Below are 288,358 nucleotides of genomic sequence, written 5' to 3'. Positions count from 1 at the left end.
CAACTGAAGTCTAGAGGTGGCTATAGGTGGAAGAGCCATTTTTTCAAGAAATTCTTACATTTCAAGAGGTGTTTTCTGAACATCATGGAGGGAATTTAAGGGCTTGAGTTAGACTGTGGGAATGAGAATCTAATATTTGGCGGTGAAGCATACAATAAATTCTGCACTTTGAAGTCGCACATCAAGACCGAAACCAACTAGTATACCGATAAAACATACCCATTAAAATAGAATCATTAACACTTGCTATTCTATAAAATACCAACAGGTGGGGGCCTTAAACGGAACATGAATATGAGGGCAGCAGCAAATAACCCTTCAGCTTCTGGTGAGCACGATTTGCAGCAAACTTAGCTCATGTGTCATTTCTTTTTGTTTGTGATGTGATCTTGCCATTGGAGATCATTGTGGTCCGGAAGGGCAGTAGAACGCTTGTGCATTATCATTCACAATTCTGCCATCATTGGGGACTTGAATCCTTGACTTGCTGCTCTTTCCAATGTATATGCTGGCCGTCATCACACATATCTCAAATGTGCCCATATCCATACTGGTGCTTTTCTCTGCAAGCCTGTCTCTGTGTAGTCTGTCTACAAGGGTGCTTGTTTGTTGGTTTGTGTGCATTTAAAAAATGTATAAATCTTTTCTACCTGAATTGGGGCAGTCCTCTAAGTCACAAAATTATTAATAGAATTCTGTCTTACTAGATTTTGCTGGTCAACCTATCTTTGAGCCAAATTCTATTTGTCATACAAATTCTACGGAGTGGACTCCTTATGTACATGTGTCTCAGTAGGTTTCTAACAACTTAAGATAACCATTGCTATTACTCAGAATAGACTTTGTTCTGAATGTCCATGCTCCTCTTCCCAAAAGATCCAAAGAAAGGGGTTGATAGGGCAAGGACTAATTGCTAAAACAAGATTTTAGATTTGACTTGCCCTCTGACTAGAATATTGGAATTAGCGGAGGAAGCAAATATTGAGGACATGAAAGTGGATCCAGTAACATTATCAAATTGGGCCTAGAGGGCATATGTCTTTTAGGAAATGTTAATGTGTCTATAGCTCAAGAGCGTCATCAGTCTTCTCTTGAAAATCGATCTTAAATTAGGAAATTTAGCAACTAAACAGGCCAGCCAACAAGCCAATGGCTTATTTTTTGGTGATGATTTTATTAAAGGCCTATGTAAATATGTGGCTTCTTTCACTTCAATTGATAAACCATAGTGGAGAAGTGTGGCTCACTGGTTAGAGCAGGCAGACCCTGAAGCAGAGGTCAGACCCGGGACCAGGGTTCAATTCCCGACGCGGCAGGGTCTTGAGCTCAAATGTCCATGGACTCGATAATTCTCGCTTCGGTGCCTGACCTAATCATGGGTTCACACTCTGCAACTCTGGGCATTAAGCTTGCTTAATCTCCACAACGGCCCCCCGCGGCGGGATGCCTGGCTTTCAACTTGGGGATGCCCTGTAGGGGCTATCTCACAGGGAAAAGCCTGGACGGGTTCCCAAGGCAAGCGCGGAGATACCCCTTCGGGGGTCGATTCAGGCGCTATATAAGAAACATAATAATAATAATAAGTATAATTGAGAAAGATTCTTGGCATTAGTGTTTTTGGCAGGGCCGGCAAAGAAAGGAGCCACTTTGCCGACTGCTATACCCAAAGAAGTGGGTCTAGACAAAATAAAGGTTGCTGTGGACTTCATCAGACTTTAGACCACAATTCTTCCCTCAAATAAAGAGAGGATTTAGACAATGTGGTTACACAAACAGAAGATCCTAAATCCGAGATAATTTCCAGCCAACCACCAGCGGGAGGTTGCTTAACTCTATTCTTTACTGCACAGCAAAGGTAAACAGCAGATCCTTGGGTATAGCAAAATATTAATGGTTATTTCATAGATCTTTATGCCCCTCCATTTCAAACGTCAATTCCCCTTCCACTTTCATCTGCCAAGAATCAAAAGTTACAGATCACTCAGGAGGTGGATTCCTTATTACAAAAACAAGCCACATAGATATCTCAATATAATACAACAGGTTTCCTAAAGATTATATTTGTGTTTCAAAAGAAAAGCAAGAAATATGATCCGATGAGGTGATCTAAGAACATTCAACAAGTATGTGGTTTTATCACCATTTCAAAATGGAAACTATAATTTTCCCAGCAGGAAAAAGATTGGATGATTCGTTTGGATTTGCAAGACGTCCAATTAATGATTCCTGTGCTCCCTGCTTACAGGAAATCTCTACAAATCCAATAGAGAGACAATCTTTACCAATTCACAAGCCTTCCACTTGAACTGTCTTCAGTGTTTCACCAAGGTAATGAAACCAGAGTGCAAGGGGTAAGATTGATTACTTATCTAGACGATTTTCTTCTGCTTGTTCAGGACATAGGTTTATTGTTAAACCAATTAACACAATTCATGTCCCTTCTTCAAAATCTGAGTTTCCTCGTAAACAGAAACAACCATAAAAAAAAATGGAATTTTTATACACTTATACATGGGAATTGTAGTTTTCTTTTTCCTGCTATTAATTTAAGGCAAGAAAAGAGGGTATGATATTCTCCCCAAAAGCTGTCTCCTCCGCTTTCAACTGCTAAGCAGAGGCAGAGGAAGACAACTTTTGGTATGTCATAGCAGTGAATTACAGATTTAGAAACTTGCATTCACGCTAAAGGCTTCTAACTGAAGCCATATCTAACAGTATAAATGTACCTTTAGCCCATCTATATTTTTATGAGATGTATGGCCTCCAAAATCAGCTGCCCATTCTTTTAACAGCTACACAAGGGCATAACCATACATAACATGGCCTCTTCTCCCTGACTCAAATGTCAAAACAAAAGAATACCTTACCTGGCACTCCTGCAGCTGTGCTTTATGTCTGACCAGATAAGCAGCCCTGCATTGACAGGCTTGTCAGCCTGGCCTGGAAGGCCTTTATGGCTGTGTAGTAACAGTGGGTAAAGAGTTTTTTTGTTGCCAGCTGTTGTTAGTCATAGCAGTGAATTACAAGATTTAGGATCTGTTGTAAAGCAATAGAGGCTTCTCAAGAAAGCCATGCATAACAGTATAACTGTACACAGCTACAGCTATTATTTTTCATTATTCAAACTCATCCATTGTTTCTAAATCCATATTCTATTGATATGTGGGTTATTGCCATAAACAATTCTATTTGATTATACTCTCTTCTGGACATTGCTGAAGAAGGATTCAGACCCTCGCTCAGCATAGAACCTGCTCTATTGTCTGTGGTCGACAATCTTAGACTCCTTCTGGACAAAGGTGGTACTGCTGCTCCAATTTCATTTGACCTCTCAGTTGCATTCAACACGGTATCCAGCTCTATGCTTATCATCCCCTGTTTTAAATTTGGTATCTGAAAGCCATCCCAAACATGGATTGGCTCTTTTCTCTTAGGTAGGGCCCATTCAGTCTCATTTCCCCCATTTGTATCCTCAGTAACTCCCAGGACCATCAGAGTTCCACAGGGTTCATCACTAAGTCCTACACTTTTTAACATAGACATTACAACTTTAGCTGCATTAGTTCATGTATGTGGCTTTGCAATCATGTCATGCAGATCATGAACAGATAATAGTCTCCATTTCAGAAAACCCTATCTACACTGAAGAAGCTATCTGGCCATGCATGGCAGTAGTAGCGCCCCGGATGATTAAATTGTCTTAAACGGAACAGAGATAAAAATGAAAGTATTGATTCTAGGTAAACAATCATCCCTGGGTTACGATGCCCAGTGACCTTATGATCTCGGAAAGACACACATCCCTATAGCCTCAGCTAGGAATTTAGGCTTTATAATTGATCAAACTCTTAACTTCCCAAAACACATTAATCAGTAACAGCTACCTACTTCTCCCTTTTGAGAATGCTGAAAAATATTTCCATTCTTTCCATCTGACATTCGGAAAACTGTTATTACTGCATTAATCACATCTAGATTGCAGGGGCGGCTCCTCCGTTATTGCGGAGGCAGCATTCCTTCTCATGAATAGGAGATCATTGAATTCTGATTCAAATAAGTGGGTTGAAATAATAAAGCCAGGATTGGGTGCCACAAAGGAGTCTGTGAAAATATTAGGTAGTGGCAACAAGGGTACTAGGAGAAAATGGGCAGTATCATTATGGATCTTTGCTGGTTTCTCGGTGTTGCAGTTGGTGAGGTTTTTGAAAAGGTTGTGATGTTATAGTTAAAGATGCTGAAGGGATAAATGTTCATTAGGGATCATGTTGAGTTATTTGGTGATGATTGGAGGATCACAGGTTTTGGTGGAGAAGTTGACTTTCTTACATTTCTGATCTTTTCTGTATTTAGAACCATTCTTATTGTTCATGGTGCTACCTTGTCCAGGGCAGATATTAAGGCGTTACATTGGCCAGGCCAGCAGGTTACTATTTGCGGGCCTGCTGGAGGTAAGTATGACAATCAGGTAGGGGGAGAAACATTGGTTGGGTGGCATTTTTCTTCCAGACTTTTCTTTTGATGTAGGTTGCTGGACAGGATAAGCAGGAAAGTATGGTGGGGTATTTGTTGAGAAAGCATTATCAAAGTCATCTGAGCAAGGAATTTGTAAAACCTTTCCTACTACTGCTCACAAGCCCTCACCATCTTCCTACATCTACCCAATGCAAAATAGTTTATAGGCATCTTTCACCCCATTTTCTCTGAGGTCACTCATTGTACTATGCTTTCCATTCAATCACCCATCCATCAATGCAATCTCTGGCTGACTCTCATTCATCCATCGTTTAACCTATTTATGCTCATTTAAATTAGGCCTCCGAATCGAAATGTCACAGGTGATATCAGATGACCCACAGAACTGGACATAATGTGACATGGAAGACCTCGAGAACTGGATACAAACTAAAGATCATAATGCAATATGCCAGAGGCAGCCTCCAGAACTGGACACAATATGCCAGAGGTGATTGCTAGATCCTAGCCCAGTATTCTATTGAAGGAAACCAGAACAGGACACAATATTCCATAGGTGGCTTCCAGAACTGGTTACATCACTTTAGTCATGACCTCCAGAACTGAACACAGTACATCAGCGGTGTTCCTTAGAGCTGTCCATGATAATTCAGAGTGCCGTTTAGATCTGGACACAATATACCACAGGTGACCCTAAAGCTAGATAAAATATGTGGTTATCTAAACTGGACACAATGGTCCAGAAGTGATTGTCAGAACTGGACCAATGTCTCCAAACGAGGCCTTTAGAACTGTATAGAAGGATACAGTAGACGTCTTAAGGGGGAAATGCAATATTCTGAGTGGATCTTCTGATTTAGACACAAAAAGGATGAGGTGGTCCCAGAACTGTACAAAATACTTAATACTTGGCATTTAGCAAAATAAACTATAGACTAGATGAAGATATCAGAACTAGAACCAATATGCAATATACCACATGTGGCCCAGGAAATTGCACAATAAACCAGAGGTGCCTCCAGTATTAGACCAAATACAGCTGAGATTGCTTAATAATGGAACATCAGACCTCAAAGCTGGCCTCCAGAACTTGACAAAACATTCATACTCAGTCAATGGCAGACATTTCAGATGTTGCCCAGAGAACTGGACACTCAATGCATCTTTCAGAACTCCAAATCTAGATACCACATTCTGGATGTGGCCACAGTATGCAAGAACTCCTCTGAAAGGTGCCAAACTCCAAATAAGGTGTCCGGAAATTAGTATAGGTATTGCCAAAGCACATTATTACTACTGGTTTGGCTCTTAAGTACTCTGCAGGCCTTGCCCAAAATATGTACAAGACAAACCTTGTGTGAATAATTGCCTTGTTTGACTTGGGGCAAACCTGAATTTGTGAACCTGGTTGGTAGAAACCACAATTGTAGTGAGATCTACGTGGAAAGCAGTAGTATTGTGCATGAGGATTTAAGAGGTGCTTCGAATTTGTCACTGTGACTCGACATTGCCCTATGCATACTTGTGTTCAGATAGGCAATAATGTTGACAAATTAGTATACATTAGGTTGAACACATAATTCCAATGGGTTTGTCCTTGGGTGCGAAGTGGCACTGTTTTGTTTGTGTTCTGGTTCAGAGTGGACATGGCATATACTGGCAGTTTGGGTTGGACTGTTACTATTGGAGTAGGACCAAGGCTGATTTCTTGTGGCTGGTTCCTGTCTGAGGTGGCATGTTGGGCAAAAAACATGATGGATTGGAATTCAGCCCTGAGTAATTACCAGTGGCTTAGATTTAATCTAGAGTTCTATTCATCACTTTATTGTTTTCTTCACTGTTTTGGATTTGTCCCAACTGTTACCTGCTGGAACTTACCTGCTTTGGTTTCCTTGACTGATCAGAAGCAAGGCTGAGCCTGTATGTGTGATTGCCTAATCTGATTCAGTGCCTGCAGAAGCTGGAGAATTTATTGTTGCCTTTGGATACAGTGAGATGCTTCAATACTGGTTCACACTAATCACATGGGCTGTCCGTGGTAGTCTGACATTAGTGCAGGTAACTCTTTTTTAACAAGTGGTCTAATCGAAAGTGGCTGGCACAGATAAAACACTGAACAGTGCAGCTCCCTTAGTTTACAACAATTTTGGCCCAGCGACGAGGTCCACTGAGGAGAAGCATTTGTGCCTCTGGTGGAAGGTATGCATTTCTATATTTGTACAACTGCTTTTCTGTAGAGACAGTGAGGTGCAAATGGCAGTGCTTTTAGTAACACCAGAGTGAAGGACGTCATGGTTCATGGCATGGCCCAATCAACTGGCTGCAGGACTGGACATGTAATGTGGGCTTGAGAAAGCCATTAGAAATGCCCAACACTGCACATCCGAGGGACACAGGAGTGTTTTTTTTTTTTTAGATATTTCAAAAGGTAATGTTAGAAGAATAATTTACCTCAGGAAGGTCTTGAACAATAGTTCAACTAGAGAGGCAGGTCTAACACATTATTAGTAGAAACCAGAGTAGGATACGAGGTTAATAAGGTTTGTTAAGAAGGAGCAGAGTCCTTAGCCCCAGCCCGTTCTGTACCTGCTGACCTTGAACAGTTTTCCACTGTGTGAGAGAAGTGGTGGGGCTTGGAAAAGGGTTTGCCAATGCCTGAGTCTCCAAAGATGGAAATTGCAGAAGGCTTGGCCAATAATAGGGTGCTGGGCTTTTGCCCATCATGGGGAAGATGACAGCCCTTATCCTCCACCAAAACACTATCTTCCACCATGGGATTTTTCAGACTCAGGAATCTAATTGAACTCTGCAGAGCCTCCACAAATGAGATGGAAACCCCTCTAATTATGGGTTTCCAGACACCATGCTACTTCAGCTGTTACTTTGATCTGGCATGTAGCATATCTATTTCCTAGACAGACTCACAAGCTTCTTCTAGATCTCCTAGAGGCTCGGCGTGGCAGACATGAATATACCAGACCAGAATGGTTGTGGGTCGGAATGGGGATCAAGCACAAGGTCAGAAATTAATATTACACAACGATTGAAATATGTACTGTTTAATTACCTATGCTTTGTAAACCTATTTGAAAGTGTTAAAACTTTGTATCGTGACATCTCAGGTGCCGTATTAGAGAAATTGTACCAAAAACAGGTTTTTCCTATAATCTGTATTGATGGGTGATAAAGTTAAAGTTGAAAAACACCAATATATTTTTTATTTACTTTATAAATAACTATTTCCAGCTCACTTGGCGCTTCCCATGTGCTATTGGTCTTTTATCAGGTGACCGCGTGAGAAAAACAATATTGTATGAAACAGTGTGTCACTGTGTCAGTTGTCATGTCTGTCGCTCAGGCTCAAAAGGGGTTTTAGAAGAGAGACTTCTCCTTTACCTTCGACATGCTTCATCGGAGGATACATGGGGGGTGGGGCACACTGAGGATGTAAAGAGAAACCTAAATGAAGCCTTGCATCTGATCTATATTATTGGGTCATCTTAGTGAAACACAACATAGAGATGAATTTAGAACACTGCAATTCTGACCTAATAAAGATTTCTCCGCAAAGAGTTTTAGTTAAATAGTAGTGCCCACCATAATGCAGACAATAGAAAAACACAGCAAATTAAAGCAAACGTTTTAGAAGCAGAAACAACGCTTTTAATGAAGTCACCTGTGTCAAAGGAAGAAGCTAATTTTCCAAACCATGACTCATAAATTCCACACAGAGAAAATATTTTAGCCTTGCAGTGTTTCTTTCTCCTGTAAAAAGAAGAACCTGAACAATCATGCACATTTAACCATTCGGAATCGCATAAATACCTCATGAAATGTTTCACAGCAAATGAGTCAGACAAAACATGATTTTATATACTTTAAACTTTAAACCAACGGTCCTTTGCCATTTGACTTCTGTGGACCCTCAATGAATTCCAAATGGAAGTTGGTGACCCCCACCTAAGCAATTTCTATGATTTGAACCTCAAAACAATGCACATATTACAGAACTAAGTATATATCAAACAAAAACACAAATTCAGAAATGTTTTATTCAGTTTAATAACTGAAGGTCTGCTAAACTCAAAATTTTAATTTTCATCAAAAGCTTGGACCTTTTTTAATTTATTTCTGTTTCTAGAAGATAAAGCGATATGCTAGACTGTAGCTTATCACTTTGCTCTTTTTTGCTCCTAATGCGTACTCTATTTTTTTTACGCATACTAGTGCTTCAGTTAAAGTCACCAATCGTCCATACTAGATTCCTTTTACTGTACTTACGCTAATTCCACAAATCAAGGTAAGGATTCCGACTTAGGGCCTAATTACGCGTTTGGCGGTCTTACCGCCATATCAGTGCGATTCCTTACCAAGAAGACCACTGTGGCGGCGGTCTCCTATCTGCCATATTACGATGTTCCAGATGGGCCACTGGTAGTCTTTCTGATTGCGATGATTGTTTTTTCATATTTGTCGATGCATGTGTGTATATTTTGACTGCAGAAGACACATATGCATGACACGTGAAAAAATACCCATTATCCATTGCTGGAGTTTAGACCATATGTGCCCAGTCTAGTCAATGGTTAAATAGTGTAAAACTGACCTACCTGGATATCGGCAACACAAGGGTAATTTCCTGGGGTGTCAAGATGCTGATGTGAAGGGGGGACCTGGAGAAAGGGATCCACATCTGAGAATGAAGGGAAGAAATGGAAATAGGTGAGTATGCATCCCAATTCCTGTGATTCTGATGACTCCAAGCACACGGTCCCACCCCAATGGTTGGCTCGCGGGAGAGCCACCTCGTAGTTCGGATGGAGGTGAAACTTCTCTGTAGTGCCCTATGACAGCTGCTTTTCTCTGACCGATGTCACAGAAGCCTGCAAATAGCTGTTGGTGTTGGCGGTGCTCCAGCGGTCTTTTGATCAGAAAACCGACAACACCGTAATGCGGCAGGTGGACCACTTAGTGTACAGCGGTGAATCCGACTCAACGGCGGAGGAGGACCGCTGAACTCATAATCCTGCCCTTAATCTATAGCCTACAATGTAAAAAAAAATTACGTTTGCAAAGTGTTTTAAGATGTTAAATTCTTCACTTTTATTTTTATGTATTTATGCTTTATTAATCTGCTAATAATATTTAATTTTATAAACAGTCCTGGACATCCTGCATAGGTGTTGCAGGCCCTAAGTTAAGGATAGCTGTTTTAAACAAGTCAAGATGCTGCTGTGAAGGTTGGACCTGGAGAAAGGGATCCACATTGAAGACTGAAGGTAAGAACAGGAAATGGGTGAGAATGCATCCCAATTTCTTCGATTCCGACGACTCTAAGCAGGTGGTCTCACTGCCACGGTCGGCTCTTCAGAAAGCCAACTCGGATGGCAGTGAAACTTTTCTGTACCACCCTATAATTGTTGTCTTTTCTCGACTGACGCCGTGGCAGTCTGCGATTGGCAGGTGGTGCCGGCGGTGCTCCGGAGGTCTTTTGAACAGCAAACCAGCAACATAATAATACGGCAGGTGGACTGCCTAGTCGGCAGCAGTGAATCCGACGCCGATGCAACGGCAGAGGTGGGACTGCTAAACTCATAATCAGGCCCTTAATCTATAGCCTACAATTTCAAATTTTTACATTTGCAGAGTTTTAAAATGTTCAATTTTATTTTTGTGTATTTATACTTTATTATTCTGTTAATAATATTTCATTTTCTACATAGTCCTTGACATCCTGAGTAGGCATCGCGGACACTAGGTGAAGGACAGCTGTTTTAAACAATGGAGCCCAGACTAGCAACAGGTTGGCTGATTACAACACAGCAAGTGGCATTTTAGAATACTCCAATGCTGACAGAAAATACAGTTTTTTTCTAATCGGCTCTCATTATGAGTGGTGAGGGAAATTGATTGGCTTTTTTCATCTTTGGTATTAGCTAGATCAAAGGTACTGGGAACTTTGGAGTTTGAGAAAATCCAGCCCATTACAAATTAATCCTGAGGGCTTACTTAGAAATGAGGTATTCCCAGGGAAATCAGTCATTTAGAGCCTGATTCACAAGTAATACCTCATTCCGCTCGTACCTTCACATGCTGGTTTCAGCTGTTGTAATTGGCTGAAATTTCCGAGTGAAAGTAAAGAGATGTGTGTCCCTTCTGTGGATCCCTTAATTCCAATGGGGACTGTAACTAAGTGGTCACACATAACAAGGGCAAAAGCATTTAATAAACATAGTGTCTATCTAACTCGAAACTATAAAAATATAGCAAATGCAAATAAATGTTTTATCAACAGAAAACATTTTAGTCTATAAAATCATGGGCATTTACCCCAAACTGAATTTGAGAATAAGGCATTTTCTAAACTATAATGCAGCATCGCTCAAAAAAAGAAATTGGCACTGAAAGCAAAGTTTCTAACTCATTTTTCAAATACAAAGTAAAACAATTATTCACATGTATCCAGTAAAGATCGGGTTGCCACAGTCAGACACTAGGAAATGAGCAGTGCGAAATAGTCAGGCCCACTCAAAGTGCAATTTCCTATAGTAAAAAACAGAGATTAGTGGAATAAGCCAGCCAGTTATTACACAGCAAGGGGCCGTTTTGCTACTCTGCAATACTGACCCAAGAAATATTTCTCTATATAGAGTTCAAAGAATTTTTTATAGTAGCATAAAAAAAGATCTTTAAGCCACACAGTTCTAAACATTAATTCCAAAATGTAAAATAAACTTTTTTGAAACAATCAATAACTTTGTTCAGAGCGTGGCTTGATGCCAACCGAAGATGGCTCGTCGGAAGTGTGGACTTTCCGGCGGACCCTCCCTTTGTTGCTGCTCCTGTAGAACATTTGCTGCCATGGGACACTCTCCACTATGGTTCTGTGCCTTTCTGCGACTTCGGTGAGCTCTCCTTCATTTTGAATGCGACCGGCGCGTTTTCCCTCGGAAGCTCGCGCCCACCTTTTTGTCTCCCGACGCTCGTTGCCTCATCGTCTGCGACCATGGAAGCTCTCCAAAGTAACCAGCTTTCAACATTAATCAAATTTTTTCCCTCAGTTTCATGGCATTTCCTGCTTTTGCTCTTGTAAATGCCTCATGTCAATTCATGCTGTGGTGACTAGCTTTCACATGGCTTTCATGTCTTCTATGGTTGATTTTCGACAGTATTGTTATTTTTGGACGGGATGATACTGCATAGAACTGTCAATCTTTGATAACTTCTCTAACTAGCCAGCGAGGTACCTGTTTCTCATCTTTTTTCTCAGGTTTCCTGAACATTGTTGTTTCTCTGAGGGGTCATTACTTGACACGGACAGTGTTATATTACTATCTGAAGTTGTATGGGGAGAACGAAATCACAACGCCCTGTGGTTGGTCCTCTCTTGCCATTTTCCTCATTGGCAGACCATAATCCATATTCACTTCTTTCAACACTGAAGGTCCTTCATCGCCTCCTCACACGGACGCTCTGGTAACATCTCCTAATGCCTCATTCTCCTCACCTAACCTTGCTCCGAAACTAATTGCTTCTTCTGGCAAACGAGTTAAAACATATCCTCCTTCACCTACTGCGTCTCCTCAGCCGGACACTGTGGATGTGCTACTTGAGGAAATACGCACTCTTCGTCCTTATATGGAAGAAACAAACAGATGTTTTCAATCCTTGGATGACAAATGGTCTACTATGGAAAATAGGATCTTACTGATGGAACAGCGAGTAGACTCTGTCCAGGATGTAATACACCAGGTTCCTTCCATACAATCTGATATTCTCTCTCTCCAGAAACAAGTGGAGAATGTGAAAAAACGTATTCGACGCAATAACCTGCATATCTATGGCCTGGCAGAAGGCTTGGAAGGTTGGATCCCATCTCTTTCTTTAAGTCATTTCTTCCACACATCCTTGATCTCTCTGCGTCTCCTGTTTTGAACATCCAGCGAGTTCATCGTTTGGGTCAGAATTCAACTTTAATGTCCTCTTCATCTAAACCCAGAGGAGTCATTATCTATTTTCTACAATATACAGACTTACTACGGGTCTTGCAAGCTGCTAAAACTAAAGAACGTGTCACTTGGCAAGGCTCCACTCTATTTTTTGCTCAGGATTATGCCATGGCAACAGCAAATAGTCGGAAGACATTTCTTGCCATGCGGCGAGCTCTTCATGCTCTTAATGTTCGTTTTGGACTTTTCCACCCTTGCCTCTTCAAAGTTATGTATCAAAATAAATCGATGACTTATGAAGACCCTGTTTTGCTTCAGAGATTCTTGGATCAATCTCGATCTGCTCCTGTTTAACTTTTTTCCTCATAATGTCTTTTTGTGCTTTTTCACTCTAAAATGTGTTGTTGTTTTATCTCTCAGCTTATTTCATGTTTTTTTAGCATGCCTTATTTGTACCTCTTACTTGTCATATTTTTTCTCTTTTTGTCCACTAAGTGCAGTTATTTTGCGTATATAATCTATGTCATCCCTGGTCTGTTCTGGATGATGTCCTCCTTCCCCGATCCGCCCTGAGTCACTCGGTTAGTTGTGCCATTTTCCTCATGTGGCTTCACCACCCTCATCCTTTTATGTTATTTGTAGTGAGTCAGTATGTTTTTGAATCTTCTATCTTGCTTTGTTTCCTTAATGTACTTATTTTTCTTTCTTTATTGTACCTTCTTCACCCCTTTTCTCCTCTTTCTGAATCTTCTTGTTTTTCATTGATGCACTTTCCTTTTTTATTTTCTCTCTTCTTTCTATCCTTGTTTCTCTTTTATTTTCCTATCTCTCTTTTTCTCTTTTTCTCCTAACTGTCTCTTTTCTTTCATTCTTATATTCCTTTTCATAACTGTTATTCTTTATTCTCTTGTTATTTATAATTATTGGTATGGCTACATATTTATTGTGTTATTTATTAATATTTTTCACTGTTCTGCACTTGTTAATTGTTATACTTATTATTATGCAATGTTTATATTATCTTGCTTCTTATAAATGGCGTTGAAGGTTGTTTCATTTAACGTTAAAGGTTTAGGTTCCCCGATCAAAGTCAGAGGGTTTTATCCCATTTATTTAATGTAAACTGTGATATAGCTTTATTACAGGAAACTCATGTTGTGGATAAAGAAATTCCTAAACTTAAAAGACTGTGGGATGGAATTGCTTTTGCCTCCCCAGGCACAGGTCATCGCAATGGCGTTATCATTTTATGTCATAAACGTCTTGACTTGCAGATTGTCACTCAAGAATCAGATACTTCAGGTAGATGGGTTTCTGTCTCATTATTACTTAACAATATCCCCATGACCCTTTTTAATCTCTATGCCCCTACTGCTCCGGATATCAATTTTTTGCCCACTATTTTATCCAAAATAATGTCCTATCAAGATGTTTTTTATTGGTTGGTGGCGATTGTAATATGGGTATGGACCCGATTATTGATCGTAAATCTACTTCTAAATGTATCCCTCCTACTATTTTCTCCCAGTTTACCGCCACTATTCAACAACGGTCATTAGTAGATGCATGGCGCTTATGTAACACCTCTCTTTTATAATATACTTTCTTTTCCACAGCACACTCTTCACAATCTCGCATTGACTACCTTTTTACCTCACAATCACTCACCCTACATATTATACATTCTGACATTGGTTCTATCCTATTTTCTGATCACGCACCAGTTACTTTAAGCCTAGACCTCTCTTTTTCTATACAAGGCACCAGAAGGTGGAGATTTCACAATTCTCTTCTTCTAGACCCTAATTTTACCCAGAAATTCGAATTGTTTGCCACTACTTTCTTTACTGAGAATAAGACCCCTTCTATATCTCTCCAAATCATCTGGCATTCTTTTAAAGCGGCTTCCAGGGATTTTATTATTTCCTTTGTATCCCATTGTAAGAAGTCTTCCCTTTCTAAATTACAGCATCTTATGACACAAATTAAACACTTAGAACTTTCCTTTCTGTTACTGGTTCTAAATCTTGTTTGGATGAAATTGTTCGAGCCAAATTTGAATTCAACAAACTTTCTACAGACAATGCCAATTCATTTCTACTTAAATCATCCGCCAAATATTATGGTGGCCAAAATAAAGCTGGGAAACTTCTAGCCATTTATTTAAAAATTAAGAAAGAACGCACTAAGATTAGTTCTATCCTTGACTCTAACAATCACATGCTTTATAAAAAATGAATATATTTTGTTAGAGTTTACTCAATTCTTCCAATCTCTTTATACTCCTATATCCTCTGTCTCTCCAGAGTCAATCGCTCAATATCTTTCCTCTATTGCCCCTCCTTCTTCTCCAGATCTGGACTTTTCGGTATTAAATGATGACATTAGAGAATCAGATATCAGTAATGCTCTGATAATCTGATTAGACCACCTATTTATAGAACTTATCACTTCGGGCTTTTCACCTTTACGAAGGGCGGCACCTCAGCCGTTAGTGTTACCGTTAGCTTTCACCTACTACCACCTGATTCGGTACGCCTAGAATTTATATCTCACCTCACAGCCACTACCACCATTTCTCTCCATCTCAATTAGGATCATAGACTGCTATGCTATGTACATGACCCTTAAGACGTGTGGACCTCACTAATCCTTTCTCTAAACACTTTATGTAACTAGAAGTTTTAAGACTTAATTTGCATCTGGTTTGAAGGTTGCACTAGCATCACTTGGGTTAATGTGAATCCAAGTTACTCGAAGTTATTTTAAATATGTAACGCTGAACATTACAAGTATATATTACTTTGTTTCTTCACACAACAGCCTTGACAAAGTTGCGGGTCGACTATTCCCATATGCAACGAAACACGTGTTGGCTGGTGACAGACAGACTAAGGAGAAGTATATACTATTAAAGACCTACTGACAAGAAGAAAAGACCAATTCCTGATTTATATATTGTTTATTTATGTCAATATACTGTTTATACCTATTGCTTATAAACAAAAACGTGTGCTAAGGAGTGATCTTAACTGGTTAGGGTTTTTACCCATAATTCTAGGAAGTCTAGGTGGTTCTTCCTACCTTATAGCACCGTTCAGATTTAATCAGACGACTACTATAAATGTGATATTTCTCTTGGCGCCAGATACCTAAATTAAATCCACCAAATAGGCTTTGACTTGATCATCTAGGTGGCAGCCTGAGGAGCATTATGACTACTTTCTCAAATGAAATAGGAAAAAGAGACAGAGAGGCAGAAGACCTCTTCAACAATATAACAAATCAGGGACCTAAGAACACATCATCAGACAATGGCCAACCTTCCAAAAAAGAAGGTATGAGGGATAAGTTTATGAAACTAGAAAAGTTGAGACTTAACGAAATGTCCAGGTGGTGGGATGCGGCAACCTTAAAACAGTATATCAAAGTAAAACGAGTACCTAGGGGTTTAAGATCCCAAATCATCCCTACCTATGAGGATTTAGAAGCAGACCTGTTAGCAGAATGGGAGAAAGAACTCAACAATAATTCAAATAAACTCATGGGAATATTGATAGAGAACTGCGAGAGGAAAGTCGCACAACTACAAAAAGACATCGAGATATTAGAAACCGAAATCAAAGACATGAATCTCCCTGAGATAATGGAAAAGAACTATATAATCTTAAATAACATCATACAACAACATGTAGCTGATATTAAGCAACGTAAGACGAGAAAGCTTAAAAGAGATGAACGAGATTACTCCAGTGGCAGGGTTTTTACTTTCGCTAGAAAGTACGATCACTTGGTGCCCAAAACAATGCCTTCTAAAACGGGAGATGGGAAATCCACCAACTCTAGCACAACTTCATTGGATACTGTGCACACTAGTGACAGTGACCTGGAAAGAACAGAAGGAGCTAGCAACATGTCCAACAATGAGAGTGGTTTTTAATGGAAGTCAGGAGAATAAAGAAGGGAAACATAGAAAGTCGCAGACCTATACAAGGAGAAAAACAAGGAGGGGAAAACGAGGGGGTAAGAGAAACGGAACGTCCTGGAGTGAGAACCAGATCATGGAACAGGAGAAAATAAATGATGTTTCTGTTATTAACCTTACTGATGTGAATTTAACTGATGAAATGTTATCTGTGTTATCTAAAGGAATGAATTTTTGTCTTAGCAGTCCTGGTGACATTTGTGAAACAAAAATAGATTTATTTAAGTTTATAAGACGTATCAAACTTAAAAAACACTTTGAAATGAATAATTGTCCAAATAAAAATACTCAGCAAAATCTTGGTTTACTGATATCTAGTGAACAGTCCATACAGGATATATTGGATACAAAACTGTTGATATCTCTTACAGACAGTGAAGATGAAGTTATAACATCTGATTTAATCATGAGAGATCTTAACATAAATATGGACTACAGCATTTCAAGTAACCTAAAAGAAAAATCAAAATGGACGCCAACCTTGTCTGCAGGCAATAATATAGATCTTTTCCATAAACTAGTACTTTCTGAATTAGACAAACATGACAATAAAAACACTGCGGTAAAAATGAAAAAAGATAACATCACATACAAAGAAAGAATAGCACTTAGAACACTCAGTGAGAACAAGGAGTTAACTATTAGAGAGGCAGAAAAAGGGGGCAACATGGTACTCATGTCCAGTACAGATTATGAACAAGAAATACTATCACAACTGAATGAGACGAACTGCTATGAGACTTTAATTGGTAACCCTATTTGGACGCTTACTGATTACATCAATAAACACCTAAGACGATGGCATGAACAGGGATTAATAGATGACAATGAGTTAATGTATCTAAAAGTAGACCGACCAAGATATCCCTGTATTTACACAGTACCTAAGGTACACAAAAACTTACCCTTTCCCCCTGGCAGACCCATCATATCGGGAATAGACGGACCGACAGAGAGAATATCCGAATATGTGGATATTTTCCTAAAACCACTAGTAATAAACTTACCATCTTCCATAAGAGATACAAAACATATTTTGGGCACCCTGGCAGATCTGAACTGGGAAGAAAGCATAACATTCGTAACACTGGACGTGACAGCACTATATACAAGTATAAAAAGGGACATAGGCATAACAGCAGTGAGAAAGATGCTAAACAGAAGGGCAGCAAGCTCCTGGAACCACACTGAAATGCTAATAGAAATGGTTGAATTAATCTTTGACAACAATGTATTTCTTTACAAAGAACAATGGTACAGACAAAAACAAGGAGTTGCGATGGGCTCTAGATTTTCACCCTCGTATGCCAACCTGTTCATGGGTTGGTTCGAGGAGATGGAAATCTGGGGCCCATCGGGCTCTGAATGGAATGACTCAATCTTATTCTGGGGCCGTTACATAGATGACTGCATTATGATATGGACAGGCACACAGTTAAAACTATTGGGCTTCTTAGATTTCCTAAACAGTAATGACTACAACATTAGATTCACTATGGAATCGAGTAAAACCAACATCGCCTTTCTAGATGTAGAATTCTACACACAAGAGAACAAAATCAACAGCAGACTATACAGAAAGGCCACGTCATGTAATGCCTTACTACATGCTAGTAGTGCACACCCATACCATCAAATACGCTCAATTCCATATGGGGAACTGACTAGGACCAGACGCAATTGCAGTGATGAGGAAGAATTCCAGATCTACAAGAAAGGGGTTTTGAACAGATTTGAGAAAAGGGGCTATAGTAAGAAATTACTACACAAAGCTGAGCAGAGGATCGGCCAAATAACACACAAAGACACACTAAAAGAAAAACCCAAACAGGTAAAAAAAGATGAAAAAATCAGACTAATTACAGGCTATAACAACTGGTCTGCAATTCTGAGAAAGAGCCTGACCAAACACTGGCATCTGCTCAAATCAGATGCCTCCCTAAAAGAGTTCATAACTGACAAACCCCATATAACATATAGGAGAGGGGTTTCTTTGAGAAACATACTCAGCCCTAGTTACCCTAAACCTGTTAAGAAAACCAACTGGCTAAGCAAACACACTACAGGTTTTTATACATGTGGTCACTGCAACTCATGCAAATGGGCAGATGACAAAAGGACGGAATTTGTAGGAACTGACAACAAAAGCTTTACAATCAAAACAAACATAAACTGTCAGACTAAGTTTGTAATTTACATAATTTAATGTAAATGCCACAAACAATATATTGGCAGCACGATCAGAGCGTTGAAAGAAAGAATAGGGGAACATATAAGAGCGGTCAAACAAAATGACATGCGATATCCATTGGCGGCACACATGTCTATATGCTCGGCCCAATCGACAACCCATACCTTCAAATTTTTTGGAATAGAGCATGTTCCCAGCAACCCAAGAGGCGGCAATAGAGAACTTACTCTTAGACAAAAAGAGGCCCTATGGATTCTTAAACTGCACAGTGTAGAACAGGGACTTAATATTGACCAGGAGTTACATTATTTTCTTGGTAAATAAACTATCCGCAAAAAAACTCTAATCAGCTGACACATTTACCCTCTCTACAAATGAAAGGGTGTGACACTATTAAGTTAAATGGTCTGTTAAAAGTAAGGAATTTAACCTATGAAGACTTAATCCAATCAAACACTAACCACAAAGCGGTTAGAAGATAAACTGGTATTTAGAATATTGTGATGATATGCTATGTCCCGTATTATGGTCAGAAAACTTTTCACTTGCCTTTTCTCTTTCGTTTTCGCATGATGAAATATGAGTTATTAACTGTTTCCTAAGTACACACTATGACTATTCACTTATGTTTTGTAATGAATCTAATCGGTGGAGAGACTGGAATTGAATAGTACACCATTACAATATATCGAATTATTCACAATACTATTACCCGGTACGCGTCTCACTAGACGTTCCAAGATGGCGACCACCAGAACCACAGTCATTCTTCGTCCTACTTCTATCTCCACTATCACGACAATCACGAGTTCTCACGCTAACTTGGATACGCGATCTCGTCTATAACTTAGAAACTCGTATACGGCCAAACTGACGCCAGCGTACTCGACTGGGGCGACCACCACGAACACTTGGTATACCGGTACACTACGAAATATAGGTAAGCTTCCCCCCAACTCCGCTATTTACGCAGTTTAATATTCCTAGCTGATGCGGCTCAGATTTTGAATGGTAGATCTTTCACAGCTCTACTGATTACAAGAGCTCTCGAGTTAAAATGAAAAGTATGGGGATTTGGACGTTTTATTATTGGCCACATATTAATACAAGCCAAACAATTTGACTCATATATTAAAGGGTACACTGTGATGTAATCTATCACTGTGAGAATACGCCATCGCTAATGACAGTATAGCTGGTCGTTCCTTATAATCATATATAGAGGCTCGTATTGAATTGTATATTATTAACATCCTTACAATATTTATATATGGGCGGTGCTTTATGATTATTTACAGCACCAACAGAAGACGAAGAATAATTCACATAAGAAACGCCTAGAAAACTGAAACCATCTGCGGTTTGGAATTATCACCGCTGACTAAGTATGACAAATGAATTTTATATATCCCCGTTTTTCAACACTAAAACAGTGGATACTCACAGGAATTGCTTATTTACTAGATGTCCATGTTCTCCTCTTATATTTTCAGATTTTGTATTCAGTCTGAATAGAGGTAGATATGCCCTTTTTTGTCATCTGGCACTATTAAAGATAAAGATAATCTGATTAGACCACCTATTTATAGAACTTATCACTTCGGGCTTTTCACCTTTACGAAGGGTGGCACCTCAGCCGTTAGTGTTACCGTTAGCTTTCACCTACTACCACCTGATTCGGTACGCCTAGAATTTATATCTCACCTCACAGCCACTACCACCATTTCTCTCCATCTCAATTAGGATCATAGACTGCTATGCTATGTACATGACCCTTAAGACGTGTGGACCTCACTAATCCTTTCTCTAAACACTTTATGTAACTAGAAGTTTTAAGACTTATTTTGCATCTGGTTTGAAGGTTGCACTAGCATCACTTGGGTTAATGTGAATCCAAGTTACTCTAAGTTATTTTAAATATGTAACGCTGAACATTACAAGTATATATTACTTTGTTTCTTCACACAACAGCCTTGACAAAGTTGCGGGTCGACTATTCCCATATGCAACGAAACACGTGTTGGCTGGTGACAGACAGACTAAGGAGAAGTATATACTATTAAAGACCTACTGACAAGAAGAAAAGACCAATTCCTGATTTATATATTGTTTATTTATGTCAATATACTGTTTATACCTATTGCTTATAAACAAAAACGTGTGCTAAGGAGTGATCTTAACTGGTTAGGGTTTTTACCCATAATTCTAGGAAGTCTAGGTGGTTCTTCCTACCTTATAGCACCGTTCAGATTTAATCAGACGACTACTATAAATGTGATATTTCTCTTGGCGCCAGATACCTAAATTAAATCCACCAAATAGGCTTTGACTTGATAGAGTGGGAGGGCCTGTTATTTTCTCTACTTTATCCTGGTTTGGTTTTGGTCCTACTTTTATAAATTATGTTTCTTTACTCTAGTCCTCTTTAGTCTCCTCTGTGCTCTCAAATGGTCTTCTTTCGCCAAACTTCCAGCTTCACCGAGGAGTGCGACAAGGTTGCTCTCTTTCCCCACTCCTCTTTATACTTGCCCTTGAACCTTTCTTGAGAAAGATTTGTTCAAACTTTCAAATCACAGGCTTCTAACCAATTACAATTATCTGTTTACGCAGATGATATTTTACTCTTTTTATCTCATCCACAATCATGTCTTCCGGCCTTTTTATCGGAAGTAGCATCTTTTGCATCTGTGTCCGGCTATAAGTTAAATGTTTATAAATGTGAAATCCTTCCATTGAATAAATTATGTTTTTCTGCAGATTACACTTTATCTGGTTTCAAATGGAACGCTGATAAAATTAAGTATCTGGGCTTGTAGTTTAAACCCTCTATTAAAGATTCTATTTTAACTAATTTCAAAGAACTTCTGTCCCTTTTAAGATCTACTACATCTAAAGGGAATCCTTTGTTTTTATCATGGTGGGGCCGACTTGACATGATCAAAATGATGTTAGTCCCTATTATTCTTTTTTATATTTCCAATATCCCTATAAATATTGCTAATTCCCACTTTAAATCTATATATTCCATATTATCCAAATTTTTATGGAATAACAAAGTACCTCGCATCTCCTTACATAAACTTAAACTCCCAACATTTTTAGGAGGCGTTAATTTTCCAGATTTCCAGATCTATCATAATGCTTTCTCTCTTAAACAGACTTTGTTATTCCTATTAGAAGATGATGATACGCTGTTTCTACCATTATGGAGTACCGTTGAAAAATCCTTTTTTCGTCCTTTCTCCTTTCAAGAAATCGTATCTTTTTCTCATTGCCCTACTTCCTTTTCTCTTCTTATTCTTAATATAACTCTTTCAAAATTCTTAAACCTTTACTCACTAACCATCTCTCTTCTTCAGACAAATTCCTACAATCTTCAATATGGTATAATAAGGATATTAAACTAAATAACAAAGTTCTATTTTGGAAAGATTGGTATCTTAAAGGACTTCATTGGGTTCATCAACTTCGTCATGAGGATTCCTGGATGTCCTTTACTTCTGTCCAAACCTGCTTCCCTTTTCCTTCATCATATCTATCTAAATACACCTCCTTACTTTCTCTACTCCAAACAATTTACCACACTAAAACACTTATAACTCATCCTCCCTCTTCACCTCCACACATTTTATCCAACCTGCCCCTCTCCCCATCTGCATCACTACTCTACCAATCTCTATTCCCTTTTTCGCCTATCAGGGATAAACCCGAAGTGGAACTACTCTGGGAGACTGACCTTCAATCCTCCTTTTCTATTTCTACGTGGAATAGGATTTGGACTAAAATTAGAAAATCTTCACGGGCAGCTAATACCACTCAACCTTTGTTTTACATTTACAACAGACTTTTATTCACTCCTACCTCATTACACAAAATGAATTCTACTCTTTCTCCCTCCTGCTGGTCCTGTAATGTAACTCCAACAGATTTTAAACATATGTTATTCCTATGTCCTCATGTCCACAATTTTTGGAAACAAGTCTGGATGCAGATTAATATCATATTTCATACCCAAATTCCTTTCTCTTTTGTTAACATATTTCTAGGTAGTCTTTCTGATAATTGGAATTCACAGTCTCACAACTTTCATATCATTGACCTACATCTTGCAGTTGCATTTCAACAGATTACCATGACATGGAAAGATACTTCCAAACGTTCCTATCATACTTGGTGGTGTGGGGTTTGCTATAGCCATAGGTTAGGCAGAGCATATGTTCACCCTATTTCCCTCGCAATAAAAAGAGACCTCTTCTGGTTACCTATTACTCATTTTCTTGATATATCTGCAGGTTCCTCGCAAACTCATAACCCTCGAATTGAAGAAGTTTCTAAACCTCCATGAGTAATACCTTATGTATATGTATATATTTTTCTTACTGTTTTTTCTATTTGCCGTTTTGTTCAGATTTCTTTTACCCCTTATGTTTATTGTTAAATTTTGCTAACAATTATATAGTAGCTATGATATATTGATAACTGACTGCCCTTGCTCTTTCTTTTTCCTTTTTCTTCTCTCTTTCCTTTTTCACTTATATCGCCTTACTAGTTTGCATACCTATTTCTCCTATGTTAAATTTCTAGATTATAGTGTACTGCATTTTATCTTGCATCAATAAAATTCTTCTTAAACTAAAAAAACAAAAACTTTGGGGCATATTATCAAGAAACAGCGTTAAAATTATCGCCGCTTTAGCGGCAGAGAACTGCCGCTAAAGCAGCGATAATGGGCTTAATAATATGCCCTTGAGAATTCCCATAGAAGCCCATGTTCTGGTGTCAACATGGGCTTCTATTGGAATTCTCTGCGGCATATTATCAAGCCCATTATCGCCGCTTTAGCTGCAGTTTTCTGCCGCTAAAGCGGCAATAATTCTAACACCGTGCTTGATAATATGCCCCTTTGCACAGAGAAATGACCTTAGTGATAAAAGGTTTTCATTCTTTTTGTAACACAAAACCATTCAATTCATGTACATTTTCTTGGGGAATATAAAATCTATGGTGGGGCTAAAGACAGCAAAGACAGTACTCTAGTAAGCCCTCACTTACTGGACACAGACGTCCAAGTGAGACCTCCAGAACAGGACACAGTGCGAGAGAGGGGGGGGGGCTCCAGAGCTGCAAACAATAGGTGGGGCATCCATATCTGGACAAAACTCTCTTGAAGTGACCTAACCTTTCAGATAAGGTCTTCAGAACTTGACATGCCACCCCAAATGAGACCTCCAGAACTAGATACAATGCATCAGGTGTGGCCCCAGAACAGAGCAGAGTACATCAGAAGTGGTCCCCAGAACTTAACTCCATAAGCAAAATATGGCCCCGAGCCCGAACAATATATCAGAGATGTAGTCTAGAACTGGAAACGTTACTGCAGATCTGGTCTTTAGAAATACCCCAAAAGTGGTCTCTAGACTTGATTACAATAAAGTGGTCTACAAATTTGGACATGACCAACTCTGCAGATGTTGCATACAAACCCACACACATTGTTAACAGATATGACAGATAAATATATTAACACCCCACCAGACAAGGCACTGAAAAATGAACACAATATTCTAGGTAAGCCATCTAGAGATGTACACTTTAGTTCAGATAACAGCAAGCTAGTGGTCTATGCACTGTTCAGTGTTCAAACAACTTTTTTTCTGATGGTTGTATATCTCCCACTGATTGCCTACTTTGAAGTCATCTGATATAAGAAACTCCAAAATAGTGTTGCTTGTGCTGTATTAGTTCTGTGTATGTGAGGAGACCTAACACTGCTGCTGCTGTGATGTACAAAGCGACAACACATGGTGTGAATAAAATAGCTAAAAAAAAAAAGTAACAATCGAAAACATGAAGCAGATAGAAAAAAGCAAGTGGGGAGATGATCACAGCAAATAAGGTGGAATGGAAAACAGTAACAGAGGAATGAAGAAGAGAAAATACGGAGTGAAAAGTAAAGACCAAAAATGAAATGGGAAAAGAAGATGAAAATAAGCAAATAGAGAGATAACAAGGAGATGTAAAAGATCAAAACGGGAGTAAAGAGAAGGAAAAGGAAGAAGAGAGGAAATAATGAGCAAAGAAGGTGTATCAAAAGGGGACAACAAGAGAAATTAAGGAGAAACTAATAGAAAGCAAGAGAGGCGCAAGAAGAGAAAACAAGAACCAAATGTGTTATTTTATCTACAAATGAAGTACTCACCCACCCAAAGAGTGTCTTGACACATGGAAGCAGAAAGATATATAGCTGACCACCTGAAGCATCAGAGATTTGAGTAATATACAATTTGTAAACTGTATATGAATTTCCGTATTGCCTATTTAAAACCTATGTTTTTTAAATATGGTGTACGTACAGTTAACCAGGCAATGAGCTTAATTTTTAACTTACAACATGTCGATATCTGTTTTTTTACTGCTATGTTTTTAACCCAATCTATTAAGGCCAGGAAAAGTATGTGTTTTTAACTTAACTTATATGTAATATTTAGGTTTTGTCTGTAAACTCGTTGTACCTGACTCCCACATGTATGTTTTATTCTTTTTTGTTGTGCTTTTATGGTCATTAGATATGTACCGAATAAAGCTTCATGAATTGAATTGAATTGAGTAATATACACAAGGCCTTAAATGAAATTATTGTATGGACAGACAACCAATGTGGATTCTTCAAATTGGGAGTGATATATGTGCTTGTGGATAACCACTGCATAGCCCTGATGTTTTATTTGTAATTTAGAAATATTTCCCCACAAGACTTTTAAGCACACTGACAAGCTAAGTCCAGAAACCACTATCTGGAGACCCATATGTGATCCAGAGATCAGCACTTCCACCACTCACTAGGATATTCATTTTATTTGTGTTGAGCTTAGCCAAATTTGTTCCTAAACAGCAACTGAGCCCCCAGATACATTGTTGGAGCTCAGCAGCTGTGATAGAGAGCTCTCTAAATAAACAAGCACTGGCAAATCCAATATGTCTCCTCTCAGTTGCCTATGACAATGCTTTTATTTTGCTATCAAATATGGCTGCCTGCTGCAAACCAGAAATGCCAATGTCAATGCAGTTGTGGTGCGAGTATTGTCAAAGTTAATAGCCATCTTGGAATGGTATTTTGGCCAGCTTGGAAAGGTATTTTGTACTTTACTGTATTTATGCCGTTCCAGATGGCAGTCAGATTGCATCTAAACACAGCATATAGCCGGAATCTGATGGTCGTATTAGAATGGTAGCACAATAACAAAGTTGAACATCGTGCTCCAAAATGACCACCTGTCTCTATTGCCTTTACCACTAGTTGTGCCATAAATATACAAGTCAGTAAAGGTGAGCAGAGATGGTGGGCAAATGCAGGCCATCTTTGTTGTGTCTAGGCTCCAGCAAGCAGCCTGGACTTCGGTGAAAAAGGAGGGATGGGAGAACACAGGTATGTTGCCTTGGAACCATGGAGATAGAGAGTGAGAAAGGGAGAGAGAGCAGGGCGCGATAAGTGGAGCAAGAGAGCCTGTACGGAAAGCAAGGGGTAGTGAAGAAAGTTTTCAGGCAGGTGGGGATGGGAAACAAAGGGGTGGTGGGTAGATCAGGCAGGGAGAAGGGAGTGATAGCTGGGAGCAGCATGGAGTGAAAGTGATGACATGTAGGCAGGAGGTGGGAAGCAAAACAGGGATGGGAAAGCGGGCCAGGAATGAGTGGTTATTGGCAGGAAGCAATGGGTAGTGAAGAGTGATGTACACAGGCATGGAACTGGCAGCAACACAATGTACATGGGAGTGGCAGGGAAATAAAATGGTCCCTGTGTACTGTGATTCAAGTAGTCGATGGGGGGCAAAAGACAAATAAAAATCCAATAGCGTGAGGTGAGAGAGCAAGTCACCTGTGTGTGGACTGAGATTTGATTGACAGTGCCTGAAGCCTTTGGCTGAAAGAGGCAGAACAAAACAAGGTAATGATTGAAGTGAGCTGACTTAAAATTCACTCTCTAGGTTTAAGTGAAGTATTGAAATCAAAAGGTCTGTTGACAACAGACACCAAAAACTGTCTGTACAAAAGACTTGCAAAGGAGCTGGGTGTGCGCGACATTAGTGTCCATGTGTAGGGAGTGCATGGGAGCAAAGGAGACTGGCCGAGGGGCCAACATTGGCATTAAAAAGGTAGGACGAGATTGTGGATCAATGTGGAACCATATAAGCTATGGCAAAGTCTTTAAAGGATGAAGAAAAAAAGCCCTTATGTGAGTAATTGACAAGAAAAGGCTCACAAATATTCACGGCAGAGCTTCCTGTGCCTCTCTTCCCAGGTTAGCCAAGCAGAAGACGAGTTCAAATTTGCTAAATTCCGCTGACAAAACTAAAACAACAAATGCATTGATACTGCTGTTGTCGTCAGTAACCATGAAGAGATCATCAATAATGGCGACTTGGACAGCCTCTGGACTGCGGCATGGACGAAAACCAACTTGGGTATTATCCAAGGAGTCATTATCCTCTAAAAATCAAACACAATGTTTAGCCTCATGGCGCTCAAGAAGAATAACAGCAACCTGTAAAAGAGAGATAGGCTTGTAGTTGGTGGGTACAGCCAGAGCCGAACGTTTCCTTTTAAGTAAAAGAATTATACTGATTTTTTTTTAAAAAAGGACAAAGCAAGAGAGAGTCTATAAGGACAACCATACTGGAGAATGCAGAAGAGAAAGCAGAAAGAGAAAAAAGTGTGCTTAATTATAATACAAGATGTGCAAAGACAGGATATTATCAAGAAATGTTAGTGAACAAAAAAGGGCAAAGAGAGAAAATAGTGAACAAATAGTAGAGAGCAATCATGAGCACCAAAGAGAGGAAATACTGAAGGGGAGCAAAAGATAATAAGATGGAAATTTAAAGAGCGGATTTCAGAAAGGAACAGAGGGCCAAAGGAGAGACAATTTTAATAAAAGATAATAGAGGGCAAGAGAAGCCATGGGCGGATGGTAATTAACACATTGGAGAAAAAACACAAAAGGCAATACCTTAAGTTAGAGACAAAGAGAAAACAACAAGATAGAAAACAGGGAAACAAATGCAGAGCAACAAGAGAGGGAAAGAGGAGCACAAATTGAGAAAACAATAGTGGAAATAGAAGATGAAAGGGGGAAATGATGAGTAAATAAGAGAAAGCAAGAGAATGCAAGGAGGGAAAATGGGAAGGAAGTTGAAGAAATCATGAGGTCGCTGGTAGAGATACAGGAGCCAACGTGAATAGCAATGTGGGGCAAGAAATAGGAAGCAGATGAAAGCAGAAACGCACAGCAGATCAAAGGGGATCACGAGGACAAATAGGAGTTAGCAAGAGAGGTAGGAGAGAAAATAAAATGTAAAGAAGGAGGTCACACACGAAAAAGCACAACATTAATATGAGCATAATATGGTCTTTCGGCTGCAACCAAGTACGGAATATTATGGGGGTTCAGTGAAAATTACCTTATGTACATTCTGAGTTTTCTCTATGAACCGACCTGCTTATGGTGTAAGAGGTTAGCTGCTATTGAAGGGTGTATGCTATGGGTTTCAGCTGGTATTGAACTGGGTATGTTTCAAGGATTTGGGGGTGTAACATGTATCTGATGGAGATTGCGGCGTTATAAAGGCGTTGTTACTGTTATGTTGCGCTGTAGCTATATTTCATTTGGAGTTAGTGCTCTGTTGTGAAAATGTGCATCATTTACCAACTTACTTCGAATATTTAATTCCAAATGTGAGTATTATTTGTTGCATTTTCTACTTTCCAGTTAGAAGCCTGCATCAGGGTGTGTGACTGTGAAGTTAATCTTTGTAGTAAGGTTTCGTTGGTGCTTATAATTTCTTCTGTAGCAATTATACCCCACACTGCATGACCTGATTGCATTACTTAGTGGTAACCTGTGTTACACCTGGGGCCATCTTATTGTGTCCAATTCTTTATTGTGTGCGAGGTAATGGGATAGGAAGATGTCCCCAAGAGCAGTGAGTCAAGATCACCAGTAAGTGATCCAATCATTACCTCCAGTGGGAACTTCCTCATCCCCTTCCTTACTGTTCAAGAATATAACAAGTCAAAGCAGAAGATCTCTGTAACGCTCAATTGTGAAAGAAACTTCTCATGAGACCAAAGATATGCAAACACACATGGAAAATGAAATGATATAATAGCAACAATCCATTTCGATACATAATTCAGAGATACTCCTAACTTCAGCCCTGTTAGACAGGAGCAGTGTATGCTTCCAGTCTTCACCATATCCACTACCAGCCATACACAGTTGCAATACGCTAGTTGGCAGTCGAGTCGGGGAAAAGGGGAATGGGATAAGACTCTCATCGTAAGAGAGAGACTGGCGATCAACACTGACTCGTCAGTCCTGCTCAGCATGGATGCCAACTGGTCACATCAGTTAACTAAATTATATAAGACTATCAGTGTCCATGAATTATACTGCATCTAAGTCCAAACATGTATTTATTATTTATTTATTTTGAAGGTTTTATATAGCGCAAACATGACTCTTGCGAGTATCAGAGCGCTTTACAGGATGGAAGGAGGCAAAGTATATTGTACATAGACAACAGACAATAAGACAAAGGGCCTCATGTAGGTGGCATACACTTTACCGATTCTAAAATACCGAATCATACCGAATCGGTATTTAAGAATCGGTAAAGTGTATGTAGGTAAAAATTCGGTAAATGTTACCGAATCGGAGTGAGTCGGTAATTACCGAATCGGTATTTACCGATTCGGTAATGAGGCATACCTTCCCATTGATGGGAAGGTATGCCTCATTACCGAATCGGTAAATACCGATTCGGTAAATGGGGGGAACACATGCAAGGGTGGCAGGGTGTCACATTGACACCCTGTTGCACCCCTGAAACGGCCATGTGTGCACATGTGGCACACATACATGCCCTAAGGGCATGTATGTCTGCCACATTGCATACATGCCCTAAGGGCATGTATGTCTGCCACATTGCACACTTGTAGGCGCTACGAAATGCATTTCCACATCCATTCTTTATTTACCACCAACTATTAGTTGGTGGTAAATACCGACTCCAAACATCACCCACACACTCCCACTACATCTCATTTCTGTATTCGGAATTTACCGAATCGGTAAAATTACCGATTCGGTAATTTTACTGATTCGGTAAATTCCGAATACAGAAATTGTCCCCCTACATACCAAAAGCCTAAATACCGGTCGGTAACGGTATAATTACTGAAAATCGGCCGTTACCGACCGGTATTTGGCTACCTACATGAGGCCCAAAATCACAATGAATAGATATAGAGTTCAATACAGGATGCACAGGCATATGTACAGGTTGCTGTTCAAAAGTCAGACATCTTGGAATCATTAATACCTGCCTGCTTGGTAGGAGAGAGTGTGTAGGGACCTGTTTTATTGCTTCAGCACAGCATGGGCCCAGGGTGTTTCCATGGGACCAGCATTGCCTTTTTGCACAGTCATGCTGAATCTCCTTGAGCTGTACTATACGGCGTGTCTGAATTTCAGGTAGAAGTATTAACTCATTACATCCTTCCCAGCTACAGTTTCAATTGTGTCGTAAATGAATACAGGATGGACTGGGGCAAAAAATAGGCCCAGGCACCAAAATAATAGTGGTGCCCATTAGCGATCCAGTAAGCTACAAAAGGGCTGCATTTGCAAGTTCGGCCAGTATTGAACTTGTAAAAGTGGGTGCTTGGGTATTTTGGAAATGCATTTGTGTTGCTGCAGGCAATGCTTGTGGTGATATCTGGCATAGCAACAGTAAAATCTGGCCCGCCTGGCCATAAAACAGGCCTCCCGGCTGCTAAAAACCGGCCACACACACCTGTCAGACCAGGCCATCGGGCCCCGCCTGATTGCCCCATAGGTCAGTATGGACGAACGACAAAAAAGCACATGCTCTCTGTCCACAAACATTTTGTCCTCGAGAGAAAGGCGGTCGGTCTAAGCTCGCGAACTGTTTCCAGATTAATTTTTCCTGCGCTTTATTCTTGAAACTGAAGACGGAAATGGAAGCCGGGCATGAATAAAACACCACGCGCGGGCTTTTGACACGCGCGAGCCAAACAAAAGAAACGCGAGACAGGATGCTGCTTACTTATTGATGGCGCCGTCAGACGGTGCCCGGACGTTTCGAGAAGGCGCAGGTCAGTGTCTCGGTGGTTTATTCCACGGTTTCCAAGGCGCCCTTTCCTAAAAATGCAAAACAAGAGACCCACGAAACTGGTAAAATGACCAGTGGCTTCCTATTCACCTGTAGAACAGGAGAAGGAACGCGGCAAAGTGTTAAAACTTTTATGTTAATATGTTGGCAACTCATGCTCTCAGTTTGCAATGTGGATGTGTAGTTAATGAGCTCATGAGGCCAGAGTATCACTACACGTACATCTACGTTTCCTTAAGACTAAGACATGTTCCTGCAGGATATCCTATGTTATTGATGTTTGCAAACATACATGTAGTGGCATTCATTTGCTGGGCTCTTGGTAGACCAGGGTTGGGCGCGATATTTACATGTTTTTGAGGTTTCCGTCACAGACTGGTGAGGCGGCTCATGTGAGTTGGTATGATCCTTCCAGGAGAATGCGTTACCTTATGTCCCTCATGTTATGTTATGTTGTGTTGATTGCTTCCAAAGCGCTTTATGCAACGCTGGTACAAAGGCAAAGCAAAGTGAGGGGCGGAGGAAAGCAGGGATCGGGGAGACAGGAGGAAGGAAGAGCCTTCTATGGTATCAAACCGAGTTAATGCATCTGTCTTTTTGACCTGAACGTGAACACAGAATACATTTGCTTTTTCCTGGCGCTGAGTAATATTTAATTTCAATTGCAACCGTATTCAAATATGTTTTTCTTTCAGGGTGCTGAATCAAATCACTATCAACAGTGTATCATTATGTTCATATTGGATGTATCGGTATTCGAATAGTGTGACCTAGATATTCAGCCGAGGGACTTCAGCATCACAAATTCGGTATTAGACAAATGCAAGCCGTGGAAGTGGGAAGTGAGCAATGGTTTTGCTGTCTTTCCCTTCCTCATCTTTCTGAGCTGTGTTTTTTCTCTCTCTTGCTCTCGACACATATCTGATGTGGGGAAAAAAGTGCAGGTGGCCCCCACCGGTAACCACGGCTCAAATTAAGCACTTGCCATGGCTCTCTAATTCTGCAATTGCTGCTATCTGCGTTGCAATCTCAATCGTCGTTACTGTAGCTCTGAGTGCCCCTCCTTTAGGCGCTGAAAGACACAAATGACGCAACCCTATATATAGATGCAACCAGTCACTTGTACCAAAGCTGGATTTTCTTTTTGAAAATAAAAAAAATTGCCAGGCAGTAAGGGACAGTGCCAACTGACCTGTATGTCCGCCCATCTAAATTAGGTGGGTGGACAGAGAGGTAATTAGTGTGTCATAGAGCCCCTTAGTGTCTCACTTATGGGTGGGCAGATGCCAGATCAGTTCCATAAGGTCACTGGAGGGCAAACTATGATCACCGGTTAAGGAGTGCCTATGTAATGTTGAGATCCTCAGCCTCTACTAGTGTGGAGGCTGCAATATTGGCAAACATGAACACAGGGTGGACTGCCATATTGTTTCAGAACATGCAGCATTCATTTTCCATACTTCCAAAACAAACCAACAACGCAGGGACTTGTTTCTAAAAATATAAAAGACATAACCAGGATGTGCATGGAGTTTACTCTGTGTACATTGGGATTATTTCTACCTTTTTTAGACCCAAGACAATGTTGTTGCCAGACAGGAGAAATCAGTGGCAAAATACCCTACCTAAATGAGGCAGAGCTTCTGTCATTTACACCCGTCTGCCCTGCTGCAATGGGCCAGTGGATGTAGTGTGTGTGACTGCAGAGTCAAACGAGTCTTCCCTTTAAACAAAGATGGTGGTTACCCTATCTATCAATGCAGTGGAGAAACAATGGGTTTGGTATGGTGAGACCATTTTCAAATTATGGTGTGGCACCCACTGCACCAGTGTTTAATCGAGGCCTTTAAAATGGTGCAACCGAACTTCACCCATCATCCTTCTGAGGCCTAAGCCTATCTCTTTATGTGGGAGGAGCCATAAAGACCTACCACCCACACTGTCCCAGTTGTTTGTCTGCCTTTTGGAGGGTCCTCTATTGGATCTGGTCCTGAGCACAGATACTTTTTTTCCTATACTTAGCCATCCCACCTGGGAATGAGATTCAAACTGCTAAGTGAAGAGGTCCTTATTTGTCTTAAGCAACAGCACATCGATTGGCTTCTTGTTGATCTAAGGCTTTAGATGATGAGGGAGAAACCTACCATCGAGGTATAGTAACTCTGGCCAAGTGGCGCCTGTACGGTAGGTATGCCTTCCCAGCGATCAGTCTGGCTCATCTTATGGGTGAAGAGGAAGGTTACAGGAGTAGCTCAATTGCTTCCCATTTACCAAAGAAAATGTGTATACATCTCTACAGACTCTGTATTTGGTGCTGCACTCAGGACTTCATACACTAGGCTGCTAAGCGACTGTGGATGGAGTCCAGGCAGCTAAGCAGCATGGTCCCTAGAGCAAAATCTCTCCAGAGGCTGTAGCCCAAGCTGGTGAGCGACTGGGAAAGGGGAAAATGGGAAAATAAAGCTACAAGGATCCTTGTGATGTGATTTAGAATTGCCAGGAAAGTGCTTGTTTCTTTTTGGTTTTCCACAAAGTAAATTTAAATGAAGCAGGGCATACGCTTTTTAAACCTTTAAGTAGATTTGTCCAGTAGCATGAAGCTACTACAATTTAAAGAACCTACATATATATCCCTCTTTACGTGCTCGCTAACTGAAGCCACTTGAAACACCTGACTACATTTACTCCTAGAACACTTAGATATTCCATCTATTATGCCAAAAGCAGAATGAACATAGCAGCTATGGTGTGCAACAACATTCTAATATTAATCCGTTTCTCAAAACACCCACATTCATTCTCGGATATGCATACATTCACATAACACCACACAACTAACATCTTACACAAGTAAGAGTTAAATAAATATAATGTTGTTAAAGTGCTAAGAAGAACCACTCCCTTATCACTTCCTTGACAAACAGGCTCAGGAGAAGTTTGCGTAGTCACACAACACGGAATTCCGCGAAGGGCGAAAAAACTTTGCACGAGCAGGTGGAGTTTGTCACTGCGCCCGTTCGCGTGACATACGCAACACAAAGTGAGCTTCCGTGCCAGAAATCACTCACAAACTGCACCATGCAGTTGACATAGGCACGGCCATCTTTTTTTTGTTGCTCTGTTTATGGGGCTGGGGCCTAATTTTAAATCTCTCCTTAATCTGTTTAATTCTACCCCTCTTTAAATTATCTACCCCATATTTTTATTTATCTTACTGTGTGTCTTTGTGTTTGTGTATTTTGCATTTTTACAAAACAATTTCACTTTTTTCGTGACTTTTGTACTTTTTTCATTCTTTGCTTTTCTTTCTAATTTTTATGCCCATCCTTCCTTCCTTCCTTTTCCTCTTTTTATTGTTATCTTCTCTTTCTATAACCCAGCGCTGTGGCAGAGAAGGGGTGTGGCAGGCTCAAGTTGCTGAAAGAGGTTCTGGTCAGTACGCCAGTGTGAAAATCAGCTTGTTCTTCTCCCCACTGGCCTCTTTCTTGTCACCACTTTTCTTTGGGGCCATCCTGAAGCTGTCAGTTGGCAGTGGCACTTAGCTTCACGAGCTAAAAAGATGTCTGTGTTGTGTGATCAGTTACACGTCACGTCGTGCACAGGCCTTCTGCACCTAAAAGCAAACAAGGTAGAAGAACATCAGTAAAACGTGGCATTAATGCAGTTGATTTAGTAGTACAGACAAACAATATCATTTAGTGTGGTTACTTAAGTTATAAATAATTAACAATACAGTATATCCATTCTTAAAACCACACCATCATAAACTTTCATGTACACTCAGGAAAGATAAGAAAGAGCAACAACAACATACAGATGTAACTGTTTGCTTTATGTGCCTCATGTTGGGATGTGCTACTCAGGGAGTTGCAGGTGACAATGGAATAATACTTAGAAAATGAATGCAGTTTTTCAGCTTTGAGCATATAGAAGACAAGGGGTTGATGCTGAATGTTAGAAAAATGGGGAAAAGAAAATGAGCAAATAGAAAAAATCGGAAACATTAAAAAGAAAATGTTAAAAGAAAAAGAAAATTAAAAAATTGAAGAAATAAATAATGAATTGAAACAAATTAAGAAAAATAAAAAAGAAATTATCAAGAAATTAAAAAAGGAACAAAAAAAATAAAACAGCAAGAAATTAAAAAACCTAATTAAATTAAAAAAAATTGTGAAAATATTATCAAAAGAAAACAATCAAAAAAATATAATTACTGATGTACTAGGGGAAGGGGACTACCATGAGAATCGAAACCCACTTGGATTTGGGAGGCAAGGAGTGGAGCAGATGAAAAATTAAAAAAAAGTATATAACAATATACAAAACACTGTTCATACAGTAAATTTAGTATGAGCATTGAGCTACTACTAGACCTCAACCATAACACACAAAATGGCCACCAGTCACATGGTCAAATAACAAGCAGGAGGCAAGGCCAATACAAAGAAAACATGCAGGCCTATGGCAACAGCACTGTGGCTAGCTACACCAAATGGCCACCAATCACATGGTAAAAACAGCATGCAAGAAGGCATGGCCACAACAAAGAAGACATTCAGGCTTGTGGCAAAAGAACACTGTCTGCCTACACAAAATGGTCGCCAGCCACATGGGTACAACAACAACCACCAGCAAGGAGGCATGGCCACAACAAAGAAGACATGCAGGCCTATGGCAAAAGCACACTGGCTGCCTGCACAAAATGGCCACCAGTCACATGGTCACAACAACATCAACCAACAAGGAGGCATGGCCACAACAAAGAAGACATGCAGGCCTATGGCAAAAGCACACTGACTTCCTGCACAAAATGGCCATCAGACACATGGTCACAATAACAGCAATCAGCAAGGAGGCAATGCCACAACAAAGAAGACATGCAGACCTATGGCAAAAGCACAAAAAGGCCGCTGACCACATAGACAAACAACAAGAAAGGAGGCATGGACACAACAAAAAAGACATGCAGGACCATGGTAAAAGCACACTGGCTGCCTACACAAAATGGCCACCAGACACATGGTCACAACAACAACCAGCAAGGAGGCTGGCCACAACAAAGAAGACATACAGGCCTATGGCAAAAGCACACAGGCTGCCTACACAAAATGGCCACCAGCCACATGGTAAGACAAGTAGGAGGCATGGAAAACAAAGAACATGTGCAGGCCTATGAGCACTGGCTATACAAAATGGCCCGTGACCACATGGCATGGGGAACAAAGACAATCACACACTGGCCAGACAAAGGAGGCATGGTAACACAGGAAAAAACAGCAATGATAATAAGGTAAATTAAGTGCACATTTTTTTTTTACAACAACACACATCCTCCAAAGGCATCAAATATATTACTACACACTGTTTGCAAATAAAAACATAAAATACCCCCAAAAAACAAATTTTGTAATTTAATCCAATGCCATCCATGGCCTAAATGATGTTTCAATTTAACAGACACCACAGAAACAGTTGTTTCATGCACCCATGACTAGTACTGGGCCTACTGGCTGGAAGGCCCATTGGCAGACTAGGCCACATAGTGAGTGAAATGAATATTGCAAGTTTATTTAAAAAAATTGAGAAAATGTACTAAACTATGCAATATCGTTCCTTTACGAAAGAAAAAAAAATGACATGCAAAAAAATAACTAGCCCCTACTGAAACTGCAGGTTATCCACCAGAATAAATTAAAGAAATTGAATAAACGTACAAATAAACCCTGGTGCATGCCCCCAGTCAAAGAAACAGCACCCTTATATAACAGTTTTTGAACTTGCTTGTGAAATCCCAAATACAATGTCCTTAAGTCCAATGGTATATATGCAGCAGGGAGTGATCCTTCCAGCTCCAAATCTAAATGAAAAGTGACCAGTAGATAGGCAAAGCATTGCAAGGAGCCTGCTGGACATGAACAGGAAGTTGGAGATTTTGGGGCACTTCTTTGCTGTTGGAAAAAAAAGCTTTAAAAAAGAAATTCTCGCACAAAAAACCAGTGTGAACGGTCCATTTGAGAAGGTTTTCATCTCCAAATTGTCATTTGGAGGAGATTTAGCTACTTCTTGAGGAGAGAATCTTCCCCAGATTACAGCAGCAGTAGATCGTGTTCACTCGCATACATCACAAAAGAAGTGTCGAAGGCAGCAAAATCTTGCGGAAGCTCGCAGGCTGCTAGAAAATGTTGATGGCGCTCACAAGCGCCCGCCAAGTCTCTCGTCGCTCCCCTTGCAGAGTGCGGAGTTTATCGTTAACTCTGCGTTCTCCACGGAACACAAAGTTGCCGAATTCCGCAAACTCTGCAAGTGGAGTGGTGTTTTACGCCCAGGCTACTGACAAATCCCCTTCTTTTGAACCACCAAATTGTCCTCCTTCCCTTTTATATCTTCTGTTGACAACATCCCACTGAACAAGGAAAACCTGTGTGAGTTCCATACCCTTTTATCCAAAGTGTAAACGGTATTTTTCATTTTCTGCTGTAGCTAATATAACTTGAAATCCATTATGTTACAATTTATGTTAGTTGTTTTTTCATACAGTGTACCTCTCTGACACCAACGGTGCCATTCCTTAAACTAAGTCTTACTTTACTCACATTCTGTTCACCATACACCTGTTCTCATAGCTGCCAATTATCTGCCTCAATCAATCAATCAATCAGGGTTCTTATAAAGCATGGTTAATCACCTGTTCGGGTCTTAAGGCACTGGGGGGGTCTGCAGGTCAGTCGAAGAGCCAGGTCTTGAGATTCTTCCTAAATTGAGGCAGTGAAGGTGATTGCCTGAGATGTAGAGGTAGAGAGTTCAAGGTCTTTGCAGGGAGGTAGAAGAAGGATTTAACCTCTAGCTGAGGTCTTGCGGATCCATTGTGGTGTTGTGTTGTGGTGGACTTTGTAGGCATGCGTGAAGAACTTGAAGGTGATTCTTTTATTGATCGTGAGCCAGTGAAGGTCTCTCAGGTGACCGGAGATGTGGCTACGGCAGGGGAAGTCCAGGATAAGTCTGGCAGAGGCATTCTGGATACTCTGCGTTTTCTTTTGGAGTTTTTGGGTGGTGCCGGCATAGAGTGTGTTGCTATAGTTGAGCTTGCTATTGACGAGCACCTGGGTGACTTTTCTCCTGGACCTGGTGGGGATCCACTTGAAAATCTTCCGAAGCAGGTGGAGTGTGTGGAAGAAGGAGGATGAGACGGCCTTGATTTGGTGGTTCATTGAGAGCTGAGTCAAGGATGATGCTGTGGTTGCGTGCGTAGTCGGTGGGTGTGAGGGGGATCCGGGTGCTGCAGGCCACCAGGAGTCGTCCCAGATGGAGGGATTGATGATCAGGATGAGGACTTAGCTTTTTTCGGTGTTAAGTTTGAGGCAGCTGCCTTAATCTAGTCAGCCACTGCCTTCATCCCATTGTGAAAGTTGGTTTTAGTGGCTGTAGGTTTGTCTGTGAGGGAGAGAACCAGCTGGGTGTCATTGGCATAGGAGACACAGTTGAGTCTGTGGTTTCTGATGATGGCAGCAAGCGGTGCCATGTAGATGTTGAAGAGGGTGGGGCTCAAAGAGGAACACTGAGGATCTCCGTAGCTGACATCTATAGGTTCTGATGAGAATGGTGAGAGCTTGACTCTCTGGGTTTGGCTGGTGAGGAAGGAGAGGACCCACTCTGGGGCTTTGCCGTGGATGGCAGCGTTGTGAAGTCTTGTGCAGAGGGTGTGGTGGGAGACAGTGTCGAAGGTGGCAGAGAGGTCCAGGAGGATGAGGGCTGCAGTTTCGCCTCAGTTGAGGAGAGTGCAGATGTCATGTCTTGAAGAGAGGAGTGTAGTCTCAGTGTTGTGGTTGCTTCTGAAGCATGATTGGGAGGGGTGCAGGATGTGGTTTGTTTTAAGGAATTGGGTGAGTTGGGCGTTGATGGCCTTCTTGATGACTTTGGCAAGGAAGGGGAGCAGAGAGATCGGTCTGTAATTCTTAAGGTCCGTTGGGTAGGCACAGGGTTTTTTCAGCAGGGGGTTGATCTCTGCATGTTTCCAGTCTTCAGGGAAGGTGGCAGACTCGATGGAGCAGTTGATGGTGCTGCTGAGTTTAGTGGCAATCTTGGCGCTCCAGCCATCATCTCCTTGTGTTTGCTTTGTTAACCATAAGTTGGCAGGGTATACCCAGACGTGGGTCCCTTGCTCACTTTGCCACTGGATTCAAGTTAGCCTGGCTGATGAGGGCTGTTAGCCCGAAACCAGTCCCAGGATGCTTGTTTCCGGTCCAGGGAATACATGGCTTGGCAGTTCAGGCTGGACTGTTCCCATGAGGCACAGGGTCAAGACTGATTTGCATGTTGCTGTGTATGAACTGGGGTGGCGAAGTGAGCTAAAGAACGATGATGGATTCAACCCAGATCTGTGATGGGTGAGTGTCTGAAAAGTTTCAGCGCTCCGTCCATCATCCTCTTATGTTTGCTTTGTTCGCTCTAAGTTGGCAGGGTATGCCCATACGTGGGTCCCTTGCTCACTTTGCCACTGGTTTCAAGCTAGCCTGGCTAATGAGGGCTGTTAGCCTGAAACCGGTCCCAGGATGCTTGTTTCTGGTCCAGGGAAGACATGGCTTGAAAGTTCGGGCTGGACTGTTCCCATGAGGCACAGGGTCAAGACTGATTTGCATATAGCTGTGTGTGTACTGGGGTGGCGAAGTGAGCTAAAGAGCGATGATGGATTCACCCCTGATCTGTGACTTGGGGTGAGTGCCTGAAAAGTTTCAGCGATCCCACTATCATCTCCTTGTTTTGCTTTGTTCGCCCTACGTTGGCAGGGTATGCCCAGACATGGGTCCCTTGCTCACTTTGCCACTGGATTCAAGCTAGCGTGGCTAATGAGGGCTGTTAGACCAAAACCGGTCCCAGGATGCTTGTTTCCAGTCCAGGGAAGATATGGCTTGGCAGTTTGGGCTGGACTGTTCCCATGAGGCACTGGGTCAAGACTGATTTGCATATAGCTGTGTCTGAACTGGGGGGCAAAGTAAGCTAAAGAGCGATGATGGATTCAACCCAGATGTGTGACTGGGGGTGAGTGTCTGAAAAGTTTCAGCGCTCCGTCCATCATCGTCTTGTGTTTCCAATGGTGGTGCCGGCTCAGTTGACAATGCGATAGGAGTAGAGGTCCGAGGGTGCTCCAGAGTGGATGGTTTTCCTGATCCTTAGGGTGTTATCAGTGGTGAGGGTGGTCCAGTTGAGCAGGGTCTGTTGGGAACTGGAGCATTGGGGTGCGGTGGTTGCGGGTGGGGTTGGTGGGTCCTGGGTTGCGAACCTGTCATAGATATCTATGATCTTGTGGTGGAAAAGGGTTTTGAGGTTGTCGCAGAGGTCTTGGGAGGGGGATGTCTGTGGCATCCATGCTGGGTTTGGCGAATTGTTTGATCACTGTGAAGAGTTCTTTGCTGTTGTGTGCATTAGCATTGTTACTTTTCTGTATAGGAGTGTATTTTGGGGTTCTGATGAGGTGGTGGTGTGTGGTGACGGTGGTTACGGCCTCAACTTTCGTCACTGTTTTCTTACATACAGAACACAATTATGAGTTAAATTACCCCTGAACAAAGGTCTGTGGTGGAATGTGGGTACATTCCATATACATACACAAATTAAGGTATCACAAAGAACACAAATCCTTGAAAAGCTTTTGTCATTTTATTCCATTCTTTTGTCATTTTATTGAATCATTCAACTAGGCATATTTGTCTGGGGAGGATACCAAGCTGATGTTGTATGAATTATTGCACATTTCCTCAAAAACCTATTTCCCTTCAGCATTTGTTTTCATCCTTAAAACAGTTCCCTTCGTGGACTTTGTAAAACACTCCTTATTTCTCATATATTTGCTCATTTTGACTAGTGGTCAATAAGAACTAGAAATTATTGAACCCCCTCTTCAATCATTGAAGGTCTCATGATAACCATTTCCACCCTCTTCCATTATTCACCCCAAGCTCCCACATGTAGTACAAGGAGTGAAACGCTGCTGCACCTTGTCACTATTAGAACAATGTTCATACTCCCTATCAAACTTCTAAAAATGCCCATCAATAAGCTCGTCTGAGTAATTTTTCGTCATCCTGGTACATAAATGTCTATTAGAAGTAAAATAGCACTCATAAATCTCGTCTCAACATACATAATGCCTGTTGTGTGGTCCAAAAGACAGTTTCCCTTTACTTCTTATCAGTTCATTTGTTATGTGCGAAAGTAGAAATTTGAATTGTTCATGTTGAAAAGTGCACAAATACACGAATAAAATTGTGAAACCATTGCAAAACTACTGATTGATACCAAATCATTGTGCATTTTTATGAGATATTTTACCAAAGAAAACGTCGGGCCAGATGTACTAAGATTCTGGTTTCTCTTGCGATCAGGAGCTTATTTTGTGAACCAACCTATGTGCAAATAGGTTGGTTCACAAAATAAGAAATCAGAGTAGGTTGCAGCCCTGCCTACCTGACTAATATTTATTAGGTAGGTCGCAAATTGTGATTTACTCAGGTTGCTGTCAATCAAAGGGATCAGCAGGCCACAATGTCAGTGAATGAATTTAAAAAAAAGATCTTTTGTTTTTGAAAGCAGACAGTTTCTTTAAAGGAAACGAGACTCCTTGTACTGAAATAGTTTTGATTTTTAAAATGTTTCTGTGAGAGTTGCCAGTGGTTCCTCGGACCACGGCCTACTCCCCTGAAACGTTTTCCACAGTTTGCTAAGGGGAATAGTTCCACAATGCCCCCCTTCCCTTTAGGACATGAACTACCATCCAGCTTGGGAGTCAATACATTTTCAGTGATTGTGAACGGAATTCCAGTTTCAAATCATTGATACATAAGGTACAAATTCTCCAACACACCCTTTCCAACATGTGAATTGGTAACCGTTTGAAAACCTGACTCCTAAAATGGATTTGGTACTTAAGAAATACCAATTTTGTGGTTGCAAACACTCTGCTTTTTCATTAATCAAAGCATTTTTTGACCACAAAATAGGTTAGTTGCCCCCGCCCTTGAACATCCTTTGTTTAAAATATTAAGCAACCTATTGCCACAAATCTAGACCCACATTTCACACTGTGAATGAAGCTCTACAGTTTGCAGTGGCATGTATTTGGCAAAGTGCCATTTCAAAAACTTTGGCCCAGTGTTATTGGAATGCATTATGGACCTCATATAAGGCCTTCAATCCAATATGTCTTAACACAGGTAGTCAGCAAGTAGATCTGAACTGAAGTTAATCATAATTGTTATTAGGCAAAATAATACCCAGACTGTAGAGTTTTGAACAGCTTGAACTCTGACTGCAGCCTGTGAAAAATTCCCTGCTAGACATCCTTACCATAATCCATTCAGGAGGAAATAAATGCAAAGAGGACTTTAACATTTTGAGAAAAGCCCATGATTTATTTAGGAACCGGAGGTAGAAGATGCAACTTTATCACAGCATAAATCTGGACAAAGAGCGAGAGTGCAAAAACTGATACGAGGCTCCAATTTTTGAACACAGATATCTTCAAAGGGCTTGATTAGATGATTAATATATTTGGGTGCAGGGATATTGTATAGCCAAAATTAACATTTCCAGTTGGTATACTTCCATCTACATCTAACTACTATGAGTTATTCTGACCAGATGGACAAAAGCATAAGGACACTGTTTTACAGAGTCAAAAGCCGCATGTGGACCTTTACTAGCTGCTTCTTCAGTTGGTCAAGCAACCTTACACTAAGAGCTGCCCCAAGTCACTAGGGACTACAATGTCACACAGTGAGGTCAAATCAGTCCAAAGCATTTTCCAAATAGAAGATAACCTATAAACCTCTTTGGAGCACTTTTCAGGTTCATCGCACAATTTTGGAAAAATTGTCATAAACACATAAAGATCACCTCTCATCCAGGGCTCATGCACATAATTCCCTCCATGTACTTCTTTAGGAGGAAAGTCTGAAACTGTCCCTATTTCAGAATCGCTAGTTGACCCCTTCTCTTTCCTCAATGTCTCTGAAGCTTTTTTTATCAGTAACCCCATTTTGCTACCTTTCTCTGTATTTCTTAAAATCATTCCACTTACTTGTCTTTTAATTCCATTCCTTAATGAGAGGTCTTGAGCTTATTACACCTAATTCTTTTATTTTATCACTTTTCACATTCTTTTTGTAATTTCTCTTCAAATGTGAGATTTTCTGGTTTCTACCTCACAGTCATCAGCCAATTCCTCATGTTCTTCATTTGCATATCTTGCTGTTTCTTTGAGCAAGTACATCATTTCATAAACATTGTATGAAAATAATATGTTCAGGTCAATTGACCCTTGTACAGTTTATCCAAATTCAATTTTTAAAAGTCCAACATTAGTAGCTCTCTCATTAGGCGGTTCTTCAGTATCAGTAGCAACATGTATGTCATTAAAAACTGGAGAATTAAACGTGGTATCTCTACTAGTACTCGTCAGTGCTGTTATTGCAATCTCGGAACAGTCACTCATAATTATACTCCCAACTGCAGGTGCAGTTGATCTCTGTGCTTCTACACATGTACTATTTCCCACTACACCTATATGCGGTACAACAGGAATAACTCCATGTTTTTGCTGTTTTTGTACTCCATCTGTATATGGAGGAGATCTGTACTTCAAAAGATCCTTTAAAACATTATCCTCCTCAACTGAGTCTTGAGTTTGTTATGTTCTGTCTCCCTCATCATCTTTCTGTCTGTTGTCTCTTCAATTATTGTTTAAACAAGCTTACTTCGTCCATCAAACCCTCCCCTGTCATCTCTCCTGTTGATCCCACTTGCCTTCAAGCCATTGTCTACATGAATCCCCTCACCGGCTCCAACAGTTTCTTGCTTGCTTCCCTTCTCTTTCACCACCTGATCCCATTTATTCACTGCCTCAACTGTGTAGGTAACAGCTTTCTATCATTCAAAGTTTGTCACAGGAAATCTAGCTTTCTAACGTGAAAAGTACTTACTAAACGAAACTGCAAGCCTTTGTTAAAAGAGGTGTATTCATGCTATTCCCAAATCCAGGTTCACATATGACACTCAATATCCGTCATCATCTCATATGCATGTATTTCTTCAGCAGATAACTTCTGACCCTCAGTAGCAAGTATGCTAGGGATTTTAGGCTTTTTCAACACACCACTCCTAATTTTTGATAATCCTAAATTCACCCAAATAACCTAGCGAACAACAACCTATTCCAGCACGGTCATGCCAAAGGTCAACCAATCACAGCACGACTCTGTCAGCAACCAAACAATGACAGTGTGACTCTGTGGTGATTTCTCACCAATTCCAGCGCAGCACCCAGGGCTTTAAGTGGGCCGGGTCTGTCCGGGTCTGAGCACCGGCAGTTTTTTTTTGGGGCCCTCGAAACGGGTCTCTATCGGGCTCTATTTTCGTGGCTACTAAAGGTAGTCAGTTCTTTATTTTATTTTTTCGGACCCGTTTCGGACCCGTTTGGGACCCGTTTTGAACTGCCGGTGCTCAGGCTCAGACATAAAGTAAAATGGCAGACCAGGCACGTCCATTATAGCATTATAGCAAAGGGGTGCACACCTATGTGGAACACACCCCCCGTCTGGAGGTAAAGGTGAGCAGGCCCTCGGACTACCCTGTTTACCTTAACCACTCGACTCGCTTCACCCGGCGCCGAGGGGAGGGGAAGAGGGGGGCGGGGGGGGGGGGGTGAGAGGTAGGTGGGAGGATGATGGAGGCCAGGATCACTCGTGGCAGGATCACAATGCCACTCAGCACACGAGTGTAACTAATTAATAAATGGGCGCAGCCCTAACCGTCTGCAAGGAAGGCGAGCACCGCCCCTCCCCCACCCCTCCCCCCCCCCTCCCGGTGCCACGCCAATACAACTGGAGAGCCCTTCCTCCGTCGTGTGTGGCAGCCCGGGATGAGACACCTTCCCGGGCAAAAAAGCAGCCGCACCCGAGCACTTCACAGGTCTTTAAAAGACCATTTGCATGTTAATGGAGCCTTGCTGTTGTTTCACCCCTTCTAAGAGCCCCTGCAGCTCCACTCTGCCTATTGCTTAAAGTTCAGCCCCCCCCGAAATTTTTGCTCAGCCCCCCCCGAAATTTGGCTCTAGTTGCGCCTCTGATTTTAACTCACGGCTGGCACCATGTCAGGTGCCCTGCTGCTGTGTCACCGTATGGAGGCCGTGTGGCTGGCACTGATGGCATACGCTGGTGTTTCACCGGATGGAGGCCGTGTGACTGGCACTGATGGCAGACGCGGGTGTTTCACCTTGTGGGGACCGTGTGACTGGCACTGATGGCAGACGGGAGTGTTTCACCATGTGGGAATCGTGTGACTGGCACTGATGGCAGACGCATGTGTTTCACTGTATGGGGGCCATGTGACTGGCAGACGTGGGTGTTTCACTGTGTGGGGACTGTGTGACTGGCACTGATGGCAGACTGAGCTGTTTCACCATGTGGGGACCGTGTGACTGGCACTGATGGCAGACACAGGTGTTTCACTCTATGGGGGTCGTGTGACTGGCACTGATGGCAGACGCAGGTGTTTCACCGTTAGGGAACCGTGTGACCACCACAATGCCAGGTACTCTCCTGCTGGTTCACCCTATGGGGACCATGTGACTGGCACTGATGGCAGACGGGAGTGTTTCACCGTGTGAGGGCCGTGTGACTGGCACTGATGGCAGATGCGGTTGTTTCACGGGATGGGGGCCATGTGACTGTCGGGCACTGATGGCAGACGCATGTGTTTCACTGTGTGGGGACCGTGTGACTGGCACCGATGGCAGACAGAGGTGTTTCACCATGTGGGGACCGTGTGACTGGCACTGATGGCAGACTGGAGTGTTTTACAGTGTGAGCAATGTGTGACTCCCACTGTTGGCAGACGCGGGTATTCCACCATGTGGGGACCGTGTGACTGGCAGTGATGGCACACGGGAGTGTTTCACAGTGAGAGGACCGTGTGACTGGCACTGATGGCAGACGCGGGTGTTTCATCAGATGGGGGCCGTGTGACTGGCACTGATGGCAGATGCGGGTGTTTCACCGTGTTAGGACCGTGTGACTGGCACTGACGGCAGTGCCTCTGGATATTATTTATTCCATGCAGTGTTGCAGTAGTCTATTCTTGCTTTGTGGGTTTGTTCTGTGGGTTTAGTATTGTATGGGTTCTGGGGTAGCGTGCTACTCGCCGAAAAAGCAATTCAACACCTCGGGGGTAGCAAGTGCTATATAAATGCATACCTTTTCCCTATTCTATCCCTCCACTACCCTTCTCAATCCAAATGACTAACACATCCACCGATCAAATTACTTTCATATATCACTATACTAATTTGCCACTAATCCTTTATGGATTTCATTGTAGCATGCTACTCGCCGAACAAGCGATGCAACCCCTCATCAGGGGTAGTAAGTGTTACATAAATCAAAATACTATACATCGGGCCTTAGCAGGGAGTATGTGTTAGAGAACTGTGCAGGCAGTGTGTACTGGTATCCCATGTGTGAGGCAGTGTTTGGTATTTTTATGGGTTATACTTAATAAATATACCTTTTTGCCTATTTTATTATCTCTATCTATCTATCTATCTATACCTCTCTGTACCAAGTAACCAAGATAGGCAAAATACCTCCCCAATGGAGCATGAATTATCACAACCAAATCAGTTTTAAATATATATCCACAATTAAACCATTTTGTTACCAAGCATTGGTTTGCCAGTTTCTGTAATGCACACATTTTCCTATCTAATAGAGACTTTTTTATTTTACATATTTATGCTCAGTTCACTAAAGTAAAAGCTTGCTATTTTCATGAGCTGCACACTATTTTGTACCTAATGTCCAACTTTTCATTTTTGGTAAATACATGTTTGATCCCCAAACACCAGCTCATCTTATTGAAATAATCACATACACTACAGCTATGCATGGAAGAGTCTAATGTTCCTGACAATTTATCATCATCAAATATAAGAGATTACCATTGTAAGTTAACACAATGAAACCCATATCTGAAATAATTGATACGCAGTTAAGTATCATGGGTTCAATTCATAAAGAAATTGCTATAGGTAAATGTGACTTACTCTTGAAGGTATCCTTGCTTGCTTCTGATTAGCTGGAGTAAACCAGGAGTACTTAAAGAGCAAGTCACTGCAAAATCTTTATAATTCTAGCCCCACTTTTTTCGCAATGATGTGTGTGAAAGAACAATGCAAATATTATAGTTGTATCATGATTGTGAATACTGTGTAACTTGACCCAGTGGCTGCAGGTCGGGCCTACTAGCATGGTCTGACTGGGAAAGAAACTAGGCCAATGCAACGACATTAAAGTGGCCTTGTTAGACCTGACATTCTTAGTGTGGTCTTCCCCAAAACCTTTACCCTCTCTCCTCTTGTGTTGCTCAAATGCATTTTTGTTGATTTTAGGACTTCATGCACTTTACCAATGCTACCCAGTGCTAAAGTGTGTGTGCTCATTTCTTTAAACATGGTAAAATTATCTTACACCCAATTTGTACACTTAATTTACTTATAAGTCCCTAGTAAAGTGGTACTACATGTACCCAGGGCATTTCAACTAAATGCTACTAGTGGGCATGCAGCACTTGTTGTGCCACCCACTTAAGTAGCCCTTCAAAACCTGTTTCAGGCCTGCCATTGCAGCCTGTCTGCAGTTTTAAACTGTCAATTTGACCTGGCAAAATAAACCTTTTGCCAGGCGCAAAACATCCTTTATATTACATACAAGTCACTCCTAGGGTAGACCCTCAAAAACCCCCATGGCAGGGTGCATTTTATTTAAAAAGTTGAACTTGTGCTTTTAAGTTTTACATGTCCTGGTACTGAAACATTCTTACATTTGTTTTTTACTGCTGCAAGCCCTACCTTTGTCATAAGATAATATTGGATTACCTTATTACATTTATTAAGTGAAAACATTTGCCTGGGAATGTCATGTTTGGGCGCTAAAGAACTGTAATTTAAAATCTCCTTTAATGTTAAAGTTGAAATTCAAATCCCAGTTCTGAAAATTGTATTTGTAATTGTATTTATATAGAGTTTACTACCCCTGACGAGGCGTTGAAGCATTTTTCGATAAGTAGAACGCTACCCTGGAGCACAAAGGATTAGTGGTGGAAGAGTATAGGAAAATATAAGTTGTTAATTTGATCGGTAGACATATAAGTGTGTTAGGTTGATTGGATAGAATAAAGGAGGGAAGATTCTAGATAGTGTTATTTTGTTGATCATATCAGTAAGAGGAGGTTTGGGATGAGTCAAAGGAGGGATAGAGGAGGAAAGAGTCTACAAAGGGTTATTAGGGAGATCTTAGTAGTAAAATGAGGTTTGGGGTGAGTCAAAGGAGGTGTACAGGAGGGAAGAATCTAGGAAGTGTTATTTTGGAGATCATAGTAGTAAAATGAGGTTTGGGGTTATTCAAGGAGAAGTAGAGGAGGGAACAGTCTGGAAAGAGTTATAGGGGAGATCATAGTAGTAGGATGAGGTTTGGGATGAATAAGAGAGTAGAGGTAGGCTATATATTGAGGTATAGAATGAGACATAGAGTAGTCCATTGGAGGGAGTTACACTTTTTTTCTTTTCTTTCCACAGTAGGAGTAAAGTGATAAATATAAAGATACATAACTACATAGAAAGGGTATATATGTGTATAAGAAAAATAATAATGAGATACACAATTGTATTGTATAAAGTTCCATATGTACATGTATAGATAGATTTTTTCTTTATGTTTATTTTATTTTTATATTTCCAGAATATTTCAATAGATAATCACTTTTAGATACAATTGTTATGATCATGTTGACATATTCTGATAGATAAATAAAATAAGTAGAGGCCCATAAGCATCTAATCAAATAACTTATGTGAAAAATATGCAGTTTTGTAACCATAAGAAATATATATGTATTTGTTAAGCAGATCTAAAGAATATCTATTCATTTCTAAACCATACATAGTATATATATTTGTACAAATAAATAATCATATCTAAATGCATACATATAATCAAATTATACATGTTTACATGCAAAGGCTTATGCTGGACAGTTATGTTTGAGTGTTGTGGTCATGTAGGAAAGAGACAACTCTTTAGCAGTCTTCTGAAGACAAGACATTTATAAAGTTGCCATCTTGTTGCCCTAACCATTTGGTGCCTTCAGCCTGTGTCCTGTGTCTCATGACTAGGTGTAGTTGGCATCTGACCTTTGTGTATTCCTTCCAGACAGTGTCACAAATGGGTACTGGGTGTTGGCAGGATGAGTCATCCTAACAAGATGGGTGGTGGTGGAACTGTCAGTGACCACACCTGCATTTCAAAGGAGCTGCCTCAACACACTCATGCAGGACTTTACCATAGCCTTTTGTCACTCCAGACATCCTGGGACCAGGGCAGAGAGGAAGCAAATTCCAAAATCACCGGTAGCGAGATATTCTCCAGAAGATTATTCACTTCAAAGCTGGCACCACGTATGAAAATGGAATCCTCAGACCCACTCTTCAGTACACCTCTGAACCTGTATATAATACAGAAGAAGAGCTGCCCTACTACCAGAGGATTGTCCTTCTGCTTGAGGCATGTGCTGCTGCTTGAGGCCTGTCCTGCTGTCTGAGAAGAAAGACTGGGCCTGCACCCTTCATCCCAGGCAGAGTGACTCCTAGAGTCAGGTGTCTATCCCTCCTGTTCTGAGTTCCAGGGACACAACAAGCTTCAGAGGGCTCCCTGCAAATGCCTAGCTGACCTGCTGCACTGGGCCTGCCTGGACCAGCAAGTGGACGTGCCTGACCCCTGCTGGCTTCTGCTGGAGAGAGTTCCTGATCCCCAGAATGTGCCTCCCCAAGTCCTGTTTCCTTGACTGGCATAATTTGTGCTCTTTCTGCGAAGAAATCCTGAATTTTGGTTTCTTTGTGAATGCAAGATCTCACTTCCTGCGACAAACGCCAATGTAAATCTCCGGTTGACCTAACTCTTCATGCTACAGTCACTGTTAGCAACGATCGGCAATGGAAGATCTGCACGTTACAGCATTAATAGTCCGCTGTGATTGCCAATGCAAAACTCCAGCAATGACAGTCCATGATGCCCGACAGGATCTTCGCATTACAGCAATGACTGTCCACACCGCCCAGCCGACTGTTTGTGCTACAGCAACGACCATACGCGATGCTCGCCCTGCTGCTCGCTGCTTCTCCGCCACAAACTGGACTTTTCGCGCTGGACTTTTAGAAGGTAACTTTATCAGCAGGACTAACCTCCTCCCTGTATCCAGCCCACTCTTCATCGTGGTCAGCCTGAACTTGTGAATTCTCCCCAGTCTAGCACGACCAGATAACCGCAAGTGGCGCTTTATGCTTTTAGATGCTATACTTACCTCATTATCCACCAACAGCTTGCAGAAGTTGTGCTGCAGCTTTTAGTGGATTGAAGGGGAAAGGAAGATGGCGGATTGAAACCGCGAGCGCGAGGACGCTCTCTGTGCCTCTCTCCACTGAAGCTCCGATGGCCCACTACTGATGACCCGGCTGCCCCCATCCCCTTTGACGATGCCCAGCGCTCGTTAGGTTACGGGCTGGGCTGCTAAAAAAGGGACTTTATCGGATACGTCTCTCCCTATTAGCAGACTAACAATTGTGCCGTATTTCTACAGTGAAGAGAAAAGTCCATGCAAGCCGCACTGCACAGTGGATTTTTCAGTCAGCTCTGCTACAGGCATCCCGGAGGCTACAGACGCCACAAGCATTTACTGGGAGCCTTGATCGGGCACGGGTAAACGGACAACGTTCATCTGTGTTTTTGGAGGGAGTACCAGTTTTCGAAATGGCCCCACCACGTACCACTAAAGGACGGCGTAATGAAGCTCTAAATGCTGTAAGTGCAGCTAGTCAAACTGCGGGTAGTACAGACAAGGGCAAGATTGCCGGGAGTAGCACCACTACTTTGCCAACAGGTCAGCCAAACTTGCCTGTTTGTACTGCGATGACTGATGGCGATAATATCACTGGGTTTAGAGCAGAGGATGGGTCCGGGTCTAGGTCACAGCTCGGTAAACCCATTTTGAAGCTGCTCAAATCTGGGAGGGTGACTGAGCTGCTATGGACATGTGGGTCTGAGAACTCCATTCCTGGTTTTGTGATGGCCGAAGTACTAAATGCTGCGGTACAGGATGGCAGGGGTGGTGAGGCTGGGGTTCAGCTAGTATGGACAATACTAAGTATGCATTTCCTGCGACTGCTGCGACCGCTGCCGTTAACTCCCAAGTAGTTGGTAAGACAGCTGAATTGATAGGGAACAGTTTGGTTAATGATCCAACATTGGAAAGTCTTGCAGAGAAAGACGGTCCTGTAGGTACCGCAACTACGGCTGCTGTTGGTCTTATTGGCCACATTGGATCAATTTCAGAAGGTTTTACTAATTTCATCGAGACTGCTGCTGAACAAACAGACGAGAACTCTGGGAAAGGGGAGGATGCCACTAGTAATGGAGCTATCAGTAAGGGAAAGGATCATGCAGAACAATCAGTTTTGAATCCTGTTAACATTACTGCTAATAATGTGGGGGGTGCTGGGTCAGCTAGAACCCCAATTGCTTCAGACACGAAGTGGTGTAATACGGCACAGGGCTCGGAGAGCAGCCAACGTAATACCCCTGGTGGGCTGAAGGGTGCAAAGAATAAAAATTCTAATGCTGTAAAGATGTCTAAAGGTGGCAAAGTCATGGTCGGGGAGTAAAGCAACAAGTGACCAATGCCATGGGGCGATTAAAGGAGGCCTCTGTTACTTCAGCCAAGGTTGGTTAAGGGGTTAGTCAGCTGCGCAAATGGGTGTTTTCTAAAGGTGAGGTAAAAATATCTCAAGGCTATCAAACGCTAGCAGCACGGCAAATACTCCTATTGAAATACTAGAGGTTGAGGGAGAGGGAGTTGGCGTGGACATTGAGCAGCAAGCATTAACGGATGCTTCAGAGAAGTTGGTATCTGCTCCCAATTGTGCATTGTCAACATCTTCAGTCTTTTCTCCAGCCTCAAGTCCTGTAGTGCCAACATCAAGTATGCTGGAACTAGGTGCTACTAATCCGAAATTGACGGGAGAGGAGCCTTCACTATTCAGCATTATGCAAGCACTGAGCGCTCAGAGAGCAGAAGCTCAAGAATATTATCAACAGGCTAAAGCCGATAGCAGCGAAATTAAGCAAGCTTTAATGGAGGTAACATCTAAAGTTGGTCAGTTTTCCTCTGAAGCCATTGATTTACAACAATGAGTGGTGGCCGTGGAAGAAACCGATACTTACACAGTTAATCTTGTAAAAACACAGGACTCTCAACTGATGTTAATGCAATCCAAGATCGAAGATCTTGAAAATCGCCAGAGGCGTCAGAAGTTACAGGTCTTTGGAATTCCAGAAGGCAGGAAAGGCAACCACCCCCTGCTTTTATTCTTAGTCTCCCTCAAAAAGCCTTTCCGGACCTACCAGACTGGGATATGGACTCTCAAGTTCAACGAGCACATAGACTGCCACTGTCACTGTCAGCTACCCATGGAGGTCAGCCCAAACCTAAATTTCCGTGACCAATCCTTGTATTTTTGGGTAATTTTCTATTGCGTCAAGCTATATATCTCAAAGCACGCCCGCTGCACCAGTTAAGGTGGACACAATGTCTATCTTTGTGCGCTCTGATCTATGTAAGGTAGCCATGGATAAACGGTGGAAGCTCCACCAGCTAATGGATCCCTTTAAAACTGTGTGCTCGCAAGTGTTTCTGCAGGAGCCGGCTCGCTTTAAGATCATAAAGGATGGTCGGCAACATTTTTTCATCAACGACAGGACGCTAAACAGGCTTTGTCAAGATGGCAAGCAACCGGCAAGGAATGAGTCCAAGTCCTAATGCAGCAATCATTGAACTGCAAGAGAGGTTACGCTTGTGAAAGAGGCTCTGTTTTAATTTGAGATTTCTAAATAATTTTCTAGTTAGTAGCCTTATTTCCTCACATGTATGAGAGATGTATTGGGGGTTGGGGTGTGGTGTGGGTATGCTGTGGGTCACTGGGGTCGGTGGGGGGGGTACAGAGAGGACGTCTTCAGTATGCTGTCATACTAGGACAGCAAGGAAGGGGGCGATTCCTTTTCGTAGGTACTGGGGTGGGGGTAGGGTGGGAAAAGGAAGGCAGTTTGGGTGGGGGGTAAAAAAGCCTCAGTTTAGATAACTTCACTTGGGCAGAGCACTGGGGAGAGTGGCATGCAATTCGGGTATCGATGACTGGACCGGGTTTACAAGTACTACTTAATGTTAGAATTTAAATGTATGTGTTGGAATGTGGCTGGACTCAATTAAGCCGGAAAGCGACGGTTGGTAATGGAAGAGCTGCGTGTACTTAAGCCTCATATATTGGGGTTTGCAGAAACAAATATTGCATATAAGGATAGAACTCTATTAAAGCAGATGGGATACAATATCATTGTATGAACATCGCAAACAATTTCTATCCATGGGTGGCCTTATTAAAATCTAGGCGGTGTCAGGCTGTTGTCCTCCGATCACTTGCTAACTCTGAAGGGAGATGGGCAATCTCCAAAATCATGATTTATGGGCGGAAGGTCACAATATGTATAGTATATGGCCCGAATATCGATTGTCCAGATGTTATATTTCATTTGAGTTCTGAACTGCTAGAGTGGTCTGGCAAAATGATCGAGATGGGAGATTTTAATTGTATTTTGGATAGAAAGATTGATACAAATAATACTACTGCCCGTGCTAGAATGTGTAAGACCAGGGCTGCTATCTTTGAACTTCTTTATTTGCACAAGTTAGAAGACTCTTGGAGGAGGATATTCCCAAACGTACCAGGCTATACTTTTTATTCGTCACCACATAAACACTAATCAAGGATCGATATGATATTTGCTAATGATACTATTTTGGAAACTGCGTTTGTGGTAGTATGCCCTAAAATCACGTCTGATCACAATCCGGTCATGTTAACAGTGCAGCTGCAGTCAAGCGCTCAGGAATCAACTAGGGATTTTACTTTTCCACTACATCTCCTCAGTAACTCGGAAATTGTGGAGTTTATATGAATTGTACTTGAGGAGTATATAGATAAAAATATGGGCATGGTGTCAATTGCAACAGTATGGGATTGTCTAAAAGCTTATGTTAGAGGGGCTACGCTACAATATATTACTAAGCAAAATCGGCAGGGCTTTCGTCAGTTGGAGCAGGAACAAAAGCTTTGTCTTGATTTGGAATATCAGCATGCTTCAGCTATTGCTGTAAAGGATGATGGTGAGAAGTTGATATATCAACAGGTCATTGAGGCAAGAGCTAAACTAAAGAGAAGGTTGAGGGATAAAGTCGCAAATAATTATCATAAGTACAGAGCTAAACAATTTGAATACAGGGAAAGGCTAGGCTGGTTGTTGGCTAATCAAATTGCAGATCAAAGGGCTAAAACTAATGTCAAATTAATTAAAGGAGTAGACGGTTTGATTTATACTAGGTCTACGGATATAGTCGAACAATTTAGGCTCTTCTACACCGATTTATACGGCGATTCGGCCAGCTTCGACCAACAAACTGTCTCAGATTATATACAGGAGTGTGCAAAGCCTGTTTTGAATTCTCTGCTCTCTGAGACTCTGCAAAAAGATGTTGGTGTGATGGAAGTAGAGGAAGCAATTAACGCTTTGCCAGCCTGCAAAGCAGTCGGTGAGGATAAGATCCTGCTCAAATTTTTTAAGAATTTTAAAACTACATTGATCCCCATCTTCCTTGAGCTATGTAACACGATCATGCAAGGAGAAGAAGTTCCCTCCTCTTGGAATGCAACTAATATTGTTGTCTTCCCTAAAAAGGGGAAACCGATAGACGACATGAGTTCTTATCGGCATATTGCATTGATTAATGCTGGCGCTAAACTCTTTTCTAAAGTTCTTGTTTCACGACTTGCCCCGGTTATACATTTATTAGTTTCGGAGCAGCAACACGGTTTTGTCCCTGGAAGAGATACTGCCACACACATTAACACGGCAATCGCTGCATTTGATGTTTCTGGTCAATTGGGCCAGCAGATGGGGATGTTGATGCTAGATGCCGAGAAGGCCTTTGACCGAGAGGCTTGGGGAGCTCTATCGGCAACAATGTCTGCAATAGGTCTTGGTCAAAGGTTCATCTCGGCAGTACAGAAGCTGTATAGGTGCCCAAAAGCCGCAATCAAACTTGATGGCCACTCCTCATATTTTTTTTTCAGTTCAAAGAGGTACGCGGCTGGGTTGTCCGCTATCCCCTCTATTGTTTGCCATTTACATTGAGCCTTTTATTAAACATTTACTGTCGAATGTTGATATCTTTCCAGTTATCCTAAATGGGATGGATTAAAAATGAACTGCGTATGCGGACAATATCGATGTTTTCTGGACTAAGCCAGTTAATGCTCTGGCTGTGATAACCCATGAAGCACAGCGATTTTGCTCTTTCTCCAGCTATAAATTAAATTTGAATAAGATGCAGACGATATTTAATTTTCAACTTGAGATGCCTCCAGTTGCTTTAGGGGTCCCAAGGACAACAATCTATTTGGGAGTTTGTCTCAGTAATCAAGTTAACGATATTATTGTATTCATTTATGAACCACTGTTGACGAAAGTAGTGGCAAAACTGCGAAGTTGGCACCGGCTACCACTTAGCATATATGGGAGATGTAATGTTGTTAAAATGAACGTCCTTCCGAAGTTTTTGTATTTTTTTCATACAATTCCACTAAAGGTACCATTGACTTTTTTTTAACGTCTTGATAGTGCCGTCGGCAGCTTTATTTGGGGATTCCGGCGTGCCAGAAGAGCTATTCGATATATAAAATTATTGTACAAGCAAGGTGGTTTTCAAACTCCCAGATTTTAAATTGTACTTTTGGGCTGCATTTACCGGGTGAATACAGAGCTTACTTAGAGGATTTGAAACTAGTGCTAGCTGGCTTTCATACCAGCTGGCTTGCGGACCTAATACTGGGTTTTTATTTATAAAACATCTGACCCTAACTACTACAAGCGTGTATGATTCAAGGTAGTCAGGGATATTATTAATATATGGCACGAAATTTGCAAGTCATGTGTATTCCCCGACTTACATTCTTATACTGCATTATGGGGCAATCTTCTGTTACCTACTATATTTCATGATTATGTTGGGAAGGAATGGCAATCTAAGGGTGTGGCGCAGGTGGGTCATCTATATGATGGACAGGGATTTTGATCCTTTTCATCTTTGAAGAAGAATTTGACTTGTCACAAACTCATTTTTTTAAGTACTTACAAGTCAGGGACTATTTTATTCGTGGTCAGGGATTGTCAGAAGTGATTAGCCCTCCTGAGATTCTGTCTGTATTTTTCCTACTACTGGACAAGGAACTACCGGCAAAATCTATCTGAAATTTATAGAGGCGGTCAATGATGACGGCATACAAATATCGGCTAAATTAAGCCGGATTTTCAACTGTAATATAACTGCGGAGGAAGTACAGGAATCTCTGGAAAATATAGACTCAGCAGTAATATCTGTTAATTTAAAACTTCAGCAATATAGAACTTTATTTATGCTTTACTATACTCCAGAACGAACTTCTAAATGGGCTAACAATCTAACTACTACTAAATCAAACTGCCCGAAATGTCAAGAATATGCTGCAGATTTAAACCCTATGTTTATCACATGTCCAATGTTGAAGGAATTTTGGTCTAATATAACCCTTGCTCTTGCAACTTGGGTTGGCTATGATAACCCGGTTTCTGGGAAGGAGTTGGTTTTAGGAATATTCTCAGAGCTTGGCTGTCTAATGAAACCTTTTGCTTCCATTGTTTCGGCCTGTGCTCGTCTTTATCGCCCGCTCTTGGATTCAAAGTACGAGTCCAAGCATTAATGAAGTTTGGGTTTTGTTAAGGGAGATTTATGAAATGGAGATTGCGTTAGCTAAAGTCAGAGGCCCTTGGTCTCGGTTGAAATTCCAAAGGATATGGTCTAGTCTTCAATGGGATTAAGGATTTAATGTACGTAGTGTATTTTTTATTTTTATACCTATTTGGGCGCTTGTAATTGGGTATATTTACAATGTGGCTCTTTTTTATGCTCTGCAAACGATTATGGATATGTTATTACTGACTTTTCTTCTTCTTGATGTGATGTATTTATGTCTATGGCAAAAAAATCAATAAAAAGAAAAAAGAAAAAGAAAAAAAAAGAAATTCCATATCTCCGGTTATGCTGATTAGATTTTTGACAATTTTTGTGCCAAATAATTCATGTGGCAAATAAAGTTTGCTCTATTTTTCTTAATTGGTGTTGGATTTTTCTTGTGTTGTGTTTTCCCTTTATTACATTTGCTAATCGGGGCAGTTTTGACCTTGAACAGTCACGGTGTTTTGAAAGATATAGGAGTCTCTAGCATTTGTGCTTGCTGCAGGCAATGCTTGTAATAATATCAGGGAAATCAACAGTAAAAATCATCCCACCAGAGCATAAAGGAGGCCCACAAACAGTCAAAATCCGGACCACACACTGACCTGTCAGACCAGCCCTGCTAGCACTGCCAGATTGCTCTATGGGCCAGGCCAACCCTGCCTACCAATACTCATTTTTGGGGACCAGCACTTAGTTTTCCTCGTCAGACTTTGACCCGGAGCACGAGAGAGAAACACGCATGAAGAGAAAGACTGTGGAGAGAAAGATAGAAAAACAGTGATAAAGAAATAAACCAGGGATGAAAAAGAACCTGAAAGAGTGAGATACAGGAGCAGAAAGTGTCTGCTGGTGGAGGAAAGAGCCATTAGGTGGAATCAGAACCATGCAGCCCTGGCATTCCTTACCCCTGACATTAGATAGCACCCACTGCGGGCTTCTGAGCAATACTTTGGGCCACAACACATTGTCTTTTACAAATTAAGAACTCTTAATGAGGCTTGAACAACCATTTTGATATATTCAGTGGTTACTTCTCGGTTATGTTCTTTTTGGACGTAAAAAGCTCAGAATGGTATCCTAGAAATGCACACATTACCTGTGAATGAAACTTTCCAAAGTGTCTGCAAGAGGCAGTATGACACAGCTGAATATCACGCTTCTCTGACGCAGATGCCAAAGCATAGACATCTATATATAATCTATACGTCTGGAAAGGTTTGGGATATTTTACATAGTTGCCTGACCTACTTTTATTTTAATTCGAGTCTTATGCATGACTGGTTCCATAGCAGCAAGCTTTACAGCCGCCTTCAGCATGAACGCCGACACTATTTCTGGGTACACGGCATACCTTCCACCCTTATTGAACTGTCTGGCTAAACAGTCCCAGTGAGTTCCAACAGCTGCCCTAACGCCCATAAGCTCCTTTAGAGGCTGGACGGCAGCTGCCTCGCTCTTGAGGACTTACTGTCTCCATTATTGCTGCGGCATTAGGCCCCGGCCACTCTCCGCGCGCACACACTCTTCTTTCTCCAAAAGCTTCATCCGACTTTGTCTCAGAATATCTAGCAAAAAAAGTGCTACAAAAACATTATTGCCGAAATATTGATTACCACAATATTGTGAAAGTAAGTATATGCGGATGAGTAAGATATACTATTCTAAACTGCACACCTATGTGCAACCTTGACAATATACACACACACACACACACCTATGTACATCTGTGTATTTCTATCTGCATAGAGCTGCAAATGTGTGTATTTATGCATATATAAAATTCGGTGTACTAAATCTCTCACTCACGGATACTCACCATCACAATATTATGATATTAGGAACTCTGCCTGCAATATTTTTGTTGCGCGATATTTTTTTGAAATACTCTGGTAAATGCTGTTCATGCAGTGAAAAATAGTATAGGTTACTCTTTTTTTGTACATTTGTTGGCTGATTGTTTTAAGTAACATGATGCTTTCATAAAGTTGAATATGTCAATATAAAGGGCAACATATAGAATTATTGATGGGTAACTGTGCATAAAGAGGATATTTTCACCGAGGGCTCTGAGTGACATAAAATAGACAGTGAGGCTAGAAGCGCTTCCACTTATAATGTCATGGAAGTGGGATACACCTTTTGTTCCCCATTGTTATTACATCATAGCAGTGAATAACCGGATTTCGATCCAGCTATTCAAAACCATACAAAACATTTACATATTGAGTAAAATGGAGGTATTAAATCCAAATAATTATTCATGTGTGCCCTTTACAAGATAAACTGATAGAAGCATGTAATGTACAACACGTGTCACATTGTGAGGGAGAGTTTAAAAGAGAACAAAACAACTTTTTTTTTTTAAACCTGAGGTTTGAATATATTATTAATATTTTGTGATGATATGCTAGTGCTAAATACGGGCCATTAATTAGTCCTTCCTAAGAAAAGACTAGCCATTGTCGTCTTTAGGAACTAACACACGGGGGGTTGTGTATCGACACTCCCCTTGGTATGTCAGTTTATTTGAAGGTGACCATAGATGACTAGCGCCAGAGACACAATGCTGCCACAACATATGCAAATAGAAAGGGCGAGTTTCACATTATTTCCTGTGACTTGTTCTTATACTACTTCAAGCTTGTGGAAGAGGTGTGGCGCAGCGGCCAGGGTGCCTAACTCCGGACTACAGGGTTCACGGTTCGATCGCCGGCGGCAGGTTAGCCCAGCACCATGTGACTCTGGGCAATAGCTCGCTTAATCTTCCCGAGGGTCCCCAGCGCCGGGACACCACTTCGGAGGTAGCTGTGCGCTTTACAAATACTGGTATTTCATTTCATTTACTCCAGGAGCAATTCTGGCTTAATCCCGGAAATCAGGAGTAAACCAGATGTACTGCAAGAGTAAGTCACACCACATAGCAAAGTCTTTTCGAATCAGCCCCATTCTATTTTCTGAAAATTGTGTGGCAATATATATATATTTTTTAGAAAATAAATTGAGCAAATCAAAAGGTCAATATTACATACAGTAACTACTTTGGCAGATAAAGAATGTACTAACACCATTGGGTCCGAGTCACAAAGATTTTACTATGAGTGGCCGTGACATTCTTTTTGAGTGCCTCAGGCTTATTCTTGAATTGCAGGAGTAATCCAGGAGTACTCCTGGCTTCTGATCCTCTTCTGGAATTCAGATGTTAGCTAGAAGTAATAAAAGGGCACGTTACTGCAAAATATTTGTGAATTGGGGTTATGACATTCCTTGTCTGACACTGTAGGCCCTTGTCACAAAGGTTTAGCATAGAGTAGACGTAACTTACTCTCGTAGCACTCTACTCCTGAGCTTCAGGAGTAAGCCAGGACTACTCCTGTGTTTCTCCAGGCTTACTGCTGGAATTAATAAGTAACAAAATCTTTGTGACTCAGGTCCAAACATAATTATATACAATTAGTTAAAGTAAGCTTAGTTGACAAGTGTGAGCCGAATAAGGCATCACCTGCCTCATTGCTGTCTTTTCACATGGATGTAAACAAAAAGGTGAATTTATGTTGCAATATTTTCAAGCTTGTGTAATTTTTAAAAACACTAAGAATTTAGCAATTTTTAAAATACTGTTTTGCTTATAAAACGCTGAAGTTGAGTAAAAGATGTTTCGACATAAAAAAATATTGTCCATGAATAACTCTTTTTTACAATAAACACAGCATACTGATTTGTCACATGTTGGGATGGAAAGGTCCTCTGCATACCTGAAGACGTGTACCCCTGCCCTGAGTGCCCAAATGTACTGTTGTCTGGATCCCTATTGCTGTTTGTTTTGTCTTAGGTGAATACGTATCATGTGTGTGTGCCAAGACATAGGCCTGTCTCATGGATTGCAGTCTTGTTGGACCGGGAGGGGTGCTCAAAGCGTTACCTCCAATAGTGATGGAAGGCTACTGCCTTCACCAGGAGTCTAGCAGCATGAGCGCGGTGGTGGCAGCATACCATGTAGTGATCAGTAGGATCTTTTTACCCTGCATCACAGGAATGAGGCCTACAGGCTCACTCATCTTTTTAAACGTTCTGTTGCTGTGTGCATAACTCACTCTTGGCCTACATCAGGTAAATATAGAGTGATGCGTAGCACAAGTGTACTGACTTAGCACTGGATGTATGTGTGTCTGGAAAGGTCCATGTGTGGTTAGTGCATGTACTAGGTGTATGTATACTTATGAGGAATACATTACATAAGAGATGTAGTGCGGTGCAGTGTGTGTGCAATAAGAGCATGTGCTGGGTGTATGTGTGCTTGCATGAAGTACAATACATGAAGGGTGAAGTATGCACTGCGCTCATGGTAAGTATGTGTGTGCTTGCAGTGGGTGTGTTTGAAAACAGCAGAAACTGGGTGAATGAAGAAAAGATTCAGTGCCGAACAGTGCATGCAGTCTGAACATGTGTGCCGAATACATGTGTACATGTAGGGTTATAATGCATAAAGGTATTAGTGCTGAGCAGTAAGTGTGCTGTGAATGTACATTGGATATGCGTGCTTGCAGTTGTACATTACATGGATGACCTTGTGTTCCATTTTGCGAAGCCCAGGCCTGCCTGGTAAAGACATGAGGAGGAGACATATCCCCCAGACAGATTTGTGTATAGCTGCATTTCAGTGAGCTCGGTAGGACACACACTGGAGGTGAAAAGGAAGACACTCCCTTTACACTTCTAAAGACTGCTCGTTGATTCTCTGATAGATCACAGGGAAGGGGCCTGGACACATCTCAGGAAGGAAGATGGGGCTGAAAGGGAACGATAAACAGTAAGGCTAGGGGGCTGGGATTAACCTTTTGTTGCATATACCACTGTGGCTGACATCCATGTGTGAGCCACTCTCATGAATGGTGTTGTGGGACAGTCAGCTCCAGAGTCTTGCCTGCTGTGACAGACAGGCTTTCATGAAAAAAGTAGAGATGGAGAAGTGTCCAATTTAAGCAGAACCCTAATCTAAAACTTCATAGACTCAGACCCTAAATTACATTTTGGTGTCTGAAAATTAACTATAGGAAGGGGAGGGGGTGAGACCTCAAACTTTGTCAACTGCCAAACGTCCAGATGTGCTGTGTGAGAAGAAGAGACTCTGCAACATGTCTGCCTGTGACCAGGACTGGGGGCAAAGCACTGCTAGTCTCCCTGCTCGGTGAGTGGACATCGCACAGGACACCAAGACCACCAGCCCAGGAGCATGAAGCACCAGCACCTGCCTGCTTGCCAAGACCAGTGTGCCCTGTGGACCATTTGAGGAAGCGAGGTTAAGTGGGGAGCCCTGCAAGAAGATTCCCTGAGTAAGGTTTGAGGCTGTACATGATAGGGTCATTGCCTGCATGCCATGTTGGCTCTGCGACCCCCGAATGTCAGGAGAGCGCTGGTAGAGACTGAGCGAAGTACTGTGTGGGCCTGTGCAAATACTTACCGTTGTGCTGAGGTGACCCCGTATGCCAGAGCGGGCCACCGATAAAGTTATCAGTGCTGAATCGCTGAGACCAGTGACGTCTCAGCATTGTCAGCCTCTTGAGCTAAGGAAGTCGGCGCCTGTGTTTTTCTAAGTCCCCCAGCAAACCCTTTTACCAGGAGGAGCTGCCATTTTCAACGTGCCAAAGGATTAGGATCATTACCCAAAGGCGAGACTGAGGCTACATTCCGTGAATTGGACCCACTTTGCAAGAAAACTGCACCTGACTGACCGGAAGTCTACCTAGGATGCTGTGGATGATGTTGAACCCTCACTAGGCTTCAACCAGGAGTGAAGAGAGGTCCACATTTTAGCTTTATGAAAACACTATTTGTCATGTCCCCTTTACAAAAGTAAGAACAATGGCACAACTATATGTGACTTGGTTTGTTGTAATAACACACAGTCTCCTATCTGAAGGCTCTAAGGCAATGCTAGAGAGACAGCAGACCACAGAGTCCTCCGATTCACTTGCTTTCAGGTAGCTCACATCTTTGAATATTGTTATTCAAAGTCTGCATTTGTTTTCACATCAATCATGAAAGAAGAATTCTCAGACAGTTGGGAAGATGTCATTGGAAAGAGAGAGATAAAGAGTATGCAATTGTTTCTATCTACAAAATCCAGGCATCCAAAGCACAGAAGACCATCTGTTCAGGCACACAGGGGTCAACCACATGCTCTCGAAGGAAACCTTGTCTATTATTTACGAGTGGCAAGCTGAAGCCTTAACTCTTACAGAGATGCCACAATATTTAGGAGTGTGTCTTCCGTGAGGTACATATGATATCACCCTCCCTAAGAAAATGAGTTTGAAGATGGTTATGGGGACTGCCGAATAAGGTGAGGCACTGGGCCCGATTTACAAAAGTTAAACTTACACTTTTGTGTAAGTTTAAGATTGCTTGCTGTTCACAAAGATATTTTACTAGTACTATCTTTACGACTGGGAGACTCCACACATAAAAAGATAAGACAGTTCTTTGTGACTCAGGCCCACTGTCTATTTTGGGATATACACAGGAACTGCAGCATGTTTCCTGTGGACTCTTGAAGTGGTTTACTTTGATCAATCACATCTTCACCATTTCACACACAAGAAAACAAATGGAAACAGAGGGACTGATTTAACAAAATAAGACAAAGTTGATATTTCAAAATAAATGAGAAGCTGCAAATAAGCTTTTCACGTTTTGCAAATGTTTGTTGCACTCTTCAAGTGAATTGAAGTTGTTGTTTGTGTCTATTTTATCAACCACTAGGTTGTTCAGAAACACCAACATTTGTCTCCTGCGATGGGACAGGGCAAAGAGGTGTAAAAAACAATGATCTTCTGCGTTAATGATAAAGTACCCCCTGGCCTGATATCCTACTATATAGACGGTAATACTCAAAGATCATTTGGATAAACTTAGGGCCCTATTTAGATTTGCTGGACAGGTTACTTTGTCACAATGGGGACGGATATCCCATCTGCCGAAATCTTAATGCCATTATTTCCTATGGGATTTAGAATTCAGCGGACGGTGTATTTGTAACCGTTGTGAAGGAGTAACCCCTCTGCCGCGATCTAAATCAGGCCCTCAGTCACCAAAGTATTTTTCTTCACTATACTACTTCTGGTCTTTCCTCCATGGTACTGCTCTTTGGAGCTTTTTGTCATTTGTTCTTCATCCTCCTTCTTCCTCTTCACATTTAAATACTCTCTGTTATACGTCATACTATTTACTACTTTAGTTACGGCTTTCTATGAACTACTATTATCAGTAAGGTCCTTCATTTACGGCATTCTTAAAGAAACTACCTCTGTTTCGACTCTCCATCCATCCTGTGGAAACGTTAATCCGACCAGGAGTGTACATGTCCTTGATCTGTATTGCTCCATAAGTAGGCCATATCTTCCCCTTTCTCATAAGCCCAATTTTTGCCTTGGGCCTTACATGCTACAAATGGCCCTTAATAGCTACTATCATTGCTCTAAGCCTACACGTTGCCCTCATTTTAGTCTTAGCCTGCGCCTCACAACATATCATCTCCCCACACCTGTTTTCTGTCTGCAAAACCTGTTCCTCTCTGTCATTCCTGGTTGGGTAATATTTATACTGAGAAATAGATATATCTAGACTTCTAGTAATGTGTGAATTACCCCATAACCCCCTATGTGTGTGTTTGTATGAGTGCAGTTCCCCACTAGTGAGTTATGACCAGTTAGAACAATATTACCTTTTCTCTCCGAAATATTTGTTTTGTAATATATTTTCAGCCTTAAAAAAGCCCCTGGGCTATGCGCTAACGTGGGCAAAACGCGTGCTGGCTGTTGCGCAACGAAAGCTCAACTAGTAAACTAGTAACAATGAACCAAGGAATAGTGCTTTTTGAGTATTAGATACAAACCCAATGAATTGAGGAATTATGCTTTCATATACTAGATGCAAACCAAAATTATGTTCTAAACAGTTGTTTAATGTCTCATGAATGTGCGTGATATTGTGCAATCGTTTGTGCATAATAGTACCAATCATCATCTGCTTGGCAGCCGTTCTGCATTTGGGGTGCATTTGGGGTGCGTTGGGATGTACAATGGGAGAGCAGGACGAAAGTTTATTTTTATATTTTTATAGCTGTGGGTGACCTGACACACGACCTCCCATATGATGTGACAGATAACATCACAACGTAACTTGATGGCATCACTGATGACATTACGTACCACCTTAACATTGACATTATGGAGGATGTCACTATAGATGCAGTATAATTTCTTTGGTTGGAGAATGATTGTTATTAATGGAAAGATGTAAATTTCTAATATTTATAGCTATAAATATTGTAAAGTCATAATGTAGGAAAGTAGGATCTGCTTCTTATGTTACCCCCACTTTTTTGCTTGATGTGATGATGTTTTTGACTAGTCTACCTGGGATCCTTCTAATCAGGACCCCGGTCTATCTGCTTTATCCATAAACGGTTGTGTTCAGTACCTAGGTACTTTCCAGATTGTATACTAGGGTACCCTTGTCAGTCCCTATTATATGGTACCCATGTACCCAGGGCATAGGTACCCCAGAGGTCTCCATTGGGCTGAAGTATGCATTATGCCACCCATGAGAGAGCATTCAAAATGTAACTACAGGCCTGCCATTGCAGCCTGTGTAAGTTGGTGCATGTACCACTAACTAAAGATATAGGTTAACTATATCTAAGGGTCACTACACTTAAAGCCTATTAGTCACCCCTCTAGCAGGCCTTTACATTCCTGAGGGCAGGGTGCTTAATTCTAAGTGAGAGGGTGAGAGGAAGAGGAGGTGAGTGGGTGCTCTGCATGAGCAGGACACCCCTGCAGCCTATGGAGTCCATCCTCACGGGTTGTCAGTGAAGCAGCCATATACTATATAGAGGGGCATCGCGTGACCGCACAATGAACATCTCGAAAATGGCTGCAATGAATCCTATCATGTTTGGTATCAAACATGTTGGAATCATACCGCCACACCAGAAACGGTGTGAGAGGTATGATTCCAAGCACTGGAAGAGCCCTCTGTTAGGCTCTCGGTGTTCCCATTACCAGCCTTCTAGTCCCGGACAGCACAAAATGGCTGCTGCCGACCAGCGACACATTTCTGCCCTCCTGCTGCTAAGCCTAGCTCAAGCAGGGGAAGGCAGAACATAAGGCATCTTGTCACAGGGAGGTGTGACCACCTCATAGACAGAATTGTGTGTAGGTGTGCCTGCCAGCACCTGAAAACCTGCATTAGGGGCACATTTGGTGTCCCTGAGCATAGTCCAGTTCAAACCAGTCCTGGGAGCTGTTGGCCCCCACTCTGGCATGAAACTGGAAAAAGGACATGAGAGTAACCACCCCCTTGTCCAGACCCTCCCCTGGGAGGGTCCCCTGAATCTTCCCAACCCTTTCCCTATGGTACTTAAGGGCTTTCTTGGGTGTTGGTCTCTAGATTCGTTGTAGACAATATTTAGAACTGAAACCACTGCACTTCTACCCTCTGGGCACTCTGGACTTCGCTGGACTTCGTTTGGGCCTGACTTCGTCTCCCTTTCAGTCTGCTGCATTGTCTGTGCCTGTGCACCATACAGGAGCCATGCAGGACCTGTGGAGCATCCAAGACCCTTGAAGTGAAGGAGTCACTTCCCTGCATTCGCAGGCACCTCAACACTGCTGACCGGTCTGCTTATCCCGAGCACCTGCAGACACCAAAGGGTTCAACAATAAAGGTGGTGGTTAACTACATCTCCCGAGGCCCGAGCTGCCCTCTCACCAAGTCTGAGGTCAAAATCCCTTGTGGGGGCTGGATTAACCGAAACCGTGTGCACCATGTACTTTTGTAAGTGCATATGCTTGTTGGCAACTCTGCGTCAAGCACAATCTCTGGCAATTTCTTTAACCAAGATCTTCAGCTACATCACCTCGTGGGCACAGTGGCCTGCTCCTTTTGGTGAGCTGCTCGAGGTCCCAATTGAGGGCCATCTTTGTTTTCCTTGGGCTCCCCTGAGTGCTCTGGCCTGCTGTCTCCTCTGCTTGTGGCAAGTCTCCTGGACCTTGTTGGTCCCAACCGTGCACCTTGTTGACTTCCTGCGTGGGTTGCCTTTGCCAAGGCTTGTTTGTGCTCCCGCCGGACATGACCCCTCAGCACTCAACATCCTTCGTGGAACAGCTCATATCCAGGTTCTGGTCATCCTCAGTGTCGCCTGGTCCTCACAGCTGCAGAGTCAAGGTCACCATCACCTTACCTGAAGCACCCGACATCGGAGGGCATCCGTCTTCCAAGTCTCCTGGTCACTCCTGAGTGACATAGACACTGTCCACTCCGCTTACAGATACACCTCTTCCAGAACCCACATTTGGATTCCTCTGGACACTTTCTCCTCTTCCAGTAGCGGCACTTTCGCGAAGTCCTCCATTGGGTTCGACGGTGGTTTCCTAGGCAACTTCACACCTATGCACCTGGCGTCCCTGGGATAGGTAACTTGGGTACCACAGTATCCACGGGTGGGTGGCTCCCCAACCTTCGGTCTTCCACTGGGTTTCTTCAGGGTCCACTGGGAAGGGTCCCTAATCTTTAAACATCCAACTGCGACTTGCACATAGAATTGTACGGAGCATGTGGTTGTGTTCACACACTGCACACGCTCTCAATGGGGTCCCTATCTACCGACCGCTCTAGGGACAGCACCGACACCAACCGACCATGCACACAACCTAGGATTCATCCTTGAATCCTCCCTCTCCATGTCCAAGCAAGTCAACGCCGTCTCCTCCTCCTGCTACAACACCCTACGCTTGCTCCGCCGGATCTACAAATGGATCCCGACCGAAACAAGAAGAACAGTGTCACAGGCCCTTGTCAGCAGCAGACTGGACTACGGCAACGCACTCTATGCAGTAATCCCAGCCAAACACCAACGGCTACAACGCATCCAAAACACCTCCGCCCGACTGATTGTCAACGCCCCCCGCCGCAGCCACATCACCCACCTCCTGAGAAACCTGCACTGGCTCCCCATCAACAAGAGGATCACCTTCAAGCTCCTCACCCACGCACACAAAGCACTCCACAACGCCGGACCAGCCTACCTGAACAGCAGACTCAGCTTCTACACCCCCACCCGCCTGCTCCGCTCCGCCAGCCTCGCCCTCGTAGATGTCTCCCGCATCCAACGTACGACTGCCGTCGGCAGATCCTTCTCTTACCTCGCCGCCAAAACCTGGAACACCCTCCCAACCCACCTACGACAGACCCAAGACCTACTCGCCTTCAGAAGACTCCTCAAGACCTGGCTCTTCGAGCAGTAGCGGCACCCCCCCCACCCCTCAGCGCCTTGAGATCCTCACGTGTAAGTAGCGCGCTTTACAAGTACCCTGATTGATTGATTGATTGATCTACTCACCTTGGGTGGTTCTGTGGGTCCCCAGCAATTCTACGTCCTCTCGACATTGTCCTGACTCGGGTCATGGTTCTTATGACACTTTCTTAGTATATGGTTTGGTCCCCCCTTGTTGCTCACTGTGTACTAGTGCTATTTACTGTGATTTCTTTGTTGAAGTATTGTGTGCTTTGTGTCTATCTCCATGTAGGAGATACTGTAACGTATTAGAGGGTGTTCTATAATAAATACATATTTTTATACATACTTTGTGTGGTTCTTTTTCATTTAATCTATACTATAAGATTGCATTATGGTAAAACAAGCTGCTTTACACTCCTTCAAGACTAAGCCTGAAGGCTGCTCTCCACAGCTACCACTTGGAAAGCTTTCTAAGGTTGTCTGAGACCTCTTAAATCACCATAAGGGTTGCCTGGACTGGTGAAAGGTGCCCACTTACATTAGTGGACATCATATTCCAGGTCAGCTTCTCACACATAAGAAGAGCATTTGGTGGGCGATTTATAGTTTTCAAGGTGGAGGTGCAAGTTATAGCTTGTTTAACTAATCATTACTGGACAGTTTGGGGGTTTTTTGTTTTATTTCATGATCGTAACTGCATTGTAACTGTGTTTAAAATGAATAAAAGAGATTTTGTAAAACATACATTAATGTGATTTTACCAAAGTTAAGCATGACTTTACGTTAACCGCGTGTTTTTTCAGTCATTTTTTGAGTATATACAGCATTCAGTTCCCACCTCCTTGGGCAGACACGCCCTCCTGCACACACCCTTTGGCCAAACTGAGCGTTGATTGGTCATAAGGGTTGGCTTATATTCAATCCCTTTGCCCAGTGTTGAACTGATTCATCAGGTACTTTCATACTCCTGTACTGCCAGATGAACCAACTTGAAAATACCAGTGTAGTTTTTGAGTCCCCTGGGCTGTAGTGGGATTTAAAAAAACACAACTCATACGGTGTCTGTTTCAAGCTTGCTCGTCTGGCAGTGCTAGAGTGACTAAGTGTTCGACAGGCAAGTCCAACAATGCAGACCCTGTTTATAACCCTTGTGGTGCAGGGCAGCACCGCAAGTCACCTTGCTGCGCTGCCCTGTGTCATGGGGAAAGGGCAGGAATGCACTGTATTTATCCAGCACGGAGCATCTTGTCCTTTCCCCTGGCGCTGGTGCTGTTTTGGCAGCCTAGCATCAATGCAGGAACCCATGCACTTTGTGCAAGGGTGCCTGTGTTGTAGGCAGGATTGTTTTTGTACAGGATAGGGCACCTTTGTGCACAAAAACAGAATGCAGCACACATAGAAAGAGGAATAAACAAGAAGGAATAAGCATATTTCTTTTCGTTACTCCTCTCCTGGAGAGGTGTATCTTTTTCGCACATTCCCAGGTTTACCAGGTTTGGTAAATCTGGGAAGTTGCCACAAACCATGGGAGTTGCGTGAGAACACCCACCGCAATGCCCATGGAACACCTCCCTTGCGCAGAGTAATTTGTGCTGCGTTGCATTACTCCATATTTTTGAAGTCATTCAAAGCCATGCAAAGTGGCTTTGCATGGCTTCAAACATATGAGTTAAAGGTTTGCATCACGAATGTACCACATTGTGTGGTGCAAGCATGACGCAAAGCTCTCATAAATATGGCTCTGCTTTTGCACAAGAGGCCGCAGTTAGTCCATCTGCAGTGTGCATGATATTTGGCTGCAGGGCCACACATACGGCCATACAGTCACCCAAAAGACTAGGGGCAGATTTATGAGATTTTGGATCAGGGCAGCACAGCAAGTCTCCTTGCTGTGCTGCCCTGTGTCAAATGGGAAAGGGCAGGAATGCGCCGGATCTATGGCATACAACACATTCCTGTCCTTTCCCCCTGTGCTGGCACCGTTTTGGAAACCTAGCGCCATCACAGGCACCCTTGCACCATGGTGCAAGGGTGTTTGCGCTGCATGCGGGATTGTTTTTGTGCAGGAAGTGGCACCTTCCTGCACAAAAACAATCTTGGGAGTCTTGTTCCTCTTTCTCTGTGTGTTGCAGAATGCAGCACCTATAGAAAGAAGAAAAAATGAGGAGAAATAGTGATTCACCCCTGGGGAGGCGTAAGGTTTGGCGCATCCACCAGGTTGAGAAAGTCTTGTAAATCTGGGGATGCTTTAAAATCCATGGTTGTTACACTCACCTCAACTCCCATGTCATGCATCCCTAGCAGAGAGTAAGGCAACGCAGAGATTTGCGCTGCCTTGCCTTGCTCCATATTTATGAGGCCATTCAAAAGCCATGCAAAGGGGCTTTGTGTGGCTTAATAATTATGGGGACTTATTTACAAGCTCCTTGCGCCACCGGCAGGTCACTTTTGCCCATATTAAAAGTGACGCACCAGCGGTGCAAGGGGCTTGTAAATACGCCCCATGATTTAGGGCCTGATTTAGAACTTGGCCGACAGGTTATTCCGTCATAATAGTGATATCGAAATATAAATCCCATTACATACTATGGGATTTATATTTCGGAGGACGGGATAGCCGTCCACGTTGTGACGGAGTGGCGTCCACTGATTTCTAAGTCAGACCCATAGTGGTTTCCACTGCCGCTGCGTCACAAAAGTGACGCAACAGCTGCACAAGGGCCTCGTAACTATGGGCCATGGACCAGCTAACAAGAGTTTCCCATAATTCCCCAGAAATCGAAGCTCTCTCCAGTTCACCAGGAAAGATGCCGCTGTGCACATAACTTCAAAGATACAGTTTAATTTAAAACATAGAAAGAAATCGTAAAACTCGTGGCCCTCAGTAGACATCACACTAGCCAAATGTATTACAGTGAGATTAAAGGGATCGGTAAAGTTTTTAGTGCTAGCAAGGAGCTAGAAAGAAAATGTGTCACACATGCAGCAACCATATCCCAGAAAATGTATCGTAGGGCGAACACAATCCACAAACGTACAAATCCAGGTTTAATATTTTGATGTGTATTTCGTAATGGTGGAAATGGTATATGAATCACTGCTACAGGTGAAGCAATCTGGTTTCACACTGTTTTTGTTGTCTAGGTAAGAAGACGTGTGTAACATACATGTCATCCATGTTTCAAATGTGAAATGTAGGCAAGATTAGGGTATTACATTATTGATTACATAGATTATTTACATAACTTCAAACAATAATGCAAAATAATTTTTAAAAGGTTATTAATGGATTACTAGTTCTTTATAAAAAAAACATTTTGGCCCACTCTAAACAATAAATATGCTGCACATAGTTTGACAATATGTTGTCTTTATTTTTGAATTAATCTTTCTGTGATATGAACTGGAACAAAACTTTTGCATCACGCTGTATTAGAAAAGAATTTACCCTGTTCGACTGCATATCTGCAAGAGTTCAGAGACTTTCCATTAAGACTATCCTGATTCACACCATTCTGTACACATAAATAAGAGAAGTAATTTATTACAAAACGTGACGTGCGTTCAATCGATGTATGTGAAATTGCTGCCATCGTGTGGCCATTCAAGGTCTTACATTGTTAAACGCCCAGAAAAGCTAAGGAAAATGTATGTTCGTTTAACAGTCTAACTATTGGTACTGAATTCACAGATCAGAAAGATTGGCGGCTCAATTGACTAAGTCTTGATTTGCACTCATGATCTGTAGATCAAAACAATATCAAAAGCATAGTTTTGATATGCTGAGCCGTCTTCACAGTTTGACGTTATTTAAAGTACATTTTTAAAACTTAAAAAGGGCAACCAGCACCGTTAGGGAAAGTGGAGATACTGCCCAAAGTGACATAAAAGACTCCACAATTTCCAAAATAAAATAACCACAGAGTACAAATAAAACTGAGAACTTGAAATATCTGGGCCCATAGATAGGCACACAATCCTAAAACAATCCATTGTTCATGCAGTTAATTGCCAACATAGGCCTGACAGATAAACAGTTGCAGAGACTGGGTGTAGCGGAGGAGAAAGCTTGATTTAAGAATGTAACCTGATGGGACCATTCTATATCTAAATATTTTCAGACATCTGGCCCAGAAGCTTCTCAGCCACATAACTAGAGCTTGAAAAGCAAGGGCTTTGTTGGTCCAGCAGCAGATATAGTTAAGCGGTAACCAATGATGGTCAACAAAATCAGAGGGATGCTTTCACATTTGCATGCACAGCAACAAACAGCTTTCAGAGAAGTGAGAGTGGGCTACGGAATGATTTTCAGATGATCAGAAGAGCCCCTGCCGTCCTTTCTCAAAATCACCTACACCTGGAATAAAGAACCGAAATTTAAAAACAAAGAAACAGCTTGAGCTTTCACCAAAGTTTCGAATGAGAACGCTTGAAACACTTGAAAAATGTGGCTGTGGATGAATAGAGTTGAGTCTGGAAAGGCAAGTGCTAAAGTAGGTGTTATGTAGAGTGAAGCCTTTACTGTAAAAGAGAAATTAAAAAGACTGTACCTAGGCTTTAATTTACAAGTACAAAATTTACAAAGTTTGGTGAGAATTCTAAATGTTGTACAAGTTACACATTATAAATGTTACATTAACTAAAAGTCATTAATTGTAGAAGTTACATAAACTAGAAGTTACACATTGCAGAAGATACTTCTCATAAAAGTTACTAAGAGCCCGATTACATATTCGGCGGTCCATGGGACTGCCGAACACTTGGTAGTGTGGTGGTCCACCTGCCGTATTACAAGTACGGCGGTTGAACCACCACTGGACCGCTGCTACCTATAGGATACTTGATCCTTTGGCAGCGGCTCAGCAGTCTGCGGAAGTAATATGCTGCCAGTGCTGCAGCGGCACTGTCAAGCATATTACAAATTTCCTCACTGACCTCCTTTTCATAATGGTGAGCCCGCCATGATAAGAGTGGTGTTAAAATACGGCACTCTCCTCCCCTCTCCCTAGTGTCAGTGCTGAAATTAGCTGCAGTGCGCCACGCACACACCTTTGCACCATAGTACAAATACGGGGTATAATCTTTGTAAATAGACCTCATTATTTCCAATCCAGAGCTTTTATGTGAGTGAGTGTGTATGTGATGACCTGGAGTGAGGTGGTCATCCTATGTTTAAACCATATAGTTGAAGGAGAAAGAATACTACTCCATGTGCGCAGTTGCCTCAGCCCTCATTTTTGAACCCTCTCCAGAGTATTTCACATTGCCCAGGGAGGAGCATTCAGTGTGACCATCTTGTCCTTGTACTCCTTTAAAAGCAAAAATGCATGCAATAGTGCCTCTCTCTCTGTGTGGTCTACTGTTGAAAATTTGGCAAAGTTGTGCTGTCTGCTGAAAAGGAAGCATTTGCTGATGAAAGAAAACATCTGCCAGTTGTGGACATGTGGGTGTCAAGCTCACAACCGCATCAAATCCACATATTGCTTTGAACAAGCATTGGCAAAGCCAACAGGACTAGCCTTTGTGACCTATTGGCTTTGCCAGTGGTTTTTAGCCACGATGCACAGCAGCATAGCTGAAGTTTAAAAAAAAAGAAGTCTTTGACATGGCCGCAACATGGGAGGGTTGGAGTGAGAAAAAAGCAGCACAGGGTTTGGGGGAGGAGAAGTAACATATGGATTAGGGAAATGTAACATGAAGGGCGCAGGTTGGGGAAGCAACACAGAAGGCACAAGTGGCACTAGGGAGAAGCACAGAGGGGGGCGCAATACAGAGGTGGTGAGGACAGGAATTCAGGTGACAGGGAGCAACATGAGTGCAGGAGAAGAGAAGTACAGGGGACAGGGAGACAACTCAAAAACAAATGGACTCCCATAGAGTGCTTAACACAATGAAAAAAATAGTGCTTGAAAAGCAAGCATTGGAAGCAGAGATGCCAGCGAATCAAACCGAGTGTAAAAAAGGCAATACTCCATGGGAGAAACAAACACAAGATGGAGAAGCCGGGTCACCAATAAGAAGCTGGCAAATGAGGGTGACAGGTAAGCCAACCAAGGGTAAGCACTTGGTGGGCATCAAGCCCCTCTATTGGTATGATACAACATGCCTCGCAACAGACAGCACATGTGCTGTCTAGTAGGCTCAACCTAAAAAGAAGGAAATTATCCATGCTATTGTCTCACAGTATCTGCTCATAATCTGAAACACTGCATGAGCTGATACTGTGAGGTAAATTGCAAGTCGGAATTACTTTAAAATAGGGTGTCAGGGCTGAATTAAACAATTGGTCAACTTACACTGTGTAGAGGTTACCTGATGTAAAATGTACAAGCTAAGACAGTTTCAAGGCGTAATTAATAGGGGATTTGGAGAGAAAACTGTGTAAAAGCAGCCAATGTATTCCTTTACTCCTCATAGCCATCCTTACAACTATTTTTATGCTGCGGGACAATGCCCACAAAGCTGAGAATTAGACACTAGAAAAGAAAAAAGACATATTACGAGTTTCTAGTGTATTACATCGGAATTTTAGTTCTCACTGAACTAAAATACACATTGTGCTGTAAATGCTGTACACTTTTGCCCTGCTAAATTTGTCAGGTTTGACATCCTTCAAGGTAATTAAGGAGGAGATATTGAATGGGCCCATAAATTACAGGATGTGATAAATACCACCCAACTGGTAATTCTGATTTCTGTGCAGATGGGGGTGGTTTATATAGGGGTCAAAAACACTGATCCACTCGTAGCTAGGGCCTATGAAGGGTGAAACACTGTATTAGTTTAAACTTATCATTATTTGGTAAGTACATGAAATGACATTTTAAGGCTTGACAAAAAATAAAGTATGCTTTTAGGTTAGATCATGGCTTTATCTAATGGAAAAATTGATTTCTATTTGGCACTTTTCCTAAGCAGCAGAAGTACTTCATGCAGCTCTAAATATGTAGACATTTTGTATATTTTCATGGTAAATATATGCATGGTGTGGCATACATTTTTATTTATACTTCCCCCATTATATATAAGGGAACCTTTCATAATGCATTATTAGGAAAAGCAATTTTCATGTACTTAGAAACACATAGGGTCCGAACTAAAAATGGAAGTTGAAAAGTTTGCACTTTTGCTCTGTGGGATTCTGCCTATGTTTGGAGCAAGAATCTGACTTCTAGGAGCACTCAGAAAATCTACAACAGGGGTAGATTTTACTTAGCAGTGCAATACATAAAAATGTGGAAATCCTAAGATTCAGAAAATTGGCATTTTACTTTATTTTTATCTCAGCAAGAAAAAATGTATCTCCCTGTGGAAAGCATCCTTCCGGTGCAAAACCTTTAAATATGGATCTGTTCAACCACCATTCCAACATTAGAAAAAACACACACTCTCTCCTGCTCTCCATAGGAGTAAATACGTGTGAGTTTGAAGGGTAACTAACAAATTATAATGGAACCATGGATATCATAAATCCTTTATACAGATAACTTTAGTTTGATAACCAATTCATATTTCTGATTTGAATTTACAAGCCAAATTGAATGATGATCCATATTTTATGAACTGCTAAAGCACTTTAATGATGAAAGGCACTAGAATAATGATAGAAAAAATACCAATCAATGTAGTTACTTTGATTCTTACTTGAATCTGCTAAATAATTGATCTATAAAAGCTAATACGATAGAATCATATTTGGACGAACAATGTAACAGAATTGTTATTAGTGAAATCTTTGTTTTCATGACATGTATTGTTCTTTTTCTCTCCCACTCATTTATGCCAACTATTTTTTTCATTGATATCAATTTTCACATTTTCCTTGTTATTTCTATTATGTAAAATAATGAGTTTTCTTGCTCACTGCACCTTGCCTTGGCCTGAAGAAGCAACAAATCTAATATAATGTGACACAAAATACATACGTGTTGGCATAGAGGAAGTTCAGAGTAATAAAATGTAACATGAAGATTATTATGCAATAATAAAATGTTTGTGCCTCAGCTGTCTGTCCTGTATGTGCTTAACCATTTATGCAATGCAACGGGTATGGGCATTACAGTTTTAGAGATTTATCAGAAATGCTCTACCCCACAAATTTGAAAGTAGCAGTGATTTCAGTGGTGGTGGAAGTGGATGCTAAATCTTGCCCATGCAATTTGAATTATGCCTTGGCGTAAAATTTTGCGGAGATTTTCCAACTCTGCACTCCCCATAGAGGGCAGAGTTCTGAAAAACTCCATACAGTAATGCGGAGCGGAGTTTTTCCTCTCTCGCGCTCACCAACATTAAGGTGGCAAGCGCTTTAACATTGGTGAGCGAGGAAAATCATATAAATCATATGCTCGACCATCTCCCGGCAAGATTTCTCAATGTGGAGGGTCAAAAATAACCAAAATACATTTTTTAAAGTATTGGCTGGGTCTGTTACCCTGTATCCGGCACTTCCCACACTGGTTAAAGGAAAAGGCAGGCTCCCTCTGTCGTTTATGTGGTTCGGCGCCGGAGGATATGCCGCATTTGCTGTGCTCCTGTGACAAACTGTTGGAAGAACGAAAGCACCTGCTAAAATTCCATTTTAACCAACGAGGAATTCGTTCTCGAAGACAGGCAGTTATTGCCTGCCTCGCACCCCATGATCCTCAGTTGAACTGTAGATTTGTGAGGTTCATGATGGCAGTGGAAAAGAAAATGCCAAAAGCTGACCCTTAATTGCCTTTTAGACATTCTTTGCATCTCACAAACCTCACTTGATCTGCGGGCTTGTGAAGCTCAGGAAGGCAGTGGTCAAGAAAATATTAAGACGTGTTCTTAACTGTCTTTTAGATAATTTTCGCATTCCATGATCCTCAGTAGAACAGTAGTTTTGTGAAATTCATGAAGGTGGAGGAAAAGAATTCGCCAAAACCTGTTCTTAACTGTTTTGTAGATAATTTTACTTAAGATCTATATTTATTTATTGTTATTTAAAATATGAGATCTTATGTCTTTATTTAGAAAGGAAAAACTGTAAGTGGTGATATATTGTTTCTTTTTTTTTACATAGAGGTAACTTAAAATCTTCTGACATATTGTTTTATTTTAAAGCTTGTATTGCAATGGTTTTAATTAACTATGCAAATATAAACTATTCCTATTCAATGTGGAGGGTCGTGGCAGGTCACTACCGCTCGCGTTGGTAAACCTGCTGCTCGTGTTGAGAAAGCTGCTGCTCAAGTAGAACATTTACTTGAAAGGCAGAAAGAAGCTGCTCCCTCTTGTGCTGCACATGGTGCAGTATGCGCTGATTTTACATCACGGGACAAATTCCCGGCGCTAAATATCAGCGTGTGCAGTGCGACTTACCTCACTCCGCTGCTTGCGGAACTCCGCAGAGTGTGGAGGAGTTTTTCAGCACTTCGTGCAGCGGAACTCTGCAAACTCTGCCCAGGCCTACTGAATATGAAATGTTGAAGTCATAGATGAATCAAACATGTGTATGTCATGATGACGTAGTTGACAGGTGAAACTTTCTAGATCACCGGCAGTAGCCCTTTTGGGCAGAGACGTTGGTGGCTTGCTGAAATCTTTAAATGAAATTATCTTTATTGACAAACCTAGTCCTTTTGACCTAAAAAGAAGCAGATGATACCAAAAAAAAAATGGCAGAGTTTAAATTTAATTTGTGGGTGAGGAACTTCAGTGTGAAGCCAACGAGGAGCCAAGCAGAAGTGCATGCAGAATGTGTGTGATGTCATCGCGCTACGCAGAATCGGTAGCTTTGGAGCTAATTACGAGTGGCCCCTGTCAAATGCAATAACGACTGCACCCACAAACATCTGACACAGAAGAGTTCAGAATTTATCACATGCAATAATTGTCACTTATTCTGGAATTACATGCACAGTTTGGTGCTTACTTCACCCAAATCCACATGCCCCGGTAAATACTTGGCCTTTTCCCCCTGTTAAAGTCCAGCAGGTTTTGCTGTGCCAACATTTTATGAAGAGTATGAACTTTATCACACTTGGTAATTACTGTTGGTGATCAACATTGTAATACTATTATTAGCTATCCCTGCGCAAACAGATATATGTGAAGGGATTTCAACCAAATGGGCCCAATGTAATCAGACCCTTTGTGATGTGTGTTTCAGTTGCAAATGTGATCTGCCTTATTAGTGCTCTTTTTATCTTTCACAAATCCAGTCTCCTGGTAATAGACGACTTGGAACCTCTTACCGGTGTAGGGCCATATTCTCCTCTCTGGTGCCAAGCCTAAACTCCCAAGTTCTCTCATCAGTGGCCACAGCACCTTCGCTTATAAAACACTAGTTTGCAGTAGTTGCCAGAGCGGACTTCAAGGCACTTTGCATAACACACAGAGCGAGGAATGGATTCTCAAGAACAAGCTCTACTTCTAACTGCCAAAACTACTTCTCTGTTCCAGCACCTCTGTCCTACAACGTGCACCAACTCCTTTCCTCATAAGATGTTTAGGAGGAAGAGGCTGTTCCTTTGCTACCATCCTCCTCTGACATGGTAACCCCATGATGACTCACTCTACTGCACCTATAGGAAACCATTAACAAGCACTGGCAAAGTGAATATGTCTGGGTTAATTGTGTTAATGCTGCATGTGTTAGCACTTTAGAAAAAGAGACACACAGAGGAGGGAACGAGTAGGCTTGGACAGAGAGGGCTGTAGTTGTAAAGAAGTACTTAATACAGTTCTATGCTAGTAGCGGCGAGGTGTAAGGCTACATCCAAACATCCAATAGCTTAGGTGACAGACGAACACACCACGGGCTGCACCAAGATGTGCTTGACAATGTCTGATGCCCGTCGCTGAAAGAGGTTGGTTGAGAAAAGCCAATGGTTGAAAAGGGTGGATTCAAAGACAACTCTGTTTATTTTGTAAGCGATACAGAACTCAAATCTAAAAACGTGTCTTTTCTGTAGTAATCATATTTGAGGCCATATGGCCTGCACTGCAAATAGAGAACACATCCCAACAACGACCCTTGCCACACTAGACACACTCTGACCTGCACCTCTTGACGCTTCTCCGCCACCATTCTCATCCCTGTTCCTGAAGTCTTCCGCATGGTCCAGCAACCAACACTGTCACACTATGGTCAAAATGCCACTCTGCAACCAATCAGCTCGCTCGCACGCATGCCCTGTCGCCCAAAGGACGCTATTCATGTAGCGTTGTCACTTGCACCAGACAGCTTTCCATGTCAAGAGCAGAAAACAGTTGCAAATATTGTGGTTTACACGAGACTAACAAAACATAAAACTTTTTTTCAATGCGTTTGTTGCTGTTTTTCATTTGTTCCTTCACTATGCCCTTTCCCGTCTTAGGGTGTTTCTTTGCATAGGCACCGAGCACTAATGCCCTTGGGTAGGTTGTAAGTGGCAAAAAAAAAAAAATCTGGAATGACAGGGTGTACCTGATATTCATAAGCCATTTGATGGGTTACCATCACGATTGCAAGGCTAGTGGGGACTGTAAATAAATATACTACATTATCAATAAACTCGATGTAATGACAAAACCCAGCATATCCAAGTCAAAGAGTGAGTTATATCAATGTATTTCTTTGTTTCATTAATTTTTATTAACAATTAAACGGAAACTTCTTCAAATATGGTATTCACATTTTGACACGCTCTGCTTTGATGTCTTTTTTTTAGGTCTCGCCTAGCGACGCAGCTCAGCTGCTCGCTTGTTAGGTCTCACCTAGCGACGCAGCGCAGCTGCTTGCTTGGCGAGATCTATTGTCGTCGATTTTTGTTGTGAAGGGGGACAGGAGATGTGCACGTGCCCAGACAATCGATGTGCACGCGCACGGCGTCTCGCGTCTCTTCCGCCTTGTTTTTCTTCTTCATTCGCCTTTGTGCGCGCACGTGTGTATGTGTGTGCAGGATGCCCGGTTTTAAAGTTGACCTCCTCTCCTTTCTTCCTTTTTCACTGTTTATCTAATATTTCTCCTCTTGTTCTTTTTCCGCTTTTTGCCTCTGGATCAGAGTCCGATTATTGTGCAAAAAGGCTCTGTCCTCCAAAACGAGTGCTGGTTACACTTTCTACTTTTAGGATGCATACACATGATGTTTTTTCATTTCCACAAGAAACCACACACTACCCGGGGTGTGTATTTTAGACCTTCATGGGTGACAAGGTGTGTTGGATATGTTTTTTTCCTTTGGTGTACTTAAAAATAAAAAGCTCATTATTATGTTACATTATTTATTTTTGCACAGGTTAGTCTATCTTGGGGAATATTTTAACGGTTCCATTCCTAAAATCCTAAAATCCATCTTTCCTACTTAAAATAACGCTGCTTCATTTCTTAGTGACATTGCTGTTGGGAGGAGAATACGCAAACTTTTGTATACAGCACGGGTTGTAATCATTAGAGCGCAATTGTACCGGTTCCTCAGGATTCCAAAAATGTGTTGCAAAAACGGGCGCTGGGCGCTGTCTAATTTCATCGACAGCATCCCAAGTAGGGGCAGTGATTTAGTAGCTAAAGCATTTGATCTGAATGTTTGGTATTCAGTATGTAAAATGTGTGATCTAGGGCAACCTTAGGCCCTTTTAGTCTTATGAAAGCACCATGTAAGTGGCAATACAATACAATCCATTGCAAAATTCCTCCATATTTAAGAAAAAGATAAACGTCGGGAAAGATAACTCAGTTCCCTCTTAGAGCAGCCTTGAAACTACTTCCAGTTTTTACCATTACTGGTCCATCAAGCTCTAAAATGCATGATTCTTCAAAAGCGTCCACCCTTTCATCATATCCCAGTTCCTTCCGGAGCTGCTGATGTGTACAGACTGCACTGTGCAAATATCTGGTATATTGTGCAGAGGAAAGGTTTTAGAGCTTGCGGCGGGATTGATGAGGTGGTATGAGGTAGGCAAAGAGTTGAGAGGGGCTTCAGGAACAGTTGGAAGCTGCAGAGATTGATGCAGGTAGATGGAGACGGCGTGTAGCTCCATAACAGTGTGAAGAGATGCAGGTATGAAGCAGGGTGGACTCTATTTGCCTATAGGCCAGCTGTGTTTGTGGGACTTCCTAAGCACATTCTAGCTTTCTAGTAAGAACATATTTTGGCTAACTGATTTAGCTGCACTTTTTAGGTCGAGCCTAGAGTCAGTGCGTATGCGCTGATCTTGGAAACTTTTTGTAGTGGAGTATGTAATATAAGCTTTGCCCACTCTCCGCACATATTTGTCATTGGCTTGTGTCAGTGTCCTTCGTAAATGCAGGTGTCTGGTTCTTAAAGAGCCTTGTTTGTCCCTTCTTGGACCCGCCTTGTCTGCATTTGTTACCTCCCATAACGACTGGCCCTTTTACTTTGGTTGTTACACGGGACGCCTTATTTAGTCTGTGAGCACAATTTTTTTTTTTATGAATAATGTGGGACAATGGCGGCGCTTGAATTTGCAGTGCGCCCACACAGCACTCTTGGGACAATGGCGGGCGCTACTTGTATACGGAGCGCGCAATGCGCGCTTTCACTTTAATTAGGTACGGGTCGCTGAAGCAGCCTGGTGATGGTTGGGCAGAAAGTGAAAGTTTTACATGTGGCCAGGCACATCAAGTCTTTCGCAGCTTCTACCTAAACGGGTTTTATACCGTCAACAGTCTAAACATGGTGGCTTCGGGAGCATGACACTCCAGGTATTCTAGTTGTTGTTGTTGCTGGGAAAAAACGTTTCTGGTTCCGGGTTGATCAGGAAGTGGTATTAGAAGATCAGCGGCTTGCTTGCTTTCTGCAATGAAGTAGGTGTGTTAAAAGCTTGTGGAAGCACAGCGGACAAGGGTTACTTAGGGCACTGAGTCGCTCCTCTCCGTACAGCAACGGAAGAGGCCAGTACCATTTGTACCCGAGAAAGGCAGCAGCGAACCCTTTTCACGGTCGCTGAGTTATTCTGAACTGACTATCTTTGTCTTTGGGACCCTGTTGTTTAATTCCGTGTTCTTCCATCTCGCTTTTTGCATAGAATACTAAATTGTAGCAATTACGCTGTGACTTTTCATTAGATAGAGACTGGCCCGACCAGCATCTTGCCACCGTTGTATTACTTGCGGTTGTGAGAAGTTGGCCTGATATGTAGTGCTCACTATTCTAGTGATCACTGTGTATCATTCCAAACGACCCTTATTGATGATTGGTTGTAAGTCAACCTTTTAGACCAGCTATCCTAGTAGCGTAGATACGAGCAGTCTTAGGCTAAACTCTAGAGGGCGTGTTAAGCCAGCTGTTTACCATCACATATACCCCTTGAACACCAAGTGAAAGGACACCACACAAGTTGTTATGAAAATAAAGGATATTTATTTATAACAAGTCTACCCTGGCTCTTTATGAGTCAGGGAGCTAAGCACACTACAAAACTCTTAGGAAAATACTTCAGTTGCACAATTTACACAAATGCCCGAGGGGCACGAGAAACCATCTACACTAACAGTGAAATGCGAATGGTTAGAGTCTGGAGATACTGATTCCGGAGTGATCCGATCAGTGGGACTAAACGAAAAAGGAACTGGACACTTGTAGAGCGAACCTGCGATGGAGCACCGAGATGCTCGAGTTACCTAGCCCGGAGGCTGCGGCTGCGTGAAGTTCGTCAAGATGTCGGGAGTCCTCGTGTAGTCTCAGGAGCCTGAAAGAAGAAGTTGCTGGCAGGCGACCAGTGACGATGTTCAGAGCGATCCAAGCCTGGATCGGTGGTGAAGGAAAACCTGAAAGCAGAGGGGACTCAGTTCTCAACCGCTAGCCAGCGATCGTGTGGGTACCAGGAGGGTACCGGCTGAAGTCACCTCGACCAGGTGAGTGGGTGACGTCGGACTCGGCTGTTCCTCGGACCAGGAGGCGCGGCGGCGACCAGGATGGAGGGCGAGCTGTCCCACGAAGGTGTCTGCTGTCGATGATGCTGGGCCCAGGAAGGGGCAGCGGATCTTGGCAGTGGCCACTCAGGCGGGGGAGTCAAGATGGCGTCGGGAGTGGACCAGGAGGGTCCGTGGTACTCCTCTGTTGAAGGGGAGCAAGAGCCAGTCTGGAGCAACCAGACTAGTGCTGAAACAATCGTGGTGCGTCGTGAAGAGGGCCACAAGCCGGTCGGCAAGTGGTCGAACAACGCGGTGAACAACAAGGAGCGGAAGGGCCCCCACGCAGATCTCGGGGATGCTGGGGAGGCAGACTTCGATGCTGGAGCTGCTCAGGGTTAGGGCTTCTCAAACCCTAGGTGCACTCACTCGAGGGTCCCTCGGTGGGCGTGCTAGATAAGCGTCGTGCAGGTTCTGAAGATAGCCGGTCCCGCAGGTCTCGTCACACCTACGACTCTCAGCTGAGCTGATGAGGGAGGTAAAAAGGTCAGAGATGGCAGGGACTCGGGTCTCGTCGAGCTGGGCAGTCTTGATCCGTAGGAGAGACTTACAGCAAACCGCAAGCGCTTAGATGGTGCCTGCTGGTGCAGGGTGGCTACTCCTTAGCCACAAGGGAGAGTCTTCAGAAATAGTCAAGAGTTCCTTTCGTGGAAAGTGGTTCGTGATTCGGAGTTATCCGATTATCTGATTATCCAATTTGGGAAGGGGACTCGCTCCTACCTTTATTCTAAGAGAAAGGGGCTGGCCCGTGACTAGGTTCTACCTATGGGTGGAGCCAGGAGGGGGGTGGTTACACCCCCATCCTTTGTCCGGCTTCGCGCCAGCTCAGGGGCTTGTGCGCCCCCGAAACTGGTTTGAGCCGGGCTATGCACAGTGAGCACCGGGGTGCCACTTGCAGTCACCTTCCTTTCAGCCCTGCCTACCTGGGATACACAAACCCTGTCTGGGACGGTGCTAACACCGCCCTCGACAGGAAACCCTTTGTCCAAGCTCCCCTTGCTGGAAGGTCCCCCAGCAGCAGGAGGTCAGACTTGTGTCTGGTGGCAGCATCCATTTTGTGATGCTGAGGCTTGAGTCAACTTTAACCGGGGTTCAAGGTTACTTCCATGTCGTGTCCCTCTAAAAGGGGGGAATGCTAACCCCGTCACCAGGACTGGCGAGGGGTTCGTATTCCCATTCGTATGACACCTTACTCGACATGTATAGGTGATGCGATGCGATGCCAAAGTTAGCAGATAACCGCAAGGATTATAATGCCTTAAAAGTAGTTGGCCCGCGTCACCATGGAACGGCTATTAGGGCTTGGTTCCGCAAGCCGTCGACGGGCTCAGCTCGCGCCAGAGCACCGTCCCACATGATTCCCTGCACTCTGCCTTCAGGATTGATAAGGCCTGCTATAGGAGTGACTGATAGGAATCCATGTGTCCATTTTTAGGGTTTAGGTGTAGGAATACTACACCTACAGCAACGGGTGATTACACCACGTGGCCCCAGCTGTCGTGCAGCCAGTTGTGTCAGATTTGGGCGGCCATTCCAGGGGGGGCATAATACATGCTTCAGCCCCTGGTAGGCCCTGGGTACACCGATGCCCTGGATACCTGTGGTATGCTGAGACAGGGACTGACAAGGTGGCCCAGTTCCAATTAGTGGATGCACCTAACGTACATGTGTGTTAATTTCGAGAGAGAACAGCTAGGCTGTGGGTCTGATTGGCAGGCCCACAGCCGGAGAAAGTCGTAAACCAATGAAGCAAAAGCAAAAAATCTGGGTGATCATAGGATTGCAGACCCTACTCTCCTACATGACCCCCCCCCAAACTTTGGGACAATAAGCTAACCTTGACCAGGTGAGTCTTCTTGCTCTAAGTGGAAATACCTGGAGAGCCCATCTGCATTGCCATGATCAGTGCCAGGTCTATGCTCCACTGTGAAGTCCATCCCCTGTAGGGAAATGGACCACCTAAGTAGTTTGGGGTTTTCACCCTTCATTTGATTTAGCCACAAGAGGGGCTTATGGTCGGTCTGAATCTTGAAGTGAGTGCCAAACAAGTATGGCCTCAACTTCTTCAGGGCCCAAACCACAGCAAAGGCCTCCCTCTCAATAGCTGACCAATTCTTCTCTCTGGGGGTCAGCCTCCTGCTAATAAAAGCTATGGGCTGGTCATGACCATCAAAATTCAGTTGCGATAGAACAGCTCCCACACCCAGCTCCGAAGCGTCTGTTTGGACAATGAATGGTTTGGAGTAGTCTGGACTCTTTAGGATAGGTGCTGTGCACATGGCCCGCTTTAGGTCATCGATCGCCTTCTGACAGCTTGCTGTCCACTGAACTTTTTTTGGCATCTTTTTACTTGTCAGGTCGTTTAGCGGGGTCACAATGGATCCATAATTTCTGACAAATTTCCGGTAATAACCAGTCAGGCCCAAGAAAGCTCGAACCTGAGTCTGGGTGGTTGGAGGAGCCCAGTCCTGGATGGCCTGTATTTTGCTCTCCAATGGTTGAACCTGGCCTCCACCTACAAGGTGGCCCAGGTATACAACCTGTGTCTGCCCTATCTGGCACTTGGTGGCCTTGATAGTGAGGCCTGCCTTCTGCAGGGCCTCTAACACTTTCCTCAGGTGGACCAGGTGATCCTCCCAGGTGGAGCTAAAGACAGCGATATCGTCCAGATACGCCGCACAGAAGTCGTCCAACCCAGTGAGAACTCGATTCACCAGCCTTTGGAAGGTGGCAGGTGCATTTTTCAAACCAAAGGGCATTACCACGAACTGATAATGCCCACCCGGGGTAGAAAATGCTGTTTTGGGCTTGGCCTCCTCAGCTAACCTGATTTGCCAATACCCAGCTGTCAGGTCAAACGTACTTAAGTAGTTGGCCGAGGCCAACCGGTCGATAAGTTCGTCTGCTCTTGGTATCGGGTGGGCGTCGGTCTTAGTGACCGCATTGAGACCTCTGTAGTCCACGCAAAACCTCATCTCTTTCTTACCGCCCTGGGTGTGAGGTTTCGGCACGAGCACTACGGGACTAGCCCAGGGGCTGTCCGAGGGTTCAATGACTCCCAGCTCCAACATTTTCTGCACCTCTGTCTTGATGCAGTCTCTGACATGATCAGGTTGCCGATAGATTTTACTCTTTACGGGCAGACTGTCCCCAGTGTCGACCTCGTGGGTACACCACTTGGTCTGACTGGGTGTCAGAGAGAACATATGTCGAAAGGATTGAAGAACCTGTTTACAATCCTCTTGTTGATGTCCAGAGAGGCTGCCACAAAAGACAACACCATCTACTGATCCATCGTCAGGGTTCTGAGAGAGCAGGTCCGGGAGAGGGTCACTCTCCTCCTCCTGTCCCTCATCTGTGGCCATGAGCAAGCCCATGCCCTCCCTGTCGACATATGCCTTGAGCCTGTTTACGTGGAGCACCCTGTGGGGGCTCCGGGGAGTTCCCAGGTCTACCAGGTAGGTGACCTCTCCCTTTTGCTCAATGATCGTGTGGGGCCCAGACCATTTGTCTTTGAGTGCTGCTGGGGCCACTGGCTCCAGCACCCACACCTTCTGTCCAGGCTGATACACAGTCAGGACAGCCTTTTGGTCGTGCCAAGCTTTCTGTAATTCTTGGCTCGCCTCAAGGTTTTTAGACGCCTTTTCCATGTACTCCGCCATCCGCGAGCGGAGACCGAGCACATAGTCCACAATGTTTGATGCCGGCTTTCTGAGAGGTCTCTCCCATCCTTCCTTTACCAAACAAAGGGGTCCCCTTACAGGATGTCCGAACAGAAGCTCAAAAGGGCTGTAGCCAACCCCCTTCTGCGGGACCTCTCTGTAGGCGAACAAGAGGCAGGGTATCAGGACATCCCATCTCCGCCGAAGCTTTTCAGGTAGTCCGTGAATCATCCCTTTTAGGGTCCGGTTGAATCTCTCAACCAGCCCATTGCATTGTGGGTGATAGGGTGTGGTGAACTTGTAGTTGACACCACATTCCTTCCACATAGCAGTCAGATATCCCGACATGAAGTTTGCACCTCTGTCTGAGACGACCTCCTTAGGGAAGCCCACTCTGGAGAACACTCCAAGTAGGGCCCGTGCCACCACAGGTGCCGTAGTGGTCCTAAGGGGAATAGCTTCAGGATACCTGGTGGCGTGGTCCACCACCACCAGTATAAACTTGTGCCCTGATGCTGTCTGGGGTTCCATTGGTCCGACAATGTCGATCCCCACTCGTTCAAAGGGTACCCCCACCACTGGTAGTGGTATGAGGGGGGCCTTTGTCGTGCCACCTGACTTACCACTGGCTTGGCAAGTGACACAGGAGCGGCAAAACTCCTTCGTATCTTCGGACATGTGGGGCCAGTGAAAGTGTGGAACAATTCTGTCCCAAGTCTTATTCTGGCCTAAGTGACCTGCAAGGGGAATCTCGTGGGCCAAGGTGAGAAGGAAACCTCTCAGAGACAAGGGGATGACCAGCCTCCTGGTCGCACCAGGTTTGGTGTCTCTTGCCTCAGAGTACAGGAGTCCATCGTCCCAGTACACTTTGTGGGTACCCGTGGCGTTCCCTGCAGCCTCAGCAGCGGCCTGCTGTCTGAGGGGTTCAAGTGAGGGGCAGTCTAACTGTGCCTTCCCCAGGTCTTCCCTGGAGGGTCCCCCTGAGCCCAGAAACTCAACCTGACCAGGTTCAAGCTCTTGCGGCTCAGTTTCCCTCAGTTCTTTAAGGTCAGCCTCCTCAGAGACTTGATCCTCGACCTGGGGCAAGGGGGAAGGCGAAGCCTTACCCTTACTGCTCCTTTTCTTGGAAGGTGTCTGGTCCGTTCTTCCAGGATCCAGCACCTGTTCAGTGGGGCATCTTTTGGCCTGTGACCTGGTCACAGCAAGGACATGTGCTGGCAAACCTAACATTTCCATGTGAGTCCTCTGCTCCACTTCTGACCATTGTGACGTTTCCAAATCATTGCCCAACAGACATTCTACGGGGAGGTCTGAACTAACCACAACCTTTTTCGGGCCACTTACCCCTCCCCAGGAGAAATCAACAACTGCCATACTGTGATTGGTAGTGACGTTGCTGGCATTGGTCACTAGGTAACTGGTACCTAGCATGATCTGTCCAGGGTCCACGAAGTTAGGCGTCACCATGGTGACACTGGCACACGTGTCCCTGTAGGCCTGGGCCACTCTTCCATTTATCAAAGGTGTCTGTCTGTATTTGCCCAAAGTATTGGGACTGGCATCAGGGGACATATCCATATCCCCTGTACAGACAAGGACGGCCTGAGTGAGCGTGCCGACTAAGTCGTCACTCCCCTCGGTTCCCAAGGTTAACCCAACTAATGCCTTGGGAGGCGCACTACCACTGCTGACTGTACTAGGGGGCGCAGGTGCCTTAGGGGCTGCAGTGGTAGGAGTTTGCCCTCCTTTCTTGGTGCACTCACTAAACCAGTGAGTCTTACTTTTACAGTATTGGCACCACCTTTTGGACTGGCCTTCTTGAGTCTTCTTCTTCTGTGAAGCCTGACCCCCACCCTCTTTGGTTTGTTGGGGACCTGTCGAAGACTTCTGGTCATTTTGTTCGTTCTTGTTACCCTTTTGGTCTGCTTTCTTCTGACCACCCTGGTTCTGATTCTGGTTCTGCTTGACCCTTGTTCTGACCCATCTGTCTGCCTTCTTTCCCAATTCTTGGGGAGAGGTCAGATCCGAGTCGACAAGGTGCTGATGCAACAATTGGTTCTGACAGTTGTTTAAAATCTGTTCTCGCATGATAAGATTGTACAATCCTGTGTAATCAGTAACCTTGCTACCCAGTAACCAGCCTTCCAAAGCCTTAGTGGCACAATCAACAAAGTCAGTCCAATCCTGAGACTGAATTTTCTGGGTGTCCCGGAACAGCACCCGGTACTGTTCCGTGGTTAAGCCGAACCCATCAATCAGTGTGTTCTTCAGGACTTGGTAGTTGTTAGCATCCTCAGCTCTTGTAGTGAGGAGCTTGTCCCTTCCTTTACCTTCAAAGGAAAGCCACAGTATAGCTGCCCACTGACTTGGGGGGACGCACTGGACAGTGCAGGCCCTCTCCAAGGCAGTTATCCACTTGTGGATGTCGTCCCCTTGTTTAAAGGGGGGCACTATTTTACTCAGGTGTCTAGTGTCTATACCCCTGTCTTTCTCTCTATTGAGAACGCTGCCACCAGTGGGATCTAACCCACTTAATTTCTGCTCTCGGGCTAAGGCAAGTCTTTCTTTGGCGAGGGCAAGTTCTTCCCGCTCGATCCTCAGATTGACCTCCCGCATCTTCGCTTCATGCTCCCTCCTCTGAGGGGAAGTCATTCCTCTCTGAGAAGGTGCCTGAGAGACATGTGTATGAACCGATCTGCCAGAGCCTCTGGAGAGAGACCTAGCTCGTCCGTTCCCAAGGTTAAGCCTGCTTGAGCGTGGGCCCGGGGCTCCCCCAGTTCCATTCTCATGCCTGCTTAAGTTGCAGTGGTGGCTGGTGACATTTGAAAGTGGTGGGGCGTAAAAAAAGGGTCTAAATGTGTTTTGTGTCATAGCGAGACTGATTGACTAAAGGGGAACTGCAGGACCCTCACGCCAAGGAAATTTTGAAGAACAAAAAAAAAAGGCCCAAAGGATGCAGGTTAAACCACATTTCAGAAAGCAAGAATATTTATAAAAGTAGGTAGGATATGTAGACTTGAAATAATTAAACACATTTAAAACTGTCCCATATCGTGCTTCATTCCTGCTTGCACCCGTGCCATCCATTAAGCCTGACTGCATTATTTTAAAAGAATAGGGAACATTGGCGTTAGCCGCCTGACCTTATTGCCAAAGAAAGATGAACTATATGTCACCTCAGGTCTCCATTAGGGCCAAAGATTGGGTGGCGAAAACAGTGACCAAGTCTCCATAACCACACTCTCTCAGATGCATTGAATTAGTCATATAGCGCCACTCATACCAGTGCAGGGTGTCTGAGCACTTTGCATCACACGCATATTACACACAGACATTCAATCATACATGTGTAAATCACTGTGTAGGAAATGTTACGTAAGCCAAAGGACTAAAAGTGTAGGAGTCACATGTCATCCATACTGGTAGGCAGCATAGTTTAAGAGTGCTTGGTGTGGAGAAGCACAAACTCGGAGTCGAAAAAGAAACAGCATAGTTGGGAGTTTTCTTTAATAATAAGAATCGATTTCTAGCCAAATTAACCCTTTTTGCAACATTGATCAATGTTCTGTACTTTGCAGCGTGTATGCAGTTCTAGGATGAAAGTTAATACCTCACTATTCTATATTAGGACTAAGGACTTTAAATTATACATTGCAAGTAACCTGCTGATCTGTTTACATCTGTAATCTACATGGTACACGTTCTCTGCAGCAGGCATATTAACCCTCTGCACTAACTTCACCTAAGTCAAAACCACAACTATACAAAACACTGATCTCTCTCCAGGAAGATAATTAATCACACGAGTTATCTTGACATTTATGTGAGGCCTGGTAATTGCGGGGTGAAAGAAACGCTGCAGCAGGTGCTTCAAAGGCATAATAAACTTTCAAACACGGCGCCCCCAGGAAGCCAGCACCCGCGCGGTGGCAACGATCGCATCGCCCTAAAGCCGGCCCTGACTGGCATTGATAGGGCACCGGAGGGTCTAAAATAGTAATGAATGTACATAACTATTTTAGGCCTAAGGAGGGCCTAAAATAGTTTTGTACATTCATAACTTCACAGTAACGGCCGGCATGATGGGGGTGGGGGTCGTCACGGGGGGTGGAGGCGGGTGGGTAAATGAAAGAATATTATAAAACTTACCATCCTCGTCCTGCAACATCTTCTGGATGCGTTCCAACTCCCGCTCCGTCCTGCACACCGCAGCTTCTGGATGCGTCCAAACTGCCGCTCCCGCCGTCCTGAAGCTCTCGTCGTCATGTCGTCATGAATGAGAGGCAGCCTCCCTCCCTCCGCTCTGCCAATCACAACGCTGAGGCGCAGTAGAGAGCGCCCCAGCCGGGACCATTTTCGCTATGTAGAGTGGGCGCCGTGGGCGGTGCTGCTCGAGGGCATGGGGGGAGTGGCTTGCCCAGTGTTGTGCATACGGACTGTTTGATCGGCCCCAGGGCCGGCCAAACAGTCCCTATGCACAACACTGGGCAAGCCACTCCCCCCTGCCCTCAAGCAGGACCGCCCACCCCCGATCAGGCACTTCTGCTTTCTCGCTGTGCGAGAAGGCAGAAACATAAATGGTAGTTATTACCATTTATGTTTCTGCCTTCTCGCACTGCGAGAAAGCAGGGGGGCGGCGCCCAAACGCCCGTATGGAGGAGCCGCCACTGTTAAGTTGGTCCTTGTAAGCCTGCCGACTACCACTGGACCTTTGTCTGCCTCGTCTCCCGATAACTCGTCCTCGTCCTCCTCCTCTGTGTGGAGGTCGAGGTCTGGGTCACCGAGGGTTCCCTCTAAGGGAGGCATGTTCCCATCTGCACTGGGGGGACCTGGGTTAGAGGACCTCCTAGCATCGTACGCCTCTAAGAGACCTATCAGTATTGCGATGGTAGGGTTAGAACCCTGGTTTAGCTTCCTGGAGGCACACAGTTGTCTCATCTCCTTGAAGCTAAGAGTTGCATACCGTGACACGACCTGTGGAGGGTCACTGACCACTAGGGGAGTCCCTGCAGACTCTCCGTGGACCGACATGCTTTTCTAGTGAGGTGTAAGTGTTGCACCTACCTACACTATGGGTTTACCTACTGATCCCTTGCTAAGAGTTGTAGTCAGGGTGTGCTAAGCCCTGTTACACTACAACAGCCGGTTCAGTAGAACTCGGAGTATTCTAAGTTAAGTTATATGTACCTGGGTACTTATGTGATCTTTCACTGCGATATTCTTAGGATACGTGTGTGGTAAAACAACAGCAAGCTCAAATCCCAACCGCTGCTCACCAATGTGAGAAGTTGGCCTGATATGTAGTGCTCACTATTCTAGTGATCACTGTGTATCATTCCAAACGACCCTTATTGATGATTGGTTGTAAGTCAACCTTTTAGACCAGCTATCCTAGTAGCGTGGATACGAGCAGTCTTAGGCTAAACTCTAGAGGGCGTGTTAAGCCAGCTGTTTACCATCACATATACCCCTTGAACACCAAGTGAAAGGACACCACACAAGTTGTTATGAAAATAAAGGATATTTATTTATAACAAGTCTACCCTGGCTCTTTATGAGTCAGGGAGCTAAGCACACTACAAAACTCTTAGGAAAATACTTCAGTTGCACAATTTACACAAATGCCCGAGGGGCACGAGAAACCATCTACACTAACAGTGAAATGCGAATGGTTAGAGTCTGGAGATACTGATTCCGGAGTGATCCGATCAGTGGGACTAAACGAAAAAGGAACTGGACACTTGTAGAGCGAACCTGCGATGGAGCACCGAGATGCTCGAGTTACCTAGCCCGGAGGCTGCGGCTGCGTGAAGTTCGTCAAGATGTCGGGAGTCCTCGTGTAGTCTCAGGAGCCTGAAAGAAGAAGTTGCTGGCAGGCGACCAGTGACGATGTTCAGAGCGATCCAAGCCTGGATCGGTGGTGAAGGAAAACCTGAAAGCAGAGGGGACTCAGTTCTCAACCGCTAGCCAGCGATCGTGTGGGTACCAGGAGGGTACCGGCTGAAGTCACCTCGACCAGGTGAGTGGGTGACGTCGGACTCGGCTGTTCCTCGGACCAGGAGGCGCGGCGGCGACCAGGATGGAGGGCGAGCTGTCCCACGAAGGTGTCTGCTGTCGATGATGCTGGGCCCAGGAAGGGGCAGCGGATCTTGGCAGTGGCCACTCAGGCGGGGGAGTCAAGATGGCGTCGGGAGTGGACCAGGAGGGTCCGTGGTACTCCTCTGTTGAAGGGGAGCAAGAGCCAGTCTGGAGCAACCAGACTAGTGCTGAAACAATCGTGGTGCGTCGTGAAGAGGGCCACAAGCCGGTCGGCAAGTGGTCGAACAACGCGGTGAACAACAAGGAGCGGAAGGGCCCCCACGCAGATCTCGGGGATGCTGGGGAGGCAGACTTCGATGCTGGAGCTGCTCAGGGTTAGGGCTTCTCAAACCCTAGGTGCACTCACTCGAGGGTCCCTCGGTGGGCGTGCTAGATAAGCGTCGTGCAGGTTCTGAAGATAGCCGGTCCCGCAGGTCTCGTCACACCTACGACTCTCAGCTGAGCTGATGAGGGAGGTAAAAAGGTCAGAGATGGCAGGGACTCGGGTCTCGTCGAGCTGGGCAGTCTTGATCCGTAGGAGAGACTTACAGCAAACCGCAAGCGCTTAGATGGTGCCTGCTGGTGCAGGGTGGCTACTCCTTAGCCACAAGGGAGAGTCTTCAGAAATAGTCAAGAGTTCCTTTCGTGGAAAGTGGTTCGTGATTCGGAGTTATCCGATTATCTGATTATCCAATTTGGGAAGGGGACTCGCTCCTACCTTTATTCTAAGAGAAAGGGGCTGGCCCGTGACTAGGTTCTACCTATGGGTGGAGCCAGGAGGGGGGTGGTTACACCCCCATCCTTTGTCCGGCTTCGCGCCAGCTCAGGGGCTGGTGCGCCCCCGAAACTGGTTTGAGCCGGGCTATGCACAGTGAGCACCGGGGTGCCACTTGCAGTCACCTTCCTTTCAGCCCTGCCTACCTGGGATACACAAACCCTGTCTGGGACGGTGCTAACACCGCCCTCGACAGGAAACCCTTTGTCCAAGCTCCCCTTGCTGGAAGGTCCCCCAGCAGCAGGAGGTCAGACTTGTGTCTGGTGGCAGCATCCATTTTGTGATGCTGAGGCTTGAGTCAACTTTAACCGGGGTTCAAGGTTACTTCCATGTCGTGTCCCTCTAAAAGGGGGGAATGCTAACCCCGTCACCAGGACTGGCGAGGGGTTCGTATTCCCATTCGTATGACACCTTACTCGACATGTATAGGTGATGCGATGCCAAAGTTAGCAGATAACCGCAAGGATTATAATGCCTTAAAAGTAGTTGGCCCGCGTCACCATGGAACGGCTATTAGGGCTTGGTTCCGCAAGCCGTCGACGGGCTCAGCTCGCGCCAGAGCACCGTCCCACATGATTCCCTGCACTCTGCCTTCAGGATTGATAAGGCCTGCTATAGGAGTGACTGATAGGAATCCATGTGTCCATTTTTAGGGTTTAGGTGTAGGAATACTACACCTACAGCAACGGGTGATTACACCACGTGGCCCCAGCTGTCGTGCAGCCAGTTGTGTCAGATTTGGGCGGCCATTCCAGGGGGGGCATAATACATGCTTCAGCCCCTGGTAGGCCCTGGGTACACCGATGCCCTGGATACCTGTGGTATGCTGAGACAGGGACTGACAAGGTGGCCCAGTTCCAATTAGTGGATGCACCTAACGTACATGTGTGTTAATTTCGAGAGAGAACAGCTAGGCTGTGGGTCTGATTGGCAGGCCCACAGCCGGAGAAAGTCGTAAACCAATGAAGCAAAAGCAAAAAATCTGGGTGATCATAGGATTGCAGACCCTACTCTCCTACAGCGGTGAATTATTGTACGTATAACCAGGGTTTTAAGTGGGATGAAAAAACTGGGTGCCTCTAAAAGGGGCGTGGTAAACCTGTTGAAGGAGCATGATGAACACAATTAGAGGCTTGGCTTAAATCATTTTCATGTGTTGACTTTGCAAAGTGATCTTGTATCCACGACCGAGTGGCATGCCTTCGTCCGTTTTTAAGTTTACCATCACTCGTGCAAGTAGCAAGGAAAACAAGCATTTGCAACGCAATAGGTCTCGCAATTGTGAGATTTTGAGCTAGTGGCATTGTAAATGACAATGCCTTTTATTTATGTGTTTAAAAAAACTTCAATAAAAAAAGGCATTGTAATTTACAATATCAATAGGTCAAAGTGTCTAAAATGCGAGACCTATTGCATTGCAAATGCTTGTTTTATGTATCATTTCTTTAACCACAAAAAACACCCGCCTGATTGTCAACATATGACAGTAGAACCTATTCGTGGAAAATCTAATACAACGCTGACATCTAGCGGATGATTTATGTCGAGCGTTTATCTGCTTCTGGTGCCACCGGCTCCAACTGCTCTTTAATCGGGTTGGTGTTCACTGCACTCCCATCCCTTGGCTGTTAGAGAAAAGGTCCATGAAAAAGAAACCTGGAGAGCTTCAGTAAAGATTTGCATTAAAGCGTTCTGTATGAAAATATAATTCGACATTCTATTTTTCTATTTTTAGCACCTAAATTTGGGTCTCATTTTCCGGGTGAGTCCATTTTCCTGTCAAGCACTGTAGGCTCCAGTGAAATAAGGTGAATACTATTAAACGAATGAAAATATTAAAATGTATTAAATAACCTGAGTTTTAAAAATTGCTTGATCAAAGGATTTTGGCGTGCTGGAATAACAAATCTATACTTGAAATACATTTCAACTATGCTAAAACATCTGCATGAAATGCAGGAATCGACTTACTTGAACTGCAGATGCTTCTAAAGTCAATACAATCCGTAGACATAAAAATGTCCAGTTTGTTAAGCTCAGGAGAAAAGGATTACAAAGCAGAGTAAGTAAAAAAAAAAACTTACTTTAGCAGCAAAATAATGACGCTAAGAAATAATGCACATAGTAACACAGGTTCACGGCACATAAGTGTGGTCAGCCGGGTTAACCCGTAGTGGGGGCTGTGGAATTGCTGTGTGGTGGATGTGTGATGGACATGACTGTACCGTACAAACCGATATCTTCGTAGAAACATGTTTACAGTGCTGCCTGATTTAGTGTGACAGTGATGTTGGTGTGTGCAGTGCAGGGGGGCCCCAGACTTCAGTGCATGAAGGGACCCCCCTCAGCTTCTCTGAGGTGTATTTGTGTGTGTCTCTCTAAAGCAGCTGCAGTGAGCAGCATGACCTGAGCTGACCCAGGACTGAAGACATACAAAGCAGTTCAATTCTTTCTCTTTCAGGCAGAGTCTGCAAGGGTCATTTCGAGAGCGAGTGGAGGTCCCTTCAGAGAGAGTCTTTCATAAAGCACTGCTCATCTGAGAGGGAAAGAGGTAGCACTGGACTGACCGGGCCATAGCGTAGGTATCTAGAGCCCCTGTGGGGCAAGCGAGCTCCCATTCCGTCAGGGGCCCACAATCCTTTAGGAAGCCCCATTTCAACCCAAGGCCAGTGAATATCTGTGATGTAGACTCGGGGGCAGGGTCGGTTCTAGGATTTTTGGGGCCCTGGGCCGAAAGGGAATGTGCGAGGCCCCTCTGATTTGCATACGTGACATGTTCAGGGCTGCAGAAGCTGCTTTGTGTCTGTGGGGGCATTAAAGTGCTGACAATGGGCGTCCCACAGTGTCTCTAAATGGGCAGCCGGGTAGGAGGTCTAATTGCAGGACAAACCTGGGAAATGCATCTCCTTGCAACTGGGACACCATCCCTAAGAGTTCCAGGGAGGGCCCCCTCCACTCTGACTCATGGGCCCAAATGCAAAGAGACGCCTTTCTTTCAATTGAATCGGCAGGATTACAAGAGTGGCTGGTGGTGTGTTAAACTATTGCGGGCCCCATGCTGGTGGGCTGAGTGCAAGGCCCTGGGCAGCTGCCCACACTGCCCATGCCTAGCGCCGGCACTGCTCAGGGGCCCTCCAGTGGCATAATGAATCTACATGAGGGGGCCCCCATGCAAAGTACATGGAGGGGCCCCCACGCTCCAGACCTAGTCAAGAGCCTTAAGGACAGGTGTCTGCCGTCCCTGTACAGTGCCAGAGTTTGGCTTCCCCACACTACGGAGGCTGTACTGGGTTAATGTTCCTCCACTGGGGCCCTATTCATATTTTGCAGGGAGGCCCCATCATTTTGCGTTACGCCACTGCTTAATAGGATTCTCCTTGCATGACGTCACTCTTGAGGGTAGACTTTAAGGAGGTGAACAGACAGATAAAGACCATTTTTACTGGGTGAGAATTCCAGAGGAGGAGTTCTAGTAAATAGAAGGACTGACAACTGAAAGCAGGACACTAAGGTTTGGGATAAGCTGGGGAAGTAAGGCTGGCTGAATGTGGGTTAGAATTCAGAGCTTACGACTGAGTACAGGTAATGAGGGAGGAGCCATTTATGACTTTGCACACCAAAATCAATATTGTACAGAGCTCTTTTATTATCTGATATTCAGCTGCCTTGGTGAAAGTAGTCGAAGGGAGGTGACTGTTCAGGAAGGTTATAGAGGGGCATATTATCAAGAAACGGCGATAAAATTATCGCCGCTTTAGTGGCAGAAAACTGCGGCGATAATGGGCTTGATAATATGCCCGTGAGAATTCCCATAGAAGCCATGTTCTGGTGTCAACATGGGCTTCTATGGGAATTCTCAAGGGCATATTATCAAGCCCATTATTGCCGCTTTAGCAGCAGTTTTCTGCCGCTAAAGCGGCGATAATTTTAACGCCGTGCCTGATAATATGCCCCAGAGTGTCCTTGCGACAACTTTTTTTACCTTGTGTAATAGTAATGTGAAAGCGTACAAGGGGAGGACCTGTTATCGACTTAAATGCGTTACAGCCACTTTTTAACAGACACAGTGATATGGATGATCTACATCGTCAAATCGTAATTTTTCTTCCCAAGTTACTAAGAAATAAAAGAATGCTTAGCTATATATTCTCTCTACACACTGCGGGCAGATTTACAAGCCACTTTTGCGTCATTTTTCCCATTTAAAAGTGACGCAAAAGTGGCGCAAGGGGCTTGTAAATCTGCCCCGCAGTTTTCTTCGGAAAACAGTTTCATCATTTTGTCGGTCCGGTACAGCGTGCTACAAACCATGCAGGGCTTTCTTTGGGAAATCTTATGCAACGCTGCCATCTAGTGGTTCCTTTGCTGACCAAACTGATATAATTTTTAGAGTTAGTCTTATGCTGTCAGGTTATTTCAGCTGATTCATAGTTCCATTTGTCTTGCAAACAGTGATGGACTATAGCGGGGACCGGGCGGATCTGTGAAACAGCAGCTATCACTGAGCCGGACCCGAGTTCTGGGCCGGCCCCGGCGGATCGCACAGTGTTACAATCCCTGTCCCAGTGCAATGTGCGACCACCGGACGGACAGCTGTGCAGCTTGTAGGGAGAGAGAGGAACATCCCCAACTTTCCTTTTAGCTCAGCCTGGCACACAGAAAGGGCAATAGGCGGCTCTTTTTGCCTGACCAGACTGGGAGCATTTATATGACAAATGATCACAGCTGTAACCCAACACTCGCATGACAGACTCCGATCAGACAAAAAACACAATCGCCTATCACTTTACAATATGCACTGACGAATTATGATTTAGAAGCAATTTTTTGTCACTTTCAGGCCCTGTGTATAAGCGGTGTAGGTCTTTGTAAGCCATTATAGAATGTAAGACGTATCAGTACACACTAATAAACATTAATTTAGGCCCTTCTCCCTAATTTTGAGTAGCCGTCTTTTCCCAAACCCAGTACAAACATTTGTACCTGGATTTAAATAATGAGTTTTTTTGGTAATTATCGCATCTCCTGCGGATTTTGGGGCAAATTTTCAAGGACGGCGTTAAAATTATCGCCGGTTTAGCGGCAGAAAACAGCCGCCAAAGCGGCGATAATGGGCTTGATAATATGCCCTGGAGAATTCCAATAGAAGCCCAGGTTGACACCAGAACATTGACTTCTATTGGAATTCTCAAGGGCATTTTATCAAGCCCATTATCGCCGCTTTAGCAGCAGTTTTCTGCCGCTAAACCGGCGATAATTTTTTACGCTTTCCTTGATAATATGCCCCTTTTTTCCTTGTGAATTTTGGAAGGTCAGACCAGGTGAAATCTACCAGATAAACGTCTGATACATAAATACCAGTAAATATGGGTTTTGATGCTATAAGCATCTTTAAAGTAGATTGTATCACCTATCGTCTATCGAGCCTGTATCACTAACTAGCCAATGGTTTAGTACTTATCTAAAGCATCCAGGGGCATATTTATCAAAGTATCGTGCAGCTCACCTTGCTGAGCTGTGTTATAGGGAAAGGGCAGGAATGCACTGTATTTAACAATGTATGACATATTCCTGTCCTTTATCCCTCCACTGGCAGACAGTGAGTTGACTAGCGCCAAAGCAGGCATCCTTGCACCAGGGTGCAAAGGTGCCTGCGTTGTAACCAGGATTGTTTTTGTGCAGGAGGGGGGCACCTTCCTGCACAAAAACAATCACCTGAGGCATTTTCCTCTTTCTATGTGTGCTTCAAAATGCAGCACACATAGAAAGTGGAACATTTTTTGAAGAAATAGAGATATTTCTCCATACGCCTCCCCTGGGAAGGTGTAGCATTTTGGCGCTTTCCCAGGTCTACCAGTAATGGTAAATCTGTGAATGAGTCAAAATCCATGTGTATTGCATGGGGACACTCACGCACCACCCATGGAATGCCTCCCTGTGGCAGATTAATCAACACAGTGATTAATGCTGTGTTGCATTACACTGGATTTATCAAGCCACTCAGGGAGCAACTATAAATCAGACTTAAGGATTGCGTCGCGCCATTGGCGTCCGCAGAAATTTTTCCAGGGGGGGCAACATTTTTACTTCATAACCATCCTCCGTCATGATTGAGCACAAGTATTAAATAAATAAATAAAAAATCTAATAATACAAAGAGCTTAAATAAACAACAAAAAAAAACATAGGGGGTGGAGAGAAAAATCTTGTGAGGGCCACAGCAGATGACCTGGCAAGTACAATGAAACAGAGGTAAAAACTAAAAATGGGCGGGAAAAAAAATCCCTAAATCAGATTGATGTGGTTCTAGAGAGATCCACATCAGCAAACCTTTCATTGATGATTCAGTGGAGGATTGTGTCAAATTCAAGAGCTAGTAGGATCAGCCTCGCTAAGCCACATTGTCTAGAACAATATTAATGAAGCAACTCATTAAGTACCAAAGCCATGACTGATTCCATCTATCTACTTGAACAGAAACTCACAAAGGAATGTCCTCTTCTGTTTTTTAACAACAACATTTATTGATTTTCAAGGTACCATATGGACAAGCCCAGAGAGCATCAAAGCATGTAAGAAAACAATATACACTAGCAAGGCACCATATAACATCCCCAATGAAGTCTGCAGAACAGCAGACCCTAAACCCCCTTCCCCTCCCCAACCAATCACCATACATCAGTAATACAATATTATGCCAACGTATTACAGTATTGCCCCTTTTACCTCTGCACGACACCATTAGGAATGTCCTCTTTAGAGCCTGTGGAAAAGCAAGAGAGGGAGATCCCAGTGCAGAAGTAAAGGCCAGGTGCAGGAAAACTGAAACGAGGAAAGCAGGGGTCTGATAAATGGATAGGTTTTAGGTGTACTCTGCAAGTCATTGAACACGGAAGTGGCAGGGCTACATGTCCTCTAATGCACACCTCTTTAGAACAGAGACAGAGACCAAAAGGCAAACAATAAGGATGGACAGAATGGAGTTCATGGGTTTGGTAAGATGGAGTTCTGACAGACTTGGGAGTTACATTTAGCTAGGAGTAGGGGGGCAAGAAAATGGAGGACGAGCTTGATGCCATAGTTTACGTTATTCAGGGGCCTTGCCCATTCAAGAGAAGAAACTGTGTTTTGAGGTCACTTAATAAAAAGGTGATGTGTTGAGAGTAAAAAAGTACTGTGGGGGGGAGAGGGGTTATGAGGTAGCCCCAGCTCTTTCTTGTGTTGCAAAAGCTAGGACACAGATGCCCAAGGCTAACAGCTACATTTAGGAGAAAAGTAATCTGCTAAAGAGGCAGGTCCGAAACCAATACATCATATCAAGTAAGACTTGCTGGGGATTGATGAGAGATGACCAAAGGTAGAGATAGACGAATACAGTTGCTTCTAGTTTTTAGAAAAAGGGGGTGGGGTAACCAGTCAAGTGAACATTCTACCTCTTAATTTGTCTAGAAGGTCCGGGTCAGACACAATATAACCGCGGGTCAGACACAATATAACCGGGAATCACTGAGATATGGCAGTGCTGGCCTGATACCGGTAAGTTTGAGAAAGGACTAATAGATCAGTGTGAAGAAGGTGTCTGGTCGGCCTAAGAGGAGACCAATATGCCAATGCAAACTGGACAGGGCCTAGAACCCAAAGAGCTAGGTAAAGTGGTGAGAGAGATAGCCAAGAGTCAAATACAGGCTAGGTTATTGCATAACAGATGGTAATGGTATGATGTATTAGTTTTTCGTTGACGATTCTATTAGTTTAAAAACTAAAGGGTGGGGAATTATTTTTAGTTTTTTCTTGTCTCAATAATAACGTGAACTTTATTCAACTTTAAAGTTTGTCTGTGCTGATTTTATTGCTCCTTTTCGCCCTTCAATGACAAGCCAATTAGCTTGATCCCAAAGAGATACTTCTCCAGTTGCTAGCCCAAGAGAAGTGGTTTCAAATATGCACACCCCATGTTGACACCATTGCATATACACGCATGCATAGTCTCCACACCCATTCCTGCCAAAAGAGCTGCACCTCACACCGACAATGCCCCTATGGAGCTTGAGGTTACATTTTGTTCAAAATAGTGACACCTCACACAGATCTCAACAGAAGCATATCGCTTTGCAGACACTTCTTCAAAAGAACTGCATCTCTCAAATACACCAAGGAAGAGTTCTTCCTTTCTGAGACACTGCCCGTTGGTGCTACATTATTAAGGCGACAAGATGCCTGCAAGTTACGGGGAAAATTACTTTTCCAGACCTGGGTTTTGCTTTTACATTATTAGCTAGTCTATTAGACCAATTGATTGAAATAAAATTAACCTAGACTACAGCTCCCAGAATGCACTGGTATGGCAAATCAAAACTTGAAAAGTTGTGCCCTGGTGAGAGTCATCTGGTCACACTATACATATGACTGATACTGCCCCGAAAACTGTATATTCACAGACAGTGCCCAACCACCACAATATCACCAAAGCTCTGCAGTTCACCCAAATAAAGACCCACATAAAGGGTGAGCCTCATACCAATACTCAGTTCTTCCAAACATTAATATCGACCCCCGCTAAGAAGGTAAAATAACAATGCCGCGGCATGGTGTACTTAATACCAGCACTGTACTCCCAGAGACATAGCCCACACAAGTGGCTTTAGCTGTAACTCCCCGAAGAGGCCCTCCTCAGAAATAACCCCCAAAGCACACACAGAAAAGAGCAAAACTCCACAAATATTCCACCACAAAAAGCTGTCAATTAAGTCATTCTATACTGCCCGCCGCCACCCCCCCCCCAATGCAAAACGCCAATCCTATTTCTGTTCATGAAATGGGGGCTAGCTCACTTCACGCTCACCACAGGTACTAAACAATCTTCTAGGCGGCGTTGCATCACAAACACACAATGCGCCTCCTCTCAAGTTTCGCATAACCAACTGAAACCCTTACCCATAATAACGCTCCTTACATAGCATTCCTCTATGTACCAATATTTCACACAGCCCGAGAGGTACTTTAACAAACATCAACATCTTTCCCAATTAAATAAACGATTTATCCTAACGACAATTTGAGGATGCCAAAAATAAGCAAAACATGCAGTAATCTGACTGCTAATTTAAACATTTTATATCTAAAAGGTGTAAACAAACTCCAAAAGCAAGAACGTCAATATAGTTTCAGTGATGGCCCTTGTGCACTCACTATTCAGAATTCAACTTGGGTTTTTGCCTCAAAAGCAAAGGTCATGACTACAGGGCCCAGAAGGGACTCGTTTCAATGTGCATTGCTTAAATCCTTACAAAACATAAGGAGTATGGTTTTAAAAGACCACATTCATGAACATAAAGCTGCAGTGCACATTTTATAAACTAATATAAGGAAAACAGTTGATAAGGATCACTTTAAACGTTTTCTACACCACGTATCAACCAGATATCGCATTACCTCCAGGAATGGTGAACTTCCTCACCTGAGGAAAACAATGCTATTCAAAGACGAGAAAAAATGAAAGTAGTGCTTCACTGGCAAAGTCTATAAAGTGGGGCTAATGTGTTTGGGTGTGACTACAACCAAGCTGGCCACTTTGTGACCACTCTGTCTTGCTTTATTTAGTTATTTATTTTTCGTATTTTTAACATTTATGTTTTTTCTCTCCATCCCGAGGCTGCACTTTGGAATAGAAAAATGTCCGAAAAAGACATTTCAAGCAAAAGTATTACTTCCTTTTTAGAACCATTTCAAATTAATTAAAATTAATCAACTACAATCATTAGTTAATTAATAAATTACTGTATACATTTAACACTATAAAATCTCAATTAAACAAATATTTAAATCACTTCCCACGCTATTCCCCTATAAACCCACAACCCGCAGCAAAACTAAAAACGCAAAATTCAACAAAAAGAAATAATTAATAACTACAAAAAATTTACCAAATATATTACAAATATAAACAATTCTTATACAAAAAAACATACAACACATACATATAAAATTTATATTAAAATACGTAACATTAATAAAAAACGAAATTCTTAACAACTGTATTTTTGCAGACGATGTTAAACACTTCGATATTTTTTATATCGATATTACTTACCTTTAGTCGATATTCTTGATCCCGATATTCTTGCTGTCGATGTTTCTGAACCACGATATTTTTTACTCAATATTCTGTCTCTGCACCCACTTTTGCACCGCGCAACGTGTGCATGCGTGACGCATGGGCATCCGCAGGGGGAAGCAAGGAGGGGCGCTTGCCCCCTGGATCGCCGGTCATCCAGTGCAGGCCGAACAGGCGGTGACGTGGATGGTGCGGCACGATTCAACTCAGATACCTGGTTTCTTTTTCTCAGACACTCCGTAACTTGCCCCTCCAAGTCAGCCCCCACCGTCAACTATGAGGCAGCAGGCTCACACAAAATGATACAAGTTGTTACTTTAAGGCGCGAGGGAATGCGCCTTACGGTAACTACTTGTGTCATTATAGACAGCCCACACAGTTTGTCTGCGGTGCCGTCAATATTAAAAGCGCGCTCACCTCCGCTGTGTATGACGTACTTCTGCTCTGACCACGCACTCACCAGCAGCTGATGTCACTGGTGATATGGGATTACTGTAGCCCACCGTCCCCTCAGGAAACCCCTTGTGCTCAGTGTAAATCCCCAGGACACCGGGGTCTCCCCCCAGAAGTGCATTGCTATGGAGCCCCCCTCGCGCCCCAGAGAGACGTTTGCCGGGATAGCAGATTCGCCCCCTACCTCGAGGCTGAAGGGACAGGTCAGTGAAGTGTTGTGTGTTGCTTTCGACGGCTCGACCCTCCGCAGTGTTCACGTCCCATGGCTATGCTATGTTTGTCTCAGTCCGAAAACCGAAAAGAGAACCGTTGCGCTTAACTTTCATCGAAGAGGAGTTACTGAAGTTTTAAACCATTTCGAAAGTTACTGGAACTGAATGCCCGGAACATGCAGCAAAGGGTTTTGATGAGGTCGTGAGGGGGTGAACGGGCGTGGGAGTGGAGTGTGCGTGCCTAATGATAAAATGTGACATAAGTCGAGTACACTTACAATTAACATTATTAAATTAAACAAGTATTACCAGATATAGTGGCTTGACACTCAATCAGTACCCCCCACCCCAGCTTGCAATACAAGCTCTTTGAATACGATTCAATTTTCCACCAGGACTCCTGACACCTGCCCTACAGGTATTCATTCCACTTCTCAGCGGAACCCCAGTGTTTCTCCACAGAAGGGAGATGTCTCTTCCGGCAGGTGCTCTTCCCTCGTCCCCCAGTGTCCTTATGTGTGCTGAACCACTACTGATAAAACGTATGGCTGTGTGGGGCGTATTTTCGCTGCCCTATTACTTGGTGCTGCATACTATAATATTTATCATGAATCTCTTATCTAACGCCGACCTCTTTTTTGGGCAACAGAGCGCTTCATTCATAGCAGAACCAGACTACCAGACTAAAGGTGCCACCTGCCCTTACTCTTGTCGCTTGCACAGCCCTTCGTGAACTTTGGCTTTGGGAGCGAGTGAAGCTGGCGTGGTGCTAACTGGTGAAGTTATGGGCTATGTATGATACTGAGTTCACTCGACTACCCTTGCACTGCAAGTGCTGTGTGTGTATATACCTGTCCCTTGTCTTTATTTTCACTTTTCTAACTGCCTGCTAGCGTTCAGCGCGCTGAAGTGTCCAAAAGGTGGCTTGCAAAACACATTACAAAACTTCAAAACACGTCACGTGATGTCAACCGAAAACGAATCTACGGTTGTACAAGCTCCTCACTTGCTGAAAACCATGACTCCAAGAACTGGCTTCCCTCTCTTTCCTCTCCTTTGCTTCTTTCATTCACCTTTGAAATGGTTCTAAAAAGGAAGTAATACTTTTGCTGGAAATGTCTTTTTCTGACATTTTCCTATTCCAAAGTGCAGCCTCGGGATGGAGAGAAGAAAATAAATGTTAAAAATACGAAAAATAAATAACTAAATAAAGCAAGACAGAGTAGTCACAAAGTGGCCAGCTTGGTTTTATTTACACCCAAACACATTAGCCCCACTTTACAGACTTTGCCAGTGAAGCGCTACTTTCATTTTTTCTCGTCTTTGAATAGCATTGTTTTCCTCAGGTGAGGAAGTTCACCATTCCTGGAGGTAATGCGATATCTGGTTGATACGTGGTGTAGAAAACGTTTAAAGTGATCCTTATCAACTGTTTTCCTTATATTAGTTTATAAAATGTGCACTGCAGCTTTATGTTCATGAATGTGGTCTTTTAAAACCATACTCCTTTAGTTTTTTCTTGTCTCAATAATAACATGAACTTTATTCAACTTTAAAGTTTGTCTGTGCCGATTTCATTGCTCCTTTTCGTCCTTCAATAACAAGCCAATTAGTTTGATCCCAAAGAGATACTTCTCCAGTTGCTAGCCCAAGAGAAGTGGTTTCAAATATGCACACCCCATGTTGACACCATTGCATACACACACATGCATAGTCTCCACACCCATTCCTGCCTAAAGAGCTGCACTTCACACCGACAATTCCCCTATGGAGCTTGAGGTTACATTTTGTTCAAAATAGTGACACCTCACACAGATCTCAACAGAAGCATATAGCTTTGCAGACACTTCTTCAAAAGAACTGCATCTCTCAAATACACCAAGGAAGAGTTCTTCCTTTCTGAGACACTTCCCGTTGGTGCTACATTATTAAGGCGACAAGATGCCTGCAAGTTACGGGGAGAATTACTTTTCCAGACCTGGGTTTTGCTTTTACATTATTAGCTAGTGTGTTAGACCAATTGATTGAAATAAAAATAAACCTAGACTACAGCTCCCAGAATGCACTGGTATGGCAAATCAACACTTGAAAAGTTGTGCCCTGGTGAGAGTCATCTGGTCACACTATACATATGACTGATACTGCCCCGAAAACTGTATATTTGCAGACAGTGCCCAACCACCACAATGTCACCAAAGCTCTACAGTTCACCCAAATAAAGACCCACATAAAGGGTGAGCCTCATACCAATACTTATTTCTTCCAAACATTAATATCGACCCCGCTAAAAAGGTAAAATAACAATGCAGCGGCATGGGATACTTAATACCAGCACAGTACTCCCAGAGACAAAGCCCACACAAGTGGCTTTAGCTGCAACTCCCCGAAGAGGCCCTCCTCAGAAATAACCCCCAAAGCACACACAGAAAAGAGTAAAACTCCACTAATATTCCACCACAAAAAGCTGTCAATTAAGTCATTCTATACTGCCCACCGCCACCCCCGCAATGCAAAACGGCAATCCTATTTCTGTTCATGAAATGGGGGCTAGCTCACTTCACGCTCACCACAGGTACTAAACCAACTTCTAGATGGCGTTGCATCACAAACACACAATGCGCCTCCTCCCAAGTTTTGCATAACCAACTGAAACCCTTACCCCTAATAAAGCACCTTACATAGCATTCCTCTATGTACCAATATTTCACGCAGCCCGAGAGGTACTTTAACAAAAATCAACATCTTTCCCAATTAAATAAACGATTTATCCTACCGACACTTTGAGGATACCAAAAATAAGCAGAACATGCAGTAATCTGACTGCTAATTTAAACATTTTATATCTAAAAGGTGTAAACAAATTCCAAAAGCAAGAACGTCAATATAGTTTCAGTGATGGCCCTTGTGCACTCACTATTCAGAAATCACCTTGGGTTTTTGCCTGAAAAGCAAAGGACATGACTACAGAGCCCAGAAGGGACTTGTTTCAATGTGCATTGCTTAAATCCTTACAAAACATAAGGAGTATGGTTTTAAAAGACCACATTCATGAACATAAAGCTGCAGTGCACATTTTATAAACTAATATAAGGAAAACAATTGATAAGGATCACTTTAAACGTTTTCTACACCACGCATCAACCAGATATCGCATTACCTCCAGGAATGGTGAACTTCCTCACCTGAGGAAAACAATGCTATTCAAAGACGAGAAAAAATAAAAGTAGTGTTTCACTGGCAAAGTCTGTAAAGTGGGGCTAATGTGTTTGGGTGTGCCTACAGCCAAGCTGGCCACTTTGTGACCACTCTGTCTTGCTTTATTTAGTTAGTTATTTTTCGTATTTTTAACATTTATTTTTTTCTCTCCATCCCGAGGCTGCACTTTGGAATAGAAAAATTTCAGAAAAAGACATTTCCAGTAAAAGTATTACTTCCTTTTTAGAACCATTTCAAAGGTGAATGAAAGAAGCAAAGGAGAGGAAAGAGAGGGAAGCCAGTTCTTGGAGTCACGGTTTTCAGCATGTGAGGAGCTTGTACAACCGTAGATTCGTTTTCGGTTGACATCTCGTGACGTGTTTTGAAGTTTTGTAATGCGTTTTGCAAGCCGCCTTTCAGACACTTCAGCGCGCTGACACTAGCAGGCAGTTAGAAAAGTGAAAATAAAGACAAGGGACAGGTGTAAACACACACGGCACTTGCAGTGCAAGGGTAGTCGAGTGAACTCAGTATCATACATAGCCCATAACTCAACCAGTTAGCATCACGCCAGCTTCACTCGCTCCCAAAACCAAAGTTCACGAAGGGCTGTGCAAGCGCTAAGAGTAAGGGCAGGTGGCACCTTTAGTCTGGTAGTCTGGTTCTGCTACGAATGAAGCGCTCTGTTGCCCAAAAGTGAAGTCGGCGCTAGATAAGAGATTCATGATAAATATTATAGTATGCAGCACCAAGTAATAGGGTAGCGAAAATGCGCCCCACACAGCCAGACGGTTTATCAGTAGTGGCTCAGCACACAATAAGACACTGGGGGACAAGGGAAGAGCACCCGCCGGAAGAGACATCTCCCTTCTGTGGAGAAACACTGGGGTTCCACTGAGAAGTGGAATGAATACCTGTAGGGCAGGTGTCAGGAGTCGGGTGGATAATTGAATCGTATGCAAAGAGCTTGTATTGCAAGCTGGGGTGGGGGGTACTGATTGAGTGTCAAACCACTATATCTGGTAATACTTGTTTAATTTCATAATGTTAATTGTAAGTGTACTCGACTTATGTCACATTTTATCGTTAGGCACGCACACTCCACTCCCACACCCGTTCACCCCCTCACGACCTCATCAAAAACCCTTCGCTGCATGTTCCGGGCATTCAGTTCCAGTAACTTTCGAAATGGTTTAAAACTTCAGTAACTCCTCTTCGATGAAAGTTAAGCGCAACGGTTCTCTTTTTGGTTTTCGGACTGAGACAAACATAGCATAGCCATGGGAAGTGAACACTGCGGAGAGTCGAGCCGTCGAAAGCAACACACAACACTTCACTGACCTGTCCCTTCAGCCTCGAGGTGGGGGGCGAATCTGCTATCCCGTCAAACGTCTCTCTGGGGCGCGAGGGGGGCTCCATCGCAATGCACTTCTGGGGGGAGACCCCGGTGTCCTGGGGATTTACACTGAGCGCAAGGGGTTTTCTGAGGGGACGGTGGGCTACAGTAAGCCCCTATCACCAGTGACAGCAGCTGCTGGTGAGTGCGTGGTCAGAGCAGAAGTGCGTCATACGCAGCGGAGGTGAGCGCGCTCTTAATATTGACGGCTCTGCAGACAAACTGTGTGGGCTGTCAATAATGACACAAGTAGTTACCGTAAGGCGCATTCCCTCGCGCCTTAAAGTAACAACTTTTATCATTTTGTGTGAGCCTGCTGCCTCATAGTTGACGGTGGGGGCTGACTTGGGGGATGGTAGGAGGGGCAAGTTACGGAGTGTCTGAGAAAAAAGAAACCAGGTATCTGACTTGAATCGAGTCGCAACATCCTTGTCACCACCTGTTCAACCTGCACTGGATGGACTGGTGATCCAGGGGGCAAGCGCCCCTCCTTGCTTCCCCCTGTGGATGCCCATGCGTCACGCATGCACCCGTTGCGTGGTGCAAAAGTGGGTGCAGAGACGGAATATTGAGTAAAAAATATCGAGTTGCACAAATATCGAGTCATTAATATCGTGGTTCAGAAACATCGACAGCAAGAATATCGGGGTCAAGAATATTGACTAAAGGTAAGTAAGATCGATATTAAAAATATCGAAGAGTTTAACATCGTCTGCAAAAATATAGTTGTTAAAAATTTCGTTTTTTATTAATGTTACGTATTTTCATATATATTTTATATGTATGTGTTGTATGTTTTTTTGTATAAGAATTGTTTATATTTGTAATATATTTGTTAAATTTTTTGTAGTTATTAATTATTTCTTTTTGTTGAATTTTGCGTTTTTAGTTTCGTAGCGAGTTGTGGGTTTATAGAGGAATAGCGTGGGAAGTAATTTAAATATTTGTTTAATTGAGATTTTATAGTGTTAAATGTATAAAGTAATTTATTAATTAATTAATGATTGTAGTTGATTAATTTTAATTAATTAATTGATAATTATAGTAACTGTAATTAATTTTAGGTGTGTGTTGTGGTGTTTATAGGAGTAAAGGGTGGGAAGTAATTTGTATTCAATTAATTAGTATATAGTTGTTTATTAATGTTAATTTTTAATATTTATGTTGTGTAATTGTTTATTTTTTTGTGCGTTGTTTTTACTTTTAAAGGGGTAAATGCTGGGTATTAAATACATTTTTATTACTTTGTTATTAGTTGTTAATAGTAATAGTTTTCAATTTAAAACATTTTTTTAATTGTGTTTTCTCATTTTATAGTTTAATTTAGATGTGTGTTGTGGATATTATAGTGTTAACTTGTGTGTAGTCAATTAATGTTTATTTTTGTATTAACATTATTTTTTGAATTGATGAATAATTATGGAAGTAAATGTAATTAAGAATGTTGAATCATTTTGTTATTCGTGGGGTGTTATAGGATAGGAAATAAAATAAATACATTTATGCATGAATTAATTTATTTGTTTGTAAATATTTTCTAGTTTAAAAGAATAATTTTGTATTCATTTATTTATTATTTTATTTTATATATAATTCATAGGTTTTTGTTATATGTAATAAATATTATAATACTTTGTTATATATTTAATATATTTGATTGTAATTTTCCAATTTTTTTATTTTTATGATTTTTAAAATGTTTAATATTTTTTATTTTTGTTTTAACTGTTTGAGTGTGAATAGTCATTTTTGTCTCTCCGCTATCCAACACTTTCCCTAATGTTGCACTCAATGGAGTGGGAATAGTAATTTCTACCACTCTGCTATCCAGCCCTTTCCCTACTGTTGCATTCACCGGAGTGGGAATAGTAATTTTTACCCCTCCGATATCAAACACTTTCCCTACTGTTGCAATCACTGGAGTTGGAATAGTAATTGTTTTTATCCCTCTGCTATCCAATTCTTTCTCTACGGTTGCACTCACTGGAGTGGGAATGGTAATTTTTACCCCTCCGCTATACAACAATTTCCCTACTGTTGCACTCACTGGAGTGGGAATAACATTTATAACCCCTCCACTATCCAACACTTGTCCTACTGTTGCACTCTTTGGAATGGGAATTGTAATTTTTACCCCTCCTCTATCCAACTCTTTACCTACTTTTGCACTCTTTGCAGTACGAATAGTAATTTTTATCCCTCCCCATCCAAAAATTTCTCTACTGTTGCACTACTAGATTTGGAATAGTAAATTTAATTTGTCCGCTATCCAACACTTACCCTTTTTTTGCACTCACTGGAGTGGGAATAACTATTTTGACCCCTTTGCTATCCAACACTTTCCCTACTGTTGCTCTAATTGTATTGTGAAATGTAAGTTTACATATTTTATCATAGCTTGATGTTTTAATTTATTATAGATTTTTGTTTTTTTATATTTTAAATCATTCATATATATTATTATTTTATATAATATTTTAAACTTTTAACATAAATTAAAAATAATAGTTTATTAATTGTTTTAAAGTAAATATATAGGTATAAATTATTATGTTTGTGTGTTTATTTTTTATTACGTTTATTTGTTATATTTTATTAAAATGTATATTAAATGTATTTTAGTTTGTTAAACTTATATTTAATATATATTATTTTATATTTATATAAAAGTCGATATTTTATACATCGATACCTTTTAGTCGATATTTTTGTAGTTACCTGTTTAAGTATTTCAGTCAATATTTTTTTTGTCTATATTTTAAACTCGATATTTTTTACATCGATGTTTTTACATCGATGTTGTGTCAGTGAACCGCAAAAGTAATGCAACCCTTTCATAAATATGGCCCAAAATGTATATCCGTGAGGTGAAATACATATGGTAAGCAAATCCAGCCAACTTCTGGAAAGACAGAAAAATCCTCTGACAAATATTATTCTGCCCATCTTCAAGACTTTGGAATCACCCTCTTAAAAATATCCTTCAAAATAGACCTTCCAACTCACCTCTTCAGAGTCCACGTTCCTGGCTCACTTGTTAAGCAGTGAATATCTACTGTTCACTCTCTACAATCTCTCCTTTAAAATCAACAACCCCATAACTTCAGTCCTACCCAGATTTGTTCAGTTCAGAAACCAACACAAAACGCAAATCCTCAGCACTAAAGATAGATAACTTTCATGTTTCTCTCTCTCCATTTTAATGTTACAATTTTGTTATTCTGGCTGCTTGTAAAGTGGTCAGATACTCCAGCAGCCATGTCCAGGCTATATAAGTACCTTTAGTAGAGAAATAGATACATATGAATAAAATGCTTACTATAGGACATGACACGTTACAGAGATTTGCAAGTTAACTGCTGTTCATTATAATATTTGTAGGGTGAATACTCCAGGTTCACTTAGTACAAAAGAAGTCCCTATTGGGTTTAACTTGCTGTATATCATCTACATTGCATATATCCTTTGGTGTTAGAGTTGAACTGGCATTTAAGGACTTAATTAAGGCTTCAAATACATGGACAACTTAAGATTGAGGGGTCCCCAAATTCGCTTTCCGACTAGCTTTCCACATTGGAAATCCCAGCATGGAAAGCCTGTGGGAAACTGAGCATCGTAATCCCAACGCCGGAAACACCATCCATTTGGATTACAGGCCGGTCTACGACAATAGATTGTAATTAGGTAGTAGGAATTTAAACCATTGATATCTGTTGGAGGCTTTCCGACTGACATTGAAATGGGCACTGTTTAGAAATGGCGGTCGCTGGATGGCAATGGTTTGCATCGCTGTCCAAGTAGAGACCCTTCTTCATAGTCAGGTTAAGCGGGATACAGTTCTAAAATAACCCCTGCTCACCCACTTGGTAATTTGGCATGAGCAGACAGGCTTATTTCAGGCTTATTTCAGAGGCAGTGTGTAAAGCATTTTTGCACACATACAGTAATACAGTGAAAACACGACACCAGTTTAGAAAAATAGGTAATCTTTATCTAAACCAAACAAGACCCAAATGACAAAAATCCACAATACAGTAATGCAAATATGACCTTTAAAAGGTAGAAACAGTCTGTCCATAGCAAACTATAGATGCAACACCTTTAACACAAAGTACTTTGGATGCGTCAAAATCAAAAACAATAATAGCCACAGGGAAGGTGATGCGTCGGTTCCTTATGTGCAGGGAAGGTGATGCGTTGGTTCCTTACACCAGGGGAGGTGATGCGTTGGTTCCTTACTAAAGAGGAGGTGATGCATCGGTTTCTTACTGCGTGGGGAGGTGATGCATCGATTTCTTACTGCGGCCCGGTGTCCTTGTAGACTTGGCACCCCAGTGCAATGCATGGGGATTGGGGATGCGTTGGTTCTCGATGCGGCAGCAGCAACAGTTCTTCATTGGTTTCTTCAACCGCAGTCCCACAATGCGTTGGTTCTTGCAGCAGCACCACAGGGCCTGCATCAGAATCAGTGAAGTGATCTCGGATTCTGTGGATCGGTGCACTCGCTGCGGCGTGCGGCAATTTCTTCAGCCGCATGCAGGCGCTGCCTCGGTTTCTTCATTGATGCATCAGAGACAGGTGCAGATGCTTCGCACTTCTCTTAGCTGAGTTGCTTTTCCAGCTCCCTACAGCAGGAACAACCTCCAGAGGCCCAGAACAGCAGCAGGCATCTCTTGCCAGGTCAGAACTCCCAGAAAGGCTGTTTAGGGGAGCTGGGGGGGGAGTCATTGTGTTCCTGAGACTTCAGAACAGGAGGCAAGTTCTACTTCAAGCACTTGTAGATCTTCCTCAAGCAGGGGACACAGCACATAGCAAAGTCCTTGTCCTTTCCTTGGCAGAAACAGGCACTGCAGGCCAACCCCAGACAGCACACAGCAAAGGGGCAGTACTTCTTCAGTTTTTCCAGCTCTTCTTTGAATTCCAGAAGTAATGTAAAGTTCAGGGGTCTGGGCTGCACTTTTTATAGCACAAATTCCTTTGTTCTCTGGTGGAAGAGAAGCTCTTTGCCCAGCCAAAACCAGTTCTGTCCACTCTGGTGCAGCTGCCCGACAGGAGGTGGAGACAGTATTGTTCAAGGCAGACCAGGCCCATTCAGGTGTGAAAGAAATCTCTTTCCCCTACTCTGAATGCTGCCCAGGTCTATTCAGCCCAGCCCTGACTCATTCAGGAAAAGGCAGGACACACATCACCACCCTCCCGGTGGCTGTATGAGAGAATGCCCATCCCCAGCCCCTGTCACAAACCAGCAGAGGCAGGCAGGATAGATAAGCAAGAGAATACCCACTTTCTAAAGGTGGTATTTTCAAACACACAATATAAAAATCATCTTTACTAAAAAATGCATTTTTATATTCTGTGTTCAGGCATACTACACTCCATCTTTCTATCTTGTCCCACTGGGAAGTTATATTTATAAGATGTCATAAATATACTCCCAATCTATCCTATGGGACAGATAGCCTTTCAATAGTGAAAAATGAACTACACTGTATTTCACTATCAGGGCATGTCACACACCTCAGTACATGTCCTACCTTTCACAAACACTGCAATTTGCCAATGGGGCTACCTTGGGCCTCCCTTAGGGGTGTTTTACATGTAAGAAAAGGGAAGGTTAGGGCTTGGCAAGTGGGTGCACTTTTCAGGTTGACTTGGCAGTACCAAACTAGCATGCCTGGTCTGAACAGGGTGTGAGTGAGCAATTAATTAGTTATAAGCAAAAACAGCATCCAGAGTAATGCAATTACCAGTAAGTGATTGGAGCATGACCCCAAAATGCTGCTTTTGTCTGATTAATTACACAGTGAGAGCTACCAAGGAATATAAAGACCAGAACAACAGAAGTACTGGTTAACCAAAACAACTTAATTTATTAACCTAAGTTCACACTGCCTCACAGAATTAAGAACCTTAGACCTAACGTATTCTGTATGCCAGTTTTCTGAAGCACCCTACAGTGCTATAAAAGTAGATGGAGATGCCCACATTGCCGCTCTGCAGATCTCTGAAAATGGTGAACCTTGTGCTTCAGCTAAAGAATCTTACATCCCTTTTTTATCTTTCTTGAAGTCCCGCAGGTAGAGAAACCCCTACGCTTTCAATATCACAGAATGTTGTTTCTCCTAATCCTGATACAGTTAAAGATAAATCGTTGGTGGCTAATTCAAGTTCTCAAGGGGAAAAGGATGGTACGGTTAAAGTCATAGGCCTAAAAAGGCTTCCCTATATGGGACTGTTGATGCCCTTAGGTTCACATCTTAACAAGCATACCAAAGAAAAAATTTTGAATGGAGAATTTGTGGATGTGTTCAAATTACTTCACAGGGAGATTCAATCCAAGGCGGGTTCTAGGGAGGAGGCTTGGGAGCTAGCGAAAAGACCTAGGGTTCCCACTAATATCGACTCATGGACTTCGGCCTTTCTAATTTTTGCAAGTGTTTACTGCGAAAGATTTCCAGATCGTTCGGTCTCAATTGTTAAATATTTGGATACAATTAGAAAGGCTCAGTCAAAATTTTGAGGTTTTGCTTGGCTACATTATGTCAAAGAGTTCAGAGCTCGACTAGTCCTCGTTCCAGAGAAGCCTTGGGGTGAGGTGGATAACGAATTATGGGTGCAGTGGATGTATCCCCAGAGGCCTCCCCTACAATGCAATGCATACTGCTAGTGGTCTTGCTATTGCTCCCCGGCCCTTTCTTAACAGACCCACCCTGAGGGGGGGGGGGGGGGGGACTTGGGCAAAACCTCAAGTTTTGACTACAGGAGCATGCTGGAATTTTAACAGATTGATAATGTGCATAGGGACATAAGTCAGTTCATGTGAAACATTTCTTTCCACAACAATAGAATTCAGGTGCTCACACAATGAGTGAAAGAGGCGTAACGTGCAGAGTGATAGTGAAGTTTAAAATAACGGCATCACATTGAAAACAATAGTGTAAAACTCCTCAAGCAACTTTATAGAATAGGAAGAGTTTTGTTGTAAAGGGTCAACGGCGTTTCGATCTCAACTGTTCGAGATCATCATCAGGACATATAACGGGTGAGCAAGCTGAATTGATGCAATTATTCGTAGCGCAAGGAAGAGCAATTGAGGGCTTCAGAAAACAGCTGAGGGTAGACGAGTTCACCCAGATTAATTTGCTGAAGGTACGAGCGTGAGAATATCACATATAAATTGCGCGACCTTTTACCCCCCATCGGTCTGTGTTATCGTTCATTACCCGAAACAGTTGCGGAACTAAAACGATGTACAGACCATTTTTTTAAAATCTGTGTGGATGTGCCATACTAACTTGGAGGCATCTGTTCCTAAGTTGTAGACTGAGAGAGGGTGTGTGGTGAAATCACCAGAAAGGTGTAAGCACGAGCAAAGGCATTTTGGTTTTCCCACATCCTGAGCGCGAGCCTCGCAGCAGGTGTTGGAAACAAGCAAAGCTCATGCTCTTACCAAATCATCGTGTGTGGTATGATGAGTAATTAATATCCTTTGCAATGCAGCGACATTCTATCACCTTCTTTCACTGTCACAAGCTATTATGGCATGCCCACCACCAGAACGTAACCGTGCTCCGCTATTATGTACATCACGTTGGAGGCCATATTGGAGGGGGATAGACGGCTCATTCACGAGATGCCTAGAACCCTGGGGGGCATATTTACAAGCCCCTTGCTCCACTTTTGCATCACTTTTAACATGAGAAAAGTGACGCAAAAGTGACGCGAGTGGCTTGTAAATCTGCCCCCTGGTATCGCCGCAACTCTGAAGATTTCCAGTTTGCCACATCTGTGATGCGCTTACGCTTTGCGTGTATCTTGGATATTTAAAGGAATCTTGAGCACTTTCCCGCGTATGAAGGTCTATCCAGCCATGACATGCACACGCAGTCTAGCAACCTTTAGGGGAAATTGGAGTGCATTCCATATAGTCAGATCTACACAGCTGTGACCCAAACACAAACGGTGTACAGTCTGTGGATTTTCATGTAGAGTAACCAGTTTGATGTTTGAAAAACTGTTCCCTTTAACATTGCAGATTATTATTTATTTTATTTCTTCCCATGATTTTAGTGGGGAACGGTAGCACATTTACAAAATATATTGTTACATATTTTACATTTTTGTTTTAAAGCATTTAAAAGTTACTACCTCTCCGTGTTCCACCATGCAAAGTGTCAATGCCCACCCCTTTCCTCCAATCACCGGGTGAGCCAACCATTCCGTGAAAAAATTGGTACAGGGCTTTGACCAATTTCTTAGGAGACATTGGGGGAAACAGGTATTGCGCTGAACGAAAAAGGTTTTTGTTGGAGCATAATCTGAGTTTTGAGGGGCAGTCTATTTATGAGCGTCTGCCCCCTTTTCAATCACAAGAAGATGATGAGGTGATTGATGAGTATCATTTGGCTTTGAAGAAACTCAAAAAACAAATTGATGTACAACCCAGTATAATAGTTAACAGACACATTTTTTTACATGAGAACTACAGCAAGATGAATCCATTGTCACCTATGAAGCAGTGTTACGTATGTTAGCTGCTGAAGGCGAGTTGGAAAACTTAACGTCACAGTTGATCCGTGACTAGATAGGTGTATTCTGTTGAGACAAAAAAGTTCAGGAAAAGCTTCTAACTATGAAAAATCAGAGTTTGTCAGAGACTATCGATGTTGTGAAAAGCATTGAGGTGTCCCGTAAGTCTTGCAAAGAATTGACACACAGAGAGGCAAGTGGTGTGTCAGTAGTGAATGAAAGTGGGAGTGAGAAACAAACTGCCCATTTTAAGGAAACCACTAAGAGGAAAGAGTCTAAAGGGGGATTCTTTAGTCAAAAAAATGTGTTTCAGGTGTGGGTTTTCTAATCATGGTCCCAATGGACGGCCATTTCCAGTGAGGAATGTTAAGTGCAGAACCAGGTCATGGGAAAAGATTTGGTGTGGGTTGTCCAAGGTGGTGGATCAAATTGTATCGATCCATATGAAGATATTATTGTTGACGGTAAGGTGTTGAAGTTATTGATTGATTCTGGTGCAAGGATGATCATGGTGACGGATGAATTGTTTCCCAAGAGGTATGGGCTGGCAGAGAATTACGCCTACCTGACGGGAATACTGTAATGTATGATGGAAGGAAGATTGAACTGTCTGGGTATTTTGAAAGTCATTTGAGGTTCAAACACAGAACAATTTTTGGTAAGGTGTATGTTGCGAAAAAAGGGTTAAACATTCTTGGATCGTCCCATCAGGGTTTGCTCGGCATGACACTTAGATCTGGGAGGAAAGTTCAGGTTTCTTTAGTAAAATGTTTTCTAACTTGGTGTGGGATCCTTTTGTGTGGTGTTTTCACTTTATGACTGTTTGAAGAGTTGCACAAAAACTTTACACATTGCCTCTAAGTTGAACCACACTGCTCTGTGCAAAGCTACCAGAGGGTTGAGCACAGGTTAATTTAGGGTTGGCCTCACCCTGACAAGAATTGTGGTTGTAACTTGACCATGGCTCACACACCACTCAACCAGCAACTTAATTTCTTACATTCCCCTGGAAATACCCCGGAATACAGAAGTGGAGGAATTTTGCATGCGCTGACTCTGGGTTAAGGATACTGTGCTAATATTTCAAATGAGTTTTAGACAACAATTTGTATTATTTTAAATCACATTTTAAATGCGAAGCACATTCTAAGGAAATTAAAAACATGCATTTTAAAATGTGATTTTCTCTTGACGTACTTTGATACTATAGAGTAGGCTTAACAAGACATATGTAAAGAAAGAAAGAAAATAAAGTACAATGATGAACAGTGTAATTTTTAGCTGGCATTTCAATGTTTAGTTTCACACTTTGGGGTGGAATCATTGGTATATGCTTGTATCAAGAATGGACCTGCAAGGTTGAGATTGTCAGGTGTGTTGAATAATGGTCTAAGAACTCCACTGTGAAAGTGTTTTTAACAACAATGAAAAAGACACAACTACAAATTTAACATGTTTATAATTTATACATATATACTGGAAAGTTAGTTAGGTACGCATTACTATAGGAAAATAGTAAATTTATTTTTTTGTTAGCTTATAACTTTGGCTCTGTTTGATGAATCTTCCCAAAACTTTTCAAAAGAATGTCTTATCCGCCTCTGTTTTTTCATAGAATGTTTTGTGGTGATCCATCAAGTGGGGGCTTTGAGAAAGGGTGAGTCCAAAAACATGTTTTTTTCCATTCATTCTAGATAGCTACATCTTGGCCCAGAAACCATGCTTTTTGTGATTTTGTGTGAATCTTTTTAGTAGTTTTTGAGAAATTAAGCCTAATAAGCTTTTTATATTTCACGACGTGGACAAGCCACCAATCTTAGCATAAGATCTGATTAGCTACCAACACATCAACAAAAATTTGATGGCCACCATTTTATGACTCTGGAACTCAGTCCCTTGTGCTGTAAGATTGTAAAAAAAAGTTTTTGAGGAAACATATAGGGACCAGGGTAGAGATACCTTATCCCCCTAGGCCTGGCAGCAGGGTCTGAGAGGGACCCCATGGACCAAAAACAGCTTTAAAAAAAATTGGTGTTGATTCTCTGCGGCTCCGTGATGCCACATAAAAAAGAAATGGCAGTTTCCCGCCTTTTTATATATAACCCTCTGGAGTTGGCCGGGGCTAAGGGGAACATCACATATCATTTTTATGAGGAGCCTTTATTAGGCCGGAGACCTCATCCCCGGGCGGATATTTAAAAATTGAGGAGGGGGTGTACATCTTCCCTCCCCAGGCCTTAATAAGGCCCTGGTGACACTATCCACCAGGGCTGCAATTTTCAAACAGGGGAGGGAGGCTTATGGCTCCTCCTAGTGTGGAAATGAGCCTTTTTAGGGGCCCACCGGTGCAGGGTTCACCCTTATCTGTCCACGGGTCCTTAAACCACCAAAGGAGAAATTGGCACTGAAGCTGAAATATCAAACAACATGTTTATTCATCACTCATGAGTGGGACTACATCAATACAGAACCCTCAGGCACTGTATGAGGTAGTACATAGAACCCTGAGTCCACGTGGTCCACGCTGGTGCGGAGGGCCTGGAAGGGAACGAGGAATGCCCGGTTCCAGTTAGTCCAGTTTTTTACGTTACACAGGGCATACCTGACGCCGGCCAAGATACTGCGATATTTCGGGGGAGCGCACTCTCAGTGTCCGCGGTGCGGGGTGGATGGTGCGGACTTTCGACACATGTTTTGGTCCTGTACGCAGTTGGGTGACTACTGGGAAGCAGTGGTGGATTGCTTGAACCAGGTAACTGATCGCTCCATTGCCCCGGATATGGGGACCTGTTTGTTGCTTTGGTTCCCCCACACTCGCCGCACGAAGGTTACTAGCACATTTTATGATCTGGGGTTGATAATGGCCAAGAGGGAACTGACTCTGCAATGGAAATCCCGGGGGGGACCTAACTTCCTGCGCTGGAGATCGGCGTTGGCGCGTTGGGCGGGGGCCGAGGGCACGCTCCGGGTGCAACTGGCCCTCCGGAGAGATGACGAAAAGGCGCTGGCGACGGCCCGGGCATGGGAAGCGTTGGTGGTAGAACTTCAGGGGTTGATGTCCGAGGCTGGGGCTGAGGAGAGCGGGTCTGACGGGCAGGAGGTAGTGGGGAGTGGGGAGTAGAAGAGGCGAGACGGTGGGCTCTGACCACCTACACTTTTGGCTGGGCTAGCTGGAAGGTTCTGTTGGTTTAGGGAGAGGCTGGGCTCCTGTACTTTATTGACCAGGGAGGGGGGGCACGTCGAAAGAGGGAACGGGGTAGGAGACGCGGGCACACTGACAGGGGATGGGGGAGGGGGGGTAGGGGACCGGGTGGGAAGGTTGAGCCGTCTTCAGGAGAGTCGGGGATGCTGATACATGTGTGGTATTTCCTGGACGGGTGGGGATGGTGAGTTGATTGTTGCCTTGTTGTGTTGGAAAACAATAAAAAATGTTTCAACAATGAGGTAGTACATAGAAGTCACAGAACAAAGGCCTTATATACAGCTTTTTCTGCACTGTAAGTATTGAGACTAAAAAGGGGAGGTACAGGCATATACAAGAATAGTTATTGACAAATATGGTCAGACAGGAATCACTTAGCCAGTAGAGTGGGTGGAGAAACCAAACTGCTTACATCAGTTAAAATAGCCTGACAGTTACACTCTAAGACAGGTGCATTCTAGCAGCTACAGGCCTTTCTGAGCATACATTGCTCTGGCTCAGTGCTGAAGGAGTTAACTATAGTTGATGACTCAAGCAGAATAGAAAAGCAGGCCACAGTAAAGACGGGAGAAGCACATGGCTAGCACATGGCTAACTAAAATGGCTGCCACAACCAAAATGGCTTCAGCTTATGCTAACGGTAATTTCTGCTATTTCCATAGATAGCCCTTTTAGCATTAGACATTGACTATGCAATAGAGGAAACATGAAAGTTATCTCCTATATTCACTAACATCAGTTGACTAATCTCTTGATCAGTTACTAGTCGGGCATTTACATTTTTGGTGTTTTGTTTGCCTGGGATACATGAGGTAGCAGCACAGAGGGAACAAAGCATCGGGCCACATTGTATACGAAAGTAGCGGGGAAAAAAGGATTGCAACAATTATATATAGGGCTGATAATAACTTCCAGCCCCAGACGGAAATCAGTGTCCAAAGCCAACCAGTCCAAGTCCATGTCCCTGAGTTCTGGAAACAATCTTTGTTTTGGGGGACCAGGAGGACAAAACAGGGCCATGGGAATTAGGACGAGGAGCCGCAAAGGGCTGCTCCTCCTCAAAAATGGAACAACAAAAGGGGTACATTGCTAACAAAAAGGTACTTGGGGAATTGAAGCCGCTGTACAACCAGCCAGAGGGGAGTCTTCTCCCTGTGTCCGTCTGAGCCTCACAGGCAGGCTCTTATCGTTCATCAAGTGTTCACTTCTCCCACGGTGGAGTTGCACAACTTGCAACCCAGAACAACAATCACGGCCCAAGCTAAGGGAAAAGTTTCTTTTCTCAGGATAGGGCAATCACCCTCCAGGGCAAATACCCTCAACGATCCTTTCCAGTGTCTCAGGCAGTGCACCAGTATTCTTCACTCTAATCTAACAGGCACCAAAGGCACAGCACCTGTACCCCTGAACTCAAGTCCTTCCCGAACTCCTGTGTTGCTCCGCTGGTGCACTGCTCTTTTGTCGGGGCCACAGATTGTACCTAGTGTGTCCAGGCACCTCTTGATCAACAAACAGAGGTACAGACTTGCATTCACTTGGGGACCAGGACTCAGAGGCCTGATGCTGGAGTATCTGAAGCAACCCTTATTTCAGAGGGGTCACCTCAAGCAAAGCCTCCTTGCCGTTCTTGTCGGTCTGTGACTCTCTCAGCTGGGCATCAAAAACTGGATCAACGCAAAGGGTCAATTCTCTGTCCTGATTTGTGACCAAGACTTTCACCCGAGACAGTGGTAGGGGTACATGCTTCACGTCGCTTTCATGGACCCAGTGCTTCTGGCCTTCTACCTTCACTGCGGTCTTAGTTACCAGCAACGCCTGTGCTGGTTCCCTGGTTGGATCTGATGTCCTGACCCCTCTGGCAATTGCTATAGGGCAGCAGATATCTATTGGTGAACAGAACAAAGATCGTTTAGACAAGGTCTACACATAATCTATCAACAGAGAGGATACTCGATTTCAGAAAACTTCTTTAGTCTCGGGGCGCCCCATACATTAGCAGGATGCCCAAGAACCACTTCATCTATCTGAGAGTAAAAACACCCTGGACCTATTAGCGAGTATAAAAGGAACTTTTAGTGAACTGACAAGAGTAAAACGTTACACGATTTGATTTGTTTCTCCCAATCCCAAGCATCAAGGGAAGTCTGTGTTTATTTACTAAATTCTGAGAGAAAAAGAAAAACAATACAGACATACTCTGAATCCTTACAATTGTATATTCCTATATTATTCATCTGAAGAACCTCAAAAAAAGGAATTTAAAACAACTATTCTTTTGTGCTTCTTGTCTTAGCAAGCTTGTGTTTCACAAGTCATATAGTTCACAACACTTCAACTTGTGAATCTTCCACTACTTTACAGGACTGCAGACACTTCTAGAATTATTTATTTTACGTCAAAAACACCTACATTTTGCGCTTATGACCAAGCTCTATGTTAAAGGTGCTGCGGGAAATCTAAGAACTGCTAATTTAACAGGGATCCTTACTGCATGAATAACTGACAAATTAAACCCAACATTGTGGGTACATGAATTTCTCCAGCAGAACTTGTTGTGGCAAACAAACTCCTATAAAGCAATATTTTCCTTCAAAATGTTTGCTGAGGATCACATGGGCATCTTTCCTAACATTGTGAACCCTGTGCATACTACCTTTCACGATCTGGACTATTTAACATCATATTCAGGGGAAAAACCTATTCACCAGCTCTAATAAGGGCTGTCAGCTCAATTACACAGACTAACTAATAAGAGACTAGTGATGCTTCTGTAAAACTGTATATTGCATGAGAATAACAAACAATAATGGTGTTGTCACCTGAGATTTTTTAACAAAAAACACTGACATATAGTTCCCCATAAAGGTCAAATAAGGGAACATCAGTCATATTCTACCCATCTGTCACACCCCACCCCCACAGAGGTAGAGGAGGCACGGGATTAAAGAGTATGCTTTTTATTGTATTCCCAAGGGATCGGCGTTGCAGGGTAAAGGGGAAGAGGTTCTTGGTGGCGCTTTATAGTGTTCAGAAAGTGTCCGGTTTCTCTCTCGGACGTCTCTGCCGCTTCTTTCTCCTCAGGCGCGGTCCTGCCGGTCGTCCCCTCGTAAAAAAGAAAAGAAAACAAGACGGTTACTATCCTTCTCTTCTCTGCTACTCTCTCTTTTTCTCTCCCCACCCCTTCTCCTGGGTTGTCGCTGCAGTTCCCTCTTTGCGCTCATGGCTTGCTAAACATCCGATCCCTTTTCCCCGGTTACACTAGGCCTCTCCACCATCCCCGGGTCCTTTTTTGTCAGGGCAATCCCGTTGGAGGTGGTTGCCAGCCCGTCCGTTCCCCAGCATCTCCCCTTTGCTCCCAGTCTATGTAAACGGCTCCCTAAAGGCCAGAGAAGGCCGACTGGGCGTGCCACCAACCCACCACAGTCCGCCCGGTCTTCCCAACAACTTGCCTGAAGCCGGGGCCCGGTAACAGGGTCCTGGCCGCCTCGTCCTCTGGTCCTTCCTTGGGGCACGTCCCGGTGCTGCTTCGGGTCTCCTCCTGCTCCTTCTCCGGTTCCGTTTCTCTCTCCTGTTCTCTCTGTGCTTTCTCGTTTTCCTCGCTCTGTGGCTCCTCCCTCGGCTCCTCGCTCAGCTCCTCGCTTCCTCGGCGTGTCGCGCCACCTGCATCCACTTCTGACTTTTTAGGTTCGACCATGCCCCACCCCTCAGCTGTCAGCAGGGTCAGCACGGGTTGAGACGACCTGGTGCCTCCGGGGTCCTCTTGGTGTTCCTTCTGGTTCTCCTCGTCACAGTGCCTCCCCTCCTGGCATGGCCGATCGGGCCATGTAGAGACCGGGCTGTGGGAGAGGTAGTCCACGTTTGTCTGTAACACCCCTGGTTGATGGGACACCTGGAAGGTAAAAGGTTGTAAAGCTAAGAACCACCGGAGGATTCGGGGGTTAGTGTCTTTGTGTCTCGCCAGCCAGACTAATGGGGCATGATCAGTCAGGAGGGTGAACGGACGACCCAGTAAATAGTACTGTAGGGCTTGGACTGCCCATCGGATAGCTAAACATTCGTTTTCTATGGTGGAGTACCTGACTTCCCTGGGCACAAGCTTGCGGCTGAGGTAGACTACGGGGTGTAGCTCGCCCGACGGGGCCGTCTGTGAGAGGACTGCTCCCAGACCGCTGTCTGAGGCATCCGTTTGTAACATGAAAGGGATTTTAAAGTCCGGACATATGAGCACAGGGTTGTTGCACAGTTTCGTTTTGAGGTGCTCAAAGCTGAGGGCTTGTTTCGGGGTCCATGAGCTAATGGAGTTGGGGGCTGTCTTTTTCAGCATGTCCGTAAGAGGGGCCACTTCCTCAGCGAAATGGGGAATGAATCTCCTATAGTAGCCCACCAGCCCCAGAAATGCCCTTATGCCCTTTTTTGTGGATGGTTTTTCTAGCGCCGAGATGGCGTTGACTTTGTATACTTGGGGTCTGATCTGTCCTTCCTGTATGTGGTACCCAAGATATCGGATGTTATCGGTTGCTAGCATGCATTTCTCGGGGGTTGGCGGTCAGGCCAGCCTCCCAGAGACTGGTAAAGACGGCTTGGAGGTGTCTGAGGTGCTCTTCCCAGGTGGTGCTGAAAATGACTATGTCGTCTAAGTATGCGGCTGCGTATGTGTGGTGTAGTCTACTCTGAGCACAATGTCCATGAGGCGTTGGAAGGTGGCAGGGGCTCCATGGAGCCCGAAAGGGAGAACCCGGAAGTGGTATAAGCCCGAGGGGGTGGCGAAAGCTGTTTTCTCCTGAGCACTGGGTGTGAGTGCTATCTTAGTTTTAAAAGCCGTTTTGCAAGTGTTATAAATAAATGCATTTAAAGGCAAAAGGAAAGGAATAAGGCTTGCTCTTCATATATGGAAACAACAAAAGGGTTAGTGATCATTATTCCCCAAAAAATGACTACATGAAAAAAATTGTTAAAAGTCATAGCACTAAAGGCTGGGAGCAATGTTGGCTCCTGTCACACTCATGATGGTTGCTGGCAAGGGAGCTGGAAGAGCTGTAGGGACTTCGGGGTTGCACTTGCAGACCTCAGCGTGGAAGATGTGGGGTACTCTGGGTGAGCACAGGGGCAACCCAATAAAAAAAAGCTGGCTCCTGTGTAGCAAGGAGCAAGTGAGTTTGTGGGTGCCCTGCCCTTCCTCCACAATCCCCAACAAAAACTATGGTGTGGAGTGTCCTGCTGAGCACTGGGGCAGCTAGTTTAAAAAACAAAAGAATAAATGAGAAGGGTTGCTAGCTCCTGTGCAGGGAGCTTGTAGGGAGTGTGATGGGGATGCAGGGGTTCCAGGAGTTTCCATTGCGGCCCCCAACAAAAAGAAATATCTGAATTTGCCCAGTGGGCTCTAGGACACCCCAAAACTAAAATGAATAATACATGAGTGGAAGGAGTGCTCCATAATGCTCTGTGTGGCTTTTAAAACATATTTTTGGATCCTCTTGGTGTCCCTGGAAGGGGGAGATGCACCACCATGCATTTTTGTTGAAAATTTTGGGGGGCTGCAGGGATGTCAGCAGCCCCCGGTAAGTATCCTGGGTGTGTAATTCCATAACCACAGGAGAGCTTACCGCTGTTTTAAAAGAACTAGCAGCTGAAACTCTATGCTCATCAACTACAGTGCAGAGCCCCCTTATGCTTGGGTCTATGGCTGCACTTTGAAGATTGCAAAATGTTAAAAAAAGACTCAAAGACATATTGATGCTTTAAAAAAAAAAAGTTTCTTAAATCACTTTTTGAAATATTATACTGTGTAAATTAATGAAATATACATTTCATTGTAATTATTGGTGATTTTTTGACAAAGACGACACAAGTGCTTTATATATGTTGATATCCAGTCCCCTTTATAAAACCAGTAGGCCCACTTTTTAAATTTTGGTGTTCTGACCCTTTGACAAAGTCAGTAGGTCTGCCTTACTTAAAATATTGCCCTTTGTATTCAGCCGTGCCTTGCACCCAATCCCCACTGCACACAGGTGGTGCATAGCAGGGGGCTGGACACCAGCAGGGGTGTGGGATTGGGGACTGACCACATGCCAGGCCTTGTGGCCAACCCCACACCGAGGAAAAGCCCATGCTCGGCTTGATGTTGTCTTATGCACAACTCCTGCTCCCAAAGGAAATTAGCACACACACGAGGACTGCCGGATTGAGGCTTCTTTAATGCATTGGGCCTCCCTCGACCCAGCAACTAGGAGATATGTGTTTCGGCTGTAGCTACAGCCTTTATCAATCTGGTAAGTGCCATTTTTCTCATATTATTTGTAGGTTCAATTTCATAGACATAGTAAAACTACCTAATGTTTCAAAAAATAAATACTATTCATCAACTAATACAAAAAGGTACTTGGACTTAGTGCGCATACATCTATTAAAGTAGTAACACTGTATGGCTTCTTATAGTTATAACAATAATGAAGCCGCCGTGCACCAATTGTCATTTTGTTGCCCATACCAGTACTGTCCCATAAAAATTTGAACATTGCATTGCAGCAAAACATAAGGTATAGAGTAACTTTTTATATGTTTAAACACACTTTCTAATTATCTTCTATAAAAATTTAGCGCAAACCACCTCAGGTAGCACTGACATATTCCACGGGCTGCTTATATTACCAAACTAGTGAAGACGTGTAATGCCTAAACTGATTCCTTGCTCTACTTGCATCGCATGTGCTGAACAACAAAGTTCTATTGCAACTCCGTCATATATAAACTTGTACTAATTTTCCTCCAAGATTCCTCTATCCCACCAGGTATCTAACAGGGTATGGAAATCCCTGACACTTGCGCTGCAGGTTGCCCTGTTAGTTCGCATATAGGTTTGTGAGTCCCCCAGTAGTCGCAACGCCTCCTCCTGATATAATTCCTTGCTGAGTAATACTACATTCCTACTTTTATCTGATGGCTTGATTACAAGGGTGATATCCTTTTGCAAGACGGTGATGGCGGCATAATCTTCTTTGGTTAGGTTGAATTTCTTAGTTCACTCTGCTTGTGAATTATCAGAAGTCCTCAGTTTGTTATGGTATTGTATGACCGCTTCATGGAAACAGTTGATGGCATCAAACGGACTCCTGGGATTAAATCTTGATTTTGCCTTAATGTCTTTTCTTCAACTTTTTTGCTCTATACCCAGATCATTGGGGAATAGAATTGTACTCTCTGACTCTGGGAAGGCTTGGACATTTCTTCCAGCTGACATAGAGTTGATAGTGTACTCAGATTGTCACCCATCAAAATATCAGTTGGATCCCCCATTTTAGTAGTTGTTGGTAATTTACTTTTTGGCTGTTGCAAAAATCATTTTTTCAAGTTCAATTTTCTTAAAAAGAGGTAGAGGTCAATACGTGTTTGTGTGTAATCCCACCCTTTAGTGGGGCAAAATGTTAAGCCCTTCTGCAATACTGATGTTTCCACTGTGGTTAATTCACAATCAAACAGATTAATAATGGTGAAATTGTTGGATTTCACTTCCGATAGTAGGTTTTCTTGCTTCTTGTGTTTGTAGCAATGCAAGAAGTAACTGATATTGTAGTCCGTTTTCTATTTAATCGGCCAAGTGAGCCTTCCAATCACAGTAATGGGTTTTAAATACATTGTTTCACAGGGGGTAGCTGACATTGACAAAGGCCAGGAGGCCGAAACGCTTTGGAAGTTTTTTGGTTGCACGCTGATTCAAAAATAAAATAACTAAATGAGTGCCCGCCATTAACTTAGAGAGGGAAAAAGTGTGTGTGTGAGCTGGAGGCACCTGTTGCGCCGAGAGCGGTAACGTGTGGAGGAAAAGTTCTATCTATCTATATATAATACCATATTGTAAACCAGGAGACTGACCCTCGTCCGGAAGAACGCCACAGACTCATTAGAGCCCAAAGCAGAAACATGTTCACGACGGTAACAGTGGTGATGAGTAAAAGTTCCCCTAAACCCCACATCCCATTTTTTTTAATACCAAGTAGTATACCCTACTCTTAAATGCAAATTGGGGTACTACATTAGTTTTTAACACACTATTTGTGCCATACCCCACTTTAATGATTAGAAGAACCTCCCTGTCTTCAGGTGTAGACCCCCTCTCTATCAAACCAAGTTTTTAGAAAGCGAGGGCTGCCTATGATGAAGCATGACACCTGGTGGTGTGTGAGGACAGTGCTTCACAATTTTCTATATGCCCAGCAGTCCCATCAAGTAGTGCTATTGAGGACACAGTAATGTAATGTAAGTGATTATAACTTTAGGGTAGCTACAACTGTGTGTATACATGTTTCCACATCGCTGATGTTCCCATTGAGCACTGCTCAGACAGCTCTCTGTAGAGTTCTTGATTACAAATGGTGCAGGTGATAATACTTGCATTTACAATTTCTTTGCCAGGCAGTAGACTGAAAAACTGCCACACCAATGACTCTCTTTTTGGGCTGAGTTGTAGGTAACCCAGTGGAAGTTGTTGTATGCACAATACCTTATTCATCCTGGGTTTCAAATGACCTGATAGCTTTGGATTTCTTGTGATGAAATCAGTTTTCCTGAATTAGCAATGTGAAACTTTATTCAGGAAATTTGATTTTTTATTGTGTCTGGAGCCTGTTTGAATTTTTTTCTCAACTATTCATGTTGCAGCTGATAAGTTGGCTGCTTTCACATTTATTTTGTTTTCACCTCCTGTGAGGTGCCACAGTACTCACCTAGGACCTATAGATACATTGGTGGAGTGCTGCAGGAAACTTGTATAGGTTTTACTTCTTGTTCTGGATCCCGCGGGTCAGGTGAGGTACTGGGGGACAGAAAGTTTTCCCAATATTCAAGTTCATTAGGAATGGACATTTTTAAAGTTGGAGCCTAAGGGTTTTCAACAGTCTCCAATAATGGTGATATATAAAGTTGTTTGATTATAATTCTTCAATTTGTACTTCTTTTTTAGCCATTGGTGGTACCAAACTACTGCTGGACCAATGACTCACAGTAATAGCTCTTGTTGGTTTCTGCCTCTTTTCCAAAATAACACTGCTTGATATCTGTCGGTTCATACCTATCCAGCCCTGACTTTCTTTTTTATAGATTTTTGGGGAAAAACTGTACCATCATGGCTTTAGGAAGTGATCGCAAACATCTGGAGGTGCAGGAGGAATAATGAGGACCACCTCCATTCTTCAAGGGGCAGTTCTTTCCCACTCCTGAAGGGGAGAAGAATGTCTCAGCAAAAATCATGAACTGCACAATTTGCAAGCCGGTGTAAGGTGGGCCCTGGTAAAAATACAGTTTTGGGGCCTTCGGAGTGCATAAGCATTTCAATGCCTTGCTGTCCCAAAAGTTCAACACCTGCAGAAACAGGAGGGTCCAGCCACATGCTCTGCACCCATTCCACTCATTACTGCTCCAGGGGAAACACTGCTGGCAACGGTTTTGAAATCTAAGTTATTGAAATCCCAGTGACTGGACTGTGACCCTGGATACACCAATGTTGACCTCTGTTGTTTAATTTGTAACAAAGTAACAAAGTAATTTGTGTTGACCAGCAAAGTACTTCAGCTACTCCAAGTTTCAGTTCCTTCAGTTTTTCATGTTTCCCCAAAAAACAAAAAACAAAAATTGTTTTATAAATTCCAAAAGGGGTTCTTTCCAGAACCACCTTTTCTAGTTATATAAAGTAACTTTCTTTGTCATGTCTCCGTCTTACTGCTAATAAAGCTTTATATTGTGCTGTAGAGATTTATACCAACCATTAAAGTCTGGCTCTAGTGTTTTGGGTCTGAACCAGGCGCGAGACTCTATAATAAGATATGTAGTCTTAAATGGTTGTTTTAGTCCACTTTGTTAAGCTATATGGCTATTAGAAGATTCTGTCCCATGAGGGAAAATGTCCTATTTAAAAATAAGGCTTTCTGGGCCCATTTAATGGAATGGAAACTCTTTTGCAGTTTGTGCCATGGCACACCTTTAAACAGGTGCACTTGGCATCAACGGGGATAGAGCTGTCTATTACAAATCAAGCACTGGCCACAGGGCAGCCGCAAACTCGCCCTGTCATGGGGGCGCAGCATTAGTGAAAGGAAAACCAGTTATCTGAAGCAGTTTTCCATCCTTCTCAGTTTAGGCAGCAATCTCTTGCACAGAGGAGGGAAAGAGATCCCGTGCAGGCTTACTGTAAGAAATTAGATTATTATTTGGGGTGGGTAACTACCTAGCTCAAGGACAATCAAAACGTCAGGGTGAACCCTCTAAAGTCACTAAATTAACCTGAGCTCAAACACCTGGTAGCTGTAACACAGAGCAGACAGGCTTGACTCAGGGCAATATGTAAAGTATGTATGCAGATCAAGAACAAGGGATACACAAAGAATTGTTTTGCATCCTTTACTCGTCCTTTGAAGTGCACCCTAAGTGTTATATGTAAAACCCAGCCAACCTGTTGGCTGCTACTGGGAGGCATTTCACACCCATTTGCACCTATTCGAAAGTAATTACTGGCTGGCAGGCATGAATCCTCTATCTTCAGTAGGCCTAGATGGACTGTACGTTTTTAAACCTTTTCTGACATGTGTTACCGTGGTATTCCATTTGCATTCAACTCCACTTTCTTTGACATTATATAAGAGAAGAAAGTAAAGATGTTTCTAGATAGAATACTTTGCAGCTGCTTGACACCGAATTAAAAACCATGCTAACTGTGAAGAATTCCTAGTTTCCCACCTTAAACCCTGTGCTGATCTGCTCTGTACACTTACCTCTGTGTACAGAATGGCCTACGTGAGAAAAAGCTTCCTCTGCCAATCAGAGGGTCCTTTTTTTTAATTTTCAGTACCATCGGACTCTTGAAGGACAAACCATCCAGATATTCTTATCTTTTCAACCCTTCATGACCATTCCGAGCACCTCTTTAAATGCAAATTTCTCCAACAGGGTTGAATGGATTTACACCAAATAATGAAAAAAGGCGCTTTTTCTGAGTATAGTTCTCTTTGTCAAATTGGTGTAATTCAGATCAGCTGTTTTTTCTGGAGATACGGCAGAAGTTTACTATGTGAATTAACATGGAATATCAATGTTTAGGGATCCTTGTATTTTTTTGGCCCTGTTTGAAGGAACACCCAAAATTTTCCAGAGAGCTGAGTGTTGATGAATTTTGTTTTGGAAAGTTTTGAACAGATTCATCAAATGGTGCTAAAGTTATTTACAAAACAAACCCCAAAACGCTCTTGCTATGGAAACTCTGACCTAACTATAGCTGCTCAGTAGCGTTTGCGCACATACATTTTACATGGGTAAGCCTCCATATTGAATATTTGTCAGTGGTTTCAAAGCTCCTATTTTTCAGAGAATGGGAAGTTCTATCTGTGAAGTGTTTCCTGTGATTTTCAGTGCTGAATTCATTTGCAGGATATTTTACATGTTGCTGTGCTTTTATTGCAAAAACTACTGTTGTTCAGAACCCAACAATTTACAGTTAACAGGAAACACTGAAATATAGAAAATATTTTTGAATTCCCAGTGAAATATGGATTTTATCATCATAATGACAGCCTCCAAACCATTCTACAGGATAGAATACCTAATTCACCCTTGCTAGTTTGGCACAAGCATAATGACAGTACATTTGGTCTAAGACTACCATTTAGCCAAACAACAATAAAGTGAAGAACTAAAGAACTTAAGATGTCACACTTAGATTAGTTAAAAATGTGATGTAATGTGAATAATAAAGAAAATTTGATTATGGATCAAAAGTTATCTAAAACAAAAAGAAAAAAGTTCTAGCTGGATGCATTGGGAAAAAGTGTTCAATGTTATTCTCTTACAAATGTGAACATTAAAAAAAATCTGTGACTTCCAAGCTTTTGACACTCAGGCACACTCTGTGGCTCACTCATGACTGTGTAAAAGTTGGGCAATTAAAGCTGGCAATTTGTTCCATTGTACGTTTTCACCTCAAATTTAGAAACTTTTCCAACACCTTCAACATGGTAAGCATGGATGCTAGGGCCAAACAGGGTTCACTGGGACATATGAATTGGATATGCTGTTCTATTGTTGCCTCTGCCTTGTTATAAAAAAGCTCCAATAAAATCAAAACTGCTAAGGTACCAACAATGTTTCCTTTTGCAGTAGATTTGTTAGGTTGCCCTGGTGCTCCAAGAGTGACATTTTTCAAAATCAAAAAACTTTTATCAATTTTGGTAACACTGTTCTCAGGCTCCAGCCTCCAATGAGGTCCGCAAGAAGTGCTCTTGTCCACCTGCACCACTGTAATTGTTCCAGGCAACCCACAGATTCCTGGCTGCAGGACCTTCTAACCCAACAGTAAGTGGGAATTTCCACTGAAACAACCCTTCTTTACTGGCCAGCCCCAAGCCTTGTAGCCCTCTTGGTCTCCTCTTGCTTCCTGGGGATTGTATAGCTACTCCTTTGAAGTTTCAGATATCGGAAACAGGCCAACAGTGTTGTGATTAATTAAAGTGTGATCACAGACAGAGATGTGTGTGTCTTTCCTAATACAATGTAACTTAGTTCAGGAAAAATATATGTTATAGTCCAAAACTAGCACAGAGATAAGAGGTAATAGGAATTTAACGACTAACATTGGTCTTCTTAGCCCAAATCAATATTACTCTTCAAATTTGAGTCTGACAGCCCTTTCCTAGTATAGAAAATGATAAGTTTGAGGGCCCCATTTAGAGGTAGGGGATAACAGGACATCCGCCAAAAAAATTTCTGGTGTCCCTTTTGGCCACCTTGTGCATCCACTTTTTTCCAAATGCTGGAGGCATGATAAGGGAATCACTCTCGGCGAAAGCCATGTCCAATAGTGGCCCGGATAGGAAATGGCACAGCTGTCCCACCCGTTTCCTGGGAGAGAACTCCCACCATGTATGGGGTATTAATTTTGTTTGTTCCAAAGACAGACCCCAGCTGAACGGAACAACAAAAGGGCCAACACGCCCAGCCTAACTGAAAAAAGACACAGTGTGCTCACTGACATGCGCATCATTGCAGGGCAGACCTGCAATCACTTACTTTTTATTCCACAAGAGAGGCTCTTGCTTTGGAGGCAGAAGTCATTCAGAGGAGAAGAACGCTGCTGACATAGCAGCAAACTCTAAATCTGGAGATTGGCCACTACTGGACCACCCGAAGCAGTGCCTTTGCCTCTTCAGCCATTCCTATGCTTTCCCTTTTTCATGACAATGTTTTTTCTTATTGTTTACTGATGTCTTCATATTTGGTTTCTGATGTGTCCCTTTGCCAGGGTTTGGAAATCAATCCTTGCCATCCCTCAGCTGTTTTGAAGATCTCCTGTAGCAAAAGATGGTTAAGCAGATAGTGTTGCTGGAGATTACAAAAGTGTTAATGGATATGGTGAATTTTAGGAAAAGACTCCATGAACCATATGGCATTTGCTCTCAAGATGCAGTACTATGGGGCTCTATGATGTGAGAATATCCCTGGCCACAGCACACAAGTGCAGCAAAGTCACCGACTCAAGAAGGAAACCGCAAGGTAATAGAGAGTCTCAGAGGCACATTCATCAAATATTCATGCAATGCAGTGCAACATGCCACCTTGCTGCACTGCATGAATAAGAGAGCCCAGAACTGTGCCGCATTCAACATTATATGCCGCATTCCTGCTCTCTGTCTGTGCTGGTGCACAAAGTGCTCCCTAACACTAATGCAGGCACCCTTTCACCGTGATGGAAGGGTGCCTGTGTTGTTGGCAGGATTATTTTTCTGGAGGAAGGGACACTCACACTCTACCCAGGGAACACCTTCCTAGAGCAGAGTAACGCAAGGCAGCAACTGGCGCTGCCTTACCTTATTCCACATTTACCAAGCCACACAGGGCCATGTAAGGTGGCCTTGTATGACTTGGCAAATGTCATTCTAGGTTTTGTGTTGCTTTTGCACCCCCTTGTGTGACGCAAGGGTGATGCAAACAATGATAACTATGCCCCTCATTTCTTAGAGAAGAAGAAATCCCTTTCCTAGATGGCACTCATGTTTTGAAGAATGTTTCATCTGATAACCTACACAAAGATGGACCCCACAATAGTAAACCCTTTTGGTGGGACTTGAAGTTCTGCTCAGAGGGAGGAATTGTTATCTTCAACAGAATATCATTATAAAATCCCATAGTTTACTGTTTGATTTCCTGTCTCTTGCTGCTGATAGGATTAAGACATACTATCCCATCCCACTCTTAAGTACTCCCACGCTTGTCATTAATGGTTTTGTGCTTTGCCACATACAGGCACTTAAAGTAAGCCTTCCTTAATTTTCAAGTAAATGCAAGTGTATGGAATTCCACATGTGGAAGGATTTATATTATACTCATGTACTGTGCATTGTACGAAACTCTGAAGTATTCACCCCACCTTTATGTACTTTGTAGTTCCTGCCTTGCTGTGTCTCTTGGGTTTACTTACTACCCCTGCTCCCAATGGAGGTGATTCCGCAACATCTAGCCCAAAGAAAGTGTACCCATTTGCTATGGTATTTCATATTGTGAGGGAGTTACAAATAGTGTAATAGTGTTATAACCCCCCCCCCTCCTTGTATTCCAAAGAGAGTCAACCAACCTATCAGGACTCACTGCTAAACACTTGCATGCTGAAATTTTCTTTCTAGAAAATAGCTAACTCTAAATATTTCTAATAATGACTATTGCATTTTCTAGAGCTATTTTCATATATTCTAATTGTGGTGGTTCCTTAGTGTCTGGTGTTTGGTTATTTGTCTGGTGTCTATTGGTAATTGGCTGGTGATGGTGCCTTGCATGCTGGCTTATCAACTGTTATTTTGATCAGTTTATGGACCACCTTTTGGTTGTCTGCCGCAAGACTGGACTGTGAGACTTTTGGCCTGACTTGTTTGACTTCTAACATTCTCTCACTGACTATGTTACCATATTTCTGCTTGCTTGTCTTCTGGGCATGCCACTTAGGCCTAGTGCATCTATGGGGGAGCTTCACTTCAGTAGTGGTCCTCAACAGCAACCTATCCTGCCCAGGCTACTTCTCCCTATACCTTTAAAAGACTTGGCAGTAAATGCACAGGAACATCATCTTCCATCAAACAGGTACTGATCTACCTGGTGCCAAGTCGTGGCCAGAATCGGTGCCCTTTGCATATTTGGAGATGCCCAACACTGTTGGCACATGAAGGGGTGAGCTTGCTCAGTCTGCTTGTCCCTCTCATTGACAGCAGCCTGCTGGTTGTAGGAACATGTGTAGTCGGTAGTCAGTAAATTCACTGTTTACTCTGGTTCCCTGGAACCCACAGTCGTCTTCAGTTAGAGTCCATTACTCAATTACAGTCCTACTCAACAAGTATGCATGGCGCCTGTTGATAATAGTCTGCTGCTGGTGCTGACTGCTCCTTCTGCTGCTTCTACACTGGTGGCACAAGTATTGGTCATGCGATGCTCATGCCAGTAAATAACCCAGAGTAAGAGCACAACACTGGACATATTTTTTATATTGATTGTATAACAGATTATTTTGTCCAGACTGTTGATTTGCTTTACTATTACCTGTTGCGGATCAACCACCATCACACAATACTTCTCTTGGGATTGCAAGAAGGCAGATATGGGGTCTGATATTGCCACCAACTTCAAGCGGTGCTCCAATAGGCCAGTTACAAAATATGTCTTCTCCCTTCACTGAGCAGTAACATGTTCAGAGGATCTGGAAATCTCATAGATATTAGAAGGGAACAGAACTGATGACAGAGGTTATTTTTTGCTACTGTCATTCACCCAGTGGTGGTCACATCCAGAAGAATCAAGTTGATGTTCGAACCCTGGCCGTCGCCTGCTTGTAGTGGTAATAAATACTGATGATAGTGCCAATGATAGTCAACATATGTGTAAGGTGTTGCTAGTTTTTTATGATGATCATCATGTTCTACCTATAGTTATTGGGATTGGGAAAATGCAATGGTGGTTGAGTTGGTTGTGGTTTGCCGGCAGAGTGAAGGCCACACATTGTATTGAAAAGCTGCGGTGCGAGTGCCAGCAGTGCTGCTGATGAGCATGGCACCACTGTCTTTATGAGCATGAATTACACTTCTGGTCATCATTGTGGTTATGTTCAAGATGTTGCTGAGGGTGGCAATTTCTTCTGAGACAGGCTGCCTTTTTTCTGTCATGTTGGTACTACAGTTCAGTTTGATTGTATTGCACATAGAAATGCTGATTGCCAAATGCCAGTGAGTAATGTAGAATTCAATAATTTGTATTATGTTTTACGTGGGAGAAATAAACATAACTTTAAAGCATCCAACTTTTCCCTTCAACCCCATCTCCCTCCAAGATGTATCACACTTGTGGAAGGGGGTTGAAGGGTTCAGTCAAGAGCCACCTCTGCATGTGCCTACAGTGGCGGCTCCTTCGCTAAGGTGGAGGAGCATCGTCCCACTGCTCAAAAGAAAAGCTAAAATGATAATAACGTATCGTTATTATCATTTTTGTTTTCCTATTACAATCTGTGGTTCTCAGGGTTGGGCTGGCCAGAGCAGGGGGAGGAGTGGTTTGCACTCCCTAATTGCGCAGGACTGCTTGGCCAGCCCTCTTGGTCAGCCAAACAGTCATGCGCACTTTGCATGTTCGCCACGAGGCTGTATTGAACACAGTCTGCTGAGGAACATGCCCAGCCTCCCATTCCCCGTATGAGCGCTGGTCCACAGCTCTCAGAACAATCACAATGCATTGCAGCATTGTGATTGGCTCAGAGGTGCCTGGAAGCCCAGGTGCTTCCTGCTGCCAGACCTGAGACAGGAAGAAGAGGACGGAGGAGGGGCAGCGGCTGGCCGTTTTCAGGTAAGTGTTTTTCTATTTTTGTCCCCACACCTCACCACCTGGGTCCGGTACCAGCCACAACTGGGTGCCCGTGATGGGATCTGAAGTGCTTTCAGTGCTCCTGGGCAAGTTAGCAGTCTAGCATGGCCTGCAAAGAATTCCAACAGTGGGGCACACTTTGTCGTAAATTCTGCTCCTTCCAACTTTCTCCATTGCCATAAATACATGCCAGTTTATGATAAAACTATAGCCAGGATGAGAAATCCTTCGTTTGGGGGCCAGCAGTAGTAGCAATCTTTTAGTCCATTTGCTCCCCTTCACTTAATCTCTAGCATCCATTCCAACATCTTGTTTGCACTTAGATCCATCCCTATCATTTTGGAAGAGGAACTCAGGATGCCTTGCCAAAAGCCCCATATTTGGGGGCAGTCTCATCACAAGTTGACAGGGTACCCTTCTCCTTTCACCTTCTCTAGCATGTGTCTGACCTCCTTCTATTCCAATATGTATAGTCTGATTCAGGTGTAGGAAGTGGTTAGAGGATTTTGAGGCTGTACTCAAATCTCTCGACACTTAAGAACCCCCTACAAAATATCTGTTGTACGGTGGCCTATTCCTTCCGTGAGAGCGTGTACGTCCCAAGCTTTCTGAAACTTCCACACTGCTTGAATTTCTCCCTGACGTAATAAATTATATAGTTTGCACATCAAATGTTTGTCAGTCTGCCATTTAAATATGTTTTTGAAGGGGGTCAGGTTTCACGTTACCACTTACTTAAGCAACTGCCCAATGACACAACTGGAAGAAGTGTAACCTTTTATCCTCTCTTAATACAAAGTCCTTCTTAATCTGTGCAAAGAGTTTGTTTCCTGCCTTAACAAAAAGGTTGTGCAGCTTCCGACACACACCTCTCTCCCAGTGCTTAAATGTGTCCCTGTGAATCCCTGGAAAGATGCCTGAGTTACTCAACACGGTAATAAATGGGGAGGCATTACATCTTGCCCCTTTCATGATTCTAGTTACCTTTCAAACTTTCAGGGTGGTGATGACGGCCGCTGAACTCCTCACTGTGTCGCTTCTATCCCCTCTCTTAAGTCATGTTAGCTCCCATAGAGTGCGTCCTGCCTTCATAGGGTCAAGAAATACACCTGCTATTCTTTCTCCCCCCTTGACCACTCCTATATTTATCATAATCGGGAAGCCCTACAGTAAGACTGCCCTATAGTAAAACTTTAGATCTAGGATATCTCGCCTTCCTTCTTTATATTGAAGTAAGCTTTGTTTTACACCTCATCCTCTTCCTTCCATATGAAGTTGAGGCACGTTCTCTGTGGTTGCGACAAAGTGGGGTCTAGCATATGTATCGGTAAGGCCTGAGAGAGAAACAGGACCCTTGATATGGTCGTTATCTTAGCTGATGCTATGCAGCTTAGCCATGATAACATTGCCCAGTTTTGGAGTCCTTGTGTGCACACAGCTATTTTCATACCTAATGGCTTAGAGTAGATACACCTCTGGATTCTGGGCACCAGGAGCCAATCTACCTTGTCGCATCATCCCTCATGGAATTACTGTCCCTTTTTATTCGAGTATATTCTGCATTATTGAGTTCTAGTAGCCTGAGCTATCCTCATATACTCAAGCCCCTTCTCCAGCTTTTGTGTGATTGGGTTGGCTTATGTCGGGCTTTCTGTCCCTTTCGACAATACCTGTATTTTCGTTCTTGCTTAATTTTCTTCTTTTAATCTGGCCCTTTTGGATATTTACATTTCTTCTGATAACTGCAGGTATCCCAGGTACAGTGGCATAGCTGGGGGGTGGAGGGGGGGTCTGCCCTGTGAGGCACTGTTTTGGGGGCGACTGAGATGAGCTCATCGTGTGTCGACTAACACCATTCCCCTGCCCCCAAGAACAGGTCAGCTGGCAGAGGCCAGATTCCCCCCCCCCCCCCCCCACCCCCGGAACAAGTCATCTGTCGGCTGACCCCAACACCTTCCCCTCTTACCTGCACCGGGCAGCAAACTTAGGGTCCGCCCCGGGTGGCAGCAGGTCTAGCCACACCACTGCTAGGTTACTCTCCTAGGGGACTCCCACATTACCACCTTCTGGGATCATTAAACCTTAGAAAGTCCTCTATTTGCTCAGTCACTGCCTCCTTGAAGTCACGGAGAACAGAAACATTTGTCTGCAAGGAATCACCTTCACACCCCCTCTCATTTGGCTTATCACTGGGGCATGATCTGACAAGTAGATAACACTGTGTTCTTCAACATCAAGCATATAGCATAGTGACTGCTCTAGGAACATCATATTCAATCTGGCACATGACTTACGTGAGGTAGAGTAGTGTGAATTTTCTTTTTTAGTTTAATTACTCTTCTGTCAAAAATCTACCAATCCTACCTCTATCAGTCATTGTGCCCCTTCCTTAGTGACTTCCGTTGTCCCTCCATAAGTCATGCCTCTTTTGTCCCACTTTTCATCCTGTACCACGTTCCAGTTATCTATCTCTATCAGAGAGGGTAGCCTGTGGATTATAGATCTAAGGAAGGATTCCTAGCGTATGTTGGGGCTATATACTTAATCTAAAGTTATCCAACACTTCTTTAATTTCCCATTTAACAGCAGCCACCTGCCTCTTTGTCTGTATATGATTTGGTCTCTGAGAAGCCTGCAAGTGAGTCAAACAGGATTCTCACCCAAGCCATCCTTGTTCAGGCAGAATCAAAGTACTGTGTATAGAATTCAGAGGAGAGCATCTTCCAGGTTTCATTAGTAAGCAAGTGTGCCTCCTGAAGGAGGCACATATCACCACCCATTTTCTTAAAGGATTGTTTGGTCACTAAAAGCTTAGATGGCACATTGAACCCCTTAATGTTAAATAAGACAATTTGTATGTGTTTCACCATCCCATTCCTCGTCAAATGTGTTTTACATATAAGATTAATGTTCAGGGGCCTCTTACTCTAGGTGTGATCTCTGACAGCGTTCACCTACCTCCTCAATAGCGTCCTTTGTATTTATTTTTATTCCTGTTAACTCACTAGACTTTAACTTCTTCAACTGTGAAAATAAAGACAAACAAAAGAGAATGAATATGCAAATATTTGGATAAAGTTCACAAACCCATCCTCCGCCTGCCCCCGCCTTTACCGCAGATCTCCCTGTTCACCAGCTCACCGAGAACCATCGGACATGGACCAGCCAGCCTCCTACCACTAAGTCATTGCCTGCTCTGGACGCGTCTGACTGTTCAATTTCGTCCCTAGCAAAATAAATGTGCGGTTTATTTACCTTATCTCACCCGATGGCCTTTGTCCCTTTTTAGGTCGGGCCTACCGCAGCGCGCATGCGCTACACTAGGAGAGGGCCTCTTGGAATCACTCCAGACTTCCAAGAGACTTCTCCGTGTGGGTCGGCCTCCTCCCACAGCTTCCATTTGCCTTTGCGTGTGACTTTCAATAATGAAAGCACGCAAATGGCCAAATACGGCTGCATGTCCCACCTTTCCTCTAAACTTTCACTCCCATGGCCTAGGGGTCTTGGGAGCGAGCAGTGGCGCGCATTGTGCCAGCTGCATTCTTCCCTTATCGTGGCTCATGTTACTAATTAAACACAGCATAGACTTTAACTTCTTCAACTGTGAAAATAAAGACAAACAAAAGAGAATGAATATGCAAATATTTGGATAAAGTTCACAAACCCCTCCTCTGCCTGCCCCCGCCTTTACCGCAGATCTCCCTGCTCACCAGCTCACCGAGAACCATCGGACATGGACCAGCCAGCCTCCTACCACTAAGTCATTGCCTGGTCTGGACGCATCTGACTGTTCAATTTCGTCCCTAGCGAAATAAATGTGCGGTTTATTTACCTTATCTCACCCGATGGCCTTTGTCCCTTTTTAGGTCGGGCCTACTGCAGCGCACATGCGCTGCCCTAGGAGAGGGCCTCTTGGAATCACTCCAGACTTCCAAGGGACTTCTCCGTGTGGGTCGGCCTCCTCCCACAGCTTCCATTGGCCTTTGCGTGTGGCTTTCAATAATGAAAGCACGCAAATGGCCAAATACGGGTGCATGTCCCACCTTTCCTCTAAACTTTCACTCCCATGGCCTAGGGGTCTCAGGAGCGAGCAGTGGCGCACATTGTGCCAGCTGCATTCTTCCCTTATCGTGGCTCATGTTACTAATTAAACACAGCATGGTCGCTTTCAGTTTCACGGCCGCGCATGTTTAATGTTTTTTTGGGGGTTGCTCTGCTCCCGCCCTTGTTTATTCTGTTATGTTCAGTGCAGTTGGTGAGGCATAACGTGTGGTAGAAATATTCTGCTGATATGTTACACCCTGGAGTCTTTATATACCTCACACGAACACACAGGGACCATTGTGTTAAAATGCGATTGATTCCAGTTTTAGAAACGCTGCCCAATACTTTCACTTTTTTCTTTTCATTAGCGGACATTATTTAGTGAGCCTTTTTTTTTTGCGATTATTACGTTTATGTTTAAAATACATTTTATAACGCTGGCCCCCTCAGTTGATCTTTTCACACTGAATATTTTCTACACTGGAAAGTAAGTAGTACTTTGTTTACCATGCATATGCGGCAATAGTTACATTGACAGAATTGTCTATTCACTCTTGTGGCAGTCTCACCTCATGGCTCCGCTGCCCCACCCCCCTCCCCCCTGCACCCAATCTGGTGAAGTTTCATACATTAGCAGTAGAAGGATACGAGAAAAAAATAAACTCAACCCATTTCATGTGCCCATTTCTTCACATACGCGGTACAAATGCAAGCGGTATTAGTTAATTCTGTAGGCGAACACAACATTTTTAACCTTGTTGACTTAATTTAGATTCATATTTTTCTGGGGCCGGTAGTTTCCCATCATTTTACTCTTGGCTTGCGGTCCGGGTATATTTCTTCAACAGAATCTTGTTTGATCCGGCATATTTTACATTATGGACTTTATTGTACATTATTATAATGTTCAAAATGATCCGATTTACAACGTATTGTTGGCAGCCCCTTTCATCGTTTTGTTTTAACGGGATTCATCTGCAAATGGCTCCCTGGCTTTTGTCGGTTTCCCAAGGCTTTTCAAAACCTGGCACTTTAAAACCTTGTCCCTGTGACAATTTCTCTGAACAGGATACCGTTCATTTTATATTCTTTTGCGACTATTACGTTTCATTACGTAAAAAGTTTATCCTACCACTACTCAGAGACTGCCATTTTTCTCAAGTAAGGCCAGCCTTACTGTACCTCCAAATGTTATCTTCCCCCATGGTCGGTTTTGGGGTTGCAAGTTTTTTAATCTGAGCCATTAGGTGCAGAAAAAAGTTGGTTTTTTAACAGTTATTACGTTCTGCTTTTTACATGTTTTTATTTCCAGGCCCACTACGAGTCAAAAACTGGACTATAATACTTGATTGAGTTTACTCCCTTGTAGTTTGCACTTTATACAATGCTTTTGCATTGTAGGTACTTTATATCTCGGTCACCCAGTTTGATATCAGGAATGCCATCAACGGGGACTTTTTGTATCTGATTGAGTTGCTCTTTTGCACCTTGCACTTTGTAAAATGTTTTGTACTGTAATTTACATTAAGTTTCGACCTACTGGTTTGATATCAGGAATATCATAAATGGGGATCCTTTTGGTATTTGATGGAGCTGGCTTTCTTGCATCTGGTATCTTATATAACGTTTTTTGTACTGTATTATACCCTAGGACCCGGTTCTTTGGTTGATATTAGGAATGTTAAAACAGGGACAATTTGTATCTGATTGAGTTTGCTCATTTGCACATTGTATTTTACATAATGTTTCTGTATTGTATTGTATTTTTAGGTCACAGTCTCAGGGTTAAAACCTAGGCGTGAACATAAACAGCTAAATCATGACAACGTATGACATGACAAGAAGTGCAAGTCCATACCCTCTGGTTTAGAGAGTCGGGTTTTACTCGGTGTTGGAGTTTAAATATTCAGTATGCTAATTTGAATCTGATTCAGTCATTGACAGAGTGCCAAACTAAGTAACTTACAAGCTCGAAGTGTAAGCCATTCCGGGCTTGTAACACATAATCTCTCTTTAAACCAAACCACTGCATGGTCGTTCAGTTGTACATAATGCTTTCTTGGTCATATATAAGGTAACAAAAATGCTTCTGACACCTCTTTATTATAACTTTTCAGCATGCTGCAGACTTCTGTACAGCACAGCTTAAAGACATCGCCAAAGTCAATATCTCTGGCTAAACACTTATAAGGTCTCAAAGGCGAGACCTATTGGCTATGCCAATGCTTGTTGCTTAATTGCTTCAGGTGAAGGATTTGATGGGGCTGAGGGTCCACCTATGAATTACTCTGGAACACTCTCTGGCGGATGGATTGTTGGTTCCTGCTTGGCAGTGTAGAAGGAGAGATACCTTACGACAATTATCCACATTAGCATCTATGGGCCCAATAACACATGACTCCAATGAATCACAGACTGCGAATTCTAATTTTAGTCTATTTATTACAAGGCCAAAAATAGTTGGACATACAAGCACCTCAAAACGAGATTGTAGAAATATATCAAAACTAATACAAAGTCAAATCTATGAACAAAGTTGACTCGATGAAGCATAAACAGAATGGCAATTTCCAGAAACAGAACGCAAGTAATAAGTGCTCCCACATCTATGTCAGCCTTCATCACAAGATCGTAAGGGAAAAGCATATATCTATCCCTACACTATCACTAAGGGGACTTCCCTACTTAGCATTTTCTCCCCCGACAAGTTAGGAAAAAGTAAAGGTGTCAGCGCGTGAAGACTTCCTAAGAAGTACACTCACGTTGTATGAGTCAAGTAGCATAGGCTACGGAGCTCGTTGTAAGATAAACCTCTTCTCCAAATGTCTCCTGATCTTCTCCTCTCTCTCCACCCTCGGGACACTGTCCCTAATCCAAACTTCGAAATCACAAAAGACGCCCATTTAGGTCTCCTCATCGACCCGTTGCACTGGGCATCTCCTCATAGGTGAATTTACACTCCACCTCTGCTCACCCAGCTCCTGGCTCGGTGACATTGCTCTCCAGGCCTGTTCCAGCGAAAAAGAACACCGTCTCCCGATATCAGCTTCTCAAACGCCTATCGTATCCACTGCTTCTCCTGCCTAACTTCTAGAACAAAAGCGTTATTCTAACTAACAATATTAAATTCACCACCTGCAATGGAAAATAGTGAGAAAGAACAAACTCAACATGCACATGAATTTCAAACCTACACGTTTAAACTCAGTGGAGAGCGACCAGGGTAAAATACATTTTCAGGCCCACAGACTTCGGCCAACATAAGAAAAATGGCGTACAAGCCTCGTGAAATTGCACATGAATAAATGCTTGCTGAGCATTACTAAATCAATACATTACAAGAGCACATCAAAACGTAAATAATTGTAAGTGGGGTACGCAATTCACTACACGTTAGGCCTTTGTCTAAACATGAACTGTTTGCAATACAAAATCCTTCACAGCTTATGTAAATGCAACTTTAACAGGACATTTCAGGTTATTACAGCACCTCTCTAACATCTTGTTCTGCTCGGGTTTTCGGATCAGATAGAACCCGCTCATTAGAGCCTCTCTAACCCAGCCAGAACGTTACCCTCTCCCTAGGGCTTATTCACAACAAGTAACCACAGATACCACCTAAGGACAGGGAATTCCTACTATATATATATATATATATATATATATATATATATATATATATATATGTATATATCTAGACCTCTTATAATACAAGTGGTGGCCTCGCGATCCCAGACGGACCCAGGACTTCCTACCCAGACGGCAGCCTTAGCCTCGCGGTCCCAGACAGACCCAGGACTTCCTACCCAGACGGCAGCCTTAGCCTCGCGGTCCCAGACGGACCCAGGACTTCCTGCCCAGACGGCAGCCTTAGCCTCGCGGTCCCAGACGGACCCAGGACTTCCTACCCAGACGGCAGCCTTAGCCTCGCGGTCCCAGACGGACCCAGGACTTCCTACCCAGACGGCAGCCTTAGCCTCGCGGTCCCAGACGGACCCAGGACTTCCTACCCAGACGGCAGCCTTAGCCTCGCGGTCCCAGACGGACCCAGGACTTCCTACCCAGATGGCAGCCTTAGCCTCGCGGTCCCAGACGGACCCAGGACTTCCTACCCAGACGGCAGCCTTAGCCTCGCGGTCCCAGACGGACCCAGGACTTCCTACCCAGACGGCAGCCTTAGCCTCGCGGTCCCAGACGGACCCAGGACTTCCTACCCAGACGGCAGCCTTAGCCTCGCGGTCCCAGACGGACCCAGGACTTCCTACCCAGACGGCAGCCTCAATACAAGTTCATCCTATGATTACCATAACATACAACAGGGGAATCAGTTTTACTATTTATCAGATCACACAAGAACTGCCAGTTTGAGCACAACCTGTTCTCTGGTTCGAGGGGTTCCTCTCTCCCTTATTCAGTTACCACTTACCTGATCAGGGTTAACATCTGTTCATGTCAAGTCACAGCTGACTAGAAGAATAGGCTACCCTCTTATACAAGAACACGCAGCACATGTTGATTCACTACAAACTGGATACTTTATTATTTATTATATACGCAATCACATAACATTACTGTGTAACACATAACCTGCAAAGAAAAGTAAAAGATTAGGTTGTACACTCTGATAAGAAAGGGGTCGACATCACCTTAGTCGTGTGTAGCCTGCACTCAATGGTCATCTAGGTTCCCTTCTCGTCTGTGCCTCGGCTCGCCTGGAGGTCCCACCTCCGTAGTCACAGCTCCCTTCTCCGAGTCACTGGGACCTCTTCCTCATCGGCTACTCTCTCCTCTCTGGCAATTCTGCTAGAAGAGTATCTGTCTCTGGGTTTTTCTCCGCCTTCAAGTTTGTCATCTGTCTTCCCTGGAATAAGTAGTAGCTTTACTGCTAACGGCTAGATGCTGCCTACGGACTGAAGTAAGTGCCTCGTAATTGCCTCAGACTTTCACTAATATAGAGGTGCATTTCCTCATGGAAAATTCCGGCCCGTAACCTGCCGCCCACCAAATTCTTGTACCTCCCCGTACCAAGGACACTTTCCCAGCCGGCCGGCCTGATGTAGTGTCTTCGGCATGAAGAAAAATACAATCCTTCGATAAGGGCCGGTCTGAACCGGTTCTCTCCAAGCGAATAACACCTCATAACTAAAACATCCCCTTTAACCTAGAAGCATCTCAAGCTGCCAGAGCAGAAAGAAAGATGGAGTCTCTACCGTTTGAGGCCTACCAGGCCTGAATTCAGCACGGCTTCATGAAATACCCTCACTACAGGGCAGGTTATCCCTAATACTAACAAATCTATCCCCTAGGATATGTGTGCAAGCCCTAGTCTATGGGGAAGAACACAGGATCATGTCGAAGTGCCTAGTAAATAGACTTCATTCACTACTCTAACCCTTAGGCTTGAATGGTGGGAGACTGAAGTCACCCTAATCACCCATCAACACAATAGGGCCGGGAAAATCGAGCAGTACATTTCACCCTTGACTTCAGTCTATTATACATTCATTAAACAGAACTAACATCTGTGGAAGAATAATATGAAACAAAGCTAACAGATCTATGTCTAGTACCAAATGTGCAAAATTGAAGTAGTGAAGGAATACACTGAATAAAGCAACAGATAGAAATCAAAACAGCGATGGTAATCAGAATACCTCCTAATATTTGACGTAGCAGATACAAATCAGGTAACCAATTAAAGAGCCAGTCAAACCAGCCCTGGTCAATGTGTTTTTTTAACTTCCTCCGTCAAGTCATGTAGCCTGTCAATATGAGCGCGAATAGATTGTGTATGATCAGACAAGTTAAAACAACAGAGACCCTCAAAATCGGAACAGTCGTGTCCATGTTTAAGCAAAAGATAATCAATGGCCGCTCGATTTTGCAAGATGGCTCTCTGTTCACCCTGGGCGTCTAACAGCATGTCAGACAGGACTGTAGAAGTATGATTAATGGATTTTACCATCCAGCAGGCCATTTTCTCAATAGATTTAGCATTATAAACCGCCAAAGCAGGAACACCAATAATTGAAATAGCCAGGCTAAGGTATTCAGACTTGGAATATAAATGCAAAGATGAGTCACAATCCTCCTGTAACATCACTGTATCTCGAATCACACGAGAATTGGCATTCGGATGTGACGAGAACATCAGTAAACTGAGTCTCGTAATGGCACAAGGGCCACCAGAAATATTTGCGGGGACATATGGCCACGAAGTATTACCACATGAGAAAAGCCATCCGGCAGGTAGTAACATCGTGCGATAATGACTAGGGGTAACGACCAAACTCTTGCAAGTCATATTGTTCTGGACCGAAGCACATGTTTTCGGTGTCCTTTGAAGGCACAAAGTTCGCTCATGAGGGGTGAAGGAAGTAGCACCTTTCAATTTTAGACGCAGACATTCAGAAATTGCACTAGGATTACACGTAAGGAAAAAACACATATCTCCTTGTGTGATATTATAGGTAACTATTTGGGACTGGACGGGGGGTATCTGGTCTGGTAGTTCAGTACATAAGGGGCAATACGCATGGGTGGCAAAATCGCCCAGAAGAACATTGGGGCGAGCCTTTGAAATGTTGAAAATATTAGTTAACGTTTACAGCGAAGCAGGGACAGCAACCAGACAGGTCGCTAAGATGTCGTGTACAGATCTCATCGGCGTCAAACAAAAGTGAGGAGCATCGGTCACCCTTTTCGCCAGTAAGGTCCAAAAGTTCGATGACGAATCACACGCAGCGAGGGAACGCGACACTCGGGTGCGTAGCTCATCCCGGGTCGACGGGATTCCTCCTCTCTCGTCGAACCAACCCGAAAATAGTCCGACGACGACACATCCTGCAGCAACAGTCCAAAGAATGATCTGAAAGAGAATCAAATACAGGCATTAATCATTCTCGTAAGTAACATTTGTCAGCCGGGACCGCTTCCCAGCTATCTTTCCCTGGTCTCATAACTAAAATGGTGTTGTCATGACCGGTGGCGATGACCTCTGCCTGTTCAGGGGGAGTCTTAGGCGACTGCACCCAAACCCTGGCCCCAGGGTTATCAGTGGAGCCAAAACCTTTCTGGCCCCGTACAGTTAGCAAAGTTGGGGCAGTGGCTTTTACCATCCCACCACTGAAGACAGGCATTATGAGTAATTGAGCCACTCGGTCAGTTCGATGGATTAGCAAGTCAGCCTCACTGCTATTCAGCAGGAGCACCTTAATCTCTCCCTGATAATCACTGTCAATGACCCCTCCAAGTACCTGAATGCCTTTTACAGCCAGCCCCGATCTAGGGGCGATTAATCCAAAATTCCCGGGTGGTATATGAACACCAACACCGGTCGCGATGATGACCCGATCTTTACCTTTTATAACGGTGTCATCCATGGCATGCAAGTCTAAACCTGCCGACCCTGGGGTCGCTCTACATGGAGCCAAAGCTCCGGGAGTAATTTCCCAGTACATCACAGTCTCTCTGATTTCATTTGGCTGAGCATTAACATTCGGAGGGAACAAACGCATAAGTGGAGATTCAGCATTTAGAAAAGGACGATTATTTAAAATTAATAGCGCTTGGGGCAAAAAGTCTCGCCAATTCTTATATTTGTCATCTGTCAATTTACGTAGCTGCTCCTTCAGCAGACCATTCAATCTCTCCACAAGACCCGAGGCCTGTGGATAGTATGGGACATGAAATACCCAGTCAATATTGTTTTCCACACAGAATTCCTGTACCAATCTTCCACGAAAATGGGATGCATTATCAGATTGAATTTGGAATGGCACACCATAATACATCATAATCAATTCCAATGTTTTAATGGTATTCAATTGGGTAGCTTGCTTACAGGGAAGGGCTACCAACAGGCCACTGTATGTATCAACAATAGTGCAAACATATTGACAATTCCTACTCATGGGAAGTGGACCGATGTAATCAATTTGCCAAATTTGAGCGGGCAGTTTCCCGCGATGTAAATGACCTTTAACAATTTGGGGCACTTTGCGCTGTCTGATATGCTGACAAATGGGACAATGTAAAATAACATTCTTGATCAAATCTAGGGGAATATAAATTCCCCGATCAGCAGCCCACCTGCTAGTGGCTTTCTCTCCAAAATGTCCTGCCTTCTGGTGGGCCCATTTCGCCAATCCCGCAATATCAGAATCTTGCCTGTCCACCACTGCCTCAGCAATTTTAGATTCCTCATCTGCAATGTTATGAAAAAATTTGTCAAGAGAATCTATCGGGGTGTGAGCATCCACATGGAAGATTGTAACAGTACTCTGTGGGAGCATCTCCCAAATCTCTTGCCATAATTCTTTTCCCCACAATTGTTTTGAATGCAATTCCCAATTATGGGAATGCCAAGTCGGTAACCAAACTGCCAATCCATTGGCAGTAGACCAAGAATCGGTGAAAATATGACATGTGCCAGGTAATTCTTGTTTCAGGACTTGATAAACAGCATAAAGTTCAGCAAATTGACTGCTCTTACCTTCACCAGTTGTGCTCAGCAGTTTTTGTGTGATCGGATTATAGGATACCGCTTTCCAGTGCCGTTTCGTCCCTATGAACCTTGCTGAACCATCCGTAAACCAGACATGGTTCCTGTCCTCTGCGGACAAATCATCAAAAGGTCTACCCCACTTGACAGGAGACTCCTGTACTAAAGGTACGGAACATTCACTCTCAGTCTCAGTCGATGGCGCTCGCGCCACCTGCTCATGTAAAGATGCAACTCCTTTCTGTCCAACACGTGCCCTGTCTTGTATATACCATTTCCATTTAATCACACTCGCCTCTTGAGCATGTCCAATTCGGTGAGTTTTCGGCGAACTCATAACCCACTGCATGATAGGAATTTCAGGTCGCAAAACTATATCATGACCCAAAGTCAGTTGCTCGGTATCCACCAGAGCCCAATAACATGCAAGTAACTGTTTCTCAAAAGGTGTATAATGCTCACCAGCATCAGGTAACTTTTTGGTCCAGAAACCCAGCGGCACTCTACTCCTGCCTTGCTTCTGCCACAAACTCCAATTCGCATAAAGGCCCTGTACAGACACATTCAAATCTACCTCACCATCACGTACGGGCCATAAATCCAAAGCATGTTGAATTGCCTCTTTTGCTAGGTTGAACGCATTTTGCTGTGGTTTATCCCAATCAAATGCATTCTTTTTTCGAGTGACACGGTACAAGGGGGCCAATATTTGACTCAAATGAGGAATATGCTGACGCCAAAAACCAAATAAACCAATGAAGCTTTGGGCTTCTTTCCTATTCCTTGGAACTGCAAAATCAAGAATTTTCTGTTTAACCTGAGGGATCACTTCACGGTGCCCTTCATGCCAATTAATACCCAAAAATTTTACAGCCTGGGACGGGCCTTGTAATTTATCCGGATTGATTTCCCAACCTTTCTCACACAGGCACCCAATGACTCTGTCCAATTGGGTCTGAACTTCCTCTTGTGTTTCGCCTTGGATCAAAACATCATCAATATAATGACACATCTGAATTTGTGGAGGAACCGGTACCTCAGCCAAATGCTCTGCCACCAGCCGGTGACATATCGTAGGACTATGCACATAGCCCTGAGGAAGACTTCTAAACGTCATCTGACGCCCATTCCATGTAAAACTGAACTGTTCCTGACACTCAGGGGCAATCGGAATCGAAAAGAAAGCATTAGCAATATCAATGGACGCATACCATGTACCCGGATGTTTTTGGATTCTTTCAAGTAGAGTAATGACATCCGGTACTGCAACGGTCAAAGAGGGTGTGTGTTTGTTCAATTCTCGATAATCAACAGTCATACGCCAAGAATTATCACTCTTACGTACAGGCCAAACAGGATTATTCCAAGCAGAGGTAACTGGGGCTATAACACCTGCATCCACCAACTCCTGAATAGTGGTACTAATCTCCTCATGACCACCTGGAATACGATACTGCTTCTGACAAACCACTTTTGTTGCCTGAGGAACTTTTATGGGGGGCATTCGTAAACGACCAACCCGTATAGGCCTGGACGATATATAATGCGTAGTTCCAAATTGGTAACATCCATCATCTAAATGCAAAGTCATTCCTTTCAAAATATCAATTCCAATTATGAATTCCAAGAGTGGCACCACTAATACAGAGTATTCTTTTCTAGGGATTCTACCTATTCTCATTTCAAGTAAAGTTTGAACGGCAGGAGTTTCCTTTCCACCTAATCCGGTAATTGTAAAAGGCTGACCTTTAAACTTCTTTGATTTTCCATGAATAAGAGTGGCCTCCGCTCCTGTATCTACCAATGCTCGGGCCCTTTGGATATTACGATGTCTCCAATAAATTTCAATATCTACATAGGGTCTATTATCTCTGTGAGCCCATCTGTGTACTGGAGCTTGACCTATTTCCTAGTCATGCTTACTGCAATCTGTGTACCAGGATAAATCAGGATAAAGACTCTCACGTTTCTTAGGTATCGGTACCTCCTGTTCATATCCATTCCCAGTACGAAAAGGATTCGTGTCTTCTGCAGTACACTGCTGGTTTCGATCGGCTAAACTATGACGATCCTCTCTCCTCCTCAACTCAGGGGATTTATCCCTATCATCTCTACGTCTGCTGTAAACATAATCATTATTTCCTCTCTCTCTTTCCTCTTCTCTCTCTCTATCTCTCTCTCGACGGGGGGACATATCACGTACATAACGTCGATCATCACGACGAACAGAGCGCCCACGGCGGTCGTCATCACCGCTACCGTCAGAACCACCACGATCACACTCAGTCGTCCGAACACGCCGGGCACCCTCCTTCCGATCCAAGCCACGTTTGCGAAACAACTCCCACAAACGAGCAGTAGTCTCACCGTCAATGTCCTCCCTCCGCACACCATCGGCCAGAAGACCAGAAAAGATATCACGTCTAGTAAGTTTAGTGTCACCAGGAGTACGAGTGTCAGGCCGGGACTGACGTTCAGGTTTAAACCACTCACCCAACTCACCGAGTTGGCGTACCGATTCCAGTACCGTAGATAACACGTTACCAGTTTGATTAATCAATAAAGTCATCATGACCTGCTTATAAGCAACAGGGGAAGAACGAATAATACGATTCCGCACAGAAGATGTCAACGAACCATCAAGCAACCTGTCAGCAGTACCCAGAAAAATTGCCGTTTTCATCACCTCCTCTTTGAGACGTTGTGCAGCGTCGCGCAAAGTATACCATGGTTTGTCATTCACAGGCCAATCAGACTCAGTAGGATACTTTATATTACAACCCTCAGTCGCCAATTGAAGTAAAGAAATTTGACCACCACCATTATAGTTACGAAAATGATCCTGTACAGTAGAATCCGAACTCAAGGAACAAAACTTCAAACAATCGCCATTATCCAACATAATGCCAGCAGCGCCCAGTTCATAAAGGCGCACCATCCATGTGAGTAAGGTCTCACCAGCTTGCTGCCGAAATCGCTGCAAAATATCACTAATTTCCTGTTGAGTAAAGTCCTCTAAAGAGTCTAAAGAAACACCCTGCGGAGCAGCGGGAGACTGCTGCAACTTCCGACGAAAAACTGGATGCACCGAGACCGCGGGATGAGCATCAGAAGGAGCTCGACCAGTACACGTAGAGGAACAATCAGTGGAAGAAGCATCAACCCCGCTCGAAGGACGAGCGCAATCACGGGGTGCACCATCAGGGGTGCGAGAAGCAGGCTTACAATCATGGCGGGAGCGAGAGGACTCGCGCTTGACAGAGTCCTCACCCGAGGAACAAGAATCACTCGAATTCCAGATATTACCATCCCATTCATCAGGATTCCAATCCAGTCCGGCTTTCGCCACGACCAGACGTACCTTTCGCGTCGAAACCCGACCGCGCCGATTCTTGTATTTATAACGAGCAATTCGCACAGCCGCCCTCTCGGCAATAGTCTGGTAAGTCTCAAGTTTGTCAGCAAGCAACTTATTTTGACACCGCAACAAAGTATGAGAATTCTGAATCTCAACAAAGTGCGCTTCCACATCCTTAAGAGATATCTGTAGCTTTAACAACCTCTCATGCAGAATCCTGTACGCAGACAGAACAATCCAACCTCTGCGCCCCAAAATGGGAATCTCCTCACCCTTCGAGATGGGTGCCTTCTGTAAACAAGTAATCACATTAGCCGGCTCCGCCAGCTCGAAAGAAGAATTCCAATTCTCACTCAAACCAGTAGAATCAGCCCACTCACGGGCTAAGGCTTCATAAGGCGTTGAATCCCATCCGGGAATATCAACGGGCAACTTAAAAGTAGATTTTGACTTTCTAGAAAACATCGTGAAAAAGAAAGAAGAAAAGAAAGAAGAAGAAAAACTATACACACAAGTATACCACAAATAATAAACAAACAAAACCACGCACATGCCGAAAGCAAACACGAGACAACACGACGCACACAGGTTTCGAAAACGGTTCGTGACGCCAAATGTTCTGCTCGGGTTTTCGGATCAGATAGAACCCGCTCATTAGAGCCTCTCTAACCCAGCCAGAACGTTACCCTCTCCCTAGGGCTTATTCACAACAAGTAACCACAGATACCACCTAAGGACAGGGAATTCCTACTATATATATATATATATATTCAAAGCAGGCGCGCTTCTGCAAAAAAGCGCGACACGAGCCACACCAGTAGTGCAAGTTGAGGTTTTTTAATTAGAAGAAACAACAGGCATGACGCGTTTCGAGTTCACCACTCTTAATCATATGCCGATAGCCATGGTCTCAGCGGGTTCGTTAGATTTTAAATAAAACGTGACTTATAAAACATAGAGAAAGGACAACAGTCCATCTTTCCAGTTCTTAAAGGGGCAGTTCTTTTTCCAAATAACATTCGTTTTTAAATGTCACCATATTTACAAGAGCAGCGAAAAAAGTACAAATACTTAATCTCAGGTTTTCAATTAACCCCCAAGTGGTATTTAATTCTCGTTATTTTCGTTGCAGTTTGTTCAAAAATAAAGGACTTCTAGTCCCAGGATACATTGTAACTGCCCACAGGTTTCACTGGTTCTCCATGTCGATGTTGGCAAGACTGCACGATGTTACACCGTCGACTGAGTGCAATGCTTGCTTCAAAGGAATAGTTCCATTACTCAGTCACAGTGTTTCAAGGTCAAGTCCCGCTACCACTGAGTTTAAAAATAGCTGTTGTTTGTCTTTAGAAGTTCGTTACCTCTGGCACGGATGCTGATCCTGGCTGCTTATGTTCATTCCCCAAGTTTTGAGGCGGGCCTCACAGAGTGGCCCTTTCCATTCAAATCTTCGTTCCTGTTCATTGAAAACAGCCGGAGGGCATTCCACAATAAGCTCCTCGCTTCACCAAAAGTCTGACCAAAGGAATGCCACCTCCTAGCGGATCGGGGCTCGTCTTGAGGTGAGTCAGACGCCTCTCATCGATTCAAAGCAGGCGCGCTTCTGCAAAAAAGCGCGACACGAGCCACACCAGTAGTGCAAGTTGAGGTTTTTTAATTAGAAGAAACAACAGGCATGACGCGTTTCGAGTTCACCACTCTTAATCATATGCCGATAGCCATGGTCTCAGCGGGTTCGTTAGATTTTAAATAAAACGTGACTTATAAAACATAGAGAAAGGACAACAGTCCATCTTTCCAGTTCTTAAAGGGGCAGTTCTTTTTCCAAATAACATTCGTTTTTAAATGTCACCATATTTACAAGAGCAGCGAAAAAAGTACAAATACTTAATCTCAGGTTTTCAATTAACCCCCAAGTGGTATTTAATTCTAGTTATTTTCGTTGCAGTTTGTTCAAAAATAAAGGACTTCTAGTCCCAGGATACATTGTAACTGCCCACAGGTATCACTGGTTCTCCATGTCGATGTTGGCAAGACTGCACGATGTTACACCGTCGACTGAGTGCAATGCAATATGTATATATCTAGACCTCTTATAATACAAGTGGCGGCCTCGCGATCCCAGACGGACCCAGGACTTCCTACCCAGACGGCAGCCTTAGCCTCGCGGTCCCAGACGGACCCAGGACTTCCTACCCAGACGGCAGCCTTAGCCTCGCGGTCCCAGACGGACCCAGGACTTTCTGCCCAGACGGCAGCCTTAGCCTCGCGGTCCCAGACGGACCCAGGACTTCCTACCCAGACGGCAGCCTTAGCCTCGCGGTCCCAGACGGACCCAGGACTTCCTACCCAGACGGCAGCCTTAGCCTCGCGGTCCCAGACGGACCCAGGACTTCCTACCCAGACGGCAGCCTTAGCCTCGCGGTCCCAGACGGACCCAGGACTTCCTACCCAGACGGCAGCCTTAGCCTCGCGGTCCCAGACGGACCCAGGACTTCCTACCCAGACGGCAGCCTTAGCCTCGCGGTCCCAGACGGACCCAGGACTTCCTACCCAGAAGGTAGCCTTAGCCTCGCGGTCCCAGACGGACCCAGGACTTCCTACCCAGACGGCAGCCTCAATACAAGTTCATCCTATGATTACCATAACATACAACAGGGGAATCAGTTTTACTATTTATCAGATCACACAAGAACTGCCAGTTTGAGCACAACCTGTTCTCTGGTTCGAGGGGTTCCTCTCTCCCTTATTCAGTTACCACTTACCTGATCAGGGTTAACATCTGTTCATGTCAAGTCACAGCTGACTAGAAGAATAGGCTACCCTCTTATACAAGAACACGCAGCACATGTTGATTCACTACAAACTGGATACTTTATTATTTATTATATACGCAATCACATAACATTACTGTGTAACACATAACCTGCAAAGAAAAGTAAAAGATTAGGTTGTACACTCTGATAAGAAAGGGGTCGACATCACCTTAGTCGTGTGTAGCCTGCACTCAATGGTCATCTAGGTTCCCTTCTCGTCTGTGCCTCGGCTCGCCTGGAGGTCCCACCTCCGTAGTCACAGCTCCCTTCTCCGAGTCACTGGGACCTCTTCCTCATCGGCTACTCTCTCCTCTCTGGCAATTCTGCTAGAAGAGTATCTGTCTCTGGGTTTTTCTCCGCCTTCAAGTTTGTCATCTGTCTTCCCTGGAATAAGTAGTAGCTTTACTGCTAACGGCTAGATGCCGCCTACGGACTGAAGTAAGTGCCTCGTAATTGCCTCAGACTTTCACTAATATAGAGGTGCATTTCCTCATGGAAAATTCCGGCCCGTAACCTGCCGCCCACCAAATTCTTGTACCTCCCCGTACCAAGGACACTTTCCCAGCCGGCCGGCCTGATGTAGTGTCTTCGGCATGAAGAAAAATACAATCCTTCGATAAGGGCCGGTCTGAACCGGTTCTCTCCAAGCGAATAACACCTCATAACTAAAACATCCCCTTTAACCTAGAAGCATCTCAAGCTGCCAGAGCAGAAAGAAAGATGGAGTCTCTCCCGTTTGAGGCCTACCAGGCCTGAATTCAGCACGGCTTCATGAAATACCCTCACTACAGGGCAGGTTATCCCTAATACTAACGAATCTATCCCCTAGGATATGTGTGCAAGCCCTAGTCTATGGGGAAGAACACAGGATCATGTCAAAGTGCCTAGTAAATAGACTTCATTCACTACTCTAACCCTTAGGCTTGAATGGTGGGAGACTGAAGTCACCCTAATCACCCATCAACACAATAGGGCCGGGAAAATCGAGCAGTACACATCTTTAATTTAATACGACAAAGAATAAATGCAGGTGCAATCTTCTAGTGATTATAATGCATTCCTAAAAATAAAGAGCACGTCTGCGCTCTATCAGTTTAAGGACCTTGCCTTTGTGTCTGACAGTTCTCCATATATTATTTCTTCCAAAGCATCTTGAAGTTGAGGGTCTCATTCTTCCTCTCTTCAAGCATTGCGTTGCTGTCAAGTTCCAAGATTTATATGCTTTTTAAGCAATTTACTTGGTTTGTCTGCTTGTTCCATACAAAAATAATCCAGAACGCGTGACCCCACTTACAGGCTGTGTAGTTGTGGAAAATTCTGTGGTACGATGGACTGTTTCTGTGACGACCACACTGATGATCCTGAAAGTCGTTCTTTGAACTGGAAGTTCTGTTTGCCCTGCTTGTTCCATTACTCTCACCTTCAGGGAGAAGTGATGTACTTTTTTTAGTATGTCTAATGGCTGACTGCCTTTTTGGTATGAATGTATAGTTCGATGAGTCCTGTTCAGTTTCACTTTGTCAGTATCAACCATTTCCAGCAGGTCTCTAAATATTGGTTTAATATAAGCTTCAATGTTTATGTTGTCTGCTCTCCTCTAATGTGGGCTTTGTTGTTGCAAGAACGATTTTCAAGATCTTCAGGTGTTCTTGGAGGGCTATATTTTGTTCTAGCACCTTGATCATTTGTTATTACTGAAATTTCAGGAGAATCTTCTTTTGTCATCATCCAGCTTAACCAATGGGGAACTAGATCCTTCTCTATGCCAAGTTTGTCCCTCTGTGTCGGACTGTCACTTTGGTGGATTCTTCCAATTGTTCCCTTGTCTTTACTGCTTGCCCCTCTTGCTTAAAGGACAAGTTACTTACCTTTGGTAACGCCTTATCTGGTAGAGATTCTATCTAGCCGCAGATCCCTTACTTTACAATATCCCAAGGTGTCCGACTGGATTTGGACATTTTTTATGAGCAGTACCCCTGTGAGCCAGTAGGTGGCATCGTTCAGCTCCACGTGGCATCGTCATCTGCACCGGAAGTGACATTTGTGGTGCCTATATAGACACCACCAGATTTGCTGCATCAGTTACTTTCCACTGCTTTATACGCCAGAAGCGCAAAACCACAGTGTGGAAAACTAGGGCCCTGAAAGGGGAAAAACCCTGTCTCTAGAAATAGGTTCGCAGAGCAGGTAGGATAGGTGGGTTGGAAAGGAATCTGCGGCTAGTGAGAATCCCTACCAGATGAGCCATTACTGAAGGGCTAGAAGATACTTCTAGCCGCAGATTTCATACTTTAGAATAGATACCCAAGAATACCTCCCCAGAGGTGAGTCTGCAGACCAATTTCATGTGAGGAAGTCCTGCAGGACCGAATGGGAAAAATGCCCATCACTACGGACCTGACTTTTCAGGCAGTAGTGCTTGGTAAACATGTGCAGAGAAGCCCATGTTGCTGCCTGAAAGATGCCTAGTACTGGAACTCTGTGTGGTAATGCAGTGGTCGCAGCTTTCGCTCTAGTGAAATGAGCATGAAAGCCCTCTGAGGAATGCTTTTTATCTAAAGCATAGCAGATCTTTATACAGAGCATGATCCATCGGGAGATGGTCCCTTCTGCACTGCCCTTATTGTCTTCTCACTGACATACCCCACGAAGAGTTGGACGTCCACCAGGAACTCTCATGTGTGATCAAGGTAGAACAACAACACTCTTTTCGGGTCCAGATGTTGAAGTCGCTCCTCTTCCTTAGAAGGATGCAGCAGAGTTTAAAAAGTAGGCAGAGTGATGGTTTGTCCTACGTGAATTGGAGTGACCACAGGAAGCCCTTGTACGAAGCACCAGTTTGTCTGGGTAGATGTTCAGGTAAGGATGCTTGGATGACAAGGCCTAAAGTTCACAGACCCTCCAGGCACATGTTATAGCCACCAGGAAGGCTGTCTTGATGGTAAAGAGCCTGAGAGGACATTTGTGTAAGGGCTCAAATGGAGTGCACATCAGGAATGTCAGGACCAGATTAAGGTCTCCGTGAGGCATAACAAAGAGAGAAGGAAAAAACACATGTTGCAAACCTTTCAAAAACCTATGTACAATAGGGGATTGGAAAAGGAAAGGCAACCAAACAAGTGCTGATATTGCAGAAAGATTACCCATAACAGTGCCCAGAGCAGAGCACTGCTGGGCAAGGGAATGAACAAACAGAAGAACTTGAGATATGGGAGAAGAAAGTGGGTCAATTTGTTTCTCTGCACACCATGCCACAAATTTGCCCCATTGACAGGCATACACCATCTTGGTGGAGGGATGCCTCATTGCCAAAATAACATTGCAGACTTCTGTCAGAAGGTGGAAAGCTGTCAACTGTCACCACACAAACTCCACGTAAGAAGGTGGAGGGGGAGGGTTGACAGGTTCAGGTGGAGAAGCCTTTCCTTGTTGCTGCAACACAAGATCCTCCAAAGGGGCAACCTGATTGGAGGACCGATGGTGATGCTCAACGAATTGGGATACCAGACTCGCCAAGGGGCGCTCGTAAGGCCAAAAGGGAGTACAGCAAACAGGAAATGCTTGTGGTCCACCCTGAACCGCAGGTAACGCCTGTGGGCAGGCAGGACATGAATGTGGAAATATGCGTCCTGCAAATCTTAAAGTGTGACATCTGTCAACAGATGAAGGGCTCAACCATAACACGTCCAGCGCAGACACCATTATTGATATCAGACAGACCTCTTGCATGTGTCTATTTGGATTCCTACTCGAGATTCCAATGGGTATGGCCTCAGCGCTCGGCTGACACTCGAACTATTATCAAAGATTTGCAAGCCTTTATAGGGACATACGCAGTTGGCACATTACATTCTGACTGTGGCACTGCGTTTAGCTCTAGGGCTTACAAGGACGCCATGGGAGGTTTGGGTGTAGCATTGCGGTACTCCTCTCCGTACCATCCTGAGGGAAATTCAGTCATGAAGAGGAAAAACCAGGACTTAAAGCAATTGTTAACAGCTAGAGTATTAGGCGCGGGTGGTAGTTGGGTCAATCACTTATATGTGGTTCAGAGGGCCTTAAACAACATGCAAAGAAGCTCTCTGGGGGGGGGTCACTCCTTATGAGGTCCTATTTTACGAGAATGTGGGTACCCGACCTAGATTGTGAAGGCACAGTGGTGGATGAAAAACCTTTTGACATCAATAAACGTTTGGCTGTTTTACAGGAACTGACCGAATCACGGGCTCTACAGAGCAATGTCCAAGTGAAAAGGTTCGCCACTGGGGAAGTCAAGTCAGTTACGGCAAGACCTGTCTGGATTCCTAAAGTCAGGGATCTGGTCAGAGAAAAGATAACGGACAAAAGAGAATTTGGACCATCCTACAGAAAGCCTGTACCTGTCCTGGCAGTTGAAGGGACAAGAGCTGTACTTCTGCCGCCTCTTGCCAGAAAAAAGGAGAAGAGATTTGTCTTCATTGATCTGATAAAAACCCCATTATGTGGCTAATACTGAATAGTAGGCCTTGTGGGATCCTGGGTAGCCGACACCCTCCTCTCGCTACCATACAGGAAGTCCAGACGGAAAGGCTCATCACGTTTGAAGAGCCGCTCTTACAAAGCACCGGAATGGACTACAATGCGATGGAACTCGTTCATCTTGAAACAGACATTCAAAATCAAAACGAAAGACAAAATTCAATTCAACATAACATTGATGTCTGCATAAACATGCCTCAACAAGAGCAATCTACAAGTTCAACAAAACCTGCTGGGCTACCAAAAATAGATCGAACTGCATCTGGCTATTTCAGCGACTTTGATACCTTTTCATTGGATCCAAGTGCAATTTGAAACGATGACAGTGCCAAAAACTCATCAACAAAAGACCAAAGACTTCTTCACTTTTCTTAAAAAGACTTACCTGGTGTCACCTTGGATAGAACTTTGGATAGTCACCAGGATACTTTTCTTTATTTTCTGGATAGACCTAGTGACTACTTTCCACTTACTAATTAATGGAACTTATCTTCGCCAAAGCTCTGCAGCATCAAAAGTGAACTTGATCCTGAAACCTCATGCTTTATCACATCGTGAACAAAGAGACTTGTCATCAGTGAACATTATAGCAGTTCCTATACCTGTTGGTATAGTATGGGACGAGGTTAATTATGATATATTTGGCCAGACCAAACTTTTAAAAATACGACATTTATTTAAAATTTCCTTAAATTATATCATTACCTCAAGTACATTTTCTGATGATTGGGATTTTGAAACTGTGAATAATATGTTGTCTGATTTAGAAAAATCTGCTGCATTTCTAGCAATGAAATGTTGGAAGACACATCAGATTTTAACACCATGTATTCTTATCAACATTATGGTCATTATTTTCTACACAAATTCAGTAACCCTAGGAATGTTTTCACTTTTCACCAATGGGAACATTGCCCTACACCACCAAAAAGCAGTTCAAAAACGTTTGCACAACATTTTTCATATTTTTCAGGGTTTAATATTTCAGACCCACCCTCATATTACTATAAGGTTGCACCTACATCTGCATAGAAAAATATGCTAACAAACTCCAAACAGATTTACTCTGCTTCCTTTATTACCCAGCTGTCTAATCAGGGTTTCGACTTATGGAAAGACACTATAGACTTAAAATGAGGGGTTCTAGGAATTGGCAAGTCCAGGAAACAGAAACATTATTTAGAGCATGCCTCATTCCACAGCAGATGATTTTTCTAAATTAAACTGTGCAGCAGACTTCCTGTCTTGGTATAGCCAAGAACAAGGTCTTGAACACACCTCGTATTCCTACACCATCACATACAGAGGAAAATTATACATCTAATGAAGGGGCTACGATAGATGACATTCTACAATACAATAGCTCAGACCCCAATTGGAAGGGGTGGTTGGTTTGGCCCACAGACACTAACAGATGTCAAGAAAGATTCAGGGGTACGACTGAAGGGTTCAGTATCCATAGGCCAGACCCACGCTATGTACAAAGAGAACATCCGGGAATGGTGACATCATACAGTGTTGGGAAGTTGGGCCTTGATTGGATAAAAACCTCAACACTATTACAGGTGAAACAACACTTATCCTTACTTACAGAGGATGTGCACCTACAGGATTTTTTATTAGGTCCCAGAAAGCCACGTCAGAAACGTTTCTTATATGCTGTCTATAATGAAATCTGGGAAATCAAGAAGCAGCAGAGATACTGCGAGAAATAGATAGGACTAACTTAGAAATGGCATTAGCCGTTGTTGACAATGGTATCACTACATTAACATCCAGGATTTATTCACTGGGTAACATTGCATCTTCTGCTATTGATGTACTAGAACAGGACTTGTCCATATTACAGCACGGGCAATCACAATTACGTTCTATTATGTTATTAAGATGGACGCGGCAATCATTGTGCCCCGGTTATGTGCCTTGGCGGTCTATCAACATTACCTCCCTGTTTTCTGCATACAATCTAACAGAGAAGCAGATGAAAATGGCACAGAAAGGAGCAAAATATACAATGCTGCGTATTGAAAAACTGGACAGATTACCGTTTATTGTGGCAAAATCACCATCCACAGAATGGTTAGTCCATGGCCACATATCTTTACAGGTCACAACTTTCCAGTGCCAGTATTGCTTAGGACAACAACAGGCGGGCAGATATGAAGAGATGGGTAAGGAATTCATCAGAGAATCTTGGGAATTACCTATAGACTTCAATGCAGGAATGGGGATTTTGAAGTATTTCTAAGCATACTAACTGAGAGAACGCTTTGAGTGGATCTCTCATATGCTACACAGAGCTTGTAATAGTTCAGCGGCAAACCTATCCTGTCATTTGAAAGGTACCCGGGCAGTTGTGATCACTCCGGTATTCAGGCTTCTCTCAAATGGGAGTTACTTGATGCAGAAGGATCAAGGTTGTTGTTGAATGCTTCCGGGCATTGTATAGCTAGTAACCGTGAGCTCCAGGGTTCCTTGCTGTATGCAAGTATTGTTTCCACCGACACATACAGTCAGGGAGGCACCGCTATGGCCTTCATTAAATGTTTCTCTTATACGGTTTGATACTCTGAGCAGAATGAAAGCCATGCTTATACAGAAAACCGTGCCCTTAACCTCTGCCCGGTAAACTTTTGATCTCCAGATCACAAGGTCCTCGACCGAGATACAGGTACTAATACGTACAAACTTCCCTTTCCATTTCACAGAAATGGTAAATCTTATCTTTAACATGTCTGATACGACGGGCGTAGTACACCTATTTAAGACCATAGGTTCGGGACTGTTAAGCACCTTTCAGACGGTCCTCAGAGTTATACAAAACTTTATACACTCCGTAATTGGAAGCATTTTCAGAGGACTTCCGCTGATCCTGTTTCTAATAGCAGGCATCCTGATTGTAATTTTTCTCCTACGCAATGGACGTCCCAGTCACCAAGGAGATGGAAAAAGCACTCTTGGAGCTCAAATATCGTGATCGCATGGTACAACATCTGGGCACACCTCGCCTACGGGAACTAAGTGATTCTTGGTTCTTGTCATTTAGACCAGTCTGGATGGACTGCATCTTACCTGTTCTCCGATGCCTGTTCTGCGGAGAATAATGCATGTTGGATCTCTGTCTGACACTTCCATCAGTTACGCAACCGGACGTTGATGTATTACTGGACCCGATAATGGCCCATGTTCTGCAGTGTCCCCAGCGTATTCCTATGTTGATGGCGGCATTCTTGGAGCTACCACAGGAACTATCTGCTCCTGTTGGGATGGACACCGACTCCTCCACGAACACCCAGGCTTTGGATGGCGCACAGGCTGCCCCAGCATCAGCTGCAGGCAGTACAGAAGATCATCTGTGCTCAATTGACATTTCTGCAAGGTGTTACAGGGATCAGGCAGGCATCAGCGATGTTGAGTCTACCAGCCAGGACACATAAACATTTGGCTCGTAGTGCGCTGGGGAAAATTCAGGCTTTTTTGGAGAACAAACTCCAAATTGAAACTCAAAAACAAATTGACACTTTTTGACCTGCATGGCTTTCCAATGCTCGTAGTCGTTTGAACTATATATACAGACACATTGGAGCTATTGCTTGAGTGACAATTTCTGTTTTTACCACCTGTTTTAGAGTTTTTAAAAACATTTTTTAGCAGAACTATTGTTTTATTACAATATGTTTGTGTACCAGTACCTAGACAGGTAGTACGTTAGAATTAAATTATGGCATCCAGTCGGATGAGGAGTGGGTGGTGTATTCCATATAGGTACCCCAATATAGGCCCGGGTAACATCCCAACCTTTCACCTATCTTCGTCCCTACATTACATACATAGCGGGCTCCTAGGACTGACCCTTTACCTAGTTACAGTACTCCTTACAGAATGTGGGGTTCTCCCTGAACAATAGCCTCATACGTTATGCATGAGGATCCTTGGATTCTTGGAAACTCAGCAGGACTACCATCTCCTGCATAATAACTATGTACAAGGCTCATTCCCGATATCATCCTAAGTCTGACAAGTGGCACAGCAAGGTAGAACCCTTGGGGATACCTTCGGGTATATAAACATCACATCTTGCTGAGATAGTCAGAGGAGATCACGACTTCCATGCCGACACACTGACGCGAGACGCTGAGGTTCCTGCATGCAGATACTCCAGCTCGCAGTGGTCTGAACATCACTTTGAGGGGTGTCCAACTCGAGACCAAAACGGGGTCCCACTGTCTCTCACTTCAGGTAATGGGGTTGACTTTATCCTAGAGGGTTTCTCGGCCTAACACCTAAACACATGCTAGGTTCACTTAGGTACATCTAGTTAGGATTGCATCATAGCAGTATGCATTTTATTGTCATGAATTTGATATACTTGTCTTTATTCATGATTATAGCAAGATGGTATAAATCTACCATGCTTTTACTTTCTTAGTGCTTCTAATCATTAATATCTGTTTCTGTCTTATGATTGTTTCAGCACACCTATTTTACACTAGAGTGATGAATGTTCAATAAATGTTTATTGAAAACGTCCATATTGTCTATTCTGTGTTCTCTCTCTGTGACTAAGTGAGCACGAGTGACTGAGTGAAAAGTATTGCACTGTTTCCACAATTCTGAGGGATCAAGGTTGTCATGTTCGATAGTTGCCAAGAACTATTCTCTCCTTGGTAAGAGGAGTTTCTAGTGGCACTGTGAGCTAGCTGGTACATAGGCCAACATACCCGGTGGGGGTGTCTAGAATCAGTCCGGACACCAAGCCAGCAGTGTATGTTGTCTAAACACGCAGATTCTGTATATTTTTACATTATATAGAATGTAGCTTCATTATAAAAAGGACTCCGATAACAATATGATGGTGAGTGCATCTGCCAACAGAGGACTGCCGAGGTATTTTATTATGGATCGGTATTATCAAAAACATGCAACAACTGAAGAAAATGGATCATTAATATCCATTTATTAGTACTAATGTCATCAGTGGATACTGGAGTGCACAAAAATTTGAAGATTACATGTGATCAACAGATATAAATGCTGGGACTCTCAAAATTACATGTTGGTTTAGATTTAAGAACCTTTTTCTTTTGACAAATATGCAAGGCTAAGAATTAGAGAGCGGGAAAATTATTTCTAATCAGGTGTGAACCAGGAAGAGCTAGCTCCTGCTTCTTCCCTCAAGTGGTTGTCCACAACTGCAGGCAAGGACGGACTGGCCGTAGCAGGCATCAGGCATTTCCCGGGAGGCTGGAAAGGTGGGGGGCTGGTTTTGTTAGTGGGGTTTGATTTTGTAGCACTGCAGCAGTTTTAAAAGCACTGCAACCTTCTTGTATATTTAGCAGTTTTCAAGCAACAATAAAAGTGGAAAGTTAACTCTGGTGATTAATGTACCTACTGGAGAGAGATGTGAGTTTTGTCTAGTGGCTGTTTTGACTCATTTAAGGAAGTGCAGAGGGTTAATTTGCCTGCTGCAAACAACGTGTACAATCCATATCAGAGAACAATGTTTTATGTATACATCTCAGTGGGTTACTGCTTTTGTCACAGAGATTCTTTGGGTACTGTGCAGTTCATGAATTACAATCTTAATCTAGCACAGTGAGCTATGAACTGCCATCAGAGAGCTGCATGCAAGCTGCATGATACACGTTAGAAAGTTATGCTTTTTTCCCAGTCTCTTATTATCCTGATGTTATTAAAAAAGGTTTGTTTGGGTAGAAATACATTCTTACTTTTAAAGTCAATCCTACCACTGTGTTATGTTCTGAATCCTCAGTGTGTGCTTTTCTAGACCAAGCACTACTTAAAAAGTACCTACCAGAATGTGAGGCATGTGAATCCTACTCCTTGTAGTCTTTTTTGCCTTATGTAACATTTTCTAAACACTGATTTACAAATGTATGATTCATTGTCTCTGTGATGCTCCAACATCCTACCCTGGTGTGAGAGGTGCTGTAAAACAAATAACGTACATGTGAGAGAGGGGCTATGGAGAGATGAAATGCACTGTTGGAAGGTAATAGTGAGGGAATCATTGAAGAGCCCCAACAAAGATTGTCGTAACCTGGTGCACAGTAAGGTCCTATGCTTTAAAAGTTAATACAATTGTATAATGACAAATGTATTGTAGAATGTACCATTTTTCCCAGTGTTTCATGGAGAAAGAACCCCCCTAAGCCCCTTTTGTATTGGTCAGGCTTGTTCTCTGTGCTCGCGTGCTCTGCACAATATGGGGGTTGGTCTGACAAAATATGCCAGGGTTGCTTTGGGGTCCGAGTCCAGCCCTGACTGCAGGTAACACCAGTCTTCAAAAGTAGGTTACAGGATCTATTTAGTAAGTGATATCATAACACAGCTCAAAACCCAAGCAGATGTCATCAAACAAAGCAGCATTCTAGAAGACCTATTGTTGGTGATTGTTAGTAATGAAAGACTGAGTAATAATAATTGTTAGTGATGAAAGAATGGGTAAGTATAACATTTTTATTTTCTCAACACAGGATGAACCCTTTAAAGGCAACTATGGAGGATAAGGGTCTGCTCTGGTGAACTTGTGAGGTGGGATGACAGTCACTCAAGCTACAAGACATAATGCGCTTTATCAATTGATGGATGAGGAATTACCATCTGAATCTGAATGCATAGAAAATTGAATTTGTTGTGTAAAACAAAAATCCATCTATTTGGTCCAGTCAATACTGGCTCACAGAAATGGGAACCCTCTATGTACCTAAGTCAGCTGCCAAAAGTATGTGAGCCTGAGTGGACCAACAGCTTTCTTTGAGACCGCAATCTTCTCTCTTTCTCTTCTGAAGCCTTAAAGACCATTATGGCAGCAGTGATTGGTGGAAGGTTGGATTATGCTAATAGTATATATTTTGGCTTCCCCAAATGCCACATAGTTGATTCTGAGCGCAGTGGTGATGGAGCACGATTTTTGTTAATAAAATCTGCTCGCAAAAATCCACCCATGTGTGTGTTTTAATAAATTACTAACTTGTGTGAAAACCAAAATTACTAAAACATGAAGACTTAGAAAGTATAACCAAAAATGTGCAAGGCTGCGTGTATTTTTTAAAAGTTGGAATAACACGTGTAGAATGAAAGACTTCTTTTTAGGGTTATGAGTCATAATACAATGAGAAGAAATTATTAGTTTGTGTGTCTAACATCAATGTTCTTATGTTTCTGAACTGCATGAATATTCAAGCACAAACACAAGAAAGCTCTTTTATTCTTCATTTAAGTAGTGTAGGCCTAGAAATGTAGAAATGATTTTTCTTTTGTCTCTGTTACCTTACTAAACTGTGATGGCCTTAGCAAATGTATTGGTTATGGGATGTGCTTCCGTGCTCCTTTGTTTCTCCTCACGTTGCTTCCTGATTTCCTTGTAAAGAATAACATTTACATCCTTAGACAACGGATATTAGTATGACTCTTTCCTGTCCAGGCAAAGATTTAGAAAGAAACTGTTGCTATGTAGTTGCAAGATGTTTAATTTAGTTTTCTTCTTCCTCTCTAGGAAGTTATACAAATATTAGACCAAGACTGCTTAAAGAAATTTGTAAAGTCATCGTAGGAGATGTTTGCCTTCCCTAGTTACTGACCAATGAGAGTGGCTTGTAGAGTTTAGAAAAGCTACTAATTTAGTGTAACAAAGTTGCAAAATCAGTAGAAAGATGCTGGTGGGAAAATGATCGTCAGCTTGCTCACATTCTGGTGACCTGTCCTGCATCCGTGGTATGCTGTATGCTGTGCTGTTCTGATTCCTGATCTCTCTGGCTGGAAATTCTGACTGCGGAGAACTCTTTCCCTAAAGACTTTGCACATCATCGGCTGGCAATGCTGCCTACACTATTCTAATACGGCCATGGCCATAGCTTTCTTAACTAACTGCACGCTGTGCATTAGTTTTCCCTATCGAAAGAATAGTGTCTGTCGTTATTTCCTGAGTCATGACTTATTTTAGGATAACATTTTGCCATATTATTGATGAATTTGTGGTATAATCTATGATATAGCTTTTTCTTCATTACAGGTCCTCATGAAGGAATAGTTCTCTGATTTCTCTACTTATCCCTTTTAGCTCTACCAAAGATCCATTGGAGGACCTTTGATATTGCTAACAGAAAAGATAATGACTTATGGGCCCGTCATTATAGTTATGCTTCCTTAGGTGTTGTAAAGGTTGGTGTGAGATATTATATGATCCCACCCCCACCGCTTCCGCTGCATCAGTGGCAAGATTAATTTGTATGGCCCCCGGCAGAACGCACACTACACCTCTCCTGAAACAGCTTTAATGCCTACCTATCGAACAGCATATACAATTTAAAACTAGCTGCTTCGTTTTTAAGCCTTTCATGAGCTGCCTCCGAAATTTATAGCCAAAAGAGTGTCAAGATATGCCCCTGCAAAAGAACTTCATTCATCTACAGCAAATCTACTGACCGTGCCGAGATTACTTAAAACAAAATCTGGGGGTCGTAGGTTCTCCGTGCTGTCACCCATTGAATTGAATTCCCTTCCACCGGACATGCGGTCATATACTCATTTAATTACTTTCAGGAAAGCGTTCGAGACCTGGATCTTCAATAATGCGCTGCTCTCCTTTACATGATACCATTCAAGTGTACTTCAGAGTCAAGAAGCTCCCGAATGATTGTGCACTACATAAGTACAATTAACGTTAATGCTTGGCCAGTGCTGTTTTTAAACTGGCATCAGAAACTAAAAGAACCAGTCCTACGTCAACATTATCAGAATGATCAAATCAGTGGAATAAATTCACTAAAAGATTTTATTTTGTAGTGAAAAGCAACACACTAAGGCAAACAGGTTATATGCCAATTTGACAGTATTTATGATAGAAAAGGCATCAAATGATGTGCAAGTAAAAAGTAACTACGTCAGGTAGTACATCAAAAGTGACTTGCTTTGTCCTGATCTACCACTATAACTTCAATCAAATTATTAAACCCTTCCACCCAAGCCTATAATAACCACATGTATCATGGTTTGCTATCTCGGGTGTTTCTTGTTGAAATGCCACTGTTTTATTCATGTAAATGTATACATTCAATAAATTATTTGCCACTAAATCAATTCGACCTAAATCAATGTAATGCTTCTCTATATCTCATCTTCCCGAAAATGGCAAAAATATTAGTACGAACATTATTTCCCACACTGTTCATGGTCCTACCTATCCTACGAATGGTACCAAACATTGTAGAGATGTATGTATATGGTAATTCTATATGGCAAATCAAGCCAAGAGGCAGTGGAGGGATGTACGTGGTCAAAGCTGGTGAGTAATAGGAGAAGAAGCTGATTTGTAGAAGGTTGATGTATTGCGTTGTAATGTTCTTTAAAAAGGTGGGTCTTAAACTCTTTCCTAAATCTGAGCAGCCTAGGGGCGGTCCTGATAGCTATAGGGATGTTATTCTAGATCCTGGGTGCATACATGGAAAGGGCATGTTGTCGCTAGGATCCCGGAACATCTAGACCTGCATTTTATATGTTTGTACTGTCCCTGTTTGGGCCGCAGTGCACCTTTGGGTGTGCTGGGTGCGGATTGGGTCAATGCTCCCTATCACAATTAAGGCACTGCACTAAGTGCAGCAGCAAACTCATGCCTGTCCTGGGGCAGTTCATTAGTGAAAGGTGGACTGACTGTTAGGAGTCAATCTGCAATTCTGTGTGCAGGCAACAAGAAGGCCTTCTTCTGAAAGGGGACAGAGATACATCTGCAAGCAGTTGCAATGAGTGAATACACCTGCCTGCACGGAGATGTCTAGGGGGGTCCAGGCCTCACGCTTTCACCCCTTTCAAAGGTCAGCCCCAGGGAGGGCACACTGAGTGTGCACCGCGGTCTCTGCGCCACGTCTGTAATGTGATGTGGGTACAAAGGCTATGTGTTTCTTCATTTGCATGGTGCATGCCCCCATACAAGTAACGGAATAAAAAACGGAGATAGCGCCAGAATACATGTAGCGCCAGCATGAACTGTATAACAGAAGAAGCCAGGCAAGAGTCTAGGGCCCTTTCTGTAATAGCAAAGTATTCCCAGGAGTGCAGAAGGCAGGCGTAAAGGCCCAATTCACGTCTTGGGCTCTTAATGTAATACAGCTCCTTGTGTCTGATTCTGGATCGAAGACATTTTAGGAAGAATTCCGGACAATTGTATAGTTTGTACATTTAAATTATGGCAATAAGCAAACTCAATGGTTGTTGAGAAGGGAGTAACAGGGCAAAACATTCCTAATGTGTGGAATTCTCAAGCAAATAAAATGAAACAATCACCATGTAGCAGTGTAAGCTGCCATCTTTGGCTTCTCATTAGAGAGCAGCAAAGTGCTAATAGAGGAGTAAAGGTTTGGGGTATTAGGGTTGCTGGAACTTTTGTTTCTGCTGATGTGTTGCTATGATTCAATTAATCACGTACTTCATGGTCATCCAGTTATATGTCACCACCAGCTAAAGACTGTTGAAGAAGAATGGTGGAAACGTGGATTGCATCAGTGGGACCCCTGCTTTCTGACAGTGATTGTTTACAGTAGAAATGTCACAATGCAATTTAATATCCACTGCTGGACAATAATGCTATGTTTAGTGCACTGCTACATATGTGGGCTCCTTTTGAAAATATTGGTTCACCATAAATGTCAAAAAGATCTTGTATGGCATGACCCACTTTTTTATAAAATGTTGCTTCATTCACAGGAAACATTTGTAATATCGTGTTCAAAAGTGTCTTATTTCCTGTGTATGTGGTGCACTCCTGGCTCATGATTTAGCCATTTCAAATTATTGGAAACCATTGAAGTACACTTCTGTAGTTTATAGTCCAGGCCTGCGCAATATTGTGGTTTTCCTCTTCTCAAATTGTCCACTTGACAATGCAGCAAAAGAATAGAGACACTTGGGCATGTTTAGTAATTGACTAATATTTTAGCTACATGACCGGAGAGAAAAACCCTGAAGCAATTTCAAGGTAATGAGAAGCTGCCTCTCCCAACTGCCAACCTGGATAAACCTGTACACCGCTCCATTGCCTTTGCTGTGTTCGCATTAAAGAAATACCCTATACATATATACACACACACACGCACACACACACATATACATATGCATGAAAGACTGCTTCCTTCTCCTGAATCCTTAAAAAAATAGACTTTGTACTTTCTAATAACCAAGAGCAAACATTTTATCTCCATCTTGGATTCCTTAGAAACAGACAGAATAAACCCACTCTCACTCCATTAGCTAAATCCCTAGGATCCCATCACATTATATCAACCCTTCTCTGAAACCGCCACCTCAGTCTGGAACTCTCTGATCCTCAACATAAAAGATCAACATTGCTCGAAAACATGCCAAGACTCACCTCTTCAGACAATTTCGGGACTAACCATCACTCCATAAAGGACCTTTGGTAGCTACTGACTCTTTCTCAGCCCCAATACCCTTGCACCGCTACTAGAGCTTTGATACCCCATAACATATAACCTGATTTCAGTTATAGTGTTGTTCTACATAAAGAGCATTATTACTTATATGTCCAGACACACTATATAAATTGTTAAATAAATAAAATGGTGGGATTAGATGCTTAATAATCCATTATGTTTATGATAGGGTAATTCTCCAAAGAACTGATCTGCTCCAACTTTACTAATTACCTTCTGCTAGCATTCCAAGTGCTTCAGAATTCCAACCAATCACAGCAAAGCTGTTGAGCCAATGGAATCCCAGCTTTACACTGGCTGATGTATCTTTTAGAAGAGTCACCAACAGCAAGTGAAGAAGATCTATTTTCAGTATAACTCCTCCATGTTCTTACCAACATCATCAAAGATGTCTCCAACTCTACCAACCATAAAACCATCAGATGTTAAACTATTCACAAGATTGACATCACAAAACACTTTTAGGCACTTCTGGGTTCTGCTAAAACAAATAAAAATTATTAAATAATAGTTTTGGGTGCACCAATCACACAAAGAACGCACAAAGTACTGAACTCCTCATCTGTTTTATTTGATCCCTGCCGCTGTGCCACTGGACAGTGCCCATTGACGATATATGAATCTAAATACTTGAATAAAAATGCCATTGGGAGTGCAACCCTTGGAAGGCACATGGAATGTGGAGAGGATTGGCAAAGTGTGGCTCAGAGTAAAGTGTTAAAGTGCAAATACATATAAAAATTATTTTATGCTTATTCGAATATGTCACTGGCTGAGTCAGCTGCACCGACATTTTGATGATTGAAGGTTTCATCGGCTTCCAGCACACCTAGATCGTCAACGTCCTCAAACTGACTCCTCCTTTCTTCTTGTTCCAGGGCGGTCTCTAAAAAAGATATATGTTTCTGCGCTTCCAGCTCTTCATCCATATTCAAGATGGTGGGCTGGCTTCGTGCCGAGGGTCCTTGCTCTTCCTCCGCCATTGAATCGCCTTCTCCTCTGTGTTCTGGAATTGGTCGAAGGGCGAGCGCCGTGAAAGGCCTTTCTGTTCGTAATCTTTTCTTTAGCTCTTCCTCTTTGTTCTGAAAAATAAGGTACTTCAATCAAAAATTTAAAGCACACACTACTGTGGTTTTCACCAGAGGAGATATCATATGCATGTGTACTCATGCAGTAGCTAAAATAAGACGTAGCCTCAAACAAAGCAACCCCTATTGGCCACTGTCACATCTTCTCCTTAGATGATTGGACGCAGAGTCCCAGAAAAAGCAAAGAAAGTTGTGGCCTGTGTTTTCATTTTTTATTTTGCATTGCTTAGTATTATCTAAAACTTTACAGTCCATACTTTTATATTATTAAAACATTTAAATTCATATCTACACAACCCATAAGGTCTAAAATCTTAACTTGCAAATTTCTAAAGACATGACAATGCAAATTCAGCTCATACAAAATGCCATACTAACAATCCATTTCTTCTAAAACTATTCTATAGTCTGTCCACTTTTATAATATCAAGTCCGCTCAGTTCGTGAAATGTATCTGTAATGTGGAAAACAGGCTAAGACCCTGGGGCATAACACGTACCATGGTAGCCATGGTAACAGAGGGGGCGTCACCTCTGAAGGAGTCTGCTCAGCATCTTTGTAGATCATTAAATTGGCCAGTCTCAGTGAAATTGTAGCCCATGTACCTGGGGAAAGAGAACCAAGGACGAAAAACTACTAATTTGCAAGGACTCAGCCCTTGAACTTTAGGGCATATTGGAAAATCTATTATGTTACCTCAATTTAATTTTGTTGGATGATTAATGTTATGTGCCTCAATTTAGTTTCAAAACCAATGAATTGCACCAATCACTAAAATATTATGCACAACGTCCAGGAAAAAAAAAAGTAAAAAGGTTTGGTTCCAAAAGTTGACAGTTTCTACGTGGGGCCTATGTTTCTGCAGTGCTCAGTGGAGAAGCCTCGTGGTAGCGGAGTTTGAGTGTTGCTTGCCTTTATAGTACACTGTCTACTGAAGTCGAATATGTGACGTTACAACGCCACATATTACATCACGGTAGGTAACAACACGGTTGTTACAACGACCGCATTGTTACCACGCGTGCCTTTACAACGCAAGTTGTTTCTACGACTTGCACTAGATGGCGCGCTGGACTTAGGAATAGTATAAATTACTACTTACTCCAGTTAGCGCAACAGCAGGGAATGTGTTGGATTTAAAATCCAACACATTCCCTGTTGTTGCACGCCACCTAGCGCAAGTCGTAGAAACGACTTGCGTTGTAAAGGCACGCTTGGGAACAACGCGGTCGTTGTTAAGACCGCATAGTTACCTACCTGCGGGGTAAGAACAGCGTTGTAAACGCTGTTTCCCACTGAAGTCATGGTATATGTATCAGACCGGATTTGATCAGCGAAATGAGCAGAACTTCCCCTTTTGACGGTGAATACTAATATATTTTTAATTGAAAAGCTCTTCACACTCACTGAATGTCTCTGCTCACTGGGGCTGGCCCAGCAACAGGAATAGGTACATTCTGGTTTGGCGTGCACTCAGATTAACACCTGTGTCACAAATTTGTGTAGACCTGGATCTATTTTAAATGAAGGCCCTCACAACACCTAAAGTCAGTCACAGCCTGCCCCAGTCGAAGCCTGAGGAGGACCAGACAGACCCTGTCAGCATCACCACTTCTACAGCAACTGTGAAGTTTAAGGAAAAAAGGCTACATTGCGAATCAACCTAACTCACACACCCCTGTTCTTAAACTAGTTACATGCACCACTGCTGACAAAACCACCGGGTAGCATGAAGTTTGTAGGCAGTGCTAGACGAGAGGCTTGTTTTCAGCCAATATCAGCTTAAATATATTCATGCAAATGCAAATGTACGTTACCTTTCGCCTCTCCTCAGCAGCTCTTATTTTATTGTCAATGTCTTCCTTTGTTAACTCCTTCTTCTTTTTCTTTTTGGTCTTCAGTTTTTCTAATTTTGCGGGCGGTCTCTTCAATGGTTTTCGGTTCCCCTCAACCTACGGATGAAAGTACTCAAATGTAGTATTTGCTTATAAGAGCAGAAGTGTAAAATATGCAGAAAAAACTAAAGTGGCACATGACCACGTCATGACGTCTTCACTGCTTCCGTAAAGGTGAGAGAAGGAGAGCGTCAGATGGCATGATCTCATGAGGGACACATTTGTCAGACCCTAGTGTCCCTATAAGATAACCGGGCGGGGTTCAGTACACAATGTGCATACTGTGTCTAGTGTGATTGACAACATTTTCAGGAATCTAGCTGGGTATGTGAGTGCATGATATGACTTTGTGGGGATGAACACAGATTGTTCCCGGAAGTCAATTCCCTTGTACCCTTAGGCGAGCTGCAGAGCAGGCGGCTGAGCTCCTGGGCTTTGGCCATCCCTCTCCCAAGTGGTGCAGGAGAGTGACTCCTTCAGGAGACCCCAGAATGTGATTGCCTTCCCATGCAAATGGACAGGGCCACAGTAGACATAAGGGCTGAACTGGCCAGCATTGGGTTGGACTAAGCCACTGGGGCAGAATTTTCATGGATTGCTGGGATTCAGACAATCTTCGTTCTGTTGGGCGAATACTAGCAAGAAGGCGTCGATGTCTGGAGTCCATACTCACTGGATTCCAGTGAGGCAGTAAGTGGCTGATGCATGGGGAGTCACAACTATAGAGCTTCAAACTGGAGTGCTGTGAAAAGGCACACGGGGGACTATGTTTCTTGCCAAAAGGGGGGCTACTACCACAGACCTCATGAACAGCCAGATACAGAGTCACAATCACAACTAGGGATCCGTGGCATGCCCGTCCATTATAGTGGGCCTGCCTTGGTGTTAATCGTAATAAAGGGTGGAAAAACAAATAGGGAAACAACCTTTACAACACAGTCATTACATTACACTACATTTACAACGCAGTCATTACATCGCAACATCCTTTACAATGCATGTCACTACAACGCAGCCATTACATTGCATGTCACTACAACGCATGACACTACAATGCATGCCACTACAATGCAGGCATTACATTGCATGTCATTACAACGCATACCATTACAACGCATAGTACCCCTACACTAACTAACACTTACCCTACTGTTGCACCCCCTGGAGTTAGAATAGTAATTTTTACCCCTACACTATCCAACACTTACCCTACTGTTGCACCCCCTGGTGTTAGAATAGTAAATTTTACCCCTACACTAGCCAACACTTACCTTACTTTTGCACCCCCTGGAGTTAGAATAGTAATTTTTACCCCTACACTATCCAACACTTACCTTAAATGCAATGATTGGTATGCGTTGTGATGGTATGTGTTGTAAAGGTATGATGCGATGTAATGGAGTGCGTTGTAAGTATAGTTTTGAAAAATTTGTTGTAGTGGCATGCAATGTAAATGTGTGCGTTGTAAAGGATGTTGCGATGTAAAAACTGCGTTGTAAATGTATGTGTTGTAACATCATACATTAAAAAAAATACCAACCAGATACCTACACAAAAAAATCCTACTCACAGAACATAGGGTGGTGGAATGTAAGCTCCACTTCTGTGTGTCTCACATAAAGGTTACTCCTGAGAAAGCAATGTTTTGGCCTTGGCTGTGATTTTTATGATCTGAATGAGGTGCTTAATGATAAACTGTAAAATAAAAATCTTCTTGAATCCCTTCAGAGTCTTAGACCCCTTTGCTTCAGGAAGACATCCACACATAAGAGGTATTTCTTTGGCAATGGCTTCCAGGAGTGGAAAGCCGGCCAGACCATTTAGAGTTGCTGTCTCCCAGTAGATTTTCTTTTTTTACTATCAATATGATGTTTCACAGCTGGGCTCTATTATTCTTTATATTTCTTGACGGATCGCTCCCCCTCCTATTTCCTATCTCTTAACTTGTATATTTCCTCCTGCAGATATGTGTCTTATCACTATTCTGGTTCCCCTTTTTCCTTTCTTCAACTTTTTACTCCTCTTTCCCGTTCAAATTATGCCTGTGGTTGTACATGTACTTTCTATCATACATGATTTTCATGAATTGTACCACAAGGGTGGCTGATATATTAAACACAGAGAACATCCCTGCTGAGGAGATAGGAGTGTGGGGCAGTGAACAGAGAGGGGTATACTTACAAGGGGACAGCGTCACCAGAACGTCAGTTTTAGCGACCTTCTGGTGGTGCTATGCTCTTCTCCATAATTACAAAGAGGCGTTAAGCCACTTTTTTTGGCTTAACGCTGCTTTGTATAAACGGCCCCTTTACACGCATCACTTTGTGTGGGCGTTACACTGCAACACCTATTGCTTTTTGATGCTGCCCCAGATTTACAAGGTTGTGTAAATCTGAGGTAGCACAAAAAACTGACACCATGCAATAACAGCCGTTAGAATGGTGGAACGAGAAGAAATACTTTTATTTCTCCTCGTTTTTGCTTTTTCTATGTGTGCTGCATTTTGCAGCACAGATAGAAAGAGTAAAACACAATTAATGATTGTTTATGTGCTGGAAGGTGTTCCTTCCTGCACACTAACAACCATTAAATGATGACGATTTACTACTTCTACACATTGAAGTAACAAATCACCATTATTAATTGTTTATGTGCAGGAAGGGACAGCTTCCTGCACATAAACAATCATTCCCCTCAACACAGGCACCCTTGCACTATGCTACAAAGGTGCCTGTGTTGGCGCTAGGCAGTTACATTTAGTGCCAGCGCTAGGGACAACACAGGGAGTGCGCTATATTCTTGTAAATACGGAGCATCCCTGCATTTTGGAAATATCACAGCGTGGCGCTGCCAAATTTGACGCAGCTCCGTGCTCCGACATTTCCTTGTAAATATGCCACAAGAAATGTAGGTGTAGCAGTATTTGATTTGCGAGACTGATGGGACTTTCACTCTTTAACAGCACAGAGGCAGTCCCATAGGCAGTGAGCCTCAGCTAGGGACAGTACATTCAGATAAAGCCGATTGTGATTGGTGTCCTGGTGGATGGGGATGCCTGATGCTTGGAACAGCTCATCCCAGTCTCTCTGTCGATATTAACCTTTTTTGGGGTTACACTTGACTGTGCACATTCCACATTCCACTTTTGAGTATACTCCAAGTGCTGACCACACAGGCGAACATTACATAAACACACACATCAGCCATAAATCACCATTTGAATCAAAGCTGATCAAGCACCTTCATGACAATATCAGCGCCTCGTCCAAAAATGTAAGACTCTGCTCTTTTGTGTAACTAATCAACGCCTGATTGGTGCAATAAATAGCCAGGAAATCAATGGGCTGAAGGCCTTGTATGACTCTTATATTGCATTAAGTGAGCAGCTTCATTACCAATAGTGTGCAATGGTGTAGGGACTGTAGCGCCTCACATCAGTGTTAGGAACTGGAGCGGAAGAGAAAGGATTTTTTTAATAATATTATCTCAATAATTTCTTCGGAGTGAATGAAACCATTGCAATTTCCAAATCTTTTCTTGATGTCAAATATTTTGAAACCAATCAAAGATAGGTGGATCCTGTTTATTTTGCTCATTAGTGTTTATGTCTGTTGTCATACATGCATGAATAATAATCCTGGATAAAACAAACATTGGGAATGACTTAAGTAAATGAACCTCTGAAGTGCATTATATGGTAGCAACAGTACAGAGGACTCTGTTAGTGGAGCTGCCAATACAGACACATGCATGTAATTGAATAAAATTAAATAAAGTGGGAATGTGGTTACCGGTAGTGGCCTTAATAATGCATTTTGCCTCCTGAAACTGCATGCACTATGAATGTGAACAAAACAAGAGTGCTTGACCTGACCTGCAGTGTGATCGCATAGCGCGCTGCGCTTAGAACGGCAACAGTGCAATTTTCGCCTTGTATTTTTAACGATTCCCACTTTTGGTATTTTATTTTACTTTCTTTTTTGTTCCCCTGGTTTTAACTCGCAGGCCCTCTTACTTGCACTATAATTATTGGAACACTCACCGCTCCTTTAGCGGGTCCCTTTTCCATCTCCACTACCTACGGCAGACATATTGGGGGGAGAGAAGGACGCCTGGTGGCGCCATTTTTGTTGACGGTCTAGTCGTCAGAAGGACGTAGACCTCTATTTAAGCCGGGTAAATCTAGTGGCAATTCTTGACCTGACCTGCAGTGTGATCGCATAGCGCGCTGCGCTTAGAACAGCAACAGTGCAATTTTCGCCTTGTATTTTTAACGATTCCCGCTTTTGGTATTTTATTTTACTTTCTTTTTTGTTCCCCTGGTTTTAACTCGCTGGCCCTCTTACTTGCACTATAATTATTGGAACACTCACCGCTCCTTTAGCGGGTCCCTTTTCCATCTCCACTACCTACGGCGGACATATTGGGGGGAGAGAAGGACGCCTGGTGGCGCCATTTTTGTTGACGGTCTAGTCGTCAGAAGGACGCTAGACCTCTATTTAAGCCGGGTAAATCTAGTGGCAATTCTTGACCTGACCTGCAGTGTGATCGCATAGCGCGCTGCGCTTAGAACGGCAACAGTGCAATTTTCGCCTTGTATTTTTAACGATTCCCGCTTTTGGTGTTTTATTTCACTTTCTTTTTTGTTCCCCTGGTTTTAACTCGCTGGCCCTCTTACTTGCACTATAATTATTGGAACACTCACCGCTCCTTTAGCGGGTCCCTTTTCCATCTCTACTACCTACGGTGGACATATTGGGGGGAGAGAAGGACGCCTGGTGGCGCCATTTTTGTTGACGGTCTAGTCGTCAGAAGGACGCTAGACCTCTATTTAAGCCGGGTAAATCTAGTGGCAATTCTTGACCTGACCTGCAGTGTGATCGCATAGCGCGCTGCGCTTAGAACGGCAACAGTGCAATTTTCGCCTTGTATTTTTAACGATTCCCGCTTTTGGTATTTTATTTTACTTTCTTTTTTGTTCCCCTGGTTTTAACTCGCTGGCCCTCTTACTTGCACTATAATTATTGGAACACTCACCGCTCCTTTAGCGGGTCCCTTTTCCATCTCCACTACCTACGGCGGACATATTGGGGGGAGAGAAGGACGCCTGGTGGCGCCATTTTCGTTGACGGTCTAGTCGTCAGAAGGACGCTAGACCTCTATTTAAGCCGAGTAAATCTAGTGGCAATTCTTGACCTGACCTGCAGTGTGATCGCATAGCGCGCTGCGCTTAGAACGGCAACAGTGCAATTTTCGCCTTGTATTTTTAATGATTCCCGCTTTTGGTATTTTATTTTACTTTCTTTTTTGTTCCCCTGGTTTTAACTCGCTGGCCCTCTTACTTGCACTATAATTATTGGAACACTCACCGCTCCTTTAGCGGGTCCCTTTTCCATCTCCACTACCTACGGCGGACATATTGGGGGGAGAGAAGGACGCCTGGTGGCGCCATTTTTGTTGACGGTCTAGTCGTCAGAAGGACGCTAGACCTCTATTTAAGCCGGTCATGCTGACGCGCAGCAGGCACGCGCAGCGGGCTCGCTGGAGTTACGCCTGAGTTCAGCCCGTCTGCGCCCGTCCGCGCTCGGCCGGGCTCAGGGGCTTGGTCCCCTGGCCCGCGACAGGTATTCTCATCTAGAGATCTACATTATTTAGATATTGGTAGGCAAAAGCTAGATCCCACTATCATGACTAAGCTAGAGGATATGAATATCCTTCGACCTCCCAGAGGGAGGTCTGGGACTGACCCGCCTTCTCTGAAGCTAACCAGCCTGAACACAAGGTCGCTTCATAAGCATCATCTTGAAATCTTCACTCTTCTTCAGGATGAGGACATTGATGTTTTAACTCTTACGGAGACATGGTTGGGCGATAATTCCTTGCCTGACATTATAGCCGCCCTTCCCAATGAATACGATGCGGTATGGCACAAACGGGGTGGGGGGGTAGCAATTTTGTATAAAAAATACCTAAAGGTCGTCAAAATAGCGGCTGAGACCGTAGATCTATCCGACATACTTGGAGTGAAGATTACTTTGAATAATTCATGTCTTGTTATTCTTACAGTTTATCGTCCTCCAAATTCTACCTCAGCATTTAACGATTTATTTGCCCCTATTATGTCTGATTTTTGTACAAGATACCAAAAAATTGTGGTAACCGGGGATTTTAACATGCATTGGGATAAAGCCCATAAAGATCCGGCAACTCAACACCTGGAGAATATCATGTCTTCACTTGGTATTAAACAGCTTGTAGATGCCCCCACACATATTAAGGGGCATACCCTTGATCTTATTTGGACCTCAGACCCAAAGGTAAACCTTGTGGACATTTTACCTTGTATCTGGTCGGATCATCATTTGGTGAATTGTGAGATCCCCACTGTTGGTTAACCGGCCCAAAAACCACTAAAACTGAAAAATTTTGTCAGTGGATAAAAGTGTATTCACAATCTTTGACCAGTATTCTTCCTGATCATGTCCAATCATTGGCCTTTAGTGGGGACTTAGATCAGGACTATAGGGACATAATGCGGAATTTGAGTCAGGCGATTGACCAGATAGCACCCGAGAAACTACAAAAAGCAAAAGGAGTAGGAAAAGGGGCTCCATGGTTCACCCCGCCTCTGAGGGACCACAAAAAGAAGCTCCGCCATCTAGAAAGGAACTGGAGGAGAACAAAAGATGGTATAGACCGGGAACAGTACAAAATCTCACTCAATTCATATAAAAAGCTGATTATGGCAACAAAAGCAGAATTTTACAAAACCTGCATAAATCAGGCCGAGAATATTCAGAAAGAAACGTTTAAAATCTTAACAGAGTTGAGTAAAAAACCAGAAACGACTGAAACCACAATAAACGTTGATACTTTTCAACGTTTTTTTCTGGAGAAGGTGGAGACTATTCTTTCTGAGATTGAGAATAGTACCTTGAATGGCCCGCTTCCGTCACAGGAAGTTAAAATCTCCTTGGAAGCCTCTATTTCAAGGTTCCCTGAGATAGACTCTCTAAGTCTTGAGCAGCTCATGAGTAGAACCAAGTCAGGTTCCCCGGCGGACCCGTGCCCCCCCAGGGTTTTTCGTCTGGCGCGGCCTATTCTGGAAGATCATATCATCTCCGTTCTTAATAGCTCAATGGAGACTGGCCAGTTACCATCGAGTCTCAAGGAGGCACGAGTTAAGCCTTTGTTCAAGAAGCCAGGAGCCGATCCGGCTATTTTAAAAAACTATAGGCCGATATCCCAACTGCCTTTTCTGTCCAAGGTTTTGGAGCAACATGTGCTGAAGTCCCTTTCCTTATTCCTGGAGTCACACCATCTACTCCAGGAGCGTCAGGCAGGGTTTCGTGCACACCACAGCACCGAGTTGGTGATGCTCTCGGTACTGGATGAGCTTAGAGGCATGGCTGACAGTAAGAAACCGAGCGCCCTGATACTTTTAGACCTATCTGCGGCGTTCGATACTGTCAGCCATTCCCTGCTACTGGACAGATTGGCCACTTTTGGGATAAGGGGCTTGGTCCATCAATGGCTTCAATCCTTTTTGACGGGCAGGACGCAGAGGATTCAACTGGGGGATTGTATCTCCGATGTAGGTATTCTGGAGTGCGGAGTCCCCCAGGACTCTGCATTATCCCCACTATTGTTTAACCTCTACCTGCAACTGTTGATTGATTCTCTAGTGAACATGGGTTGTCGTGTGTTTAATTACGCCGATGACACCCAGTTGCTACTGAGTATTGATAATACGGCTTTGGCGCAAACCAATGCCCAGAACATCCTTAGATATACGGTCGGCTGGATGATTGCAAACCTGTTGAAAATAAACCCGGAAAAAACAGAGGTTTTGGTGGTTTCGACCGTAGCCTCACCTTGGAGTGACCTATATTGGCCCCAGGAATTAGGTCCCACAACGATACCACATGATAAAGTAAAAAGTCTTGGTATCAAGATTGACAATGAGTTGTCAATGGCCAGTCAGATTTCCTCCGTAGTAGGGATGTGTACCGGCTTGATCAGACAGCTGCGTAAGCTAGCTCCCCTCCTTTCTCTTTCCATGCTCCGTATAGTTGTCTCTGCTACAATCATCTCGAGGTTGGATTATGGGAACGCTCTCTACTTAGGTCTGCCTAAAACCTTGACCAATAGATTGCAGGTTGTCCTGAATGATGCGGCGCGACTAATCTTCAGGCTACCTAGAAGAACCCATGCCTCTCCTTTACTGCTTAAGCTACATTGGCTCCCTATTGAGCAGAGAGCGGAGTTCAAGAGCTTATGCACGGCCCATAAGGCAATTTATGGGCAAGCCCCCGCCTATATTAAAGAACGCTTGGAGGTCTATAAGCCCAAACGAATTCTTAGGTCTTCTGATTCCCAGCTATTGGTCTGCCCTCGATATAAGTTAGCAACCAAAGGAGGGAGATCCTTCTCGGTTTTGGCTCCACAGATATGGAACAAACTACCAGAACCGCTTCGGAGAGAAGTAAATCTCCTGCGTTTTAGGAAGCTGCTAAAAACGCTTCTATTTAGGGAGGCGCTATATAAACCGAAGTTAACAATAACACTAACAATAACTTTAGCACGGTGCAAAAGGCAACTTCTATTGACTTTGTTGTTGTTTTCTTCTTTACTCACAGTCGGGGCATATTATCAAGCACAGCGTTAAAATTATCGCCGCTTTAGTGGCAGAAAACGGCCATTAAAGCGGCTATAATGGGCTTGATAATATGCCGCAGAGAATTCCAATAGAAGCCCATGTTGACACCACAACATGGGCTTCTATGGGAATTCTCAAGGACATATTATCAAGCCCATTCTCGCCGCCTTAGCTGCAGTTTTCTGCCACTAAAGCGGCAATAATTTTAACACCGTTTCTTGATAATATGCCCCAGTCAAGCGTATAGATGATTTAAATGTGCATCTGTACGTACCATGACATCAAAAGCTTCTCCATTTCTCACAAATCTAGGCTGACTTTGTATTATTCCTTGCATCATGAGCTCCTCTAGGATGTCTGATGATTTCGCTCTTTCCTGGGGAGGTCCTTGCTGATTGGTCAATCCGCCGCCAAATAATGAGCGCTCTAAAAATAAAAGAGAGACAATTGGTTAGTGTGGAGACCATGGGTTTTTTTTTTTACTACTTTCAGCCAGGGTTGGGCATGCCACTTTGAAAATTGTTGGGTTATGGACCACTCTAACATAACTAAATCCCATACACATGAATAAAGGTGAATGTTTAAATCAGAGAAGAAAATTAATATAGAAAAAGGACATTATTGCTCCGGTTTACTGAAAGAGCTTTCTTTATTATTCGGATCCATTTAAACTCAGTCAAATTCAGCCATTAAATTTCAAAATATATTCTGGGGCCACTGAAGTATGGATAGTAGGATAGTACTACAAGTGTTGAGAGCAGGAAACAATGGTGCTAACTCTACTTTTCTTTATAGTCCGGATGGTTAGAGCGCAGGAGAGCGGAATCCGCAGGATCCATCAGTGTGGTTTCTTCTAGACTATGGGCCTGAGTACAAGGTAAGGGCTAATATCTGATCTTGGTATATAGGGATGGAATGTATGAACAGTGTGATAAGTATCACAAACTTTGACATTTTCTCCAACACATTTTTGGCCTGTCAAACTTCATTATATTTATCTTGGAAAAATACCAGTAGAAAGGCAAAACATGCGGAATTCAGTATTTTTGATATTGATCCTAAATGTTATGCCTCGCTTCCAAATTGGAAACTCAGAATAGGAGGTATTTACCACACAATGTAAATACCGCCTTACCCACAGGTAATCAGGAAATGGTATTTATTAGGTTTGATAAATACCTGAAACTATTTGCACAACTCATTAACCGGACCCATGATTATGCTCCATCTTTGTACTCCACACCAGAGGCGACATTTCCCTCCCCTAAAACGACTATCCAAGGGAGTGTACTTTTTGTAACACTATGGCGACCAGGGTCTTACATAGTCGGCACAGATCAACTCTGGGTTTAGACAGGCATTGCCAGCTAGTTTCTAAACTCAGCTTCAGAGGGCAATAGAACCATTTCCTATGTTCAAATAGTTAGTTAATTAGTATTTATTCTGGCAGTTGAAAATATAGATGTCTCACGTAATAATGTACTATCTCACATGATAATCTGCGAATCATACTGAACTTTCTCCATCTCCCTCCACCCCTCAATTTCTTTTTTTCAAAGATTTTGCTTCAGAACTAAGGCACCAGCAGAAGCTGTGGGTATGAAGGTTCTCAATGTTGATCATTCATAATGTCAAATTCTAAAGGCAGTGCCACCTTGAAAATAATTGCTTTGCCAGTGAAAGAAAGACATTTCTCAAACTTGTTTCACAATCAAGAATCATCGCACCATTTTTGGGGCAGGGTCGGATTGGGAATTTGGGCATTCAGCCGGCGTCCAAGGCCCAATGCAGGAGGATGCGGTGCTTAATTTGTGCATTTGGTTGCCAATGGACCTGCACTAATTTTTGGGGTCTTAGGCTACTTTTTCACTAATGAGATTTTGATCAGATCAAGAGAGAGAATGGTAGAACAGGAGGAAAGGAGGAAGAACAAAATGTTAGATAAGCAGGGAGAAAGGAGAGCTGAAAAGGACATGCTTGAGTGAGATAATAAGGCAGGATGTGTAGGGTGGTGGATGAAAGAGGCATGAGTTGAAACCATGACTAGGCTCCTTGTCATTGAGCTGGCCTGCATTTGACAAAGCCGACCAAGAGCTCCTAAAGGAAGATTTGTGCTTGTGTGAATGTGTATTAACATTTTGCTTGTGTTGGTGTTCAGTCTCTTTGACAATGCCAATGGTGAAACCATATCTCCTCTGCATTTTGTCCAAGTCCCAGGAGTGTTTCTTCCATTCACTGCTCACAGTGAGAGTCTGCCTGTTCTGTTCCAGAGCCCCTGAACCGAGTCCGGCTCTTACATCCTTTTGTCTGTGGTAAGAGTCTACATCTTTGTCATTATTAAAATCAGGTAGGCCTTTGAATCTAGAGAGTATCCAGGCACTCTTCTTCAATCCTAATTTCATTATAGATACCTCTCATCATTACTTATCTGCTAATGAATGAATCCTACCAATTAAATTATTCAAATATCAATCATCCCCCAATTGGTGAAAGGAAGAGAATCTCTGTAATTGTATCATCTTTATTGTTCCATGTGCAAATATAATCCATGAATATTTAAGACCGTCTGCGGTTACTTACATTTTAATAATCTATCAAAAAACATTTGGTACATGGCACAGCTATAAAAATATTGCAAAAACTAAAGTAGTATCCGAGGCATCCTTTCTCATTTACACAAATCTACTGAATAAATCCTAGTAAGGAGGAGCCAAAGAAACAAAAAGGAATGTGAGCTTATTTGTTTAGTTCATTACAATTCTAAATTCTGTCCAGTAGAAACCACTCCATTCCAGCCGCCTTTTCAACAATTATCAGCTCTGTACACCAAGTTTTGGCTCATTATTTGTTGCCTTCATTGGCATATACATAGACTCCTGCCGGTAATAACAAGCATAGGATTATTTGGGATTGGATGTGTGGTATATGTCTATGCCACATATTCCATCCCCAAACAGTCCTATGTGGGGAAAAGAAGGAGACGAGCCGGCATTCAGTGTAGTAAACCATGTGCTATTTAAATCTCCATCATTAAGGCAGCAAACAGCAATGAGAAGACACGACGTGATTCTCTTCCGTTCCCCTATGAATGAGCAGGTACTTTTGGGCTTAATGATTGGAGGGGACTCAGGAATATGAGGGGAAGCATGGGCAAAGGCAGAACCAGGGACCCGAAGATGAGTGCCAGGAGACCCATGGGTGAGATGCACTGGAATAATGGAGTTTTCAGTCCTGTCCTACGTTACTGATTCTACAAGCTATAAAAGGCCTTATTCACGGTAACCGTCTCCAGAATTATCTCCCTGATACTAACCCTGCAATGATTCACCAAAGGTAGCCATCCACAAATGTGGGCCATTTTTTTTCTGGGTAGACAGGCCTATTTTTGGTCCCTATCCAACTCTGGTTATGGACCCCTCACTGTCATGACTTTGACATTTACAGAGCTCGGTGATTGTAAAGCCAAACACAGTCTATGATGTGGTCAATCTGATCACGCTGGGCTTTTCCTTTTCTAGCAGCCATTGCCTGCTGCCAATTTGTTTGAACTCCTATCTCTTTTCTTTCCACCGGTTGCCAATGGCAGAGCACATCGAGGCCATTTCCGGTATAATGGACTGAAACGAGGCTATTTTAAGCACCTCACAATCTAGTGAAATCCAGAAGGGTTCTCTGAATGATAAGCACGTATGCAAATAGTCACCAATGAAAATCGCTATATGTAAATATCTCATACATATTCATTGTGAGCATCTCGAAACACTGGCTGACTTGGCTGCCCAGACTGCCGCTAGTTTTGCATCCCTGCTCCACCCCTACTGTTTTCCAATGCTTTTATGAGTTCCAAAACTGGGGTTTGTTCCTCGAAAGCACAGGATTTAAATGAAGACATAAACTGATTCACTTAGTTAATTAAGTCTTAAAGCAGATCGAACGGGACAAACATTCCATGCCTGAAAAGTATTCTTTTTTCTCAAACTCATTGAATTGCATTTCTTAAGCTGTATCCAGTTGCATCATGGCGAAAGCTGTTTTTCCCCACAAGCTTTTTTTACACAATGGCACAGAAGAGAGAATGCCGCTGCCCGCGTCCCAAGCAGTGGGACATCAGCAGGGCAGCATGTTAGTGGCCGCCCGTCGGAGCCTTCCCCTTTGCTGCCTCGCGCGCGAGGCTACGCCCACCAAGGTATGACTCCCATAGTTTGGAGCTGGAGGCGGGCCGGTGGGGGCGGGGGGCGCGGCTTGCCCCCCCCCTACTTAGGAGGCCCGCTCGCCCATTTCCTCCTCTGTTCCCTGCGCCGCTCCAGCCTGGACACGCGATTTGGTCGCTCCAGGCCGCCGCCGTTGTCGTGGTCGTGTTCGTGGTCGCCGTCGATTTGGTCGCTCCAGGCCGCCGCCGTTGTCGTGGTCGTGTTCGTGGTCGTCGTCGACGTGCGCTTTACGGTATGTCCATACTCTAACCCCTTTTCCCCGTCCCCGACCCTGGGTTAAGCCCGGGTAGTACAGGGGCCTCGTGGTTGGACACCACGGAGTGGGGGTCGAGGTTGTTGGAAGCGCGGGTGGCTCACCGTCCGGGGGTCCCGGGTTCGATCACCAGTGCGCGCGGGGCATGTGAAGTCCCTTTGATTAATTTGGGTGGCGGTCAGTTTTCGGGGACAGGCGATCGCTGGACACGCCGTCTGGTCGGTGGGGAATCGCGGGTTGCTCCTCCAGTGCTCGGGGTCGGAGTCCTGGCCTGGTTTCGCTCCAATTTCAGGGAGCACGGAGAGGATGTGGCTCAACGGCTAGAGCGGCGGGCCTTGATGTTGGGAAAGCGGTTTCGAGTCTCGGCAGGGTGCGCGCACCATTCCTGTGATTCTGGGCTCTTAAAGTGCCCCTGCCTGACGATGAATGTGTCCGTGACCGAACCGGTGCCGGTGTAAAGCGCTCTGATAAATCCAGTCATTCTTTATCCCAGGTCGCCGCTGCGACTCAGCTGTGCCGTGCCCCAAACCGTGTTTACACCCAGAGACACAGGCCCAAGCATGGTTCAGCTCACTGAGCCACACTGCACCGTTAGGAAGGGGGGGTGCACAAGCCCGTAGGGCGCCCGGGGGGAATATTTTCGGAAGCGTGTTAGACAAGGATGCCCCCTCGATGTGTGGTCTGGCAGCAGGCCGTACACTGCCCCAGTGTGCTCCCGAACATGCTCGCGCTGTTTTATTATCGTCTCGTTTATTATCGAGATTATCGTCTCCACGGAAGTACAACTAGCCCGCGGCGCTGGCCTGAACCTTCTACGCTGCACACAGGGGGGTGAAAGATCGGGGTGCAGGGGAGGAAGAAGCTACAGCTGTTTGTCTTGGCTTGCTTTGTGCACAAGAGTCTCGGAGTAGCTCGGGCCGAGCCAGAGCCCGACATCTCGCATGAACCAGCTGGAGCCTTTAGTGGTCAGCCCACGTCTATAGTAGGTACCCTTCCCATTTATTGTAATTTTCTCACAGGACAGAACGCAGCGCCTTGAAACCCTCACCGGTGCTTTGCCGCGCTCTAGAAATTCTTGATTGAGGACGCGAGGCGGTGCCGAAGAGGGCCTGTGCTCGCCTCGGGGCCCTGCGGAAAGAGGCTATATCTGCTTTTTGGGAAGGGCAGGCAGTGCCCAGGGAGAACCCGTGCTCGTTTTTAAGGCCCCTGTAGCCCCAGATGAGATACCCCCTAAAGGAGAGAGGCGACGCCCTGCTTCTCCGGAAGGCCAGGCAGTGCCCCCAGGGCGCGAGCCTGCAAAAGGCGTTCCCAGAGTGCATCTCGGGGGCTGCCCAGAGCGAGAACCGCGTCATTAGATAAGCACAGGCAGTGCCTCCGGGGTACCTGAGCTAGCCTCGGGGGTCCCCTGACTCCAGCGCAGAGGCCGCTCATAGGCGAGTTGTGTCGTCATCAGACAAGGGCTGATTGTGCCTCGGGGTCCCTGGGCCTGCACCTGGTGGGCCCTGTAGCCCAGCTAGAGGCTAGGAAGAGACGAGACGGAACTGGCGACTGCTGTTTGTTTCCTAGCGTTTCCCAATCATGACTGTGGATGTGTTGTTTGGCAGTGTGGTAGCTCTCAGGCTCGTTTGTGGTTTTCTTGTGTGCCGCTAGTGTGGAAGGATGGTGCTGTTACTGCAGTTGAATGCCCCGACGTTGAATGGCTATGCTGCAACATACATTTGGTTTCAGTCCCCATTTGCCAGAAGGTGCATTGGGAGCGCATCGGGATTGCTACATTGCTTGTTATGTGGCGTCAGAGTTTGCGGGACAGCAAACGAGGAGCGTGGCTGTGTGGTTGTCCCCAGTACTGAATGCATGGTTTGCTGGGCGAAGGGCTGGGAAAGGAAATGAAACCAAGTGGATTGGCGCCCGTGGTTTTCTGTTTTTTCAAGGGAGGCGTCCTTCTTGTTACTTGCAATTTGTGGCGGGGAGTCTGGATGTTCTGGAGCTGCACGCACACCGCTCGCGGACATTATTGTGGGGTTCCGGTGGTTGATCTGCATCGTGGTTCCGCACCTCCACACAGTTGCTCTTACCACGTGATAGGAATGGGGGCAGGCTCTTGGTAAAGCTGCTTTGTTTCGCAACGTGATGGTACTGATGTTGTCGGCCTTTGAATAAGGGAGTGCATACCCCGCCGAGATTACGTTCGTTATGAGGGTGCGGGGGGGGGAGAAGAACCCGGCATTATCGTAGAAAGGGTTGCGTCTTATAGCTCACGGTCATAGGTCACTGCCCCTGTGGCGCTGAGTGTACCCCGCTGTAATATGCCCCTTCCGTATCGTTACTGCTACCCCCCTACACTGTTCGGACAGGATCCATTCGAGGGCAGGCTGCGCACGGCCCTTCACGCCCAGCAGGCGCTGCTCTCATAAGACAGTTATCGCTTACAGGGGCTCACCACCGATCTCTGTTTTCTTGACATGCCACCATGTTCAGCTATCTTGTCCCCCGTCGCAGTTCCCTGCTGTCTCCTCCTGCCCTGTTTGGAAGTTTATGATGCGTAGGCACCGGATGCTGCGTTTCTTGAGGGGGGGGGGGCCACAGTCGGTGCTTGGGTGCTGGCCTGGCGTGCTGGAGGCTGGATTTGCATGCGGGGCTTTGAACCGCTTCGCGCGGGCGCCAGCCGCGCGGCACGGGGGACATGGGTGCCGCCGCGGCTTCGGCCGGGCGCGATGTCATGGACGGCACTACCTGTGTGTCTGCACTGCATTATGGAAATGTGGAGGTTCGCTTACAATGTCCGCTGGAGGACTCCTCTGAGGCTCTTGTTTGCTGAAAGACGGTTTGCGCTGGTTTTTGTTGTACATACACATTCTGGTGCTTCTAGATTACACGCACTGGAATGGTTGCAATTTTGCTGCCCAGCATGCAGAGGCGGTATGTGTTGGTGTCTTTAATGTTGCTTTGAAGCACATGATGCTGCGTTTCTTTCCGCGGCAATTCCAGGCCCCCACATAAATGTCAGGATAACTCGTGCGATTCGTTACCTTCCTGGAGAAAGATCAAGAATTTGTATAGTGGAGGTTGTGACTTCAGTGTAGGAGTGCAGACGGTTAAATTGGCCCGCTGCAATGAACGTGTGCGAAGTAGATTTTCAGAGTGTGTATGATGTATAGAGGTCAGCAGGTTACTGTGTTCAAAGGAGGCACCCTTTTGTCACTTGCAATGTAGATCTTACAGCCCTAATAGTCAACCGTGAGCTACGAACGCTCATCCTAGAGCTGCATACACACCACTAAGCGGACATCATTAGAACATTGATTAGTGTTACAAAGAGGGTTAATTTGGCTGACTCGACCGAGCTTGTGCTTCTCCACTCCAAGCAGCCTTAAACTATACTGCCTGCCAGTGGGGAAGGCCATGAATCGCCTACACCTTGAGTCCTTTGGCTCAAGTCACCTTTCCTATACACTGACTTATATGCATATGATTGATTTGCCCGGCGGGTTTTGCGTGAGATGCAAAGTCGCGGACACCCTACACTGGTAGGAGTGGCACTAATTAACTAATTAAATGCATCTGCGAGTGGTCATGGAAACGTCGTCATCATTAACTTTTGGTATTTCATGCCCTGCGCAATTGAGTTCATTTCTCTCCAGTTCCCTGGGAAAGGTTTGGGGGGGCCAGGGTGATCTATGACGAGTCTGTACTCATTACGGTTTATGGTAAGCGTTTTTGAGACACATATGGAGTAGTTTACTAGTTTAGCTCTTGGCCTATGGTAATTTTTCGTCAAGTGGTGCAACAGGATAAGGGCAGGCTATAGGTAGATATGTCTCTGGCAGCAGGTGTACAATTATGTCAAGGTTCAGCCTAAATCCCAGTCGCAACCATGATGCAATGGTCAGCTTGTGGAAAGGTGTAACACAGAAATTGGGCGACCAATGTTAGTAATGTAAGTTCAACGCTTGAGTCAGGAGATGCTGCTGTCTCTCCTCTTCACCTTGCTATTAAAAAACAGCTGGGGTAAGGTTTCTCAAATTAGTCACAGTGACGGCTTAGCGTATATAGAAAGTCAGCAGCCTGTGCTGTGTTAAGAAAAGTTGTGGGCTTGGGTGTGTGTATCATACATAACATCTTGTAGGTATTTTGTAGTTCCACGCTTAAGTCAAGAGATGCGGCGGCCTTTCATCTTTAGCCTTGCTATTAGGAAGCAGCTGGTGTGATAATTTCTGCAACTCAGTCATAGTGGCAGCTTAGTCTATACAGGAAAGGCAGCAGCATGAGCTGTTTTGAGACAGACGGAAGGCCTGGGTTTGTCTATCATACTTAACATCTTTGAGGTTATTCTCCCTGTTCCACGGGGAGGCCAGGGAAAGCACGGAGTGACATGGTTGACCGAGACTTAGCCTGGCTTGCCGCTGCTGCGACCTTGTGAGGTTTGTTTACGTATTGTATGAAGGTGACAGAGGCTGTCACTGTGGTTTGATAGGCGCCAGGGCCAGATTAAGGTTCAGTGCAGGGCCTCATTTGGGGGGGCAATTCCAGGCGAAAGCTTCAAGCCAGGCAGCCCTGGGAATTAGGCAGGCGTACGATTAGCTAAGAGTTTGGTCAAACTGAGGGAGAGCATATCGACCACAAACAATTGGGGAACCAGAAAACGCTTTACAAAGCAATGCTGTAGATTTCTGGTAGAATGCTGGGTGGATAGGCTTCAGGGATAAGGCCATGACCTTTCTGAAAGGGGCATTCTTCTTCGACCTGTGTCGAACTGGGAAAGGAAGTAAGGAGGGCTGGATAACTCTTTATTCTACCTGCGGTGGCACATCTTGCCAGGAGTGATGGTCAAAGGTTTCGCCTTCAGCCAGCCTAGGTTCACGCCCGGCCACTCCAAGCTGAATTGTTCATGGTGGTTTCGGGCCGCATTTACACAGCCCAGTATTTGGCCCCTGGAGTTGTCAGTGTCGTGAATTACTAAATTTCACTGAACTGGAGGTGGGCTTGGTGTTACACGAGCAGAAGTTTGGGAGTGCAAGCCTCCACCTAGGAGGTGGCTGGCGGAATCTGATGAACTACTTCAAACGGTTCACAGCACTGCACGTGGGAGAGAGTCAATGACCTGTGCATACTTCAACCAGACACCCGTGTATGGCATGCCCTCAGCTACATAGTAATAATTGAGAGAGCAGAGAGCGACCATGAGCATGACCAGAGACGTGCTGCCCTCTACAGACATTTGACAGGTTAATGGGCAAGGCTAGCGGAAAAGCCAGATGTAATGTCGTCATTTTAGGCGGACGTGCCCCAGGTATTGGCAAGATAGAGACACTGTCAACTATGAAGATATGAACGAAATCATAACTGGGGCTCACAACAAATCATTTGATAAAATAGACGTTTCATTTTCAAGCCACTATGGCGGCACCACGAATTACCATAGCACAGCAACACCGGTATAACAAGGACTATAGGCACACCTATTGACCCTTTCCAGCAGCAATAAAGTCCGAAGCTAGCTTCTATTTATCAAGCGAGGCAATTTATACGCTGCCCAGTGGGGAGCAGGAAAAGATTGGGATGGACAGCGGGACTAGTATAAGACTCGATCGTCCTATTTAATGTACCTTAATTTGCAAGTAGAAAGGCTAAAACGAGGTAATGTTGCTAGATATGGGTCAGTTTGCAGTACACAATAGGATAATGCCATGTGAAAGGAAACAAATCCATATACCCGTGATGTCAGCTTGTGTTTATATACGTAGGTAAAGTGGCTGACTCGCACGCTACCTTCACCCTGCTTGTTGGGATGTAGCTGTTGGGAACACAATTACAAGCCAGGAAGGCACTTAATTTGGCCAATTGAAGAATCTTAATAGGATTCCAGGTCCATAGGGCCTAATTCACCATGCCTTGTTATCAATGCCATATTTCCCAGCCTGAGAAACAGATTTAGGTGTTGCCCTTCCCGCTCATGCCTTTCTTGGAGCCAGGGAATTGGGAATCAATCACATATTTGGGTCCCCGAGCTGAGAGATGTATTCAGTCAGTCAAATTGGCTTTATCCGGAGTCATGATAAACGGCGTCCGATTAGCAGTTGCGTTAAAAATGTTTTGCCCAGCCGACAAATCATGCAACCCTCGCAGTAGCAACTCAGGAACCATGACGCTATCAATACATCACCTTTGTAGATAGAGTGGAAATTAAAACCTTCGTGCTAGGATGTGAAGGGAATCGAAGGATTGAGGAATTCAGTTATGGTTCAGTTCTGGCTCCATATGCAGGTACTAGATCTTCCCTTAAAGACGTTAGGACGATCTGCTGTGGCTTCGCTTAGAAGGTTAGGAACACCAGTCACGTCTAAGCTTACGGCAGTGGGGCCAAAAGACATCCTTTGTTCGTCTGCCCTGGGCTTCTGTGTAAAGTTGCACATTAATGCCGTCTTTTACGGGTTACAGAACAGGACCCCTAATTTAGCCCATTAAGCTGGATCGCAGGGCACATATAACAGCAAAGGGAGGAAGGGGGGCTCTGGCAGCGACGGTAGCCTCCCCAGAGCTGTGGCGGAGTTACAGGGCGATCTGGATGCAGACGGGTACAGTAAGGGTACCTCTGCGACAGGCGGTACAGTAAGGGTACCCCTGTCCGGCACAGTAAGGGTGCCCGAGCCAAGGTCCAGGAGCCGAAGGGGGTTCTGGGAAGACCGCGACGGCGCCCCGTTAGTCCTTCGGGCGGTTGGGGGGCCTGACCAACCGGGGGTGTGCCACAACACGCTCCGCCCCTATCGGAAGGGGCGGGAGTAGGAGACAGATCACGTGACCCAGTGGATGATCTGTAAATAATTATGTGCCCAACTGCCGGGCATCGACCCACCGTGTGTGCTGGCTCACCAGGCGGGCGGAGCAGCAAGGGGCTGCCTGCCCTGGATCGCCCGTAAGATAACCCAATTTTATTATCATACTGTGTTGTATGAAATAAACCTGCAGCAGTTCTTCACCCACAAATAAAGTGTCAGTGTAATCTTTGGGTGACGTCTGTGTATGCGTGTTGACTGAAGCGGATGACGGTGTGGTCACTATGCCGCTGCCCGCGTCCCAAGCAGTGGGACATCAGCAGGGCAGCATGTTAGTGGCCGCCCAGTCGGAGCCTTCCCCTTTGCTGCCTCGCGCGCGAGGCTACGCCCACCAAGGTATGACTCCCATAGTTTGGAGCTGGAGGCGGGCCGGTGGGGGCGGGGGGCGCGGCTTGCCCCCCCCCTACTTAGGAGGCCCGCTCGCCCATTTCCTCCTCTGTTCCCTGCGCCGCTCCAGCCTGGACACGCGATTTCCCTCCCTTTCCACTTACCCCACGTGTCAGGCACAGCGCGTTAGTTGGAATGTTTTAATGTTTTCTTTTGCGTTGCAGGCGGAGTTACAGGGCGATCTGGATGCAGACGGGTACAGTAAGGGTACCTCTGCGACAGGCGGTACAGTAAGGGTACCCCTGTCCGGCACAGTAAGGGTGCCCGAGCCAAGGTCCAGGAGCCGAAGGGGGTTCTGGGAAGACCGCGACGGCGCCCCGTTAGTCCTTCGGGCGGTTGGGGGGCCTGACCAACCGGGGGTGTGCCACAACACGCTCCGCCCCTATCGGAAGGGGCGGGAGTAGGAGACAGATCACGTGACCCAGTGGATGATCTGTAAATAATTATGTGCCACACTGCCGGGCATCGACCCACCGTGTGTGCTGGCTCACCAGGCGGGCGGAGCAGCAAGGGGCTGCCTGCCCTGGATCGCCCGTAAGATAACCCAATTTTATTATCATACTGTGTTGTATGAAATAAACCTGCAGCAGTTCTTCACCCACAAATAAAGTGTCAGTGTAATCTTTGGGTGACGTCTGTGTATGCATGTTGACTGAAGCGGATGACGGTGTGGTCACTAAAAAACTCCAACCATTCACATCCACTCGCAAACAAAATGTGCCAAAAAAAAACGAATGTGTCCTTATTGTTATGTTGTGTGTTGTACCGCAAATGGTGCGCATGTAAAGGGCTCTGATACCCGACACTTTCAGGTCAAGTTCGCACTGTATAAAACTCCAGGAAAAAAAACAAAGGAGTTCTTGGCAGAGATAGACGCGTTTTCCGCTGTCTATTGCTGGCTGCAACGAGCCGACGTCACAACAGAATGATCGTCATGTCATTGTGTACAATTGCTAGGGCATCGCACGTGCAGGATGATTGCACCTTCTGTTGTGACAACCGTTGAACCCCTGGCTGTAAATGGATCTTCACTGTCACAATTGTGAGGTGAAGTTGTAATTGGAAAGACATTCCTTTGTCAGAGCGCAGGGGCTCTGCACGTTGCAAATAACCCAAAGCTGCTAGGTTGCCCCTCTACAGTATCTATTCGTCGATCAGCACGCAGACTGTAATTACTGTGTCTGTAAATGGCTGCGCCACGCCAATCCCTGAGCCGCTTTCAACGATTGGACAAATGAACTCAGGGCCTAATTTCAAAACAAGCATTTGCAATGCAATTGGTCTCGCATTTACACGCGTTTGAGCTATACTGGCATTGTAAATGACAATGCCTTTTATTTATGTTTTTGTTTTTGAAACATAAATAAAACATATTGTCATTTATAATGCCCAGAGCTTAAACTTGCATAAATGGGAGACCTGTTGCATTGCAAATGCTTGTTAAAGTATTGGTATGAGAAGAGTCCGTAAATAGCTAAAGCTATTTGAGGAAAGACCTTAAAAGCAGTAAAGGAAACCAGAATGGGAGTCTATGTCTAAAGTGTGCAACATAAAACCTGGGACTTCAGGAGAGCGCTATGGTGCACTTTACCAACGATGTGTTTGGTGCGTGATCACCGAGGATTTTGTTTTAGAATGTCGCTTCCTGTTGATTGCAAGGAGAGTGAATCGGTAGCCTTTTGAGTGTCTGTGAGGTGCCCTCACTTAGCTGCATGAAGAGCAGTCATTATTTTCCTCATGTAATGGACTTGACGCAAGAAGAGATCCCTCCCCCTTCACTCGCTGCTGCCTCCGCAACTTCGGGAATGTTTTTACCTCCAGCCTGTTTGCTACTTCAGTGGGACAGGATGATTTACAGGCAGCTTTCACATGTACAGGCTGACGAAGGATCGAACATTCCACGGCACGGGCGAGAGTGTGCAGTTAAGAGTTTCACTGCACGCCTGTGGTGCACCGAGCACCTTCCCATCAGCACGTGTATTTTGTGTCATGACACCTCTTCCTGGACTGCACTGAGCACACCACACCAAATTATGCACTGTAAATGGAACCTGAAACCCAGGCGCCATTTGAACTTCATAGGGGTTCTGTGCAATCAGGGAACAACTTAGCAGACCAATTTTCACCCGAAGATGTAATGCTGGGCAAGAAGATTAGAATCCGCTAACACTCCTGAATTATGGGAACAGGTACCCACTAGGTTTGTAAATGGTTTATCTCGGCAGAGAGTCTGACGCCCCATCCGTCATGGAGGGGTCAGTAAAAGTGCTTACATGTAACGCCGCAAGTAAAAGATCTAGTCCAGGTGGGCGGGGCCAAAAGGAGACAGGCCGGTAACAAGGAGGGACTAAAAAGCCTCACAAACAATGGAAAGCCAGGGTTTAGCATGCACGATGACGCTAGCCAATGGAAAGAAGGGGCAGAGTCTAGACTCCACTTCTGAAATTGGCTTGATTACAAGAAGCCTCGCAGAGCGAGGATCGCATGCGCGCTCCAACGCTAGGCGAGACCTAAAAATGGCGTAGGGCAGCGCTGCAAGTCTTTTAGCTGTGCTGCCCTACCACAATTTGAAAGGGCAGGAATGCACTGTATTTTAGAGATACAGTGCTTTCCAGTCATTTCAGCAATTACACAATTTGGTGCCTTGCACCAACAACGCAGGCACTCTTGGGGTATCTGCATTGTGGCAGGATTTGTTTTGTGCAGGAAGAGGCACCTTCCTCAATCTCAAGAGATTTTTTTCTCATTCAATGTGTACTGCAGAATGCAGTACACATGAAGAGAGGTAAAAATGAGGAGAAATGAAAACATTTTTCCTCATTATGCCTGCTCTGGGAATGCATAAGGTTTTGACGCTGCCCCAGGTTTAGTGATTTTGTAAATGTGGGGCAGCGTCAAAATCCATGGCTGTTGCGTAGGAACCCCCACCGCAAAGTTCATTGAACACCTCCTTGGAGCAGACTAAGGCAACGCTGTGTTGCCTTACTCCATATTTATGAATTCATGCAAAGTCCTGCAGGGTGGCTCTGCGGCGCCTTACAGATATGATTGAGACCACTCGAGTATCAAAAAAAGCAACATTCTGGTGACGCGGGCCTCTTGTAAATAAGCCCCCTAATGTTTATGAAATAACCAGAGCCTATAGGCGGTTTGTAAGTGGAGCTGAGTAGACCAACAAGCTTAGCAAGTGATAGAAGTCTTTTACCTCTTAATTGCAAACCTGCCAACTCATAATGTTTATTTATTTATTTATTTTGAAAGTTTTATATAGCGCGAACATGACCACCGAGGGTATCAGAGCGCTTTACAGATTATGCATCAAAGGGTATAATACAGATTATGCATCACAAGGGTATAAGCATACAAAACAGAATAAACAAAGCAACAGAATCAAAGTCTAAATTTGTCCAACAATCTCGTGAGGGAAAGGTAAACACACCAACAGGCAAAATCACAGCCTAGAATTGTCCGACCTAATCGTGAACCAGGTGACTGGGCCAGAGTCAACGGGTATGGATTCAAAATCCGATGAAGGTGCCAGGCTAAGGCAGAAATTTCTTCATCAGGAGCCCTTTGACCTCTTTTTTTTGTGAAGAAGACAGTAGAAGGGTTCACCCTGACTTCGGGGGGCAAGGGAGTTCCAGATCCTCAGAGCCATGGTGCACTAGGGGTATGTGTGCGCAACATGGCACTTTGAAAAATGCGCTGTTTTGCATTTTTCAAAATTCCCACATGGTTACCCACCACGTTTCACATGATAAGAGCTCCCTTCACCCGTCACCCATTTAGGAGCCAATATCACACAGAGGCAGACAGGGCAGGCTTTAGCATTGATGGTGCCCCATGCTAGAATATTTGGCGCCCCGGAATGACCTCCTTCTCCACTGATTTCCTCACTGCCACCCTACAGTAGTGTCCCTCATCTTTTCATAGCCTCTCTTTCACATGCATTTCATTTGTTTTATAGCGCTTCTCATAACAGTAAAGGGCGTAGAAGCAATTTACATCACACACACACATTATGCGGAGACAAAGAATCATAAATGTGTAAGTTAGACTATAGGAAAATTTACATAGGACAATGAAGGTTACAAGGTGTAGGAATCACATTATCCATATAAGCAGTACATTTTAGGAGTGTTTGGTCTGGAGAAGCACAAACTCAGGATTTAAATAGTACGACAACATTTAAATAGTACGACAACATATAGCAACATTAGGATTATGAAAGACTGAGGAAAAACTTCTTAACCTATACCATACAGTTTGCATGCAGCTCTTTGGTGACAGCTCAGAGGTCATTGTGTTATATTAGGATTGTAACTTCTGAACTGCACGTAACAAAAGGATATCTGTGCCAAAAGCATGAAACCACTGTGCTATCCACATATAATACAGTTCTGTGAGTTACATATTCTTTGTAGCAGGCATATTAACCCTCTGCACTACTTTATGATGAGTCAAAACTGGCACTAGACGAAACTTGATCTCTATCCGGGAGGGACATTAATCACCAGAGTTATCTTTACATTTTTACTACTTGGGCACACAAGGAACTCTACAGCATTTATTTTTACATACAGCACCCTCCACGGCCAGCGCCAGGTGCAACTGCACCGGTCGCACTACCTTAAAGTGGTTTCTGGTGGCAGAAAAGACAGCTGGAAAGCATTGCTCAGGGTGTGTTCCAGCTTGTCTTTGAGGGCTTTGAACAGCAGATGTGCATTAAGGTGTGCAAGAACACTCCACAACATCAGCGCCAGCCCCAGCAACCATTTTAGGGGGAGGATATGGGCAGTGCGGAAATTGGAAACCCCTTACTCTGAGAACACATAAATTGAGGGTCCAGGTTGGCAACAACGAGGGAGTGGAAATACGAGGGGCAGAGTCATGAATAGCAGTCTGGCAGTCAACTTATAATGATTTTTTTTAACTCATTCGCAAAGCAGTTGGCACCTATGAGAAAAATGATGATAAATCTGTTCTAGCTTAATTGGTGGCAAAGGCTGCATTTAAACTGTCTCTCATAAAGAGAGCACTGTGCGCTTGACAAATCTCAGAGAATAATAATAATGGTAAAATAACTCTGGTGGTTAATGCACTTGCTAAAGAGATCTGTGTTTTGTTTAGTCAGTATTGACTCATAAAATAGAAAAGAGGATTAATGTGCCTGCTGCAAAGCTCATAGTCATGGGAAGAGCTTCAGGGGGGTTGTTTGGTGTGTGCCATCACCCTACTAAATGTGTCTTCTGGTAAATAGTTGGGTACAGGTACTTTCAGTCGGGTATGGTGAGGTGTCTATTGGATTTAACCAGTAATTTTTACATGCAACCAAACAGAAATGTACATACACTGTCTGTTTTAAAAGTGTTAATATAGGATGGTTATTTTACAACATACTGTGTTTTCTCACACTTAGTACGCCTACCAATCTGCATTGATTGTAGAAAAAAAAAACACATCAGCATAGACCGTCTTCTTCAATATGTGTAGCTATGTTTTTTTATGTACACTTGTGTTTCTCTCAGCCATTCAATCTTGGTATATAATCTCTACAAGTTAAAAAACAAACGGTCACTCCTACACCTGGAAACCCTCTCTGTTTTATGTAACATCATGGACATCAAATTACACTACACCACTGTATGACTTAATGTCAATGTATAATGTGTGCTTGTGATGTAAAGTGGTCTGACACCCTACAGTGGGAAGAGTAGCACTATAAAGCCTCAAACTTAACACCGATAAAACCAAGCTACTCATCTTTGAGAGCACCGCCTCCTCCTGGACCACACCTGGTGTCCCACTGAACTAGGCCCCCACCTAAGCCCACAGAACATGCAAATAATCTAGGCATTATTCTCAACAACAATCTATCCATGCAGGTGAATGCTGTCTCCTAAGCGTGTTTCCACATCCTCTGCATGCTGAAGAAAATCTTCAAATGGCTCCCCACAGACACCAGAAGCACCATCACACAGGCACTAATCACCAGCCACCTGAACTGTGGCAACACCCTCTATGTAGGGATCAACACCCAACTCCAAAACAGGCCCCAGACAATACAGAACGTGGCAGCCAGGCTCATTCTCAACCTTTCCGAGACAGACCCACATGACCTCCCACCTCACAGCACTGCACTGGCTCCCCATCAGCAAATGCTGCAGTTTCAAATTCCTCACCCACATTTACAAAGCCCTCCGCAACAAGAGAGTAGAGGAGAGGAGTTGGCCTAATGGGTAGGGCGGTCGACCTCGAATCAGGGGAACTGGGTTCAGGTCTCGGCAATGACTCTGAACATCCTATGATTCTGGGCAAATCACTTAATCTCCCCGTGCCTAACAAAAATGAATGTGTCCTCATGTAACGCAACTGGTGCTATGTAAAGCGCTCTGATACCGGATACCTTCGGGTCAAGTTTGCGCTATCTAAAACTCAGTAAAAAAAAAACAAGGGCCCAGCCTACATCAACCAGAGTGAACTTCCAGCAGCCCACATACCAGCCCACAAGACAGCTTTTAACTCCTTCTCCCTTTACCTCACTCTTTCCCCTTGAATCATCAGAAACAGAAGCAGCAGCCATCAGTGGCGGCCCATGCAGATAAGTGCATTGGCGGGGCAGGGGTTGGGTGGTGAAAGTGACAAACAACGGCATAGTGAATGTAAAATAAATAAATAAATAAAACCACTTACCTTGCGCTTGCCGCATAGCCGAGTTGGCGATGCGGCGAGCGCAAGGTAAGTGGTTTTATTTACTTCACATTCCCTATCCCATCATTTGTCACTTTCATGCCCCCACCACAGCCCCGCCACCCACCACCGCGCTTACCTGCACGGGCTGCCACTGCGGCCGATCCATCTCCCTCCGTGCCCCCAAACTCTTGAACGATCAGCACCAACGCTATTGGAGTTCGGAAAGAAACCTGGCTCATCAAAAAATAGCTTGGAGCTGCAGACATCCCCCACGCCAGTGCCTGGAGACCCTCACGGGTGATAAGTAGCGCTCTATATATCCTGATTGATTTGAATAAAAAAAATTGCAAGAGCTAATAAATTGTTATTCATGTAAATAGTCATAGATATTGATACATCTGACATTCTTAAAGTGCGCGCATATCTCTTACATATAGGGCTTGCACAAAGCCCAAAACCTAGCTCCAAATGGTAGTTTAGCTTAAGTAGTTGTGAAGTGTTAACAAGCTTTGTACCTTTGTTTTCCCATTGCATTGGCATCTAGGTGTTAAGCTGCAAATAGCTCCAAGCCATGATTCTACTCAAACAAAAGGAGGGCTGATGGCTCTTTAAATATGCCCTTAATTTTGGGCCCAGCAGAAAGAGAAAATAAAAAAGCTACTTAACTGCTTGCATGTTGCTGCTCCTAACAGAAAATGCGTGAGCACTGCTGAAGAATTTGTCCTGGTGTTGGCAAATTTCACCAAGACAAATTCAGCATAGTCACAGGGGCCAGGGAGATCCCTGATCCGGCTGAATAGCTGCTGAAAAGGGCGATCCGGCTGAGCCCCCTTCATTCCAGCACTGGGTGTGGGGGGATGCTGTGGGGGGATACTTAGGTAGTTTTCTGCATGAGACCTGCCCCATGAAGCCCTCATCGCCCTCCTAGAACAATGAAATATTTTTTAAGTAGGCAGGTCTGCTATTGGCTTCAGGCCATAGAACAAGTGACGCGCTGGCTCTCAGAGAATGTCCAGATGTGCAACAAAATCTACATAAATGTGCTGAATATGCTTTTCAGTCTGTTTGTGTATTTGGCTAAAAGTGGTATTATCGCATTAAGAAATGTAATAAAACCACTTCAATTTTGTTCCTGTAAGCACTAATAAAAGATGTTATTAACTTCACACCTCTAAATGTAAAAAAACTAAATTGCTATGCAGTCTCAAGATTATGGGTTACTGTAACACAATTACTAGAATGATATCATTACAGTGAATGATCTGACAAACTCTTATGAGAGACATGCTATGAGGGTCTATCAAGAACATTTACTGTCTCTCTCAACAGAAATATCATTGTCAGTGAAAGAAGGAATGAAGGACTAATGGCTGCTATAGACCTTCTGCTCCAACATTTCAATGTTTGTATTTCTGTTTCTCCCGTTTTAATTTAGAACATTTTATCCTTGGTGGGTGGAATGTTCTAATAGTTTTATAAATCTTCTGCCTTAGGCTATTGTGGTCATTAAAGGTCCACACCCTAGTTATCTGTACACATGTGCTTGAGCCGATATCTATTGTTTAGGGCATATATCAATCATTATAGCCCTTAGCAGCAGGCCTATAATGGTATATTCATGCATAGCTAAATTGCTTCCATTACGTAGGACCAGAGGATTTAGAATAGATGAGTTTTCATCTATTTTTCCTGAAGGTGTGGTGTTTGGCTTCAAAGCAGGTAGTTTGAGATACTTCATGCCAGACATAGAGCCCTGGAAAGCAGAAGAACTGCCTCCTTTCAAACCGCAGCTTGATTGGGAGATCCGTAGAAGAGCTTTTATGGAAGTCTTGTGTGGAAGGTTGTTGCTGAGTTACACTGTGGACTTTCTGCGGATGTGTTTATGGGTGAGGTGAGAGCAGTTGCAGGCAGCAAGTGAGGTGATATTAGTGTTGGAAGATGTAGCACCCTTTGTGCTTCTTTCCACATCCCATCTTGATGCTTTATTCTGGAGTCCTTGGAGGTGGCGGATCAAATTTTATATATGGGGAGGTAAAGTAGAAGCGGGCTAGGTGAAGTGAGTATGGGATGCAAAGTGCCTTCTCTCCTCTGTGGTGCTTGAGGTACTAATCCTTCTGTTTCAGTTCTGTGGATTATGCAATGGAGTGGTCTTTAAACTGTGGGTACCCCTCAAATTCAGAAGGACGGTGGTCGGGGATGACATGATCGCAAGCTTTCAGTGGCCTTGCTCCAGAGCTTGAGAGCTCATTACCTCTACTGATCAGACTTTTCCACTTCTTCAACCAAATTAAGGCCATTATTACAACACTGGTAGGATGGTAAATCAGCACTTGAAAATAACATTAGCACGAGGTAACACCTTACCAGTACTGTGCACTTACGAGCTAAATCCCATGAAATGGGGAATTACCATGTGGGACCAGATTTACCAGTCATAAAACTACACAGAATTTTCAATTCCATGGAGTTTAACACGCACATTTACAAACTGCTGACGATCAGGCAGCACAGAATTCAATACGGATGGCTACGGTTTCCTTGGCCACTTTGCAATTGCTTTTTGAAACCGATAACGTTTTGCCAAAGCACTTACCAAATTGTGTATTTAAAAGAGATATACGCACAGAACCGCAATATTTGAAATGTTGTATACTATTAATATAATAAAAGGTTACATTGAGCAGCAACACTCTTTTAAGAGGAGATTACACCCCTGACAGAGCAGGAGGCGCATGAGTGGGTTACAATCAAGAGAACAATCCCACAATGGAATCAAGTCGCCCTATGGCTACTGCTATGTCAGCATCCCAGCGCCTGCCTGCTTCTTCACCTCATTTGGCAGCATCCTGAATCCAAAACACTCATTACACCTCTCTTTAAAGAGCAGTGGCACTGAGCAATAATAGCAATGGATCAAATGTCACCCTTTACAAATGTTGTACAACAAATCACTGTGTTGTGCTGTTAACTTTATAAATAGCCGTTCACTGAAACTGTGTGTTATTGAGAACCTTGAATTCAAACCTATAAACTTCACAATGAGGATCTAAGGCATTAACCACTAGGCCACAATCTTTTTACTTCCCCACGCCAGCCCTAAAACCAAGATATGTCCTGCAAAGCTTCTTGCTTGATTGAAAATTGTGAGCGTGAACAGGTTCCCTTATAAAATGCTGTGCACCCTCGCAGGGCACGAGTCGGGGGCACACTCGGGTACATGGCGTTCACCCACTATTTCCAGAGGGTGGACGCCGTCCCCCCTGTCAAGAAGTTGCGTCCCACAGAAATATGTTGAACTTGTCTTACACCGGGACAAGTTTAGCAGCGCCTGTATGTTGTCTGCTTTCCATTCCCAGCAGCAACGTGCAGGCAGCAAGGGGCCTTTTCTTTCACCTCTGGGTGTGCCACAGATAAAGGAAGAAGTTAAGTAGCCATCAGCCCTTATTTTGATCTAGTATCGGATTGGAGGCGGCCTGGAACCTCACACTTAAATGCAGATGCAAGGGAGAAGAAACAAAAGTACTGGCTTATCTCTTCAGAAGTACTTAAGAGATGCATTGTTTTTAATTTGATCAGTCCCTTGATATAAGGACATGCACTGTAAGAATGTCAGATGGGTTAGTCTGTCCCAGTATTTACACAAATAACCATTTAAATAGCAGTATTTCATTTCTTTTATAGCACTACTCATCCCAATGCAGAGTGTTAGAGAGCTTTCCATTACATACACATTATCCATTCAAAATAAATCATGTGAGTGTGCATATCAATGTTCAAGATGTGTTACATGAGACAGTCAGGGTTGCAAGATGTACGAGTCAAATGCCCTTCATAGCTCACTGAGGTCTACTACAAGGATTGCAATTTATGAACTGCAAGTAACAAAAGGATCTCTGTGTTCAAAGCAGTAATCCACTTACCTATCTACATAAAATAAAAATCTGTGAGTTGCATGTTACATGGTGTGCTTTGCAGGATACAACTTTTTTAGACATATTTTATTGCATTTTCAGTTGGCATATGTTAGAACATACACATATCAGAGCACTACTGCATAATTTTCACATTTATGCTCACAACATTGTATAAAATGCACACTATGGGCCCGATTCACAGAACTAACTTAAGAGAAAATCCTAAACTTACTACCATTTTGGTATTCACAGAAGGCACTTACTCATTTTGGTATTCACAGAAGGCACTTACTCATTTCGGTATTCACAGAAGTTAGGAGTCCTAACTTTAGGACTCCTAAATGCCTTCTGTGAATACCGAAAGTCTTAAAGTTAGGATTTTTCTCAGTTTTGTAGTAGTATAGTTAGGACTCCTAACTTTAGGACTCCTAAATGCCTTCTGTGAATACCGAAAATCTTAAAATTAGGATTTTTCTCAATTTAGTAGTAGTAAAGTTAGGACTCCTAACTTTAGGACTCCTAAATGCCTTCTGTGAATACCGAAAGCCTTAAAATTAGGATTTTTCTGAGTTCAGTAGTAGTATAGTTAGGACTCCTAAGTTTAGGACTCCTAAATGCCTTCTGTGAATACCGAAAGTCTTAAAATTAGGATTTTTCTCAATTTAGTAGTAGTAAAGTTAGGACTCCTAACTTTAGGACTCCTAAATGCCTTCTGTGAATACCGAAAGCCTTAAAATTAGGATTTTTCTCAGTTTAGTAGTAGTAAAGTTAGGAGTCCTAACTTTAGGACACCTAAACTGAGAAAAATCCTAATTTTAAGACTTTCAGTATTCACAGAAGGCATTTAGGAGTCCTAAAGTTAGGACTCCTAACTTCTGCGAATACCGAAATGAGTAAGTGTCTTCTGTGAATACCAAAATGAGTAAGTGCCTTCTGTGAATTCGAAAATGGTAGTAAGTTTAGGATTTTGTCTTAAATTAGTTCTGTGAATCGGGCCCCATGTGTGTTGCAATATAATGAATAACAAACCCGAAGAGGGTAGCAACAAAATAGAGGCCCAACAATCCCCAAACACCCAGTGCCCCTACCCTCCCCCCAAGAACATTGGTTGACTATGTTTTGCAGGAGACAAAAATGAATCTATTATAATACTCTGATTTAAATTTAGGACTACACAAAACACAGATCTCTCCAGCAAATGAGTTAACCTCCAGAGCTATCGCACGATTATTATTGCCTTAACCCAATAAAATATTTTTAAATGCAGACTTTGCAACCATGCTTTTCTTTGTTGCTAATTTTTTTATGGCAGGGTTTTAAAAACAAATGTATTAGTTGAGGCCTAGATTTTGTGTCAGGATTGCGCCACTTTTTTGGCACAACACCAATTCCAAATCTCATTTGTTAAATTTCATAAAGCACTTAAATATACTTATGATACACCTGATAAACATATGCGTGAGATCTTAGTATCTGATGTCACTTCCTGTGATGCAACGCGGAATGTCATGCATTGTGAACGTCATGTGCTGTGATGGCACGCACCATGATATCACGTGCATACTGCCTAACTTGGTCAGCCCCCCACTTCTTTTTATAGGACTTGTGCCCTGCGCCCTCAGTTATAGATACATTACACTGTTCTTAAATGCCCCCAGCCTGGTCCCAAATGAGCGGTGCCACTCAGATGTAAGGAACAGGAGACTGTGCCCTTGAATCATCAACCCCTGATCGAGCCAACATGCACTGTTTGAGCAGGAAGTATTACAAATGCAACACAGTCCCTTACAGGGATCAAACCCGTCACAAACATGCCCCTCGTCATCTAAAAAATGTGGTTGAGAGTACTGTGCACCCCTACCAATCCCATATCACCCCCATCTCTGAACAAAATTGTAAAAACAATCCCCGCTCGGAGGTCGGTAGAGGCATCCAGAACTTAGGCCCGGGAGCAGTAGGGCCACCCAAAGTTTAAGCATCGCTAGTATGACCCTGCCACCTGGCAGCCAATAGGCACGGGGTTCCTCTGCAAGCGTGACATTTGAAAAAAGCAGCTGCAGTGGCCGTTGAACTTTTCTCCTCCTCAAGGATTAAGCCTGCACCGACCTGTACCTAGCGTCCACCATGGGGGCAGCACTCTCTAGAACAAATTTCACATTCTGATATTTTTTTGTTAGGAAATGCAGCTTTTAAGATGCACACCACTCCCCTAACAGGTTTGCTTTATTGTAAATTGCTAAAATGTATCGTGCCCAATTAAAAAACAGACCAGACAATATTCTCTGGTTAATGTACTCTCTGCAAAAGCCTTTGACGAGTACAAAAGTATGCAATAATATGTGCTAGCATGCAAACACGCGCCTAGTTACGCTATATTTGGATAAGTGACAGTGAGATTATATAAATACCGTTCTGCAGAGTGCGCCTTAATTAATCCCATGTGGTTGTAAGAAGTGGACTCTACGCACCTGACATTACCTTAATGCAATCCAACGCTCTACAGTAGCTGAAATGCTCATGGAAGCGTTAATTGCGCGCCATGCTTGTCGACAAGTTTGAAAAAAGTAAAACAAACTTGTGATGCGCATTACTAGTCCCACAGCTGCTCACATCTGCTGCTTCATTTTAAACCAGTGAAGCAGAATGGCTTTTCAAATATAGATCCAGGGCCGGCTTTAGCACTAGTGGTGCCTGGTGCGACAATCTTTTTTGGCGCCCCCTCTGCCCAGTGACCCCCCTCCTCAGATTCCCATACCACCACCCAGCAAAAGTTCCCCTCATCCCCCCATAGCCCCTCTTTCACATACATTTAATTTGTTTTAAAGCGTTGTAAATCCTGGCTTTACTAATCCACTCAGCTATCCACATAAAATACAGATCTGTTCTTTGCAGCAGGCTTATTAACCCTCTGCGCTACTTTATGGGGCGTCAAGACTGTCTCTAGACACAACTGCATCTCTCTCTCTCTCTCTAGCAGGAACATTAATCACAAGAGTTATCGTGACATTTTTATTGCTGCCTGAAAGCTGGACACACAAGTAATTCTGCAGCTGGGTCTCATAAATGGTAGGTTATTGCTAAAGTGGTCCACCTGAGGTCAGTCCCCCCCCCCCCCTCCAGGTCAGCACCCAATGCGGCTGCACCAGTCGCACCACACTAAAGCTGGCTCTGTATAGATCTGCAAGGCACGTGAAACTGCACGAAGTCAGTGGTGCGATAATCTGTTTCCTATATATGAGAGCCAGTCTGTTCTCCACCTTTGTAGGCACCGCATGTGTTATAAGTCGTGCTGGGCCAGCCACTGAAGGCTCGAGCCAGGTTCGAGCCAGAGGCCAGGTCCTGGCTCAGGTTGAGGTCCTCCTGGACCCTGGAGCCCAAAGTGAACGGAGCTTTCATGTGTTCTGCCTCCCGCTGCCACACTTCGCTCATTGTGTAATTACACAGAGCAGAGACAGTGAAGAGCAATAGAGTCTATCTGCATCCAACCCACTCCAGCAGGAGTAAATACACAAATGCAAAAAAAAGCTTTCACAGTGGGAGCTCTGTCACCACACTTCACTTTTAATGATGATGTCATGGTGTTGGATCTCCCACGCTGTTTGTTTTGCTAAAAGTCGAGTCGCTTTTGTTGATCTGTTGCGGTGCTCCTAAAGTTGGCACCTTGTTATGTCAGGAGAAGCTGCAATGTCCTTAGGAGTAACTGGCTTTCCCATAACTTTGTAATTTTATCCAGAAAGGCTACTTTTTCCAACTTGATTTAACATGAAATACGGTACAGTTTTGTAAAAGTGTACTGGTTTAGCTCCTTAACGAATTAAACATGGAGCACTAACCTTTGAAGTAAAACAGGAAATTATCCCATCTATTGGTTGAATTGCACTATTCGGACCAGGAAATGTGTGATCAATCCCATCTTCTTCCCTTGATCAGATTGTGTGAGCCTAGTAATTTACTTGAAATGAATTCAGGGCATGTGCTGGACTAAAGGGTTGCACTATTTATAGCATTATCCTAGGCCAAATATAAAGGGCACATGACACCAGGCTTGCCTCACTTGGTTCGCTAATGGCATCACCGTCACGGCAGAAGTTCATTTTTAGAAACACACCTCTAATAATTACTACTTAATACACTGATATAATGTAATGTACTAAAGAGACTCACTCCCTTGACCTATAGCCCATGTTTACATGATTTACATGCCAACATTTTCATGACTCGTGAACAAGCACAACACATCACCGTCATCTCCCACATCAATGACACTGAAATCATCCTCTTCCTGACACACAAGACAAACACCACTAGAACCAACGTCACCAACTGCATCGCAAGGGTAGCAGACTGAATGAGAACCAACTGCCTGAGGCTCGACTCCGACAAGATGGAAGTACCGGTCTTCAGCAACAAGACCTCTCCTTAGGATTCCACCAACAGAACTAGGGCCAACACCCACACCCACAGACCAGGCATGAAATCTAGGGATCATCCTAGATCAGTGGTTCTCAAACGTTTTACTCCTGAGGACCCGACATTGAGTTATTACTGGAATCCGAGGACCCCCAAGCAATTCGTACTATTTAAATTTCAAACATTAAAATAGTAGGTTGCAGAAAACACACAAACCAGTGCACTCCAAACAAATACTCGAATTACTAAAGATTTTTTAATTTTATATTGAAAACATTTGCAAAATGCAAAATATTTTAATGGGAGGGTTGGTGCTGCATCTTGGTGACTAACATATCATTGTTTAGTTTTATTTCGCGGTATGAGGCTCCTGCTCCTGCCAGGGCCATACAGGAAACCCAAGTGCAACGAGTGAGCCTGACCACTACAAAGGGGGCTTTAGGGGGCTCTCCCCCCAAGAAAATTAGGTAAAAATGGTGCGTTCTATAACACATTTGTCATTATATTTTGAATTGTATTAGCTTTTAAATCATAGAAAATGATGATCTTACTGTGCACCTTCATTGATTCCCTCACAATCACTCTCCAACAGTGCCTCTTATCTCCCCATAGCCCCTCAGTCACATGTATTTCATTTGTCTTATAGCACCTCTCATACCAGTGAGGGGTGTCAGAGCACTTCACATCACACACATACAGAGACAATGAATCATATGTGTGTAAATCAGTGTATAGAAAATGTTACATAAGGCAAAGGGGACTACAAGGTGTAGGATTCACGTCATCCATACTGGTATTCATTTTTTGCTTGGTCTGGAGAAGCACAAACTTAGGATTCAGAACGTAACACAGTGGTCAGCGTTGACTTTAATAATAAGAATTTATTTCTACCCCAAAAAAACTTTTGTAGCAGCATCGGGATACTGAAAGACTGGGAAAAAACATAACTTACTAACTTGTACCATGCAGCTCTTTGTTGACAGTTCATAGCTCACTGTGCTAGATTACGATTGCAACTTATGAACTGCACAGTAACAGTGGAATCTCTGTGACAAAAGCAGTAACCCACTGAGCTATGCAAATAAAATATTGTTTTTTTGAAATGCATGGTAAACATTCTTTTTAGGAGGCATATTAACCATCTGTGCTACCTAAGATGTGTCAAAGCTGCCACTGGACAAAACTTCCACCTCTCTCCAGCAGGTACATTAATCACCAGATTTATCTTGACACTTTTATTGTTTCCTTAAAATAGCTGATTATACAAGGAACTTTGGAGTGCTTTTGAAAGTGCTGCCCGTTGACCCCCTGAGAATGTGTCAGAACCCCTAGGGGTTCCTGGACCACAGTTTGGAAACCACTGTCCTAAATGTCAAACTCAACATGACAGCTCAACTCAACGCAGTGTGCACCTCCTGTTTCCACATCCTATGCATGCTGCGAAAGTTCTTCAAATGTTTGCCTCAGAGCACCATGCGGACCATCCCACAATTACTCATCACCATCAGGCTGGACTACGGCAACACTTGACATGGAAATCTCTAAACAACTCTCACACAGACTCCAGACCATCCAGAACGCAGCTGTAAGGCTCATACTTCACCTCTCACGCCAAGTCACACCCACATCACACCACACCTCAGGAAGCTTCAGTGGTTCCCCATTCACAAGCACAGCCAATTCAAATTTCTCACATACAAAGCCCTGTACAACACAGGACCAGAATACCTGAACAGCCGCATACTCTTTCAAGAACCCACCAGAAATCTACGCTCCGCCTCCCTCACATACATGCCCAACTTCAGCAAAGGAAAACTGGAGTTTGTTCACTCTCCTACATCACACCCACAACATGGAATTTCCTCCCTCAACACATCAGAGCCTCCTCCTCACTCATTGAGTTTGTCAAGAAGCTGAAGACCTGGCTCCTCATATAAGCACCTTGGGAGCACACATGTACTCACCTTGCCCAAGCACCTGAATACGCTTTGGGTGATTAGTGTGCTATACAAATCAGCATAACATAGCATAACACAACACAGGATCTTAAATCCAAGCCAGTCCATTGGTGTGGCTCTGGCTCAGCTCTTCCTATTATTTTGCTGGCTAGCCCACCTCTACTATAAAGACCTAATTGGTCCTCTAACAGAGATCGAGAACATAGCACAGGTACTAAGCTGTAGTTTTCAACAGTTCCAGGTCATGAGGGAATCTTTGAGTAAGTCCTGTAGAAAGCATCTTGGGACGTGTAGTTCCATTTTTCCTATTATAAGTATAGGCCTACAAGTCTCAGCATGCTAAGTGCTGGTAGCAGCAAAAATAGCTGAGTAATCCTCTTGTTATGGAATCAGTTTGTAGCTATACAGCATGTACAATTAAAAGAGAAAGTATTCAAAAAGAACAAATAGCCACTTGTCTAGAGGGCCCTTTGGCTGTGTGTGAAAGGTTTTAAACTGTATCACAAAACTTTGCTCTGCACAATATTGCCTTTGGGTGCCGGATGGGCCATATTTTGTTTTGGAATAGTTGACATTTTAATTACACTGGAGAAATTAGAAAAATAACAGAATTTTGTGTTACGCAAAAATGATCACGTTTCTCAAAAGTTTACATGATATGGTTTTGAAGAATTCTTCTTACATGAGTGTGCATCGCAAGTTAAAAATTCTCGAAAGACACCCGCAGGAGACTGATTCACACAGAAAATGTCTTGGTGATAGACATTTTCTACTAAAACCAGCCTTTTGCTGCCTTCTCATAAGCCTTTTATAAGTAAAGCACGCGTTCAGATACAAAAAGTCACGCAGGATACCTGCAAAATCACATTTCGGTACAAAAGTGGATTTTTGTGAAACTTTTCATGGAATTTCACACAAAAAAATTACGCCATTCATCAGAGCCCAAATTATTTAGTCTCTGAGGCATTAGTTTGGTGTTGACCATCTACCTTAATCAGATCACTGAGAAAGTCTAGATGGTGCTCTAAGAACGGAAAATGTTGTTGGTATGTAACATAAAGTTACCAGCATCTGTATAGCACACCTCCACTATTTGTGCGACTCTGTGGCGCTTTCACAACCTAGGCAGCCTTTACCTTTTTCGAGATAGTCTGATGGCAAGGCTGTACGTTGTCATTGTGTCTGGCTAGAGAAGATCTGCCTATCCTATATGTTGTTTAGTTATGGTTCACATTGAATAATGACCCAATAAGAAGTGTGAGATCCTATCAGAGATCTTCCTAGAATGTTGTGTGCAAGGACTTTACCATTTTGTTCCACTGGGGTCATGCCTCTTCCATTTATTTCATTCTGTTGGGGTGCATGGTCATCTACTGGACAATCCTTAGCTTGGTCTTAGGAGACTCTTCTGTTAATAAACATCTTTACAGCATTATGTGGCTCCAGTGCAGTTCTGTGTGCTTTTCAGGCATAGTCTATTTCATTTAGCTTGTTCTGAATGGCTTGATATGTACAGTCTGTGAAAAGGTATAGGTGTGCTGTTGAGTTTGTACACTTAACCAACTACATGTGTACAAGGTTGCCTGAGTGTCCGAACAATGCGTTCTTTTGGTGTGGTGTGAGAAGGTGTACATAATGTTTTCTTTTGGTGTGGAATGAGGAATAAGTACGAGTAATGCTTTTTACCCATTGCAAAGAAACATTGGTATTTTAGAGATTACTAATTTCCTCTAGGAATCATTAAATGAAAAATGTCTGATTCTTGTATATTTACCATCTCCCATTTTTACTCTCTGCTGGGATCATACGAGGCAATTTAATAAAATCAGTTGGTTCATAACTTTCTTGTTCAAATTTAAGATTTCATATATTCCAGTGTTCCTTTGTAAGTTTATTTTCTTTAATGCTTTTAGCATTCTAATTACATTAAATCTTTAACATTGTAGAGATTGAATCATGAACAAAATTGGTAATCACTGATGTGTTATGTATTCTCTTAGATTTATTACTTTGTTATCTTGCTGTTAAATAAGAACGTTGCATACTTTTAAATAGTTTTATTAATCTGTTTTTATCTTTTAATGTACTAATGATGTACGTTTTATGTATTAAGTAACCTGCAATAAACTAACTGAACCATGAGTAAGTAAGAACTTTAATAATTAAATCCAAACAATGCAGAAGTAATCACAATACATGTACAGCATTAAAATAGTAACATTACAAATAGGCATTACAGAAATTATAGAAAACGTTTACTTATGTCTCGGTTTGACATCTAGTCCGTACCCATCTTAAGTACAGTTCAAAGGCAGCAGGAACGTTACAGGAATTTTACAAAAATGTATTTAAGGACTGATCTCTCTGGAAAAATGTCCTTCTGAAGGATTTGGATCCCAAAACCCTTAGAGGCAATTTGGGAAATTATTTCAATAGTTATGAAATGCTGAAACTGGTTGTAAGAAACCATAGGAAATGAGTTTGGGTATTGAGTCAATGCGAAATGAATATGGAATCACCTACCCAGATTGAGTGCTTCACTGATTCGATTCGGCAACATCTTAAGTTGGCCATTCATCTAGGGGCAACTTTGGTAGGTACATAAGTAAGCCGTTGTGATACTTCTGTAAAATCATAGGGTATGTAATCATTTGTCATGAGCGATTTGAGCTTGATGAAATCACAGACAGTGGCATAATACAAACTTTGACTGAGACATTGTACTTATTTTAATCTATCTTTTGAAATATTGAGGCTGAAGCTTGTTGATAAAGCAGTAATCGATAATGTCAAATAGAACAGAGGATGTAGGCATCAGAGGCCTGCACAGCTTGGTAGCTCCGAGCTCCCTACAAGACTTCCTTAAGAAATGTGTTAAACAAACCACTATGTTTACGGGTAGCTGGGGTCATTAACTTTACGGGTAGCTGGGGTCATTAACTTTACGGGTAGCTGGGGTCATTAACTTGAGGAACAATTCTGCAAGGCAATGTAGCTATTGAAAGAACAGTGACAAGTTTGTTCACTTATGTTGCCCAGATAGGTCAACAGGACAACAGTGACGTTAAACAGTGTTGCTAGGAGAAGAGGGATTGTCACCTGAGGTGGAAGGGACAGCACCTCACCCTCCTGCATAGCAACAGATAAACAAATACACCTTTGTCCGCAGATTGCCACCTTTTGAATGCAGTCGTGTTAACCCCTGTGTTATCCCCTGTGGACAGCTTCTGGGAATGAGTGTGTTCATATTTGTTTTAAATATATTTCAGTCATAATATGCAAGGGCGTGCAAAATGGAATAACAATTTAGATTCTCATTACGAACCCTCAGGAATTCTGATTTGCACACAGACAGTATGTAGTGGTAGTTTATACCCAAATCGGTACTCAAGACGCACAGACATCCCCTCACCCACATGAGTTTCAATGCACAATTCTTGCCAGGGAAAACCTGGAACATATTGTAAAATATTACATTTTCACACCTTGGTAAAGAAGAATCCCTGTCATCCCCCAATAAACGGTGCAGGATTCCTAATGCTACAGTAATGCTGCTTCTGGTAAATATTCCTCCTGTTGGAATTAGTATTTACAAGGTGCAGTATTACTGCGCCATAAGACCGCAGGATTTGTTGAGACCCTTAATAAAACTTTGAAAATATCCATACATCTTTGGTTTACCAAGTAAGATGGGTCTTCATCCTATTTTGAAGAACGGTTAAAGTAGCCAGATAAGGTCCAGATCTGAGGTATGATTTTCTCAGGAGGACTTAAGTGGGTTAAATACGAACACCACGCTTAATAAGTAGTGTCTGATTTACAGTTAAGTGCTCAAAAAACATAGTTGTTTAACTTCGGTGCTATAGTAGACACAAGTAGTGTGATAACGCCTCATCAATGCACGTGGGCACGATTCAAGGTTGGACAGGAGGAGTAGTTGTGGTCTAATTTCCTTACTTATTTTGATTCGACCTTGATTCTTCGATGAAGGACTAAACTAAGGATGCTTGGCCTTCTACTGAAAAAGCAAGTTCTTCTAACACAGACATAAGTTCTTTGCAGCTGGACTCTATCCCAGGTATTACACCCATCTTCCTTACTTGTTAAAGACATGGGCACTACAAGCCATATTTTCAATTGTAACATAAATTATTATTTTTGCTGACTTTCCTCTGTTAGTACTATGCTATGTTACCACATTTATGTAAGCACATGCGAAATTTGAAAACGAAAGTTAACCAAACTGTGACTCTCTGAAGTCCAGGATTAGTGAGATTTTATATGGTTTTGTAACTGAAGTTCTGCAGTGATCCCTTGGATACTCTCACTGTACTCCCATGATTTAAAAAAAGGCAGTCCTCAGTACTAACAGATGAGAGGTATTGGCAAAGCGAGAAAGATGAAGCAAGTAAATAACTCAGCTAATTTGGTTCTAAAATTAAGACTCCTTTGGCAGCAGTGTAAAAAACATATTTGCTCAGCTAAGCGTTCGCAAAAGGATCAACAATGGCTAGATCTATACAAGGCATGCAAAACCAGGAACCCCAGGGACCTTTGGATCCATGTCAACAAAACATCAGATATAAATATAATTCCTTTGGGCAATAGCACCATGGCCACTCTATGGATCAGGTTTGTCAGTTCTCTTTTTGTTCAAGGCGATCAAAACGAAGAACAACCATTATACTACAAAGACTTACTCTGGGCCTGTTTCACAAACTGCACTTTTTACTTTTTTAACGTACACACAAACGTGTAAGTTACTACAAAAGTGCAGTTTGTGAATAACGAAAAGTAGTTAACTGACTCAAAAGTGTAAACCTACTCAAAAGTGTAAGCTACCTTTGTGAATCAGGCCTTACGTTTGATCATAGTATGTAAAAATGATACAGTTCTGGGACCAAATGGGATGCCCTCTGCAGTTTTCAATCAAAATCTGAGCACTGGCCTAAAACCCTGAATTTTTTTTGAGAGAGATGTTATTTTACGGGATCTATTCTACAGTCTTTGCAAAGCTCACTTCTATAACCACTTTACAAAAATGCGGACGATAATAAAAAAGATCCAGTCAATTATAGACTAATTGCCTTGCTGGATGTACAGTCAAAATACTATGCATCCCTATTGTTAGTTGACCTGAAAATCTAGGCAGAAGAAAAGAACATACTTTCATGGTTTCAAATGGGCTTTTGACCAAACTGTAGCACACTAGATAATATCACAGCAAATAGGCTGTAAATACACAATGCAACTAAAGCTCACAGTCAACTAAGTTTGTTTTGTAGACTTCAATAAAGCGTTTAACTCTTCAACAGAGTTCTACTTTGAGACAAACATAGCAAATGGGGAATCCAGGATTAACTGTTTAATGCCATCAGAAGCCTAATTTCAAACAATTGGATCCAAGACAATTTAGGGAAAAACAACGCCCTGACTGAAAAAAATCCCTCTAAACAAAGGGATCAAACAGGGTTGTGGCCTTGTCCTCCTTCATTTCAGTCTTAATATTTCAGATTTTTAAGCTACAGTCATCAATTCAACAGCTTGTCCACCCAGGCTAAATGGTCATCCAGTGCATATAATACAATTTGCGGATGATACAATTCTTTTAGATCACACTCGAATGGACCTACATCACACATTAAAAAAATGTCAGTACTATTGTGCACAAAATCTATTAGCGATTAACTACAAACAAGGTATTATGATTTGGTTTAAAAAAACAATGGCAAAAATTGGCCTACAGCGAGGCAAATTATGAAAAATTGAAACATCTACACCTACCTTGGTGTTACCCCTCATAAAAACATAGAGACATAATTAAGATTTGCACTACTAATATTCTCCAAAACCATATAGACCATCTTTGTTACCACCTTTAAAGATCCTAAAAGCCAAGTATATTCCAACATTAACTTACGGCTTGGAAGCTTATCAAATTAAAACAGCACTTGGTTATAAGTAAATTATTTAGGATAATGTTTAACCTGCCACAATCATTGGATCAATCAAACATTAGACTAAAATTTCGCCTAACTGACCAACAATTAAGTTAAAATAGAGCACTATAAGGGTATTGGTTTAGAATGAAAAGAGCGAATCAAAAATCCTTCAAGTAAAATCTCTGTAAAGGTTTTGAAAACCCAACTCTTTGTGACATGACACCCTGACATATTACAACTTCAAAAACTGTAAAGGAGCTAGGAATATCTAAGCTATAGGAACAAACACTTTCGTATTATAACTTCAAGTGCTTTTTGAAAAAACATGTTTTCTTATTGTACCCCAACAAAGGTCTTAAAAAATTTACCAACCGTGCTCATTGTAATCTAATCAAGGACAATTACACAAAAAATCACTTTTTTTTTACATATCATGCAGATTAAATACCATGGGCACTCTGGATTAAATATCTATATTTATGTTTTTGGTTCTTTGAATTAGGAGAAGTAAAGCGACCATGGAAACAGATAAAAGTCAGTCGAGCCCGCAGGTTCTGTGATTACCACAATAAAACATTATCTCATGTTACATGTTGCAACCCAACATTTGCTACACAACGTAGACTGTCCCTAATACCAATTGTTCGGATATTGGGCCTATGCACCTACAAAGAAACAGTCTTCTTTTGTATGAAGTATACAGATGGTTTCTGTTTTACCAGCATACAATTAATAAACCTGGTTCAAAGGACGTTGGATACCCAATAAGTACATTATTAACCCATTGCAGACAAAGAGAAACAACTGGATAACCCAAGATTCTATGTAATGGAAGGATAACTGACCATTGGATGACAACCCTCATTGTATAGGTTCAATTAGTCAACAATAAATAAGATAGCCTGTGAGAGGGTAGATTAGAGATCTTTTAAACATAAATTTGTATTGGAGGTCTGGTTCGACTGGTCATTGATTTTGCATGACCAATTTGTGGTGGTCCATAGAGTTAAGATTTTCCAAAGTCTAGAACTGTATTTGAGGCCTGCCTTCGTTGGCCAACTATTGTTCATATAAGCACCTTTGCACAGAATCTGCTTCCATCCCTCAAATTGTGTTTTTTCCAGTTTATGTACGGTTGTTCACTGTTTTTTTTCAGATTTTACCAAATCATAACATGCATTATTGTTGTATTGGTTAAATTAACTGGAAAAGGAATGTGATTATGTATTGCCAAACCCAATAGGTCTGGGTTTGGCAAGCTAGTGCAATGGCTTATTAAGCACATGAGCGCTTTCTAGCTGGCAGGTGTATTTAAAACATGCATGAACAGTGCAGAAAAATATTATTATGAATGGAGTAAAAATGTACTATTTTGGGGGTTTCGAATTACCGTTACCCGAGGACATAATTTAAACATTTAAATGCTCAAAGATGACTAGGGAAAAAAAACGGAAAGGAAAGAAAACACTGACTAAGTAAAGTCTTGGGCCACCAGCCCTGGTAATGAAGGGCACTTCTTTTTAGACAGGTGTGCACATGTGATTAAGCACAATGCTGTCATTCAGAGTGCATGGGAGCCAACGGATGAAGTGGGCTGACCCACTGATCCATGCTTTATACTCTGGTGGACAGAAGTAAAATCTGAATGACAGACCAAAGGAAGAAGAGGTCTTTTTGGACGGAACCTCTAAATCATCGACAGTATGTATTGGGAAAAAGTTACCCTCAGGTGATAGGTCTGTGCTTGCAAAAAACATAGCAGCTGCACTTGGCTTGATCACCTTACAACAATGCCCTAAACATTTCACTAATACTATAGCAATTCCTTCTAAATTAACAATGTCTGAAACAACCATCCCACTTCCCATTGAAGACCTAAAAGTCTTGCTATCATTTAGATTGAGCAAACACATCCTATTACTCCCTAATCCCTTGATGCCCTGTGTCTATTCCGCTGGTGACCATCAGTTCGCTCCTACTCCCTGCACCCTCCATCTTTTCCTCTTCCTATTCAAGATCAACCAGTTTGACTTTCAAAACCTTGGACCTACTGGTCCTTGCATACTTACCTGATAAAACACGCCTCCTTCTCAGTCATCCTTGAAATGCTTGTCTTCACAGGGCTCTTTGGACCTACCAGCCTTCCATGCGTACTGGCTCAGCATGGCAGCAAGCCACTGAGCTGTCTTGATCACTCAGTGATCAAGATACATCTATCTCTACCTCTCCTACCCGACAATCTGCCTCAAACACTCTTACAGCAGAAACCCCTGCAAACCCATTAACAACTTTCCCTATCCTAATCTATGTGAGAAATGTGCCTTATTAATCGGATCAGCAGCAAACATTGTATTATAAACACAACAATATAACTCATTGGGCAGACCCTTTGCTACAAAAAAAATGCCTTAGCGCAGTTAAAGGGATAGAACGAAAGCCACTAACTCTCCAAAGACAAAAAGTCTCACAATGGCCAGGAAAAAAAGAAGGAAAGTGGGACTCGGCAGAAAAGGACAGAGGGGGCTCTTTAATGAAAACTCCTCCCATCCCCACCCCAGAGTACTCCTGGCCAATTACGGGACAGTCCTTGCTGACTGCATCATCTGCTCAAACAACACAGGTGGGTTGAAAGAATCAGCCGCCACAATCCCCATGCATTCCCATTGCAAAATGCTTTAGATGGACTTTCAAATGAACAGGACATAGGCAATAGCCTTGAACTGTGAACATAAGCCTTTAAAACATTTTTCTCGAAAACCTATTGCTTTCTGGACCAGTGGTGCTGCAATGGAGTTTTGTGACTGCCATCCTACACATCGACGAGATTTTGGGCTTAAATTTGATGCCACTGCTAAACAATACACATACAAAATATGGGGCAATCCTCTATCCCAAAGGGAACCTTGTTTAATGCACGATTCTTGATATATGTACCCCCTGGAAAGTTATTCTCCAAGCAAAAAATATAAATAAAGTCCATGCAAAGCTTTCTGAACCTCATGATCAATTACCTTTTATGAAAGGAGGAAAAAGGCAGAAACAGGACAGAGGATGTGAAAAGTGTAAAAAAAAAACTAAAGAAATGAAGGTGGGAGTGTAATAAATAATTCATTATAAACAATGTATATTCATAAATTCTGATAAAAAGTTCAAAGAAACATAAGGTTCATAGATAACAGAATATATTCAGACCTATATGATGATACTAATGCTGTGCCAATACTAACAAATGGAAAATGCGAAGGATGTAGTGAAAACTATTGAAGAAGGCGTTTTGCCCACCATGGCGAAGTGTGCCAGAATGCGAAGATCGTGGACCTATGCGTCTCCTCCAGCTTTGTGCATAATGAGAGCTACCCTGCCCCATGCCATGGCCAGGTCCAACACAAGAATCGAGGAGGTACGTGATCACTGCCTCAGAGGAGATATGTTGTTGAGTGTTTTAGTGAGCACCTTACCACTATGACAGATGGGTGGCACTATGGCTCATAGAAGGTGTATTGCTCCGTGACATTATGACACAAAAATGGTAAGGGAGGAATACTTTATTGAGTTCCTCTAAAGAGATGTGTTGGCCTGTGAGATAATTGAAGCTTTAATTGTGTTTGTATAGTGCTTCATACACTTGTTGAGGTGCTGAGGATCACTATAAGAAGGGTGGCATGCTACACTGTGGAGGATTGCTTCACTGGAAGCTGTATTTTCAGTGTGGGGAGCATTTTGGTGTTGTGCACGGGTGACCAGAGTGCTGCAAATATCCAGTCTTGGGTTGAGGTTTGAAAAGTGTGATGGGGTAAAAGAGTGAGTGATAGAGAGTGGAGAGTGACACTAATTAATTGTCACAGGGTCAAGACTGATTTGCATATGGCCAGGTCTAAACTGGGGTGGCATGGTGAGCAAAAGAACGATGGATTTAACCCCGATCTCTTGACTGGGGGTGAATGTTTTGATTTGTTCTGCATTCGGTCCATCAATTGTGTGTCTTTTGCTTTCTCGCCCTAAGTGCGCCAGGTATGCCCAGACATGGGTCCTGGGCTCACTGTACCACTGGAATCAAGCTATCCTGGCTGAAGAGGGGTGAAACCCCCAAACTGGTCCTAGGATGCTTGTTTCCAGTCCAGGGAGGACCTGGCTTGGCAATTCGGGCTGGACTGTTCCCATGAGGCACAGGGTCAAGACTGGTTTGCATATGGCCAGGTCTAAACTGGGGTGGCATGGTGAGCAAAAGAATGATGGATTTAACTCAGATGTCTTGACTGGGGGTGAATGTTTTGATTTGTTCTGCATTCCGTCCATCAATTGTGTGTCTTTTGCTTTCTCGCCCTAAGTGCGCCAGGTATGCCCAGACATGGGTCCTGGGCTCACTGTGCCACTGGAATCAAGCTATCTTGGCTGAAGAGGGGTGAAACCCCCAAACTGGTCCTAGGATGCTTGTTTCCAGTCCAGGGAGGACCTGGCTTGGCAATTCGGGCTGGACTGTTCCCATGAGGCACAGGGTCAAGACTGATTTGCATATGGCCAGGTCTAAACTGGGGTGGCATGGTGAGCAAAAGAACAATGGATTTAACCCCGATCTCTTGACTGGGGGTGAATGTTTTGATTTGTTCTGCATTCCGTCCATCAATTGTGTGTCTCTTGCTTTCTCGCCCTAAGTGCGCCAGGTATGCCCAGACATGGGTCCTGGGCTCACTGTGCCACTGGAATCAAGCTATCCTGGCTGAAGAGGGGTGAAACCCCCAAACTGGTCCTAGGATGCTTGTTTCCAGTCCATGGAGGACCTGGCTTGGCAATTCGGGCTGGACTGTTCCCATGAGGCACAGGGTCAAGACTGGTTTGCATATGGCCAGGTCTAAACTGGGGTGGCATGGTGAGCAAAAGAATGATGGATTTAACTCAGATGTCTTGACTGGGGGTGAATATTTTGATTTGTTCTGCATTCCGTCCATCAATTGTGTGTCTTTTGCTTTCTCGCCCCAAGTTGCTGTTGTGCCATTGAATTTTAATGGAATGTAGGGTCGCTTTCCCAGCAATGCTTTGGATTTTGGTGTGAGTGATCTCAGCATTGCAGAGCCTGGGATTCATGAATCCATTGTTGTGCAAGGGGGATGCGCATAGTAAGGTGAAAACTCCTACATCATTAGTATGAAAGGGGCAGGCAATGGTTTTCCATATTGTTGTGCAAAATTGCAAATACTGAGCAGGAGACTTACACAAGACACCATAACTCCATTCCAGCATTCGAATTTGGAATGTGTTGGCACTTCGACCTCTCTCCACTGGTGCCACAATACCACACAGAGTGCAACATCGGGAAATGGTCATCTTGGACAGCAAGCAGGAGTGTTGTTGACTACCGTCTGCTCCTTCGATGCCCCCAACCTGTACATGCAGAGTGCAAGTTTCCAGAAATGGACATCTTACACTCAGCAAATGACTACCACTTGGCCTTGGTCTGCTGAAACCATTCCATGGTTGATGACCGCAGGACATTGGTAGTGGCAGGACCCAACAAGGGCCCCAGCACCCTGGGTCTTTTGCCATGAATGAGAGAAGTTAGAACCTGCAGCTTCATCTAAAGCATGCTGAGAGCATTCCTGAGGCTCACAGTGTGGTAGGAATTAATGGATGGTGTAACATGCATTTTGCAGCATTCATTTGTTTAACGCCCTATGGTTTAATGGTGCTTGCTGAGAGCATGTCTTCTATAGATTTATAGTATAGCCTGAATATGCTCAAGGTGCCCCATGCAATAATCTGAAATAGAACCCCTTTTTATCTTCAGCTGGCCGTGCCACAGGAGGGGTTACAAAGTGTTAGCAAATTCTACTGCAAGTTGTAAGAGATGGAAAACTCATTTTAGCCCTCCCTTTACCTTTGAACCCAAAATCTTCACAAGGCAAATTGAAAGGCACTTATGTACATTGTGAAGTTGTTACTTTGATGCCCGCTTTGCAAATGTAAATTCTAAATTAGTTTTATGAACGTGGCCCTTCCTGAGTTATTACTCCAACAGTGAACTAACCTGTGTTACGAAAACAAATTAGAGAATATTTACTCCGACACTCACTTAGCAATTACATTACATGCAGATGTTTCAAATTATTTGAATCTATGTGAGTCAGGTCTTGAAGCTTTGGACTGACAACAAATTGCAAATCAAACGGTTATAATTGTCTGGTGTGATATATATTCCATTTTTCCTTCAAAAGTGTGAGACGCACCCCCAGAGTGAAAGTCGTGGTGCCAGCATCCTTTGATCAATTTGCTTGTCTCAACAACATCACAAGGTGGCGGAACCCAGCACCATGGCACAACCAGGGCCGGCTTTAGTGCTGGTGGCGCCCAGTGCGACAATAATTTTTGACGCCCCCACACCCATGACCACCTCCTCGGATTCTCTCACTACCACCGGACAAAAGTGCCCCTCATCTCTCCAATCATAAGTTATTACTAAAAATAGAGCCTCTCCTGAAGTCCGCGCCCCCTCCACAGGTCAGCGCCCAGTGCGGCCGCACCGGTCGCACTGTCCTAAAGTGGGCCCTGGGTACAACTTTCCCTGCACGTAGCTACCTGCTGTCATTGCCACGATCTGACTGCAACAAGCTGCGTTACCTGCCACTCCCTTGGTGCTAAAAAGCCAGCAGTCACGTGAGCGAAGCCCCGCCCCTCTCAGCAGGCTGACAGCTACACAAACCGCGTGCGGGGAGAAGTGCAGGTTGAGTTGTCACTTCTTTGTACTGTGTGTGATGGCTCCACGTGTATATCAACCCCCTGAGCTGACCTTTCTTTCGACTTAACACGTGCATTTCTCTACTAAGTTACAAATTTGCTTGGCACGGAGCTGCCCTACTGCTAATTTAAATAGGCTCTCTACAAGTCGGTCAAAATCGTAGAGAAAAATAAAACGCTCTGCCATAACACTTTTAGTAAAACGATTATTTTATTGATGCAGACAAAAGGACATTACACGTTCCTATCATATAATAGATTTCCAAAGTGACAAAAAATGGCGCAAATCCACGATGTAACATTTTCTTTGAATGCGGAAAAGTTGATGGATTAACCAGATTCTGGGCTTTGCTTATCCCAGACAACATAAAATAAAGTTTTGCCCCAAAGAAAGCAATAGTGGTCAGTGAGTTTGCACTTGTTCCATTTAATTAGCTAAGAAAATGAAGCAAATTCATTTTCCTCCAGTATGCAAATGTGAATATTGGGACTGGGGAGTGAGGTGTCTGGTTTCTGCTGATCGTTTTTTAGGCATCATACAGAAAGCTAGACCATTCTTGTTCCACTTTAGGTCTGGTGCGAAATCTTTATGTAATAAAGCATATCCGCAAACCTATTTCATTTTATGCATTTGAAAGCCTCAATAATGGTGCAAATGTTTTTGCACCTTTTTTTCTGACTTGGCGCAAAGGTCACACAAGTTTCTGACAGGCCATTCCACTGCAAAAAAGTTGATGCAGCATAAACACTAAAACATGTAGAACTGTGTGTGTGTGTGTGTGTTTGTGTGTGTGTGTGTGTGCGCAACACGACGCCCCAGTGCGGTATCATTTGGGAAGCGATGCTTTCTTTGCCATCTGAAGTATCCAGAGTATGGAGTCCGCATATAAATGGCCGCATTACCCAGCAGACTGTGACTTCAGACGAGAAACAAGGAGGCAGGACACGGCCCGCTTTAATGCTGGACCATTTTCTTTCCTCCACTGAACTTTTATGACAAAGGAGAAAAAAAAGTCGGACCAGTGACCTTCTGTACTGCTTCGGTGATGAGGTAGTGAGATACTAAAGAGAATTATAAACACCCTACTGTGACTTCAGTGGAGAAATGCGAATGCCTGTTTATTACTTATGCTCGAGCAAGGATCCATCTAGACATTGGGCTAAGCTATATATAATGTCCAGGGTCACTGTGAGCAGAGATTTAAATGGTACTGGGTAAGGGCACTTCTGAACTTTCCACTCATCGGGACAGGAATTTCTCTTTAGCCAGGGAGAGTGCCTGGACTCTGATGGACAGCATGTCGGGCTCAGGTGAGGTATGTCCACCAGCGCAGGAAAGGTGCCGCGCTGCTGCTCAGGAGCTGGTAGGCACACCAGGCCTCTGTGTAGCCAAATGTGGAGTGGCTGCTGAAGACTCCAGGGGCTTGAAATCCCCAGAATGTCAGAGGTTGGAGAGGGCCTGCATCACTCTGTATTTAACAGTGCTGGGTGCAATTAGGCCTTGCGCAGTCAATGTATCAGAAGGGAGTATCCAGACAAATAAAATACCTCCATTTTGAGACATACCACAATTGACACAGAGTGAGATAGTTAGGCCAATAGTCTTTCAGGGGATTGACCACCTGAGGGAAATATTAAATTTCCTTCCCCCCATCCGACTTTCAATCTTGTTTCCAGGGGCGGCTCCTCCATTAGGGTGGAGGTGCGGCGCCCCACTGCTTTCTCACAGTTTGAGAAGCAGATACATAAAATGGTATTTTAAATACCATTTTATGTTTCTGCTTCTCACGCTGCGAGAAAGCAGAACGGTATGCCTGGTTGGGGGCGGGCGGGTCAGGGAGGAGTGGCTTGCCCAATGCTGTGGGCCCTGACTGTTTGGTCGGCCCTCTGGGGCTGACCAAACCAGTCATGCGCACTCTGCATTTTCTCTATGTAGGCTGCGTAATAGAGAGAATTGCCTCCTTACAGGCGCCCGGCTGGGTGCTGTTCGCTCCAATCACAACGCTGTCATTGCAGCATTGTGATTGGCTTAGGGGAGGAGGCGATGCCTGCTACCTGTTCAAGGAAAGCAGCAAGAAAACCCGGCAAGAAGCGGAGGCGGCGTGGGACCCGGTAAGGTAAGTTTTATCTTTTATTTGTTAAATTCGCCCTCCCCCGGTGTGAACACCAGCGCGACCCCTCAACCCGCGAGTCATGCGAGCCGCGACTGCTTGTTTCCTTCCTTCCATCTCTCATTCCTTATTTCCGTGTTTTTCAATCTTTCTTTCCTTCATTCTCTTCATCGTTCTTTCTGTCCATTAGTCAATTCATCAATCAATACATCCATCCATCCATCCCCTTCTTGTTTCCATCATTTTGTCTGTCTTCAGACAATACCTACCCACCCCTCAAATTACTTTCATATTTCATATTTCACTATAGTAATTCAACACTAATCCTTTATGGGTTCCGGAGTAGCGTGCTACTCGCCGAAAAGGCTTCAACGCCTCGTCAGGGGGAGTAAGTGCTATATAAATGCAATTACAATACAATACAATACATTCATTCTTCCATGCTTCTCTTCATCAATCCATTCATCCATCTTTATTTCCTTCTTTAAATTTAGCCATCCACTCTTCACTTCAGCAATTCATCTATCTCTCCATTTACTTCTTTCAATCCATCCATTTTACTCTGGAGAACTCCACCGAATGCAAAGATTTTGTTAGGAGCTCTATGATGTATGTAAAAACCTGGATGGATAAGAACAAACTAAAACTCAACTCTGAAAAAACTGAGATAATCATCCCGAGCAACAAACTTACTCACTGGACACTCTCTAACTGGCCACCTGAGTTAGGTGCGGCCCCAATCCCCAAACCAGCGATCAAGAGTTTGGGTCTTCACATTGACTCTGACCTCTCTATGAGCGCCCAAATTAACGCAGTTACCTCTGCCTGTTTTGTCCAACTTAGTAGAATGCGTAAGATCAGACGCTTCTTTTGTAAAGAGGCCAGCATTCAAATTGTGATTGCCCTCCTCCTTTAAAAATTAGATTATGGAAATGCCCTCTACCTTGGCATTCCATTATATCAGAGACACCCTCTTCAGATGATTCAGAATCAAGCAACTAGAATCATCTATCTTAAGGATAGGAGATGTCACATTACCCCGCTACTTAAAGATCTCCACTGGCTTCCAGTGGAGCAGTGTGTGATGTTTAAAATCGGCTGCATCCTTTTCAAATCCACTCAAGAAACCGGCCCAAGTTTCATTCTCTCATGCATCAGAAAGCACCTGCCTCAGCGTAACCTGAGATCAAAATATCTGAATCTTTTGATGGTGCCTAGAATTAAACGGAAACAAATTGGTGGGACCCGGTTTTCCCATCTGGGCCCGAAGTTCTGGAACTCATTGCCTATTTCTATTAGGCTGGAGGCTGACTACATGCGGTTCAGGAAATCTCTAAAAACCTTTCTGTTCTCCCTGGCCTATAGTTAGCTGATCCTCTATCTGTTTTCACTTTCTTGTTCTGCTCAAACCCACCAGCGCCAAGAGACCTGTAGGTGAACGTGCGCTTACATAAATTCCCAAATAACATAACATAACATGACATCCACCCTCTGCTCTATCCATCCACCCATCTGTTCTTCCAACCATCCATGAAGCCATCCCTGTCACAGCCCCACTCCCTCCCTCTATTCATGCGCTCTCTCTCTCTCTCTCTCTCTCTCTCTCTCTCTCTCTCTCTCTCTCTCTCTCTCTCTCTCATTTGATGCCCTACTCTAAAGCACCATCAAACTATCATCTTGTAATGGTATTTTGAGCTTCTGTTGGGAGACCAGCAGTCTCTGATCAAAGTCAAAGGAGCTGTAAACAAAAATATAAACGTTTTATATGAATCAGAACTTCTCAGTGGCACCCACCCCCGTTCAAGCTGCTAAAGTGGTGGGTTCATAGCACCCCTGGCATCTCATGCCACGCAGTGTATCCTGGCGAAGTGATGAGTGTGCCTTTCCCGTGGCAAGGCTGTGAGCGAATACAGTGGAAGTAGCTATGTCAAGAAGAGGCACAATTGAATGCTCTCCACCTGCACAAATCAATTTTTTGTAACATAAAAACATATCATCTGCAAGCAATAACATATTTGTTCATAAAATATGAACATATTAAATGTATATATTGATGTGCATCAGTGGTAAGTGCCGGTGTTGTGTGTGCTTGCATACATGAATTAAATGAGTGTTTGTGTCCAGCGCCCACCACTATCAAAATGCTGCCAGCACCCCCACACTGCTAGCAAGCCCACCTCTGTAAGCCCTGCACCAGCACACTGCAGGCAATGGCCTATTAAGCATGGACGCCATCTTTCTTAGACCAGCCCCTCTACTACCTTAATAACATGGACGTCATTTGGGTGTAGGCAGGGGTCGCAGCCATGACATCTAGCTTGCCCCCTGCTGCTCCTGAAACGTCCTTTGCGAGCCTGCCGTATGAGGGGGCAATGTTGCCCCCTCTGAGGTCAGGGGTTACAAAGGAAGTGCCAGGAGTGGCAGGGAGAAAGCTAGAGGTCACCGCTGTGACCCCTGCCTACCCCCAAATGATGTCCATGTTATTAAGGTAGTAGAGGGGCTGGTCTAAGAAACATGGACCAGTGGAGTCACTTGGTGGTGGGTGGCAACTACCATTAGAGTGGTTGAATGTCCATGTAACATGAAGCATCTAGAAGGAAACTGGCTGAGACAGGGGAAAGTGAGTAGATGGTTGGGACTTGGAACGCTCAGGTGTATCTAGCCTTATATGAATTTTGAATTTTATTACATTTTCATAGTTACTTAAAACCATTGCAGTACGAATTTTAGATAAGATATAAATAAAAAATGTTTTGTTCTTCATACACATAGCTCTCAATATAAATTGTGCGTTCTGCCCGGCTTCATTACTCTGTCTGGGCAGTGCTATTAACCAAGAGGGGACGTTATTGAGAGTCCAGTCCAAGTGCTTATATGGAGGCTTCCCAAGTCGACCTGGAGGCAGTCTCATGTCATAGTTAAAAGAGTGCACACAGTAGTTGCGGCTACCCCTTAGCCTGGGTGGAATTTAGGTGTTCGATGGCAATTTTGTTTTCTCAGCTGCATCTAGGAATCTCACAAGTCTACAGTTTAATTGAGGTGCAGCTGGGTCAAAGCATGCCAAAACTGCTTGTCTCCTTGAGTGAATACTCCTTTGATTTAGGGGGACTCTTAGCAGCTGTCTCCTTTCCTGTATCAGCTCCTTGCAGTAGCATAATAAATCGATAATGTCGCCCTGGCCATTTTTGCACAGACTACAAGATGTTCGAGATGGCTCCCTCTTCCATGGTGGAAGGTTCTGAATGCACGGGATCAAGTTAAGGCAAAGTTTTAAGAATTTTAATTTCTGTGATTTCGGGTAGCCCAAATTGAAATATGTTTGAGTAGCTAGGACATTGTAATTGTTCACAGTCATCCAGGCGTGCGATCTTGCTGAAAAGGCTGCTTTATCCTCCACCAGCACAAATTTTTTCAAGGATTTCCACACTAATTTCTTAAAAGCTGAATGGTGGGTCTGCGTGTTCCAACGGGCCAAGAGTCCAGTGCATGCTAGAGCCTCCTGAAGATAACTTCTTGCAGGAGAATCCTCCCTCTGCTGAAGATCTTGCCATAGAAGCTGATTTAGAGTTTTGGGGGCCGATAGTCTGATTTTGTTCCAGCAGTTGATATATGCGCCCTATCTGGCCCATGATTGCTTCAGTAGGCCAAATTCCAGCCTAATTTGCGCCGGGGAAGTATAGTTTGGAAGGTTTAACGTGGTTCTGTATGCTTTTATAAAAGTTGTGTCCAACAGTGTTGCGTCTCTCCCTCTTAAGGCTTCACTACCATAAGTAATTGTGGGTAGGATTTTAGCCTGTGCTACTTTCAGTAGGAGACTCAATGTTGGGCCCAGTAGTTTAGATGTTAAGCTTTTCATGGTTAATGCTAGCCCCAAACCCTTTCTTTTAATCTCCTCTAGGTGTCGAGCAACTGTTCCTTCTTTATCAATGTAAACACCTAGGTACTTATAGACTCCCGCTGAGTCTATTCGTGTACCGCCCAACTGCCAGCTTCTCACTGCCTTCCTTTTGTTGTTAATTGACATAGTTCTAGTTTTCTTTAAGTTGATTGACAGCTTGTTTGTTTCAGCGTAATCCTGCATGCTGTTGAGAAGATGTTGCAAGCCAACTACTGTGTGGCTGAGCAAGATTACCTTGTCAGCGTAAAGGAGATTGGACAGAGTTGTGCCCCCCAATCTGGGTGCGTGAGAATTGCTGGTATTGAGTAATTGCGTTAGGTCGGCCATGAATAAATTGAATAACATGGGTGGCAGCACGCAGCCCTGTTTGAGGCCCTTCGTTGTTTTTACTTTCCTTGCCAAATGTGTCCCTGTGCCAAGTTTGACCTGTACCCAGGTATCGGTATGTAGTAGCATTATCATTTTTAAAAAAGCATTTGGGATACCCCAGCTTGCCAGCTTCGCCCAGTCTCGATCTGTCCACATTGGCGAAGGCGGCACTAAAATTGATAAAACAAAGGTGCAGCTGCTTTTTCTTCGAAATTGTTGTGTCTATAAGCAGGGATAATGTCAAGATGTTCGTTGTTGTACCTGTTTTCTTACGGAAGCCTGTGTGATTTAGTGGAATGATATCATTCGTGTCCGCCCAGGCTGTAAGCTCTTCCAACAACGTGCCTGCATAGTATTTGGCCTCATTATCGATTAGTGCCACCAACTGAAAATTGCCGGACGAAGCCTTGTCACCACTTTTGTGGATATGAACAATCGTGGAGCCTTTCCATGAATCAGGGATGACGCCCCGTTGTCTCAGTTCCAGGAATATTGGATGAAGAATTCTTGCCCACTCTGTCGCCCTCTGTTTAAACAGAGCAGGCGGAATTTCATTCGGGCCTGGCGCCCCTTCCTTTCTTCCCTTTGTGATCTGCTGCTTAATTAGCAGCTTCATTTGACGTTTCCTCCAGCAGATGATTTGTGTCTGTGGATTAATATGAGACTCTATTGTTTATTAGATTAGCCGCATCGCGATCAGTTGGAGCTGCCCCGCCTTGGTCCAGATGAAGGGAGCCCGCTGTGAAGTAGTTGAAGTGAGTGTACAGATAATTGGCCCAGTTTTCCTCTAATATGTGTGATCAGATTCCCCCACGTTGCGGGTTAATGATTGTGGTCACTATTTTTCAGAAACAGGCGCTGTCATTTTGTTTTATGTTTTGGAGAAGTTTGGCCCAGGTGTCATCTTCATGATTTTTGTTAATGCTCCATTTCAACTTCTTTAGGTTAGTTCTTTGCTGATGCAAAGAGGAGAGTAGCAAGAGGTTCCCAGGGTATAACGCAAGGATCTTATTGAGCCATTTATAGTTCTTTTGAGGCTTTTAATTTGCGCGCCTTGTGCTGCAGTTAAACTTTTCGCTTGCTTGAATGGCAGATTGTGCTTCATTTTTATTTGCAAAAACCAAAGGAAATGATGGACGGAGTGTTGAACATTGCAAGCACTCACCCCCAGTCAACTGATCTGGGTTTAATCCATCACCGTTCTTTAGCCCACTCTGCCACCCCAGTTCAGACATGGCCATATGCAAATCAGTCTGACCCTGTGCCTCATGGGAACAGTCCAGCCCGAACTGCCAAGCCATGTCTTCCCTGGACCGGAAACAAGCTTCCTAGGACCGGTTTCTGGCATTTCAGCCGTCTTCAGCCAGGCTTGCTTGAATCCAGTGGCAAAGTGAGCAAGGGACTCACGTCTGAGCATACCCTGCCAACTTATGGCGAACAAAGCAAAAACCAAAGGAAATGATGGACGGAGTGTTGAACATTGCAAGCACTCACCCCCAGTCAACTGATCTGGGTTTAATCCATCACCGTTCTTTAGCCCACTCTGCCACACCAGTTCAGACATGGCCATATGCATTTTTATTTGTGACGCGTGTAGTTCTTTGAGCATCTTGGTGAAGTGTTCCCAGATTTGAATGTAGTCCATGTTGGTCAGATATGAGAGTATGAGATTCAATGCCGATTCTGACAGGGACTCGATGTTATTTGCTGTGAATTTGATTCTCTTATAGTTTGATGTATAGATGGTGCCCGAGACTGGGGCAGGCTGAATACCAGAGGGAGCATTTGCGGCTAAGGTTATTTCTTGTGGGCGATGATCACTATCTCCCTTGTCCCCCATTCTAAAATTAATGATAAATGAAAACAACGAGAGACTGGTAAAGGTATAGTCCAAAATCGAGGAAGTTGTTGCAGTATAGTAACTGGCTACAGGAGGAGTGTCGCCTGCAAATCTTCCATTAAGGGCCCTGAGAGTGGAGTGTTCCTGATCCTTGAGAAGGCTTCTGTTTATCTTGTTGGTTTTCCCGTGGGTGAAGACGCCTTGTGCTGGTATATTACAGTATGAAGTATAGCTTGGTGAGTGTTGCCACGCAGACCCTTTGTCACTCCAAGGCTCTCTTTGCCTAGCCTGCACAAGCCTGCACAAGCCTGTCAACCTCAAACCGCCTGCTCTCTGTGCTCCCGATGCAGCGCATGCTTATTGATAAACAGTGAGGGTTGCATTTTATTTGTATATCTTGTATGGAAGGCCATAATAATCCTTCATTGTATGCTGCACTTTATTTTGTTTGCTTTTTATGTATAGCGCTTAAATTCACATTTCTTCAACATCTAAGCACTGCAAATAATAGATGTTTATTTTATCCAATTTGGATGGTACTCAATATACAGACCTTCAATGTTGAGCCCATTTAAATGTTTGCATTTAGCCCCACCCAAATTCCATGGGTCATTAGGTGAGTACCTTCATTTAGTGTTTCCCATTTAAAACACAGCATAAAAGCAACTGCCTCTCCAGCTTTTTACACTCACACATTCTCTTAATGGTCGGTGTCACACCTTCTCCTAATGGTCAGTGTTACACTAAGACAGTTTGTGGGACATTGGAATGTTCGGGTTGGAAGGTTGGTGAGGGACATAATCGCGAATGGAATGTGAACATTGGTATTGGTAGTTGGCCAGTAGCAGCGGTTAGGTTGGTGCTCCCTGCCACCTCTCTCTGTAATGAACACATCTTAGCTAAATGAATCTTTGTTGGTAGACCTACCATCGAGCGGTGTTCCCATTACTTAGCACCACTGTATGTAGATACCTAAAGGTGGCTGCAGAAATGGCCACAGGTTGGTGAATTACAACGAATGGTCCAAAAATAGCCTTGAATCTACGGGAACTAGAGCGCTCCATTGACAAACTATATTTTTGCCTGGGGCTCTGAAAATCCTTATAAGGAGCTGCTCGGACCTTTCAGACTTGGGCATGTCCTGATTTCTGAAGAGTATTTATAATATCTAGTGTCTCACACTGTTTCCTTAAATTGTTCAGTGTTTCCATCTCATAACACATTTCCCAGCCTTGATGTTTTCACTGGCAGGCCCTTGGCCAGAGAGCTTCGGACTGGGTCCAGAGCATGAGGGGCACCGTGCATGTACTTTGCAGGGGGGCGCCCTGAAGTTTTGTTAAGTCAGTGGCTCACGCTCGTCTAGGCACAGCATTCCAGTGTTCCATGCGATAAAGCGAGTGGGCATTCTCCAAGTGCACTGGTACCTCATGATCAAATGCTTCAGCGCCCCACATGGTGGTAATAAGCGCTATATAAATGCTGCAATGAAATACAATACAAAGGGAAAGAGAAGTTGGCAGCCTCAGTTATACACCACACACCATGTTCCTTGATGTACTTGGTGACAAACTGGTGCAAAGGGTCACTCTAGTTTAAATATTAGACAGACAAAGTTAATGCCTAACATGAGATGTCCTATAGTTATTAAATGCAGGTTGCAACAAGTATTGTGAGCCAAGCATTTATTTTGCAAGATATGTTTTCTAAATGAAAATAAGATTTTTTTTTAAGTAGATGGTGAGTCTTGCGTTCATTTTACATGTGCTCTGTGATCATGTAAACGTTTGGCATTATAAGTTTATGTGCTTCTTTCTTCTGTATCATTAACGGCTGGAATGCATGTAGGATAAAGGTCCTGCAAGAAAAAAACCCACAAACCCACAATTAGCAGATGAGTGTTCCACAACTCCCATCACCGCGGGCAGTATTAAAATGGCTACCGCACAGGCCTGGATTTACAAAGTCTGGTGTAAAGGGCGGTATTAGTGCATATTTATCACATCATTTATTTTATGTAGTTGTTTATTTTATTTGAGTTTTATGTAGCGTGAGCAAGACCCGAAGGGTGTCAGAGCGCTTTACATGAAATAGATATACTAAAGTAGTATTTGATTTCATTACAGTGCATTGTTCTATTATTCTATTATCATCATCATAATTCTAAGACTGAGTTGCAGGTTCCAATGAGGAAGACTATTTTTCAATTGGGCAGATTCGAGTATTATTATATATACCAACATTCCATATCCTTGGTCTTATAGACATGTAAGAGGGACTCACAGTCTTCGGTGGCAATGTAATGTTAATATGATTTATAACGTGCATGAATCACCCCGGGAGGGGTATCTCTGCGCTACTGTGAACCACAGGCAGGCCGCATTAGTCTCTGAAAAGCCCAGTTTTGAGAAGCTTTCCGAAGTTAAGGTGGTTCGTGCACTTTCATAGGTGGGAGGGTAATTGATCCCAATATAGGGGGGCCAAATAATAGAAGGCTTTACCCCAGGAGCGCGTTTTCCTAAAGCGGGGTATAGAGAGAAGAGATTTCTCCCTGGATCTGCTCAGCAGGTACGGAATGACTTTCTCTCTTTGGTGGTGATGTTGCAGGACGAAAGCTGGAGGATGCCGGGGATCAGCTATATTGTGTACACTTTTGCTAGGCTTTGGTCTTTTGTGAGAGGATGAGCTCAGTGTAACCAACACTGAGGCCCCAATTATGGCCGACCGATTAATTACAATATGTGTGCTAACTCCTGTCACTGCATATATCGTAGTTTTCATTTGTGTCATAAGTACCCCCTGCAATTTTTCCCCAGCAAATAACAGGTCATGCAGATTTTGGCTCAGTAAGCACTAAAATCTGCATGCAATGCTGTTTTTATGGCGATAATGTTAATTGGGTGCTTAATTGTGCGGCATCACAATATATCGGATACCCTCTTCCTGGCCGACAGCAATCAGTTCCTAAGTGTTAGTACTGCATGGCCTGCATCTGTGGGATGCTCTTGATTGAGCGTGATGGTGTTCTGAAAATTGTATGGGTGCATCATAACCATGGATAGTCCGCACCCGCATATATTCCTTTGATGTGATAACCTTTGAGCAGTAGAAAGTGTTCAGTAATAACACGTGAAAGTATATATGTTAGGAAAAGTGTTGTGTTATGTAGAGAGACAACGTATTCTTCATGTTATAACATTGTAATTCATAGTTTTCGATGTAATCCGTTTAACGAATTTGCTCACATGTAATGTGATATGTATGCTTTAAAAGCGCACCATATTGAAGTTGCGCATAAACGTGATAATTGCATTTAACATGTAGACTTTTGTAAGTGGCTGCAGTTAACACGTATTTGATGTGCTCTGTAATGTAATGATGTGGAAAGGCCTAAATGAAATGTACACTTACGTGTGTATTTGAAAGTCCTATGTATTTCATTCTTATTTTAGTCGAGTTTTGAAGGCCTGAAATGTATTTTCCCTGAAAGGCTCTTTGTGCAGTTGGTAAAATTCATGTGCATGTTGGATTTGTTCTGTTCTCACGTTTCTGTTGCAGGTGGAGAATGTCGTGTTTGTTAGTTAGAATAACGCCTTTTGTTTAGAAGAGTTAGGCTCAGGAAGATGTGATACATTATGCTGAGGAGAGCTGATAATCGGGAGTTTGTGTTCTTTCTCATTGAGGGAGGCTTGGGAATCAAGGTCATTGAGCCAAGAGCTGGGGGCATCGACGCCGCATGGAAAATCACCTCTGGGAAGTGTCCAGTGAGATGAGGTGATCTGTGGGCGTGTTTTGTCTTTTCATGATTTGTATTAGTGATAGTGTCCCGGGGTGGAGACAGGAGAGAAGGAGTGAGGAGATCGAAGGAGATGGAAGGAGCATCTTAGAACGAGCTCCGTATCTTTGGCTACTTGACCCATACAACATGAGTGTACTTCTTAGGAAGTCTTCACACGCTGACACCTTTTTTCCTGATCTTGCCTGGGAAATGCTAAGTAGGGATGTCATGATAGTAGTAGTGTAGGGACAGACCAATGCTTTTTATTAATTCTCGCCAGATGAAGACCAAACTGGACGCGGGGGCAACCATTGCCTGTGTTCTGCTTCTGGAGATTGTCATTCTGTTTATGATCCATCGCATAAAGTTAGCCCGTTGGTTCAGATTTGTATTAGTTCCCATGTATTTCTACAACCTTGTAATGAGGTGCTTGTACATTCAGTTGTTTTTGGCTTTGTAATAAACCCACTAAATTGGAATCTGGAGTCTGTGGTTCTTCAGAGTCACAGTTCTTGTAAATTGCGATCCTGTTTAATGATTTGTTTCTCCCCTCTACACTTCTCAGCAATCAATAAAGGTCCATTGGCCGTGAGTTCCACAGTAAATTGGAACTTGGAAGATCTGTGGCCCTGGCTAGGATAGGGTGGGCGTGGGGGGATGGAAGTGACCACCAAGGTTTGCAGAAGGCATTGAGACTGGTGATACAGCTGTGGTCATGGTCTGCTGCACTAAAATTGGCCTTCTGCCGTCGCATATGGACCAGTTTAACACCTATGGTGGCAGAGATGGTTTACTTCTGAAATCTTTGGCATCATGCATGAATGACCCAGAGGTGTGACCTACTGCTTGATAATGGATCTCTGTGGGCTTTTTTGCTGTGATGAAGGTGGCTTTAAAAAGCAACTTTGCCCTACCCCGAAAAAAGTTCCGTAAATATATCTTAAATTGATAAATACATAACTAATGCTGACTCGCACTAATTTAATATGACATGTTATATATTTGAAAACACTGATAGTGAATGGTCAAAGCTCTATAAACGTATGAAGTCGACCGCAGCTGAAATGCACATTGCAAAAATGGCCAGGGCTAGGAATGGCAAAAGGCAGCAAAGATCAGACTGGTTAATGCGCCTGCATGTCTAAATCTAGGACCTGTGCTTGTCATTTTCCTTCTGGAATAAATGTTCCCTGTCACTTCCTGGACATTTTGCTTGGGTTCACTGAGCTGTCAAATTTGCAGTTGAAAAATTACAAAGATATTATTAACATTTGTTCTCGCAAGCTATATTTATGGTTGATGATTAAAAGTCATGTCTGTTTAATGCAGCATGCTGGTGTTTTCGTGTAGTGAATTATTACTAATTACAACATTCTTTAATGCGTACCAAATATAGCAAATAATTTGTGATCATGTTTGGCTGCTCATCCAAAGATCGGCTCATTCACTTTTCATGGCATCTCAGTGGCACGTTGGCATGTGCTGAATTCTATTATACATTCAGAACATTAAAAGGCACTTAGAACAGGTATTTGTCAATTACAATAAATACAGTGAACAATTTGTTGTTACAGAGCCCACATTACCTCAGTTTTAGAGGTTTAAACAGACCCTTGATGCACTGCGGTGCGGGTGGCCCCCACCATTCAGGGAACCCCCATACAGTCTAAAGCCTATGGATAGTTATGAGATGTGGGAATATCCAGTGTGCCCCTTCAAATTCTGCATAGGGGACTTTTTTTTTACATAATCCCACTGATCAGTAGCATAAGACAAAATGATGCTCCTCCCCCTCTGCAGGATATAGTGAGGTGGCCCTCAGACTTTCAGATATTAAAAAAGGCCTTGAGATGAAAGCTAGGGTGAATCATCAGATCTCTCGGTTCTGTGAGTGTGTAGTCGACAAATTAAGGGAAACAAAACAGGGGGTCGAGTTTCTATTGACCTTGCGATGCCCAGTTGATAGGTTACTGGAGACAATGGCAGGGGATAGAACCTGCGTTCAAAGGATCACTCCTGGATTCTGTTAATTGGTTGGTATGCTCTCTTTTAGAGTGGCAGATGCAGGGGCGTAACACAGGCCCCCGCAGCCCCCGTGGTGCGGGGCGGCCCTAAACCTCCAGGGGGCCCCCTCAGCTCCGCACTTCGGCTGTAGAGCTCCAGATTGAGCCTGGAGTGGGCCCCTCCATGTACCCTGCAGGGGGGGGGGGGCCTTCAAGCTTCGTTATGCCACAGCAGATGGATCATTTCCATGGAGCACTTGGTGGACCAGGCTAATATTTGGGAAACTGGGGCCTGATTTAGAGTTTGGAAGACGGGTATTCTGTTAAAAACAGGATGGCTATTCTGTACGCCGTATTACAAGTGCATTAGGCCCTTAGTGTCTTGAATTATGTATTCTTCTGGATGGTGGTTATGTGCTGTCATTTCCTAGCTCCTGTAAATAAACTGGCAGTGACTTGGGAAAGTTGGACAGGATGCTGCAGCAGCAATCTGGACTCATAAAGCACAGGCTTGAGTATGCCAAGTCTGCTTTTTCTAGAAAATTCTTGGGTAACTTGTTTAACTGGAGGTGCTGATTCCCCACTCTGGTGTGAATTTGAAGCTTTGAAACCGGTCCTAGGATGCTTGTTTCTGGTCCAGGGAGAACCTGGCTTGGAAGTTGGGGCTGGACTGTTCCAATGAGGCACAGGGTCAAGACTGATTTGCATATGGCTGGGTCCAAACTGGGGAGGCATGGTGAGCAAAAGAACGATGGATTAAACCAGATCGTTGTGACTGGGGGTGAATGTTTGCATTGTTCAGCATTCCGTCCACCATTTATTCCTTTTGCTTGTGTATTTGAAGCTTGGCAGATGCAGAACATGCGCCAAAAATAGCTAATGTCCCGTTCACCCTATTTAGAGTGCACACATGGGTGTACATTACAAAAAGGGTGGGTGGAATGTTGTCCATAGTAAACCTATGTCTAAACTCAAACTAGGGTAGCCAGGATATCTGCTCATTTTGGGTGCATGTCCTGCACCTGTCAAACTGTAAAAAAAACTTTCAATCACTTGAGAAATGTGTCTCAATAAAGGCATGATGCTGCCTATTTAGGTTTGTAGCTGTCATTTATATACAAGTGGGTTTGCACTTGAATACTTCTTAGTCCCTGATTATCAGTGAGGAGCATTTATGTGCAGAAATTCCAAGTGGCTGAAACTTCCATTACCATGCGGTATTTATGCATCCATTTCCTCCTATTATGGGCTAAACCCCAGGAAATGGATGGAATTTTGCAGGCTAATCCGAATTTCTTGGAGTCTACAATACACATTTAGTATTTGCTTTGAGCAGGTAGTAAATGTGTGCTAGGAGGGCAGTATGGGGTGGGGCGTTGAAGGGCGGGGGATAGGGAGGTAGAAACAGGGAAGGGGAGAATGTTGCTCTGCAAGGAGGGTTTGTCAGAGGGCCAAGCAGGCTTGGGACTGGGATCACGCTGCACTTCAAGTCCTTTCTTAAAGAGATTATTACATTCAGATCTCCCTGCCATAAAAATGTGCAGAAAACCGTCCGAATTATTGTGTGAAGTAGAATTTCACAGAGGAATTCCCCCCCGCCCCCCTCCCACAACTTGTAATTGGGGCCTTGGGCAGTTGGCTAGGGCAAATACATTCACTGGAGAGGGCAAGTGAGACATAGAGAAGATGTGAGTGATTTATGAAAAGTATTCTAATAAGAGCAGCTGTTTACGCGGGCTTTTTGAGAGGATTACTTGTTGCAGAAAGCCTTGGGACACAATAGCACCCAATAATTTGGCACTAGGCTGCCTGGAAACCAGCCGCGGTCGGTAGTAGAAGTAACTGCAGGGCGGTGACGTGGGGAGGGGGAGGGGCAGGGTGGGGGGTAGTAAACTATGGATTACGGAGGTTTACAGGTAAGTTACCATATAAATTAATACAACGAATTTCGTTGCGTGCACTGCATCCCCAAATACGATGCAGTGCATGCAACGAAATTCGTTTTATTAATTGATATGTTAATTTACCTGTAAACCTCCGTAATCCATAGTTTACTGCCCCCCACCCTGCCCCTCCCCCTCCCCACGTCACCGCCCTGCAGTTACTCCTACTACCGACCGCGCCTGCTGGAAACACAGGTGGCCCTCGGGTGTTAAGAGCAGTGCTTTAAATGGGCTGGTACTCACCGGTACTGAGTACCGGCACTTCTTAAATTTATCGCTCTGAGTACCGGCGCTTCTCTACTGCCCTAGTACTCATGAAAAGGTAGGCTCATTAGCTGTGCTGGTGAGCAGGAGTGGGACGTGTCTCAGGCAGGCAAGGCACCGCTTCTGTAGCCCCGGCCTGAGCACCAGCTGAGCTATTCAGCAGGGCTCATTTGAATAATGTCCGGGTACTCACTATCACGCTGTGCTTGACAGAGCAGGGTCGAGATTCATTGTATCTGCTAGTGTGCGCGTGTGAATTTCAAAGCGCAGCACTTCAGGTAGTGAAAAGTCAGTGCAGGGTAATATTTTAAACAGAGAAATGTTATCAGGGGCAAAGGCGGCGGATTCTCACACTTCCCATACTTTCTCTCTATTGGAGGGTTAATGCCCAGACAATGCCAGCGAAGATGCCCCTGGATCGCTTGTGCTTTCTGCTCTGAGGCACCTACTTTCCTGACTCTCTCAAGAAGAGACAGGCTAGCGATCCCGGCAGTGCCGCGCCAGCAGCTCTTCTCGGTGGATCATTCTGACAGCTATAAAGAGATTCAGGTCAATCAGATATTAATTTAATAATCTCCTGCTGCTGACATTTAAAATGTTTGTTACGAAAATGATTAGGGGGCCCCAGCACAGTATAGGGCCTTGCAAATGGGCACACTAGAGTTGTCTGTCTGAGCTGAAAATGCGCTACCTTTTGTCTAAACTAGCAGTTTTGATGATTTATTAGTAGTTCAAAGTGTTTAACATCCCTGCTTGACAGTGACACTACGAAGCAGCAGCCTTTCTTTTCCCAGCACAGACTTGTATAGTACGAGATAAGTCATGTGATTATTGTTCCCGCTGGAGAGAGGTCAGAGTTTTCTCTACTGGCAGTTTTCACTCTCACCATTAAGTAGCGTAGAGGGTTAATATGCCTCCTTCAAAAAAGCATATTGTGTTGTACTGTATTGTATGTGGATAGCTCAGTGAGTTGCTATTATTGTCACAGAGATCTCTTTGTTTCATGTGGTTTGGCCGCACCTGAAGCTGAGGTTGGGGTGGAGGGTGCTGAGTTTTTTAGAAATTAAATAATAGCTTCAAAAGCACCTGCTGCAGAGTTTGACTTCCTTGTTGCTCAAATGAGTGTGATTTCTGATATTTGTCTATTTCCATTGACTTCATTCCATGATTTTGGTCGCAAGAAAGTGCCGCTCTAAGTGTTACACATCTAGTTGTTGCCTGACTCTCGTAAATCCACTGAATCTATGAAAATGTCACACATAAGCCATCTGAAACATTAGCAGCTATACTCAAATGGGTGTCATTTCTGATATTTATATGATTCCTTCGTCTTCATTGCTTAATTTTGCTAGCGAGAAAGTGTCACTCATAGTCGTTGAAATGTCACTCATAATTGCAATGAAAATATGAAAATGTCACACATAGCAATCTGAAAACCTGGCAGCTATGGGGTCCATTCAGGCCCTGTGCTGTCAACCACATTCACACTATCCTCTGCATTTGCGCAAACACGGGAATCATTGCAGTCCCCAGACAGTGGCAATTGAAAAAGCCATGGTGAAGACTATAACATGGCTTTTGTGTGTCTGCTTATGTTTGTGTGTTTGCCTGCATTTGTATGCCTGTTTTTTGTAAGAAAAAAGAGAGCGCGAGAGAGAATCAAGACACTCTCAGGAGGTATTTTAAAGAAAATGGGTGGCACTTTGTGTGTACATAACTGCTCGGCGACAAAGGTTCATAAATAATGTAGTAGTGAGGGTCAGTGGGTGAGTGAGTGAGTGGATGGATGAGTGAGCAAGGGTGGATGTATAGATGGATGAATGGATGGATGAGTGAATGTATGGATGAGTGAATGAATGGATGGATGGATGGATGAGTGAATGGATGGATGAGTGAAAGAGGGTGGATGATTGTATAACAGGGCAGATGATGGGTGGATAAGTGAAAGATTGGATGGATGAATGAAAGGGAGGGAGGATGGATGAAAGGGTGGATGGTATAAAGGGGTGAAAGGGTAAAACTGAATGATGGATGAAAGACTGAATAGACAATAGAATGTAAAGGTTAAATGGCGGACATCAGCAGGTAAATGGTAGGATGAAAGGATGAATGGATAGATCGATGGAAGAGACAAGAGATATCTTCTGGGGAGGGTCGTGATGATTTGCTTCATTTGGTTTGTGCCATAAGAGCTTTGGTTCGAAGTGGGGGTATTTTCAGTTTCTTCCTACTCATGTGCTCAAAAATATATAGTATTGTGCCAAACAACAGCAACTAACAGTATGGCATTAACAAGGTGCAACTATTGCAAAAAAGGCAATGTTAACATATTATCGCATTTCTCTTTCATTTTGTGTAATGAGTTAACCTGCTTTGTTTATATAAACACATTTATCATGTGTTTTGGTGTGTGCTGCAACTATAATAAAAGTTGTTAAGTATCATCATGTCTTGCTCTTAGCCCCGCCTCTAGCCCCGCCCACTCACCACACCTCTAGCTCATTTTAATGAGTACCTGCACTTATTTTTTTCCATTTAAAGCACTGGTTAAGAGCACCTGTTTCCTTGAAGGGAAGGATTATAGAGAAAGTACTGATTCATGTGAATTGTTTGTAGTCAATTTTTCTGATTTTATTGTTATTGGAACAGGAATTGGTTGAGAGGGTAGGGTGAATGGAAATGGAGTTTTAATCAGGTAGCAAGTATATTCAACACATTTTTAGAGAAGAAGGTTGTATTGTACACTAGCGTAAAGTTGACTATGCCAATAGGAATGAACAAGGGGATTTTATGAGCAGGCCATTCGGTCTGTCTGGGATAGTTCTTTTGGAGAAAAGGTTAATTTTAGGAAGACAATGGAGGAGAGATGGATGAATGTCTTGTCCTTTGCAGAAGGACTTAAGCAGGAAAATAAATGTCATTTGTGCATGTGAAGATGGTGGAAGATAAGGGGGCTGTACAGTATGTGGTGGAGGATTTGGGAATAGAATGATTTAGTGTGTTGAAGGAATCCCATATCAATTAGAACGTGGACTAAAAGCCCTCTGGGTGTGCACCACATATTGGTTGTTCTGCTTGGGAGCATGATGTTATATTTTAAGGGTTCTCAATATTTTGAACAGTGAATGTTGGTTAAAGTTAGTGGTGGTAACAAGCGTAAGAAACATGAGGTTTTGTCTTCTTTTCTGATTTTACAGGAAGGGGAGAGGAGGGTGTTTCTTTAATCGGCGTATCTCCTCCGCTTCGATAACCTGATTAATCAATCTGAATGACCTGCTGCGAGAAGAGTTCCCCTTGGCAGACAGGGAGAAGGCATGATCACTCTTGTGGAGTTACATGAAGGCTAGAGTGTAAGGAAGTGGAACATCAACTCCAGCAGGAACATTACTGCGTAAAATCATCACAATTGATAATTTCATTTTTCGCAACAGAGGAATTCAACATTCTTTTTATTTTACCTGTGAGGAGTCCATCATGTCTGTCTCGAGAGGAAGGCAATCTGTCTACTATTGTTTCTGGCACAGTCCCTGGTATTGGCTCATCCTCAAACCCAACTCCACTGTCCAGGGTGCCTTTGGAAAAGGCTGATCCATCTCTTGGGGTGGGAACAACATTGTTCTCAGATTTGTCAATTTTACCCTGAAAAGAAGAAAAAAAATCGATATAAGTGTTTTATAAACAACACAAAGTAGAAACGACTGATAGAGAGTTTCTCCTTCGTAGCTAAGGGTGAGGACTATGACATTGTACAGCCTCTCCCAGGGTCTAAATACAATTCTTCACTTTCACGAACATCATCCTTGTTGTGATTATTGTTGTTGCCCCAATTCTCTCTTTGTACCGTGGCATAAATTCCAGTGGCAGCTGGCACGGGTAAGAGATGTGAAGTGGGGTGAGTCGCGGCAGGGTGGGGGTTGGGCAAGTCGACATACAATGGGATAAGTTAAATTCAATGTAAAAAAAAATAAAACCACTTACCTTGCACTAGGATGCGGCGTGCACAAGGTAAGTGGTTTTATTTTTTTACATTTAAATTATCCCGTCGTATGTCGACTTCCCCAACCCCAACCCTGCCCCACCCAGTCACCACCCCACCGCTCCTACCTGTGCCTGCCATCACCGTCAAATTCCCAAGAGAAGATTGGTACATTTGGTACGATGCTTCAGCCATGGATTTGAATACGCAATGTTTACATTGCACACCCATCACAAGAACAGAGCATCATGATGCTTGGTCCAAGATGTAACAAGAGGAAGGTGGAAGATTAATTGCAAACAATTGCTGTGGTTGCATCTGGTAGTTTCCAAGTGAACCTAGTAGTTAGGAAAAAGATCTGCTGCTTCTCTGGGTTTGAGGCACAGTGGTTATCTTGGGTACACTGGTAATAATTTGTCATTTGGTGGCTGTAGTGTCTTGTAAGTTAGAGATGACGGGACCCTTTTGGTCCTGGTGGACATAGTACACCAGTAACGTAATTGCGTATGTTTGGGTGATAGAATTCATGATGTAGAATGTTCAATTAATGGTTACACGCTGAGGAATAAGACGTATAATACCAAGCATTGTGTCTGGTGTAATCATTTGAGATTGGAGATGACGCTACAACTGGTGACGAGATAGAGCATACGCAGCCTGAAGAATCAGCAGTGCTCTCCCAGAGAGTTTGCATGGTCCAGCAAACTGCTCGTGTATGCCACTCGCGCCGCAGTCAAAGTGAAGATCAACAGTTAGCATATGTGGAGTCAAAGCGCCACTCCAGCCAGGGCAAAGCTTTAGGAGAAGACAAAGACCTTACAGAGAAATTTGTGTATTATCACCCAGAAACGTGCTAGTGAGGCCGTGAAAGAGGTACTGGCCACACTCCAACACAGAGCCGTAAGCCATACGGAATGATAACACTAAAGGCGGTGACGGCAACATACAGAGAAGCACTAAAGGCAGCAATAGCCACGTGCAAGGAAGCACTAGAAGAGAAATAGCTAGATACAGAGAAACGCTAAAGGCAATGGAAACCAGTTACAATGCAGAAGATTGAAAATGGTAACGAACACTTGCAAGAGGCAAAACAAGTATGTAGTATCCTGCATTTGTATTGTAATGTATATTACACCTCCTGCTCAGCCAGTGCCTGTGTTCTGTGCCCAATATAATGATGGAGTCATGATGTGCCTCGGAATGTTGGGACACAGAGAAGTGAAGGGACAGTTGGACATGGGCTGAGTAGCTAACAGGCGGCTCCTGGTGGGGCTCCCTTTCACAACTTAACTAACTGTTATACTGGAACTGTTTAACCTGTTACCTGCTTGAATAAAAGTTCCTGAATTGAATCTTACCTGCGTGGACCTCCTCACTACAAAGTACTTACCGTAAAACAGGAAGAAGGCGCTGCAAGTCCAGTCAGTGGACCAGATGACCCGAGTTTAAGTACTTCCAGAAGGTACAGAATTTGGTGCTCATCAAATGTTGTAAGAACAGCGCTTACTCAATGTCAGTAAGTTCTACAGCTGGTTATAACACTACACTTTTTCTGAAACCATTGGATCCATTCAATACCATCAAAAAGCAGAATATTGGTGCCAGACGGACTGCCTTGATTTAAACATTTGATTTATTGGAAGAAGCAGATACCAAAAAGATCATCAAATAGCTCAAGAAGCTTGCAGGTGAAAGTGTAAAGAAAGTAATAAAGAAAATACCACATGCTGATGAACTCTCATACAGTCAAATCAAAGAAGCGTTAAATGTCAAGTTCAATCCAATGCCGATTGTTCATTACGAAAGGTACATTTTCAACCAATAAAGGTAAAAAGCTGGTGAAACGATCGGCGAGTTTGACGAAAGACCTGATACGCTTATCCAACATTGGAAGTTCAATGAATTAAATGATGAAGAAGGCATACATCTCTGAGTCATAGATGGTTGCCTTTCCAATTCATTAAGGCTACGAATGCTGATAGAAACGTTCAGTCTGGAGCGAGTACTCATGACTGCAAGAGCTGAAGAACATGCAGACCAACAAGCTGCTGCCATAGAAGCCGGAGGAGATCATAGCAAGTCAGCGTTGAACATGAAAATAAGAAGAGACACAAGGTTGATGGCCAAAGAAAAAGAAACTGTGCTTCAGATGCGGATTTTCTTTTCCACATGAAGGTAAATGTCCTACAATTGGACAAATATGCAAGGATTGTGGGAAAGAGAGCCATTTTGGGACAGTTTGCAAAGCGAAGGTAAAATTAGGTGCGGCATGTTGAGAAAACAAAATGGACGCCAGAACGTCCAGAAGCAATGTTTTACTCACATCCACAAGTCCAAGCGTCCACAACAGTTGAGGCAAATTGAAAATAAACTAAGTGAATCTTTGTCAGAATTTTCATCCAAAAGTTCTTCAATGACATTGTCGAATGACAGTGAAGAAGATGGATATGCGATGTCAATGTCAATTAAAGAGAAACGTGCACATATCGTATTGACTGCATGCAAGGAAGAATGCAAGTCAAAGAGAGATCGTCAAGTGAAATCAAGAAATTATTTAGACACTGTCTTAAAATCACACTAAAGGTGAATGGTTGTTCCATACCTTTTATCATAGACAGTGGTGCATCGATAAACGCCATGCTTGAGGAGAAGTACAAAGCGCTGTCTCCAGTACCCTGTTTCACACCATCAAAGAACAGAGTGAAAGCATGGGCTGCCTCTATGCCATTAAAAAGTCAAGGTTCATTTGTAGCAACCATGAAGCACAAAAACACGAAAGTATAAGCACCAATTCATGTACTTCAAGGTATGTTAGCAAGTTTTTGTTTACTCAGTTTCAGTATTGCTGCTGAAATAGGACTGATATTTGTAAATTAAAACATAAATGCTCATAATGAAATAGTGCACCTGTTTCCATCGTTGTTTCATGGATTAGGAGAACAATGAAAGTGCAACTGCATATTAATGATGACATTCAATTTGCTGCTCAGAGACATGCTCGAATTGCATTCCTTTTTAGGTCGAGCCTAGGCAGCGCATGCGCTGTCTGCAAGACCTGAAGTAATGACAATACGAAGTGTAAACCCGCCTGATGCTTGGCATTGGTTCACTCCTATATGTTGGCTTCCTATTGGTTGGTGCTGGCAATACTTCATATCCATTTTAGCTTAGCAGCACCGACCAACTACAGTTTCATTACACTGTAAGTGCTGATGTGTTTTGTCTGAGGACTACTTATTTTTACCATGGCGCCCTCTTAAGGGTCTGCCATGCACATAGGTTTCATGTACACGGGCGGGCGCCCGTTTTAATATTAAACACAAAACATCACGTACTTAAGTTGTAAGCCAAGGCTCTGCCGACGAAGACACATTTTTCGAGATGAGCACTGATTTTGGTTTTTAGGACAGGGAAATGTCTTCCTGCTCACACCTCACTTAAAACAAAGCTACTCCTGGAAGCATATAACTATAAACGCTGTTTTTTCTACCGAAGCTCCGGCGGACGAGCTTCATGCATGTTTGCCATAAATCAACTCATCTCCTTGTCGCTCCCCCCTCCTCGTCTCGCACGTCGCTACCACTCCGACAGAGAAAATCCAAATGTATGTGGCCCTTTGCATTGGGAATGACGTATTTAACATACAATACATAAGTGCCTTTTTTGTGTGTATTGTAAAATTGTACTTTAGTCTTACGGAAAGGAGAATGGCCTAGCGGTCTAAGCAGCAGGGTTACTATTCTAATCACTTCAAAGGCACGAGTTTGAGTCAGGCTGCTGCCAGTTAATTTTATTGTACTGCAATGTCCTATCGTATTTCGATGATGTTTAGGACATCTATATTTTAAAGATATTAGGATCTGGTCTCTTCATCACTAAACATTTTTATTTTAAAAATATTAGGTTCTGGTCTCTTCATCAAGAAACTGCATTACATAAACATTGCTACTAATGTTAACAGTAGCAAATGCATGACGAAATCTGGTTTGGGCTTGCAGAGTTAAAGATATTTGACTAACACAATGTTTCCAGTCACCTCCCAAGATCAGCTAATTTTGAAGTATCTCATATTGACGCACTCAAGTGTCGAAAACATAATTCATAGATTTGGTCAGCAAATGGGTAAAGTCCATGGTGACTACGGCACAGGAGAAATGAAATTGTGAGCAATGTGTGATTCTGCGATTTAGCGGGATTTAGAATCATGCCTAAAGCAGAAGCAGGGGCTTGAGGACGTGAGCAGTTCTGAGTTGCAGACTGCTAAAACTAAATTAGTAATCTTCTTTAATCAACACGATTTAAATATTTACTTATACACACTCTAACCTCAGTGGCCAGTACGAGTCTGCATCTGAGGCTCAGAGTGACTGAAAACCACGGCCCCGACGAGGAGTCTACAGCAGCCTGGATCAGTCACATGGTATCATGATGAGAGGCACAGGCGGGGGTGCAAGCAGCGGCGGACACCAAAACTAAATTACAAGCTTCCACCCACTAGCAGCACCCACTCAGCTGACTTAAATTCGGTCCCTCATTTGTGTTGGCCTATGTTTTTCACCCCAATGCCTTCCTGTGCCCTTCGTCTTCTGTCCCCGCCCCACCTGCGTCATCTGTGTTCCTTTAAAATAACCCCTATGTTGCTCTCCCGTCCGTCCTGTCCTCCTGTGCTCCTTCAATGTCCTCCTTCCCTGTGTTGCTTCGCCCCCCCCTTGTTTCTTCTACACCCCTTGCATCTTGCTACCACTAATACACAACACCCTGGGCCCGATTCACAGAATTAACTTAAGACAAAATCCTAAACGTACTACTTTTGGTATTCACAGAATGCACTTACTACTTTTGGTATTCACAGAATGGATTTACGACTACTAACTTTACGTCCGCACTCGGGCCGGAAATTCCAGCCCGGAGGTGGAGCTTCCAGCCCGGAGGCAGGGCTTCCGGGCCAGAGGCGGGGCTTCCGGGCCGGAGGCGGAGCTTCCGGGCCGGAGGTGAAGATTTTGGCCATGGCTAAATCTCCGCCACTGGCCGGAATCCCCACCTCCGGGCCGGAAGCTCCGCCTCCGGCCTGGAAACCCCGCCTCCGGGCCGGAAGCTCCGCCTCCGGGCTGGAATTTCCAGCCCGAGTGCGGACGTAAAGTTAGTAGTCGTAAATCCATTCTGTGAATACCAAAAGTAGTAAGTGCATTCTGTGAATACCAAAAGTAGTAAGTGCATTCTGTGAATACCAAAAGTAGTAAGTTTAGGATTTTGTCTTAAGTTAATTCTGTGAATCGGGCCCCCTGTCTCTTGGTGTTTTACTATTGGCCTGTGTGCATTGATTCCTTATCTTTATGAGTCTTTGTGCACAAGTGCCTGACCTGTTGGACTTTGTAAATAAATAGGTGTCTGTCGGTGTGTCATTGTTTGCATGCTTTTTGGGTGCATGGGTATCCATATGCTGCTTGCCTGTATGAACATACACAGAAAACAAGCATTGGAAATGCAATAGGTCTCGCATTTGTTGGAGTTGGAGCTATTGGCATTGTAGATGGTAATGTTTTGTACTTGTGCAATAGGTCTTATATTTATTAAAGCTACACTTACGCAAGTTTAAGCTATTGGCATTGTAAATGACAATGCCTTTTATTTATGTAAAGTCATTGTTATTTGCAATGTCAATAGCTCAAATTTGCGTAAATGCAAGACCTATTGCATTGCAAATGCTTGTTTAAGGAAGCTGTTGAAAAAGAACTTGAGACATTGCTGAGGCATTATATCATTGAGTGATCTACTGGTCCCACACCATGAGTTTTACGCATAGTGGTAGTGCCTAAAAAGGAGAGTACAGGAGCTATATGCATCTCTGTTGATATGCGTCGTGGTAACAAGGCAATTAAAAGAGAACGACATCCAGGTCCACACATTTCCGATATGATCACACAGCTGAATAGTACCAAAGTCTTCTCCTACCTTGATCTGAACAAAGGATATCACAAATTGGAACTAGAAGAATATTTCAGGTATATTACTACCCTTTCTGCCCATATTGGTTTGTTCAGATATAAAAGATTACGTTTCGGCGTCTCATCAGCTGCAGAACTGTTTCAAGATGTCATTTGCCATAATAAAGCCTGTAACGCATGCTTTAAATTACAGTGATGATGTATTGGTCTTTGGGGTCACACAAAAGGACCATTATAAACTCTTAAACAATTGTGCTATTTACTTGCTGATGCAGGTGTCATTTTGAATGCAGAGAAGTGTGAATTCCTCAAAACAAAACTCAAATTATTTGCCCATATTTTCTATGATGGGGGAATGACTCCAGATCTGGCTAGAGTACAGGCCTTGTAAGTCACCTGTCCCCCACAAGATGTTTTACACCAAACAGTGGGTAACTGTTCCTAAGTGGGCCCAATAGTTGTCCACAGGAAAAGAAAAGAGGAGAAGGGAACAGGGAAAAACCTAGGTCTAGACCCCACAGAGTAGAGGCAAGCGCAAGTCTTGTCACTTGATGCCCTCACACATCCCGAGGGATGTCATGTTTCATCATCGGGCGTTGCTCCTCATTGGGCCGGCACTACAATGCCTTACGGGTGCCCTGAAGGGTAGCTTTAGCGGAGATCTTTTGATAACGCCATAGGATGAGGGAGGGTGTGAGATTAAGGGTTCGTAAGGGAAGGTGAGTGAGTGAGTGAATGATAAAACTGGCTAGGGGATGCAACAAAGAAGTAGATTTAATTTGTAGGTTCACCTGACAGGTTAAAATACCTGTAGGTTGTGTGTTATTGACTAAGCAATAATGTGCCTCAGTAACTCTTCGGTTGACATGTTTTGCACCCTAAAAATGGTCATAACGATCCCTTGCGCTTCCTCAGGACCAATAAAGTTATATTTCACACATCTATGTTGGAAATGTTTTTAATAATTTTGTGAGCTTCACAAAGTTGCAGAGAATTTTTTTTAAAGCAGAAAAAAACATAGCTATTACGCTGATCTGCATATAGATCAGTGTAATATCTACAGTAGCAGTCAGATACTTGTTCAGGATCACTTAGTGCCAGACCCTGTTCGTCCTGTACATCCACTATCACATCTGCCTCTGGGTAGGGCGTTCTCTCTCCCTGTAAGTGTGCACTTTAGAATATTTCCCTACGTGATGCACCGCGCTCTGTGCAGTTTTGTGGAATTCCTCAATCATAATTTCACCGGGATACGGTTGTCAGCAGACTCCTGATGCTGCCACTCTTATTCAGTGATCTCCGTCTCTAATCGGGTCAATTGGGTCAAGTGACCAAAGGACCCCTGCATGTTTGGTAACGTAACCTCGCGTAAGTAAACATTAAACTCCTTCTAAACTGTGACAAATTTGTCGACTGACCCAACATTGATGTGGAAGAACTCCTCTGTCACCATTTCCAGTTCATCACGAAATACTGTAGCTACCAGAGAGAATGGGGGGAAGTGCCGGGAGAATGCAGTCGATTTTGGTGTGCACAGTGTGAGTTCCAGCAATACTGGTGAGTGATCAGAGTAAATCGTCAGTAACAGTTCACAAGGGTGGACCCCGGATGCCAATCCCACAACATAAGCCATTAGTCTATGTGTGTATGAATGTTGTGCACTGTAGAATAGTGAGTATATCCCCATCCCGTGGGGTACCTATGATGCTATATGTCTTTTAAGCCATCTTGGACAGATATGTCTAGAAGAGGCAGAGTGGCCGCTGAGGGTCTCATGGGTGGGCCCATAGAGTGATCGCAGGCTGCGTCTAATCCACAATTAAAATCACCATCCCAAAGCTGTAGTAGATTGCCCCATTGCAGGAGACGTGCACGTAGTGAATGATAGAAGTGTGTGTCATCGTAGTTTGGCCCATACAGCCTGACCAACAGGACCGCCAAATCAACCTTATAACATCTCGCCATAACAAAACTGTCTCCTCGGTCTCTGCATGTCTCCAGTAAGCAGACTCCCGACCCCCTACACACCCAGATTAGAACACCACGAACAAGTGTGGTAAATCTTGCTGCATAACAAGCGCCCTGCGTTCTACATTACTGCAATATTGCAACATCTATACTATGTCTTTTGCAATAAGCCACCACCTTCTGTATCTTTCTGCAGTCACTCAGGCCCCTGACATTAGAGGTAAGGAAGTGGAGCAGCGGTTGTCCCGTTGGTCCTATCGCTGAGTAACTTGTGCTATCCACCAACAAATACCTGGTGTTTTGCAGCCACTCATAGCCAGTCCTGCAGCATGTAACACTCACAGCCATTGCCAGTAACTACTGGACATAGACATCAAACATAAGCCACCCCCCACCCACGCTATCAAGACCGTGCTGCGGAGCGGTGTTTTTTCCTCGCTCGCGTTCGTCAACATCAAGTTGGCGAGGCGAGCATGGAAAATCTACCTCCTGGCGAGATTTCTCAACGCGGGCGGTCAGATTTCTCATTGCGAGTGGTCGCGTAAGCTCGCACCCGCTCACGTTGAGAAACCGTCCTTTCGCGTTGAGAAAGCTGCAGCTCAAGTAAAAATGTACTTGAGCGGCAGAAAGGAAGCAGCGCCCGCTTGTGCTGTGCATGGTGCCGTTCGCAATGAAAATCCCTGCGAACGGCATTTATCTAATGCACTCTGCTGCTCGTGGAGTTCCGCGTAGCGTGACAGAGGTTTTTTTTGCACTAAGCAGAGTTCCGCGTAGCGGAACACAGTGAACTACGCCCAGGGTTACAAATATAGTGGGCGCCTAAAGCATTAGCGCAATAACATTCCTAGCATATCAGTCTCAGCTTAACTCAATCATTTATCTTCATCCACACCCATACATATTTACGAGCTTTCTAAACTAAACAACCAGGAAGGTAGTCTGTGGAATCTCTTTGCAGTAGACTTTTCAACCCTTGACCTCACTAATTGTCCTTCACTATCTTCTGTACAAAATGTACACAGATGACATCAAGATCATCCTCCAGCTGAGGACCGTCTGTGGATGTCAGGGCAACAATGCAGTCACATCTTCTGATCAGGGCCGGACTGGCCGTAGCGGGCACCGGGCAATCCCCCGGTGCGCCGCACGGGTGGGGGCTGGTTTTGGGCCCCTGGGGGCCGTTTTTGTTACAGGGCCGTTTTTGCAGCATAGCTGCAAAATCGACCCTGTTACAAAATCGGCCGAAAACCGGCCCTGGCAAAGAGCTCGGTGGCACCCCGAAGCCCCGAGGGGGCTGGCCGAGCACTTTGCCAGGGCCGGTTTTGGTTCCCAGTCCGGCCCTGCTTCTGATGAATGACAGGGAGTTTCTTCTGCCCAAATGGATCAAAAACAGAGGTTTAGATGCAGAGTGGATAAAAAAGAAACATTTCGTAATGTTTACATTCCCTGGTGAGGTCCTGACACCGGTCAACTTAGTAACAAACGCAGACTTGTGTATCATTCTGATACTTTGTTTGGCTCACTGGTAGACAGCTTGAGCAGAAGTGTGTCTTCCCAAATCAATGTGCTCTGGAAAAAAGTCAAGCTACCTCTAAAAGTGAGTACTGTTACTCTACACCACAAAGAAACTTACAATTTAGACATTCACCAGAAAATACTAATGTAATATGCCCAAACATAGGGGCAAAGACATTAAGCTTGAAGGTACCATTTATAGGACACACTCAACATCAGGTTAGAAGCCTAAAAAACGTAATGTTGTTCACAAAAACCTGAAATCCACACCAGTCAGTCAAACCTCTGTGCCACAATTTTAATATTCAGGATATTCTCACCCCACACTGTGCAACCCATTTACCCAAAAGGCACAACACAATCTCAGACCTGTTCTCAAACCTGTTGCAGAGCCTTGCACTCAATGCAGACTTTCTAAATCAAAACTGATATCCATATCATACATTTTGTATCATAGTTTCAAAGAGGATAGAGCAAGAGATTCACTAATATTTATCATTTTTTTCACAATTCAGTATCGATGTTCAGCAATAATATATCCTTCAGAATCATAGAATTAGAAAAATCCAAAAGTTCATTACATAGCACATCTTTAGAGAAACTGTATCAAATAACAATATAAAAACATTCAAAACACTATCTAAGCATGGTTCTCACTTATACTGTAGTTATCAGACTTGGAGAGAGGAAATCTCTAAAGATGATATAATCTCTTATTTGATCATCAATTATGCTTTTATGTTTTCAAGTCGCCAAACTCCTCTTCATTCAGGCAGTGGTCTCTTGGGGAGTTATTAACTATGTACACATAGTTTTGGCTTCTTAGCAATAACCTTCATCAGGATATGGCAAAATAGTTTGGTTTTATATGTTCTTCACAAACTTTTCCCTGTGTCTTAATACCCCTGCTGACCAAATTGATTGATAGTCTGCAAATCACTTTACCTCACTATGCCTCATTCTAATTGAGCATGCAATTTCTGAGACCACCTAGATGAAAATCAGCAAAGAATATCTGATGGATAAAACCTAGCTCCACATACTACAATAATAACAGCTTGAAATGCATGCATCCTAAACACGTGACTTGTGATCTCAGGGGGAATGGGGGGGGGAGGAGTAATGGAACTGTACAAGAAATGCACTGATGACACCGCACACGTTTAATTAAAAAAGATTACATTGCTTCAAACCTTTAAGGAACTGGAAAAGGAGAGGAAAGCTTAACAGAAAAGATTAGCAAAGCCTTGAAATTTAAGTTTAATATTTCTAGCTGCAATCAACAGTTCTCACCTCCCGTGGTTTTGTTTGTGAGAGTCTGGAATGCCCGGGAGTGAATACTCTTGGTATGAAATGTTGGTTTGTTCTAAATATTCAAGTGCTTATTAATTTCACAAAGCTGGTGTCATAACACATTCGTATGCAGTTCATTCCCTTGGACACATACATGCATTGCACGTATTCGTTGACGACGTCTCCTGTGCCGTTAATTTGATCCTAGTACGGTATCTCGATAGGATAACGCACCTGCAGGAAAACCAGTATATAATCTATAGATCACATGTTTTAATCTTGGCAGAGCCTACTCCAGCAGCCATCCTTCCTCGCTGATAAAATCTTCACTGCTTGGTAAATACAGCTTCTGTTCACACAGCGCTTCAATGCACTGGTAGATGTATGTATGCTTAAAATGATTATATTGTTTATAATAATGTATATTTATTTTCCAGAGATCATTTCAAAACAAACACTTCAAGACGGTTCTTAATTTGAGAACTCTAGAGGCAGGAACGGGAAAGAGAGTAAATGGTAACAGCACACCCGAGCACTATAAACAAGATGGCTTTCCAGGAGAGAAGCCAAATGTCACTCATTTTGTCATCGCCTGAAGCATGAAAGGCTGCGCGGCCTTGCCAGGATTGAATCCAGCCTGTTTTTTTAGACTGTACAGAAACTCCCTGAAGGGGTCTAACACACTGAGCTATCCTACACGTAGTGCAATGTGTAATATGCGAGCGTCTCATGGATTTCTGCAACAGGCACACGACCCACTGATCTGCCTTACTGAGTAGCCTATGGCGTTCAGCAGCATAGAAGACGGAGATCTGTACAGTAGGCACCTACATTACCCTGCTGGAAGTACTGAAACACGTGGTGTGCATGTGATAGGCTGATCTCATCGCAGGCTCAGTCCGAGTTTGGAGCGCGAGAGTTACAGCAGATTAGACACAGAAAACGGAAGCAGGCGCCAAACCCGCGGAACTATAGCACCAGCTGATCGTGAACTCGGGTTGCAGTTTGAATCGTTATTTCCTCCTCTCTTTCAAGGGATTACATCGGTGATCCAGTCTGATGGGTCGGACAGCTCTAGTATTAGAAGCCAGAATTGTAAGAGTTCTGAAATGGATATGGAGCTAAATCCCACAACGATGTCAGGGAGTCTCTGACAGGGAGTTAGCCTACATTATTAAAAGTGCCCATTGAGACCACATATGACCCGTGTCACGGCCGTTAAAAGAACATAGGGTTGGTTACAGACAGAGATAAACCTCCTAGAAATGGAGGCTAGAAAATACAAAGTCCGTCCTTTCGCGCCTACAGTTCTACAGGCTATCTTTGAACCGGTGTGGGGTGGCAGGTCTGAGGCTTAACTCACCCGCAGCCAGGAAACATGGTATATCCCGCTGATCTATCCACATCCAGAAATAGTGCTAGTTCTCACCGCACATACCTCCCTGTCCCCTCTATCCCGCCTGGAGAGGTGTGAGGATAAACAAACATCACAGGGGAGAGGCCAGCTGCTCCGGCTCCCGGGCCGGGCCCCCCGCAGCGCTTCTCCTCGCGTCCCATGGCTTTCCTCTACTCATCCTGGCTTTATCTCCTGTCGACTGCGGGAGGGGGTGTGGTGGTGGAAGTGGGAGGCCATGAGGCAGCAAGGGGCGTGGCGCATCTGCGTATGACACAATGACGGGGCACTGGAGCAGGAACCATTTTCGAGAGGGAGGTGTGAGGGGAAGGGCAAGGAAGGGGTGAAGGTACCCGCTCCTGGGGGAACATGGGTACAGTAGCTTGGGCAAACCCCGGTACATCCTCGAATTCTATACTTTCTAATGACTATCAGTTTGGTGCGAATACCAGCTTAATTTGCACCATATTTACAACCTGAATACTAAGAAAGAAAGCAAAATTGGTCCAAACGCTGGAGATTATTGCATCCAATTTTACACCAGCGCAAAACATGGAGATAACTGGTATTTCCTTCTGGTTTTACAGGGAGCAAAGCAAACACATTTTGCTCCTGGTTTTACAGGGAGCAAAGCAAACACATTTTGCTCCACTTTTCAAATGCGTTGAACACGTCTACAAAGGTGCCAAATTCAGCTTGCTTTGTGAGCACTCGATAATCACACAGCAGAAAATACAAGCACAAACTGTATTTTCTCTATTTGTGCCCTGGTGCAAACCCCATAATGTAATACGCCAATCAGCAGAAGTAAAACAAAAACGATCAAACCCGATTTGCTGCACGTAGGCGTTCATAAGGCGGCCCAGCGCTGCTTGTGCCGCACAAGCATATCCATGTTTGCCTGTCACTTGATTTTGTTTGCGCTGAAACTGACCACTGGCTCGCGTTCTTCTGTCTCTGTCTTATATTTTGTTGCTTTCAATTTACGAGATCCAGTGGTCACAAGCTGAAATCATGAAAAGGCAACTGCGCTTTTCATCCTTCCGTGGTCGATATACTGAGTGCTTTCCAATTGCGCAAAAGGAAAGCCAATTTACAGCGCTTAGAATAAGAAGTCACTGCGGTGTTATGAATGAATATAAACTTTATTCGGATTGTTTACGATCCATAAAAGCATTACAATTACAATTTAAAAAGTCTTTCAAGGAGATCTAGTTTTAAAAGTTAAAAAAGCAGAAAATAAATTACGGTACTGTTTAAAGGTTTTTCCGATGTCTATAAATACATTTCAGAAAATTAAGGACATGATAACATGTGGCTTCGGTGTCCAAAAGCTGCAAACTTAACATGGCTGCTCTGCATTGTCTGAGACCCCAGGATTTTAAAAGGGTCAGTAGCCAGAGTTTACGGTGTTCCTGATAAAATTTACAAAATAGGACTGTGTGAATAGAAGATTGACTTGATGTCCCATCACATGGGCATGGGGGTGGATTTAAATCCCACACATTTGGCGTTGGAAAGGCCACCAGTTTATGAAATATGTTCAATCTAAATCTTATCAGGAGAAAACGTTCAAAGGTGCCAATGTCAAGTTTTAAATACGGCTGCATTGAAAGAGTAGCTTGGACCAGCGTAGCATGCTGCACCGACTGTTTTCCAGCTTCTGCCTGAAGTCTCATATTTGTCAGATGGTCCAACGCTCGCTTCTTTAAATTGTCGTTTGTGATTTCCCCGAGTTTTTCGGGATTACAATAATATTTTTCCAGTCCGAGATCGCCAAGAAAGGTCCGGATATAGGCCAGCCATTTGATTTTAAAAGCATAGTGCAGAGACATTGCATCCGCCAGTATTGTTTTTGTGACGTCGTTTGTGTCTGCCACCCAAATTCGTCGCCAGAGTAGAAGAGGTTGGATTTTGGCAAGATCTTCAATATATGATGCCCCTAATTCTAAGTGGCAGGCGTAAACGGAAGATGTTTTGGGGGCAGACAGGATAAATCTGAAGAACTTATTTTCTGCAGTTTGCAGAGAAGTAACGTCCGTGTATCCCCATAGTCCTGCTCCATATAGGGCTGTAGATTGGCACTTGGCTCTATATATGGTTAGCAGTTCTCTGGGTGGACGTTTTCCTAATTTTTGAGAAAACGACATCAAAGCTGCTAGAGCTCTTTTAAAACAATGCTTTCTAGCTTCTATTGCTGGTTTCCAGGAAAGTTTATTGTCTATCGTGACCCCCAGATAACAATAATCGTTTGTTGAGGCAATTTTTTGGCTGTCGAGGTAGATGGATGTTTGCTGTTTTTTCCCGACCCCAGCCTTCATTACGAAAGTTTTTTTCACATTTATGTGGAGGTCAAGAGTTTTCATATACCGGGAATATCTGTTTAGGGACCTTTGGAGTTCACGGGGAGTTTGTGCAAGGAGGACGGCGTCATCCGCATACAGCAGGGCGGGGATCGGGCGATGATTGGCCCTTGGGAGGTCACAGGCACCCTTTAGTAACTCAACCTCCAAGTTGTTGGTGTAGAGGGAGAAAAGAAAGGGTGCCAGGACGCATCCCTGTCTGACCCCCCGCTCTACTGTGAAAGTCTCCGTCAGTTCTCCCTTTGTCCCGAAGCGAACTCTTGCGGATGGATTGGAGTAGAGTTCCCTTAAAAAGTTCAAAAGTGGTTGGTCTACCCCGATCTGAGCTAGAAGGGACCACAATTTTGTGTGGGAGACGCAGTCAAAGGCCGCGGACAGATCTACGTAAGTCATATAAAGTTTTGCCTTCTTTGCGTGCACATATTTTCCGACAATTATTGATAGATTTAAGGCTTGCTCGACCGTGCCTAATCCTTTTCTGAATCCGAATTGGAGATCGGATAGGATACCTTTTTCTTCCGCCCAGTCCTGTAATCTTTCTAGTATCACTCTTCCTGCTATTTTCCCCAGTGAGTCCAACAGGGAGATTGGGCGATAGCAGGCGGGGTCCATACGATTACCTTTTTTAAAAATCGGGACCATTATAGATTTGGTCCAGGACTCTAAAATTCCTACTTTTGCCGTGGCGCTACAAACCCTTGTTAAAATTGGTGCCCAGAGGTCTATCTGGTATTTAAAAAAGTCTGCTGGGACGCCGTCCGGCCCTGGAGCCTTGCCTTTTTTGGTGGAGTTCAATGCCGCAAGAATTTCAGAAATTTCGAATTTAATATCTATTGGGTAAGGTGGGAGTATTTTTTCTCCTACTTCTAGCTCTAGATCGTAAGTTGGTTTTTGGAAGATGCTAGTGAAGTGTGATACCCAGGTTGCAGCATCTATGGCGACTTCGATTTTTGGGCCCGATTCGGCCGCCAGGAAAGGGGTTCTGATGATTCTCCAGAAGGCTGTTGAATTTTTTTCTTGAGCACTAGTATGGAGTTCGTGCCACAGCGCTTGCTTCAGTTCCTCTTTCCTCTTTTTCCTTATTTTTAGGTATTCGCTCCTGAGAATGGCTATTGCACTGAAGTCCCTATCATTTTTATTTAAGGCTAATTTTAGTCTTGTATGTGCCTTGGTGCACTCTTGATTGAACCATCCTGTGGTCCGCGATGAGTCAGTTTTTTGTTTTCTTGTAAGTAACAATTTTATTTTATCCATGATTTTGGCGAAGTTAGTTAAAAGCTCCATGTCGTTAGTATCTGGGTCCAAACAGGTTTCAATTTGTGGGTGAACTGACCTTATTAATTCTTTAGTGAGTTCTTCAGGGTTGATCCTCACCCACTTTATAGTATACCCATTTAGTTTGTCCACGTTGATGTTTTCCTGGGTCAGGGCATTTGCTATTATTGCTGGGGAGCATTTTTGATGAATTAATAAGACTTTCAGAGTTAGTATTGCGTGGTCACTCTGCGAATTCGGTAGCACTTCGAAGTTCTTTACTCTTGTTTGCAGAGAGGCTGATATGATTATAAAGTCTACCGTGGTTTGATGACCTCGTCCTATGTAGGTAGGTGCAAGTGAGTTTTCCCCATGTTCCGAGGTGTTTACTATCTGGAGATCCAGATCGGATAGGAGATCATTCATTTGCCTTCCCATTTTGGTGTGCGAAAAATGTGTGAGTAAGAGGCCATCTTCTGTTACCATGCCTGGGCATTTACTTCTTGGTTGGGTACAGGCGTGAAGATTAAAATCGCCTGCCCATACTATTGATGCCGGGCCTCCTACTCCTTGCTGCATTATAAGGGTGGTTAATGTTCCGTGGAGATTGGCCAAAACTCTCTCTAAGTCCAGTTCCCCCAGATTATTATAAAAGTTAATAATGATCATCGTCTCTCTTTTCTGAAAATAAAGACCTAGGATCTGCAGGTTTGGTGTCAATTCAATAACCTTTATTCTAACATTTTGAATAGTGTTAGCTAGGTAAATACACAGACCTCCCTTTGGTCTACCTAGGTGTCCCGACTGCGCGAGGGATGAGTACGTCTTGAACCCCTGCAGGTGATATTCTTGTAGTGACCATGTCTCCTGTATACATAGTGCTTGGTGATTGAGCGTATGATGCAGGATTGTCCCATCCTCTATTTTTGTCCTTAAACCAGCAATGTTCCATGAAATCAGGCTCAGGTTTGCTGAGCTGTCATCTGAGCTTTGTGTTCTTTTTAGTTTCACGGGGGCAGGTGGAATCTCTCGGTCTGGAGAGACTGATGGGAGATCAATGGTTTCCGTGCGGTCTGTATGGTTTTGGGAATATGCCTGTAATTGTGGTGGTCAATCGACGCCGTCCAGGGGACTATATCTGTTTGTTAAGTGGAGGCCGTTCCAACTGTCCCAGCGGGTAGGGTCGTTGTTCTTTAACCGATGGTCCTGTCCACTCCATTCATTCATGTCTCTATCTTGGCGATTTGGACCTAGTGATTTGAATGGGGGAAGCCATCCTTGCCGCGGCTGTTGCCATAAGTGGTTGTTATAGTGCGTAGATTGCTGAGGTTGCCACCATTGTTGGGTATTATGATGTGACCATGGAGGTGGGTTTACCGGGGGTGGGGTAACAAAAGGAGTGGTTTGGGGAAATGCAGCAGGTGGATGCCACTGAAAGGCTGGATACTGTAAGTTATGCAGGGGTCTAAACCTCTCTGAGTGGTGTTGGGGGTGGTAGATATTGTGGTCAGAGGGGTTTATAAAGTTGGGGTTTATTGGGTGTGCGAACGAGGAGAAATTTTGCCTTGTGGATGGAGGTAGGAAGTAAGAGAGAGGAAAGGGGTTTATTTGTGTGGCAGGTCCTCTATTGGACGAGTTACAAATGTAGTTTGCTGCCCCTATCTCCCTGAATTTGATACTGATGACATCCCCCGTGATTGTCTTCGTGCTTCTACCAACCCAATCTCCTCTACGTGCAGAGAAGATGTCGCCCCTGATGTGGGCGGGTAGTGGTCTGTGGATGTGGAGCCATTGGGCACATTTATTCCTCAGCTCTGCGAAGGTTTCTTTTACGCCCTCCTTCAGTGGGGGAACTGCTGTTAACACCACCACGAAGGGAGAAGCTTCCGGGGGTAAGTTGATTATTTTGGGCCGAGGTTGCTTGGTCTTCAGATCTGGTGGATTTTCTTGGGAGGGGGTCTCTGCTGTGATGGTGAGATTTCCTTTCGTTTGCCTGTTATTTGTTTTTGATTTTGCTTGAGCTTCTGGGCCTGTTTGGGTAGTGGTCGAAAGATCTACCGCGCCCAGGGTGTTTTTGGGGACATCCAGATTGGTCGCTTTTTTGTCTAGTGGATGAGGTACTGCCGCTTTTTTGGTTAGTGATAAGTTAGTCTTGTTTATTGTGCTGGTTACTTGTTTAGTGTTGGATGGTTTTTTTTGGGGTATTTCCTGTATGCCCTGCGTTGGGGCGAAACCATTCCTGCTTGATTTACAACTACATTTGGTGTTGATTAATGACGTGAGTCTGTCCAATTTTGAAATGAGTGGTTTAATCTGCGCTGTAATTTTTGCCTCAAGGTCGGATTTTAAGTCCATAACCATATTTTCCACCCAGCAGGGTATACCTGCCGAGGTATTAGGGGTTGGTGTAGTCAAATTATGGTTCTTTCCTTTTGTCTTTGGTTTTTCCTTGCTGGTTGGCATTGCCATGAGATTGGTGGAGACGATTTCCCTTATTTTTGTTGTATCTCGGATCGTTTCTGGGTCAGGTGGTACAGGATTATTAGCGTCACTCTGGTCTAATTTCTCGACCGATGATTGGCAGGCTTCTAGGTCTGGGGTTGCATCGAGATCGACGTATGATAAATCAGAGTCCGATTGGGTTACGGACAAATCGACAGAATTTGGAACAGTCAGCGTTGGAGCGGTATTTGTTGGTAGTGGCAATGAGCAGTTGTTGGCTACCGGGTGAACGGGGGAATTTGCAGTTGCAAGTGAACCGAGCGATGATCGTTTTGCCTGCATGAGGTCCAAGGAGACTCTTTTCTCCAGTAAGATGATGCTTTTGTCAATGGTATCATTGACCCTGGATATAAAGAGATCTATTGGGCCGGTTACTTGTGTGACCAGAGCCACTTTCTTAGTAGCGCTTCTTGTTTTGGGACGCATCTTAAGTCCCAAAAATGTGCGTTTGGCTTCAAGAGGGGCTAGGGGGATCGTCGTAGGGCTCAGGGTGACAGGGCCGTGGCCGTCCTCTAACGGCCCTGTCTTTGCCCTGTCTTTGCCCTGTCTTCGCCCAAGCTGCGTCCCGCGCTGCGGGAGAGGGGTGTTGTTATGTGGGAGGCGTAAAGGGCGGGAGGCGGGCCCAGCAGGGAGAGCGGACCGGAAGCTCTTCCGTGGTCTTGCAGGGACTTCTGGGAAATGAAGTCCCCGCACGCTCGCAGCCCCGCTGGTCCCTCGCGCCCCTTACCGCCTTGCTGTCTTTGTGCTGGATTCCTCGCCTCTGGTCCTCTGGATGGTGCCTCTACCGACACCCACCGACGAAGCGGCACCCGCGGAGCGGGTGCGGCGAGAGGTGGGCTGGGAGGCTGGGAGGCTGGGAGGCTGGGAGGCTGGTACGCTGGGAGGCTGGTACGCTGTTTGTTCCGTTAAAGTGGAGTCCTTGCCGCTGGGTTGGGCTGCAGCGCTGTCCGGGTCCGAGGGAGGGGGCTGTAGGGGGCCCGGCCGCGGTTAGAGGGGTCACCGGCCTGTATCCCTCCTTTGTGGCTCTGACTGCAGCCTGCCTGCTCCGGTCACTTCCTGCCTTCCAAGATCTTATATTTACTTGTCAAATTACTCACTGCGGTGTTATGCAATATCTAACCCAAGTATTTTAATAATAGCTTGTTTTCATATAGTGCTTTTTCTCACACATGTATGATTATACACAACTGTTTATTTAAGTTTGTGAATCATAAATACCCTTTTTGATTATAACCAGAGCTTTAAATGGGATTAAAAAAAATTGGGCGGGGGGAGGGATGTCTAAAAGAGATGTGACTTATGCAATTAAGGCAGTGCTTAATTTGTAAAATATTAAGTGCCAGGGCTCTGACCAGGAGGCCACTGCAGCTTGCACCACCCATCGCCCCTGTCACCGCTGCCAACGCAACCCTAACCATCTCTCGCGCATGTAAATGCGACAGCTCAGATTTTTCCAGGTCCCCAAAGCTAAAGAAATGGCTGGGGCGGCAGGTATTAGTAATTTTTTTATGTACATTGTTTTCCTAAACACTGTTATACTGCTCATCTCTAAATTACATGAGTAGCGCCACCTTGTGGTAGACTGCCCTAAGTGTGGTGTTGACGATTAGGTGCCGGTGACGAGCACCGGAAACCAATTAAGTGCCGGTGCTCAGCACCAGAAAGCTCCGGCTCAAATTAAGCACTTATTAAGGCCGTGGTTTAAGCATATAAAGTACATTTCTGTGCTTTCCGTATTGTGCCACCGGACTGGTATTTCAGGACCTCTCTGAGCTTTCTGTTATTGCACCCAGATATACAACACAACTGACATACATCTAAAGCCCGCCAAAGTTATTGGCTTTGCCAATGGTTGTTAGCTGTTTAAGATAAATGAGTAACAACAGTTATTTTGCTGCAAATACTTGATATTTAAATGTTTTAATTCTGAAATTATGAGACTCAGAACTAAACATAACTGAGGCCTGTGGAAGGGGTAATGGCGCTCAGAGGGTCTCAATCACTCCTGTTATGTACACTCTGTTATTCATGTATGCCTTTTTTCTCTTCATAGCTCCTCCATCTGCATATCCAACCGCGGCCCATGCAGGTAAGAGCGGTGGGGCCAGGTGGGGGGGCAGTGGGGGGGGGGGAGTTTTTGGCAGATGAGGGAAAATTAATTATTTATTTAATTTGCCCTCATTGTCGTCAGTTGAAACCCCCCTGTCAATATTTTGACAACTACATATCTCCTTCTGACAACTACAAATCTCCTTCACACCCATTTGCACAGAATCACAACTGCAACTGGAATACGTGACCAATGCTGTATGTGCCTGCAGAGAGGCCAAGGGTTGGATGAACATGTATCCTGAACACGTCAGGCATTGTGAGAAACTCACACTTTCTTCCTCCTCAACTCTGGAGCACTAAATAGTGTGCCGTTATGAACACCTGGAGGTGACTCAGTTCAAAGTATACACTATACAGTAGTACATTTGCTACACACAAAAAATACACAACCCTCTGGAAAGAGCAGAAAATATAGGTGAATGCAAGACTAAGTAGAACACATAAAACATAAACAGGAACTAAATCTCTGCCATGAATTACCTTAACGTGTTTCACATTCATAGTTCAGAAATCGATCAGTGGTTTTGCCTGGAAAGTTAAGGACATGAATATAGAGCCCGAGAGAGACCCGTATCACTATCAATTTTTAATTACTATCAGGTCTGAGACTCAAAGGGACCGGACCCACTGGAATCACTGATTTATAACTAAGGCTTCCAGTTTTATGGCATTTATTTTTTTACATTTCCGTCAGTATTTATTCATATTTATTTTTTGCTAATTTCATCTCTTTTTATCCATATTTATTTTGGGTTATATAACAAATGAAGCTGAGAATAGTATATTTCCACATTTATTTAAATGATGAATGTGCTCTCATGCCTGAACAGGTTTCAATGATATGAACACCCACAGATGTTAAATGAATGCACTTATATGAAAAATGCAAATGTTAGTACAAACCTTGTGCATATCTAGCCCTTTTACTAAACTTGGTTTCTTTTTTAACTTTATTCAAGACATTAAACAAATCCCCAACACACGTCCAACAGTAAATTACAGACAAAATAAGTGCAAATCATTAAGCATAGAATATCTTTAAAACATGTAGGTTGTCTTGTTTTTTATTCTTGTATGTCTTCAGACTGGAAGACTTCTCTGGACAAATACAGCCGACACGTGTTTCGTCGCCAAGGGACAATTACCCGCGACTTTTTCAAGGCTGTAACGTACAAAACAAACCAATGTATCTCCTTACAAACATAGGAGAGCAGATTCAAGATTGGTTTAACAAAGCAAATAATTCTAATATAGAGGCCAGCATGCACAAGATGCCAAAATCTTGCACTTTCTCATTTCACTGAGTCTCCTTCTCTACTCATTGATTTTTTTCCATTTATGATACTCTTTTTTTATTGTCTTGGTCTCTCCGGTATTAGCATCTTGTGCATGCTGGCCTCTATATTAGAATTATTTGCTTAGTTAAACCAATCTTTAATCTGCTCTCCTATGTTTGTGAGGAGATACATTGGCATACAAGAATAAAAAACAAGACAACCTACATGTTTTGAAGATATTCTATGCTTAATGATTTGCACTTATTTTGTCTGTAATTTACTGTTGGACGTGTGCTGGGGATTTGTTTAATGTCTTGAATATATTTTGTGGACTTTGCTCACAAAGTGTTTGAGGAGATTGGTGGTTCTCCCCACCCTACAAGCACCATCACCAAGATATAGCTGTAGCATGGAAACATATTAGTGGTATTCTCCCTAGTGGCGCCTTAGTACCTACAACTCAAATACCACTGTTGCTAGTCTTATTTCTTCTTTTTTAACCTTATTACCTGTCAGTCCACATAGCTATTGACATAGCCGTCATGAACGAAAGCCTTTAAAATTGCTAAAAAATAACACAATTTCCCATTTTTATTCACGTTTAAAAGTGAAAACAGACAGGAAACAAAACGGTTTTCTGTTTGTATTTGGGTGTAAAAATCAGTAAAAACGGAAAACAGGGAGTCTTATTTATAACTAAATACTTTTTTTTCCTTCCTTTTTTAATTTTTTTTTATTAATAATGCAATAACAGTTAAGCAAGTCACAAAGTTATACATTTGTATACATCATATTGAAGACAACTCATATCTAAAAAAGAAAAAAAACGACAATATTGCACTATGCATTTTCACATTTTAAACCCTCCCCCGCCTCTTGCCTCCCCTCCCCACCCATCAGAGGGTTGGTCAGTCTCTTGTGGCTTCCCAAACTCAATTTTAAATTCCAATAAAGCTTTTAGTTACTCACTCATTATTTGCCAGCCATCTAGTCAAGGGTGCCCAGATTTCTAGCCCTTTTTTCAGAGAGCGTGATCCCCTCCTTGCATAGCTTGCATAGATAGCTTTCTCTAGATTGTAATTTGCAGTTAACCGAGTAAGCCACTGCTGAAACCCCAGTGTATTAGGGTCCAGCCATGCCGAAGCAAGGCTGAGGCATAATATTGGCATGCCAATAAACATTAGTTTTTCCCCCGGAGTCCCCTGAAGGTCCTGGTCTACTCCAAGACGAATTAGTGTTGGAGAAAGGGAGCAGGTATTCCCCAAGACTTCATTATAGAGCCTGGCAATTTCACTTTTTAATTTGTCCAAAACATTGCAGGTGGCAAAGATATGGCTAAGGTCTGCTTGAAATAGATCGCAGCGCGGGCAGGCAGTTCCTCTCCCTGTTCCCCATTTAGCGATTTTTTTCGGGGTATAGTATAATGGAAAACACGATTTATATTATTGCGCCTGTAGCCGGGCAGGTACTAAAATATTCTGAGCTAAATTAATTGAATGATAAAATAATTCATCTGTAACACAAGCCTCTGCCTTCCACTTTGCCGCTCAATCCTCCATGTCATCTACCATTAATGAGTTAAACAAATTGTATACAAAACCAATAGATAAGTCTCTATGTTTTTTCAAGTGTATCCATAATGTCAATGTTCAAAAACCCATTCGGTCCTCCCACTTTTTTAGACAAAACGTCTCGGATTTGTAAAAATTTGAAAAAGTCTCTATTCTCCAGCCCAAACCACTCCCTTGAATTTTCAAATGTTACCAGCCCATTTAGGGAGAAAAAATCCCTAAATTTAAGCAAACCTGCGTCTCTCCATCTTTCTAAAATAGGACTTTTAACCTCTTCAGTGCCCATGACGAGATAGTCTTGTCATGGAGCACGGTTGCGCTGTGCCCATGACGAGACTATCTCGTCATGAACCCCACCCACTAGTGCAACGCCCGGCACAGGAGGGGGAAAGGGTGTGGCACTGAAGGGGTTAAAAATCTTTGGCAGTTTAGGATTATTACATAGTGGTGTATAAAAATTCAGGCGGCCAAGCCCGATAAACTTCAACATACATTTCATAACCTTGTACCCTCCTTGTAATGTCTTAAAGCGGACTTTCTTGTAATGGTTATCGTTCATGTGTCGCCAGACCCATCCCCATGCCTCTGTCCCCATAACAAGCTCGAGTGGTGATGGTATCTCTTCGCTCCTACCTGCTCTTGGTTTTTCTTGAATAAGAGTTAAACTATGCAGTATGGTAATGGCCCAATAATAGAGTTTGATGTTTGGTAGGGCCAGCCCTCACCCTTCTTTAGGTAGTGGGAGATATTTAAATGCTCTTCTGGGCCTCACATACCCCCAGATAAATCTTGAAAATAAATCTTCAATTGTTTTAAGACATTTACCATCAAATTCTAGGGGAATCGCCCGCAGCAGGTACAGAAATTTTGGGGAAAACAGCATTTTGATGCTATTGCATCTACCAATTATAGATAAAAGTAGATTATGTAATCTAGCCAATTCTGATTTGCTTTTGGTAATTAATGGTTCAATATTGTTTTTCACAATACAATCAGTATTTGTAGTAATTTCTATGCCCAGATATGTTGCTTTTTCCACCACTCGTGCATCATTAATCTTAGCATACTCATTGCAGATAATTTGAGTTTTGTTGCGATTGAGAGAGTACCCGGAAAGTCTCCCAAATCTTGTCGCCTCTATTTCAATTTCACCAATAGCTATTTCCGGTTCAGGGGTTACTACGGCAATGTCATCACCATATGCGAAGACTTTAGTTTCCCAGCCGTTTGTGATAATTGGTCTGATAATGTTATTATGCTCTAGCTGTCGTAAAAAAGGATCAATATAAATTGCAAATAAGAGTGGCGAACTCGAACAGCCCTGTCTGGTACCTCTCATTATGTTGAAGCTGTCGGTTAAAACTCCATTCACTATTAACTTTGCAGTGGGGCGAACATATAGCATTTTAAAGGCTTGCAAAAAGGCGTTTCCAATCCCAACCCTTGACAGAGCCTCCCAAAGAAAGGGCCAGGAGACTCTGTCGAAGGCCTTCTCCGCATCCAGCAAAATCAATGCTAAAGGTTCTTTATTAACATTTTTGCATCAAGAAGTGTAATGGCTCTGCGGATATGAGCGGTCGTCCCGCGGCCAGGGAGGAAGCCATGTTGTCGTGTGGAGATAATCATATGGATTACCGAGGCCAGGTGCGTAGCTAGCACTTTAGAATAAATCTTAGTATCCGAGTTGATCAATGTAATGGGACGGTATGACCCAGGACCAGTCGGTGCTTTGTTCTTTTTAAGAAATATTATAATTTTAGCTTGCGACCACGACTCTGGGGGTCTACCTCCTTTAAAGACGTGTATAACCAGCTGCATCATACATTCTTTAAGCTGTGTTGAATTTTTAAAATAAAATTTAAGGGGTATATTATCAAAACCTGTAGCCTTGCCACTTGGCAGGCTGTTAATACATAACAATAACTCTAGCCATTGGGGGAGCTCTTCCAACTGTAGTTGTTCCTCCCGTGTAAATCATTCTTTGGGGGTCTGGTTAAGATATATCGCCATCTCTGACGTTTTTTTTTGCAGCTCTTCAATTTATAACTAAATACAATGTAAATCCAATTAAGGCGCGTCAAAGGCTATAAAATGGAGCCGAAGCTGCTTTCTGCATAAGAAATCGGACACGAGTCACTCTCTCACCATATACAGAAAGCAATACTTGCCTGCCAATTATTTCAATATATCCAAAAAGGCCAGTTATTTAAGCCCCTATCACTGAACAAAGTGACTATAAGCAAGGGTCTAGGTAGTCCCACTTTTGAATATAAAGTACCCGGAATTGTGATTTGCCCAGGGTCACACAGTTTAAGTGTAGAAGCAGAGATTAAGGGCATACGAGAGGAAACAAAATTCACATTGACACACAACAGGTCACCGAAATACAATCACCTGGCAGCAAGATAACCCCACCAGGAAGGAAAATAATTTAGTAACAACACAGTTTACCCTGTCATCCTATAATTTCTTATCTCAAAGTGTCCACGCCTGGACTGGCCTTTACTGAGGCACATCCAATAGGGAGGACCAGGTCAACAGTTGTGTACTGCAGTGACAACCTTAGGAAATGCTGTGAAAGTGCGAGTGAGATACAAACAAATATTGTAATAGCCACCCTTTCACATTCATGATAGGAGGGTGCTACTTAAATATAACAATATTCAGGTTTTTTTTCTTACATTCCATAGATTCACAACTTAATACACTTGGTAGAGATAAGTGAATTATTTAGAATCACGGCTTTTCGGGAAAGGGCTAAGATCAGGATTTGAATACAAGTTGCAAATTCAGCAACACAGGTACGTGGCCTCCTTCTTCATTTTCGATATGATTTAATGCGGCAACAAACATAAAAGTTGTTGTTAACAAAAACACTTTGAGCAGAAAGGGACAACCCTCTGTGACAAATCCCATTGGTAAGTATAGCGCTGACATGCACAAATGTTAACAAGGCGCTAAATTATTAACCAGGGAATGAAATCTGTATAAACTCCTCGAGCTGTACTAGATACAGAGCTCGTTGCTAGGGGCAGTCACATACCCATGTGGCGACCCTATAGCGAACGCACCTGTTGAGGACTCCCCAGGAGTTTGAATTGTGGTCACGTCAAAACATGGACATTTTACACTGGGACTATGTGCCTATTAAAGCCCAGTGTGTTTACGTGATTGCGTTCAGTGCCAGCTCGCGCCCAGCGCCAACCACAGCTCGCGCCCATTTCCATGATACCGAGTAGAGTAATGGTGCTGTCCAACCCCAGCTCCCGCCCTGCCTTGTCCAGTCACTTCTCAAGCCTTTAACATCTCAGGTCCACAGTGCGTGTGCAGCTCACTGGTCATATCAGTGACAGGCTGACAGACCACGGGCCATGCCCACCCACAGCGCATGCCCAGTAGTAACCCTTAGTAGCTCATGTCCAGAGTCGTACCACTTGGTGCAACAGGTGCAGTGGCACCGTGACCAAGAGGCCTGAGCTGTGTGAAGCTGTCATTTGTCAGCTTCACAACAATCAGGGGACCCATTTCCGTCTTAGCATTATGGCCCACGACACACTGCCTACGCCAATGCCCATGTTCGCATGGAATGTCCATTGACAAACATATATCAATATTTGGAGCCAGCAGGGTTTATTTTCAGTTCACTTCCGCATGTACAAATGCTCAGTGCACCTTTTATATAAAATCCTGTAAGGAGAGCGTTTCGGTTTCAATGTGTTGTCTTGAGCACACTGTGTATGTGTGTATTCATATATGTGTTTCATACTTTCAATATGCTGTCAGTGTCCGACTATCAACACATTTCCTTACTTTGAAATGCCTTCCCAGGATCATACGCGCAAGCCAAACACCACCTCGTTCGTGCCTGTCACATTCCCAGTCACAGTGACAGACCATGCTGTCTCGGGACATAACTCACCCCAAGCACCCCTCCAGCCAGAGAAGTTAATGAACAGCCCGTCTCCACTCATGCCCGGCACCAGTCGACAGACACTCAGTCTCTTGGCATGCACGCCCAGCCTCCCGTGCTCCCTGGGGCAGTCTCAACCCCCGTTACCTTGCTCTTCGCGCCCTCTTCTACCCAGCCGCTCTGCCGGGTGTCTTTGGGCTGCTCCACCACCTGCACCTTGGTACTGAGGCAGCCCATGGCCCGCGGCTTTGCGGGGTCTGTGCGTGGGAGTTTGCGGGTAGCCTGCGCTCCTCCTCCCCCGGCTCGGACTGGCCGCCCCACACTCTTTAACGCTCTTATACTGGGAGGGAGGGACGAGGCGTCTCTAGGGACTCGGCGTTGCCAGGGGCCGTTGCTACAATAAAAGACTTACCCCACACGGCGTGATGGTCACCGGAAGTATATGGGATGCTACAGGCTACAAGCAGCAGGAAGGGCACGCTGGGCTCTGATAACTAGCAAACAGCCCCAAACTGCTAAATCTCGAAGGGCAGTGTGACCCACCTAACGAGTTCCGGGGCTGCCCCCTTTCCCTGGGAGGGGGCCCTGGTTGGAGGGAGGTGAGAACGGACAATCGGAGAGCAGGACACTCTGATGTCGGGAGTGCTTGCGTGTACTCGTTTTGGAGCAAACTAGTCTATTCTGCCAATTACGTCTTTTTTCGAGTGTACACCATATGTTGCTATTAATTCTAAAGGTGCAAGCATGATTTAAAATAACATCACCGGCATCTGGGCCGAATTTATTCTATTCCTTTCTGTAGGAAGCAACGTCCAGGGCGAGCGAAGTGGCTCTGCAATAATAAGTGGCTATGCCATATCTCTGCTCTGTCCATGCATGTTTACCTGGATGTGGTTTCTAGTGCCCCTAAACTCAAGGCAGCCATAACACTGCAGACATGGTGCTTCTCAGAGGGGGTTGCATGTTATCCTCCTGATGAAATGAGGTCCAGAGGACTGGGGCAGACGTGGGCCCTTTATGTGCAGTAATCCTTTGCGAACACTACCAGCGCACCTGTCATTGGGGTTACCCAGAACAAATCGCAAATGTTTCCATAAGATTTGAGAGTGAGACTGGGGTTGAATGCTGCCTGCATAGGACAGTGCCATCCAGTGCCTTACATGAGCAGGTGCTGTCCCGTAATGAGTACCTGCACTTATTTCATTTGAACGGGTTAGTACCTACTTCTCAGCACCGCTGCAGCACGTTTAATGACAGAGTACCGGCACCTCTCAGCAGCAAACAGGCACTCTAGTGAGCGAGTACCTGCACTTCTCCATTTCCATTAAAGCACTGGTGCCATCTCTTTACCACCTCTTCCCGTTCTCTGTTCTTTTTTCCTAGGCCTCACCGGGCTTTTTGAACGCGAGCTGCAGCTGCCTTGCAGCTCACTAAGGTCATCTGAATCCAGGCCTGCACTGACTCGTTGCCGAAGGTAGGGCCGGCTTTAGTGCTGGTGGCGTCCTGTGCGACAATGTTTGCTGGCGCCCCCCTAATGACCACCTCCGCCACAGATTGCCTCACTACCATCCTTTCACAGTACCCCTGAAGTCTCCATAACCACTCTCTCTCAGATGCCTTTAATTAATTATTTAGCGTCACTCGCGCCACTCACACTTTTGTAGGGTGTCAGAGCACTTTACATCGCACACACACTAACTACAAAGAGACACTCAATCATAGGTGTGTAAATCAGTGAGAGGAATACAAGGTGTAGGATTCACATGGCATCCATACTGGTAGACATGATAGTTTGAGAGTGCTTGGTCTGGAGAAGCACAAACTTAGGGGCTTATTTATAAGCCCTTGCGTCACTTTACGCCACCCGTGCGTCACTTTTTGTGACGCACCGGCAGCGTAAAAAATGAACCATGTTGTGCTCTATTTACAAAGTGATGCATCTAGGCAGATGCGTGACTTTGTAAAACCCTGCACCACATTATACCTTTGCCAGGTATAATGTATGCAGGGTGGGCATTCCCCTGCAAAAAGCCTTGTAGAAGTGGCACATTTAAATCTATGTGATTTCAGTGGGCCACTTCTAGGACGCCATTGCGTCAATATCTTACGCCTGCCTCACAGCGGGCATAAGACTGATGCAGGCCCTTTCACATGGGGCTTGCCCCATGTGAAAGGACACATTGCTGGAGTTGCGTCTGTTTTCAGACACACCCCAGCAATGCGTCAGTTTTGCACTGACAGATACGTCAAAAATGCTGACGTATCTGTGGAAATATGGATTTTTATGATCAGTTATGTCCCCTATCTTGGACCCCAACGGTTTCATGTATAAATCACAAGTACATGTATGTTCCCTCCAGTTCCAGTTATGAAGACGCATACACATGTGCGCCCACCGTCAACATGTCCTCTTTCAGATCCGCCATGAATGGGCCGGATATTCTATTCCTAAGTATGAAAGGCCACCGGCTTTATATGGTTCATTTATCCCATTTTACAGTCCAGGCGAGTAGGCCCTGATTCTGCCATTAAGCCTTTTCCTGCCTTCTGCCTCTGAAAGCTCCAGTCTGAGCTCGCATCTGTATCCATGAACTTTGTCCTACTCCCTGCGCGGCTAACGGTGCCTGACTCGATCTGTCTGCTTGCCAAAAACTGTATTTCACCTTCAAGATTATCTGCTCTGCTCCGCTCCTCATCCAATGCATTCCTGTCTAGTAGTTTAAGTAAACATTCTTCCAGCTATCGAGCAAAAGGCCCGGCTTCTCTGTCTTTATGCAAGTAATTCATAGCCCTGTTACTATGGAAGATTTCTGCCCTCGCATCTAGTGTAGACACTTAGACGCTTGTACACGCACTAACAGTCAGTATAGTCAGTATAGTCAGTATAGAATAAGATTCTATCCTAAGAGACCTCTCTTTTGTGATAACACAGTTCTTTAAACATAGGATGTAAGATATGATTTAGGATTAGGTTGACATAACCCCAGACTTCTGTCTGCACATGTAGAGCTAAATGTCAAGTCCCCTTCACCCCCTAGTTGCACGTCAATCACACGTCATGCTGCTGCGCGCGCATCTCTGCCAAGTATTTCTGCTGACATTGCGAAATTCTTTCATGGAACCACCCTATTGTGACATCATACCTGATGACGTTCTTTAAGTTACGCCCAGTTACACCCATTTTAGTTACGCATGTATGTTTTATCTTTGTTATCAACTGTTACGCCTCCTGCATCTGTTTCACTGTAATGCCTATTGTATAAAAATGATTACTTGTCAATAAAGTTGGTCCTTCACTTCCTGAACCTTCGTGGTGATGGAATATGGAGTCCATCAATTCGAATTGATTTTGGAATAAAGCCCGTTCCGAACCTCTAATACCACGGATTCTGCCTCTTATTTTACTGAGCTATTATTATAGATTTTCCGCATCAAATTAAGTTCCGGTAATTAAATTATTTACCACATATATGGCGCCCGAATAGGGACACTTTCTCATCTCACGCGCCGGAGGTGCGTTGCAGGCCCGGTCTCCTGCCACAGCTGGACGGACAACAACGCGTACCCACAGGATTTCCTGTATCTCCCTCCTGCCGAGCGGGGGTAACTGAGGCTGCGATCAACACCCAGACGAGGCGGTGAGAAGTGCAAAGTATCCCGACCAGAGCCTAGCTGAGAGAGCAAGATCCGAGGTATACAGAGGCCCACCAGTTCCGAAGTTCCGAAGTTTCGAGTCGAGTCCAGTCCGGTCCGAGTCCAGTTCAGTTCAGTTCCAAGGCCTTCCGTTCCGAGCTACCCGGTGAGTACCATTGTCGGGGAGGCGTTCTGACGTGCACATAGGTTGTGCCGGTCAAGACGGGTTTGGGTACACAAATCCGGTCTGCACTGTTTTAGCAGTGTATCTGTACTGTTTAGCAGTATATCAAGTATGTCTAGTATATAATTCAGAATTACCTAGTTAGTGCCGAGTATTATGCTTAGTGACTAGTTCCCTAAATGGCCATCATTGTTGTTCATTAAATGTTAAATGTTAAAATGTTTTAAATACGTTCTGCATATTGTGGTGTGAATGACTGTTCATTATTGTGTTTTGTTGTATTAAACGTGTTCAAAATTAGGTATCAGATCAGTTCTCAATATGCCGCTCTTTTCGAAATTAAGACAGATCAAAACTAGAAAAGGGGTACTCGAAGAAGCTGTTCCCATTCCTCCTAGGGACACTCCAGGGTACTTCATGTATCATAAACATGGCCTAGACGCCATATTATTTCTTGATTTATGGGTAGACTACACCAAGGAATTACCAGAAAGTCAGAGGTGGCCCGCAGCTGGGACCTGGGATGCAGATTGCATCATGAAAGTAGAGGAAGAATTATGGAAAAAGAAAGCTAGACAGTCACAGAAAGATGCCATTGAATTATGGCGTAAAGAATCATATAGACGTACAGAAAAAGCACTTCGACAGGAAGAGAAAAATAAGGAGAATTCAAATAAAACCCGAGAAAATATATTAATTGAAGAAGGTACTCGAGTAAAATCAGAACAAACAGACAGACAAAGAAATGCCCTTATGAATGGTATGTATCCTCTTCTGGCCGAAGGGTTACCTAAGGCTACTCCGGAGATACCAAAAGACTTGCCACCCCCATTGTTTCCGATAAAAGCCCATCCCAAAGGGCATCCCAGAACCGCAGAAGATGTTTTTCTTTCCTCTTATTTAGACGACGCAGCTCCCGAGTATGCTAATGCTGCGCCACATAGACCGCCTGCCGAGGGGGTTCAACGCCAAGACCCTCCTCCGTCTGTACCTCCGCAACAACAAACTCCGACACAAGTTCCGGCAAGCACATCTGTTTCTACAGCTGTACCCACATCTATGGTTGCTATATCACGTTCAACGAATCCTTTCACATCCAGCACCCCAGGTGGTGCTACGGGAGGTACAGCAAACATTTTTTCCACGCCACCCAGAGTAAATAAACTTTCCTTTCAAGAATTAGCCCACCAACGTACGCCCAAACTAGTAACTCCCGACGCGCTTAAGGAACTTCTAATAGATTGTAGATATGACCCTGTGCCCGGAAAAGGGGATGAAATGCTGCTGGCATCATTACGTATCCGACGAGCTGCAATATATTTAGGGAGGCTACCAGGAATGACTACACATTTAGAAAATATATATCACTTTGTCCAGTCAGGACGAGATTCTGAAAGTATTAATAGAGCCTTGGAGTACCAGAAAGTGGAGATACAGGGGGAACTGTTACGTTTCCTCATAAATTGTGTGATCAGAAATCAAGACCGACCAGGGGTAAATCCGGAAGAAATGCAAATTCTTACCACATGGAGTCGGAATATATCAGAGGGGAGACATGATAAACGATCATGTATAGTAGCTATGTGCCGCAAGATCCGCAAAGAAGTAGAACGAATACACGAAGAAAGATTAGCAGTAGACGAGCCTGAACAAACCGAGGAGGAGGAAGAATTAGAACTGCCCACAGGACAGTTAGAAACCATGGCCTATGTAGGTAGAGGAAGATCTTGCAATAATACTAGACGCTTTACTGATCCGATACGTCCAGATAATAGCAGAAATTTCCAAACTCCTATAATAAATATAAGGTCCCCCGAACATTCGTTCCAAGCCGCTGACAAATTACTCCGAGAACGAAGGGGTTATCATCTACTCGATTCTATGGACGAACAAGAATTAGCCAGGTCAGCCGTTCATTGGGTTGATAGTCCCGGAAAATATAGTGATGATACATTAGCGCACACGTTTTTGAACCTCACCCCAGATGAACAGCGTTTAGCTGGTACCTACATGGTTCAACAACTACTTATATTATATAAAAGCCAACACTCCGATCCTGGTCCTTTACCTGATATATTGACTGAATTACTCACGAATAAATGGAGAGGCTCAGGTACTGAGTTAATTAGAGAAATACTAGAATCCAGAAAGCAGTACATTCTTTTTGTATGTCCCGAACATGTCTCACTGCCCATAAAAGAAAGAACGACGTATTACATGGATAGACAGAATCCCTTACGCGAAGTGCACCCGATAAAAGGTGATGACAATCAGTTTAAACGTGTGTTTGTATACACACCCATATCTAAAATAGAACTATTAGAAATGAAGAAAGTGGTACCCAGTCATGACAAAGACCCAGCGGGTTTCCACCGTGAAATTAAAGACATGTTGCTCATGGGAGAGTATACCTATCCCGACATTATGACAATATTGAAGGTATTAATGCCTGCGGGCATTTACGAAAAACTCAAGGAAAAGGATTGGGAGGTGGGAGACCAAAAGATAGATTGGACAGCATTAGAAAACGAAGAAAAAGCTCGAGGTCCAGGTTCAGGGCTTGGGGAAAAGACCAAAACACTACCAGGTTTACTAGTACAGGTACTGCCACGTTTATTAACAACGAAAAAGGAAGACTGGGGTGCAATCTCAGCCTGTAAACAAAAGCACGATGAGGACACTAGTGATTTCTATGCCCGATTCGAAAAATGTTTTGGTATAAATAGTGGAATAAAAGCAAGTAGCGAATCGTATCCACATCTGTTTGTGACAAAATTAGTTGAAAATTCCTTGCCCCAAGTTAAGAATAGAGTATTGAAATTCGAGAGTACATGGCAAGGTAACACTCCGTCACAAATGTTACAAATGCTACAGTACCATCACAATAGAATTAGAGAGGAACAAGAACATGAACAAAGACGCATGAAAGACACGAAAATGAAAATGCTAGTTTCCCAGACAGTTCCAGCTGACGGTCATAAAAAGGGTATGACACAGTCCAGTGTTTCAACCGGTCCTGTAAAAGGGACATGCAACTATTGTAAACAGCCAGGTCATTATGTACACGATTGTCCAGTTTTAAAACATAATATCGCCATAGGTAATACAAAAGAAAGACCACGGCCACTTAGACAGGATCAGAACCAACAAGGAGCTCCGCAGCATGCACAGTCCATGCCAGCTCCGCAACAATCTATGACAGCTCCACCATCGCAGCCTATTGCTGCCACACAGACAACGACACGACAGATGTACCAGACCGCACAGTATGACTATCCTGATTATCAACGATACTCATGAAACAGCCTAGAGAGGGAAGTTGGCTTACCCCTTATCGAGGTCCCTGTAGATCAAGAAGGACCTTATGTACACAGTGAACTATTAGGCCAAGATAGAAAATTTTTACTTGATACAGGGGCAAGCCGAACAACAATAAAACGTAGTGAAGTTCCAGGGGCACCCCTCTCAGGCTCACAGAATATTTCCCTTGGCTTTTCAGGAAAACCTATCATTAACGAAGTATCACAGCCTCTTCCCCTTACGATTGGTCCTTTGACACGAACTACAGATTTATTGCTTACTAAATCATGTCCAGAAAACCTGTTAGGTATAAAAACTTTGAAAGCTCTAGGAGCTATAATATGTTGTTCTCCGGAAGGAGTAAGATTGTTTCTACGTGATTTCAAAGGGCACTACGTGTCCCGAGACATGGATCACCGACTGCAGACTTTACCCACACATTTATGGGCACAAGGCCCTACAGATGTTGGTTGCATGAACATTACACCATATCGAGTCACACTAAAGGCAGGAGTGGTACTACCACGAATGCGACAATACAAGTTACCCCCAGATGCTGTAGTGGCTTTACTGCAAATCATTGACTAGCTCATTACCCAGGGAGTGGTTGTGGAAACGGACTCCAATGTATGTAATTCACCGATAATTCCGATTCTTAAACGAACTGATCCGAAAGCCCCACCAGTATATCGATTGGTTATTGATCTGCGCGAATTAAATAAATGTATTGTACCACAATACCCCGTAGTCCCAGACATTTCTTCATTACTGACAGCCATTGATTCCGAAGCAACATTCTTTACTGTAATTGATCTCAAGAATGCCTTTTTCAGCGTCCCAATAGATCCGGAAAGCCAATACTTGTTCGGATTTAGTTTAAATGGACGAAGCTTTAAATTCACACGTGCACCTCAAGGATTCACAGAAAGCCCCAGCATCTATAGCCAAGCACTGAAACGAGAACTTGACAGTATACACATGCCAGTCAACACTGGTCTGCTTCAATATGTCGATGATCTGCTGATCACCGCTAGAAGCGAACCTGAATGTGAAAAAGCCTCACTGACGGTTTTACAATTCTTAGCCGAAAAGGGGCACAAGGTGTCCCCTTCTAAGCTGCAATTCTGTGTCCAGCGAGTTGTTTACCTTGGTCACTCGCTGTCCAAGGAGGGAAGGCAGCTTACACCCGATCGCATCCAGTTAATTGCTAACATGCCAATACCCAAGACACAAAAGGAGGTGCGGGCTTTTATAGGCCTCACTTCATATTGTAGGCAGTGGATCCCTCAGTATGCATTTCTAGCAAAACCACTCATTCAGTTGACAACACAGGAGGCAGCCACATCGACTGTCCTCCCTTGGACTCAGGAACATACACAAGCTTTTGAAAGCCTAAAGAAAGCTCTATGTCAAGCACCTGTTTTAGCGACACCATGTTATAATAAACAGTTTACACTCTTTGTTACAGAACGCGAAGGTACTGCCTTGTCAGTACTCACACAGGAACAAGCAGGATCACACAAACCATGTGCTTATTTTTCTAGTACATTAGATCCCGTAGCTCAGGCTCTGCCTGCGTGCCTGAAATCAGTGGCAGCGACAGCTTTAGCAATCCGACAAAGCGATGCCATAGTGTTAGGACACCAATTGACGGTACAAGTACCACATGCAGTAGAGGTTCTCTTGAACCGCACACAAACACAACACTTGACTATAGCAAGACTCACTGGTTACGAATTGACATTGTTTCAGCCACACATAGAAATCAGACGTTGTAGTACATTGAATCCTGCCACACTGTTACCAGTAAACGGAACAGACCCATTAGCACATGATTGTATTGAAGTTATTACTATCACGACGAAACCTAGACAAGACTTGACAGACGTCCCATTGTCAGACCCAGACCTGACGTTGTATGTAGATGGTTCATGTATGAGAACAAGTACAGGAGAGCTAGTGGCCGCGTATGCAGTCACAACAGACACCGAAGTCATTGAAACAAATCGTATTAATACCTTGTCAGCTCAAGCAGCAGAGCTCATCGCTCTGACACAAGCCTGTATTCAAGCTACGAATAAGAAAGTCAACATATACACTGATTCACGTTATGCATTCGGAGTTGTACATGACTTCGGCGTGCTGTGGCGAGAGAGAGGTTATTTAACTTCTCACGGTGCCCACATTCAGCACGGACCCCTCATTCATGCCTTATTAGATGCAATACATCTACCCACTGCGATATCAATTATGAAATGTAAAGCTCATACGAAAGTTACTGATATCATTTCCCAAGGCAATGATCTAGCTGACAGAACAGCTAAACAGACTGCTCAAACTCACACATCTGACATGACAAAGACAATAGTTCCGACACCAACACATTGCATGATGGTTAAGGATCCCGCTCTTGACGTAATTGACATACAGACACATGCTACACCAGATGAAATAAAGAAATGGACTGAATTAGGAGGGATCCAAACGGATCAAGGATGGATGACGAAGGAAAAATCTGTATGGTTCCTTCCTGATTCAATGGTCCAAGTTATCATTAATACAATACATAGTCCAGCGCACCTAGGAGAAAAAGCTATGCTAGACAGCATTCAACACATTTGGTTCAACAAACATTTACGAGCAGCAGCTAAACAAAAAGTCCGTACCTGTATGATCTGCTGTCAGTTTAACCCAGGTAAAAGCATTCCCGTAGAACAGGGTGGATTTCAGCCTCCTGAGCACCCTTTTGAAGTCCTCCAGATGGATTATATCCAGATGGAACGATGTCGAGGATTCAAATATGTTCTTGTAGTTGTCTGTGCTCTTTCCCGTTGGACAGAGGCATACCCGGTTTCAGATTACACTGCCCCGACTACTGCCAAACAGTTAGTTCGAGAATTCTTCCCACGGTACGGTTTACCACGTGTTGTCTACTCAGATAACGGCCAGCCGTTCTCATCCGAACTAATGAAACACGTTTCACTTCTGTTAGGATATCAATGGAGATTTCACTGTGTCCGACACCCCGAGGCAGCAGGTCTCGTGGAACGACATAATCAAACTCTGAAAATTAGATTGTCCAAAATATGTAGAGAGAAAGGTGTCGACTGGGTAGTAGCCTTACCAGTTGCACTCTTTTACATGAGAATGGTAGCGCACTCTCGAACAGGGCTATCCCCTTATGAGGTGGTCTTTGGCAGACCACCAAATATGTGGGGGACGCCTATACCACGCAAAATAACTGATGTTGACTGTAATATGCTGACAGATTACCTGGCTTCCTTGATGTCTGCACTACAATCTTGTCGTTCACAGGTAGCTGCAGCCTTTCCCGACAACACCGAGGTGAAACCCCATGACGTAGTTCCCGGGGACCTGGTGTTAGTGAGGAACTTTGACCGGAAGTCTCAGCTGGATCCTAGGTGGAAATCGCCTCAACTCGTACTGTTAACCACGAGGACAGCCGTGAAGATCGAAGGTCGAAAAGGCTGGATACATTCAAGTCATATCAAGAAATTTCATGGATTACCATCCGATATAGAGACTAAACCCTGTATTTCCTCAAAGACAGACTCAAAGCTCCCCTTGGTTGAGCAAACGAACTCAGAACTATATAGACTAAAATTGAGGTCCAATAAGTCAGACAATTTGATTGTTTAAGTCCTCTCCAAGGTGAATCGGTTGAATTTGTCTCTGACATGTATCCTTTGGACCGGAATAGAGAAAGAAATAATCAAATCCAGTTGAAAAAACATGCGTACTGTAAATCACTGCGTAGTCATTGCACAGTGACGTTATTAATTCTGTTTTTCTTATGTCTTTTAATAATCGCTGCAAGTATATTGTTGCACATATATTATCCTATTTCTAAACATGTTTATAATGTTACTGCTGAACATTCTTTTAGTGAATTACCCCCGCATGAGTTGTCATATAGATTTGCGCTGCGCAATAACACTTTTATTAGTATGTTACATCATTCCCATCAGGCTAGCAATGCTACAGATTGTTGGATATGTGGCCGATTCCCTCCCTATCAGAACTATAAGGGAATTCTGCCTCTCTTTCCATATCCGTTCACACACAATGGCTCCTGTGGAGCATGGTTTAGTTTAATTAATTCCCTCGATTCAAACTCAGTAACTTATCAAGACAACTGGGTATGGGGAAACCTGAACTTAGTTTTGCTTAAAGTCTGCTACCCTAACAAGGAGGGACTTCCCAAAAGAACAGGAACTGATCTAGAAAATGAGGTATATGGATTAGGTAATTTCACGCTTAATCTCATGATCCTGAATGTCGAATCCGAAGCTGCACCAATTTTGCCCGCTATGTCAGTATTTCCAGTTAAAGGTGAATTGTGTATAAAAAAGAATGGCTCCATACACATGGGCCATAGTAAATGCACCACTATAATAGAATTCAGTGATCAAGGCAAATCTACATTTAGAGCTTCTCGCCATTCCTACTTTGTATGTGATCAGACTGCATATATACGTCTGCCTCTAGATTGGGATGGTACCTGCTACATCGGATTCCTTTTGCCACCTGTTTTCCTAGCTCCTCCTGATTATCATAGAAATACTCATTTAGTACACAATAGACAGCGGAGAGATCTCCCAATAGTCGACTACACTGAAACAGCATGGGAAAAATACACAGATTTCAATAAAGGTCTCTTTCCCTATATAGGTACAGTTACCAATAGTAAGCTGATACGTAGATTAACCAGAACCCTTGAAGCAGTAGTGAACGAAACTATTTCCGCCTTAGGCAATTTAACAGAAGAGCAGTCTGCTATGCGGATTGTTGTGCTTCAAAATCGTCTTGTCCTTGACGTCATTCTGGCCGATAGGGGCGGAGCTTGTAGGGTCATCGGATCAAGTTGTTGCATTTTCATACCAGAAAATTCGCCATCTGTATATAAAGCCATAACTCGCCTTCATAAGATTGTAAGCCAGATACACCAGAATCCAGGCACCTGGACTTGGTCCGGTTGGTTTTGGAGTGTATTATCTACCTTTGGATGGAGGGTCCTATCCTTCCTAGGTATTGGCTTTCTCATACTATTCAGTTGCTGCTTATGCCTACAATGTGGACCAGCGATTTGTGGTCTGTGTGCCACATCGTGTATTCCACCACCAAGATTTCATTCATCCCGGAAGAAGAAAGAAGAACAAATGATGCTTTATGAACAGATCAACGGATTGATGAGGATTGATATCTCTTAAGGGCAAGTAGGGGACAAGGAGGGAATGTGGAAATATGGATTTTTATGATCAGTTATGTCCCCTATCTTGGACCCCAACGGTTTCATGTATAAATCACAAGTACATGTATGTTTCCTCCAGTTCCAGTTATGAAGACGCAAACACATGTGCGCCCACCGTCAACATGTCCTCTTTCAGATCCGCCATGAATGGGCCGGATATTCTATTCCTAAGTATGAAAGGCCACCGGCTTTATATGGTTCATTTATCCCATTTTACAGTCCAGGCGAGTAGGCCCTGATTCTGCCATTAAGCCTTTTCCTGCCTTCTGCCTCTGAAAGCTCCAGTCTGAGCTCGCATCTGTATCCATGAACTTTGTCCTACTCCCTGCGCGGCTAACGGTGCCTGACTCGATCTGTCTGCTTGCCAAAAACTGTATTTCACCTTCAAGATTATCTGCTCTGCTCCGCTCCTCATCCAATGCATTCCTGTCTAGTAGTTTAAGTAAACATTCTTCCAGCTATCGAGCAAAAGGCCCGGCTTCTCTGTCTTTATGCAAGTAATTCATAGCCCTGTTACTATGGAAGATTTCTGCCCTCGCATCTAGTGTAGACACTTAGACGCTTGTACACGCACTAACAGTCAGTATAGTCAGTATAGTCAGTATAGAATAAGATTCTATCCTAAGAGACCTCTCTTTTGTGATAACACAGTTCTTTAAACATAGGATGTAAGATATGATTTAGGATTAGGTTGACATAACCCCAGACTTCTGTCTCCACATGTAGAGCTAAATGTCAAGTCCCCTTCACCCCCTAGTTGCACGTCAATCACACGTCATGCTGCTGCGCGCGCATCTCTGCCAAGTATTTCTGCTGACATTGCGAAATTCTTTCATGGAACCACCCTATTGTGACATCATACCTGATGACGTTCTTTAAGTTACGCCCAGTTACACCCATTTTAGTTACGCATGTATGTTTTATCTTTGTTATCAACTGTTACGCCTCCTGCATCTGTTTCACTGTAATGCCTATTGTATAAAAATGATTACTTGTCAATAAAGTTGGTCCTTCACTTCCTGAACCTTCGTGGTGATGGAATATGGAGTCCATCAATTCGAATTGATTTTGGAATAAAGCCCGTTCCGAACCTCTAATACCACGGATTCTGCCTCTTATTTTACTGAGCTATTATTATAGATTTTCCGCATCAAATTAAGTTCCGGTAATTAAATTATTTACCACATATCTGTCATTCCTTGCGACATGATGCGTCATACAGTAAATATGATGCATCAATAGTGTTGCAAGGAGGGCGTACTGAGAAGTGTTGCATCACTGCTTTCATGCAACGATGCAACACTTCTCATAAATGAGGCCCTTAGAATTAAAAAAAAAGCATGGTTGGAGGTTGTCTTTAATAATAAGAATTTGATTTTTATCCTGATAAACCCACTTTGAAACATTAGGCTAATGAAAGACTGGGGAAAAATCCTAACGCTCCAGCCTATATCTTGAAGTTTTCTTGCAGTTCTTTGATGACAGTCAATAGCTCACTGTACTACATCAGGATTATAAACTGTAAGCAACAAACTGATCTCTATGACAAAAGCAGTAACCCACTGACCTATTTACATTATATGCACATTGTGATCTGCATGGTACAAGTTCTTTGCATCAGGCATATTAATCCTCTGTGTTACCGTAGAATAGGTAAAAACGTCCAGGAGACAAAACTCCAACTTTTCTCTCTCTCCAGAAAGAACATTAATCACTGGTGTAACTTTGACATTTTTATTGTTGGCTGGAAATTGCTGGAGGCAAAGAGGAAAGAAACGGATGCTTTTAAAACAATAGTATACGGCTCCCCCACCGGCAGTCAGCACCCGGTGTGATGGCACCGTTCGCACAGCCCTAAAGCCGGCCCTGGCTGAAGGCGCTTTCCGGAGTGTGGGGTCGTGTGCTCCTCTTCACCGTGACCGGAACGAAGCCTGAATACCCTGCTGAAGCTCTGCGGGCTGCCATATGCTGCTTCTCTAATTGTGTGTGGGTAGCCTTGGAGGACAGGGTCGGATTGGGAAGGCGGGCTTTCGGCCGGTGCCCCGGTCCAGTCTCTGAGGCGAGGCTTGATGTGGGCCGGTTTTTTCCTCATTTAAGTTGGGGCCTGCTCTGAACTCGAGCGGCTGCAGCAGCCCCTGCCCAACCCGGCACAGATTATCCGGACCATTGTCAAATATATCAAGAAAGACATTGGACCAGCCCCGGCAGATACAGCATGCGTTGTGTGCTCCCGCCCTGGCCCTGGGGTATGATGTTGAGGCCTGGCCACAGGAGATGCTGCTTCGGAGCAGCAGATTTTTCACTCCCCTTGGAAGGGGAAGTGATGGGGGCAATAAGCGGGGTTCTGCTTTTGTCCTCCCAGTGGATGGCCACACTCCCATTCACAGTGGCCAAGCAAGGCATCCTTGCTGCTCTTCCAACCTCCCATCTCAGACCCAGAATGCAACCAGAAAGCAACTCCCTGCCTTACCTGTCTCACCTGCAGATTTGGCACCGAATTGAGAGGCTTTGTCGACAGAGGCCCTTGGCAGTGAGTTTCCAAAGCCTCAGTGCCTCCGCAGTGCAGCTTTTACATTACCATAGATAGTCAAAGGTGGGCCCCACAGAAAGGGTTACTAGTTTTCACAGAGATCAAATGTTTGATCATGAATTCCTTCCTTGAAAAAAATATATATAAAGCTCTTTCAAACAAAGCCAGTGAAACTGAAAGTGTTTACTCCTGCAGTTGAATACTTGAAACAGCAGTCATGAATGTACTTCTCTGCTGGGGTGTACTGCTATAACCAGGGCCACTGGAATTCTGTGGCAGTGGAGGGCCAAATTATGCAGAAGGGTTGAGAAAAATTGTGCGGCAAGAAAAGGAAAATTATGCGGGCGTAATGCAGCACATTAATGATAGTATTACTTCATTCTTTTGACTTTTTACACTTAACAGTGTCTGCATTGGCTGCATAGAGTGCTTAATTTGTGTAAAAGGCCCTCCTTAGGAGGCCCCTGCAGCTTGCACCACACATTGCACCTTCCAGCGCTGCCAATGTCAGTACCAGTACAATTACTAATCATCACACGCTTAAAAGTGTGCCAATTAAGCCTACTCTAGGTCCCCAAATCTATTAGAAATGCTTGGGCGGCAGTCAATAGTCATTAATAACAGCCCCCCATGTGACAGACTGGTACAAGCCCTGGTGTCGACAATTAAGTGCTGGTGCTGAACACCAGAAACCACCGGCTCAAATTAGGCACCTCATTAGTACCCGTTTAACACTCAAAAAGAGAAAAAGCAACTGAAAGGTGAGCAGTCAAGCATTGCAAAGGGCCTGCTACTGCAAGGCAACAGGTGTCACTGCATTTTAGGTAACTTTTGAACCCTTTGAGCTAGAAACAGATTTTTTTGTTAAAATCGAATTATGCAGGAGATAATGGATCATGTGGCAAATGCAGAAAATCTATCTGCAAAAAATGCTGGAGCAGCACAATCGTATAATTCCAGTGGCCATGGATATAACTCACAGGCTTCATTCTGGACAGTACCAACTCAAGTATTCCTCTTTCTGAGAAAAGTGGATCA

General features: G+C 43.6%; 1 protein-coding gene across 1 annotated transcript; it reads right to left on the bottom strand.

The window, feature by feature from the left end:
• Positions 1 to 172,697: 172,697 nt before the first annotated feature.
• On the bottom strand, positions 172,698 to 272,737 carry STMND1 (stathmin domain containing 1). The gene is made up of 5 exons (XM_085607078.1): positions 272,549 to 272,737; positions 244,781 to 244,961; positions 184,064 to 184,215; positions 175,053 to 175,187; positions 172,698 to 173,229 (listed from the first exon to the last, which is right to left on the bottom strand). The coding sequence occupies exons 1-5, from the start codon at positions 272,636 to 272,638 to the stop codon at positions 172,900 to 172,902; spliced, it is 888 nt and encodes a 295-aa protein (XP_085463204.1). The 5' UTR covers positions 272,639 to 272,737; the 3' UTR covers positions 172,698 to 172,899.
• Positions 272,738 to 288,358: the final 15,621 nt, after the last annotated feature.

Source organism: Triturus cristatus, chromosome 5_2, assembly GCF_964204655.1.
Source record: "Triturus cristatus chromosome 5_2, aTriCri1.1, whole genome shotgun sequence".
Lineage (NCBI taxonomy): Eukaryota > Metazoa > Chordata > Amphibia > Caudata > Salamandridae > Triturus > Triturus cristatus.
Note: the sequence above shows the minus strand (reverse complement) of the source record. Positions and strands in the feature narration are given on the sequence as shown.

Coding starts and splice junctions, on each gene's coding strand:
- STMND1 (XM_085607078.1), bottom strand. CDS start 272,638: ATGGGCTGCCTCAGTACCAAGGTGCAGGTGGTGGAGCAGCCCAAAGAC. Junction 184,216..244,780: donor ACATGATGGACTCCTCACAG/GTAAAATAAAAA, acceptor TTTTATTTTTAG/AGCGCTCATTATTTGGCGGC. Junction 175,188..184,063: donor GAGAAGCTTTTGATGTCATG/GTACGTACAGAT, acceptor TTTCATCCGTAG/GTTGAGGGGAACCGAAAACC.